Source organism: Amblyomma maculatum, chromosome 1 (assembly GCF_055883805.1).
Source record: "Amblyomma maculatum isolate TAMU_Amacu chromosome 1, ASM5588380v1, whole genome shotgun sequence".
In the NCBI taxonomy this organism is placed as follows: Eukaryota; Metazoa; Arthropoda; class Arachnida; order Ixodida; family Ixodidae; genus Amblyomma; species Amblyomma maculatum.
The window spans coordinates 482,101,787-482,390,144 of record NC_139344.1 but is presented as its reverse complement, the minus strand read 5'-3'; the positions used below and the strand labels follow the sequence as shown (position 1 = coordinate 482,390,144).

Below are 288,358 nucleotides of genomic sequence, written 5' to 3'. Positions count from 1 at the left end.
GGCGCAGGTGAATCTCAAGGAAACGAGTTTTTACTCTGTAGGTGAAGCCGAAGGCAGGGATTTTTTGTGTCGGCGTTACGTGCTGAGTGCGCGCTTAGATAAATTTGAACGACAAAAGAGCATTTTAGTGTCTCGCGTGGATGATTTAGAAAATGAAGTAGGTTTGTCAAGAGCAGAAAATCAGAAACTGCTAGGACAGCTTCCTCAAATGAAAAAAAAAATGGCTGTCTTTATCCTCGGAACCAACGAGGACGAACATTCCAGTGCGGTCCACGTGGCTGGGGCCAGCACTGGCATGGGAGGCATAAGCAAAGTAGGTCGAGCGGATCCGAACCGACAGAGCTATTTAGAAGCAGCTACTAAGAAGCCGGAAAAAAAAGAAGTAAGGAAGAGTGAAAATCCCAGAGAGAAGCACACAGATAACCGAAAGCAGGAGCCAACAGTTGAGAGAGGGAGAAAATGCCCTGGCACTTATCGCTGGAGATTCTAACATGAGCAGGTGCAAGCAAGATATCTTGGAACATGTAAAGGGTGATAAGCGAGTGTTAGTTGGAACCTTCCCAGGGATGAGAATGAGGGCCGTGCTGAAAGAGAGCAAAAATAGGCTGTTTAAAAATGCCGCAGAGCGCAGTATGGTGATAGTAGCCGCGGGGCTAAGCGATGTCCTAATTGGTGACGCTGCAGGAGTGGTGGAAAGTTTAGCTAAAGGAGTTCACAATATCAGGGAGATTACACAGCCAGCGCAGATAGCTGTATGCACAGTACCGGAGGTGCTAGAACCGAACGGTAGGCTGGAAAAGGACGTGGTGACAGTTAATCATTACCTACGAAAGTTATGCCTGGAGAAGCGTTTCGAAGTGATTGAGGTAAACAGGGAGGTGCGTAAAGCAGGTTTTGGTAGGGCTTTTCAGCGAGATGGCATTCATTTTAACAGAAGGGTGGGAGCAGAGATCGGCTGGCGCCTGGCAGGCAGGGCTGTAACCTTTTAGGGGGAAACAGTGCGTTAAGTGACTGGTCGGCCGAGTGCGGCGAAGCGTTCACCGCATTGCGCCATCTTTTGACATTGCCACCAATCCTTCGCCACTACGACCCGACAGCACCCACCGAGGTCCATACTGATGCGAGTGGCGTTGGCCTTGGAGCTGTCTTGGCTCAAAGGAAAAACGCCTTTGACGAATACGTCGTCGCCTACGCGAGTCTTGTTCTCCATAAAGCTGAATGCAACTACTCAGTTACGGAAAAGGAGTATTTGGCAATTGTGTGGGCGCTAACGAAATTCAGACCCTACCTGTATGGTCGCCAGCTTGACGTCGTCACGGACCACCACGCGTTATGTTGGCTGTCCTCTTAAAGAGACCCGTCCGGCCGCCTCGCACGATGAGCCCTCCTCCGCCTTCAGGAATTTGACATTTGCGTTGTATATCGTTCTGGCCGTAAACGCATGGACGTCGACGCTCTGTCTCGTTCTCCCCTATCCAGCGTACCTGCTTGCTCCACGGCGGCCGATCCCGTCCTCTCGTCTCTAACCATCGCTGATATGCCTGCGGAGCAGCGCAAATACCCTTGGCTCGCATCTCTTATCGACATCGTGTCCACTTCTCCCAACGCTGCGCCTTCTCGGACGCCGTCAAGCACCACACTTTGCCCCTACAAGACGGTTTTCTCTACCGCCGCAATTATATGACTGATGGTCGACGGTGGCTTCTCGTCATTCCCCTCCATTTACGACATGAAATTTGCGCCTCTTTCCATGCCGACCCTCAGTGTGTCCATCCTGGCGTAGTCAAGACGTTTCAAAGAATTTCTCAACGCTACTATTAGCGCGGCATGTACGGTTACATTCGCAAATACGTCTGCTCCTGCATCACCTGTCAGCGCCGGAAGTCATCCACACCTCGTGCTTCTGGCCCCTTACAACCACTTCCATGCCCGGCCCACCCTTTTAACCGCATTGGCGTTGACCTTTATGGGCCACTTCCCAGAGCAGTTTCTGGGAACCGGTGTGTTATCGTTGGCATCGACCACCTCACCCGGTATGCCGAGACCACCGCTTTACCCGCCGCTACTGCCCGTGAAGTTGCCCTGTTCTTGCTACATCATTTTGTTCTTCGCCACGGCGCGCCGCGTGAGCTGCTCAGTGACACAGGCCGAGTCTTCCTTTCCAATGTCGTTGAAGCTCTACTGGCCGAATGTCGCATCATGCATCGGACCACCACAGCCTATCACCCTCAAATTAACGGGCTGACTGAGCGATTCAATCGTACTCTCGGAAATATGCTCACGATGTACGTTGCCACCGATCAGACTAACTGGGACGCTGTTCTTCCTTTCGTGACGTACGCTTACAACACCGCCACGCAGTCAACCACCAGATTTAGCCCTTTCTTCCTCCTTTATGGGCGTGAGGCATCGTCCACGATGGACACTATATTACCATATCGTCCCGACTCCTCCGATTGGACTCCACGTTCTGACGCTGCAAAGCATGCGGAGGAATGTCGCCAGCTGGCCCGCAGTTTAACATCGGAATCTCAAGGCCGCCAAAAGCATCGTCACGACAAAGGTCAGGCGCCACATGTTTTCCCTACAAGGTCCCTCGATTGGCTCTGGGTTCCTGTTACCCCACCCGGATTGTCATCGAAATTTCGAACTGAATACCACGGCCCCTACCTTATCGTTCACCAAACCTCCCCTGTAAATTATATCGTGGAGCCACTCACTCCCTCTTCGGACATGCGTCATCGCGGCCGCGAAACTGTGCACGTGAGCCGCCTCAAAACATACTACGACCCGCTCGTCTTGCCTTCGCCATAGGTCGCCAGGGTGGCTCCTCTTCGCTCCCGAGGTAATTGTAGTGAACGAAGAGTGGATGTCACGAAACACGAGGAAGAGAACAAAGAAGTGCCGCTGCGCTGCTCGAGCTCACTAGTTTGTGCCTAGACGGACTGTGTTCCTGTGCTGTTTGCCGTGCAGCTTACAGAGAGCTATATTCGCCGTTGAACCCTCAGTAAAACCCATTTCAATATATATATATATATATATATATATATATATATATATATATATATATATATATATATATATATATATTGCCAGGGGGCGCTCAGAGTGAAAGACGACGTTGAAGTGAATCGGCTCCGGACTCGCAGGACGTATCTAAACCTTGGACCGTGTGATTCTACCTGTACCGGCTCTGTTAATCTACCCCCTGTCGCCAACACCGTGACAAATCTGGTGGAGGTCAGGTCTGATGTCCCGTACCCCTACGCTAAGCAGGAGTGCTGGTCATATATTCGTGGAAACGCCCGTTCACCGCACTAGCCGCAGGCAACGAGGCCTACCACCTGAGTATTCCCCCTCGGGCATGACTACCAGTAGCCACGACGTCGTCGCAATGCCTGGCAGGACCCCCACCTACGTGACGTTGCAAAACCCCCGCGTCCCAAAGACCTTTCACGGGGACACCTATGAAGACGTCGACGACTGGTTGCAGCACTACGAAAGGGTAGCTACATTCAACCTCTGGGATGACGCTGCACGGCTTCGAAATGTATATTTCAGCCTCGAGGATGGCGCTCGGACGTGGTTCGAGAACCATGAAGAGCAGCTGTCGTCTTGGAGTGAGTTCAAACGTCATCTTGCGGCAACTTACGGAAGCTCAGATCGCCGCGAACGGGCCGAACGCGCTCTACACACTCGGATCCAAATGCCTAACGAAACTGTAGCGGCGTATATCGAAGACATGACGCGCCTGTTTAAGCGTGCGGATCCTACGATGTCCGAGGACAAAAAGCTGCGCTACCTCATGCGTGGCGTCAAAGAGCAGCTTTTCGCTGGCCTGGTGCGCAGCCCGCCGAAAACTGTTGCAGAATTCTTTGCTGAAACATCCACTATAGAGAAAGTGCTTCAACAGCGAGCTTCGGCACGGGATCCCACCATCCACGCCGCCTCCGTCTCTGCTGAGTTCCCATCGCATAGCATGGACACATCGGCGCTACGGGAGCTCATACGTTCCGTTGTGCGCGACGAACTCCGACTGATGTATGGCACACCTCAACCAGCTCCTTCCTCCATCGCCAGCGTTGTCCGCGACGAGGTACAGCAAGCGCTCCGGCCTCCATTTCCAATCGGTGAACCTGGCCCTACTCCTCCTCCTGCACCACCAGAGTGTTACCGCCCTACATACTCCCAGGTGCTGCAATACTCTCCGCCCTCGTCGCCGTCCCTGATTCCTCCGAACGTAGCTGGGCCGAAAACAGCAGCCCCCGTGATCCAGTACGTCACAGATTCTCGACCGCCTACACGGAAAGCAGACGAGTGGCGTACCCCCGACCGACGGCCGCTATGCTTTCACTGCGGCGAACCGGGTCATGTCTATCGGCGCTGTCCCTACCGTCGACTAGGTCTCGAAGGGTTTTCCGCTGATTCTCCGCGGCCTCGCTACGGCGAACGGCCTCGAGCCGTTGAAGATTTCGTCAATGATCAGCGCCGGATCGTTCCGTCTCGTCTGCGACCATCTAGATCACCGTCACCCAGGTCTCGCCCGTCGCCATCTGCTACGAGTTCCTCATGGGCAGCGCAGGGCCGCTCGCCCAGTCCCCAGAGGGAAAACTGAAACCAGCGACCTTCGGGGGTAGGCTCGCTGGAAATCGCGGCACGGGAGACCCCCCATTGATGCGGACACGGAAAGACTACGCATCAACATTGGAAAAGTCCGCGGTTACCGATCATACCGCCACCTCGACGCCACCACGACGCACCTGCAACCACGACGAATTGCCGGTGGAATCGACGACGAAACGACGCACCCGCAACGACGACGAATTGCCGGTGGAACAAACGACGCAACCACGCACCCGCAACGACGACGAATTGCCGGTGGAACAAACGACGCAACCACGCACCCGCAACGACGACGAATTGCCGGTGGGACACATGACGCAACAAGGCACCCGCAACGACGACGAACTGCCGGTGGAACGGACGCTGCAACAACGCACCTGCAACGACGACGAATTGCAGGTGAAGCAGACCGCGTACACCAACGCAGAGCACTCAAAGACTCAGAAGCCTGACATTCGCGAGCAGATTTCGTTGGACATACCCGTAGTACTGGATGGTCGCCATGTTCGGGCTCTGTTGGATACTGGCGCTGATTATTCTATTTTGAGCAGCCAGTTTGCCGCAGTTCTCAAGAAGGTTTTGACTCCGTGGGCTGGCACAAACGTTCGCACCGCGGGTGGTCATCTGATTACTCCTCTGGGCATGTGCACGGCCAGAGTTCAAATTCAAGAATCAACATTTGTGGTAAGCTGCCTTGTTCTGAAAAGCTGTTCGCGTGACCTGATTCTGGGCGTAGATTTCCTTCGTGAATATGGCGCAATTATTGACCTCCGGAATTCTAAGGTCTCGTTTTCTACTGAAAAAGCAGTGGCCCTCAGCGGTGCAAAGCGACCACTCAATGTGCTTCGAGTTTATGAGGACAGTGTCACTCTGCCACCCCGAACCAGCACCTTCGTTAATGTCAAATGCAATGCCCTTAACGATGGTGACGCAATAGCCGAAACTAACGTATCGTTACTGTTGACACAAGGAGTCTGCGTGGCCCGCAGTTTGATACATATTCACCGTGGTCATTCCAAGGTACTTGTTACAAATTTTTCGCACGAGTATCGGCACCTTTTTCGTGACACTTCCGTAGCTTTTGCCGAACGCATATCTGATGTCTCCAAGTGCTTGTCCGCAGAAACCGTGCCACCGCCCACATCCCTCGACAATCTCGATGTCAGTTCAGAGCTATCGGTCAGCCAGCGCGACCAGCTGTTTTCATTGTTACTCGAATTCAAAGAGTGTTTTGCATCGTCGTCAAAAGTGAATCAAACTCCCATCGCCAAGCACCAGATCGTGACGTTCGATAATGTGCGCCCAATCCGCCAGCACCCCTACCGCGTCTCTTCGACCGAGCGCGAAGTTATTAGGTCACAAGTTAAGGAAATGCTCGAAGATGAGGTTATCCAGCCTTCCAATAGCCCGTGGTCCTCCCCGGTCGTTCTAGTTAAAAAGAAAGACGGCACGTTACGTTTTTGCGTCGATTACCGCAAACTGAACGCCGTAACCAAGAAGGATGTCTACCCCTTGCCGCGGATTGACGACTCTCTCGACCGCCTTCGGCGTGCAAAGTATTTTTCGTCCATCGATCTAAAAAGTGGCTACTGGCAGATTGAGGTCGATGAGCGAGATCGTGAGAAGACGGCCTTCGTCACACCCGACGGCCTTAACGAATTTAAAGTTCTACCTTTCGGCCTGTGTTCCGCGCCGGCCACATTTCAGCGGATGATGGACACTGTCCTCGCCGGCCTTAAATGGCAGTGTTGTCTAGTCTACCTAGATGACGTGGTGGTCTTCGCAGAATCATTTGCACAACATCTTCAGCGCCTTCGGTCAGTACTCGAAGCCCTTCGATCCGCTAACTTGACACTTAAGCCACAGAAATGCCACTTTGGCTACCGAGAGCTTAAATTTCTCGGCCATGTCGTCAGCGCCGCCGGCGTGAAGCCCGACCCTGACAAGATTGCTGCTGTTGCGGAATTTCCGATTCCACGTGACAAGAAAGCTGTTCGCCGATTTCTCGGCTTGTGCAGTTACTACCGGCGTTTTATCGATAACTTCGCTGATCTCGCTGAACCGCTGACTCAGCTCACCCGGGGAGACACCCCTTTTGTTTGGACGCACGAACAAGAAGCTGCTTTTGCCGAGCTGCGTCTCCGTCTCCAATCGCCGCCTGTTCTGGCCCATTTCGATGAGCAGGGGGAGACAGAAATACACACCGACGCCGGTAACATTGGCCTTGGGGCGGTTCTCGTGCAACGTCAAGAGGGTGTTGAACGAGTCATCGCCTATGCCAGCCGTACTTTATCCCGCGCCGAGACGAACTATTCAACTACTGAAAAGGAATGCCTCGCCATTATTTGGGCTGCTGCGAAATTTCGCCCCTATCTTTATGGTCGCCCATTTAAAGTTGTCACTGACCACCATTCTTTGTGTTGGCTGGCCAACCTACGTGACCCATGCGGCCGCCTGGCGCGATGGAGCCTTCGCCTACAGGAGTTCGATCTCACTATTGTTTATAAGTCCGGACTTAAGCATGAAGATGCTGACACGCTCTCCCGCGCGCCTGTCGAGCTCGCTCCACCAGACACGGATGACGCTGACAGTTTCCTCGGAGCTGTTGATGCTTCAGCTTTGTCACATCAGCAGCGTGCAGATCCAGATTTACGAGCACTGATTGATTATTTAGAAGGTCAGCCAGCCACCATACCTAAGTGCTTTTCTCGGAGCCTCTCAACTTTCTGCCTGAGAGGTGGTGTGCTTTTAAGCAGAACTCTAGATCCGAGTCAAGAACCTACCTCCTCGTGGTACCCACAGCTCTGAGAGAGGAAATCCTTTCCGCGTGCCACGATGAACCAACATCTGGCCACTTGGGCTATTCTCGCACACTTGCTAGGATACGACAGACATTCTACTGGCCCAACCTTGCCACTGTTGTTAAGCGCTATGTCAAGAGCTGTCGGCAATGTCAGCGTCGGAAGGTTCCGCAATCAAAGCCTGCGGGCCTCCTCATGCCCATAATACCACCACGAGCACCATTTGATCAAGTCGGCATGGACCTTCTCGGTCCTTTCCCTCGGTCCTCTGGTGGCAACCGCTGGATAATCATCGCCACAGACTATCTGACTCGCTATGCCGAGACCAAAGCGTTACCTAGTGGTACAGCGTCTGAAGTTGCCCATTTCTTTGTACACCAGATCATACTACGGCACGGTGCTCCTACCTGTATTATTACTGATAGAGGGACTGCCTTTACTTCAAAAATGATGGCCGAAGTCTTTCATCTCAGTGGTACGGCGCATCGAAAAGCTACTGCTTACCATCCGCAGACCAATGGGCTGACGGAAAGGCTTAATAAGACCATCGCGGATATGCTGGCGATGTACGTCGACGCCCAGCACAAGACTTGGGATGCGATCGTACCATATGTGACGTTCGCATACAATACGGCAGTCCAAGAGACTACACGTTTCACGCCATTTCGCCTCGTTTACGGCAGGGAGGTTCGGACGATGCTGGACGCAATGCTCCCTTACCAAACAGATACCGAACTTTGTTCTGACGCCGAGCAGTTTGCCCAAGATGCTGAGCAAGCACGCCAACTAGCACGCGTCCACATCACCCAGCAACAGGACAGGGATTCACGCCGGTACAACCTCCGCCACAGACAAGCTTCCTACAACACCGGGGACCAGGTGTGGGTGTGGACTCCTGTTCGACGCCGCGGCCTTTCAGACAAGCTAATTTGCCGCTACTTCGGACCGTATAAAATCGTGCGACGCATCAGTAACGTCAATTACGAGGTGCTCCCGGATGGATCAGAGCACACAGGCCGTCGGCTACCTCGTCCAGAGACAGTTCATGTCTTGCGACTGAAGCCGTACTTTGCACGGTGACTGACAAACTACATCTACAAACTTTTTTTTGAGGGGGGGGAGGTTGCTTTTGTACGCTTGTGTGCACGTGTAACTGTGTGCGTTACGCTTAAGGAGGGAGGAATGCCAGGGGGCGCTCAGAGTGAAAGACGACGTTGAAGTGAATCGGCTCTGGACTCGCAGGACGTATCTAAACCTTGGACCGTGTGATTCTACCTGTACCGGCTCTGTTAATCTACCCCCTGTCGCCAACACCGTGACAATATATATATATATATATATATATATATATATATATATATATATATATATATATATCACAAGGTGACAAATTATGTAATTATTCATTCAAATACCTCACGGGCTCCGATTGGAGTATTACGTGAGGGTGGTTACATAACTGGGGTGCGAAACAGAAGCAAGTAGAAGATGGTTATTTTAACATCGTTATTTTCAAAACGTTGTCGTTATACAATGGTAGGTACTGTCATGAGCAATATGAGCAAGAACACACGAGCGCGTGCCAGATAGCCTCGAAACCCACTTGGGGCGATACGGTGCGGCCGCTGTGGGAAACAAAGTGGAAAGGGAACAGTTAACGAAACCGCAGCGCCCTTTCCCTTTTGTTTCCCACAGCGGCCGCACCGTGTCGCCCCAAGTGGGTTTCGAGGCTATCTGCCTCGCGCTCGTCTGTTCTTGCTCATATTGCTCATGATAGTACAAGAACAGAGAACAAAATTTGAAAAGCACACTATAGAACACACTTTAGTAACAGGACACTTCAGAACAAAATGCTGCTTATTTTTTCTTTGAAAATAACATAGTCTGAAATCTGAACAATGTTGTCAGGAAGACTATTCCAATAAATGATTGCACTGGGCAGGGCTGATGAGTGGAACGCAGTGGTTCTTCCCGATAGGCGTTTGAAACTGAGGTGATTATGCAATCAGTGAGATGTGCGGGCTGGTTTTGGGAGCGGTAGTGGGAATGAATGATGGCTATAAACAGTTTTATGGAAGAGACAGATAAGTGCTATTGTTCTGCGAGATTCTAAGGATGGAAGGGATAACGACGCGTTAATGTTAATTATGCTTGAATGTGGGCAATAGTTCCGAGAAATGAAACGAGCGGCACGATTTTGTACGCGCTCTAGGTAATGAATTAAGTAATGTTGATGAGTGACCAAATTGAAGATAAGTATTCAAGTTGAGGGCAGACAAATGTTTGATATGCCAACAGCAGTGTGGAAGAAGGGGAACTTCTGAGGTTACGTTTTAAATAACCTAATGTATGGTTAGCTTTGGCAGTAATTTTTTCTATGTGGATCTTCCATGAGAGATTTGGTAAAAAGTGCCCGCCAAGGTACTTGTATGAAGACGCAAGGGTGACTGGACTGTGATTAAGCAAGTCAAGTGAAACGGTGATTAGTCTGTTTGCGGCTAAATATCATTAATTGGCATTTATTAGTGTTAGGAGACATTTACCACGATGCGCACCATTTATTAATGCGATGTAGATCTTCAAGGCCGATGTGGTCATTAGCAGAGCGGATTTTGCGATAAATGACGCAATCATCAGCAAACATTCTGAGTGCTGTGGTGATGCTTAACGGTAGGTCATTGATGAAAGTCAGAAACAGTGAAGGGCCTATTACACTACCTTGCGGTACGCCTGATGTTACATCAAATAGAGGGGACGAACTGTTATCAACAGAAGGGAATTGTTTACGAAATGATAAAAAGTTTCTTAACCAAGAAATTGTTAATGAATCGAGGTGCAAGGATGAGAGTTTCGGGATTAAACGACAGTGTGGAACGCGGTCGAAGGCTTTAACATAGTCGAGGAATATACAGTCGATTTGAAGGTTTTCGTCTATACTGTGAAGCAGCTCATTAGCTAACTCGAGTAGTTGTGTCTCACATGATAACCCTTTTCTGAACCCGTGTTGTTGTGAATAGAAGAAACCGTGCCTTCTAAATGTAGTGGCGTGTTAGATGCAATGATGTGCTCGAGTAGTTTGCAAGATATGCATTTCAGCGATATTGGGCGATAGTTAGCAACATTAGTTCGGTCATCAGATTTGAAAACTGGAATAACTTTTCCAATTTTCCACTCGTATGGCATCTCTCCTGTTGAAAGGGATTGGCGAAATATATGAGTGAGTATGACGCTGGAATGAGCCACGGTATGTTTCAAACTTTTTGAATGTTTATATATATATATATATATATATATATAAAAGACGATCTAGAAGAAGTACCCCGCCTGGGTGGCGCAGTGGTTACGGCGCTTGACTGGTCGCGGGATCGAATCCCGGCCTCGGCGGCAGCTTTTCGATGGAGGCGAAAAGGAAGGTGCCCGTGTGCTATGCGATGTCAGTGCACGTTAAAGAACCCCAGGTGGTCGAAATTTCCGGAGTCCTTCACTACGGCGTCTCTCATAGCCTGAGTTGCTTTGGGACGTTAAACCCCACAAACCAAACCAAACCATCTAGAAGAAGTCGCCGTATAAGCCACCCGACAGTTTTACGTACTTTTGAGCAAGTGGCTTTTTTGCGAAGTATTTCCCTGCGTCACGATTGTCGGTGACATTGAATGCTTAGTTGCAGAGGAGCGGACGTAAGAAACGAACCGATATAGCTTAAGCCTGTGCTCAATGCAATAAAAAGCTGCGCTAATACAACACGGACGAAGGAAAGGCAGGACGCACACGAACGCAGACTGACAACTTCATTTCGTGAAGAAAATCAAGGCATATATACGCGATCTCCGCTACTATCTAATCACAAAAAACAGCAAGCCAAGAAGTGACGTGCACTAAATCAACACAAAATATCAAATTCTGCTGCAGATATGATAAACCTAACTAGGGCCGGCCCACTAAGTAAACCAAAACCAAAAATCTTCCAGTCTAACGGATTATCAGCACAACCATCAAATGGTAATGCAGAGTGATGCAATTCAAAACTCATAGTACATCACACCACCATCTTCAGGCTGGACAACGAAACATGGTATAAAATAAGGTCACATAAGCAGCTTATACAAGCCTCGTCAGAAACAATAAATGCAGTTAAAAAAGGCACCAAGTCAGGCTAAAACCAATTATCTAACATTAATACAAACCACAACAACAACAATAAAAAAAAATAAAAATATCGCGAAGCTATGACATCCGACCAACACGCAACCCACAACGCAGACACATGAAAGAAGGCCAAAGCAAAGCCTATACATGACCTTCCAAAAACTTAAATTCCTTTTTCGACAACGAAATAGAGGGCTTGCTGACGCAAAAGCTTGTGGTGCTGATGTAGAAGGTTTCAATTACTAGACGCTTCCATTTGTCTTTCGACCTGGCCAGAAACTTCATCCTCTCAAAGTGAGGCACGCATTCCCTTTTGTTTTCTTTCTTGCAGTCAGCACAGTGCTCGGCCAAAAACTCACTTTTTTCCACATTCAAATTGTGCTCTTTTTTTCTTTCATTATTGATAGGATAGGATAGGAAATACGTTAGTTTCTCTAGGAAGGTCTTGTGCTAGTAGCAAGAGGTCCATCTTCCGTCTTCTCACAGGGTCGGTGCCCCTATTCCAGGGCTCCGCTGAACTTCGCTGCTCGCTGGGCGTGCTGGATTAAACCTAGTTGGCAATCCAAATCGCCGCTGGAGATCCGACTCTCCCACTGTTCCGCTTTACGAAAGCTATCGTTATTTCTACATTGCCACGTGATGTGGTATAACGAAGGTTTGCTACCACACCATGGGCAGGTGTCCCGATATTGTGATGGATAAATTTTGCTTAGGATATGCAGGTTAGGGAATGTTCCTGTCTGCAGTCTTCGCCAGTACACTGCTTCTTGTTGTTTTAGATCCTAATGAGGCGGCGGATAGCGGATCCGTACCCCCTTATAGTAATTCAGAATGTCTGAGTACGTAGGGCCGACTCGCTCGGTTAGATCGTCCGATTGGGAGGAAACTCGGCTCGTGTACCCTCGAGCTACCTCATCGGCGCGTTCGTTCCCCGCTATCTCGGTGCGTCCTGGCACACAGTAGATGTTGTGTGTGACTTTTATGGGGTCGCGCTCTGGAAGAGCCTGAGCGCGACACGACCTATGCAGCCGTTCACGTAGTTACGGCACGCTTCTCTCGAATCTGTAAGAATGGTAAGGGACGTGTTGCTTCGATACCCGGCTACCACCGCTAGAGCAACGGCCAACTCCTCCCCTTCGGTTACCGTGCATTCCCTGACTGAGGCGCTAGCTAGTTCCTTTAGGTTGGAATCAATAGCTACCGCCACTGCGCTATTATGTGAGCTTCCTGTATACGGAGCCGCGTCCGTGTATACCGTTGTGGATCTTGTAGCTAAATTTATTTGTACATACTTCGCCCGGGCTTCTCTACGGGCCACATGCAAGCTGGGGTCCATGTTCCGGGGAAGGGAGCTAACCTTTAGCGTCTGGCGAATTGCGTCCGGTATGCTCGCAGTACGATTCTCGATTTCCGCAGTTGCACCTAGCCCCAGTCGCCTAAGAAGCAAGCGCCCCGTAGGAAACTGCTGGAGCCTGGCTATCTGCGTGACCAGTTGGGCTTCTTTGATCTCTTCGAAGGTGTTGTGAACGCCAAGAGCTAGTAGTTATGCGTTAGAGGTGTTCATTGGTGGGTGCAGGGCTGTCTTGTAAGCTTTGCGGATGATGATATTTGCACTTTCCACTTCTCCTTTGTTGAGGTTGAAATACGGGAGGGCGTAGCCTACGCGACTGAGTACCAGGCTCTGAACCAGGCGCTGGGTATCCCCCTCTCGCATACCGCTCCGCTTCTGCGACACACGCGTGATCAACCTGGCGACGTCGATTGCTTGAGAAGGCCGAGCGTATGGCCGCATCGCTGATTGCTCTGAAGCCACATTCCTAAGACTCGTATCTTGTCTCGTTCGGGAATTAGCTGTCCTTCGAGGGAGACATTGAGGGTCCCTTCTTTGTGTTTCCCTTTGTGAACTCGCAAGAGTTCGGATTTTTCTGTGGAGCAGACGAGACCTCGTGCACGGACATATTCTTCTACGCAAGTAGCCGCTGCTTGCAGTCGTTCTTCTTTCTGGCCGAGCGACCCGGAGGTAACCCAAACCGTGAAGTCGTCAGCGTACATGGCGTGCTGTAAGCCTTCGATCTTCTCAAGTTGTCTAGCGAGTCCGATCATAGCCACGTTGAAAAGAAGTGGCGAGATGACGGATCCTTGAGATGTGCCTTTGTTGGGGGTCGAGAATTTATCGCTGCGAAGGTCTCCGAGCCCAACCGTTGCAGTTCGGTTGGAGAGAAAGGCCTTCACATAGCTGTTCTTTCATTAAAGCATCTGCCGGTTTGGCCTATGTAAACGTTTCCACAACTTAGGGGAGTGCGGTAAACAACTCCAGAAGCACATTCTGTGAATTTCCTTTGATGTATGATAGTGCAGGGAGGCTTCCTATTCTCTTTCATCATCGCACACACCTTCGAGAGTTTGCAAGGTGCGGAGAAAACAATGTTGACGCCGCCTTCCTTCGCAATTCTCTTGACATTGCGCGAAAATTTATGAAAATACGGGATTACGTGGATCTTCACTGACTGCTCTTCTTCATTACTTTTGCTGCCAGACTTCATTTTTCTGTAGCAATTTCTCGCACACACTGTGTGCGAGAAATCGAGTGCGAGAAGCAACCGCAAATGAAAATATTGTACTTAAAAATTAAACTTCAGTCTCTAAAGGTCCGCATAGGTAATGTGTTCTAGTTTTATTTATTTATTTATTTAGAACATACTGCAGTGCTACAGTAGGCCCAAGCAGGAGGGGCGAATACATAATATATGCAAAAAGAACAGGATTAGCAAAACTGAAAAATGTTAAATACAAGTTGTAACAGAAAATACAACAATAAATACAAGGCTCAGATGCAAAATACAAAAAGTAAACGTAGAAATAAATGGCTTTCAAATTAAATGCTGTGAAGAAAACATTGAGTCAAAAGAATCAGCTCTGGTTAAAAGATCTGGCGGACACCTGTTCCACTCCTCAACGGGTCGTGGAAAAAAATGAGTATTTAAAGGCGTTAATCCTAGCACTGTAAGGGGTTAATGATTGCGCATGATGATTTCGTGTTTGGCGCGTAATGTTAGGTTTAAGGAAGGGGTCTGCATTCATAGACAGTTTATGGTTTTTTAGTAAGAAAAGTAGTTTCAGTCTTTGAATTTTCCGGCGCAGCTGTAATGTTTCAATACCGTGAGTTCTCATGGGGGTCATTGGTGTGTCAGTTACGCGATACTTTGAAAAAATAAAACGGACGGCTTTGCGTTGAATCATTTCAAGGGCCTCGAGGCTACGTTTAGTGTAGGGATCCCAGACGGTGCACGCATATTCAGTGATGGCCTTATTATTGAAAAGTAGGTTAATTTTTTAAGTTCAGGTGGGGCAAATTTTAGTTTATGTCTAAGAAAACAGAGTTTACGAAAGGCTGAGGAGCATACGTTTGATACATGTTTATTCCAGCTAAGGTTTTTCATTATTGTAGCTCCTAGATACTTGTACTCGCTGACTTCGGTCAGAAGGTGAGATGGAATATTGTAAGGAAATGAGAAGGAAGCCTTTTTGTTAGTTATCTTCATGTATACTGTTTTCTCTAAATTTAGCTTCATGTCCCATTTATTACACCACGTATGTATGTTCTGAAGATTGGAGTTTAGTAAAACTTGATCATCTTGGCAAGTAATTTGGTGAAATAAAACGCAGTCATCTGCAAATAATCTAATTTGAACAGGGGTAGTTATAACGTTAGTAATGTCATTGATATATATCAAAAAAAGGAGAGGTCCGAGGACGCTTCTCTGTGGGACGCGTGAAGTGACCGGCAGGTGGTTTGAATAGCAATCATCAATACAAACAAATTGTGTGCGGTGAGAAAGGTATGATGAAATCCATCGAATTATGAAATTAGGAAGACCAATAAGTTCATGTTTGTAAATTAGTTTGGCATGAGAAATAACATCAAAGGCTTTGCTGAAGTCTAAAAAAATAACATCCATTTGACCAGCGCTATTTAGTACACTTGCAAAAGTATGAATGACAGAAGTTAGCTGAGTGACAGTGGAAAAGCCTTTTCGAAACCCGTGCTGATGGGGTGTAAGCTCCTTGTTATCGTTTAGAAATGTAGTTATGTAGTTAGCTATGATATGCTCAGCAAGTTTGCAACATGTGGAAGTTATTGATATGGGACGATAATTAGCAATCAAGGCAGGATCACCCTTTTTCAGCACGGGCACAATCCGCGCTTTCTTCCAGTCGGAAGGAATGTTTCCTGTTTCAAATGATTTGCGGAAAATAACAACCAGGAACTCTGTGATGGCTTCTGCATAACGGCGCAAAAAAATATTTGGTATCCCGTCAGGTCCAGCGGACGCTTTAGTTTTGAGGTTGAGTAGCATGGAGAATACGCCAGATGAAGAAACAATGTCGGGGGTTGAGTTGGGAGACATGGTACTGGGTTGAACAAATAAACCATGATGGGAAAACACACTTTGAAAATACTTATTGAATGCCTCAGAGATTTGCGATTATCAGCAAGCTGCACACCTTGACATGAAATGCGCGTAATTGTTTTTTTCTTTTTGGATAAAAATTTCCAGAACTTATGCGGTGACTCACGAAGGAAATTTGGCAGGCTATACTGAAAGTAATTTTGCTTAGCCTGCCGCAAAGCGCTTGTGAAGTTAGCCTGATGTATTTTAACTATGTTTCGACAGGCACCCCCACGCTTCAGTCGTTTGATTTTTCTTTTCAAATGTATTATTTCTCGCGTGATCCAAGGAGCTTTTTACACGTTTTATTTGTTCTATTATGAATGTAGTTATCAATGCAGTACGTACAGGTTTCTTTAAATTTATTCCAGAGTTCATCAACATTAGTTCCTCGAAACATGTCAAGGCGTAAGCTGAAGTAATCTAACACACTTTCATCATTAGCTCTGGAGAAGTTTTTCCCGGAAATAATTTTTGCTGGTTCACTATCGACATTTTGTTGAATGGGACAAGTAAAAACCACAATGCAGTGATCAGATAACCCAGTTTCAACTGAATCAGTAAAATGATCTGTTTCTTGGCTGAGAAAGACGAGGTCGAGAATAGATGCAGCTTCACCGTGTATGCGCGTTGGGTGCTTAACTCCCTGTTGCAAATTATGAATCAGCATAATATCACACATGTATGAAGCATTTATGTCATTGTTTGTACTAGGGAAGGGGCTATTCCATTTAATATTTGGGATATTAAAATCACCGACAAGGTATATTTTATCACGGCGAAATTTAGACATGTGATCGGCCAGATCACATAAATATTGAGGTGGTGAATCAGGTGATCTGTATACAGCAAAAAGCACAAATGATCAACCCCCGTACGACAGTTTTAAAGTCACACTTTCATGGTTAGCTATTTGCTCCAACGTGTGTGCCTCTGTGTTTTGATTCACCAGGACCGCAACTCCACCTCCACGTGTTGCTCTATCACGGCGAAAAACTTGATAAGAGCGGGGAAAACAGTTTCATCATCAATATCATCTCGCAGCCAAGTCTCGGTTATAACTACGGCGTGTGGATTGTGAATCAACAAGATAGCCTCCAAAGCCTTCGATTTATTTATAACACTAGGTGCAGTAATGTTAAGTAAGCGAAATTCCTTAACACGAGGTTGTGTTATAACTACATAATTTATAACAGCATAATTATTATGTTGTTATAAATTACGAACGAATATCATATTGTAACCGGTATTGCGCCAAACGTCCAGGCAACGCCCTGAGCCTAGGAGACTGCCGAAGTCCGAGAGCGGTCCGAACAGCGGTCTGAGAGCGGTTCCAGACAACCAACTTCGTCGTCTACGTCAACTAGCCACTGATTGTCTCCGCTTCGTCGTCGACTATAGTTTGTATCACTTCCCCCCTCCTCTGTAGCATCGACTCGATGCGACGCGGTGCTACTAGGAAGTAGTCAGCGAAAGGGTGCACTAAAGTGCCACAAGGACCCAGCGGCGTTGACGAAAAGTTCAGTCATGCACGATCATGATAGGGCTTCAGCCGAACCACGTGCACGATTTCAGGAAGCTGTGGCCTTCGGGATGGAGCTGAAGCTACGGGAACAACGGGGTAGGTGACGTCACTGATACGGCGAACAATCTCGTAAGGGCCGAAGTATCGGCGTAGTAACTTTTCGATAAGCCGCGATGACGAACAGGTGTCCACACCCAGACGAAGTCGCCCGGCTTGTGACGATTCTTCGGCTGAGGTTATACCGAGCAGCGTCATTCGCCTGTTGTCGGTGGATTCTGAGGCGTGCCAGTTGCCGCGCTTCCTCAGCACGCTGAACAAAGATGTCGGCGTCAAGTTCGGCGTCAGAGCCGCAAGAAGGACCAACTGGCATCATGGCATCCAAAGGCGTGCTCTCTTGGCGACCGAAGACAAGTTGGAACGGGGTCAGTCGCGTCGTCTCTTGAGTGGCGGTATTGTACGCGAAAGTTATACAGGGCAAAATCGCATCCCACGTGCGTTGTTCTGCGTCCACATACATAGAAATCACGTCAGTGAGGGTGCGATTGAGGCGCTCTACCAGCCCGTTGGTCTGAGGGTGATACGCCGATCGCCGCGAGAAAGCTGAAGCTGCACTTCTGTCCAGAAACCAGCGGCCAAATGAAAGTGTACGCATGTTCTGTGAAGATATGACCCATCTTTTCCAGCGCGCAGACCCCAATATGAAAGAGGAGAAGAAGCTTCGCCACCTCATGCGTGGAGTTAAGCAGGAGCTGTTTGCGGGCCTCGTTCGCAGTCCACCGCGTACCGTTGCTGAATTCCTCGCGGAGGCAACGATGCTCCAACAACGGGCCCGGCAGTACAACCGAGATGTCAGCAGCCTGGCCCCAGATGTTTCTTCGTCGTGCCATGGAGGCGGTGCGGACGCCTTACGTGACCTCATTCGGTCGGTTGTTCGAGAGGAACTCCAACGTTTCCGTCTGCTTCAGAGTGCGCCAGTGACATCACTGACCGAAGTCGTCAGAAATGAAGTACGCCAGGCTGCTCGTGAATTCCCGGTCACCAACGTACTGTAGCGCATCGATGAAATGCCCACGCACACATCCGTTGTTCGTCAGGCAGCTGCCTATGATCCTGTCGCTACCATGCCTCCACGGGTCGACGACAAACGAACGTACGCGTTCATTGCACGTCAAGCAACTACCTGTGGTCCCATTGACCCGACACCGGTAGTTTAGCTACATCAGTCCGTATGACGCATCGGCTCAAGCTGTGGTGCCTGTTCCACGCCCTCGCAAGTCGGACGTGTGGCGTACGCGGGACCGCAGGCCAATCTGCTACCACTTGGGGGGGGGGGGGGGGGGGCGGTCACCTTTACCGTGCATGCCCTTATCGCCGAGTGGGACTTCGCGGTTTCGGATCCGATGCGCCCTGTCCACGGAACGGCGAACGGCCGCTCGGAATAGAAGCTCATCTGTCGGCCAGTCAGAGGCCTGGGAGATACAGGCGGTATGACTCAGGATCGTCATCTCCGCTGCGGTACCGTTCCCAAAGCCCTCGCAGAGACCCCAGCAATACTTAGCGGCGTTCTCCCAGTCCACACCGGGAAAACTAATTCCAGCGGACCCCGGAGGCAGGGCCGCTGCTGTCGGAAAAACTGAAGATCCTCCGCCGCCGATACACCGATACGCTGATTTCTCACAGGGGCAGGGTAGCGACAGCATCCGACGCGCTACTTCTGATTTGTGCGTGACACTTGACGGGACTGAACGATCGCATTACTTGACACCGGTGCAGACTATTCAGTGATGAGCCACGCCCTCGCCCAGGAATTGAGCAAAGTTGTGACGCCATGGTTGGGCCCTAGCATTCGCAAGGCTGGAGGTCACCTCATTAGCTCGGCCGGAAGGTGCACAGCCCGAATTGGCATCCGCGGTTTCGTCTACGTCGGGGAATTTGTTGTCTTGCGCGAATGTTCGAGAGATTCGATTCTGGGGCTCGACTTTCTGCTGGCAAACGGTGCTGTGATCGACCTACACGAGGCACAAGTCACATTCTCGACCAAACGGGCAGTGGCACGCTTAGACACCCGCGATCCCTGTAGCCATGCTCTGCGTATTGTGGAGGGTGATGTCACGTTGCCACCACGGTGCAGTGTCGTAATGCGCGTGCAGAATGACCTATTTCATGACTTTGAGGGCATGGCGCAAGGTCATATCCCGCTACTGCTTGAGAGGGGTCTCATTGTTGCCCGAGGCCTCGTCCGCCTACGGGATTGCTGCAATACCGTTCTTTTCACCAACTTTTCGAACGAATTTAAGCACCGCGTCAAAGGTACGGTGATCTCCTTTCTCCAAGACGTCGTGGAGTGTCCACATTTGTGCACCGTGGAAGTAGTCCTTCAAGACGACACTGGATCTCGTCACGTTCTGCCACCTGTCGAAATAAACACCAAGTATCGCCGGCTCAGAAGGATCTGCTTTCGGCTGTCTTGGCAAATTTTGCAGACTGCTTCGCAACGTCTTCCAAAGTGGGCCGAACTCCGGTCACCAAGCACCGTATAATAACAGACAAGACCACGCGCTCCGTATGCCAACGCCCATACCGCGTTTCTCCAACGGAACGAGCAGCGAGTCAGAGACAGGTCGCCGAAATGCTTTCCGACGATGTCATTCAGCCGTCTACAAGCCCGCGGGCTTCGCCGGTTGTTCTCGTCAGAAAGAAGGACAACACTCTGCGGTTCTGTGTCGATTACAGAAAACTTAATCTCGTCACTAAAAAGAACGTTCACCCACTTCCTCGCATAGACGACACACTTGATCGACTGCGAGATGCCCGATACTTCTTGTCGCTAGACCTAGAAAGTGGGTACTGGCAAATAGAAGTGGATGAGAGAGACCGGGAGAAGACGGCTTTCGTGACACCCGATGGCTTGTATGAGTTTAAGGTGCTACCGTTCGGCCTATGTTCAGCACCGGCCACGTTCCAACGCATGATGGACACCGTTCTGTCCGGTTTGAAGTGGCAGTCGTGTTTGGTTTACCTGGACGATGTCGTCATATTTTCGACCACCTTCGACCAACACCTAGAAAGGTTACACCTTGTGGTAAAAGCTGTTTGAGACACCAACCTGGCAATCAAACCGGAGAAATGTCACTGCGGCTTTGAGGAACTTCGCTTCCTTGGTCACGTGGTCAGCGCAAAAGGTGTTCGCCCGGACCCTGAAAAGACAGCTGCCGTTTCTGGTTTTCCGCACCCTGCTGACAAGAAAGCGGTTCGACGGTTCTTAGGTTTGTGCTCCTATTACAGACGCTTTGTACGAGACTTTTCGCACATCGCAGAATCGCTAACCGCACTGACTCGAGATGACACGCCGTTCCTGTGGGGAAGTGAACAAGAGGCCGCTTTCCTTGAGCTTCGCAGCCGCCTACAGAATCATCCGATACTAGGCCATTTTTACGAAAATGCCGCAACTGACGTTCACACTGATGCCAGCAACGTTGGGGTCGGTGCAGTACTAATCCAGTGGCAAGACGGTGCAGAACGGGTCATCGCTTACGCGAGCCGAACACTTACCCAGCACCTCCACCAGACTGTAACGGGTATTGAGCCAAACGCCCAGGCAACGCCCTGAGCCTAGAAAACTGCCGAAGTCCGAGAGCGGTCCGAGCAGCGGTCTGAGCGCGGTTCCAGGCAACCAACTTCGTCGTCTACGTCAACTAGCCACTGATTGTCTCCGCTTCCTCGTCGACTATAGTTTGTATCAATATGTTGTATTATAAACATTATTTACCATATTACAAAGCAAAATCCCTGTGATATAGTCTTCTCCGTACATTCTTATATACCCGCCGGGGTGGCGCAGTGGTTACGGCTATCGACTACTGTTCTCAAGGACGCGGGATCGCATCCCGGCCTCGGCGGCAGCTTTTTGATGGCGGCGAAAAGCAAGGCGCCCATGTGCTGTGCGATATCAGTGCACGTTAAAGAACCCCAGGTGGTCGAAATTTCCGGAGTCCTCCACTACGGCTTCTCTCATAGCCTGAGTTGCTTTGGGACGGTAAACCCCACAAACCACCCAACATTCTGATATACTTTTTCAATAATGACCTAAAACAACATCATAAAAATATACTTGAAGCAGTGGGTCGCAGAGTTTTCCGCCTGTCTCTTATTGCAGACATATTAAAGTAATAGTACTTTGCAACTAAATCTCTTAAATTCTGCCTGTGAGCGCATGCATAGAAATATTATTTTGTTAGAAAGGTTTGCTTACTACCCGTTCATTCCTACTCCGTGAGGCACCCTTTTTTTTTCTATTTACATGAACAATAAAGGAGAGGGCTCCGGCTACTCATTTTCAGCGAATCATATGAACCCCCTGGTCTGACATTCAGCATTACGTTAACATGTCTACATACTATCACACAAACACAAACAATACATTAGCATACAAAACCAAGTACTAGCAGCTGTTAATTATCAAATCAAATCAGATCAAATTTTATTTTCTTTGCACAAAATATAAAGATGGAGCAGGCGCAAAAGGCTACTGCTACTGGCAGCTTGACGAGGCGACTGCCCCCATTCATGGCATGGTTATTAGATACTTGGCTCCATGTATGATATCGACGCGAGTGCACTGAGTTGTATATGTTGTTTAGTGTTGTGGAGGATTATATGTCACCATATGACTTGTTGTAGTCACTCTAGCTTAAAAGTGGTTAGCTGTTTGACCGGAGATGTAAATTTTCCATCTGGAAACAAAAATACATTCCAGATGGACAGGTTCTCCACTTGAATAATCGAGCTTGAAAACTATGTCATTCTGGCAGGAATATGGTTTCCGGCTGAAAAGAAGTGATTTCCCGTTTAAAAGCCCAGCTGTAATTCATATCATTTTAATTCAATTCATCTAATTTATGCTGAACATTTCATTTACGAAGTCCCCGACAAAAAGCTGCAAAGACAGTTCAAGGACAAGGCAAGGGAGGTTGCAGTGACAGAATTATCAAAAGTTCAAACAAGAAGTTTCTAACAACGAAATTCAGCCTTTTCTGAGTGCATGCATATAAATGAAAGATGAACCAAAGTACTGCCAATATGCAAAATTCAATTCCTAAAATAACACAGCAAAATGCACACGAAATTTCCATCTATAGGTTCAATGAACGAGGTACCATGTATTGCACAGTAAAATAGAAAACACAGGTTCCTCTAGAAATATTGTACTCAAAACTTTGTGTCACTCACATGATTGATATGGAAAAAATACAGTTTGTTTAGTAGAATCAGCACTGTACAAGTTAAAAGACTGAAGGAGGTAATTAGTTGAAACAATGGAATATTGAAACAATGTTGCCCCTGTTTGGGTTTTTAAAAATTGCTGACATTTTTTATTATCAAAGTGAAAATGATAAAAAGATGGTAATTATAAATTATAAACAAATAATATATATAGACAATTTGATGCTGAATGATTAGCTCTGTTGAAGCTTAACAGTACATTGTTTATGCAGCAAACGGCTTTTTTTTTCTAGAGGCAGAAGTGCACTGATGCATTTTTTTATTGGGAACAGTTTTAGTGCAATAGTTAAGGTGGGAACAGAATATGACATGGTAAACTTGTAGTTTATACATGTCAGAAAGAGCTAGATACTGGGTCTGAAACAGGGCACACCTACAACTAAGGACAGTATTTTGGATACCTGCTCAATATGACTATCCCATATCAGCTGACTTGAACATATACACTTAAGATTTTGTGTATTTCACAATGTTTATTTCATGACTTCCTATTTTAAATCGAGGCTTGTGGAAACATGTTTATTTTAGGTGCAAATGAAATTCCTTCGATTTTAGTTTATTCAATTTTTGGATCATTCGAGCAGTTGATTAGTTGAGTTAAAAAACAATCTTGAGTTGATGCATGACATCATTTAGGCATAAATTAGATTTAAGAACGGCCCAAGAATGCTGCCCTGTGGAACATATGTAGGTGAAAATTCATCTAACTGGTTTAGAACAAATTTCCAGTTCATCCATGTTGGATAAGAATGGATCCCCAACTGTAATTCAAAAGCGAATAACTGGGAATTTATTCCTTAAACCAGTTAGACCAGTTAATGTTCTTACCTGGCATAGGAAATTGGAATGATAGCCATTGATGTCAATGTACTGAGTTCAGCCGGTTAGATATGATTGCAAAAGAGCATGAACACCATAAAGATCTAATTTATTAAAAATAGTTGCATGGCATAATAAATCAACAAAAAAAAAATTCCAAACATGAATTTGTCAGCATTAATGCTTTAACCATAGAAGCGCGGATTTACCTGCCCTTTTGAAAACCATGCCGAGATTTTGATAAAATAGTGTGCTTGGCTATGTCGAGGTGGCTTAGAATAACCTTGAATAACCTTTTCAAGGCCCTTGGAAAATATTCTTTCGTATTTTATATATGACCACAACTTTTCCTCATTTCATTTCGTATAGAAAACTGCCAGATGAAATAAGCAACTTCTGTCTGGTAAATTCTGTCAACATGTAGTGCTAACAAATGTCAACGTCGACGCTAGTGTACCACAAAAAAGTATGATAGACTTACGATTCATCTGTGCGACGGCAAAGAGGGAGTTAAAGTGGTCCCAGTAAAAACAAAAAAATTATTTGAACCAACTGGAATGTTGCAATCGCTACGGACGCGCTCAAATTTTTTCCAGTTGGAATTTTTCTTCTAAATAGGCAGCCCAATTGGACTCAATGGGTTCCAGTTGGAGTTCATATTCAACATGAAATCCATTGAAAAGTCTATTTGGAACAGTTGGTTCCATTTGCAATAGAGGGTTAGCAAAAGTAAGTCTGGCAACCATGAGCTGCACGCTGATCCCGTGCTGGCAGCCATATTTTGATCACTCCATCCGTTCGCTTCGTGTCCGTCCGTCAGCGCACGCCGATCTGTCCGCGCTTTACACGTTGTAACCTAGTGTGTTGTGCTTGGACCTCTCTTCTGTCCCTGGCAGTTTTTGTTAGCGGCACCTAGGAGCGTATTTTGACAGCAGAGGCGTGGCAGGGCCCACCGGTCGCGCGGCCGAGCGCAGTTGCAAATTGCTGTACGAGTTGTGCGTGGGCCCCTCGTCAATCCGTGTAGTGTCATCTCTCAGTTCAGTTCAGTCGTGTCCGACTCTTCGTGACCCTACGGACCATGTCACGCCACGCTTTCCGGTCTCTCACTATCTTCCTAACATCACATAACTTCATCTGCAGTGCCTCGAGGACGCCATCTAACCATCGCGTTCGCTGCCTACCCCTTCTCCGAAGACCCTCAACCTTTCCCAACATCAAATCTTTCTCCAGCGACTCCTCTCTTCTCATCAGATGAGATGACCAAAGTAGCTGAGCTTTAACTTAGAATTTGACTCTCCAATGAGCAGACAGGGTTTATGGTCAACAATATCGACTGATTTGATCTTCTGGCAGACCAAACTCTCACGAGTATTCGCCAGCACCACAATTCAAACGCGTCAATTCTTCGGCGGTCAGCCTTTTTCACAGTCCAACTCTCGCATCCATACATCACAACTGGAAAGACCATAGCACGAGTTATACGGATCTTGGTTGGCAGACTAATGTTTCTGCTCTTTACTAGGCGGTCAAGGCTAACCATTGCTCTCTTTCCCAGAACAGGCGTCTCCTAATTTCATGGCTGCAGTCTCCTTCCGAGGTAATCTTGGAGCCCAAGAAGAGAAAATCTGTCACAGCTTCCACTTCTTGTCCATTGATGCTCCAGGACTTGATAGGGCAAGACGCCATGATCTTTGTCTTTTTAATGTTCAGTTTAAGTCCAAACTTCTCACTCTCTTCTTGTACGCGCATCACAAGTCTCTTGAGTTCCACTTCACTTTCTGCCATTAAAGTGGTATCATCCGCATATCTAAGGTTGTTGATACGTTTTCCAGCAATCTTCACTCCAGCTGAAGACTCGTCCAGACCGGCCTTCCTCATGATGCACTCTGCATATAAGTTAAATAGGCAGGGCGACAGTATGCAGCCTTGCCTCACTCCTTTCTCAATCGGAAACCAATCAGTAAGACCATGCCTAGTTCTGACTGTGGCCTCTTGTCCTTCATACAGGTTCCTGAGGAGACAGATGAGGTGAATTGGAACTCCCACCTCTTTGAGAGCTTGCCACAATCTCCTGTGATCTACGCAGTCAAACGCTTTCGCATAATCAATAAAGCAGAAGTAGATGGGTTTCTGGAACTCTCTTGCTCTTTCCATGATCCAGCGAAGGTTGGCAATTTGGTCTCTAGTTCATCTGCCCTTGCGAAACCCAGCTTGCACGTCCGCAAGCTCCCGATCCACATACTGCTGCAGCCTACCTTGGAGGATTTTCAACATCACCTTGCTAGCATGCGAAATAAGCGCGATCGTGCGGTAGTTGTAACAATCTTTGGCACTGCCTTTCTTTGGAATGGGGATGCGAACTGACCTCCTCCAATCCTGTGGCCACTGCACTGTTGTCCAAATCTTCTGACATAATGTATGCAGAATGTTAACAGCGGCATGGTTGAGGTTTTGAGGCAACTCAGCTGGAATGCCACCAATTCCGTTAGCTTTGTTCTTAGCAAGGCTGGCTAAAGCCCATTCAACTTCACTCTTCAGGATGCCCGGCTCGAGATCAGTAATCACAACCTTCTTATGTTGGGTTTGCACATTCGGGTCCTTCTTGTACAGTTCTTCTGTGTATTCCTGCCACTTCTTTATCTCTGAGGCTTCAGTGAGGTCCCTGCCTCGTTTGTCCTTTATCACGCCCAGCTTAGCACAGAAGCTTCCTCTGATATCTTTGATTGTCTTATACAGAGCTCTTGTGTTCCTTAAGTGGCTGTTGTCCTCAACTGCTTGGCACTGTATGTTCAGGAAGGCATTCTTATCTCTCCTTGCTATTTTCTGAAAATCCGCATTGAGAACCTTGTATCTTTCTCTTTCCCCCATAACTTTTGCCATCCTCCTTTCCTCAGCTATTTTCAAAGCCTCTTCAGATAACCAGTTTGCTTTCTTGAATTTCTTTTGCTTTGGAACTGCCTTAGTAGCAACATCTTGTATTATATCACGAACATCAGTCCACATCTCTTCGGGCTTTCTGTCTTCTAGATATAATTCTTGAAATCGATTCCTCACTTCCACAGCATATTCTAATGGAATTTGATCGAGATCATACCTGAAAGGCCTTCTAGTTTTCTGCGTTTTTCTCAATCGAAGCTTAATTTTGGAAACAAGAAGCTGATGATCGGTGCCACAATCGGCCCCAGGCCTTGTTTTTACTGCTTGTATAGCGCTTCTCTATCTCTGCCGGCAAAGAATATAATCGATCTGATTCCTGTACAGACCGTCCGGTGAAGTCCATGTGTACAGGCGCCTCTTGTGCTGTTGAAAATGAGTATTCGCTATGGTCAGGTTGTTTTCTTAACAAAACTTTACTCTCCTCTGATCAGCTTCATTTGGCTCACCAAGACCGAACTTGCCTTGAACTTCGGATATTTCTTCATTCCCCACCTTAGCATTCCAGTTTCCGGTGAGAAAAAGGATGTCTGATGATGGATTGCGGTCTAAAAGGCATTGCAGGCCAGCATAAAATCTCTGAACGTCAGCTTCTTCAGCAGTAGTGGTTGGTACATAGACTTGGATAACTGTTATGTTGAAAGGGTGACCTTGGATCCGAAGTGAAATGATTCGGTCGTTTTTGGGATTGTACCCTAGCACTGCTTTGCCCATTCTCTGTTTACTATGAGAGCGACCCCATTCCTTCTCCTAGATTCGTGCCCACAATAAAAGACATAATGGTCGCCTGAATTAAATTATCCCATTCCGGTCCACTTGAGCTCGCTGATACCCAAGATATCAATGTTCAATCTGTCCATTTCTCGCTTGAGGACATCCAGTTTACCTTGCGTCATAGATCTTACATTCTATGTTGCCATGTGATATATGTCCTTGCAACATCGGACTTTCCGGTCGCTTCCCGACACATCCACAACTGAGCGTCCTTTTGGCTTTAGCCCAGCCGCTTCATTCGTCCTGGAGCTACTAGGAATCGCCCTTTGTTTATCCCCAGTAACATGTGGGACGCCTTCCAACCTGGGGGGCTCATCTTCTGGCGCCATATCATTAATGGTATTGTGACTGGCCATAGGGTTTTCTTTGCAGGAAATACTGTAGTGGGTTGCCATTACCTTCTCCAGTGAATCACATTTTGTCAGAACTCTCTGCCGTGACCTGTCTATCTTGCGTGGCCCTACACAGCAGAGCTCACGACTTCATCGAGTTTGGCAACTTCATCGAGTTTCGCAAGCCCCTCCGCCACGACAAGGCAGTGATCCATGAAGGGGAGTGTCATCGCTATTCAGATACAATATTCAGAGTTTAGTAATGTGGATTTTTTTTGTCTTTGTGCCTTTCCTGTTTACTTGAACGCCTGTGAGAGACGATCGCGAGTTTGTTTGCTTGGTATGCGCATCACCATCACTCATCCCACTGGTAAATACTTGGTTGGTGAAATGAGTGAAGATGCATTTTATTTTATGATGAAAGTATCGTGCGCAATTTGACGTAAGTGTGAATGGCGCTTAGTGCTTTCCTGCCGATGTCGTCGATGCAGTAGTTAACACGGGTCTAGGAAATAATCGGGAGCTGCGTCAAAAAAAAATGTACCAAGGTAATTTGTGCTTCCAGTGATTAAGACTGATTGGTTTACGATAGGCGATGACGAGTTAATACAATCTTTGTAATTAATTGATCAATTAAAGAAATAAAGAAACAAAAAGGGAAAAATTGGGAATTGAGGGTTTAAAGGTTTCAAAATGCTCAGCACGAAAAACCAGTGCTTGGTGATTCTAATGAAGAAAATTTAGAATGTGTAATTGAGTGATTGCACAATGTGTTCAAAGGTGTCAAATTGCTCAGAATAGAAAGCTGATTGTTGCGGACGCATGATTATTGGTGTATAAAAATATAAAACATCATATAATATAAAAATAAAGAAAGAAATGATTTAAATACAAATAAGAGAGCTAAAATATTGTTACGAAGCGGTAAGCCGATGAGGACAGGAGACAGAACATGACCGATGGGGATGCTAGATGACGTTTAATGAATGTTCGCGGGCCTAGCGCGAGCGCTCCTACCCGCGCCACTGCCCGCTTCTTCTTCCTTGTCGTCCGTAACATGACCCGGAACCACCGAGCGATCGTCCCGATCGTGGACGAGGAAGTTTAGCGATGTTAATGATTTTATGGCATGATGATGGGCGTGTCTGGATGCTTGAGGAAGAAGAGGAAGAAGGAAGAATAGAACGGCTTGCCGGTACGATGTCTGATGCGTGGGTGATCGCCTCCCTTGGAGCTGTCAACCATCCGTCACCAGAGTCCATGGGACCGATGGCTCGAGGTCACGTCGGGCAGCTTGGGCGGGGGTTGCGTGTTCGCGTCCATCGGTTCCTTCGGGTCTTTCGGGTCCTTCATCTCGGTTCTGATCGGTATGTCTGTCCTCCTTGTCTTCAGGTCCGGGCTGGGGGCTGTGCGGTGGTAGTTGTTCAGGTCTGGGCTTGAAGGACTGGGGCGAAGCTGCTCGGCGATGTCTCTGGGCCCTCGGTGATGGTCCCGGTTTGAAGATGGCGTTGATGCTCCAAGGCGAGGATGGGGATGCCGTACCCCGCACCTCCACCAAATGTTACGAAGCGGTAAGCCGATGAAGACAGGCGACCGATGGCGATGGTTTATGACCGATGGCGATGGTAGATGACGTTTAATGAATGTTCGCGGGCCTAGCGCGAGCGCTCCTGCCCGCGCCACTGCCCGCTTCTTCTTCCTTGTCGTCCGTAACAATATAAAACGTGAAAGAAAACATCGTGCGTGTGTGTGTGAGAAAGATGCTATCGCATCATACCAATAACGGCGGAGCTTAAGTGTCGTTCTAATTGTTTTACAACGATATGATATATGTAAATCTGTCTTTATAAACACAGCCAGTTGCACCAAGCACAGCACTTCGCAGTAATGTGAGTTGACTTTTCAAATTCTTTTCGTTTCTGCTGAGTTACTCGATCCTCTTCTGAGTTCCTCGAAGCTTCCCATGTCAGCGCTTTCATATGAGGTTAAGGCTTCAAATATCCTCTATCTGACAGAGAGAATAAACAAGAAATTGACATATTTAATAATCTAGTGAATTTCAGGTAGCTGTCAATCAGCATCGGGTAACTCGACAAGACACATAAAGGTGAAGCGCACGCTTCATTATTTTATCGGCAGCGCTGGCAGGTGTAAGGGCACAGAATGCAAACCTGAGCTTCGCGCTCTGAAAGTGGACCGATTGAAACGGGCTGTACGTGAGCATATTACAAAACACTGTGGGATGTCATCGGTTCCTGCTTTACCAGACGCCGCGGGTTTGGCAGCTGTTTTTACAGCGTGGAACACGCATCTAGGGCGCACTAGACAACCGTATTGCTTCTCTGCACCAAGCACTCCCATTTCGTACGACTGTGAAAAGTAGTTTCGGTAATCATGCTCTCGTCTTAAATCAAATACACAATGGTAAATGCAACCTACGTTCAAAAGGTTTCAAACAACATATTTGCACTATAGCGTTCTTTATACGTGCATTGCTCCTTCTCCCGTGTCCTCCATCGCAGCATAAACTTATCCTTCAAGTTCACAAGGCTCCATAGCAGGCAAAGCAACCTTGCAGTTTTAGGTGATAGCACCTTCTGTGAGCTAGCTACCACTCGGAGGGACGTGCAGTACTGTTTTACATGACGCAAGCGACACTTGTAAAGCCAATTAGGATTGCAAACGAGCGGTCGCATACATGCGTATACCTTGTTTCCGTGCGCGTCTACGACGGTGCGCTGGCTGCAGAAGGGCACGCAGCAACATGCTGGCATCCTTCCGCATAGAGTTTAGTGCTAGCCGCGACTGCTGTGATGTTAAAGAAAATGAAACAATCACTTGCGAGCATTCCAATGCATTTTGCGGTGCATCCACGGATTCCACGAAGGCGCACATTGACAGTGTACTCGATGGGAGGCGCGGACGGACTGAACAAAACGTGGCCGCCGCGCACAGTTTGTTTCTTTCACTACATGGCGCTAAAATTTGTAAAGCTTGTAACTTTTGTAAGGCGTCAGAAATTTAACATTGGAGATGACGCATGTGCTGTATGTGGTAACTCCAGTGAAACAATTGACCATATTATACTCGAATGTAATGGTATCCATCCGGAAGTTGATGCAGGCGCAGTCACTGTTCCTGAAGCTCTGGGGTTTAGAGGTACCAGTGGCTGGGTGGCATATTGACAAACCATATCCCGTAGGAGCACTCGAGCAGACGACGCTCTGATGCGCAAGCACGTGACACAACGTCACTTCCGCGAGTAGCTGCGAAGCTGTTTCTCCCTAGCGCCTTGTGACGAGACTCCTCATGGTTTCAGTTTCGTTTCGCGCAGGGCTCGCATTTACGTTTTTCCCCCACTGGTGTTTGTCCAAGGTACGCATGTTTCGGTGTCGTTTTCGCGCAGGGCTCGTATTTCCGCACGGCTGTCAGTCCACGTAAAAGTCATGCAAATTGCCGTCGGCTGAAAGTTCGGTCACGCGACCACGTTAATTTCGGTCCAGTGACCACTGCGCGAGCTTTTTGCTCTGGTGTTCTGTAAACGTCGGTCAGTTACCGGTCACGTGTCGCGTAAATTTCAGTCCAGTGGTCACTTGCGCGGCTGTTCTTGTTCTGGTATGTTCCGGAATTGTCGCTCGGCTCGGCTACACCCCGAAGTTCGCACTTCTCCCCATCCGCATAGCTCCGCGCAGTTCGTCCGGTGCTTCTGGGTTGTATGCACGTGCACTAGGCTCATCCGTTGCGCGCTGCGCTATCCAGGGTGATTTTGTGCTTGGCGAACTTGTATGTCAATTGCGGATAACTAGAGATGTTGGACGAGCTCCCAGAGCCGGTCGAGCTCGTAAAAGATGAGCTCGCGTCAAAAGGGCACGGATCAGTGTAACGCGCAATCTTGGCAAACGAGGCAGCCGCCAACGAATGGCTGGAAGCCTACAGCGTCGAAACCAACCAGTTTTGGATCGTGAAAAAGTTCAAAAGGATGGAGAAAGGTACGTACATTGCCAATAAGCCCGTATTGCTCCTAGCAATATATTTCAATCATTGTCAAATAATTTATACTCGGCTAGTGCTATATGTGGGTTGAATTCTAGTCAATTTAATAAAAAGCGGAGCTAAATTTCTCTCTTATACCGGAGTCGAAAGTACACGAGCGCAATATCTTACCCAAACAACTTATACTCAGTGAACACCCAGTGAATATCTGCCGCAAATGTTAATAATATATCATTATAGTATACATTATAATGTCCACGTTGAAGAGAGTAGAAAGTGGACATGTACCGAATACCCACATATGCCCACAGATCTCTTGATGAGATATTAAATGATATTCTGTATATATGTAGCCAACATCTTTTTAGGGGTTGTGAGCTGTGTAGTAAGAGTACAGCACTTTATAGTAAGAGCAATCAGAGCAATTGCTGAAAAATGCCAAAGAAAATAATTGTTTATCCAAGGTAAAAATTTCCTACTGGTTTCTTGCTGGGATCCTACTAGTTCCAGTAGTACTGGTTTATTAACACATTCCCCATAGCCACTGGAATCGGTAGCGGCTGGGTCTCCCTGCAGAAGGTCGGTTGGGTGCATTGGTTCTGGTGGGCCTGTCGACCTATGAAAATCTTGGTGCAGCAGCTGCCTAGGGCCGCACTATCAAAACGAAGACAAGGGCAAAGGTTTCATAAGTATGAATCATACTTTATTATCTTTCATGTCTACAAAAGTTCTGCAGTCTGCATGGACACTTTTGTTTTGCTGTCTGGTACTGCTGCAGGTGTACCAGCTTCAATCAGATGTTGCAATGAAGTTAGCTGCACAGAAAGATTTTTTCACAAAAACAAGTTAGCAACACCACACTACTTTAATTTAAATATCAACAGCTTGGAAAGCAGCCATTCAAGAACAATGCATTTGGATTACGTTTGCCTACTTGCATCGCCAAGGGCTTGGATTATTTCCAACCAAAGCCATCATCTCAGCTTTTAGACATTAGTTGACGGCATGATACCCTGTCAATTTAGCAGTCAAACCATTTCATATGTGACACACCACAAATTGTTAGTGCTGTGCTTCACATGCCTATACAGCTCCTTACAGTGCGATCAATCATGTTTCTGTCTAGTTTGAGCTTTTTCAGAATCAGTGCGTGGCGAGCCGTGTATGCATTTGGACCAGAATATGAGAGTGAAAGTGCGTAGCTGCGCGGTGTATGTGTGCAGTGACAACTGGTGCATGTGGAGAACATGCACTTCATGTGTTATACGTCAACTATGCCAGACGAGTGCAATTCACTGTATGCGTGGTCTTCACTATAACTCTAACTGCACTACACTACTGCACTGCACTACAAAATTGTCATCAACCATTTGTATCCTCATTCTCCTTTTATTTTCCTTTTCTTCCTTCTCTAGCGTGGAGCAGCAAGCTATAGGGTCATATTGCTGCTGCCCGAACTCTCCACCTTTCTTTTCATTGAATTATTTTCATCGCTATCTTGCTTTGGGCCTCCTTGCAAACACATATGTGACTATTTGCAATTCAAAGTAGGTTCTTTGATGGCTGCATGGCTGCCCAGTGTCATTTGTAGAACTGAAGTCACATCTGTCACTTTTTCCTGCCAAAAAAGTTGAAGGCATATGCCAGTAAAACAAACTGCTTCTGCATAAATGGTTTACAATGTATTGCTTGCCGTGCATTTATAAACCGCAAAGGCATTGTTTCACCTAAATTTAGAAGCAGTGCATTTCAGTTTTGTTTAGTATAGTGTCCCAAATTGACTTAGGCTCTGCAGGTTTCTGTAGTGAAGGTCTCCGGCTCATTTTTGACCAATGTTTTGTTTTAACACGCACTGACATCACAGAGTAAATGGGTGCCTGACATTTTTCTCTATCAAAACATGGTCGCTATGGCTGGGATCAAACTCAGGTTCCTCAAATTTAAATGCCTAAAACTGGTTGTTTCATACCATTTCCTAGACGACTTTCAACGGGGTAGCCTTGTAGTACCTAATTTACTGTAGCCACAACCCACTGAGCACAGAATATCTTGTAGCTGTCTTGATATGTCTATATTGGTCATATATAACTTCAGCTATCAAAGACATCTACAAGACTTCGCTTGGTGCTAGTCTAGAAGACATCATCGGCAAGATGTCTGGAATCTGTCTTGTGAAGAATTTTTATGTCTTCAGCTACGCAAGACAGTTATTAGCCGGCTTACGCAAGATGTCTTCTAGAGTTCTGCTTCAGAATTCTACCATACTTCCTCACAAGACGTTTCAGGGTCACATACGCGCCTGTAGTGCAATATGTACACAATTTAACTGAACGCCGCTGTTCTGCATACTCTAAGTATAAATTGTCGAAGGTTCGTTCTAGCAATTTTTCAGCTTGCAAAATGCTGTATTCAAAGTGCCTGCGCTTTTGAATTAAGCATGCAATCTGGGCGGTCTCCAACATGCAGGACCAATATGGCACCAATAAATGCTGTTTAGGCGATGGGTATCTGAACATAATGTACAAAAGTCGCTGACACCTTGATTTCTGCATCTTTTAATTGGTGCAGCCCATAGCCACACCTGTGTTCGACCTGGCTGGGCGCAGTCCATTCCGCCGGAAGACTCCAAACTCCGAGTGTTCACTACGACAAAGTAAGCTAGCGATGTATCCGTGTGGGATAAAAGCCAGTAGTTCGCACAGAGGAACGATTTGCTGCGCCGATGTTAATACGGAACGCCAGCTATGCACAATTCGCCATTCCCAAACATCGCGCATCGTGGCCTTTTTGCACCCCTCCTCTTTACAGCGAGATAGAAAATAGTGCGCCAAAATAATTACGCAAGACGCAGGTTGTATTTACCGTTTTGAAACGAATACGTCATAAGCAACAGTTACATTTTACTTGTATAGCTTGTTTTATGAAATATATTTCAGATTTCTATTGTTTTTAAAGTTATTGTATCAATGCGCTGCTCGGCCGCTGGTCTAGTCGTGTCTGCACGTGTTGGTTTGTGACTGCGTTGAAAATGTATCCCGCACAACGGCTGCTACTTCTGGCTGCAAGGCAAGCTTCGCTGGGTGAGTAAGAAATTGGTTCTTCTTAATGACTCACTTAATGGAGCAGTAAAGTGGCTGAGTGTTTTCTTTTTCTGATAAAAATGCTGCAAGGACCGTTGTTTGCATCCGCCGGCGCAGGCTGTATGGGCGAGCAAGATAGCGCGCGCGGACCGTTTAGTCAGTACGAAAGGCGGTGTTTTATGGCACATCTATAGTTTCGTGTATGCAGGAAGGTTTTGCGCTTGTAATTCCACTCGCCGCGTTTCGTGAACTGCCATTGGCGGCGGAACCTCGCGATGTAATTCTTCAAAATGAGCTTGGCGATCCGACGTCTTTCTTTGATTGCCGCTGGTTCTAACACTTTCCCAGGAAACACAACTGAGCACGAAAGTCTGCATGCTTAGTGTGGCCTTCACTCTGCAGCAAGATACAGAAAATACGCACCGTCGAGTGGAAGCCGTGCATTGTTTATGGCAGCCTGCAGAGCTCTATACGCGCTAAGTTATGCCCCGGTTGCGAAAAAGAAAAAGAACAATCTGAATAAGACGCCTTAGAGGGGAGGGTAAGGTGCATTCTGGCCACAGCGACTCTCCCAACTGCTAGCAAAATACTCTAGGCCTGTTCACAGGCACAAGTTGAAACACATGGCGAGATAGGAACGGCGTACAAACATTCTGCAGTGATTTAATTTTAATTGTTCATAAAATGTTTACAGTCAGGCATTACATTGCCACAACAATACTATAGTCCGTATATATTCAGTGATTAAGTGATTTTACATTTTCATATAGTCAGAAAACAATTCTCCTTTTTAAGTTCCTGAGCCGCATGCTGTGTGATGTGCTGGTGCTCTATTTGGTTTGGTCCTCAGGTTTTTTTTTTGTTTTTTTTTAATTGGCAGAAATGTTTGAGGAAATTAAGCTTCAGTTCAATTGGTACAGAAGGAAGTCGAAAGCAAATCTTTCGGGGGGACCTCGTATAACGAAAAGCCTATTATTAATACACAAAAACATATCAATTTCATTTGTTTTCTGGCTTCAGGGCCAATAGACTCTTCCTGTCCAGAACTGGGAAAAGAAAAGAGAGTACTGAATCTTAACTTACTTTTATGGCATATAGAATGTAGCCATGTTATAATATGGGTTCAGTGTCTGCCTTCTGGCTGTCCTCAACAACAACGCTATGACTCCGCGCAAACCTTTTGATAGCATATGAACTCCTCCCGAAGTGAAGGTGTTTGGCATCAAAGGTGAAATGCCTTCATTTAATTTAATGCTCTTTTTCACATTGTGCTGTTGTGTCTGTGTTTGGTGCTCTTGTTTTTTTTTGTCTGCGCGAATTTTCATGTAAACAAAACACTTACCCAACAGCTCAAGCAAGTGAGCTATGCATTCTTTTTTTTGCTCTGGGTGCATGCTCACTGTTTAAAATATTGCTTTCATTTGTTCTAGGAAAAACTGGTGAGATGCATACATACATAGGCACCTACATATATACATGCATAGATAGATACATAGTACATAGATTTATTTCTTCTCTACATATGTCGAATGAAACTCTTGGCAAACTCAGAGGCAGAAACCTTACCCAGCATAGAAAGTGGCTCTCGATAAAAAAAGGAATGTATAAATCAGGAAAATGGTGGTTCTCTTCAGGTGTGTCTGTTGGTGAAGACAAGGAAATGTTTTAGCCCTTGAGGTCATCAAGGAGTTATTAATATTGTTACGAAGGGGGTAAGACGTCAGAGCGCTGAACTACAAGACGATAGGGTAGGGAGCTCAGCTGGTCAACGGCAGCGCGTCCTGCACGAGAGTCCTTTTTCAACGTCTTTCTCCTTCACTTGTCTTCTAAACTTCATCTTCTCCCGTACTGTTACATTTTCCCCCTTTGCAGACGAAGCCCCCCGGGCGAGGTAGTTATTCGCTTCCACGAGAGTGACACGGCTTCATCCGGGCAACATGGGCAACTTCAGTTCTGACTGAACGACGACCACTTGCTGTCATACGTGCTATTTGGTAGTTCACTTCACTGACGCGTTCAAGCACAACGTAAGGGCCAGCGTAATGCGCCAACATTTTCTGCGCTAAACCACGCTTTCGGAGAGGTCGCCAAAGCCACACTAAATCTCCAGGGGCGTAAGACACATGGTTATGCCGGCTGTCGTACCGAGCTTTTGAACGCTCTTGAGAAGCGAGAATTCGCAAACGGGCGAGACGGCGAGCTTCTTCGGCTCGACAAAGAGTTTCCGCAATGCACGGTTCATCATGGACGGAGTAAGGAAGAATGGTATCTAGACAATACCGAGGAGGACGGGCATATAGCAGGAAGAAAGGGCTGTAGCCAGTAGTCTCATGGGTTGCGGTGTTGAATGCAAACATTATAAATGGCAGTATAGTATCCCAATTCTTGTGGTCAGATCCGATGTACATAGATAGCATGTTTGTGAGTGTGCGGTTTGTGCGCGCCGTCAAGCCGTTGGTTTGAGGGTGATATGGTGTGGAATGCCTAAAATGCGACGCACACAAACGAAGAAGCTCTTCCACAACATCTTCCATAAACTGGCGACCTCGGTAACTGATGATCACTCGCGGAGGTCCATGGCGGAGGATCACAGAACGGAGCAAGAACAGGGACACGTGGTGAGCGGTGGCTGAAGGAAGAGCTGCCGTTTCGCAGTAGCGGGTGAGGTAGTCGGCACAAACCACGATCCAACGATTTCCGTCGGATGACTTCGGGAAGGGACCCATAAGGTCGATTCCGATTTTCTCAAATGCGCCACGTGGTGGAGTCACAGGATGAAGCAGGCCCTGTGGCGTGGACGTAGGGCGTTTGTGTCGTTGGCACTCAGTGCAGCTCGCCACATATCGCTCAGTTGTCTGGCGCATCTTTGGCCAATAAAACCGGTCGCGGGCACGATGGAGCGTTCTTGCAGAGCCCAGGTGACCGGAAGTGGGGTCGTCGTGCATGGCGCGTAAGATGCACGAGCGGTAGCTCTCGGGAACCCCAAGCAGAAAATTCGTACCGGTGCTTGAGTAAGCCTTTTTGTACAAAAGGCCATCACGGAGACAAAATGGGCTGGAAGCAGTGGAATCCCGCGCCTCCGCAAGCAGGGGCTCGAGGCTTATGTCGGTCTCTTGCGCAGTCCGCAGAGCCGAGGCGTCGGGAAACTCGGGCACGACGGAGGCGATGTAATGATCGAAATCACCAGAGTCACATTAGGTCGTAGGAAGAGGAAGACGTGAAAGACAGTCTGCATCGGCGTGTTTGCGGCCACTCTTGTACGAAACAGTGAAGTCGTACTCTTGCAGACGAAGGGCCCAGCGTGCCAGACGACCAGATGGATCATGAAGGTTGACAAGCCAACACAGGGCATGATGGTCCGTCACAACCGTGAAATGGCGTCCATATAGGTAGCACCGAAACCGCTGAACAGCGAAAACTACAGCGAGACACTCCTGCTCCGTAACAGTGTAGTTACGCTCAGGTTTGCTGAGGGAACGGCTTGCATACGCAATTACATGCTCGCCTGTTGTCGAACGTTGCACAAGCACAGCGCCAACACCAATCCCACTTGCATCAGTGTGGACTTCAGTCGGAGCGGAGGGGTTGAAGTGCCGTAGTATGGGATGTGACGTAAGCAGAAACTTTAGTTGGCGGAAAGACGCGTCGCAATCTGAGGTCCAGTCGAAAGGGACGTCCTTTTGTAGAAGGGATGTCAGAGGGTAGGCGACGTCGGCAAACCTTGGGATGAATCGTCGAAAGTAGGAACACAGGCCCAGAAAACTGCGGAGCTCCTTTTGAGTCTGTGGTCGTTGGAATGCTGCAACTGCTGCAGTCTTCTGTGGATCTGGCCGAACTCCATCGTGGTCGACGAGATGCCCGAGTACCAGCGCTTGACGTTCACCAAAACGGCACTTTTTAGAATTCAAGACAAGGCCAGCCTTCTGTAGGCAATCTAACACAACAGCGAGTCGCGTGTTATGTTCAGTAAAAGTCCGGCCAAAAATAACAACATCGTCTATATAGCACATGCAGATTTCCCACTTGAGGCCACGAAGTATTGTGTCCATAAATCTTTCAAATGTGGCCGGCGCATTACATAGGCCGAAGGGCATCACGTTAAATTCAAATAGGCCGTCCGGGGTAACAAATGCAGTTTTTTCCTTGTCAGCAGGATCCATCGGAATCTGCCAATAACCCGATCGCAAATCAACTGAAGAGAAATAAGACGCGGAAAAAAGGCAATCTATGGCATCGTCGATGCGTGGGAGAGGATACACATCCTTTTTAGTGATGGAGTTGAGGCGACGATAGTCAATGCAGAACCTCCATGTTCCGTCTTTTTTCTTCACGAATATCACGGGAGCAGCCCAAGGACTGGAGGATTCCTGTATTACGCCCCTGTTCAACATGTCTTGGACTTGCTCGGTGATGATCTTACGCTCTGATGGTGACACACGGTACGGCTTTTGACGGATCGGATGGGCAGATCCCGTGTCAATCCTGTGGCGTGCGCGCGACAGCGGAAAACGTTGCGAGCCGTTGGACTGCGTGAAATAAAAGACGGATAGGTGCTGGGACAAGAGGTTCTTCAATATCTGTCGTTGTGAGGTGTTCAACGATGCGCTGATCATCGGAAGAAGCTTTTCGTCAGCAGGTGATTTAGTAGCGGGGTTGTCTAGGGAAGGAGTAACGACAGCTACACAATTCGGGAGAGTTGCGCTACATGAAGCTAGTTTGGAACCCGCTGGAAAAACAACTGGTTCCGATGAGCAATTTATAGTCCACAGTCCGGTACGGCCCTCTTTCACGCGAACCAAACAATGAGGCACTAACGCATTTTTCTTTACGCACTGTAAATTAAGAGGCGCCACAGTAGCCTCAAAAGAGTCGTTAATAGCACGGGAGCAGGACACCTGGACACACACTGCTGAATGTGGCGGTGTGACGACTTCATCACACACACACAAAACGTCTTCATAATTTGATGTCTCTTCCAAAAGTTCACAAGGAAGAGAACCACTAACACTTAGCTCTCCCGTTCGACAGTCAACTGTAGCGCCGCACATACGCAGGAAGTCAATTCCCAAGATTACGTCATGTGTAGATCGGGGCAGTACTGCAAACTCCGCCGGAAACACTGTGCTCCCCAAGGAAACTTTAACGCTGCATACCCCAACCGGATACAATAACTCTCCACTTACTCCATAAAAATTTGCAGTTTTGTCCCAAACAAACATAACTTTGTTCTTCAAAAGGTTCTTAAAATTTAAACTCATTACTGAAACTGTAGCCCCAGTGTCTACCAACGCCATCGTTGGCAAACCATCAACAATCACATTGACCTTGTTCTTTAACATGAACACAGACGGAGGAATAATAGGTAGCAGCGCACATTGTCCAGCGACCTCACCTCCATTGGCCGCGCTGGCTAGTTTTCCTGCGTTGGTGGTGGAGATCGGCGCCGTGGAGACGGGGAGCGGCGCACACGAAATGACGGAGGTGGTGTAACACTACGGTCAGACGCTGGCGAATGGCTGCGGTGCCCTTCGTTTTGAAAACGGCCCCTTCGGGAAGGATGTTCTGGCCGATAGTTGTCGATGTAGGGCTGGACGATGCGTCGGTTCGGTGCCGTCGGGAGATTCCGAAACGATGTGCGCCGATTACAGTAGCGGGAAATGTGACCCGCGGCACCACACCGTTAGCACACCGGAAGAGGTCGCTGAAAAAGTGGCGTTTCAGCTGGTTCCTGCATGGTAGGCCGCGACGATTATCCGGATGGTGTTTCCGGGACGATGTAGTTGTCCGGCGGTCGGCGCGATGTACGACTGGAGTAAGAGCGAGGATCTCTACGCTGATGGCAAGAGAATTGTTGGAAATTCTCTTCAGGCCTTGGTCGCGGAGTGTATAGGTCTTCGCGGCAGACAAAGTCGGTGACATTCGCGGACATCGGCGGGCACGCACCCCCACAAGTAGGACGAGCATATACGTCCCCTCCGAAGCCATTGGGCCGGACAAGCTGCTCACGTCGTGACATCTCATCTCGAACAATTTCACGGATGGCGCACAGGAGGCTTTGAGATGGCGACTCTTCAATGCTAGCCACTGTAGTCACATTTGCGAGCCGTCCAAATTTCGGTGTAATGCGGCGAGTCTTTAGGGCCTCGAATGTTCGGCAGTGCCGGATAACGTCAGAGACCGAACTCAAGTTTTCCTTGGCAATTAGGAAGTGGTAGACATCTTCCGCAATGCCCTTGAGCAGATGGCCTACCTTATCATCTTCAGTCATCCTGCTGTCGACGGTCTTGCACAACTTGAGTATGGCCTCTATGTAGGTGGTTTAAGTTTCTCCGGCTGCCTGGGCCCTCTGAGCAAGTGTCTGCTCAGCCTGTTTCTTCTTTGCAGCTAGGTCCCCGAAACATTCCTTGATGGCTTCGACAAAGCTTTCCCAAGTTGTCAGGGAGTCCTCGTGGTTCTCATACCACATCAAGGCGGTTTGCGTCAAAAAAAAGACTACATTGGCTAGTTTAGCCACTGAATCCCAGCGGTTATAGCGGCTCACACGTTCATAATGAGTGAGCCAGTCATCAACATCTTCCCCTGCTTGGCCGGCAAAGGAACGAGGCTCACGAAATGGTAGCGTCGCATTCGTGGTGGTCGGCGGCGCATCGCGAGACGGGGGTAGAGGGTCCCGTGTTGATGTTCGGGGCTGCTCGGTAGTCTGCTGCATTCTTGTTGAAAAGGGTGGGAGACCAGCGAGGCGACGGCTCCGACGAAGCTCCAGCTATTGAGGATGCGTCTTGAGGGTAGTCGTACCCAGCACCTGACCACCAATTTGTTACGAAGGGGGTAAGACGTCAGAGCACTGAACTACAAGACGATAGGGTAGGGAGCTCAGCTGGTCAACGGCAGCGCGTCCTGCACGAGAGTCCTTTTTCAACGTCTTTCTCCTTCACTTGTCTTCTAAACTTCATCTTCTTCCGTACTGTTACAATATAAATCTATTATACTCAGCACTATTTTGTGCTGCTAGTGCGTGCCTTGGTTAAACATATTTCTATTGTGTACTCAGTACTCTCAACCTTATATGACATATTTTGAGGTTAAATTCTTGTCCCATAGTGGAATTTGTGCCAGTGTTTTGTAGTCAGTGATTTGCTTTATTAAACTTCACAAGAAATCGTTAAAGCATTGGAACACCTTGCAGGTTGCCACCACCTCCACGGCTGCCTAGCAACTATCCTTTTCCTGTCTGTGCTGCAAACACAACTTAGCGATGAGGGCCACGGGACTGACATCTCACTGGGCAGTCGCGGGCTGAATACACAGGTATGGTTTGACTGTGCCAAAAACTTAGAGTTGCCAACAGTGGGACTTTTTCCTTCTGTTTGGGTATAGTGCCTTGAATATACTGGCTAGTGTGACGAGCGCCCGCGCTTCCCTATGGGTGAGGATGGCGCTGTTTGCAATGAAAGCCAATCGTTAGCGGCAGAGGGCACTGCTTGTCGGGAGGGTACCACCTGAGCAGACGATGCAGTTTTCTCGCTTCAGAATACGGCAATCTGTTGGTGTTGTGCGTGCGTGTTAAACCTGCTTCTGCGCGTCTTTTGCTTTCACGAAGGTGCAGCAGTTTATTTACGGTGTAGGTGTTTGCTCATGTGAGTCGTTCCGCACTTCTACCTGCTCGGCGACGATTGCATCGGTTTTTTTTTCGCGTTTTGTGCGCGCGTTCTGTGCTCGCCTGTATGCCTTCTTTTTTACTGTGTCGCCAGTGGTGAAGCGCGGTTCCCAATTGTTGTTTCCCCAGTGCCTCTCACTAGACTGCAGAGAAAAATGCCAAAGAGAAAGAGGTGGTGCACAGAGAAGACTTGCTTTTTTGGCAAACGGGGCTACCGCTAGAACAAGGAGCGTACGTATTACTGCGCTATCTGATGCTACGTAAGTACGCATTCTGTACAATGGGAACGAAGCATCGATAGAAATGACGGAAGGTAAACGGCAACTGCTTTTGTTGGCGAGAAACATTTTTAGAGCATGCAGTTATATTCACAAGGATGGAAACTTGGGCGAGTCGGTAACGGTGCTCCATGACAGTGTGTAGCACAAAGAGTGTGCACAATCAGGCGCTACAGACAGCACCTGTGTTGTGTACCTTTCTGTGTCCCTCGATTGTCCTTTTGCGCTACACATATGTCATATGGATGCAGTTATATATTAGGCGCATGTTTCACCGTCAGCGCGGCATTACCAACGAGCTTCCTCGCGATGAACCGGCCGCGTCTCGTGCATACTGTGTATCTGAGAAAAAAAAAACTTCGTCAGCTTCTTCATTCAAACGATGGTGACTACGGCAAAACCTTGTGTGCAATCACAGGCCGCGATTTACCTTAGCCGCTGTAAGTAAAGGTTCCTCGTTTGTGCTCTGCTGTTCATGCAATTCTGCCATATGTGCATGTGTTTGTTATTACATATACATAAGAGGAGTGTTGCGTGACTTTGTTTCCTGTGTTGTTCGCATATGCAATATATAAATAAAACTGCGCGTACGTGTTTACTTGTCAGCAAGTGTACAGTGCGCAGAAAGAACCATATATGCATGTCAATAAAAATGAAGTATTTCACTTTGTTCCAGAGATTACAAATATATTTTACATCAATAAATGCCTATGCTTTAATTGTTGCTAGAATGGAAATTCTGGGTTTCCCTTTGTGAGCACGGGATGTCTGGGACTAAGATGCTCAAACTTCGCAGAAGCCTTCGCAAGCAAGAAGCGTTAAATACGTGCGCCGCTTCCAGTCCAAGACAAAACACCCACCCTGAAACTTGTAGTCAGCGGCTTCAGTTATAGCTGAGGTCTGTTGCGACTTAATGAGAGCTGAAATGCAGTGCAAGCAACCCTCTTGCCGAAGATGTGAGAGCACGGTAGGCAGCAGACAGCGCGGCTGGTACCCACCCAGTTTGCAGCGCTTCTGGCGGCGGCCGCCGGCATTCATCGCTCATGGTGCCACCCGGGAGGCCTCGGTCGGCACACTAGCCAATATATTCTAGGCACTATAGTTTGGGAGCTCATATATCTAAATCGTGCTTTTGATTTTAATCCTGGCAGGTGTGACATGGAAAGCCTTCAACACCAATGAAACTTAGTTTTGCCGACGTCACAAAAGAGTGGTTGGTGTTTGCCTTGTGACAAAGACCAAGTCCACATCTAAAGGCGCTGCGCAGCCACCATGAACAGTGCCACAATAGCAAGCAGCTGGGATCAAGGCACCTTCTGTGCTCTGTTACAACTCAAGTTTGAAGCTTTGTCATTTTGCAAAGGTAGGCCTCCAACAATTGACAGAGAGGAGCCTCCCAATCAATTGAGCCACAAAGGAATTCCCCCTTTCATGGCAGTAGGTGACAAAAAAGAGGCAGTGTAGCTGGTGTTCAATACCGATAAAGAAAAAGCTGCCCAGCGTAGTTAGATGTGGACAAGAGCTGGAGTGGTACCAGTGTTGAGAACGATCTGATTGGCAGAAAAGCCTCCTTTGAGGGATATTCGCCCCTTCATTCTTAATTTGTAACTGACTGCAGTGGATCTGATAGCCCCGGAAGTTTTCTTTTTTTTCTTTTTTTTTCAGTTTTCTCTGCCCTCTAGGGATTGTACAGAATAACTGATGCACAACCCATGCCAGCTCCCTCATTTTACAATGCTTTCATGCCAGAATGTGTGCAGTGGTATTTAGACCTTGTTTGGTTTTTTTTTTTCAATGCCTTTTCTCCATGCATAATAGGCTATTTAGCATAACACAGTCGCACACAAGACAGAGGACACCACACCAGCACTTACAACTGTCCAGCGGAAAGCAGCCGATATACATAGCCTACTCAGGTGATGCGCACGGGTACAAGGCAACATGGAAACAGCACCAATTTTGTCAAACTATGCGTGAGAAATTTTTCTTCAGTCTCATAAGAAAAACCAATTTGCTGCTGACACAGCTGTAACCTGCTTTTTATATGAAGGGCTTCTAGTGTTTCATGAGCAGTTACCCACAGTTTTCACAATTGATGCAAACCCTACGGTGCAAGACAAGTCGCTCACCTTCATTTTTAATGTCTTTTGCATGTTCCCTAAGTTGGTCATTCACGCAGAATCCTGCCTGTGCAAAATAAGATTTTTCTACATGACAGTAGAATTTTATAGACGGTGGTGCACTTTACGAAATGCTGGCCATGTCTCTTCTGATAGCCGACCTGTTTGCTTTCGTAGCTTATGTGATGGCTTAGCTGAGCAAGTTTTCAGGGAGCAGAGGATACCATCTATACATTAAACAGGTTCGAGCTGTGTCAGCAACACTTCCATTTTTCTTTGAGGCTGAACAGATATTTTTCTCATACCTGCTTTGATAAGGTTGGTGCTGTTTTCCTGCTGCCTTGTACATGTGCACATCAGCAGTGAAAGCTATGCATCAACTGCTTGCCCCTAAATAAACAGTTGTAGTAAGTACACGTGGTGTCTTCTTTCTTGTGTGTGTCTGTGTTATGCTAAATACCTTTTTTATTTCTGAAAAACCAACTATCTCAGCAGTTAACTTCCTTCTTTTTATACCAGCAGAATGTGAAGAGCAGCACGGTATGCAACACTGAATTTTATTCTCTTTTTTTTTTTTGCTGTGCCTTCTGTACTCCTCGCAAGCTGTTTGCTGCACTACAAAAGGTAAGGGCAGTTTGTGCCATCATGGCTGGTTCATGCTGCCCTTATCTTTTGTAGTGCTGCAAACAGCTTTTGAGATGGAATATAGTGGTTGGTATGTACAATAACAGGGATGCAAACCTTTTGCTCCTTCCTTTTTTTTTCCTTATGGTGCCTTCTAGTGTTTCTTGTAGAGTGATGTACGACCCTTACTTGCTGCCTTTTCCTTAGTGCTTTTTAGTTATGATAGCAGAATGTAACTATGACAGGCATGCAGCCATTGCATTTTTTTTTTCAGTGCATTCTAGTCATGTTAACAGGAACAGCAGCAGTGAAGCAGTCTTGGCTTCATTTTTTGCAATGTAGATTTTTTAATGGATTTGATGTTGTGCCAAGTCAAGTGTTTATACAGTTTCTATAAGATGTATGTATGACCAGCATTCAGTTGGTGACATGCATGCACATATAGTATTATGAAATGCAACACTGGTGATGATGGTCCTTTGTGAAAGCACCTTTTTCTGTGTACTGAAGCTTTTTCATTCGAATTTGTAGCTTTCTTTTATTTTGTACAAACATTATGCAGATAGTTCGTTTAACCACTCAACCAGTTTTGTACACTTTTGCATACCTATCCCTGTTTATTTCTAGTCATTTCCTGTTCTTGTTTGGAGTATGGATGTTTTCATTGTTATTGTAAAGAGATCATTTTAGGCTTGGACAGAACTGCATTATTATTTTGTCATTTTCATACCACTTGTAGTGCCTAGTTTCTGTGCTTTTAACTTCGTAGTGCATTGTTGAAAAAAATCAAATAATATGATTTATACATTTTGTTTCCTAGCACCTTTTGCCATTATTGCCGAATCTCCCAAACAGCACCCAACGATGGCTGTCCACCGTGCAGTGTGGCATGTTTTGTAACAAAGAATGTGTACAGATCTCACTTACTGTTCGCAGTTTTAATGTCTGTGAGAATGAATGACAATGTGCATCATTCTTTTCATGTTATGTGTTCATGAGTTGGCTCTTTCTGGTGTTTTCTTCCTTGGTACAATGCATCATTCTTTTCATGTTATGTGTTCATGAGTTGGCTCTTTCTGGTGTTTTCTTCCTTGGTACAATACAGAGAACCACATTTTGTCATTTGCATACTGTTGCTTGTGGCTTTCCTTGCTTTTAATATGCATGAGATTGTTTAAGTTGCCTGTTTGCAATGTATAATGCTGAGGAAATTAAAGAGTTCTGTAGTTTACTCATGTCATTTTCTAGCATTGGGTGCAGTTACTACAAAACTTCCAAAGAGCCCCTGATGGCCATTAACAGTGAAATGTGGCACGCTTTGTAATAAAAAACATACAGTTCTCATTACTAGACAACAGTTGTAGTGCGTGGGAATTAATGATTTACAATTGTACATCAGTTTAGCTTGCATCATAACTGAATGTGTGACAGAGCACTGTGGGTGTGTGATGGCAATGCAGCTTTAGTTGTAGTAGCATCTGATGAGACTATATTTTATGTCTGGCAGTGGTGTTGAAAACTTCTGCAAATACATAAGCATTTCAGAAGTTTTGCGAGAAATAACAGGGAATAAATAATTTAGAGCATTGCAGGAGATTCTAGAGCTCATTTTAGACATTTAGAATCTATTTTAATGATTTCTAGATGATGACTTGCAAGACGTCTTGCAGCTTAAAAAAGTGGGTGCATTAGCTGAGCTAGAAGGCAGCTACAAGATGTACCAAGACGTATAAAAACGTCTTTCATATCTTGTCAAAGCATCTTTTAAATGTCTATCAGCTGTCTTGGGTGCCACTTCAGATGTCTATAAGGCGACTTGTTTATCTTGGGCAAGATGCCTTATAGCTATCTGCTAGACTGACTTACGTTTAGTATGTTATTTGTCTTCCAGACTTCTAGGAGATATCTTGCAAGACGTCTTGTAGCCTAAAAAAGTGGGTGCATTAGCTGAGCTACAAGATCACTACAAGAAATATCAAGACATCTGGCAATGTCTTGCATATCTTGTCGAGACATATTATATACGTTTAGTAGCCATCTCAGAGGTCTACTGAGACATCTATCAGGCATCTTGCTTGTCTTTTCGACAGTTTATAGCCGTCTCATAGATGGGTTGGCGTTTACTGGGAAGTCCCTGTAGTACCTGATTTACTATAAACACACTTGTGGCACATGATGATGACATTAACAAGCGTTTCTTGAAATGTTGGTTTGCTAGCTGACCAGTGTGCAAAGCATAAGGGAGTGATGTCAAAATACTCTGGTTCTCCCCTCTGTTGCTATAATTTGTGAGCTCAATCCTTTAATTTTGTAGCAATGCTTCCTTATTCAAAAAGATTGGTAGGCATAATGATGCAAGTCCCAGCCTCCCACCATTGCCACATCCACCAATGGACAGCATCGCATTCAACCCGCATGGTATTTTTAATATTATTGATTCGCTAAAATGTTCATCTTCCTGTGGTATTGATGGAATTACTTCCAAAGTATTGAAAAACACTAAAAATGTTTCCAGTCTTATTCTTTCACTCATTTTTCAGCAATCTTTTGATACTGGCTCCGTTCCACTTGACTGGCGAATAGGGAAGGTCATTACAATCTTCAAAAAAGGTGACCGATCATCGCCAGGTAATTATCGACCCATTTCACTAAACCAGTGTATGCTCTAAAATCATGGAGCACATCATATACTCTAATGTTGCTACATTTCTAACTTCAGTTAACTTCTTCCATCCAAACCAGCATGGATTCCGGAAAGGCCACTCATGTGAAACCCAACTAGCTTTGTTCCTGCATGATATTCATTCCAATCTAGACCGCAATATCCCAACTGATGTCTTATTTTTGGACTTTGAGAAAGCATTTGATAAAGTTCCCCATTCCCGCCTCTTACTCAAACGGTCCGTTTTAAATCTTCACAGCTTATCTTCAACTGGATCCGAAGCTTTTTAACAGACCGCATGCAATTCGTTTTCGCTAGCGGCTTCTCATCTACTTACTCGCATGTTCTTTCAGGAGTACCTCAAGGCACAGTCCTGGGCCCATTACTTTTCTTAATATACATTAACGACTTGCCCTCCACAGTAATGTCTACCATACGCCTTTTCGCGGACGATTGTGTAATATACCGCCCTATAGCTAACACCGACGACACTGCTATCCTTCAAAATGAGTTTACTAGCGTACGCCAATGATGCTCAACGTGGCTAATGTCTCTAAACACTACAAAGACTACTACTTTCTTTCCATCGCCGCCGAAATTATACTCCGCATGCTTATAAAATTAACGATTCTGCCGTTACTTCCACTAACTCTTTTAAATACCTTGGTATTAACCTGACTAGCGATTTATCATGGACGTACCGCGTCAACCACATAATAAATTCATCTAACCGAACAATTGGCTACCTTCGTCGTAATCTACGCATGGCTCCTTCTTCCTTAAAACTGTTAACTTACAAAACACTTGTGCGACCTAAACTTGAATACACTAGTGCTATCTTTGATCCTCACCAAACTAATCTTAGCTCTTGAATCTGTACAGAACCGTGCTACTCGCTTTATCCTATCAAACTACTCAAGATATTCTAGCATATCTGCATTAAAGCTTCAACTTCAACTTCCTTCTCTCGCTTCCCGTCGCCAAATTTCACGCCTCTGCCTTTATCACAAGTTATTTCATAGTTCACCTCGTAACAGCCAGCTCATCCAACCTGTACAACGAACATCCCGCACAGGCCATTCTAACAGCGTCATCCCGCATCGTGCCCACACTACTACATTCCAGAAGTCTTTTTTCGTGTACACAGCTTGCGACTGGACCCTGCTCATTTCAAGACTGCCATCGAAGAAGCCTTATCATCTTTGTAATCACTTCACAAAAACCATTGTTAACCGCCTTTCAAGTGCCCACCCCTCATGTAATGTCCGATCTGGGGGCCCTTGAGGTTCTAATAAATAAATAAATAAATAAAGTACAACATGTCACCTAATTCAGAAGCTTTTGAAGCGGCAGTAAGATAGTTTGGAATTCAAGTTAGCCAAGGTCACTTTGAGATGTATACAAGGAATAAACAGTTGTTGTGAAAGCCAGCACTTATTTATTTGACTCAATATTGAACTGCACCCTTCTGCGTAAGCATATTATGAGGTGCCCACGACTTCAAAAATAAACACTCTTGTTTTTTCTTTCAATGACACTTGAGCAGAATACCAATCACATACATAAAGAGTTACAAAAACAAATTACACAGCATTATATGCCACTGCCTGTGCTTAACAGGTGCAGTTAAGTTAGCTACTGCGCTCAACAAATGCTCATTCAACGCAGTGCTCTAAAACAAGCGTGAGTACTTTAAGAGGGTGGAAATTCTGGCTGGTTGGTGCATGATCTGTGGCTAAGAACTGCGCTAACACGAGACGAAGCAGACGAAACAGCGTCGTGTCCCCTCTGCTTCGTCTCGTGTCAGCGCTGGTTTTAGCCACAGAATCGTGAGTACTTGGTTATCGAGTTCACCTAATATCCCACTACTTTCAGAATCAATAGTTTGACGTCGCCAGATTACGGGCTTCAGAAAAGGGCGGTTGCCGCTATGACCAGGGCGCCGTAATCATGCGTACGTTCACAAAACGAGAACATGTTTTCATTTCAAGGATTATTACCGCTAATTTCAGAAAACTGGCTTCGCTGTCCCAGCATGTTACCATATAGAAATATATCCGTATTTAAATGCCGAAACTGAAAAAAAATCCTGAGTGCGAACAGCTGCTCACAAGGTAGCATAAAACGAGAGACGGCCTTTGAGATGTAATTTAGCATCGGTAGTAGTCTACATACGCCCTTGGGTAGGCCAGTAGCTTTAGCATCTTTAGCGAAGACCCCCTCGAGCAGCGATGCAGCATCACAGCCAGAGGTGGGCATTTGACCTCAAAAACCTCGACCTCACCTCAAACTCAAAAAATATTTGGCGACCTCACACAACCTTAACCTCAACAATTGAGGTTGAGGTCCTCCAGGCGACCTCACCTCACTTTTCAGGTGACCATTGGCTACATCACTCAACCTCACCTCAAACTCAAAATGTGAGGTTGAGGTCGGGCGCTCGACCTCAAAAAGAAAAAAAGGAATCATTCAATTAAACCGTAACTTAAAGAAAATATACATTTCTCGGTAATCCTGGGGTACATAAGATAGCCAGAATTTTGTCGTATGAAGGCTGTATTTTATCCTAATTTTACACAATTAATATCTATAATAATGAGTCATCCATAATAACGTGTCATGAATAAAAACGAAAACTATATAATTGAGAAAAAATTTATAATTAGTGACTGCTGTTTTAATTAATTTGGGTGTATAAACACAGCCGAGATGTCGATGCTACCATCTTCTCCATAAATCCGTCGACCCGAAACGTCATGTCTGTTCTTAAACCTTGTCAACCATCCTCTTGAGTAGCTGAAGTCAGTAACGCCTAGACAGAGCTCAGAATAATATTTCTCAGTAAACATCCCCCTGTTTTACTGAACGAAAATTCCGTAAGTTATCACAGGTAAAACCTATCGTTGCCAAGGCAGCGAGCCTCTCTTGAAGCATTTCGTCGCTCACGACAGCACCATTCGCGTGCACATTCCCGAACCACATTAACAAGGCTGACTCCATTTCTTCGAACTGTGCTGGGCGCTGTCGGACTGTGGCTTTCGCTGCGATGCCGACGTTGAGCCATTTATCGGAGTCCTGTACTATATATAGATGGTATACCGTCGACCTGGCGAGGCTTAGGCCTAGTTGAACTTGGGTCCAGTCTTTCACGGCTTGGATTGACTGAGATGGCTTTTGCCGCTTGTATTCAGATTTCCCGCTTCGCGCCTAAATTCAGCTCTATTCTTTTGCGTTTAACTCCCGCTATGCCAAAAGTCAGACTAAAGTTGAGGGTTAGAGGCTCCTGCTTCTTTGCACTCTTTTTCCCTAGTTAACCTGCCTGACTTTCCGTTCTTCTGATTCTCTTTCTTGCCTTGTACTGTTTCTGCAGGTTGGCAGGCTACTTACAGATTGCTATCAAACAGCCCTTTCCTGTGCCATTTGTATGTGTTCCTATGAAACAAGCACTGCAAGCTGAAGTCCGTCGACCTGGCGAGGCTTAGGCCTAGTTGAACTTGGGTCCAGTCTTTCACGGCTTGGATTGACTGAGATGGCTTTTGCCGCTTGTATTCAGATTTCCCGCTTCGCGCCTAAATTCAGCTCTATTCTTTTGCGTTTAACTCCCGCTATGCCAAAAGTCAGACTAAAGTTGAGGGTTAGAGGCTCCTGCTTCTTTGCACTCTTTTTCCCTAGTTAACCTGCCTGACTTTCCGTTCTTCTGATTCTCTTTCTTGCCTTGTACTGTTTCTGCAGGTTGGCAGGCTACTTACAGATTGCTATCAAACAGCCCTTTCCTGTGCCATTTGTATGTGTTCCTATGAAACAAGCACTGCAAGCTGAAGTACAGTTTAGAACGACGGCTAACCGACTACGAAGAGCTCAGATCTTGTCAAGGCGAAGCCGACATGCGGATCGCTGTGGTGCAAAATGTGGTAGTTCGGCAGCGCAACAGCGACGAAAACCAGGAGCATGAGAAGGAAGGGCGTCCAGGACGGGACGCCCGGTCCTGGTTGCGTGCTCGTCGCCTTTCTTTTGTCGCTCTACTTCGTGAGTGAGCGTTAACGGCTTCATGGAACACACTTTGTGTTCTGGGATAAGAAAACTTCAGTTCCCACCCCCAATTTTGGCGCTTGTCTTTCTTCTTATTATTTCTTTCTTACGCTTTTACCGGCCTCTCTTCTGTTCACGTTCAGCAGTATTTATTGCGACCACATGTTGCTGTTTTCCCGACTGCGGCCTCTAGTTGCGGCGCTGCCGCTGCACCCAGAAATCTCCCGGTTCCCTCCTTTTGGAGTCTTTCTTATGGCGATTTCCACTGGCCGATCGGAGCTGGGCGCCCGAGCCGACCTAAAGCGCTACAGAGCGAATCAGCCTTGGTCGACCAGCGGAACGTGTAGAGCGCGCGGCGGAAGTAAAGCTGAGCCGGTTTCGAAAGTTGTAGCCGCATCCCAGCGCCAAAATGTTTGCGGTTGATAAATAGCCAGGAGTGCGGCCCTCAACAACTTGCTTTCTCATTTTTTTTTTTTAACGCTGCAGACGTTTTTCGATAGACGCACTTCGACATATTCGCGCAAAAAACGGTGTCGCCCAGCATCTTCTGCGATTTCGCTGAAACGGTTAAAAACAGCCAAAAGAATCCAGAAGCATCCGGAAGCATCCGGAAGTGACCGCGTCAGCGACTAGGACTTCCGGCGAGATCCGACTTCGGTCGGCGGATCGAGCTGGAGCGTCCCGAGCTGCTCCAAACGACCAGCGGAATACGCGCAACCTATCTTGGTCGACCAGTGGAAATCGAAATCTTCGTCCCGGAGCAAGAAAATGTGCTCCGTAGCGACCAGTGGAAATCGCCATTAGTTTGCTGACCCTCGGTTTGCTGTGTACGATCCCTGCCATCCACCCTCCTTTTCTCCTCCTCCTCCCTTCCTTTCCGCTCTTGCGCCTCCCCCCCCCCCCTCCCCTCCTAAAACGACGACACGCCCGCTTTGGTTCTTTCCAACTCCACAGGACTCGTTCAGGCATCCGACAGTATCGGCTGTCGCATAGGTTCCCGGCCTACGCACCCTTCTTTAACTTGCGTTCGGACTCCCCTGCTTTTTTCAAACGATGTCCATATTAACGAGACAAAAATACATGGGCCGAATAGGCTGTGTGCATTCATCCCCTGTCCATTGATCAGAGAGCGAGTTTCTATATTAACGAGGCATAAATACATTGAAAAATCTTCGCCCCCAGAAAAATTGTCCAGAATTCGGGTCCTCCATATTAACTGATGTCATATTAACGGGGCACAAATTTTCCATAATAGCCACTCATGAAACAACTTGTGAAGACTAAAGCCCCAACAAAACAAACAAAAGAGGAAAAGACAGCAAAACACCTATTAATCATAAAACTCGGCCAACGCCGAATAAACCCTCAGAAAATTTCGAAGAGGAATGCTGTTTATCTTATGAGGTCCAAACCGGCCACTCCTGGGCGTTTGTTCATAATTCTGTGATCCCGTGGCGTATTGCAAGAATGGGCGAAATTGCTTCTTTGAACACCACGCTTACAATAAAAAATTACAAGGGTCGGAACTGCTAGGAAAGAGGGTTAAACGTTAACCACTTTGCTGTCGCAAACATCAGCTCGCCCGTCAAATTTCGCCGGAGCAAAATGTCCAACTGCCACCAGCCTAAAAAAAGAAAAAAAAACGATATAAATACTTGTACGTCCGAACTAAATACTGGATGCCATTTCGCCAAAAATTCTGAGACGAGCTTCTTTGTGGTATTTACTTGTTTTCCTTTGAAGACTGAACTAATAAATTGCACGGTGGTGTCTCCGAAGCTGCTTCGCCGCATGCACCGTACGTGAATCTAGAGAAACCCTTTCCCCATTAGTGTCGTATAGTTACAGCACATAAACGTAAAATAAAGACAAGAACAACAGAAAGGAGGCGAGCAAGCAGCCCGGAGGGACCGCGCCCCCTGCTGTTCACGCGCTCCTCCCTTCGCCGTCCGTCTCCATGGCATCTGGTTTTGCTCATGCAGTGAAGGCCGAACTGTCACCAATACACACCAAAAGGCAGTGGCGTATGTGTGCCAGCTCCGCTTTCAGAGACTATATCGCGCTTTCCAATACTTGCAAAAGAAAAAGAAAAGAACTAAATGACCGCTCCGGTAAGTGGAAAGGAGGGTTGTGCTATGGGCCTCTGAAAAGATGCCAAAGAAAGAGCCTAATGTAAGGGAAGAAGCCTGCTCTCTTTTCGGCAGTGTACGAACTTAATTGACATACAAGAAAATATATATAAAGAAATACCATGTTGACGAAATTAATAACAAATGTCGCACACTAAAAACAATACAGAACTGCGCTTCCCAGAGCGTATAGAAGGTTTGAGACATCGACTTAGTACTGCATTCCTCAGTGCTAGCATGTAATTGGCTTCATTCACGTATATCTAAAGTGATTTTTAAAGAAAAAAAACAAATGTCTGAAAAAATTATTCCGACATCAGGCCACAAAAATTTTCATCCGATTGATTTGTCCGTCTCGAGCAGACGGGAGCACAAAAGAGACACGCTGAGTTCGCCACACCAATTCGTTCGCCTACACACAAAAATGTCGAGCCAGAAACCATCTTAATACTTTCTAGCTCATAAAAACATGCAGGAGAACGCTTTTTTCTTTTTTTTTCTGCGCCTGAATAAGAGATTTCAAAAGAAACCTGATATAATGAAGGTCAGAATCCCTTATTTTCCTCCTTCCTCCTGCATTGCTTGATTTCATTAGAATTTGAAAGAGAAACAAAGGGCCTTAGCGGTGCAAAACCTGTTTGTTTTTCATTGGGCTTAACTGTATGCAAGCCCCATATATTTTTTTGTCTCTTCTATCTCGGCAAATAGTTAACATGCGCAGGCTTCTTTCCTATATACCAGCTGCGTTTCATCCTGTTGCATGTTTTACCGCTACACTAGCACCTTCATCACCTGTGAATCTGTTAGAAGAAACAAGCAGCACAAGACCAAAGAAAGGTTGTTCTGGAGAATACAAGAATATAAATTTACAGGACCGGAATATATAACGATGACGTACAATTCGAAAGGGAGGACTTCGATAAAATGCTAAAATGCTCAGATGGTATTTTGCCGGCTTTCCTGGTTTGTTCATGTTTTCCTTTTTTTTATCTGTCAGTATCACGTCCTTTAAGAATTTCGCTGCAGCATTTTCTGTTAAGTTTCCGTGTAATGTACAGCGGGGCCCTTTATCGAATGTAAGACAGCAGCCGTGACGTTAGCGCCTGGAAACGGGCATGCACACGACAAACAGTTCTGCTCCGCGCCGTCTGCGCAAAGACAATTTGCTTCGCTTTTTAGTTTTCTTGTTTGTTTGCGGCATCCGACAAAAGCACCGCGGGTCACCGTGAGTTATGTGCTTTGCGCGCTCCTGGGTGTTTGAGCCGGTGGCAAGCATCGGCACAAACAAGTCAGAGGAAACGGGGGTGGCGGGCGGGGGCATGAGGAGTTCGTGATGTAAAAGAAAAATATACCTCCTTCCAAGAAGACCAGAGGGAAGCGTCCTCGGGCTGCGGACATTACGGTGGAATGCCGAAAGCTGGGCAGGGGCTGCGACATCCGGTCGTCCGAACGGGGGGTAACCAAACACCGAGAGTCGGCGGGCACACCGCGGCAGTACGCTCGAGCTCCGCGTCAAAAGGGGCGCTCTTCAAAGAAAGCCGCGGCAACAGCAAAAAGCTTGGACCTCACAATTTCGACCTCACACAATGACGACCTCACTCAACCTCAAACTCACGCGTGAGGCTGAGGTCCAATTTTGTGACCTCCATCAAAAAATTTCGAGCTGTCACCGACCTCACCTCAACCTCACCTCACTTCGTGAGGTTGAGGTCATTTTGAGGTTGAGGTCGACCTCAGGAGGTCGAAACCTCATGAGGTTGCCCACCTCTGAACAGCAAATGTTTCACAAATACACCACGTAACCACGTTTTTTGTTTCTCTTTTTTTCCCCCATTTTTTACCCCCCATATTCCAGCGGTGCTTATCCAAACATTGCAGTGCTACTAACCAAGGTGGCACTTTCAGAGACTAGTGGCTCCAAGGCGAGCATCCAACGGCGCTGCGCAGCTTTCTTGGAATCGACGCACTTGTACATCCAGCATGCTTAGGCAGCAAAAGTTCACCAGTCGCGGCTTCACAAAATCGCTTGCTGTCAGAGTCAAACACCAGACTTCGAGATGACTGCCAAAACACTTGTTTCGAACTGCAAGCATCACAGTGTCCAGCATCCAAATGGCACGGCTTGGGCCACTGCGTTTATAAAGCCTCAAAACTGCGGCCGCAGCACCCCTTAAGCCACAGGCACTACCACTAAGCCATGGTAGAAGGATACGCCCTTGTCTGGCTAACCAACGCCCCAACGCCAGCGTGGGCGACGCAACGGCGCGCGCGTGTGCGCCGTCATCTTTCTTTGGCGTAAAAAAAAAAAACAAGCAAAAAACAACTTAAAGGAAGTGACGTCGTGTCACGTGCTTGCGTGTCAGAGCGTCGTCTGCTCGAGTGCTCCTACGGGATATGGTTTGTGAATACGTGGCCGGGTAAAAAAACCGGCGGTGGAAACTAGCAAAAAACGACTGGAAGATTGGTGTCTTGAAAGCAGAAAAGTGACATAATGTTAGTAATGTAGAAACAAAAATTTAATAAATAGAATGCTGGTTTAGGTAACCAATCTAAATCAATAATTAGGATATAGGTAGAAGAATGAGCATGATAGCTACTGCTAACTCCCCGTTTCAAAGGAGACGCTCCTATATTCCATCCATCCATCCTTCCTTCCATTCTCAATCCAGCTGGTTCCAATTGGATAGGTCACTTGGATCCTGCAACTACTTGTGCATGGATAGATGGATGGAATATAGGAGCGTCCCCTTTGGAACGGGGCGGTAGCAGTAGCTATCATGCTCATTTTTCTCCCAAAGTAGTCTATAGAGTTCCATCTGTGCATAACTATTGTATTAATCAGTAATAGTATTAATCATCGCAGGTTAGTGGCACTTGGCAGTAGCGACGAGTGCGCTGGAAACGTCCTAATCTACTTCCGCATTCATCGCAGGGCACACCCGCGCAGCCGTACTAGGCGCCAACACTGTTTCATCTGGCAGTCTACCGTCGTGAAAACGCGGATTACGCTGGACACCACCTGGTTCAAGGAGGCGACATTATCGGCTGCGTTGTGACCTGCTACGCTTGCTTCCACGTGACCTCAACCACTACAAAAGGAACCCTTTCATCGACGTTAGCGGCACTTGGCAGTAGCGACGAGTGCGTTGGAAACGTCCTAATCTACTTCTGCATTCCATCGCAGGTTAGTGAAAACAACACATTGATCTTAAGCAATATTATTGGCCCCTCGTCGCTGCTGCCAAGCGTTTTAAGCGTTTTCATTTCAGTTCAGTTTATTTGCTTTCAAGTGAAAGTGGTTTTAACGGAAAGTGCTTTGTGAACTTGTGCTGTTCTCCGTCTGTTTGCTTAGGCCTATCGAGTGTTCTGCAAAAATAACATATTTTCAAAATGACTAGGAAGGAGACTGTAAACGTTAGAGAGTTTAAAGCTGATATCGCAAAGCTACGACAAGAAATTAAAGCTGAAATCAAAACATTTCGTGAATCGATGGAGCGAGAAATGTGTAAGGAAATTAGAGAACTGAAGAGTGGGTGCCAACAGTTCTGCTGCTTCCAGAACGTCATAAATAGGCCAACGCGCATAACGGCTACGTCTTCCAGCGTTATCGACCTTTTTATCACGAATTATAATGTGCCTCTTACCGCCGGGCGTTTCGCAGTAGACATCGGAGACCACCTGCCTATTTTCCCGCGCATTGATACAAAATCTCGCTTAACACATAGCTTTAATCGCTGTCGGCAGCTTATTTCACAGAAAAACCTCGAAACATTTAGGTGCCGTATAGAGCAAACAAACTGGGAACCTGTTTTTTTAAGCACTGACTCGGATGTTGCCTATAGAGCTTCCTTGCGGATATTTTTACTAATTTATCATGATTGTTTTCCTACTATTGAAGCAAAGGTTCCGAAAAACGATCGCAAGCCGTGGATGTCCCCACGACTTCTGCGACTTGTAAAGAAGAAGCACAGAATGTTCGCTAAATTTATTAGCACGAAGGATACAGCACTACTAGGCGGCAAGGCTTACCGCCAAACTCTGAAAGCTTCCTTTCCGTCGGCCTCTTCCTAACCTTATGCGAAGCCTCCTTTCCACATGTTTTTGATCTAGGAAGCCAGCGTACTCTGAAAGCACTCCTCACGCCTCCTCGCGTAAGGAACGCATGCCACACGTCTGCGTTTGAGGGTAGCGCCAGAAGCTTTACTCGAACGCTTTTACAATAATAAAAATACACTTTGTTGCACAATTTTTAATTTAATTGCTGACATACAGGCGTGTCGCCGTTTTCTTTCGATTTCGTGTACTAAACGTAAAACATTGCTAAAGGCGACCGCCAGCTGGCGGCCGTCTATCAACACTGGCGAGCCGAGCCGATGCCAACTCTGCGCTGCAAGTACATGCCCTGCGCACGCCGCTTCAGCGTTTTTTTTTTTTTTTTTGGATCACTACCTGAACTGACCACCGAAGGAGACGACCATGCCTGGCAAAGCATAATTCACCGAGGAAGAAAAGGACCTCCTGCAGCTCTGTCATTGAAAACAAGCGTACGCTAAGCGCGAAAAGCAAAGCGTGGGAGAGACTTCAATAGTACGCCCTCGAGAGCAGTTCAAAAAGCTGTGGGAAAGAGCGGTGGAAGCGAGAGAAAGCGAAGCAAATACGTCGACAGGTATCAGAACCCTGTCATTGAGATGCTTACGGTTCATTCTGGCCGTCAATACTTTACTCTTGTTTACCGCCCACCGCAAAGCAGTATATATACCTTCGGATTTTTGAAAAAGAAATCAATTTCTTGTCAGAGAATTTCTTATTTGTATAGGAGGTGATTTTAATATAGACATGGGTGCCAACAGTTCTGCTGCTTCCAGAACGTCATAAATAGGCCAACGCGCATAACGGCTACGTCTTCCAGCGTTATCGACCTTTTTATCACGAATTATAATGTGCCTCTTACCGCCGGGCGTTTCGCAGTAGACATCGGAGACCACCTGCCTATTTTCCCACGCATTGATACAAAATCTCGCTTAACACATAGCTTTAATCGCTGTCGGCAGCTTATTTCACAGAAAAACCTCGAAACATTTAGGTGCCGTATAGAGCAAACAAACTGGGAACCTGTTTTTTTAAGCACTGACTCGGATGTTGCCTATAGAGCTTCCTTGCGGATATTTTTACTAATTTATCATGATTGTTTTCCTACTATTGAAGCAAAGGTTCCGAAAAACAATCGCAAGCCGTGGATGTCCCCACGACTTCTGCGACTTGTAAAGAAGAAGCACAGAATGTTCGCTAAATTTATTAGCACGAAGGATACAGCACTACTAGCCCGCTTTAAAGCATTTCGGAACATTTTGAACAAAGAGATCAGGACAGCTAGGACGACTTACCACAATAACCTCTTTGATAAGGAACTATCTAATAATCCTAAAGAAAAATGGAGGCGCCTTAATCAACTTTTAAATAGAATCACTCATCCCAATAGCATAAAAAGATTAACAGTAGACGGTATTGACCTAATTGGGCGTCCATTGGCCAATGCTTTTAACGAATTTTTTACTGCAGTCGGGAGATGATCTCACTGCCCTGACTTCTCTAAATTTCTGGGCGATAGAGTTTTGCAATCTCTCTTTTTTGAGCCGACAGATGAAAATGAGGTGTACTGTATTTTAAAAAGCCTCAAAAATACGACAAGCTTGGACTCTTGCGATCTCCCAAGTCGCCCAATAAAATATGTCTTGCCTTTAATATTTCCATGTTTAACGCACATATATAACACTGTGCTAATTACAGCAAATTTTCCTGCTGATATGAAACTTGCTAGGGTGGCAGTAATCTTCAAAAAGGGAGACAGAAATAGTTTGAGTAATTACAGGCCAATATCTGTCTTACCTTTCTTCTCCAAGGGACTAGAACGCATAATTCATTCTCGAACGCGTAATTTCCTTCTAAAACACTCTATTAGAAATGACTGCCAATATGGGTTTACCAAACATAGGTCCACGGAGCATGCATTACTTGACCAAAAAGAATATATATTAGGCAACATAGAATCCCAGAAGCTTACTCTTGGAATTTTTGTAGATTTCAGTAAGGCGTTTGATACACAAAATCATAATACCCTCTTTGCTAAACTCGAACATTGTGGTATACGTGGCCATGCCCTCAACCTTCTCAAGTCATATATGTGCTCGCGATCCCAATATGTAGTTATCAATAATTGTCGTTCCGATGTGCTACAAATTTCGAATGGCGTGCCACAGGGCAGTCTTCTGGGTCCTATACTCTTTAACGTATATATTAATGATACTGTTAGTATAAGCAACGAGATAAAATTTGTTATTTACGCTGACGACACCAGCTTATTCTGCTCCTCTACTGATATTAATCAACTAACGGACTCTGCGAACAAGGTACTCGCCTAAATTCTCTGACGGTAAACAAAGAAAAAAACAAAGCCAATAATATTTCATGCTAAGGGCAAGCTAGTAGGGAATGCGCCACCTATATTTTTCGGCGGCTCAAGAGTCGAATATGTCCAATCATTCACATCACTTGGCATAGATTTTACACCCACAATGTCATGGGATACTCATATAAACAAAGTCTACACTAAGCTTTCTAAATTCATAGGTATTATCTCTCTTAATAAATATATTCTACCAACGAAAACGAAACTTGACCTCCACTATGCATTCTTTTTCTCCTACTTAGGATACTGCTATTTGGTGTGGGGAAATACCACTATGTCCAATTTGCAAAAGCTTTTTGTTCTGCAGAAGAAAATGCTACGGTTATAACAAATTCCTCCTATGACGCCCCAACCCGTCCCATACGGATGAAATACAAAATAATTCCAGTACTTAAGCTGTTCGAGTACAGGTTTGCTTGTTTTTATAAAAAACATACCGCACGAAATGATCCATTTTTGTCCCGCATTGTACAGCTGGTGCCACACAACACGCCCTATGCTACAAGAAACCCTGAAATGTTTGAGGTACCCAGATGTAGAACAAACTATGGTTTTGCTATGTTGAAATATATACTGCCCATGTGTTTGAACACTTTTCTTTACAGCAACATGAACAAAATGACTTTTTCTTTCCTCCGAGAAATGTACACTGATTAGGTTGTATTGATAAGGAATGCGTCTATCGACAATTCATATTTTTACTTTTTCCTTGTCATTGTATAATTTTTCTTCTGTTTCAAAGCACTGTCTCATTTTGTAACGCGTGAGTTGTTCATTTTATACCGCACAAACTGCCGCTGCTGTTCATCGTCGACCTTACGACAAAAGCGGAATTCATTCATTCATTCATTCATTCATTCATTCATTCATTCATTCATTCATTCATTCATTCATTCATTCATTCATTCATTCATTCATTCATACTACATACGTACTACAGTACGTTTTTCGCTGCTTCCACGTAGCCGCAAGTACTAGGCCTGTTTTATGCTTATACTATATGCATACATTGCAGGAGGCGGCCCACCTATGGACGATCGGCTGGCACAAGTTGAAGCAGCCGTACCGCACCTTGCCTCACTCTTACGACAGCGACCACCCGCGCTGGAAACTGGACCATCAGCATCCGTTGCAGGAATACTGGACGGCATGCTGCGCGACAGCGCACCAGATGACAGTGACGAAGGTGCGTAAACTTTTTTTTTTTATTAGAAGACTTGTCGTGTGGCATAAGATGGAGTAAGTCGTGTAGGTTATTTTTATCAAGGAACGTAAACTTCATTTGTCAGACACGCTGTGGAACGAAGTAGGCTGCTCGCGCGAGAGTGCGTTCTCTAAAATATTGCGAGGTGCATGCAAACTTCTCGCTACTGTTGAAATCATGAACGTAGCGATAACTGTATAGCAATCAAGCTCGGCATGCAAATGGTGGAATTCATTTTTGTTTCCAAAAATAAATTAATGGTACAAGTTGTCCCAGGAAGTCGTTTCCACAAAATCTAATGAATCGTCTGCCTCACTGCTGCAGTATCTATGCTTGTATTTGTTTGCATTAACATAAGATGCGTTATATTTTGTTTTTGCACCACGATACCATAATGATTATGTTGACTGCTCTCCCGTACTGTATTGCGAAACAGGAGCTGTGGGTAATGTGCAAAAGAAAAATGCATACCATTCTGTTCTGCAACTGCGTTGGGACTTGCACGATTACTGAGTGCTGATCTGCACTGCATATGTTTCAAAAGCAGCCGCTGCTGCTAACCTATACGTACTTTAACCGTTCCCAGGTTTCATTATTGCTGTATTTTATTTTTCATTTTGAAGTATGCTGAAAGTCCATCAGACAGAAACCGCAACTCTTGCACATAATTACTTTATTTCATGTAACATATATGTGGATACAGAACCGGGTTAGGTGGAGAAATATGGGAGAGGCCGTCGCCCTGCTGTGGGTATAGTCAGGGTGAGGATGATGATGATATGTGGATTTCATGTCGGAAGCATTTTTGTTTTTGATTTTTGACACTGGAGCACAGCTCAGGTGATGTGGCAGCTATGCAGTACATGGTGCACAGCTCAAGTACACCACCCAGGGAAAGTGAAGATAGAGCAGCAGATGAGCCTGGAACCACAAGGCCTGATCAACGGTGCATGGAACAGATGCACCAAAGGGCAGCAGCTGAAACAAGTGTGCAGCGTGCCCGTGGAGGAGACGCTTGATATCGAGCTCGAGGCTCGTCTCGATGCTATAAGGAGCGAAAAAACACAGGGAAAGGCTTCGCTGTCTCACAGAGGAGCATCAGAACAGAATGAACATGCTGATGAGAGGAACAAGCGAAAGGTGCTGCATAAAATGCGGCCTCGCATTTTAAAAGAAAAAGAAAATGTGCAGAAACTGAAGCAGGCTGTCCTCAGGGAGCAGCTGCAGGCAGCTGACTCCAAATAGCACAATTCTTATTTCGCACTCTCTCAGTGAGGACTATGGAGACCAAATTTTAGTTGAGTGTTTGCTTTCAGATGATGGGTTAGATATTGTAATACATGGATGGATAGATCACCAAGAGTCAGTTGCCTACAATTGAATTTCTTCTTGATGTTGTTTTGGTTTCGTTAACTGAATGATGCCTGTGACACGAAGTTGGTGTTTAGTCACGAGGAACGAAACAATGAATATCTGTAGCTAAAGGCGAACAACATGACACAACCATCATTTCGTTAATTAAACCGAAACATGAAGTAGTGGCTCAATTATGGTTTACCATTTGTAGATGAATTCTTGGTGGCCCATCTGTTCTAATGCCAAACGCATACTTGAAAGAAAACATACAAACAACAGTTTGGTGACCTACATTATTTTAAGCATTATTTTCAAATACAATCACGAGAATGTAGTTACGGCCATAAGTACATTCCATCAAAGATGATAAACATAATTCTCAACTTTAATTTTATTTTGCAGGCGACTAGTCAATGTGTTTCGATGTCACCTGTCCTTGTGAGCTTATAGTTGCTTGCACCCTATGGGAGCACGATGTGGTAACACTTGATGCTGCATGCCCACGGAGACGAGGAAGCGACAATGTGACAGGAATGACAACAATGCATGTGCCAAGAGCGGTGCTTGCAACTTCATTATGAAGCCACAAAACATGCACAGTTTCTGAGCGCAACTCTTTCTTTTGTTTGCTCAGTGTGTTTTTTAAATGTGTTCAAGTTCAAATAAAATCTTTAAACTAGTGCTTTCAACAATGAGCCTCCTGTCAAACCGGTATTCGGCTCTGATATGTTCAGCGCCTGATGCTCTGAAGAGAACGACAACCATGTTCAACGCGCGTGACGATCAGGAAAGAAAACGACAACGAAGCTCTCTCTCCGAAGCTCGGGCGTGCGCTTAAAGAAGTGCAACGACTGATCGCAGAACACTCAATTGACTGTTGACGGCGTAGCGCCCTGTTCAAGGACTCCTATTACACTCCATTTGTTTTTCATTGCAACACAACAAAGCTTATGCACAGCACAGTTGGCATGCAGTATTTTGCTGAGGACTGTCTCTGCCTGACTGAACAGATGCACACTGTTTGGGGTTGAAACATAAGAGATAGCTTTTTCAATCAGTAATGTATTGCTGACAGTAATGGCTTTACCTTTGCACAGAGTCCACTCCATCATATCAGCGCCCAGAGGAAAAGCACCGGCGAATGAGGCAGCTAGGGGTTGTGTACCCAGAACCGCATCGGATTCCTCTGGGGTGTAATTTTCACCCATGTCGGGGTCTTCCTCTTCAGGACCTGGGCAAGGGCCTTTAAGTGCACATGCAATTTTGTGCAAAGCTGCACAAGCTGTAATGATGGCTGTGGACCGGTCAGTGGCCGTCAGAAGCTTTACTCTTAGGCATGCGAAGCGCCTTTTCCAGACACCGAAGGCCCGTTCCGCGGTATTTCTGGTTCTGATCTGGATTGTGTAGTACCTGTTAGGCAGAAAGTGTGCAAATAATTCATTAGAAACAAGTAATCTGTTTTAGTGCAAATTCATTCATGCACACTTACAACCTCATACATGTTCAACTTCAGTAAATGCGAGGAATCAAGTTGTTTCCCAGGCACCATTTTTTTACGTGTCTCTACATGTACTCTCTTTCTGAGCATTCAACGAGTGTTTTCTTGCACCCCATTATCATATAACCATATACCTCTCTTCTGCACTTGTTCGAGGATCCCTCAGAGGTGGCATCAGGAATGGTAGACAGGCATAGCCCTGGTCGCCAAGGAGAACGCCTAGCACAGCTCCTTGTTCATACAGAGCCATTACTCTGCCCTTCAGCTGAAGTACAACAGCGAGATAAGGTAGAAATTATACCTTATATTCGCAAGATTTCTCCTAATCTCAGGAAGATTGGTAAGAGGGCAGGTGTTCACCGCCTATCAAGACTGTCGCATGGTCAACAAAACGACAAAGAGAGATAATGGCTGCACCACAAGACAAATGAATCCCGCCGTAACATGCGCAGAAGGGGTGGTATGCTATATCGCCCTATCTTGTGGCCGAACATACATCGGCCAAACCGGCCGATGTATTAATAAACGTTTAATGGAGCATAGCAATGATTTTTCAGGGTCATCGTCCAAAACACTGCCGGTGCATTGTTGCACATGCGACCGCAATAGAAAATGCTCCCCTGTCTTTGAGAAAACGACTATTCTAAACAGATCCCATGACAAGCTTACACGCGAAATAGTGGAAGCCGCTTTGATTGCTAAGCACAAGGATGACTGCGTCGCAGAACATCCTCAGTTTTCCTTTCGAACAAAGAAATTGCTTTTCTCTCTGATTGTGCTTGATTTTATCTGATTTTATTTGCACTCCTTACATGCCTTCGCTTTATAGATTTTGTATTGCAGTCTGGTCTTTTCGCTCTTTTAGATTTTAACCTTTCACTTTCATTGCTTGTTAATTCATTTTCTTTTATTCTACATACCCATGTCCGTCACATTGTTTAATTCACCAAAATAGAAGCCTGAGTTGGTATGTATACATTCTAAAACAGCGCAAAAGAACAGGGACTCGCGCTCGTGTTGTACGTTTCGTTCTCTCGTCCCTGTTCTTTTGCGCTGTTTTAGAATGTTTAATTCATTGTTGGTTTTTTGTTTTCCAGTGTTAACTGGTTGGCTTTCAATTTTGTTTGAACATTTTCATTTTCATCTCTATTTTTTTTCACGTTTCGCTCATTTTTTGCCCATTTACTATGTTTATCTGCGGTTTTTAAACAACTGCTTATAAAAACTTTTCCTGCGCGTCCACTTTTTTAGCCATTGTTGCTTGGTAAGGACTGGGAATTTTTGTTGATTTTTCACGCACTTTCGCCACGGCTACTATTATCATGTTATGTCCCTTTCTCATGTTAATTGTGTGTTAGGCATTTAGATTTATCGATATTTTTATGCTCGAGGTTGATTTTCTTGCACCGGATTTTCGCCACGTGCCTAGATTTTGTCCCTCTTGTGGGCGTTTCTCTCTGGTATATATATGACATGGTTGGCTGATTACCAAAATAAAGTTGCAGTTCAGTGCCTGTGCGTCTTACGTGAATTCCTCCATCTTTGTCCTTGTTAGGCTATGCGCTGCAAAAACTATGGATAGCTATTTAAAGAGGACATTATACAAATAATCTCATATTTAAGGAAAAAAATCTGCTGTTAGGAGCTGTGTAACCGTCCCCGACTATTAATCTAATCACTTTATTTTGAAGTATTAGTAACTTATTAATGTCAGTGCTTGATGTGGTGGCCCAGACCAAATGGCAATAGTTAAGGTAAGATTGAAATATTGTGTTGTAGATTATCAACTTAAGATTTGGAGAAAATTCTGAGACATCTGCAAAGGACACAAGCAGACTGTGACACTCTCTTCGCAATATATGTAATCAGTCCGGTCCCTTTCATATGTGCATCAAAAACGATCTCCAACGATTTAAAGCTGTCGATAATTTCTCTTCTGTTATTAATTTTTAAGGTAAGTGAAATGGGCATTGATAAAGTTACTTTGAAGTTCAAAATTAAACAAAAAAAATTGTTTAGTATTTCTTACTATTGACCCTTTTAACAAGTCCATTTGATTTTAACCATCTGTTTAATGACTGAAGAACAATGTTTCCTCTTTTTAATAGGTTACCTATAGATGAATCAGTAAGAAGAAGCTTGTATCATCAGCATACAGAACATATATAACGTCGAAAATATTAACTTCGGGCTGGGACGGTCTGGGACTTCGGAATGGGACGGTCTAATTAATTCGAGTCACATTGAGGCATACGAGGACCTTGTAAGGACTTTTAATAAAATATACGCCCTTGCAACGCGTCAGGTCAAGATAAGACGCAGGAATCCGAAAAACAAAATGGATAACCAGTGATGTTTTAATGTTATCATATGAAAAGGATAGATTATGGAACTCGTGCACAAAGAACCCAGATGACTCTGCTCTTAAACAGGAGCACCGTGCAGTTAGAAACAGGCTCACCGCTATGTTAAGGCTTAAGAAAAAACAGTTCTTTACTGCTGAATTATCGCATTGGCGGCGTAATGTGCGAAAGACGTGGGACACTTTGAACGACCTGCTGGGCAGGCCCAGTCAACAATCTTTAGACGAAAAACTTATTAGAGCATTTCCACGTAAATCGCCTCAAGATATCGCCAATTCGCTTAATGTTTTTTTCGCCGCTTCGATAGGTAAACTGCAACATAATGCCCCTAAACTCCATCCGCTGTATATCGGATTGCCATTGCTCAACTCTGCTTTTCTTCCGTCCACTGATACAGATGAGCGGCGCACAGTGCTTGCTTCCCTTTCTGCCCACAGACCTCTGGCATAATATAAAAATTAGAGTGCGAGATTTGCAAAAAAACTTCGACAAAATAAAAAAGTTACTGCTTTTTATTCTGAATGGCTGCATTGGAACTGGGGAAATACTTGCTGGACTGAAGATCTCAGTGGTTAGGCCAGTGCCGAAGAAGGGCTCTAGGACGGATAAAAATATTTACAGACCTATATCTATATTGCCTACTGTAGGCATTATTTTGGAGAAGATTGTTTATAATAATAAGGAAGCATTCTGTACAAAATATGCCGTAATCCATCCCACTCAGTATGGCTTTCAGCGCGGATTAAGTGCTACAGACCTGCTCGAAGACTGTTCGGACCACATAAATGAAACTATAGATCATAATGAAATTTCTCTCGGGCTTTTCTTAGACCTGGCTAAAACTTTCGATACTGTTGACCACTCTATTCTGATATATAAGTTAGATAAGGTTGGATTCAGAGCACCATACCAAGTTTTCTTTAAGAACTATTTTTTTCGAATCGCTTTCAAACCGTCATGGTGAAAAATCAAAACAGTGATTTTGTCCAAGTCCAGTTTGGGGTTCCACAGGGATCCATACTTGGCCATTTATTATTTAATATTTATATTAATGACTTAAGCAATCTTGCACTCAATTCCAAACTTTTTCAGTATGCAGACGACACAGCACTACTTATGTCCCATCGATCCTTTGAACAGGCCAGAGACTTGCTACAAGCAGATGTTTATAGTATAGTGCAGTGGTTTGCTTCGAACCAAATATATTTGAATAAAAGCAAAAGTATCCTGTCGTGTTTTAGAAATCCACACAAGAATGTACCCGTGAGTGAAACGATTGTTCTGAATGATGCTGGGTGTAGTGGATGTCAATGTGAGCCTTTGCATTCTCATCTACAGTAAAATACCTTGGCCTTCGATCAACATTTGTCATGGGCTACGCATATCCAGCATGTTGTCGATCATCTTCGAACTGTTTCAGCCCAACTGTACAAGCTAAGGTTCCCAATCAAGCACCGCAAAATGGGTTTTAGAGCTTTGGGTGAATCGGTATTACTCTATGGTGCCACCTATAGTTCGAATTTCAGAATTTTTCAGGTGAATAAAATGCTGTACCAAATTACAAAGAATATTGTGTATGGGACTGTCCCAGAAAACTTAGATGAGAATGCTAAACTAATCAATGCAGAAATCTGTCCTCTATCAGATCTTTTTGCTTTAGTACTTACCACAAAAATTTTTTTTTCGAATAAGTTCAAACTCCCTCAGGATAGACCTTGAGTGTTTCGCAAGGATGAACGTTTTAAACTACCAAGGGTGTACACTAATTACGGAAAAAGGTGTCGTGCCTATTCTGTTCCCTATCACTTCAATAGATTGCCAAATGAAATTGTACAGTTGACGTCTCTTGCTCAAGTCAAGCGAGAAGCACAAAAATGGTTATTTAGTAATTCTACACAGCATGCTACGTGAAAGTGTTTTTGCCATGTACTATATTGTATGATGTACCTTTAGTTTATTATTGTTTATTTAGGCATGGAGCACGCGCCCGTCGATTGCCGTGGCCCGCCCACAAGCGCTCCTGCGCTTCTGCGGGCAGGAGAATGTAATCTGTATTGATGAATGGTAATAAAAGTATGTATGTATGTATGTATGTATGTATGTATGTATGTATGTATGTATGTATGTATGTATGTATGTATGTATGTATGTATGTATGTATGTATGTATGTATGTATGTATGTATGTATGTATGTATGTATGTATGTATGTATGTATGTATGTATGTATGTATGTATGTATGTATGTATGTATGTATGTATGTATGTATGTATGTATGTATGTATGTATGTATGTATGTATGTATGTATGTCATTAATATGGTATTAAAAAAATTCCCTTTACTAAAGTCTACAAAATCAAACGCTTTACTAAAGTCTACAAACATACTTAGCGTTCTGTTCTTACATTCAATATCCTGTAAAATAATTTCTTTTTGTAGCAGCAGAGCAGACCATCACTAGACCATCGTTTTCAAAAGCCAAACTGACTGTTATTAATATAAAGAGTGTTTATCGAAGAGTTCTCACTTTTTTAACTTATAACTTTCTCTAGAGCTTTTGAAAAAAAAACACCGATACAACCGATACTACAAATACAACCACGTTTGATTACACGTGAAAATCAAAACCTTGCATGAACATGGTGTCACGTTTTGCTAGGTCTGTCTTTTAAAAGGCAATAAATGATAAATGCGAGTGGCAGTCAAGTACTGCAAGACTGCCCACACTGCACCTCCACTTCTTGCCACCGCTGCCTCATGCTTTCTGCTGCGCAGTGCTGGGAATGTTCACCCGTTTCTTCCCCTTAACTATTTCTTGGTGCACTTTTACTCTCCTTTACTTTCTGAATGGACCGCGCCGCTTCCTTCACATGTTTGCAGACAGTTTTCTTTTTTTCTACGCGCTGCGTGCTTTCCCTCACAGCTCCAAGGCTTCCGTAAAGTAGGCTCCTTCTGAATATTGCTAAATCTGGTAGTAACGCCATTTAAAAGAACAATCGGTGCTATTTTTGTTTTGAAATACAAAAAAGTCTCTTCATCAAGGTTCCAGGTAGTGCGCGGGCGGCGATGTCATATCTTGGGAGTCGTCGCCGCGGCCAGGCGCACTTTACTATAACGTTTTTTTACCAAATATATATTCACTATAAAGGGCGGAAAACGTACAGTTGTCTTTGGAAGATCAACTGGGACTTCAGTTTCACTTTAATATATCCGAGTTTACTACAGCGTGGTTCTACAGTAGATATATGCTGCATCAAGTGGTGAACAAAGCTCAGTGTTTCTAAATGCAAGTTAACAATTTATACTATCAATATTCATTACGTTCTGTCAGAATCAGTAAAATTGTACGCTACAGAACATGCATGGTATAGTGAAGTGGAACTGCAGTTCCATTTTGCCGCCCAAGATAACTTCAGTCTTTTTCATTTGATGTGCGTATGTCTATATATAGTGCAATCTACACCCTACTGAAAAATCCTGTATAAAATTCGTACAGGAAATCGTATACAGGTTTACTGTACATGATCTTGGATACAGGATTGGGGGCTATTTCAGCAAATTCCTGTACTGCCCTAGAAAGTCCGGAATGAAACCGCGCGGAGCTCTGATACGGGAATGGCCTGTATGGTTGATGGCCCTTGTTTCCGGAAAAAAACGCGTCGCCAGTTGGAAAAAGCATGCAACTATATAAGATAAAACGACTGCATTTAAAATAATAAATAAAATTTAAAAAAATGAAAAATTTTACTACCAAATGTGGAACCGAAACTCTGTCCATTTGGTCTTCAGACGGGCACCTTAACCACTACTCTACGGCAGATGATAATTGCGCGGGTTATTATTCAGTATATGTAGCTACGTTTGCTCTTTCGTACTTGTATATTTCGCCTGGCAGTAGAATTTGTGACCGTAACTCACCGACCGCCCTTTAAACTCGCTGAATATCTTTGCAGGCTATCACGAGGGTTCACAAATGTGCCGTATCTTTATAATGCGTCGCTTTATTGAAGCAAACCTCGAGATATCATAATTTACTAGTGCTGATGTGTTTTTCATCGTCTACGAACGCTTGTAAGTTTTCCTACATACAGAGATATCCGGTGCACTAATACTTGTAATACCGGGCGTTTTAGCTTCACGTGCTACCAGCGGAGCATCGATGTCAATGAATAAACTTCCGATTGAGCGGTTTCAATATGTAAACATTCCAGAACGCGTCGCCCGGTGTGCGGCTAAGCGTGTTGCACAATTAGAGGCGCGATGTAGAATGCTTCTCCCAGCTAAACCGCGGAATCCTCGCAGTTCAAATTTTGCACAGAAATGGTAATTTGTTGCTAGTATTTTTTAATACCAAATTTGTTTGGGGTACTTGCCTGATTCGATCAAAAGAAGTCAGATGTTTCCATCTTATGCGGCGGCGACGACGCCAGACGAGCCGCTGCCCCAGCGATGGTACTGGTGGCGCCACCTCATGCTGCTTACAACAACTCTGTAGCAGAAAAAGAGCGGGCGAATGTTTTGGCAGAAGGTTTGAGTTGTAAGCAGCATGAGGTGGCGCCACCAGTACCATTGTTGGGGCAGTGGCTCGTCTGGCGTTGTCGCCGCCGCATAAGATGAGAACATCTGACTTCTTTTGATTGAATCAGGCAAGTACCCCAAACAAATTTGGTATTAAAAAATACTAGCAACAAAATACCATTTCTGTGCAAAATTTTAACTGCTTGGATTCCGCGGTTTAGCTGGGAGAAGCATTCTACATCGCGCCTCTAATTGTGCAACACCCTATATTTGCGCATCTTTCGATGGTCAGCGATGTTTGTTTATTTCTTCTCGAACAGTTTTTTGTCATCGCTAGCGAAACGATACGTTCGTGCTTCTACTTTCGTGTTGTAGGCGGCAGATCTTCAGTCGCAGATATGAAGACGCACCGCAAGAACGTACGAGCTGCAGCGACTGTTGTACGCGCAAAAGTGACGCGGCGCGCGTATATGCTTGCTAGCGCACACTTCGACGGCTTCGCATTTTCGAGGTATTTGGGAAACGAAGCGTGCCCTTTATATACAGAACAGTTGTATAACATGTTTGGTATCATGCTTATTTAGTGCGCTGGCGTGTCCGGCATGGTCATTCTGGTTGAGCTTCGTCGATCGGCCCGGCTTCTGTTCAGAAGCGGAATACTCTGCCCGGTATCAGTTCCAGAAATGAAGCGTTCGGCCGGTTTCTGGTTAATTGATACAGGCTGAACAATACATAACACCACTACATTTGAAAAAGAAAAAAAGAAAGGAAAAAAGAAAAAGAAACAAAAAAATAGAAAAGGAAAAAAAATTACATGTCATTCGAACTTCGGTCTTTTCAGCCAGCAAGCACGCACTTTAACCACTACACCACGGCAGCACACTTTTTTTTCTTTATTTCCTGACCGAGGACGTACAGAAAAAAGACACATGTGACATCAATAACATGACAAAATAAAAGATCAAGCATTGACTTAGCCTTCCTTAGCTGAAGTTGTCGGATTAAAAATCCCTCATATGTGACAACCCTTCAAAACTAACTAACCATTCTGGCTCTAGCTTTAAAGCTTTCTGTTCGTCCACATATGCCCGTATGGTCTCTTTAAAGAGCTGTCTCGCTGAACGTGCATCGACGTCACCGTGCTCTACAGCCATTCTGCTTTTCCATATGCTGTGGAGAGCCAGTAGCATCAAAAGATCCAACGGTGTATCATTGTTCGCTTCTACTGGCAAGAATCGGATACCATGTGAGCTTATGGGTAGTTTCTTTTTAAGCGTCCTCTGGAGCACGTCCCATAAAAATACGGCATCCCAGCATTCGAGAAACACGTGTTCAATCGTCTCCTCTTTCCTGCTTATTATGCAGTGGACACCCCAGGGTACAAAAAGCCCTTTCTGTTCCTTCCATTTCTTTACCTCCAATGTTCCAGTGTGCAGCTTAAAAAAGAACGTTTTCACCCCTGCCGGCACCATCATCCTCTTCACTCTTTTAAGAACATTTTTGCCCCCTGTGGACGAGTACACAGCTCTGTACAACGGTTCTGGAAGCACCACATCGCACAAGTTTTTATACAGTTTTTTTCCGGTTTACACTCCACAAATAGTCTAAAGTAAACCGCACCATCAAGAAACTGTACGCCAAGACCACTTCCCTTAGATACCCGTGGACACCTCCTGACATGCGGTCAGAAGAAACGACAATTCCCGGGAGAGCTTGACCCAGGCGTAACTGACAGACCGTACGAAGAAATGGATTTTTCACATTCCTCAAAAACATGAAACGATTGACTAACTGGCGCAGAAACAGATGTGCCAAACCAAGCCCGCCATCCTTCACCCGGCGGAAGAGATTTGTCCGACTTGTCCGTTCCCACAAAGACCCCCATACAAGGACGGCAAAGATACGATGCATCTTTTGGACATTAGCTCTTGAACAATATAACACTTGAAGCACATACCAAACTTTTGTCACTAAAAACAAATTACAAATCGTGGCCTTAGCAAACACCGACCACTGCCATCCATTCCATTTGTCCACTCTATCTTTCAATTTACCGACTTGGTTTTTCCAGTATGGGTCACTGTCCCGATACGATTCAAGAGGGACACCAAGGTAGCTGACAGGGTTGGTAACAAATTTCATGTTAGCAAAAATGCCTGGGGTCGCTGGCCAGTCACCGTGCCAGAAGCCCAGGCACTTGCCCCAGTTAACAGCACTGCCGCTTACAGCGCAAAAATCTTTTACAGTTTTCAAAACTTCTACGATGCTTTCGTAGTCTACACAAAACATCGCGACATCATCGGCATAAGCCAAAAGCTTCACTTCTGCTTGATGCAGCTTGAAGCCCCGCATTTTCTCATGCTTGATAATGCTTAAACATAAAGGTTCAAGATAGATACAAAAGAGAAGAGGTGAAAGGGGGCAACCTTGACGAACTGAGCGTTGGACAGCAATACTGTCACCAACAGATTTGTTCACAATTAGCCTAGTTGTACAAGCACTGTAAGCCATAGCCACTCCTTCTCTGATGACGCATCCCACCTTGACATAGTCTAATATACTCAAAAGTAAGTCGTGGGGCACTCTATCAAAAGCCTTTTCAAAATCTATTTGGAGCATTGCTACTCCAAGTCCACCAGCATCGCAACATTCAAGAATGGCCCTCGCGATGTGAATGTTCGTAAAAATGGACCTGTCTTTAATACCGCATGTTTGGTGGTCTCCAACAATATCTTTAATAACTGTTTGCAGTCTTTTAGCTAGTATTTTCATAAAATTTTTATAGTCGACTAATTAAACTAATCGGCCGGTAAGAGGTAACACTGCGTAATTGACCTCGGTCCTCCGTTTTGGGAATTAGCGCAGTATGAGAAGATGCAAAGGACGGCGGCAGCACATTAAGCTCATATGCTTCATTATACACTTTTTCCAGTACCGGCGAGAGAAAATCCTGGAAAGCTTTATAAAATGCGGCGCTAAGTCCATCAGGCCCAGGCGATTTGCCGGGGTTCAAATTCCCAATAGCGCATTTCACTTCGTCCTCCGTGATGGGGGTCTCTAGCACACGTGTCGTCTTTTCGTCGAGTTGTGGCATTAAAGGTAAATAAACTCTCTTGAAACTCTCGATATCAACTGCACGCCGTGCGAACTGCTGACGATAATGCTCGAAGAAAGCTTGCTGGATTTCTTTCTTTTCGTTGGTAATGGTCCCTTGGTATTCATAACTGCAGCACACGGTTATGGTGGTTATATATCTGCTTATGCAGTCGAGATTGCTCTTTTGTAGTTTGTGTATTTTTGTAGGGTGTAGAATTTGTGGTCGTAATTGAACGATCGCTCTTTAAACACGCTGCATTTTTTTCCTGGCTATCACGAAGGGTTATCCGTGTCCCACATCTTTACAATGTATCGCTTTCTTGCAGACAAACCTCCGAATGTCACAATTTACTAGTGCTGATGTGTTTTGTCATCGTCTTCGAACGCATGCAATTTTTGCTACAAATAAATATATGCGGTGCACCAACACTTGCAATACTGCTTGTTTTAGCTTCACCTGCTGCCAGCGGAGCCGCGACGTCAATGTATTTATTTCTGACCAAGTGTTTTGCATGCGTAAACACTCGAGGAAGCGACTCCCGATGTTCGGCTGACCTGTGCATATTTCGATGGTCAGCAATGTTTCATTTATTCTCGAGCGTATTTTATCCGCGCTAACGAAACGCTACGTTCTTGCTTGCACTTTCGCGTTGAAGGTGGCAGATCTTCAGTCGCAGATTATGAAGATGCAACGCAAGATCGTACAAGCTGCAGCGACTGTTGTACACGCAAACACAAAACGCGATGCATGTATGTACTTGCTAGCGCACACATCCACGGCTTCATATCTTCTAGGTATGTACGAAACAACGCATACACGTATATTATGTATGGTTTTATGCTTATTTAGCGTGAAGGCATGTTCCGACGTGGTCATCCTGGCTGAGCTTCACGATCCGCCCGAGTTGTACTGAGAAGCGGAAATACTCTGTCCCGTATCAGTTTCATTCATACGGATTTGTCCGGTTTCTGTTAAACCGGACATGACCTGTCCTGTATATGAGCTCAATACAGGACTGGTCCGCCCTGTTTCATATCCATACCGGACTGGGATGTCATGTATAAGTTGCATAATGGAAATGGTCTGCCCTGTATTAACTCTATACCGGACTGGACCGTCCGCATTGAGATTCATACCGGACATGACTTGTCCGATATAAACCCGTTTAAGCTTCATACAGGACTGGTCACACCGGTATCAAATTTATACGGGATAATAGAGGACCGGTTCAAGCCCGTTTGTCGCGATACGGGATTTTTCACTAGGGCATGGTAAGTATAAATATTTAAATAGCGCCCCAACCTGATTGCTCAGTGATTGGGTGCAAAACTGCTCTATCTAAGAATATGGGATCAAATCACGGCTATGGAGACCACTTTTTGGCTGCGCGAAAAGCAAGGTGCCCATGTGCTATGCGATGTCAGTGCACAGGTGATAAAAATTTACGAAGCCCTCCACTACAGCATGTCGCATAGTCTGAGTCGCTCTGGATGTTAAAGCTAATAAACCGACCTAAACCTATTACTAAGTGCAATTTTAGTACATACAAATTAATGTGCTTGATATATATACGCCGTCTTGAATGTATGTCAAATTCAGCTGCCTATGAAGCCGATGTTTTAAACATTAAGTATATCAGAGCTTCTATTCGGCAATGAAAATGTTCAACACAGCATGCCTCTCCAGGGCATGTAAGTTTCAGGTTACATACCATTGGCATAATCGCATTCACTATACAGCTAGGACAAAAGCCTCTATAGTTTCTCTCCAGTGTAAACTGTGCTTTATCCCTACAAGCTATCTACTTCAACAACCCTCCTGGCTATCTGGGTCCCCTTATTGTTGCATATATCTTTTCCTGGAATTCATTCCGTTACAACTAACTGTTGGATACCTTGCCTTTGACCTCCTGCTTGTTCCCTAATCCAGTAGGCTCTCTTCCTACCTTTGCTGCTGTCTTAGATTCAATTTCAAGCCTTTTTTCAGTTTCGATCTCATCAATGGTCACAAGCAAGGCATCATACTTGCCTTTCGAGGCATATTGATTACCAGCTGCTAGTCCTGATTTTAGTGGGAATATACTTGCCAGATGCACTACACTAGCATTACAATAAATGTGCAACTCACAATAGCCCACATTATTATTTTAGACGCATGAAAAGATTAACACTTAAAGTCAGGGGGGTGTCGTGGTGTCGGAGAACCCTCACCAGTTTTCACGAGAAATCTGAGACCCCAAGCAATTGAATATATCGAGTGTCCAACACTGCAAGAATATGAACCAGGTGCAACAAAGCCTATACTGCCGCATCGTTGTCGTCAGCAAACGTGTCACGCTTTTGAGGCAGCTCTGATTGGTCGAGACGGGATGACGTCATGGAGGTCTCGACCAATCACAGAGCACCACCACAGTATGTGCGAACGCGTGGCTTATATGGCCATATGTCAATCAATGATCGTTTACTTATTAATGACCATTTAATAAATTAATTACTAATAATAGCTAGCTACTAATCTATAACTAAAATTAATTTATTAGTAATTACACAATAATGTCTAAATAATTTATAATTACTATTAATGCCGCGCACCTGGTAAAATCAATCACGCAGCAGTAAACGTAGAACAACTGCGAAGATACAAGGAGCGCGACCTTCCTTCGGTTCCGCCGGTTCACACTGGTGCTGGATGAACAAATTGTCAATAAGCTCGCCATATTATTCAGATGCTGTACTCCTCGCCAGTCAGACCAAGCTGGTAGTTCTTACAATAGTTTTTGCTAATTATCTTTGTGTTCACTTGAAGTGTGAAAATTATAGGATATATTTTCCTACTTAGTTGATTTGACATTTACCGTGCAATTAAAATTGTACTTCCTATATAAAGCGCTATATATATAGCACTCTCGCTGCTTCTATAAAGTGTATTCAAAGACATGCATTTGCAAAATTTCCATTTAAACTTATTTACTCTTATAAAATTTCCTTCGCAACCAGATAGTCAGAAGTTCAGTTCTCGATGTGTACTGCGTTACAAGATAGTGGTTTAAGAAAAAAAGGTTTCATATGTTACAAGCGCTGACACTTTGTTGTTTTGCTATAAGCTGCTTTACGTCACATATCGTCAATCACGAGTGCAGGGATAGCTTTTTTCAGGTGCATGTCATAAAACGACCACAAAAACCTCCTTATTATATATATAATTTCTCCGGGCCTAACTAAAGCGAAACCTCTGCCAATTGGTATTGCGAAAGCAATAATACTCTAGGTTTCGAGCCTTCAGCGTGGCGCGGCCGGTAGCCACGTCTTACCCACGTGACGCTGTGACGTCACAAACCCACGAGACACTAGGGTGAGAGCTGGGCTACCAACTCAAGCGGTCGGCAGGAGCTGCCAACTAGGGTCTCTCGTTTCATATGGGACGGTTATCAGCCTGCTAGGACCCTGGCATTCACGTTACCCCTATAGGCCACCAAGGCACGTTCATACGGCTTGGTCGAAGCGGGGTTGAGTAATAAGAAAAAGAGAAGGATAACGCTCGGTCACCCGCAGCTAATGCTTTCGCTCAATATTTGGTTCAGCAGCGTTAAACCCTTGTAATTTTTTTTATTGAGAAAGCAATACTACGCCAGGTCTAACCGCTCGTCGCTGTGTGCCGCGTACGTGTCCATGTCCGTGCCCGTGGTCCTCTGGCAGGAGCTGCTAACTTGGGTCTCTGGTTTCACATGAGACGCTAATGACAGAATCAGCTTGCCAGGACCCTGGAATTCACGTTACCTGTATAGCAACTAAGGCTTGGTTAAAGCCGGGCTTTATATGTTGGCTGGGGAAGAAATAGAAGAGGATGAAGAAAAAAAGAAGAACGCCCGGTCACCTATTACCAAACCTTATCCCGTAGGAGCAGACAAGGCTCTGGCGTGATTGCTCTGAGCAGCGTCACCTAGCAACAAATAGTGGATATATTGTCTGAACGAATAAGAACGAATTTAAAGGCCACGGTTGGCGTCGTTTTTGTGCCGCAATGGATTAACACCACCCATCTCTGCACTGATACAACTCAAAAATCTGTTCGGCTCCTGTGTTGTAATTTTTTATCGCTTTTTTTGCAATTGCCTTCACCGTAAATATTTTTTCCCTTCAGTGAGTGTATGGTACCTTTAGGCTGCGTTGACAGACACCTTTAAGTAACAATCGGTATGACAACGGTTACACAGCAATTACTTTCACAGTTATCATTCCTTGCCTTTAGTGTGCGTATAGGTTGCGTTCAGAGACGCCTTTCAGCAACATTCGCCGTTTACAAGGAGTGTATGTTACCTTTGGGTGGCGTTCAGATAGTCCTTTCTGCAATAATCACCGTTTAACTAAGCTGAGAGCGTCGTCTGCTCCAGTGCGCCTACGGGATATGGTTTGGCAATACGCCACCCGGTCACTGCCTGCTAATGTTTTCTCTCTATATTCGGTTCAACAGCGTTGAACCCTTCTAATTTTTTTATCCGGCGGAGAATTGCGCGGAACCGTGATTCGAACCACGGTCCTCTTGCATGCAAGGCGAATGTTTACGCCTACGCAACCGCGGCATATTTTATTGCGAAAGCAATACTACGCCAGGTTCGCTGTGTGCCGTGTCCTGGCAGGTGGTGACATTTATTTGTACAAGCAGGTGTTTGGACTGAGGCCCTATTGGCCCTCCCAAATCTAGGTGGAGCGCCTATTCCGGAGCCCCAATGGCGTCTAACGCCGCTCGCGTCATGACGACCAAGGTCCGCTGGGACTGAAGGTCATGGCAGCTGAGCAGCGCCGCCTCCCAGGCCTCCCTAGAAAGGTGTGTAATGAAGGATTGTAAACGGTGGGGATTCGATGGACAGGCCCAGACCATGTGAAAAACATCCGAGAAGGTCGCTCCACACAGGCTGCAGTGCCCATCAAGGTCTGTATTGAATGGCTTCAAGACTGCCGGGCACAGCATTCTATTTGTAAAACTTTTAAGAGGAACCTTCCGTCCGTTCTCCGGAGATCTTTACAAGGTTCCGGAAAGCTGCGGTGGCTGTCTTCATAATATTGTTACATTAGTCGGTGCATGAACTTATATGCGGCTAAGGAAAGAAGAAGAAAACTCTCGTGAGTTTTAGAGAAGACGACGTTCGAGCAGACTATGCTGGTGCCTGCAGAAATTGTCTGTTGCTTGAAAGCCTTGTCTTCCGTGTCCGCCCTCTGCTCCAAGCTGGACTACCCCGTAACAGCTTGGTGAAGGTGCGGGGTGATATGTAGTAATTTATTTGAATGCGATAAGATATTAGATGGGATTAGAGTAGACTTCCCGAGCAAGTTTGAGTGCCCGGGGAGAGAGCGCGCGGACAGCCTGATTGGCTAACTCATTGCCCAGGAGTCCCTGATGGCCGGGAGCGCAGATGAGATCACAATTTTGAGGGTCGCGAGACCAACAGCAATTTTGTAGGATGCGTTTGGCTAGATGAGGTATTAAACCCAGCTCACAATTCCGTCAGGCCCCCTTGGAGTCGGTAATGATGTGTTTTACTTGTGGGAGGGCGAGGGCGACCGCAATCGCGATTTCCTCCGCGTATGTTGTGTTGTGGGCTTGGAACGTGAGTCCTGCCACTGTGTTGGTGTTGTGGACCACTGCCGCGGTTAATCCCCTCTCATGGTAGGGACCGGCAATGTCCACGTAGTATATATGTTGTCGTCTACCATGATGCCGCTCCAGTGCTTCCGCACGCGCCTGGCGACGGCCATTATGATCAGAGTGTGACGGGCCTGACCTATGGGGGCGCGTCTCCAGGATTCTGGCGCTCGTACCCGTTCCTCAAAGGTGGGGATGCATTGGATATGTAGTAGCTGCCAACTTGGGTCTCTCGTTTCACATGGGACGGTTATGTCAGAATCAGCCTGTCAGGACCCTGGCATTCACATTACCCATATAGGCCACTAAGGCACGTTCATACGGCTTGGTTAAAGCGGGGCTTTATATGTGGGCTGGGGAAGAAGACGCTCGGTCTCCCTCAGCTGATGCTTGCACTCCATATTCGGTTCAGCAGCGTTGAACCCTTCAATTGTTTTTTATAGTGGTGCGGAAAGGATGAAATTATCAAAAGTTCAGGGGTGCGCAGGGTGGGCAACCCAAACGGCACGATTTCAAACGAGTGACTGCTTGGAGCTGCCCTCGTCAAAGCACAGCTCGAGCAATATGCACACTTGCTTATTTTTTTTCTTCAGTAAGCTGCGATGCTCTGAGCGGCAGCAGCAGGAGTCAAAGAGCATAGTGGAAGAGCAAAACAACGGGGACAAGGCGCTATGCTCTTTGATTCACAATGTCTAACCAACACGCCCAGTCATATTCACTTCAGCACAGGGAGAGCTGAAGATTCTCGCGCACTGGGTTCAATCGGTTGCTTTTGTACCTTAAGTTAAACCCGTCATGCGGAACAAGCCTGAGTCGCTTCGGCACGTCAAACCCCATAAACTGAGGAAAGCAAACTCTCCATCCCTACCATCTCTGCAGCGAAGGTGCGTCGCTTCGCAATATTAGCCACCCCGACAAACACACCGAGGAAAAGAACAAAAGCAAAAACAAAATTGAGTGTCTCTTAGATTTGCCTTACGAACATGTTCCTCTTCTATCATTTGCTTCTCAACGTTTGCCTCTTATTGGCGTTAGTTGCAGTGGTAAAGGAAATTATAATCTGTTTACAGTAAAGGAAATGCTCACTGTCACACTTTTTCGGCAAGCTTGTTTGGACGGCACACCATCGCTTCTGTCGCGTGGCGTTCCTTGGCGTGCGTTCAAGCGTGGGATTGCAGATGGCAAAAACACTAGACAAAAACACATCTTGGCCCCTCCGGGGTGGTGCAGTGGTAAGACGCCCGACTACTATGCCGGAGTTCCCGGGTTCGAACCCGACCACGGCGGCTGCGTTTCGATGGAGGCGAAACGAACGTGCGATGTGAGCGCACGTTAAAGATCTCCAGGTGATCGAAATTACTCCTTAGCCCTGCACCATGGCTCCCCTTTCTCTCTTTTCCCTTTCACTCCCACCTTCATGCTTTCCCTTACGGCGCGGTCAGGTGTACACAGCAAGTGTGACAGATACCGCCCTTTCCCTTCCTGTGAATCAAGTATTTATATAGAACACATCGTTTCGTTTTTATTAAACTTTTACTTGGTCAGTGACCCTATAATTTTCTTTATGTCACCACCTGACCAGACAATGTTTCGTCGAACTCTTGATTACAGAACACATATTGCGCAATCTCGTGGAATAATAACGCGATAGCGTTAAGGAGCTGGTGTCGCAGAAAAGCCAGCGTCGTTGGCTGTGAGCGATAAATCCCGGCATGCACTTCATAAATAAAAAGCAACTTCCGAGATGAGCTGGGTGAGAATCGAACCAGGGTCTCCGGAGTGTGAGACGGAGACGCTACCACTCAGCCACGAGTTTTTTTTTTTTTTTTTTTTTTTTTTATTGCCTGTTTTGAGTTCACATCAATTCAAAAAAGATCCACGATAATGGTAAAACTCGCAACAACCAGACTTCGGCTGTCACGAAAGGTTTAAAATTTTTTGAGGACAGCCAGTTCATCAAGCACACTGATCCAGTCAGGTGGATCAGAAAGCACCCGATACGTTTCTCTAAGGAGCAGCACACTCTCGATAAAGTTCTCGCGTACAGAACGCGTGTTGACATCTGCATGTTGCACCTGCATCCTTGTTTTCCACAGGCTGTGGAGGCTCAGGACCATGACTAAATCCAAAGGAATACCCTCACTCTCGACTGGAAGGAACCGTATGCCATACGGATCTAACGGAAGGTCTTTCTTTAGTGTTCTCTGGAGAACATCCCAGTGAAAGACTGGGTCCCAGCAATCCAGAAAGACGTGCTCGATTGTCTCTGGTTTTTTGCAAAGGAGACAGTCTGTTGTCCAGGGAACGAATAAGCCTCTTTCATGTAACCAGGTTTTAACAGGTAATGTGTTGGAATGTAGCTTAAAGAAGAACGTTTTAACTGAAGGCCTAACTGGCATCTTTTTCACACGCTTTAAGACATCCTGTCCGGGGCCTCCACGGTGTGGTGCACGGTAAATCGGCAACGGTATCATCACATCCAGAAGATCTTTGTACAGCTTCTTCTTACACACTTTGCTCAAGTATTCCATTGAAAAACGCGCATGCAACATTCTGAAAGACAAGACAACTTCGCGCATGTACCCTTTTAAAGCGCCACTCATATTCTCACCAGAACAGACAACGTATTCTGGAAGCATTTTACACAGTCGTACTTGCATGACCGTCCTCAAGAATTTGTCGTTTTGATCACGAAGGAAAAAAAAACGCGAGACAACCTGTCGCAAAAAGAGATGCACAAGGCCCAAGCCCCCCGCCTTAACAGGCAGAAAGAGGTTGGTTCTGCTGCACTTTTCCCATGTTGATGACCACATGAAAACGGCAAAGACACGATGAATTTTTTGAATGCTAACACGCGTCGCCGAAAGCACATTCATTACGTACCATATCTTTGCCACAAGGAAAACATTGCACACATAAGCGCGTGAGAACATTGACAACGGCTTGCCCTGCCATGAATCAGCTTTCTCTCTCGCTCTCTCTGCTTGGCCAGCCCAGAATGGGGTGGGATCTTGGTACGATTCAAGCGGCACGCCTAAATACTGGGTCGGCAATTTTGACCATTGCAAACGAGAAAAGTATTCAGGCGTAACATCCCAGTCTCCATGCCAGAAACCGGCACTTTTTTCCCAATTTACTTCACAGCCTGTCTGTCGGCAGAATTTTTCAACAAGGGCAGTAACTTCTTGAATGCTTTCTCTGCTTGAACAGAATACAGCGATGTCATCTGCATATGCCAGCATTTTGACCTGTGCTGACTGCAGCATAAAACCAGTTATACGTTCATTGTTTATGATAGACCGGCAGAGAGGCTCGAGGTAGGCCGCGAACAGTAGGGGTGACAGGGGGCAGCCTTGCCTCACTGACGACAGCACACGAATGCTGTCAGTGAGCTCTCCATTCACAATTATCCGTGTCGTGCAGTTCGCATACACCATTCGAACACCTTCCTCAATCACTCGCCCTATGTTTAAGTGTGTCAATACTTCGAACAAGGCATCGTGCGAAACGCGATCGAATGCTTTGGCGAGATCCAGCTGTATCATTGCCACTCGAGATCCAATCGCGTCACAACACTCCAAAACAGTTCGTACCACGTGCACATTAGTTGCGATGCTTCGACCTTTAATGCCGCACGTCTGGTGTGGCCCAACCAGACTCGGTATTACACTTTGAAGCCTTTTCGCCAGCACTTTCATGTATATTTTGTAATCCACGTTGGTGAGGCTTATCGGCCGATAAGAACCCACCAACAGGCGTTTTCCTGGCTCATCATACTTCGGAATCAAAACAATGTGCGAGGTAGAAAACGAAGGTGGGACGTGCTTACGTTCGTATGACTCATCTAGCACTTTAAGCAAAATCTGGGCTGTGTAATCTTTAAATGCTTTGTAGAAAGCAGCGCCAAGCCCATCAGGTCCTTATGGGTCGTTCTAGACGCGTTTTAACATCCTCATCGAGCTTTGGCATTTGGCGCAAAAATTCTGCCTGAAAGCCATTTTTGACTTCGCGTTTACGGCCAAGCAATTCATTGTAGTGTTCTATAAAGGTATTTTTGATAGTAGCAGGGTCACTAGTTACAGCACCTCGGTTGTCAATTTGCCGTATTTCCTTTTGATACGCGTGCCGTTTCTCATCTGACAGCGCTCGCTTAGTTGGCGTCTCCCCCGCCCCGCCGTAGCGAACGGACGTGTTATGTTGGGCTCCGTTGGAGCGGGTACAGCGGTCATGTCTGGCCGCGGAAACAGGCTTTTTGGTTCGGACAGTGATTATCAGGTTGTACTGCCAAGTTTGCCTACAGGTCGATTTGTTGAAAATACTGTTTTTTTGCACGGTGACATCAGGGCCCGCCCATACCGGGTGGAAGACTTTCGTGATGCGCTTGCTCCGCTTTCGCTCATGCCGGATGTTATCGCCCTGGGGGCGTACCGCATGAACCACGTCTGGGCCGTGACCTTCAAGGACGCTGACTCGATGAAGAGGATACTTCGCTTTGCAGACCTGCAGGTTAAAGGTGCTCGGTGTCTCGTCATCGATCCTGCTAACCGAGACGTCCGAATGAAGGTACACTGGTTGCTGCACAGTGTACCAGACGAAGACGTGCGGCTCGCCTTTGCTGCTTTCGGGAGGGTGACAGATGTTGCAAAGGAGAAGTGGAGAGCACAGGGCGTGTCGGATAAGGGTTCAACAACAAGACTTGTGACACTCAAGTTGAATCCAGGTGTCAAGCTCGACGACCTTCCGCATCAGGTGAGCGTCAGTGGCGAATTGGCTCTAGTGGTAGTGCCTGGCAGGGCCCCGCTTTGCCTGCGCTGCCAAGGTACAGGTCACATACGGCGTGAGTGCCGCATTCCGCGATGCAGCTCTTGCCGTCGGTTCGGACACGAAGAGAGTCAGTGCACTCGCACATACGCAAGCGTCACCGGTCCCGGCAAAAGCGATGAAGCGTTCGAGCTGTACATGGATGAGGCGGACGCTGAGGAGACTTCGCAAGCAGGAAAAGGACCAGCGGACAAGGAAGTATTGCAGCCTAATCTTCAAGTCCTTGTGCCGCAGAAGCCTAGTGTTCACGCTAGCCCACCGAGCAAACCAATAGTTACCGACCAAGAGGATTCTGCGTTGGATAACGCGACGAACGACGACGAATCGAACATCGAGGGCGCCGAAGCACCCGCAATGGACGTTACTCAGGGAGCAGCTGGCGTCGGTGCCGGTATACTTCCCGGAAAGCGGCCGCGTGACCAGAAAGATACCGAGAGTGAGCAACTGGACGGCAGTGGCAGCGGGGAGCCGCCACCAAAAACAACCGGGAGGAGACGGCCGGCCGTCAAATCGCGGCCGAACCCGAACGTCCCATCCGAGTCAAGGCAGGCGGTGAAACCGCCTCCATAATCCTTTGGCCTGTGTGGCCAGGTGGACTCAGTAAAGACGGTGCTGGCTGTGATCTGTACGGCGCCTGCAAAAGACTGGATTGGGGAACGCTGCATGGAGGCTTTATGCACTGTGAGTTTAGTGTTTTGTTACCCGCCACGAACTCTTATTAGCGGGGCTTTTGTTACTAAACATGGCGGTTAATCTCGATGTAACACTTCGTCTAGCATCTTTAAATGTCCGGGGTTTGGGAGCAAGAAGACGACAAAGTCAGCTGCGACGCCTAATTCTTGAAAATGACCTTGACCTAATCGCTATCCAAGAAACTAAGATTGAAAGCGAAGAGCTAACTGATCGTATGGCGTCGTCCTTTTCTTCTTTGTATGACGTATGCGTCTGCCATTCCGTCGGCGCGTCGGGTGGCTGCGTTTTATTTATTCGTAAAAGTTTAGGCATCAATGTTGCTTCCGTTGTGGCTTCCCAATGCGGTCGCCTTCTTGTTGTTGACTTTTCGTTTTCAAATTATAGTTATCGTGTTGTCTGTGTTTATGCTCCGAACGCGGTGAGCGAGCGCAGAACATTTTTCGAAAGTCTCGAAATGCATCTTAGGTGCGACAAGGTAGTAATATTGATAGGAGACTTCAACTGTGTTTGTTTCGCTCAGGACCGCGCAAAAAATTTGCCAGTGAGGGATAAGAGTGCTCAGCTGCTGCACTCTTTAATTAATGAGTGTAATCTCGAAGACGTTGGCTATTTGTTCTCTTACGACGCACACCCTAAATACACGCATTTTCAAAGGGATAGCCACGCCAGATTAAATCGCATTTATGTCTCTGTTGAACTGGCTTCATTGTGCACAGAGTATGACGTTAAGCCCGTAAGCTTCAGTGACCATTGCTTAGTAATTGGAACATTTGGCAGGAAACAGCGGAGGTCACGATTTAACTGGCACCTGTGGAAATTTAACGTGAAGCTTTTAGAGGACGACAGTTTTGTAAGAGAGACAACGAAAGAACTCGATAAATTACTTTCGACGCAGGCCGAAAGCTATATAGTTGAGTGGGAGGAGCTAAAGCAGAGAGTAAAGCTTTTAGCTATCAAAACTGCAAGCGCAATTCGATATGAGGAAAAAAGAAAAGAGAAAGAAATGCACGAGGAGCTTGAGTTTTTGCTTAGCATGGATAGCATCCAGCCGGGAAGATATGCAGAAGAAATAAAAGCCTTGAAACGACAACTTGAAAACATTGACACTGAAAAGTATAAGGCAGCAGTGATAAGAGCAAGGTCGGACTCAGCCACGAGTTCGATGCTTAAAAGCGGTACAAAAGCGCTTCTAGTGAATGCGGTGTTGCCTTAGAAACCTGCCGTAGAACGTTATACTGCGGTGTATATCGGTAATTATGAGCATGTTACTTACAGAAGTCGCAGTTACACGAGTAGCGAGGTACGTTTCCGCTACATTTCTTCTGCGCTCTGCGCACATGCAGAGCCATCTTGCGGCAAACGCAGAAGAACCCCCCCTCGCAATGTGCGGCGCTGCCCCGACACGTGGCGCGCCACTCGCCCCTGACGTTTCGCCGTGCGCCCTCACGGGTTGTAGAATCAAGTGTCTTTCCTTTCTTTAGATCACTATCTTCGCTCACCCTCTTCTCCCCTTCGGGCCGCGCGGGTACCGGTGCGAGGATGCCCCAATACCCTTGCGTTTAATAAGTTTTCTCGCTCTCTCCCGAGGTGCAATAACGCTATCGTGTTCCACTCTTGAAGGCGAAGCTTAAGCGTCCTCCAAATTTTGCTGTTGTTGTGGCTGTAGGAAGGTGGAAAAGAATATGCACGGGCCTGCTACTGGCTCTGTAGCTGAGCCCCCTCCGCTGCCTAGTGCGGACAGAAGAGGTCGATTCATTTATAGGAAGGGAAAGGCGCGGTAACTATCTCACTTGTTCCCTGTGGACACCTGAACCGCGCCGTAAAGAAAGGGAGGAAGGTGGGAGTGAAAGTGGAAAGAGAGAAAGAGGAGCAGTAGTGGAGGGCTGCGGAGTAATTTCGACCACGGACAGATTTTTTTTATTTATTTATAGGAAGGGAAAGGCGCGGTAACTGTCTCACTTGTTTTTCTGTGGACACCGCAACCGCGCGGTAAGGGAAGGGAAGAAGGTGGGAGTGAAAGTGGAAAGAGAGAAAGAGGAGTCGTAGTGGAGGGCTACGGAGTAATTTCGACCACTTGGGGATCTTTAACGTGCGCTGACATCGCACAGCACTCGGACGCCTCTTCGTTTCGCCTCCATCGAAACGCAGCCGCCGAGGTCGGGTTCGAACCCGGGTACTCCGGCACAGTACTCGGGCGTCTTACCACTGCACCACCTCGGCGGGGTGGACAGAAGAGAACTGTCCTACCACTCAACCACCGACGCTTATGGGACAGAAGAGAAAATAGAGAAGAAACCAAAGGAAGATGGAGAGAAAGACGTGCGCCGCAGCAACAGCCGTCGTCCACCACCGAAGTGGTGGCGGGTGCAATGACGGCCTGCAACAGATAAAAATTCGGTGGCAGGCTAGCCCCCGCCGCAAGCGGCGTTGACCTACCTGCCCCAGCCCCATCTCTCTTAATATGACGGGTCTCGCGCACAGATCTCGCTCGTTCTATGAGGCGTTCGCCTTAAAAGTTTCGAAGGCACAGAATCGGCGCTCACTACATTCCGGCGCCTCGCGCCTTTTGATTGAGCAGCGCGCCTCTCTTAAATAAGAAAAAGGAACTCCACGAGATACGTGTATGTGGCGTATAGGCTACATCACCCCTGTGTCTAATGATTGCGCAGCCAAGATCTGCAAAAATATTTTCCCGGTGCGGAATGTCGGCGCATTTGGGAGAGGAAGCGCACCAGCACAAAAAATGTCACGATGGGCTATTGTGGTGCAAAGCTACGCGACGCTGTGCAACTTCGTCCTGTCATAATTTCCGCAGTGTGAAACGTCGCAGCTGCTGTCATAATTTCCGCACTTTGAAACGTCTACAAGGAGCGCCCAGTATCCCAGCAGCAATGCTCAGGCCAGCGCCTCCTCTATACTTTCAGCTCCCGGCGAAAGAGCGCAGGACAATAGCCCGCCGCCGTCGGCGATAGTACAACGCATTGCCGCCAGGTGGCTCCACCTAAACAGGGTTCCCCTACGCTGGTTTACCAGGGCAGCGGAGGGGCGGAGGTGGTGCGCGTGGTGGAAAGTGGCAACGCAGCAGATAAAAACACAGCAAGACGTGTTCTCCCGCTTTGTTTTCCGCAATTCTGGATATGTGACGATTTCAACATATCTTGCCCCACGAGGAGCACTGAGCAAAGATATCAAAGAAAAACAACCGAAAGACATCCGAAGCAGATACAGATATTACAGAATGTGAAATTGACTTGTCTTTTTCTGGCGCCAGTTGAATCCATTGAGAATATAGCCTTACTGCATTTCTAGCACCTTAGGATAGCGCAACGCGCACAGCAGCAGAACAAACTAAGAATACTCAATTCAATAAGCGATGTTGGGTTGGAAGAATGCACACACCATGCTTTAAATCACCTCAACAGACTCTATTCAGTGAAGTGTCAAGTTTACAGAATCTGAACGCCATGCAAGGACCTTCTAGAATGAAGTCAATATGAAAAAGTCCACCATGCAACATATAGTGTGTTAAGAAAGAGGTTTTCCGACTTCGTCAGTGGCATACTTGAAAAACAATGAAAAGTGCGACACTTATTCAAATCTGCAGAATAAATCCAATCAGAAGTGCTTCAAGTTTAATGAAATACATACAAGGGATGTTTATTTTCAAATTGCTTCCGCTTTTTAACTTTATGTGCACAATTGTGCAAAGAGCACCTGAAGGTGTTACACTGCTTATCGCAGTTTCAGATTCTTTCTTGAAAGTGGCTTTTGAGCAAAGTACTTGTAAGCATCGTGCTTGTCTGTGATGCTAAATGCATAATTTGCAAGGAGAGGCCTGACAAAACGCACTGCAATAAGTTCCATCAGCTTCTGTCGGTGCATCATGTCATTCTCTTTACATTGCAGCAACTTTGAGGCACACAGAGCTGGAACAGCGTGTGCCACCAAGCTAGTCATGGGTCTCGGAAGAGCTGGATTTTCCTTCAGGGCTTGCTCAGAGAAAACACGCAAGATGTCCAGGACAAAAAGCAGCTGGTCAGAGGGATATAAAAGTCCCCCACGGTCCTGGCTGCGAGAGAACGTCTGCAATGGCTGATTTGTTAGTGGCTTGGATGCGATTGCCACACAGTTCTCGCAGTTTATCTGCTCACTGATGACGCGGACAATATAGCCACCAACATATACGGTCACAGATATCTGCAGGGAAGGCATGCATACAGGCAAAACAGTAGTGTTGAGTCTTTGAAGAACATTCAGAGCAGCTCTTCCCAGTTGCGAATGATGTTTAACAGATTTTTCTGGCTTCTCAGGTGATACAGTTATTGACATGACTGCCGGCTCACTGTGTGCCACTATCGAAAGTGGATTGGATGCAGCTATTCCAATTTTCAGCACTTTCTGAAGCCCTGCAAGGGCAGCACGAACATCTAGTGCATCATTGCACCCAGCTGACCTTCTCAGTGTTCCAAATAGAGACTCTATCGGGTCCCTGTTGAACTTTCGTGTCAATACAAATGCAAATTTTTCAACCCTCAACAGATGTTTTATGCAAGCCACAGTGCTGTACGTAGTGGTCAAGAATGCCTCGTATGTCTCCTTTGTCAGAAACTCACGAGGATGGGTGCACCTTGTTTTCAGTTCATGCAGATACATTGGCATTGTGACCTCTAGCCACTCAAGCCGGGCATCTTCTGTGCTGTCGTACTGCATCAAAAACGGAAGGTACACTACCTCTCTTCAGTCGACGTCTTTTTCCTTCAATGAAATCTTCCTTCTTGAAGTGCGGGCTGCAAACCTTTGTGTAACACGACCAGTCGTTCGGTTTCAAACTATCGCGTCGAACTGCAGCAATCCACTTCTCCCTCAATGTCAAGTCTGATGGAAATTCATGAAACGATAGTCCCGGAGTCTTCTTTTTTTCATCCGACTTGCACAAAGGCACGCAACAGTACGCCATGTCAGACGAAGCGAGACGTGTCGCAAAAGCATGCATATGTTTCAACGCAGCAAAGCACGTCGCCAAATCCCAAATGGCCAAATCACGCGAGCCATCGGCTGATAAACAAACCCTATTTACGTGGCGCCTCCTCGCGGCTGCCAAGCGCGCTACGTGAACGGAGACGCGACGGCTCTGAGATGCACGAAGGGCGTTCGCCTGTCGCGTGGCGTCTTAATTTTAAGGCTGGTGAAGTAACCTGTGTGAATGGCATCCTAGTGCAAGCGTATGAGACATGCAGCTTGATCAATGCCTTCTGATTGGACACCTCGTTCTCTGAAGTGAGTTATAAAAGGCTAGCTGAAAAGCCTGTTCCGATTAAGTTCCGAGAATGGCAAAAATACAGCGCACCAGGCCACGCGACACCTTACAGCCCTTAAGGAGTTTCAGTGTGCGAGGCCATGGTCTGGGCATGTTCCTTAAAAACTCCCAGCCAAAAAAAAAAAGAATTAGGAGCGAAATTATAGCTGCGCATGGAGAAAGGAAACAACCTAGGAGAGGCCCTTGCCATTCCCAATGCATTGGAAAAAGTGTGGCGGAAGTGACGTCAAAATTTAGGGTTAGACAAGTCGGGCCATTAGCAACGACCAGACCTTCTTCAATGGAATGCTCCGTCGCTTTTGCGCATGCGCTAGCTGAAAGAAGTGAGGAGGAATAACTTGCCGGACGTGACGTAAGACTTGTTTTAGGTATTGTTTGTAAAATGTCTGCAGCATCTCGTCGCCGTTTCCAGCGGTAGGCCGATAGCTGGTCGCCAGTGTCGCCGGCTCCGTGATCGCTCGCAAGACGAACTTGGCTGCGGCGATGGTGGCGGACGGGTTTCTTGGCATCGTAGTTTGAATATCGCAGTCGAGTGGCCGTGTGTGGCCGTGTTCCTTTCTACTTGTTATAATACTCCTTGAGCTTCGGCTTCGCGTACTGCTGTTCGTCAACCGGCATGCTGTGATATTCTCATGCGTTCTCTTAGTTACAGATAGCACCGTCTCCGACCTGTGGACTCTGCGACGCTAGTTCTGCAATGTGTGCCAGCCCGCCCTTGTCGATGGAACATGCCTGCAGTATGTTGCAAGTAACTGGTGTGGTCAGTATTACATGTACTTGCATTTCCTGACATTTATACCAGTCACTGCCTTTGGATCATCCGGAAGTACGTTCACAATCGGACTGAGGTGTACAGCGCAAGTAGCGCAACACATGAAATTAGAAAAACTCGTCTCTGATCGAGTGCGTAGTTGAATGGAATCTCGCTGTCATTTTTATCGTTGTCCTCGACTTCGACATCACTATTTAGTAGCAGTGGTAGACTTTAATCACCTGGAAATACCAGTATAAAAAGGCCGGTTCGAGCCTGTAATTTGTACGAAATTGCCTCTTAATACTGGATTTCGAGAGGTCGGTTAGTGTATCCGGAGGGCAATTGTTTTGCAATTTTTGTTGCCTTTATCGGACGTACAAACCGGAATTCGGTGTCCATTTGATGCAGGCAGCTTGGCACAGCTAATCTATTATGAAGCTCCGGCGCGGTACCCAGCCCGAGACTAACCGGGAAATAGAACCTCAACCGGGACGGCCAGCTATGCATCACAGCTCTCAAGCTACTCGCTGCTGGCCTACTGGACTAGTCATGTAACCGTGGAACCCAGGTATATTTTCAAGTAAACGTCTGTACTTAGGAGTGCCGGGAGGTACAACGCCCGCGCAAAGAAAAAATGCTCTCCACATCTCCCGACGCAGTCGTGCCTCCAGTTTGGCTCCTAAAGCTGAAGGCTCGAAGCGCAAGCTGTGAAATTTCTGGCATATTTGCACAGTATTTATCTTCCAGCTGCTCTAGCTCTAGACAGTTCTTGTTGTGTCGAATTCCTGTAGTTTATTTTTTTTTTTCAGAAAACATCCCACGGCATACTATTCGATCGATGTTATTTCTGCTTGCCCTGTAGTGCTTATCATTGTAGACAAGCATATAGACTAGTGTCAAAACAATAAATAAACAGTGCTGCGTTCGTGATTCCATCTTTGCCCAATCATTGCCCTTGCGACTAGTTGCAGCATGCACCAAAAACAAAGTTTGCCAAGTGATTTTTTCTTCTGCCTTAGGGAAAACAGGCCAGCTGTGAAAGCTGAAGATATATGGACTGATATCCCTTCATATTGTTTCACACAATGATGCTAATGAGTTGTTGCATTTTCAAAGATTTAAGCAGTCTGCTTGCCAGCGCAAGACGAAAACGAAAAATTTACTGCGGACTGCATATTGGTTGTGTAGTGTCAAAATTCACACATGCATCTCGATTTCAAGACATTCAATACCCACGGGTGGTCACAAAATAGTAGTATGTCATGATAGGCAACTGCAGCTATGGGATATAAAAGCTATATGGACATAAATCATTGCAAGAGTAGCAAAACTGCATAAATTTGCAGTGTTAAAAATATTAAACACTACACAGTGAAAGTAGTTTTGCTAGAACCATTGCTGTGAATGACATGGCAAACAGTGCTTGTTGCCTTTAGTGATGTGTTGAGCACGAAGTCTGCATGGAAATTTTAATCCTTTCAGTTAGGCGGAGTTATGTCCTGTTTTTGTTGTGTTATCATACATGCAGGCCAAGGTAATGCCATATGGTTCTTGGTTCTAACGCTGCTATTCTGAAAAAGTGACTGCCAACACAGGTCTGATGTACACTGTCCCACTGTTGACCGTGTATATTCCTAAGTGATGTCCAAGTCTTGGGCAGACACCAATCGACGCACCTCACAAAACAACATTCCTGCCAAGGTGGTTGCCTACCATAAAAACCACAAGCCATAGCTGCCATTCATGGCAGCCCAGAAGTAATGAAGTGCTGACGAAACACATTTGAGATGTTCAGTGAGTTTACACAAGAGGGAGTTGTCAATTAATATGGTTAATTAGTCATCCAGTGAAATTTAAACTGTATTTATTTTGTTAAACAAAGCTCCTTTTGTGAAGTAAAACAAGCTCCAAGTAGCCACAGGCAGAAAGTAGGCAAATGGCAATACATATTGAAATACCTTTTGTGAATTGTGTTTTATTGTCGGACTCCTTTGAAGGGACACTAAGGATGGAAAGCAGGTTTCCTGTATCGCTAAGATACGGTGTTCTAATCTTAATAAGACCACACGAGTCGCTTTGGGACGTTAAACCCCACAAGCCATTAAAGAGTCCACTTAAAATGAAAGCAGAGGTGTTAAAAGGATGAAAAGACCAAGAAACAGAACAAAGATGGTGCCATTACCGGCCAATTGTGTAAGTAAAATGCATGCTTCCACACAGAAGTTTTGGTGCAGATTACAGTAAGATATATTGTGTCGTGAGAAACTCTAATGTGGCAGTACCGCGTCCTTTTCAGCAAGATCATCATGAATCGACTCATGGGAAGGCTTCTAATTTACATTTTCTCACCAATAAATATTATATGACGCAATTGCTGCCAGACAACACAGCCATAATGAGAGAAATAATCAAATATTTATTGAGACCAATGACTCAATGGAGTTCTCCTCAGTGTCCCTTTAAAAGGGTGCACTGAAGCATTCAAGCAAAGTATGCACTGATGCATGTGAAAAAATATTGTGAGGTAACACAATCTTTGCTCCAACAGAAGGCTGGAAACTTCACCACAAAGAGGGAAAACAGCTTCCCAGGTACACTGGTACAGCACATACAGCAATCGTAATAATTAGCAGACATGGATTGCAATTCACAGAATGTCACGAAATGTCGCCAGGGTAAGTGTATTGGCATTAAATGTGCAAGCATATTTTGCAGATTGCCGAGATTTATTTGTTGCTTCAAATATTTATTTCATACGGCCACACTTGATCAACAAAAAAAGGGCACGCAGGTGCCAGGAAAGGGGTCAAATTAGATGTGCTAGGTTTCTCTTCTGGAGGAGCAAGGAGAGAGTCATTCTCCTGTAACCAGTTGACGGTGGATTCATCCAAATGTGAAGGTCCGATGTTAGACTACTCAAAAGTTACCTAAACGGGCATCTCTGCCAGCCGTCGACCAGAGCATATGCAAGAGAGGTGGTCATGTGTAGCCTAAGCACGGACATCTGCACGAGAGAAGGCAAAAAAAAGAGCTCACATTTTGGGTATCACGTCAAAATATATGTAGCTCACTCAGCAAGCAAAAATTACGGACATTGTGCATGCATACAACGCATGAATATGTCAGCGCAACTTAACAGTGTTGACCTTTCATGTCATATCGTGATTATGGTGCAGTGAGGCTTGCTGATGAATTAAAAAGGCTCTGGTCATCACAAACCTCACAGCAGCACCTTCCGACAATCAATGTCCTGACCTTTCAATAAGACAGCTTTCTCCTCCTCGCATTGCTAGAATGCATCAGAACGTTCTTGCTCACAGCATATAAATACGATCAGTATGATAAAGCTCACCATGAATGTCATTACGGTTTCTTCCCCTCCCCCTTATCATTTTCCTGTCCTGTATGCACAGCTTTCTTGACCTATCCACATCCAAGAGCGAGCAACTCAGAGTTGCTCGCCCAGAGCAAAGCATCAGAGAGAGCGCTAGAAATTTTCCTTTGGTGTATTGTAGGATGCAACTTAGCTGACAGGCGGTGTTGGCGGTATTCTAGACGCTGCCATTTTCAAAACATCCAGGACGAGCAGCAAAACACAGGGCCAAGATGAGAAGGCATCAACAGCATGACAGACCACACTAGTAGGACCAGATATTCGATCGCGACTAACGACGGACACAAAGATAACAGGGAAAGGGGGGCTAATTGGTGGTTAGTACTTTAACGCATATTGCAACCGCACGAAGTACAAAGAAGAAAACAGACAGGACGGAGCGCGTGAGTAGGTACTCTTGCGTGTGTCAATATGGAAATGAATCCATGGATTGCGATGCAGTATTGTCGGGCTCCCATTGTGTTCTTGTCACCTGCAGCAGCAACTGTTGTCGTAGAGCCGCGACATTTGTGTGGGTGCAACAGGCAAGGCTCAGAACAATCGGTCATCTGTGCTTGAGCTGCGATAAAAACGACAGGTACATGTCCACTTGGCTACATTAAAAGTAGTGACTAATGTTTTCCATGAACGGACGACTGTTCATGTCAGTCCTAAGTACCGGGTCCTAAGACGACGGGTGTATCATGGAAGCTGGCCACCTGCCGATACTGCTCAATGTATACACATGGCTGGACCTTGTTTGGAACATTTCTAAAATGTTTTGTTCGTTTTAAAGTTTGGCATGAAATATATGGTGTATACTTAAACATCAGTTCAGTCGTTCAGTAGTGTCCGAATCTTCGTGACCCTATGGACTATACCACGCTACGCTTTCCGGTCTCCCACTAACTTCCTAACATCACATAACTTCATTTGCAGTGCCTCGAGGATGCCATCCAACCATCGCGTTCGCTGCCTACCCCATCTCCGGTGACCCTCAACCTTTCCCAACATCAAATCTCTTCTCATCAGATGACCAAAGTAGCTGAGCTTTAACTTTAGAATTTGACCCTCCAATGAGCAGTCAGGGTTTATGGTAGACAATATCGACTGATTTGATCTTCTGGCCGTCCAAGGAACTCTCAAGAGTCTCCGCCAGCACCACAATTCAAACGCGTCAATTCTTGGGCGGTCAGCCTTCTTCACAGTCGACTCTCGCATCCATACATCACAACTGGAAATACCATAGCACGAGTTATACGGATCTTGGTTGGCAGTGTAATGTCTCTGCTCTTTACTAGGCGGTCAAGGCGAGCCATGGCTCTCTTTCCCAGAACCAGGTGTCTCCAAATTTCATGGCTGCAGTCTCCTTCCAGGCTAACCTTGGAGCCCAAGTAGAGAATATCTGTCACAGCTTCCACTTCTTTTCCCTTGATGCTCCAGGACTTGATAGGGCAAGACGCCATGATCTTTGTCTTTTTAATGTTCAGTCTAAGCCCAAATTTCTCACTCTGTTCTTGTAAGCGCATCAGAAGACTCTTGAGTTCCACTTCACTTTCTGCCATTAAAGTGATATCATCCACATATCTAAGGCTGGTGATACGTTTCCCAGCAATCTTCACTCCAGCTGAAGTCTCGTCCAGACCGGCCTTCCTCATGACGGACTGAGCATATAGGTTAAATATGCAGGGCGACAGTATACAGCCTTGTCTCACTCCTTTCTCAATCGGAAACAAATCAGTAAGACCATGCCCAGTTCTGACTGTGTCCTCTTTCCCTTCATACAGATTCCTGAGGAGACAGATGAGGTGAATTGGACTCCTAGCTCTTGGAGAGCTTGCCACAATCTGCTGTGATCTACGCAGTCAAACGCTTTCGCATAATCAATTAAACAGAAGTAGATGTGTTTCTGGAACTCTCGCTTTTTCGATGATCCAGCGAAGGTTGGCAATCTGGTCTCTAGTTCCTCTGCCCTTGCGAAACCCAGCTTGCACGTCCGGAAGCTCCCGATTCACATACTGCTGCAGCCTACCTTGGAGGAGTTTCAACATCGCCTTGCTAGCATGCGAAATAAGCGCGATCGCGCGGCAGTTGGAACAATCTTTGGCACTGCCTTTCTTTGGGATGGGGATGTAAACTGACCTCCTCCAATCCTGTGGCCATTGCAGGGTTGTCCAAGTTTGCTGACACAATATACACAGAATGTTAACAGCATCGTCACGGTTGACTTTTTGAAGCAACTCAGCTGGAATGCCATCAATACCGCTAGCTTTGTTCTTAGCGAGGCTGGCTAAGGCCCATTCAACTTCACTCTTCGGGATGCCCGGCTCGAGATCAGTAATCACAACCGTCTCATGTTGGGTTTACACATCCGGGTCCTTCTTGTACAGTTCTTCTGTGTATTCCTACCACCTCTTCTTTATCTCTGAGGCTTCAGTGAGGTCCCTGCCTCGTTTGTCCTTTATCACGCCCAGCTTAGCACAGAAGCTTCCTTTGATATCTTTGATTGTCTTATACAGAGCTCCTGTGTTCCTCAATTGGCTGTTGTCCTCAACTGCTTGGCACTGTATATTCAGGAAGGCATTCTTATCTCTTCTTGCTATTTTCTGAAAATCTGCATTTAGAACCTTGTATCTTTCTATTTCCCCCATAATCTTTGCCATCCTCCTTTCCTCAGCTATTTTCAAAGCCTGTTCAGATAACCAGTTTGCTTTCTTGCATTTCTTTTGCTTTGGAACTGCCTTGGTAGCAACTTCTTGTATTATATCAAGAACCTCAGTCCACATCTCTTTAGGCTCTCTGTCTTCTAGATCTAATTCTTGAAATCGATTCCTCACTTCCACAGCATATTCTGATAGAATTTGATCCAGATCATACCTGAAAGTCCTTCCAGTTTTCTGCGTTTTCCTCAATCGAATAAATTTGGCAATAAGAGCTGATGATCGGCACCACAATCGGCCCCAGGCATTGTTTTTACTGCTTGTATAGCGCTTCTCCATCTCTGCCGGCAAAAAATATAATCGATCTGATTCCTGTACAGACCGTCCGGTGAAGTCCATGTGCACAGGTGCCTTTTGTGCTGTTGAAAATGAGTATTCGCTATGGTCAGGTTGTTTTCTTGACAAAACTTTACTCTCCTCTGACCAGCTTCATTTGGCTCACCAAGACCGAACTTGCCTTGAACTTCGGATATTTCTTCATTCCCCACCTTAGCATTCCAGTTTCCGGTGAGAAAAAGGACGTCTGATGATGGATTGCGGTCTAAAAGGCATTGCAGGCCAGCATAAAATCTCTGAACGTCAGCTTCTTCAGCAGTAGTGGTCGGTGCATAGACTTGGATAACTGTTATGTTGAAAGGGTGACCTTGGATCCGAAGTGAAATGATTCGGTCGTTTTTGGGATTGTACCCTAGCACTGCTTTGCTCATTCTCTGTTTACTATGAGAGCGACCCCATTCCTTCTCCTAGATTCGTGCCCACAATAAAAGACATAATGGTCGCCTGAATTAAATTATCCCATTCCTGTCCACTTGAGCTCGCTGATACCCAAGATATCAATGTTCAATCTGTCCATTTCTCGCTTGAGGACATCCAGTTTACCTTGCGTCATAGATCTTACATTCTATGTTGCCATGTGATATATCCTTGCAACATCGGACTTTCCGGTCGCTTCCCGACGCATCCACAACTAAGCGTCCTTTTGGGTTTAGCCCAGCCGCTTCATTCGTCCTGGAGGTACTAGGTATCGCCCTTTGTTCATCCCCAGTAACATGTGGGACGCCTTCCAACCTGCGGGGCTCTACTTCCGGCGCCATACCATTAATGCTATTGTGACTGGTCATAGGGCCTTCTTGGCAAGAAATACTGGACTGGGTTGCCATTACCTTCTCCAGTGAATCACATTTTGTCAGAACTCTCTGCCGTGACCTGTCTATCTTGTGTGGCCCTACACAGCAGAGTTCACGGCTTCATCGAGGTTCGCAAGCCTCTCCGCCGCGACAAGGTAGTGATCCATGAAGGGGATATGTGTATAGCCTTTCTTGTATTTAAAAAAGCATTTCGTGCACCAAGATCATCTGCTATAGGTCAGTGCTTCATACATTCAAAATAACAGTTCTCTCACCTTTTAGAACACTTCAATGCCGTACATGTATGACCTGATATATCTGCAGCTATGAAAATAGCTGCTTTGTAAGGGCTCGTGTTGTTGTCATATGCCATTCGCGTAGGCTTGTGTCTCTTTGATTTCACAGTTCCTTATTGCCCATTTTCTTGACTCCGTCAGTTTGAAGCGTCTGAAAACTTAGTGGCGATGTATGTATCTAACCATCGCGACCCGCCAAAGCTTATTAGGACGGATAAGTGACTCAACCTCATTTTCAATGAGTAGGATAAGGGAAAAATACCTATGGCGGTTTTTTTTTCTTCTGTACATGTCAATAACCATGCAAATCTGGGTAGGAAACGAGGACATTGTGTTATTTTCTCTCAAAGAATCTGTCAGGTGAAAAAAAAACGCACACCTCATTCTACACTTACCAGAACCACGAACTAAGAAGAGAAAATATTCTCCTCAACACTGTTTAGTCACAGTGGCTGTTGGCTACACAAAGAGCTGCAGATTTCCTTTCTGTTGTCTCGCCAGTAACTTAACCACAGCTTCTATTTTGGTAGTCTTGGTGCTATTGGCACTATAAGAAGGTTCACACACTGCCGCGCTGTTTCATCACATTCCACATTAATCATCATCATCAGCCTGACTATAGCCACTGCAGGGCGAAGGCCTCTCCCATAACTTAATCCGGTTCTGTGCTAGCTGCATCCACTTGACCCCTGCGAACTTCTTAACCTCATCCGCCCACTTAACTTTCTGCCGCGCTCTGCAACGCTTTCCTTCCCTTGGGATCCAGTTTGTTGCCCTAAGCGACCATCGGATATCCTCTCTTCGCACTACATGTCCTGCCCATGCCCATTTTTTCTTAATTTCCACTGGAATGTCGGTAACTTGACTTATTTTTTTCTGAACCACTATGCACGCTTCCTATCTCTTAATGTTACCCCTACCATTTTTCGTTCCATAGCCCTCTAGGTGTCCTCCACTTAAGTAGAACTCTCTTGGTTAGCCTCTACGTTTCAGCCCCATAGGTGAGTACAGGTAAGATGCAATTGTTGTATACTTTCCTCTTAAGCGATACCGGTAAGCTGCTAGTCAGAATCTGCGAGTGCTTGCCAAATGCGCTCCATCCCATCTTATTCTTCTTGTTATTTCCTTTTTCATGGTCCGTATCTGCGGTTACTACCTGTCCTAAGTAGACATATTCGCCTACTACTTCCAGTGCTTCACTACCTAACGTAAACTGCTGTTCTTTCCCGAGGGTGTTAAATATTATCTTAGTCTTCTGCATATTGATTTTAAAGCCTACCTTTCTACTTTTCCTGTATAGGTCATCAATCCTTATTTGCGGTTCATCCCCCAAGTTGCTTAGCAAGACAATGTCATCAGCGAATCGCAGATTACTGAGGTAATCTCCATCTACCCTTTTCCTTAACTGCTCCCATTCCAAGTCTCTGAATACTTCCTCTAAGCAAGCTGTGAATAGGAGATTGTGTCTCCTTGCCTAACACCTTTCTTTATGGGAATTTTGTTACTTTCTTTATGCAGAACTACGGTTGCTTTCAATCACCTGATTGATGGTATGAATATGATCGATAGTAGAGTGCCGTTTCCGAAAACCTGCTTGATCGTTTGCTTGATTCCAGTCTAAGGTTGTCCTGATTCTATTAGCGATTATCTTAGTAAATACCTTATACGTAACAGACAGTAAGCTGATTGGTCTGTAATTTTTAAGGTCCTTAGAGTCCCCTTTGTTATGAATGAGGATAATGTTTGCGTTCTTCCATGGTTCCGGTACCGTTGATGACAACAGGCACTGCGTATACAGGGTGGCCAGTTTTTCTAGCATGATATCTCCACCGTCCTTCAGCAAATCTGTAGTTATCTGATCCTCTCGAGCTGATTTCCCCCTTTTCATAGTTTCTAATGCTTTTTTTGACCTCGTCCTTCGTCACTGGTGGAACGTCTGACTGTTTTTCCCTACCGCCAATATCATTACGGTCCTGGCTACTTTGGCTACTGTAGAGATCTGTATAGAACTCCTCGGCTACTTCGACTGTTTTGTCCATATTCGTAATGACGTTGCCCACCTTGTCCCTTATCGCAAACATCTGGTTTTTGCCTATGCCCAATTTCTTCTTTATGCCATTAAGGCTTCCCCCGTTCTTTTTAGCATGCTCAATTTTCTCCACGTTATACTTCCTTATATCGGCCACCTTGCGCTTATTGATTAGCTTTGATATCTCGGCCAATTCGATCTGGTCTGTTGGATTGGAAGCTTTCATACTTTGGCATTTCTTAATCAAATATTTCGTCTCCTTAGACAGCTTACCGGTATCCTCTCTAACTATCCTACCGCCTACTTCTACCGCACACTCAGTAATGATATCTCTGAAATTATTGTTCACTGCTTCTAGAGTAATGTCGCCATCCTCGGTTAGAGCTAAATATCTAATCTGTAGCGAGATCGAGCGCATTCCACATTACAGTTACGGTAATGCTGGTAATTCTGCATCCGTTGCTGTAGTCAAGGGTGGCTCTGATGAATACACTCAGTGTTAGGATAGATGTCTCCATAGCTCAGTTGGAAGATCCATGTCTGCACTTTGGGCTTGGATGTAGTACAAACTGTTTCTCAGGCACGAATGCAGTCGGTACACAGGCATACTGCCTTTGGCAGCATTGTATGTTGTGTATGAAATGGCATAGTGTGCAGAAGTCCTAAGCATTTTCTGTACAATGTAGCAAGTGCTTCACATCTGCAGGACAGTCTGCTGACTTTTTTAAACTATATTTTCTTTGTGGCAGTCGAACACTCCGCGTCCAGATAAAAAAAATTATACCTAGCTTTAAGGGGCAAGAAACACGGCAGAACATTTTAAAATGTAAATTTTCAAAATAGGAATCTTGCTCTGAATATCTTTGAAACTTGACAGTAAAAGATGATGTAACTGCGCGCTGCCTAGATAGCGGGCAGTCACGAGCCCACCATTAAAATGAAGGTCAGTGATGCAGTGATGCCCAACACTCAACTTAAGGGGTATGTACAGTCCCTTGTTTTTCTAAGTCAGCTCCTTTACGAATGTTATTTTTTTTTGCACACTACTGATAATTTTATTGATAGCGCTGGGAGACGAGCATATATGCGAAGGGACACATTGTCTTTAGCGGGCTTGTGGTGGAGAAAACTATGACTTCCTCATGAAAGTGCGGCGAATACAATAACAGGCCTAACTTCAAAGCGACAGAGCCGCGGTGCAAGTATAACAATCTGCAAGATGGAAGCGACGCTATGTTATCCCCAGCAGAAGCCTATGCCTTGCTGTTTCATGGCGGCATAAGGCAGTATGTTTGCAGCTGTAAGGATTTCGCAATGTCATGCATACAATATTGCATCATTGGATGCTCAATGCACCTGCGTGAAGTGCCCACCAGGGGTAAAATTCTACCGTTTATTCCAATAGCAGCAGGAGCACTGGGAATTTCTGTGTGCATTGCATAAAAGGCTGCATGTGTACAGATTTATGTTGATCTGTTATATAATGGTGCAAAGGTGCACATGTTTTGCAGCATTCTTAGGTTTGGTAGTAACCTGAAATGCCATATAGTTTCTCGACACACTTTATGTAGTCCTTGTTGTTTAACTTCTTCTTTTTCATAAGTACGACCTCTGCCCTTGTGTAAAGTGTTCATTTGCAATTTCTCATCAATGTCACAGTCATAAATATTGCTTGTCCTATGCAACACATCAACAAAAATAAATATAACTGCTTCTCCTCTATCGTCTCGGATACAACTTGTCTGCAATGACTGCCATGCACAATTTCTTCGTCACAGAAAATAGTATGTTTAATGTCTCTCTGGTTACCTAAATAAGAAGCTAACCATCAGACAAAATTACCAACTGAAGAATACTATCAATGCTTCTTGCTTGTTTGGTGTATTCACACTTCAAAAACTGATTGTTTACCGTTAGTGGAGTAACACACATGCCAGGTAACATTCATTAGTCATTGTTAGCAACTCCTGTTTTCTTAAGTTGGATCCTAATTATACCATCCATCTCACCCCCCCCCCCAAACCTAGATATTTAAATGAAATCACAACAAAACAAAGTCTACCACCCGTCACAAAAAAAAAAATAACAGGCGGCCGACACTAGAGCTCCGAGAACGTCTGCTCGCTAAAGAGGCGACATGCCCGCTTCAGATGGAACCAGACCTGCGTCCATACTTTTGCAAGCACTTCGTGAATTTCTAGGTTTTGACACCTCTCCTCTCCTCTAATTTTAGTTCGTGGGGGAGCCCCTGAAGGTGATTTAAATAAGACGAATAATGTTTCATTACATCTATAGTTTAAAACACTCAGTTACTAATTTAAAAATAGCTATTAGTTAAATAAGGTTGGTGATATCTATCACAGCTAAGAAAAATATTTTGCCCATGGCAATGCCGCCACCGTCCCCCGCTTAGAGAAAAGATAAATTCCTGCAAAATAGATATTCTGTTACTATTGTCATCACAGGGAAATATTTACACAAATATGCCAGTATTTTTACTCTTCTCTAGCAGCAAACTGCCCCTTATTGTATAGCTAAGTACTATTAAAAATTTCATATGTTTAGCAAAACATCAGACAGAATTACAGAAAACACAACCAAAGTTGCATTTCTTGAGAAATTGTAATGAAAGGAATGCCTTCACTCAGTGCCTTCACTCAGTGCTGTACACAGCTGAGAGATTTTGATGGGCAGTATGTAAAAAAAAGGAAAGTAGTAAACTTCGGAGGTTCACTGAAGTACAGATGCCTGTGGGACTAATGTGCAGCAACTCAATTTTTTGTCTAAGTTATCGGTCAGATACAGAATAGCTTCTCAGCTGTCACATACTTGCAGTTAAAAATAAGTTTTGCACTGCTGCTTCCCTAAAGGAACACTGAAGACTGTTTGATCCTACTCATCTAAAAAAAATCATTATATGGGTTCTTCCTGGTAGGTTGATATTTTTTCGCCAGCAAGAGGTGCATTTATTGCTCTGAAAACAATCAAAATGCAACATTTGATTTGCACCTGTGGTGTCATGACCAAAAGAACTACTTGTAGAGTAAAACCCATTCGCAGCACGAATAAAACAACAACAAGAAGGCAGTATGCTGTGCTCTCACAGAAATGGCATAGAACAGTGTGAAAAATTGTTGTGGCCTGTAGCACAGCATGGCTGCCCAAGAAGACAGAGTTACGGACTCGGCCGATGGAAGCCCCCTTCCCCTCTGACCTACAAGACTAGTGGAATAAGGGAGTAATTACTCATAAGCATCCACCAAAGCACAGCGATAAGGCTGCAAAGGAAAGCTATGCAGCTTTATCAAAACCTCTTTGGTTGAAAAAGCTGCTTATCTTTTCTTGTAGCAATAGGGCTGCAAACGGTTGGATGGCAATGAGTAATCACTTTTTATTGCAAGTCTGCTTAACCTTGGAGGGTTTCCCTAAGGCATATGAAATGGGCATTAGACTATTTTTTTTAAGTGACCATGTGTTCAATTTTTTTTCTGTCTGCATGGTCTTGCTTTGTGACTAAACTGTGCACAAGTGGAAGTTGATGAAGACAGTGATGCACAGCATGAGAAAATGGCTGTATAATGCGGGCGACGTCAAGGTGACAGCGCGGAACACAGGACGGGAGCACAAGATTAGAGGACGACACAACGAGCGCTGACTTTCAACAACGTTTATTTTGGAAAAACCCTCAACTTCTTATACCCTAACGCCACAGATCGCGTACAAATGACTTGCACATATTAGCAAAGTTAAAAAAACAAAACATAATAATAGAAAAATAAATACACGTGCCGCATAACCTTTTCTTGCACACAGCGTGGTGCACACTCTAAACACTCATGGAGACGATTACACATTCAGCAGTTCGATTTCTTTTTGTGTTAACAGCAGGGACGGTTTGCTTACACATCGTTCCTGTAGTCTAGCTATCTCAGCGGCTTCGATTATCTCACGACCCAGCGCCTCATTATGCTTTGCTAGAACTTTACATTGTGTGAATTGCACGCAGCAAGTTTTTGACGCGCAGTCTCTTACATGTATCCCCAAATGCCTGCTTTTTTGTTCGACGTTGTTTTTGTGTTCTTTCAGCCTGTCATTTGTGCACCTTCCAGTCTGTCCTACGTATTCCTTCCCACACTTCAAGGGTATGGAATAAACAACGCCTTCCGCGAACTCCACAAATCGACTCTGGTGGTTTGTTACGCACCCCCTCTGCCTTTGCGATCCATCAGCGTTTACACGTCAGCAGAGGCTTTTCAATTTTTCAGGAGCAGTAAGCACAACATTAACGCCTGCTCTACGACCGATCTTTTTTAAGCGATGGGAAATGTTGTGCACATACGGTATGGCCACACGTTCCGCAACAGAAACAAGCAAATGTGATGGGTACCCAGCTCCTGTAAGGCGGTCAACCTGGCGATGAAAACTGGCCTCCATGGTGTGAGTGCATGACTTCTTGAGAGCATTTGACAAACAAAGGTTGATGTTGGGAAGGGTAGACAGCGAACGCGATGATTAGATGGTATCCTCGAGGGGCTGCAAATTAAGTTATGTGATGTTAGGAAGATAGTGAGAGACCGGAAAGCGTGGCGTGATATGGTCCATAGGATCTCGAAGAGTCGCACACGACTGAACGACTGAACTGAACTGTTTTCCAGGCGAATAATGTTTACCACTGCTACTAAATAGTGGTGTCGAAGTCGAGGACAACGGTAAAAATGGCAGCGAGGTTCCATTAAACTACGCACACGATAGGAGACGAGTTTTTCTAATCTCATGTGTTGCGCTACTTGCGCTGTACACCTCAGTCCGATTGTGAACGTACTTCCGGATGATCCAAAGGCAGTGACTCGTATATATTTCGGGAAATGCAAGTAAGTACATGGAATGCTGACCACACCAGTTACTTGCAACATACTGCAGGCATGTTCCATCGACAAGGGCGGGCTGACACGCATTGCAGAACTAGCGTCGCAGAGTGTACAGGTCGGAGATGGTGCTATCTGTAACTAAGAGAACGCATGGGAATATCACAGCATGCCGCTTGACGAACAGCTGTACGCGAGGCCGAAGCTTAAGGAGTATTATAACAAGTGGAAAGGAAAAAGGCCACACACGGCCACTCGGCTACGATATTCAAACTACGATGCCAAGAAACCAGTCGACCAGTCCGCCACCATCGCCACAGCCAAGGCCGACTTGCGAGCGATCACGGAGCCGGCGACACTGGGGACCAGCTATCGCTAGAAATGGCGACGAGAAGCTGCATAAAGTTTACAAACAAAACATAAAACAAGTTTTACGTCACGTCCGGTAAGTTATTTCTCCTTACTCCTTCCAGCTGGCGCATGCGCAGAAGCGACGAAGCATTCCAATAAAGAAGGTCTGGTTTAGCAACGACGACGCTGTTGCTATGAAGACTCGGGCCACTAGCAACAGCGTTACTAAGGGCCCTAGGTACGTGAGCGTCGCGGAGAAAGAGAATGCGGAGGGTAAAGGAGGAGGATAGACGTTGCAGCGTCCGGCCACGGAGCGGCCGCGCCAGCTTAAAAAAATGATGTCAGGGCCTCTCCTAAATTTCGTTCCTTGCTCCATATAGCTGCGGGTTACCGAGCGTTCTTCTTCCGCTTCCTCTTCCTCCCCTTCATACTCTCATTTCTCTTTTTCTTCCTCAGCCCACATATAAAGCGCCGCTTTAACCAAGCCGTGTGAACGTCCCCTAGAGGCGTATAGGGGTACGTGAATGCCAGGGTCCTGGCAGGCTGATTCTGACATAACCGTCCGATGTGAAACGAAAGAGCTAAGTTGTCAGCTCCTGCCAGGAGACTACAGACATGAACACGTGCACGGACACGGCACACAGCGTCGAGCGGTTAGACCTGAAGTAGTATTGCTGTCGCAATAAAAACACTAATGACCGATATCGACAGATGAGACAAAATATTTTCTGTAATTGTACGCTCAATTTCCTAGTGCTTTCGGGTAGTCCGTAATTCTGTAGTACGTTTTGTCGTAACAAGCTAAAATTCTCTGTCTATAGACTGCGTAAATTTCTGCAGTCACAACATGGTAATTCACGGTCAAAAACTGCACAAACTCTGTTGTGACAACAGAAAATATTTGCAGCGTTTTTTGACTGGGCTTGGCTACCTTAAACTGGGACAACCGGGTATGAGTCGTACTTCTATAATGTTTTCAGCCCGAAAGAAAAGAAAACCTTCACCAATTAGGTCTAGAGCGTTACGGTGCGAACCAGTGCCCCCAAAAATTTAAAATACGCGTACATGAGCGGCTATGACAGCTCGCATTTTTGGGGCGCGTATTCGCGTTCATTTTATGCGCGCATTTTCATCTCGTTGTAGAGGTTAGATGAGGAATCACACTGTGTTTGGGCACTGCAGAATGAAGCTAGGAAAGGTAGAAGCTCAGAATTTACGCGCTGCACAGCAAAGCGGTCGGCGTGCATATGTTTCGGCCTGCAAAACGTGACGCTGAAACGCGCGATCTGTTTAGCATAGGAAAGCACGGCGCTCGCTTCCTGTCCCACATCGCGGCGCCGGATCAAGGCCGGCCAAAGATGCCGTTTCCTTGCGTTCGCAGGGAGGTCCGCAGCTCGCGGTGCAGCAGTCGCACGCATATGCAGAGGCGCAAGACGGCAGGAAGTGCCGTCATTTGACGAGCGAACAATGGCGGCCCCGTTTCTTTTCTGGAATGCGCTGTCGTCTGCTCGTCCTTGCTACCGTCTGCCGCCTCATCCGGGACCCAAATGTGCCGACGTTTTTCTCGCTTTCCCGGGCGACGCAACGACGGCGGCCTGTTTACCGTGCACGAGACGCCGGGCAGACGACGACTCCACGGACGGGACCGGGGCTTCAAACAGCGGATCTCGGAAGCCGGAAAACGACTTGCAGTGATCAAACACGCCGCACACAAGAGGTCTGCTTTTCTGAGGATGTGCCGCCCTGGGGGAATTCCGTGCACATAGGATGAACCACGCGCACAACTCGAAGAGGCGTCAGGAGTACGTCACGTCGGCTGGGTGACTTGTTCGACAGTGAGCGATGGGCGCATCTTCGGGCTAAGAGGAAAGGAGAGAAAACGCGGACCTGTACAGCAGAGAGGTTCCCAGGGCAGCAAGCGAAGCACTGATAACGGTTTTCACGGTGTCCGTTGGAGAGACGATAAGGTCGCCAAGGGCGATAACGCTCTATCTCTGTTTCCTTGTCGACTGCTCACTCCGTACCAAGGCGGCCTGGCATATTGGAGCAAGAGCAAAGAAATACTGGATTCCTGACGGGACCACGGATCACTCTCGTAATGCTGTCCACTTGGCACAAACGGTGAGCACGCCTATATTCATATTACGAACTAAACGTAATGCTGGTGCCTCCCCTGCTGCGAACTGGGACGGACAGCGAACGAGGTGCACGTACGTGCCGGACACGTGCAAATGTTATCGAACGCTGTTTAGCCTTTATTTCTTACAGTGATTCCACTGAAATAAAAGGTAGTCTAGGGCGAGGCAGAGATGAGTCGGGGAATTTCGCCAAGGCAAACTGGCCACAAGGGGCGCAAGCTATAGAAGGCTGGGAGAGGGGTGTGCAATGAAAGAACACTGATCTGTGTCATACACTTAGCTCATAAGACCCTATTCTTGTGCGAAAAATGAGTTATTTCCCGTTACGCTCATTTTTCTCTGAAGATGCGCACAGACAGAGATACACTAATCAAAAAACGATTAATTGCTAAAGTGGGATAAAGAAGAAACTATATAGTGAAAAACCCTATGAGTCACAATAACCTCATACAGACTTCTCATACTTAACTCATACTAAACTCGCATAGATCTCATATATTCTCATATAAATATCATTCAGCTGATGAGAAATATATGAGATTGCATGAGATTTGTATGAGTTCAGTATGAGAAATCTGCATGAGGTTGTTGTGACTCATAAGTTTTTTACGCTAGGGTATAGGGTGCCGCACTCATATATACCGAATTAAACCAACTGCAAGCAGAAAGCTGTCATATGTCTGAGCCCCGTTTCAGCGTTTCTAGTATTTGTCTTCAATGCTTCAGCTATGAAAAATATCAAGAGGATATGCTGTTCTTTCCTCTATCGTGACGCGACGACGAGAGGCTACGGACGTAATAATGTTTATTGCAGCGGAAATTGCCTGTTTGGCTTAGCTAGGCCCCAGTTCTAGACCAGCATACTTACATACTGAATCTCATCTGTCTGCATGCCGGCAGCTGCTACGCCCACCTTCATTCCAAGAGAAGGAAATAGGCGTAGCCGACGGCAGCGGAAAATCAGCTGGGCCCAGTAAGATTAATAATGCGAATCAGTACGAGCAGCAGTAAGCGAAAACCTGTATAGCGTTGTTATTGGTAGTGGTACTGTCAACACTCATTGGTATCCGTAAATATGGTGGAGAGTGGGACCGACAGAAAGTAGGAATACTTCGATAAAATAAACTGGTTGGCACTGGAGTCCGAACCTAGAAGGCCACCTACTTGAGTCAAATAAAAACATATGAAACCTCGAATGCAGTTCGCCCACGTTTTGCAAAGAGGTCGTAGAAACTCTCGTCGCGACAGGGTTTGTAAATCGCCAGTGCGGTGTGCTAGAAGCACGCAAACACATTATAGAAAAAACAACCTTATTAAATTCAACATCTGCAGCGAAATTGCTGCTCCACGGAGACTGTTTTCCCGTTCTCACATGCGGCCAGACTTAAGTATCTCTACAAATTGTGGGGATGAAGTTGACGCATTTGGCCCAGCAACGTGTCAGTTGAGAAAGAGAGGCCTGCAGGGGACGAACTCAGGATGACGGTGACTGAAGCTGATACGACAAATTAGCCTGTGTAGTCCGTTGCGACTAGCGGCAAGTTGCTCACTTAAAAGCTAAGGAAACATTAGCGACCGGGTGTTAGGCAAATGCCTATTGTTTCTTTTAGCGCAGCGTAGGTATACGATTTTTATATATGAGCATAAACTAGACGCTGACAATACATTTAATACTAGATTTATGATTTATTGTGCCTATAGATGCGTTATCTGGCAGTGAGTGTATATATATATATATATATATATATATATATATATATATATATATATATATAGAGAGAGAGAGAGAGAGAGAGAGAGAATGGGAATGTATGCTGCATGCTCCCCGAACCAGGTCGAACCTGCATAACTGCTTACGATTTTCGCCTTCTAGCGTGAACTCGTTTAAAGAGCAACCCAAATGCCTGAACGTGCCTCTTCTACCGAACCCTATTATCACACTTCAGACAGGGGGTCTAGAGACAACGTCCAAAGATGCTATTTAGTGTACGTTTGCGACAAGTTCCCTTTTTTCGAGATCCCTATACTGAAATGTAATCTTCGGGGAGTAATCTCACTGGACTAACTGAGAATGTGCTCCTCTTCGCAGGAGTTGCCGGAAATTCTGGCTCCAAATTGTAGTCCGTCTTCGACAAAAACGAGGGACTTTCAATGCAATTTTCAAGAACACCAGCGAAAGGTGTAAGGCCATCACATATCTTTCCAAGTGCCACTACTCCTTTCCAGCTTACAGCTTTGTGAGAGAGAAAAGGCAAAATTCAAGCCACGGTTTTTGGAGCCCATTGACCCGGAGTTGGTGAGACAGGTTTAACACTGACACCTAAATAAACAGCACCGATCTATCATATGTCCTCATCAGATATACACGTAGGCCCATTCAGAACAATTTATTTTGACAGTCGTATTGAGCGTTAAGCAGCAATTTACACCTACTTCCAGTAAGGATCTCTTAATCTAGCTAACTCGAAACACCACTGGAAGGTGGCTCCAGGCACCCGAAGCCATTTTGTGTCTCCTGCTAATCCTGAAGCATGCCCGCAATAGATTCCTGTATGAGTGAATACATTGAACTGACTTATCAGATAGCTCTAAATTGAAGATATTTTTTCAACTTATCAATACGTAATCCGCTGTTAACGCGTTCATTGTTTGCATTTACCTTTGTTTCACTAGAAGCCAATTCGGCCACTTGACTAGAACATATATATATACAGGTCTTGAAGGGTTTTCAAGACCTGTATTTACATTGTATTGTTTGCCTTCAGGCACGTCATGCACACCTTAAAAGGGTTGCTAACACTACCTACTAAGCTTTTTTTCACGGCAGAAGACGGTCGCCTGAAGCACACGAATCGTGTTGCTGGACCAAAACTGTTTCTGAGGGTAGAGCCTCTTGTTCAAATTAGAAATTCGGGAGATATCACGCACCAGCGCGCAATCTTGATGAAATTTATAGCGCCCATTTCTCACCTTTTGGAGCATAAAATGAGATTTTAAGTGTGGCTCCTAAAAAGTGGCTGCAAATCTGGCCAGTAATAATGGCTTACATTAGGTACTCTGCAAAGCACAGCCACAGCAGTTGATCCTTTTAGTGTGGAAGGCGGAGTCTGCTGCTGAGTATTCTGAATAGCGAATAATGCGGAGGCACTGCACACGGACTAACTTAATGACCATAGAAGCGACTAATTCCTAGTTTCACCTTGTGAAGCCTTCAAGGTCGTTCGCTAAAAAGATGCCTGCAGGGTTTCATTTGTTCATTGTCGTCAAAAGAAACGATCAGTGCTAACCCTGTTATGCGTCACTCGCTTTCTATTGATCAGCAAACAGATGTAGAGAAAATAAGGTTCAGATCCTGATCACGCTAATAAAGTTCTGATTATCCTAACGAGGCTATCGAATGTGGCGCTTGTAATGCTCCCTACCTCCCCCTTATACTGCGTTCCACGTCACACTCGCGGTATCACAGGACGTTCCGCATTCGCCGCTATGGGCGAGGAGGGTGAACACTCTCAATGATGTTACACGCCACATGCAGGCCTAAGGACGATTGAACGAGGCCCCCGCCGTCTACGTCACGTTCTTTTCTCTCAACACCGTTGACGTTTGGACACCTTGGCTCCTGTCGCGTGGCGTTCCTTGCTGTGCGTTCAAGTGTGGGATTGCAGATGGCAGAAACGCTAGACAAAATGAGACTTCTGGTTGGTCGCTTCGATTTTGGTGGCTGGTGATTTCTCGACCAATCAGGTGCGCCGCTCACCCGGACAGCTTTCTTCGACGACAGCCAATAAAGACTTTCTCCGAGCGTTTCCGGAAACAGGTTCGAGAAAAAAATGAGCAACTGAATATAAGCTTTTTAGTCGTCGCTGCCTACTCTCTTGGTCAGGTTTGGTGCTGCACAGCTCCGCTTTGACATTATTTTTGGGTTGCTTGCCCACGCTCAAGTGTGCTTTCAATAGTGTGCATGCATTTTTGCATGTATCAGTACGTGCAAAATATTCAAGTGTGACCAGCATCACCGGTGCTTGAAACGAGGATATGGCGTTGCGCAGAAGACTACACTTGACGTGGCGTAACATGGGGCGGTGTTGTGTTCCTGTGTGTCGCGGGAACTATGACATTGGTCCCAAGGTGCCTGTATTCGCGTTTCCAAAGGATGCCAGTAGGAAGGAAGCGTTTTCCTGTGTTTGTGTGCGCTTCTTATGTTGTGTGTTGTTACCTGCTCTATTGCTTTCTTCCAAGAAATTCCATCCCGCGGAAGTATTTCACACCCAGCGTGCATTCAATGGTGAGAAACTGAAGTTTATGCCGTACTCCTCATGTCCCACGTGCTCGACCAGAAGGTCAGGTAGCGCTTAATGTTTGACGTGAAAAGTCTTAGTGAATTTTGACCAAGGCAGGGATAATGAACAGAAGATGCAGTAGTGGGCTGGACTCCTTAATAACACGAAAATTATGTAATAGTGTGTCCATATACCGGCAATACGTGACTGCTTAATTTTCATACATTGCGCAAGTTTGTAAACTTCCCTTCCAAGATTGTTTGATTGATTGAAAACATCTTTATTTATTCAGTATTCTCAGAACATGTGGGTGGGCCGCCTAGTCCGGTAGTCCATTGGCTGCTGCTGCTGCGCTGGCCCTCCCCACCAGCCAGTGCTGACGGTCACGATCATCGCTGAACAGAATAGCCTCCCACTGCTCCTCCGAGGGGTTGGGAATGGGGTCAACTAAGGGATTAAATTAGCATGTCCACACCATATGGTAGAGGTTAGCTACCTCTCCACAGTGTGGGCACTGCGGAGAGTATAGTGTAGGGTACCACAGGTGTAATTTAGCTGGTGTTGGGTATGTGTTGGTTCGTAGTCTCCTAAGGATGTTCTCTTCTAACTTATTTTCTGGCTGTTCTGTATGGCGCGAGATTGTCAGCATACACTGCTAAACCTATCAGGTCACGGCACCCTTTATGGTCATCAGGGGGAGACGCCCGGTATAGAAGAGCTCGGGCATGCCTGTGAGCGGCTTCGTTTCCTCCTGGTAGTTCCAGGTGACCGGGAAACCAGATGATTGATGCTTGGTTGGGTGGGTGCTTAGTTAGCAATGACAACCCTGACTTATGAATTAATCCGTAATTGAAGTTGCGACAGGCGTTTTGAGAATCAGTGAGAACAACGGCGTTGGGGTTAGATGCTACAGCTAATGCAATAGCTGCCTCCTCTGCGTGAGTGGGGTTAGATGTTTTCACCGAGGCGCAGTTCACCATCGACCCCGCAGGCGTTGAGACTACGATAGTCATGACTCCATTGTGTGGTCCTGCTGCGTCCACGTAAAGGGTGTTAGTCTGCTTGTCCCATTTCTTCTGCAGGGCTTCCCCTCTTGCTATCCTCCTCTCGATGTTATATGCGGGATGCATATTCCGCGGAATGGGGTACACGTTGATGCGTCTTCTCACATCGCGTGGGACCTCTTCCCTTTGGTCAATTGTATAGGGCTGATTAACATGGATCTTCTCGAGCAGTTCTCTGCCGGGTGTTGTAAGTGCGAGCCTATTGAGTTGTGAGAGCCATTGTGCTTCCCACATCTCTTCGAGGGTATTATGTACTCCTAGAGCCATGAGCTTGGCCGTTGGCGTGGAGTTCGGTAGCCCCAGGGCCGTCTTGTAGGCTTTCCTGATGAGTGTCTCCAACTTTTCAATTTCCGACCTGGAGAGGTTAAGGAATGCCGTCCCGTACATTATCCGCGAGATCACGAAAGCTTGCACCAAGCGGATGGTGTGCCTTTCCTTCATGCCATGGTGTTTATTTCGGATACGAGGTATCATCCGGAGAAAGACCCAATGAAGAAGCTATCACACTTTGATGCGGCAACAGGAAAGACTTTGACAGTTGACAGTGACCGGTTTCATGTGGTGTCCAATGCTGTACCACTTATTTACCAGAACTGCCCAGCTTACTTGAACCAGTCCCCGCCCCGTAGGGCCGTTGTCCACCACCGAAGCCAGGTGAAATGATGGCTTACAAGATAAACATCCGGTGGCAGGCTAGCCCCATTGGCATTTAATTTCTGCGAGATGTCGCCTTGGAAACCTGTAAAAATGGTTGGTTGGTTGGTTTGTGGGGTTTAACGTCCCAAAGCAACTCAGGCTATGAGAGACGCCGTAGTGGAGGACTCCGGAAATTTCGACCACCTGGGGTTCTTTAACGTGCACTGACATCGCACAGCACACGGACGCCTTGCTTTTCGCCTCCACCGAAAAGCTGCCGCCGAGGCCGGGATTCGATCCCGCGTCCTTGGGAACAGTAGTCGAGCGTCGTAACCACTGCGCCACCCCGGCGGGGTCTGTTACACACAAAAAACTCTAGAGCGGCATGTAGTGCGTGCTGCAACAAACGTTACTTTGAACAATTGTTGTAAAATGAGAAACGATCATATTCAAAGTTCAGCGCAAAAAGCAAAAAAAAAACGCTGCGGACGTTAAGCAAAATGAAGACGTTAAGCAAAAAATAATATTGGCCGCCTCTAACCCTTCCTGTCAATAAAACCATTTGTATAAAAGCATTTGCGACTCTATTTCAGAACGCTGTTTACAAGTCTAAAAGCTACCGTAGATATTGGCGGTGCATGCCTCGGTGGTGAGAAAAAAATATACTCGAGTGTTAGTCAAGCTCCCTTAATAATTACCGAACGCAAAAACCTGCAACAGACGCACACCTAGGTGTCATTATAACAAGCAGCCGCGACATATACAACGTGAATGCCAGGCAGCCGAAAGCAGCGTCCGACATCACGGCCTCAGTGGAAGGGCCAGAGGGTGTTGGTTCGAACCCGACCTCGTTTGGTCATCCCCTGATGGGGCTGGTACAGGTGGGTCACCGCCGCTCGCGGCGAGGGCCAGCCTGGCACCGAATTTTTATCTGTTGTAGGCCGTCATTGCACACGCCACCGCTGGTGGTGGATGACGGCTGTTGTTGCGGCGCGCGTTTTTCTCTCCCTCTTCCTTTTATTTCTTCTCTATTTTCTCTTCTGTCTGCACGAGGCAGCGGAGGTGGCTCAGCTACAGAGCCAGTAGCAGGCCCGTGCATTTTCTTTTCTTTCTTCCTACAGCCACAACAACAACGACAACAACATGGAGGCGAAACGAAGTGGCGTCCGTGTGCTGTGCGATGTCAGCGCACGTTAAAGATACCCAGGTGGTCGAAATCACTCCGGAGCCCTCCACTACGGCTCCTCTTTCCACTGACACTCCCACCTTCCTCCCTTCCCTTACGGTGCGGTTGAGGTGTCCACAGAAAACAAGTGAGACAATTACCGCGCCTTTCTCTTCCTATAAATCAATCCGGTTTTTAAGGACGATTGAACAGGCGTCGCTCAGTAGATGGCATCAGCGTAACAGAGCAAACGACACACGAATGTCCACTTGCCTTCGTTGTGTCGTTTGTACCGTTGCGCTGGCATGGAACTGGCATGGAACACCGAAGTAGGCCGAGCGCAAAAATCGAAGGCCGTGGGTGATGATGCCACCGGCGGCACATGGTTCTTTTTTACTTCAGAGTTCTAGCAGAAAATGTTGATGGTTAAATTATTACTTTACACTAATCGAGAAAACAACTATAGCCTATGCTTTAGTCGGTGCCAGTTCTGATTCTGCACAGCTTTCGTTGACAACGCTGAGTGTACTTTGAAACAACATACAGGTAGTACCGGGTGTACTTCGTTGTCGGGAATCGTAGCGAAGCACCAGAAAAAAAAGAAAAGTAACTGTGGCCTAACTCGGCTAAGCAAACCGATATTAATAGAAGTCGTGCATGATAACGAACCGTTTCGCTGTTGTTCTGGTCGCACCTTCTTCTCCGCCGCCTTGGGTCGTCGCTTTGCAAGTCTCTTCTCGCTCTTTGGTAGTTTTCCTCGCTAATTTAACTCTCTCAGCTTGATTTTTGCTACATGCTGCTTCTTCACAGCGAGCAATGTCGGCAGGATGAGTAGACGTGGCTTCTAGACGGCCCCGCCGGGGTGGTGCAGTGGTAAGACGCCCGACTACTGTGCCGGAGTACCTTGGTTCGAACCCGACCTCGGCGGCTGCGTTTCGTTGGAGGCGAAACGAAGTGGCATCCGTGTGCTGTGCGATGTCAGCGTACGTTAAAGATCCCCAGGTAGTCGAAATCACTCCGGAGTCCTCCACTACGGCTCCTCTTTCCACTTTAACTCCCACCTTCCTGCCTTCCCTTACGGCGCGGTTGAGGGGTCCGCAGCAAACAAGTGAGACCTCAGTTTTTTTGGCTTCTAGACGAGCGCTCGCACTAAGCGTTGTTGCCACGGCATAGTACTACAGACACGCAGCGTGTAAGCTTTCGTCAGCGAGCGGAAGCAGCTTAAGAGCGCGGTTGAGGGGTCCACAGCAAACAAGTGAGACCTCAGTTTTTTTGGCTTCTAGACGAGTGCTCGCACTAAGCGTTGTTGCCACGGCATAGTACTACAGACACGCAGCGTGTAAGCTTTCGTCAGCGAGCGGCAGCAGCTTAAAGGGCAACTCCGGGGGTTTTTTGACATTCGAATATTCTAATAAAAATTTTACTGTAGGTTCTCCTCTCCGTCCTGACGCATTCTACAAAATTTGGGCGCCGTACGATAATCCGTTCGCGCGCAATACGACTTTAAAATATGCTGTTTTCATGGCTTAAATTGGGACTATTTCGGCCGGCAACACTGAGCTTCTGACGTCACAAACAGTATACCGGCGTTACTGTCCACTTCCCGCATGATTAGGAAATTGTGAGGCTTATATTGAACTGCCTCAGACATTTTATGCAATGCTTCATGATTTCCATGCTTTATTTTCACCATCCAACGCACGTACGAGTGTTTCTCTAATACTGAGTGTGACGTCACCATTTCGTCACCTGGGATGTCATTTCTGGCCGTGAAAGCAGTTTCGGTTTCGATTTGCTGTTTTTTCTTTTTAAAAATACTTCTAATTGGAATTTCGAAAAACGGTTTTGTGTGTTCTAGTCAGGACGTGCCGAGGATTTTAATTCAACCAAAAACACAGAACGATGGAAAAACCACCGGAGTTGACCTTTAAGAGCACCGACCGCGCATGTGCAGTGAGGCGCATAGCTAACCGATGACGTCACGCTCGGCGGTGACCGACGATGTGCACCGGTACTAATGAAGTGTGTGAAGAAGAAAAAGCAGGTGTGGAAGAAGAATGGAACGCAGCCCCCGTTCTTGCCAAGTAGAAGCTGGCGGCGAGCAGGCGTGCGAAACGCCCCGCAGATAGCAAAGTCCTTGACAGATACTGCGCCTTACCTTTCCTGTGAAACAATTATTATTGTTATTATTATTATTATTATTATTGTTAGCACTGCGATTCCTCTTTCTCTCCACTTTAACACCACCCTCCTGCTTTCCCTTACTGCGCGGTCAGGTGTCCACAGAAAAAGGTGACAGATACTGTGGCTTTTCCTTCCTGTAAACCATTTAAAAATTTTGGTCACAATCAATGCAGCACCTTATCATACGGCGCTATTTGGAAGGAATTGACAAGCACCGTTCAAGCGGGCTTAAATGCGTGTTGACAGATGGTTTTGCGCTACTCAAAAAATTGCGACAACCATTCAAGTGCAAGAGCGTTAACTCATGGGTTTTTTAGTGAGAACAGCATTTGAGATTACATCATAATTTTAATCACGACTTTGTGCACTTTGACATTTATTCGTGCCTTTGATATCAAGTCTTAAACACACGATTTTACCGTTTATTTAAACACTGCAATAATCACAAACAACACTGTATTTTTCAGTACCTTCTTCATCTGCTTCGACGTGTCACCCTCATAAGCGACAACAAACATTTTAACTAATGCAAACATCATGCGGTGGTCACCGAAGTAGTCTGCGATGAACCATGCCCACGCGTCACTAGGCACACTGCTGTACTCCAGCGAAGAAAGGTCATCACTGACAGAGCAGGCCTGGGACTTGTGGAATGTCTACGGTAGGAGTGCCCACCTGTTCCTCTGTGGAAATCCATCATTTCACTGTCGTCTTGTCACACCACCGCCACAGAATCTGAGGAGTCTCCAGACGGAAACGTACCCTGCATACCCTTTACGCATACCTCGGCATCGAGTAAAGCACCATTGCGAGAACCGGGATTCCGCCAATCCCTAATCTCAGATTTATCTTCCATTTAAACATCATTGACATAGATCTCGTGGAAACTAATCGTTTGATAGCACCCGCATGTGTACACGACCAGTAGTTTCCAAGATATGTACCCCCCCCCTCTCCCTAAAGCAAATGATCTCTTTAGACCGAGAAATGTCGATGGTCCGACTATCGCATCATAGCGAGAGTAGATTTAGAAGTAATTGTACGCGTAAGCTGGTAAATAATCATCAGACACCAACCACACCCGTCGCTCTTCCACCGCCTATAGGGCCACAATTTTAGCCGAATGACGTATACACCCCGCCGGGGTGGCGCAGTGGTTACAGTGCTCGACTGCTGTTCCCAAGGACGCGGGATCGAATCCCGGCCTCGACGGCAGCTTTTCGATGGAGGCGAAAAGCGAGGCGCCGTGTGCTGTGCGATGTCAGTGCATGTTAAAGAACCCCAGGTGGCCAAAATTTCCGGAGTCCTCCACTACGACGTCTGTCATAGCCTGAGTTGTTTTGGGACGTTAAACCCCACAAACCAAACCAAACCAAAGGCGTATACAAACGGTACCGGATATGACTTTTGCCAGGAGAGAGTGTTTTTATATATATATATATATATATATATATATATATATATATATATATATATATATATATATATATATATATATATATATATATATATACATCATCATCAGCCTGACTATACCCACTGCAGGGCGAATGCCTCTCCCATATTTCTCCGTTAACCCAGTTCTGTGTTAGCTGCATCCACATGACCCCTGCGAAATTCTTACCCTCATCCGCCCACCTCTCTGCCGCCCCTGCTACGCTTTCCTTTCCGTTATATATTTCTGACGAAGGCCTCTCTTACGGCCGAAACGTCATGAATTGTTCCAAGCCACGAACGTCTCATATTTGATATATATATATATATATATATATATATATATATATATATATATATATATATATATATATATATATATTTATATATATAACCGGAAGTGGACATGCAAAAGCCCTGCAAAAAAAAAAACAGCGAGACTGCAAATGACATTGACTTCATACTATGTTCTAACCCCGCAATTATGCAAGATGTAGAGGTAATCGGGAAAGTGCGATGCCGGGACCACAGGATGATAAGGTCTAGAATTAGTCTAACTCTTAAGAGGGAACTAAGCAGGTTAGTAAGAAAGAGGTTCCTCAAAAAATTAGCGGTGAGGGGGAGGGCAGAATTCAGGATCTCGCTACAGTATAGATATTTAGCTCTAAATGAGGATGACGGCATTAGCCTAGAAGAAATGAACAATAAGTTCAGAGATATCATCACTGAGTGTGCTGAAGAAGTAGGCGGTAGGATAGTTAGAGAGGATACCGGTAAGCTGTCTAAGGAGACGAAAGATTTGATTAAGAAACGCCAAAGTATGAAAGCTTCCAATCCAACAGACCAGATAGAATTGGCAGAGATATCAAAGCTAATCAATAATCGTAAAGTATCCGATATAAGGAAGTATAAGATGGAGAAAATTGAGCACGCTGTAAAGATCGGGGGAAGCATTAAAGCGGCGAAAAAATTCGGCATAGGCAAAAATCAGACGTACTACGTATTTAGATGTAGTTAGGCGGGAAAGGCAGGCTATGTCATCAAAAATATGGGCAAGATAGTCAACGTAGTGAAGGATTTCTATACTGATCTGCACAGTAGCCAAAGTAGTCAGGACAATAATGAGATTTGAGTACGCAGGGGCCAAGTGGATGCAGCTAGCACAGAACCAGGTTAAGTGGAGAAATATGGGAGAGGCCTTCGCCCTGCAGTGGGTATAGTCAGGCTGCTGCTGCTGCTGATGATGATGATGATGAGTACGAAAAAGCAGTCACACGTTTCGCCAGTGACGAAGAAAGACTTAAGGAAAGCTTTGGAAACTGTGAAAAGGGAAAAAGCAGCTGGAGGATCAGCTGAAGTTTATTCCGAAAAAGACACATTTATACTTTTCTTTTTTTGCCCTCCTCTATTTTTTCCCCTCATCCTTAACGTGCTCCGCAGGTGCCGCCTTCAATTGTAGTCGCGTCAGAAGTGGTAAAAGCGACTTGAAAACGCCACGTTTACAGAATGCACTGAGAAGATTAAATTCGACAAATCTGAAATGCAAATGGGACGAAGAGCATCAGGAATACGGTTCGAAAAGACCTTAAAGAGCCAAAATATAAACACAAAATAAAACCGTTGTGGCGAAAGAAATGTTCAAACGGTGACGTGAAAGCTAAAACGGACATGTGTAAAGGCAAGCCGAGGTGACGTTAGATGAAAGAGACGAAACAACCTTAAAAAGATAAAAATCACGCCGCGATAACCCAGCAACAATAGAAACAGCAACAATTAGATGAGAAAGACAAAACAACAATGAATTGATAAAAACTACACCACGACAATCCGAGCCAGCTCCAACAGTTAGTAAAACAGAACCAAAAACCCTTTGGCGCAACCCCAGGCAGAGGAAGGAGTGATGGGAGAAAACAATTTGCCCGCCGGATAGTACCAAGGGCCACGACGTATCATCAGCTACTGGGGATGTAAAACCTTCATAATATTTTATAGCCGCCAAACCTTTCTAGATATTCCCATTCTTGATTACTAAGCGCGACAGAAGGCTTACGCATTCATCTCCTGCCTGTTTTATCTAGACGGCCTCAAGGATTTCCCTGCTCTCCCTGGTAAACATCTTCCCTATGGCTGCGGTCTCCTCCCGTTTTGGAGTACAGTCTGGTTGGTGAAGGCACTTTTTGCAATGTTCGGCCAAGTGGCGATCCATCGCAAAGCCTGAAACCTTTAGCTGGTGCTCCTGGAATCTTTCGTTAAGGCAACGGCCTGTTTGTCCGAGGTAGCGTTTGCCTGTAAGCCACACCCTTCTGACATTTCACGGCTTTTCTCCGTTGTTGACGATCATGCAAAGCCTGCTCAACTTAATCGGTGCTGTTGAAACAACCTAGATGCCGTTTTTTTCCCCTACATTTTTGAGGCGGTGTGACACGCCGTGCAGGTACGGAATGGCTACCCGCCGGCTGTTAGGCTTGCTCATGTCAGGTTCTTTGGGGCGAACACCCTTATAGACCTCTTTTACGAGGCCCTCGGCTACGGACGCTACGACTTCCATCGGATAGCCCGATTTCCTCATCCGTGCCACCTGCTCACTGAGACTGTCAAGAATCACGTGAGGACAAGACTTGCAGATAGCACCACGCTATCTGCAATTCATAAGGGGACGCTAAGGACGTGAAAAAATACAGACAAGTCAGCTTTCTGTAGCAGACAGAAAGCTGACTTGTCTGTATTTTTGCTACGTAAGCTGCTTGTCTGCTACGTAATCACAGCCTTGGACTTCAATCAAGGAAAATATTGCTAGGGGGCGCTCGGAGCGAAAGACGTTGAAGTGGCGCTCGGAGAAAAAAGGCACCAACGTACGAGGACGTCGGTGCCTGGGGCTAGTAGGCTTCACGTTCCGGCTGCTACCGATTAGGGCACCGCTACGAGCAGAAGGCGTTAATCGGCTAAGTATTGGGCGGCTAGTCCTCTTTTTCGGTTTTCCCCTGCGCATTTGCGCTTTTCACCGTGTTGATAACGCTCGCAGAGAGATTGTAACTGTAAAGTGATGTCTACGCAGTCTCCCGGCCAAGCGCGCTCACCCTGGTCGGCTTTCATTACCCCTCACGATCTACCTCTGGAAACGTTCCAACGATCTGGCGTTCCAAACATTCCTGTGGCGCTGGTGCCCAAGGATGGCGGATTTATTAAAATGAATAACCCTGGGACTGTTCGAGCTGCTCTCCAGGCAGCCTCTACCCTGTATGACTCGATCACAGAAGTGAGGCAGTTTGGGCGTGGCGGGATACTGTGCCGATCTCCAGACCTCAATTGCGTGAAGGATTTGCTTAAATGCAATTCATTTGGATCGCTTCAGGTGAGCAGCTTTATCCCAACTCATCTTGCATGCACAAAGGGATTAGTACGAGGAGTAGACTCTTCTTTAACTCCAGCTGAGACCCTCGACCTTCTTTCGGCGGCTGGTGTGGTAGCGGTGTATAGTTGCAGCCGGGAGGTTAATAATACGCGAGTGCCAACAGAGTCGGTGATTGCCACATTTGCGGGAACTTCATGCCCGTCAGAGATAAAAGCATGGCCATTGATCTTCCGTGTCGATCCTCTTGAATCTAAGCCACTGCAGTGCACTAATTGCTGGCGATATGGTCACAGTGCACGTGGTTGTAAATCCTCCGTGCGGTGTTCCAAATGTGGCGATGGTCATCATTCGTCATCATGTTCACAACAACACGACAAATGCTGCCTTTGCGGTGGAGCCCACTCTGAAAACTCCTTGGAGTGTCCATCTCGAGAACAGGAGCTGCAAATTCTAGAGGTAATAGATAGAAAACGCTGTTCGCGTCGTGACGCTGTAACAGAAGTTAAGGAACGGTTGCACGGTTATGCAGGTGTGTCAGCCCGATCAGGTGTGCCTCTGGATGCATCAATCTCAAAGGCGATAATGACTGCAGTGAAAGCATCAATGACTAAAATGGTCGACCGAATAGTTGCTACTGTCACAGAGTGTTTTTCTAACGTTCTGGCAGTTCAGCTAACGCAAGCCCTGCAATCAGGAACAGCCCCTTTCATAGCAAATATGCCCTCTGAAAGCTCTCAACTGCTTGAAAGCACTACTGTTGCTTCGCCTAACAGGGATGCTCCCCCAGATGACGATGAAAACATTAATGACGCAGAGATGGTAGAATCAGATGTAAGAATTCTAAAACGGCGTGGGTCTCCCATGTCCAATCATTCTTCTCCGCGGTCCCAACCAAAATCAAAGAAACATCAGCATACATTAAAGCCAAAGGATAATATTTTGGGGCAGGCAGTTACGGCTGCCAAGATTTCACAATCATATGGGCACTAAGAGCTATCCAGTGGAACTGTCGTTCAATTCTAACAGCTTCAACAGATTTAGTTTACATTTCTTCTCAATATCCACACATAATTATTTTGCAAGAAACTTGGCTAACAGCCGAAAAGCATTTCTATTTACAAAATTATCATTCATTCCGACAAGATCGCCAATCAAACAGAGGAGGTTTAATTATATTTGTCTGTAAAAAATTCTGTCACAGGTCTAAGATTTCTTTTCAGTTATCTTCTATAGATTGTGAGTTATTGGCCCTAGACTTTGAAATTCCAGGGCACTGTCCGTTTTCCTTAGTGAATGCTTATTTCCCTAGCGGTGTACAAGATACAAAACCTCTAGATCTGCTATTAGTTAATTGTCGAAACTCAGTTCTTCTGGCTGGTGATTTTAATTCGCATCATGTGTCATGGGGCTACAAGACAGATAGTTGTGGCAAGCGTCTTTGGGATTGGATAACTAATAATAACTTTTCCTGTAGAAATTCGGGTTCGGCCACTTTTATAAGAAAACACAGTCAATCTGTGTTAGATTTAACTTTTACCTCTCCCAGTCTCTTCGTTAATAATTGGTCGACACTTGATTGTGGCACCTCTAGTGACCACATACCGATTGCGTTTGAGGTTAATCACCCTGTAACTCCAGCGACTTCTCAGTTGAAGTCATTTATCAACTATAATAACTTTCAGTCAACATTACGCTCTAATCTTGAGCCATTGACTAACATGGATGAAGAACAAAAATCAAAACGCTTATGCTCGGTGATTGAGGATTGCCGTAAGAAGTCTGAGATCTTGGTACGGAGCTCAAAGGGGAATACTTCAGCTGTTTCGTGGAATGCTGATTGTTCCCGAGATTACAGACGTAGAAAGGCGGCATGGAAAAAGCTTCTCCACAACCAGTGCCCGAAAAACTGGCAGGATTACAAGTTCATTGCAGCTACCTTTAAACGTACAGTTGCAAAAGCGAAGGACGAGTATGATGCTAAGCATTTTGATTTCCTCTCTAAATCTGGCAATCGAACTGCTCTTTTTGGTTTTTTACGCTCGCGGAAAAAGATTCCGCAAGCACAAAATCTACATTCCTTTATTTTGACTCCACTTGAAGCAATAGACACAATTGAAACAATTGCCAAAGGACTGGAGAAGCGTTTCTCGTCTGCACTTCCTTCGGGCTCGGTATCTGTAATGCCAATGGAACCAGTTAATTATGATCCTCAAATTTCCATTTCTGAGCTTTCTCCTATTGATATGAGATTACCAGCCGCTGCACCCGGTCCTGATAACGTAACTTCAAAAATGTTGAAAATTCTTTTTGACGAATCACCTCAGACGTTATTAGAGCTAGTAAATTATTCCATCAAACATGCTTGGATACACCCAGAATGGAAACTTGCCAAAATAATTCCTTTACTTAAGAATAAAGGCGATGCCCTGTCCATTGATAATATTAGACCAATTGCATTAACATCAAACATTGTAAAATTAATTGAAAGAGTCATACTTATACGTGTTTTGGAATTCATGAATAAAGAAAATATCCTCAGCCCTTGCCAAATTGGTTTCCGTCAAAAGTGTTCCATCTGGAATGCGCATGCTGATCTCGAGAGTCGAGTTCTTTTAGCGCGGCGCCAAAAAATGCACGCTGCCTTGATAACGCTAGATATAGCCAAGGCATATGATAGCGTTGAGCACAGCATTCTATTGCAAAAATTAAAATCTCTTCAGTTTCCACATTATTTAGTAGCCTGGATATCTGAATTCCTCCAAAACCGAGAGTTTTACTGTGCATTAAATGGCGTCCATTCTGGCAGATATAAGCAAGCCAGGGGAGTGCCGCAAGGAGCAGTCCTTTCACCAGTCCTTTTCAACATACTACTCAGCTCAATACCAGTTCATCATAACGTTCGCACTTACGTATATGCAGATGATATTGCGTTTTTTGCAACTGCATCGGATATTCAATCACTTTATCTCCACTTGCAAACGTACCTAAACTCTATTGAGAATTTGTTGTGTGGCTTGCGTCTCACATTAAATGTCAACAAAAGCGCAGTCCTCGTATTTAATATAAAAAATTCTGTAAGTCTGCCTGTAATGTATCAGCAGCAACTAATACCACAGGTTAAATCATTAAAGTATTTATGGGTCACTTATGATGATAATCTTTCATGGCGGCTCCACATTAACCATATTGCTACGAAAGGGGCTCGGGCCGTGGGCATGTTGCGCCGAATTAGTCGTCCCAGGTCTGGAATGCGGAGAGATGTCCTTTTAATGATTTATGTTATGTATGTGCGTCCAAATTTAGAGTTCGGTTCAGTCTTGTTTTCTGGATCAGCAACTTATAAAATTCGACCGCTTGTTCTGTTGGAACGAGAAGCACTTCGGTTGTGTCTGGGACTTCCAAAATTTGTTGCCAACAATGTGCTCTACCTTGAAGCCCGGATTCCACCCTTGATATATAGATTACAAATTCTAACCGTTCAGACGTACTTAAGGATATATGAATCAGAGTTTCACCGATCTATGTCTATTTTTTGCTGTCAACCGACCTCCTTTTTCGGTGTCCATTGGTCTAAATTTCACGCCCCGCAGGTTGTTATGGTAAAAAATTTGCTGGACCCTTTAAACGTTTCCCTTCCTAGTATTCTACCCATACAAACCATCGGTTCATCTATTAAAATTGTCTTTGATGACATATTCCCGAATAATGCTAAAAACCTGTCATCCGTTATTCTAAACGGATTATTAGAAGATCATTTAAGAAGTCTTTCTGATAGTTTAGTTGTAGCTACTGACACATCTCAAAGTAATGAAAAGGCGGGTGTGGGTATATATTGTCCACATTTAGACTGGTCTTTTTCTGTACGGCTTCCGGACTTCACCCCAATTTTTGAGGCGGAGTTTCTGGCGGTGGTACTCGCTTTACGGAAATTAGACTCCTCTTTTTCTAAAGTGGCAGTAATTTCCGACTCTCTGTCCTTGTGTTCATCTCTCTCTTCGTCGGTGGATTCTGCAATAGTAAAAACCTTTGTCTCCCTGATCCCTAGACATTTGAAAATTGTACATATGGTATGGGTCCCAGGCCACAGCAATGTGACTTTAAATGAATATGCTGACAATTTGGCAAAAGAGTCCCTTAATGGCCCCGTATTATCTATCCTTCCGGCGACCGCGTACATCACCGCAGCGAGGTTTCGAAGAAACGTCCTAATAAATATGAAAAATGGACATCTTTTAAGATCTAATGACTACCTGCATCTAAATTATTCTTGGAATAGAAAATTATGTCATTCACGGCAACTTGAGATTTCACTAACAAGGCTGCGATGCCGTATCCCACCTTTAAATTTCTATCTTTACAGGTCTGGTTTGGCACTGTCTCCCGTCTGCGCATTTTGCGGTGAACAAGAAACATTAGATCACTTTTTATTGTTTTGCCGCCGCTTTACTGCGCTGAGAAAACAGTTGATGGAAAGGCCATTGCAACAGCTTGGCCTTAGTTTAAGCAGCCCGACATTGTTATCATTTGGCGCCACCATCCTTGGGACAAGTCACAGGTCTGTGTTTACCGCCATGCAAAATTTTTTACTGGACTCAAATCGTTTGCCTTGCTAAATATTTAAACATCACTTGTTCTACAATTGTAGTGTCAATCTCCCGCGAGTGTTACCACATTTCATTTTATATTTCACCTATTCCCCGTTTTGTTTCCTTGCTCTACCCCTCAAATCATTTTTTTGTGCAAGTATATTAAAAAAAAAACACACACACACAGACACACAAAAAAAAAATTTCTTTGCTACCCAATTCTTGGCCGATCCCCCTCTGTGGGTATGTGCCATAAGTTATTTGGACAACAACAACAACAACAACATCGGCTCCGGACTCGCAGGACGTACCTAAAGTTTGGACCGTGTAATTCCACCTGCACCGGCTCTGATAACCTAGCCCCAGTCGCCAATACCGTGACAAATCTGGTGGATGTCAGGTCTGATGTCCCGTGCCCCTCCGCTAAGCAGGAGTTTTGGTCATATATTCGAGGAAACGCCTGTTCACCGCACCAGCCGCAGGCAATGAGGCCTACCACCTGAGTTTTCCCCATCGGCTATGACTACTGGCAGCCACGACGTCCCCTACTTACGTGACGTTTCAGAACCCCCACGTCCCAAAGACATTTCACGGGGACACCTATGAAGACGTCGACGACTGGTTGCAGCACTACGAAAGGGTACCTACCTTCAACCTGTGGGATGACGCCGCCGGCTTCGCAATGTCTACTTCAGCCTTGAGGATGGCGCTGGGACATGGTTCGAGAACCATGAAGACCAGCTGTCTTCCTGGAGTGAGTTCAAGCGTCATCTTGCGGCCACTTACGGTAGCTCAGATCGCCGCGAACGGGCCGAACGCGCTCTTCAATTTCGGGTTCAAATGCCTAACGAAACCGTCGCGGCATATATCGAAGACATGACACGCCTCTTCAAGCGGGCAGACCCTACAATGTCCGAGGACAAAATGCTGCGCTACCTCATGCTTGGCGTCAAAGAGCAGCATTTTGCTGGCCTGGTGCGCAAGCCCACCGAAAACTGTCGCAGAATTCCTTGCGGACACATCCACGACAGAAAAAGTGCTTCAGCAGCGAGCTTCGGCACGGAATCGTACCGTCCACGCCACCTCCGTCTCTGCCGAGTTACCATCGCATTGCATGGACGCATTGGCGCTACAGGAGCTCGTACGTTCGATTGTGCGCGACGAACTCAGACTGCTGTATGGCGCACCTCAACCAGGTTCTACTTCCATTGCGAGCGTTGTCCGCGACGAAGTGCAGCAAGCACTCCGGCCTCCTTTTCCAAGCGGTGAACCTCACCATGCTCCTCCTCTTACGCCACCTGAGTGTCAGCGTCCCACATACGCCGAGGTGCTACAATACTCTCCTCCCCAGTCGCCGACCCTCATTCCTGCTAACGTAGCTGCACCGATAACACCGGCCCCTTGATCCAGTAGTACGTAACGGATTCCCGACCGTCTAGACAGAAAGCAGACGAGTGGCGTACCCCCGGCCGACGGCCTTTATGCTTTCACTGCGGCGAACCATGTCATGTCTATCGGCGCTGTCCCTACCGTTGACTGGGCCTCGAAGGTTTTTCCGCCGATTCTCCGCGGCCTCGCTACGGCGAACGCCCCCGAGCCGTTGAAGATTTCGTCAATGACCAGCGCCGTGGTGTTCCGTCTCGTCTGCGGCAATCTCGGTCACCGTCGCCTAGGGCTCGCCCTCCGCCATCTGCTGCGAGGTCCTCATGGGCAGCGCAGGGCCGATTGCCCAGCCCCCAGAGGGAAAACTGAAACCAGCGACCTTCGGGGGAAGCTCGCTGGACATCGCTGCGCGGGAGACCCCCCATCGACGCGGACACGGAAAGACTACGAATCGACATTGGAAAAGTCCGTGGTTGCCGAATATAACGCTACCTCGATGCCACCACGACGCACCCGCAACGACGACGAATTGCCGGTGGAACCGACGGCGCATCAACGCACCCGCAACAACAATGAATTGCCGGTGAAACAGACGACGCACGCAACAGTGCACCCGCAACAACGACGAATTGCCGGTGGAACAGATGACGCGACAACGTACCCGCAACGACGACGAATTGCCGGTGGAACGGACACCGCAACAACGCGCCTGCAACAACGATGAATTGCAGGTGAAGCATACCGCGTACACCGACGCAGAGCACTCAAACACTCAGAAGCCTGATATTCGTGAGCAGCTGTCGTTGGACATACCAGTAATACCGGAGGGTCGCCATGTTCGAGCTTTGTTGGATACTGGCGCTGATTATTCTATTTTGAGCAGCCAGTTTTCCGCGATTCTCAAGAAGATTTTGACTCCGTGGGCTGGCACACACATTCGCACTGCGGGTGGTCATCTGGTTACTCCTCTACGCATGTGCACGGCCAGGGTTCAAATTCAAGAGTCGACATTTGTGGTAAGCTGCCTCGTTCTGAAAAGGTGCTCAAGTGAAGTAATTCTGGGCGTAGATTTTCTTCGTGAATATGGCTCCGGGATTTTAAGGTCTCGTTTTCTACTGAGAAAGCAGTGGCCCTCAGCAGTACACAGCGACCACTCAATGTGCTTCGAGATTATGCAGACAGTGTCACGCTGCCACCCCGAACCAGCACCTTCGTTAATATCAAATGCGATGCACTTCACGATGGTGACGCAATAGCCGAAACTAACCTCTCGTTACTGTTGACGCAGGGAGTCTGCGTGGCTCGCAGTTTGATTCATCTTAACTGTGGTCAGTCCAAGGTGTTACCAATTTTTCGCACGAGTATCGACACCTTTTTCGGAATACTTCCGTAGCTTTCGTGGAACGCATATCTGCAGTCTCCGAGTGCTTGTCCACAGAAACCGTGCCACCGCCCACATCCCTCGACAACCTCGATATTAGCGCAGAGCTATCGGTCAGCCAAATTGAACAGCTGTTTTCATTGTTACTCGAATTCATAGAGTGTTTTGCATCATCATCAAAAGTGCATCAGACGGGAGTCTGACCAAGCACCAGATCGTGACGTTCGATGATGTGCGCCCCATTCACCAGCACCCCTACCGCGTCTCTTCGACCGAGCGCGAAGTTATTAAGTCACAAGTTAAACAAATGATCGAAGATGATGTTATCCAGCCTTCAAATAGCCCATGGTCCTCCCCAGTCGTTCTAGTTAAAAAGAAAGACGGCACGTTACGTTTTTGCGTCGATTACCGCGAGCTGAACGCCGTAACCAAGAAGTGTGTTTACCCCTTGCCGTGGATTGACGACTCTCTCGACCGCCTTCGGCGTGCGAAGTACTTTTCGTCAATCGATCTAAAAAGTGGCTACTGGCAGATTGAGGTAGATGAGCGAGATCGTGAAAAGACGGCCGTTGTCACACCCGACGGACTTTACGAATTTAAAGTTCTACTTTTCGGACATTGTTCCGCACCGGCCACATTTCAACGGATGATGGACACTGTCCTCGCCGGGCTTAAATGGCAGTGTTGCCTAGTCTACCTAGATGACGTGGTGGTCTTCGCAGAATCGTTTGCACAACATCTTAAGCGCCTGCGGTCAGTACTCGAAGCCCTTCGATCCGCTAACTTGACACTTAAGCCACAGAAATGTCACTTCGGCTACCGAGAGCTTAAATTCCTCGGTCATGTCGTGAGCGCTGCCGGCGTGAAGCCCGACCCTGACAAGCTTACCGCTGTTGCGGAATTTCCGATTCCACGTGACAAGAAAGCTGTTCGCAGATTTCTCGGCTTGTGCGGTTATTTCCGGCGTTTTATCGATAACTTCGCTGATCTTGCTGATCCGCTGACTCGGCTCACCCGGGGAGACACCCCTTTTGTTTGGAGTCACGAGCAAGAAGCTGCTTTTACCGAGTTGCGTCTCCGTCTCCAATCGCCGCCTGTTCTAGCCCATTTCGATGAGCACGGCGAGACAGAAATCAACACTGACGCCAGTAACATTGGCCTTGGGGCGGTTCTCGTGCAACGTCAAGAGGGTGTGGAACGAGTCGTCGCCTATGCCAGCCGTACTTTATCCCGCGCCGAGATGAACTATTCAACTACTGAGAAGGAATGCCTCGCCATTATTTGGGCTGCTGCAAAATTTCGCCCCTACCTTTATGGTCGCCCATTTAAAGTGGTCATTGACCACCACTCCTTGTGTTGGCTGGCCAACCTGCGTGACCCATGCGGCCGCCTGGCGCGATGGAGCCTTCGCCTACAGGAGTTTGACCTCACTATAGCCTATATGTCCGGACATAAGCATGAAGGTGCTGACGCGCTCTCTCGTGCGCCCGTCGAGCTCGCTTCACCACACACGGGTGACTCTGGCAGTTTTCTCGGAGCTGTTGATGCTTCAGATATGTCTCATCAGCAGCGTGCTGATCCAGAGTTACGAGCCCTGATCCATTATTTAGAAGGTCAGCCAGCCAGGATACCCAAGTGCTTTTCTCGGAGCCTCTCTTCTTTCTGCCTGAGAAGTGGTGTACTCTTTAAGCACAGCTCTAGATCCGAGTCGAGAACCATCTCCTCGTGGTACCCGCAGCTCTACGAGAGGAAATCCTTTCCGCGTGCCACGATGAACCAACTTCTGGCCACTTGGGCTATACTCGCGCACTTGCTAGAATACGACAGACATTCTACTGGCCCAACCTTGCCACTGTTGTTAAGCGATATGTTAAGAGCTGTCGGCAATGTCAGCGTCGGAAGGTTCCGCAATCAAAGCCTGCGGGCCTCCTCGTGCCCATAATACCACCACGCGCACCGTTTGATCAAGTCGGCATGGACCTTCTCGGTCATTTCCCTCGATCCTCCGGTGGCAACCGTTGAATAATCATCGCCACAGACTACCTGACTCGATATGCCGAGACCAAAGCGTTACCTAGTGGTACAGCATCTGAAGTTGCCCATTTATTTGTACACCAGATCATGCTGCAGCACGGTGCTCCGACCTGTATTATTACTGACAGAGGGACTGCCTTTACTTCACAAATGATGGCCGAAGTTTTTCATCTCAGCGGTACGACGCATCGAAAAGCTACTGCTTACCATCTGCAGACCAATGGGCTGACGTAAAGGCTTAATAAGACCATTTCGGACATGCTGGCGATGTATATCGACGCCCAGCACAAGACTTGGGATGCTATCCTACCATATGTGACATTCGCGTACAATACGGCAGTCCAAGAGACGGCACGCTTCACGCCGTTTCACCTCGTTTACGGCAGGGAGGTTCGGACGATGCTGGACGCAATGCTCCCTTGCGAAACAGATAGCGAGCTTTCTACCGACGCCGAGCACTTTGCCTAAGATGCTGAGCAAGCACGCCAACTAGCACGCGTCCACATCGCCCAGCAACAGGACAAGGATTCACGCCGGTACAACCTCCGCCACAAACAAGCTTCCTACAACACCGGGGACCAGGTGTGGGCGTGGACTCCTTTGCGACGCCGTGGCCTATCAGAAAAGCTGATTTGCCGTTACTTCGGACCATGTAAAATCTTGCGGCGCCTCAGCGACGTTACCTATGATGTGCTCCCAGATGGCCAAGAGCAGAGAGGCCGTCGGCTACCTCGTCCAGAGACAGTTCATGTCCTACGCATGAAGCCGTATTTTACGCAGTAACTGGAAAAACGGTATCTACAAACTTTTTTTTCGTCTGCTTTTGTCCACCTGTGTGCACGTGTGCCGTGTGCGTCACGCTTAAGGAGGGAGGAATGCCAGGGGGCGCTCGGAGCAAAAGACGTTGAAGTGGCGCTCGGAGAAAAAAGGATGAAGTGAATCGGCTCCGGACTCGCAGGACGTACCTAAACTTTGGACCGTGTAATTCCACCTGCACCGGCTCTGATAGCCTAGCCCCAGTCGCCAATACCGTGACAATATCAAGAAGGTTTTCAGGAAGAGTAGTCACTATCGCTCATATCCATACCATCAGCCAGGTGATAAAATACTTGGAATATATATAACCAGACCTTATGAATAGTATTTCAGCTTGCGAAAGCGTTTAACTGCGTAGATCACAGCAGATTGTGGCAAGCTCTCCAAGAGATGGGAGTTCCAGTTCACCTCATCTGTCGCCTCAGGAACCTGTATGAAGGGCAAGAGGCCACAGTCAAAACTGGGCATGGTCTTACTGATTGGTTTCAGATTGAGAAAGGAGTGAGACAAGGCTGCATACTGTCGCCCTGCCTATTTAACCTATATGCAGAGTGCATCATGAGGAAGGCAGGTCTGGACGAGTCTTCAGCTGGAGCGTGATTGCTCGAAAACGTATCAACAACCTTAGATATGCGGATGATACCACTTTAATGGCAGAAAGTGAAGTGGAACTCAAGAGACTTCTGATGCGCGTACAAGAGTGTGAGAATTTTGGGCTTAAACTGAACACTAAAAAGACAAAGATCATGGCGTCTTGCCCTATCACGTCCTGGAGCATCAAGCGACAAGATGTGGAAGCTGTGACAGATTTTCTCTTCTTGGGCTCCAGAATTATCCCGGAAGGAGACTGCAGCCATGAAATTAGGAAACGCCCGCTTCTAGAAAAGAGACCCATGGTCAGCCTTGACCGCCTTGTAAAGAGCTAAAGATATTAGTCTGCCAACCAAGATCCGTATAACTCGTGTTATAGTCTTTCCAGTTGTGATGTATGGATGCGAGAATTGGACTGTGAAGAAGGTTGACAGCCGAAGAATTGACGCGTTTGAATTGTAGTGCTGGCGGAGACGAGAGTTCCTTGGACTGCCAGAAGGTCAAATCAGTCGATATTGTCGACTGATTGTCCTGACTGCTCATTGGAGGGGCAAATTCTAAAGTTAAAGCTCAGCTACGTTGGTCATCTGATGTGAAAAGAGGAGTCGCTGGGGAAAGATTTGATGTTGGGAGAGGGTGAGGGTCGCCAGAGAAGGGGTAGGCAGCGAACGCGATGGTTAGATGGCATCCTCGAGGTGCTGCAGATGAAGTTATGTGATGTTAGGAAGCTAGTGAGAGACCGGAAAGCGTGGCGTGACATGGTCCATAGGGTCACGAACAGTCGGACACGACTGAACGACTGAACTGAACTGAACTGATGAATAGCATTCATTAATTACGAAAGTCATATGGCTCGTAGAAACTTCGGCGGTCTTCAGGCATTGCGAAATCAGGGTGTAGACGAGCCATACGTGAAAGTGCTGGAAGATATGTATAGTGGCTGCACAGATGCGATAGGTCTGCGTAAAGAAAGTAACAAAATTCTTCTAAAGGTAGGTGTTATGCAAGGAGACACGATTTCCTCAGTACTATTCACAGCTTGCTCAGAGGAAGTATTCAGAGACTGGGGATGGGAGCAGCTAGGGATAAGAGTAGACGGAGAATACCTGAATAATCTACAATTCCGCTGATGACATTGCCTTGCTAGGTACCTCATGGGATGAACTGCAAATAATGATTGATGACTTAGGCAGGAAAAGTAGAAAGGTAGGCTTGAAAATGAATACGTGGAACAGTAAGGTAATGTTCAACAGCCTCGGGAAGGAACAGGCGTTTACGTTAGGTAGCGAAACATCGGAAATGGTAGGGAATATGTCTACTTAGGACAGGTAATTAGCGCAAATCCCGACCATGAAAGGGAAATAACTAGGAGAATTGGGATGGAGCGCATTTGGCAAGTATTCGCAGATTTTGACTGGCAGCTTACCGTTATCGCTCAAGAGGTAAGTATTTAACAGTTGCTTCTTGCATGTACTCTTCTATGTGGCTTGAACGTGGAGGCTAACGAAAAGGGCTCTCCATAAGTGGAGGACTACACAAAGGCTATAGAAGGAAAAATGTTAGGTGTAACGTTGAGAAATAGGAGGCGCGAAAAGTGGGTTATTGAAATAACTCAAGTTACTGACAATGTATTGCAAATCAAGAAAGGGAAATCGCATGTGCAGGCCATGTAGTGAGAAGAGAGGATAACAGGTGGTCGCCCAGGGTAAGAAACTGGACTCCAAGGCAAAGTAAGCGCAGCAAGTGGTGGCAGATAGTTAAGTGGGCAGATGGGGTTAATGAGTTCGCAAGGGTCAAATGGATGCAGCTAGCCCAGGACTGTAATAATTGGAGGAATATTGGAGAGGTTTTCGCCCTGCGATGGGTATAGTCCGGCTGATGATAATGATATATCCGAAGTGAAAAGGCGTTGGATCCAGGGTAAGAAAAAAAATTCGAGCACGCTTTGGCGACTAAAGTGATGAAAGGCTAAAGCCTGAGTGCTGCATTCTGCTAAGCGGCTGTTGCGCATGTAGCGATGAATACTGCTACGAGTAAACCGAGCAACTACTCTTTCACACTGCGACTGCATTTATTCAGTGAATTGTCTTGGCATCTTGTTATCTTCGCAGTTGTTCTACGTTTACTGTTGTGTAGTTGATTTTACCGACAGTGAACAAAAATGGATCATGAACGTCACGCAGGAACAGAAATCTGCTGAAAATCTGCCGCAAAAAAGTTGCCCTAAGCCCACGCCGCCATCTTTGACACTTTTAAATAAATTCGTGCGGCTGCACCTTTCCCATTTTGAAGCCCACACAAAAACCGCGAATATCCTATGCAGCCTGTGCACACTCAATCTTGCACAGTGTAAAATTCGCATCACATAGCACACACAGCCTAATGAAGTGGTTGCACACTGTGGCTCTGGCAAAAATTGATAAGTCAGTTCCTTTCCACTTATTTGCCCTTTCCCGCGTGTCATCTGTGCATGGTTTCCAATATGTCTCGCTATTACGATAGCATTCTAGTGGCACGCCAAGGTACTTTGGACGTGCACTGCCAGATTTTGCTGTGCCATCCAAATGTTACAAGGGAGGTATTTTTGGTTACTTTAGAGAAGTTAAATGTGTGCGATTTCTTTCTGCAATATTTTGAAAAGAATATTTATTAACCGTGAAAAAGAAAAAGGTGTACGAAGATTTGTGCGACATTGTTCTTCCGGAGCCCATCTATACGGGTATATACAGGGGAGGCCCTGGCAGGAATGTACAGAAGAGGGTAAGGTGAATGAAAGTTCCGGCAGCGGCTTAAACCTTCTCTTATAAGTTGTAAACTGAAACTTCGCCAGTAAAAGTGTTTTTGCGAGAAAAAGGTTTATTTCTTCCGTGGGGTGCAGATTGCTTAATCTGTAAACAGCCAGAAACGATAGATAATGTATTTCTTCACTGTTGGGAAGAGGTTTATTTTCGGGATGTACTTCAAAGAACCATAAAGGAAGAATTTCCTATTAATCCTTACGGAATACGCTAATTACCCACGCAAAAGAGGAGGGGGTTTCATATGATTCAATCATGCTAATGGGCCTCCACAGTATATGGCGTTCACACATGGCAGGATATATATCACTGTGATCCTGATGCGCGTCCTGGACGAATTTTTTTCCGTGAGGCTGTCCATTGGTTTATCGAGATTGTGAAGTTTGTCGATGATAATCCTGAGTGGTTGCCAAAGGTAGAACCTTTGATGGATCGAAAGGAATTTTAGAACGACGAAGCCAGCCCCTGGCAGGCTTATTATATCAATGTCTTGTATGTGTGTGTTGTCTTGCAAATGTCAGGCAATAATGAAAAAAAAAAGTGTTTGATTTTACCGGGTGCCGACATTAATTAGCAATCAATACGCAAATGTCACAAACTGGGGAGAGAGAGAAACATTTATTCGGAGCAGGCATGAAATATTCAGCCCTAGGTGACAGCCTCCTCAGTCCAGGAAGCCGTGAACTCGGGCCATCGCCCGATTCCGGTTGACCAGACTACGCTTATCCTCCAGGCTGGGGCTTGACAGCTGAGTCTTCCACTGCTCTTAGGTTAAGGCCATGGTGATTATAGCACCATTTGGTCCCTTGCATCTCCACACCATATGTTGTAGGGTGTTTGGTACGTTACGAAATGCGCATTCATTTTTGTAGGTGGTGGGAGAGATTCTGCGTAATAAGGTGCCGTGGACGTGGCTGTAGGTTTAGATTTTTTGGAAGGGGACTGTTTCTTCTCTGGTTAGTTTCTTGTGGAGTGGGGAATATTTTCTTCTGTCAAGTCTGTAATGCAGAAGGATGCCAGCATATTTCTTGGGTACATCCTGTGTTCTCCGAAATCCCTCTGGAAGTGGTGCCCGGTTAGCATATCCTCGGGCTGAGGCGTTGGCGGCCTCGTTTCCTTCTAAATGACTGTCCCGGAGTCCATAAGACGTAGGTATCTCGGACGTGATGAGTTGTGGTGTGAAGGAAGATTTGAAGTGCTATGCTGAAAATTCTTCCCTTTTGGTAGTTTCTGCATGCAGACTTTGAATCAGTGAGAATGACGACGGGTTCTTTTCTCGTCGAGACCGCCAAGGCAATTGCGGCCTCGTCAGCTGTGTCAGTGTCATTTGTTGGAATAGTTGCAGAGGTCTTTTCTGTAAATGTCGAATCCATGATACCAGTGGAGTGGGCTTGTCTTCCCGGGTATTTTGCTGCTTCAGTGTATCTCGTTTCCGGATTTGTTCCATGCGCTTTGCTCAGGGCCGGAACTCTTGCCTAGCGCCGGTTGTATGTAGGATGCATATTTCGCGTGATGGAGGCTACGGTGATGTATGAGCAGATTTCGTCCGGGATGCGCTGCTTGAAGTTTTTTTTGTTGTTCTAAGCCTTCCCTGTATCCCAGTTTCTTGTGATTGCACCTCCAGTTTCTAATAGTTTTAAGCGTTCCAATTGGTTTACTTTGTGAGCCTCGGCAAGCTCCTCCCACGTGTTATGAAGGCCGAGGTGGAGGAGGCGTTGCGTAGATGCACGTTGGGATATACCGATGGCGAGTTTGATGGCTTTAAGGATGAGAGTGTTGAGTTTTTCAACTTCTGCTTTCTTTAGATCTAAATATGGTGTTCCTTATGTTATGCGGCTTATCACGAGAGCCTGGATTATGCGGACGGTATCTTGTTCTTTTATACTGTGTCTTCTGCTGGCCAAGCGGTGGACCAGGTGCGCCACTTGAGTAACAGTAGCCTGAATTCTCGGGAGTGTTGCAGACCCTGACCCATCTTTTGGGATGTTTAGGCCAAGAATGCGAATAGAGTCCACTTGAGGGATAGGGGTTCCGTCAAGAAAGATTTTCGGATCAGGAATGTCATCTTTTGGTGGTCTACCTCGAGTTCTGGCTTTATGAAGCAGGAGTGCAGATTTCTCTGGTGCACAGATGAGTCCGCAATTTCTTAGGTAGATTCGTGCAGTCGACGGCTTCCTGAAGGGCGTCTTGCTGCTGTTCTGGGCAGCCGCCTCAATCCATATTGTTATATTGCCACGTTGGTAAAAATGCGTGTGAAGGCCGCTGAGCCGGTAACACAGAGAGCACGGTGTTGGTGAAGTCCAGGGGCGTACGGTCCGAGCCCGAGAGAGCAACTTCGTCGTCGTCTGCTTCTCTGCCTTGTCTTCATCACACTGGCATCGTTACCTCCCCCGGTGAGGAAGCATCGACCCGATACTCGAGGCAATTCACGGACTCACAAGGAGGGCGTCCTGGCGTGACAAGGTTTAAGTCGAACGACATGGACCATTTCTGGGCGTCCGACGCGACTTGATCGTGGCGACTCGTGAGGAAGAACTTCATAGTTGAGAGCGCCAATGCGGCGCAGAACTTGGTAAGGACCGAAGAAGCGACGCAAGAGCTTTTCGATAAGTCCGCGTCGTCGAACTGGAGACCAAACCCAGACAAGATCACAATTTCGCGGTGCCGCTGACTGTAGTGTCGCGCATCCTGCAACTGCTGTTCACGGATGCGCAGCTTGGCGAGCTGGTGGGCTTCTTCGGCACGTTGCAAAATGTACGCAACGTCATCATTGGGGTGGTCGTCGACATGGGGTAGCATGGCGTCGAGTGTTGTGGTGACTTGGCGCCAGTATGATGAAGACAAGGCAGAGAAGCAGACGACGACGAAGTTGCTCTCTCGCGCTCGGACCGTACGCCCTGGACTTCGCCAACACCGGGCTCTCTGTGTTACCGGCTAAGTGGCCTTCACACGCCTTTTTACCAACGTGACATCTGGCGGAGGTGCTGGGCGTGCAAGACGCGGCGCAGCACTCAAAGCTTGTTGCACTTCGCGAACAACATCAGCGACCGTTGCAACTTGCGGCTGCACCGGTCTAGGCAAGAGTTTCTCCTGCTCTTCACGCACAATGGCTCGAATGGTCTTCCGCAGTGAGTCTCCTGATGACACGGTGGACCTCTCAGCGCATGTGGACAGCATTGACATGGTCGTGCGCTCGTACTGCCGTGTCCGCATGTCAAGCGCTCTCTCGATGGAAGTAGCTTCCGTAACAAAAGCATCTACGGTCACTGGCGGACTGCGAACGAGGCCGGCGAAGAGCTGTTCTTTCACACCTCTCATTAATAATCACAATTTCCGCTCTTCCGACAAGTTTGGATCTACGCGGTGGAACAAGAGCTTCATCTCATCCGCGTACACCATCACGCTTTCGTTCGGGTGCTGGATGCGAATTTGAAGTAGAAGATCGGCTTTTTCTTTACGGAATATGCTAATAAATGCCTGAAGAAATTCTGCTTTGAACGTATCCCACGTTTGCAGGCGAAATTCATGATTGACGTACCAGGTCTTCGCCGAGTCCTCCAGGGCAAAGTAGACATGGCGCATCTTTGTGTTCGCATCCCAGGCATTAAAGGTGGCCACCCGGTCGAACTGATCCAGCCAGTCCTCGGCGTCTTCATGGGGAATACCATGAAAGCGAAGGGGTCTCGCTGGCGAAGTAGGACATCGGCAGGAATCTCTTGTGTGCTCATAGTGATAGTCTGTGTACTTGCGGATTGTAGATCAGGAAGCGGACCGAATTCGGAAGATAGGCCACGTAGTCGCCGGCTGCCCTGGTGAACAGGCGTTTCTACCCTGGGAGTGCGTCCTTGGCTGCAGTCGCGTCTTGATAGGGGCGTCCGGTACATGAAAGATCTGCCCAGCACTTTTCTACCAGATGCCACGTAGGTAAAAAGGCGTGTGAAGGTTTCTGAGCCGGTAACACAGAGCCCGGTGGTGTCGAAGTTCAAGGGCGCACGGTCCGAGCGCGAGAGAGCAACTTCGTCTTCGTCTGCTTCTCTGCCTTGTCTTCATCACACTGGCATCAATATCATCGGCATATAGAGCATGTCGTATGCCGTGGATTTTATCTAGATCCCTCGGGAGTTTCATCTTAGGGATATTAAATAACAGGGGCGATATAACAGAGGCTTGCGGGGTGCCTTTGTACGCTACCAGGAATTTGTCCGTCTTTAGGTTCCCCAGGCTTATGGTGGCCGTACGATTCGTCAAGAATGTATGAACATAGTTATATGATTGCTCTCCGCAATTGGTGTCCTGTAGGTTGCGAAGAATTGCGGCGTATGAAAAGTTGCCAAACGCTCCCTTTATATCCATTGCAAGAATTATGCTCTTGCTGTATTTGTCAAGATGGTCTATAATTTCCTCTTTGAGTTGGAGTAGAATATCTTTTGCGGATAGGTGGTGTCTGAATCCATAGAGCGTATGGGGGATGGGCCCTTGATCTTCCAAATGGTTTGTGAGGAGGCTCAGGACCATGTGATCGTAGAGCTTCCCTGCGCATGAAGTGAGGGATATAGGTCGCAGGTTCCCAAGTCCTGGTGGTTAGTTGGGCTTGGGAATCATGATCATCTCAGCGTGTTTTCATGCTTCCGGTATGTCCGCCGTCTCCAATCTGTTGTTTATTTGCTCAAGGAGGTACTTCGTTGCTTCCTGCTTATGGTTGCGTAAGATTTTGCTGGTTATTCGGTACTTGCCAGGGGTGGTATTCAGGGTCAGCTTCGCCAGGGACGTGATTAGTTCCGTCATTCTAAAAGGCCAATCTAGGTGCTCATTTTGGCTCCCTTGGTACGTCGGGTGTATGCATGCGGACGTCTTGGAGGGTTGCGATGGTTTTCTGCATTTCATGACCTAACAATTGGATCATGAGCTGCATAACTTGCTGCGTCACCTGCTGCGTAATTTGTTGTGCCACAGGTGAGAGGGCTTTCTGGATCCCTTCGTTTATAAGTTCCTTGGCGCGTTTTTCTGTCTGCGCTGGTGGGTTCGCAGCTCTGGAGCCATTTATAATGACATCTTGTTCTTTCCATTTGTTAAGAAGCTTATCGATGAGTGCTTGCTGTTGCTGTAATTTAGCTTGTATCTCGTCGGAGATCTTGTTCTCTTCGCGGTCGGACTGCCCACCAGTTACAGTGTCTGCGTAGCTGACCTGCTTTTGGGTTTTGGAGCGTGAGCTGGAGTCAGACCGGCTATTTTTCTGTGACCTTGAGGTGCTTGTTGACCTTGCGGTGGAAGGTTTGCTTGCCGTCGTAGGGTTAGCGTTGTTCGTTGTGGTCGCGAGAACTGAAAAATCACTGTCGCAGTCCGCGTTCCATCGGCGTTCCTGTTCGCAGCTTTTGGGCTCCCATTGCTGCCTGATGTGGAGAGGGAAGATTGGGGTTGAGTTTTTTTTTTGCAGTCTCGGCCGGCGGTTTCATGTTGGAGTTGGCATAGCTTGCATTTATGTTGGCAGTTATGGTCCTGGGGTTGATTGGCTTCGCCACAGCGGGGACAGAAATTTGGCTGCGGGTCTGGGCAGGCGTCGTGCCGGTGACCCAGGTTGCCAGTATTGAATTGACTTTCTGTAAGGGTAACCTCCGCCATTCTGCAAGATGTAGAGGTAATCGGGAAAGTGCGATGCAGTGACCACAGGATGGTGAGGTCCCGAATTAGCCTAAATCTGAAGAAGGAACGCAACAGATTAGTAAGAAAGAAACCCATCAACGAATTAGCGGTGAGGGGGAGGGCAGAAGAGTTCAGGATCTCGCTACAGAATAGGTTTTCAGCTCTAACTGAGGATGACGACATTACCCTAGAGGCAAGGAACAATCATTTCAGAGATATCATTACTGAGTGCGCGGTAGACGTAGGCGGTAGGATAGTTAGAGAGGATACCAGCAAGCTGTCTAAGGAGACGAAAGATTTGATTAAGAAACGCCAGAGTATGAAAGCTTCCAATCCAGCAGACCAGATCGAATTGGCCGAGATATCAAAGCTAATCAATAAGCGCAAGGTGGCCGCTATAAGGAAGTATAACATGGAGAAAATTGAGCATGCTGTAAAGAACGGGGGAAGCCTTAAAGCGGTAAAGAAGAAATTGGGCATAGGCAAAAACCAGATGTATGCGATAAGGGACAAGGCGGGCAACGTCATCACTAATATGGAAAAGATAGTCAAAGTAGCCGAGGAGTTCTATACAGATCTCTACAGTAGCCAAAGTAGTCAGGACCGTAATGAGATTGGCGGTAGGGAAAAACAGTCAGACGTTCCACCACTGACGAAGGACGAGGTCAAGAAAGCACTAGAAACTATGAAAAGGGGGAAATCAGCTGGAGAGGATCAGATAACTACAGATTTGCTGAAGGACGGGGGGGATATCGTGCTAGAAAAACTGGCCACCCTGTATACGCAGTGCCTGGTGTCATCAACGGTACCGGAACCATGGAAGAATTCAAACATTATCCTCATTCACAAGAAAGGGTACCCTAAGGACCTTAAAAATTACAGACCAATCAGCTTACTGTCTGTTACGTATAAGGTATTTACTAAGGTAATCGCTAATAGAATCAGGACAACCTTAGACTGCAATCAAGCAAAGAATCAAGCAGGGTTTCGGAAACGGTACTCTACTATCGATCATATCCATACCATCAATCAGGTGATAGAAAAATGCTCGGAATATAACCAGCCCTTATACATAGCATTCATTGATTACGAAAAAGCATTTGACTCAGTTGAAACCTCGGCGGTGATGCAGGCATTGCGAAATCAGGGGGTAGACGAGCCGTACGTGAAAGTGCTGGAAGATATATATAGTGGCTGCACAGCAACCATACTTCTGCATAAAGAAAGTAACAAAATTCCCATAAAGAAAGGTGTTAGGCAATGAGACACAATCTCCCCAGTACTATTCACAGCTTGTTTAGAGGAAGTATTCAGAGACTTGGAATGGGAGTAGTTAGGGATAAGGGTAGATGGAGAATACCTCAGTAATCTGCGATTTGCTGATGACATTGCCTTGCTAAGCAACTCGGCGGATGAACTGCAAATAATGATTGATGACCTAGACAGGAAAAGTAGAAAGGTAGGCTTGAAAATCAATATGCAGAAGACTAAGGTAATGTTCAACATCCTCGGGAAGGAACAGCAGTTTACATTAGGTAGCGAAATACTGAAAGTAGTAGGCGAATATGTCTACTTAGGACAGATAGTAACTGCAGATCCGGACCATGAAAAGGAAATAACAAGAAGAATAAGATTGGGATGGAGCGCATTTGGCAAGCACTCGCAGATTATGACTAGCAGCTTACCGGTATCGCTCAAGAGGAAAGTATATAACAGTTGCATCTTACCTGTACTTACCTATGGCGCTGAAACGTGGAGGCTAACCAAGAGAGTTCTACTTAAGTTGAGGACTACCCAGAGGACTATGGAACGAAAAATGGTAGGAGTACCTTCAAGAGATAGGAAGCGTGCAGAATGGGTCAGAGAAATAACTCAAGTTAGACATTAATTAAGAAGAAGAAATGGACATGGGCAGGACATGTAGTGCGAAGAGAGGATAACCGATGGTCGCTGAGGGTAGCAAACTGGATTCCTAAGGAAGGAAAGCGTAGCAGGGGGCGGCAGAAAGTTAGGTGGGCGGATGAGATTAAGAAGTTCGCAGGGGTCAAGTGGATGCAGCTAGCACAGAACCGGGTTAAGTGGAGAAATATGGGAGAGGCCTTCGCCCTGCAGTGGGTATAATCAGGCTGATCATGATGATGAAGGGTAGCACCTGAAGTCAATATTTTGAAAGATAACGTTAAACGGCACATGCGGTCCTTCAAAATAGATGAAGGCGGTCGAGGACTGTCGCAGCATGCGCGCCGCAAGGACATTGTATCTTGCTGGTACGCGTTGGCTGGCTAGGATTTCAGCGCTGGTATTGTTCGGTGATATATTGTGCCTTTGCCTTTGCTGATTCCTTCTGATGTTTGAATATTTGCCTTAACCTTTTATTTTTTCCCGCCCAGTTCGAGTTCTGCGATCTTGTTGAGCACTTCATATGTCATGGTCTTGTTGGCTGTACACTGGCGATGATGATGTTTTCGGTGACCTGGACTAGAACCCGCATGCTGTCAATAAAGTCACGCTGGGTGAGTCCGCTGGCGTTTCCAATGGCGTGTGTGATTGTAAGTTGAGCCCACTTGGAGAGTTGAAGCCCTGCTTGCGGTCGGTAGATAACAGCTTCGTCCATTGGTTGGTGTGGATAAATGGACCTCTTGCGCTGCGCCTTTGTCGCGTTCGTTGGGCTAGTTTGCTGCGATGATGGCGTTTCAATCTCGGAGCTTGCTACTGTTAGAGTTGGCCACTCCTTCTTTCCCTTTCTTTCCCATTGCTGCCATTGTAGTTGCGGGTCAACTGTTCTGCCGCTATCAGGGTCGTACATTCATGTGCTTTGCTGTATTTCTTGCATCTCGTCATCAAGGATGTCGTGATCGACTATTGTGCTGCGGCGTCTGGGCAGAAGCTGCGGCACGCGTCGTCAACCGCGTCTTGGTGGTTGCTATTTGTCTGTTCTTGCAGCGGCGTGTGAACAGACTCATCTGCGCGTTCCGGGGAATGGATCATCGTGTGTGTCCGGATTTCAGCTTGGCCGTTAGGGGCGTTAGGCTTAGGGCCGTTAGGCTTAGCCATTAGGCTTAGACCAGGGGCCGTTAGGCTTAGCAACGCGTCGTCGTCGAAGTTGTTTTCTTGCCAGAAAAAAACCATTCACTGTTTAGAAACGTGATATCTCCGTGGACCGCTTCACTTAATTGCGGCTTCTGGTGAAGCAGGAGCTGCTGGAATTACAGGCCTCATAAACATTCGCATAAAGGAGCCCATGTATAGGGTGACTGCTCTCCCCCTGGCGGCCAGAGATCCTCCCCAAATTAGTGATTATTGAATTAGTCATTAAATAATAATTAGTAATTAAGTAGTAATAAGTAATTGATCAGATAATCAGCCATTAATTTGTGTAATCAGTACATAGTACTTAGTAATTAATTACTAAATTAGTCAACAATTAGTAATTTATTATTGATTGGCATATGTCCACATAAGGCACGCATTCGCGATACTGTGAGCCTCCATGACGTCATCCCGTCTCGACCAATCAGAGCAGCCGCAAAAGCGTGACACTTTTGCTGACGACAACGATGAGGCAATAAAGGCTTTCGCCTTAATAACAGTAGATAGTAACGGCGAAAAGCACTTTAATATTGACGTTTCGGCTGGGGATCGGCCTTCGCCAGACTGTACCAATCTGTAGTTGGAAAAAGACTTTTAAGCCAGCATCTATCAAGAAATATCATGACTCGGAAGCAGAGCACAGAACACCCTTGGCTGTTTCAATGCAATCAGAAATGATAATGAAAGATACAGAAGAGAAAAACCGAAACATCGTAAATGCGAACACATGTGTCAAAAACCAAATAGCGTGGCAAAAAAGACAGCGCACCTGAGCTTTCTTTTAAACCGGTCGAGTTAGCATTTAATTTGTAAATTAGATATAACCCTTGTTTCTCTATCATGATGACTCCTAAAACCGGACTCTAAAATGGTTACTCTTATTTTGTCGAAAGAGTGGCCGATAATGCAGACGTGTTTGGAAAGTGGAAGGTTGGGGAGAGATGTATGGTTGTTGAAGCGTAAACAGAAGGAAGTTTCGGTAATTGCCCTATGTACTGCTTATCGCACACTGATTACTCCAACAGACCGACTGCGTTTGAAGTTTCGCAGCAGAAGGTACCGTTTATTTTTATCTGATACTTGCAAGTGGCTGTTACTAAGTGGGTCATATGTGCCCAAATTTCGCATCTTGGCTTATTACACGGATCGCCTCAAACACGCATGCTGGAGACACCACCCCAGGACCTCCCCTCGGATGTCGCTGGCTAATCTACCGACCTGCTTCCCGCTGAGAAAACCTCATCCCTGCCCCGTCCGCGCGTACATTTCGCCGTTCTCTCTGGGCGGGGGACTCTGCAGCGCACAGCGATGCTATAAAGTGGAGGCACTAAGATCGGCGTTCCCAGCCGGCGAAAGACGAACATAAACTAGTTGTGGTTTAACTCTGGTTAACCCTAGCTGAATGGCGATAGCAACGGCGGAAGCTTCTTTTTCCTGCTACATTATTCTCCTATCACTCCCTATCAGTGTAAGGCGCCACATTATTGGGGACATTTAAGGCCATCCTTTAAGAGTGTGAGAATTACCAGTCTTCTCCTTGGCTGATCAAGGTCAAGCGTGGACTCCGCCGGGACGGCTCGAAACCTGGCGCAGTATTGATAATAAAGTTAAACGGCGCGGGCTCGTTGCGCACGCACAGCACGGGCTGTTCGGTTGTCGTGATGCTACCCTGTAAATTCAAAGGGAATATCTCTCTAATGCGTTCACTTTGTCCGATGATGTTGTGGTGCTTGCGAATGATGCCAGTGACATTGCAAATTGAAGCTGAATGCGTCAGTATCAAGTTTGTTGGCAAGATTGAGTTAGGGCGATGGGATGTGTGCTCTTCGGTCAAGATCGGTCAAACGCGTCGTCGATTATTGAAGTGGGGTTCCATTAATGCCTCTTTCAGGGCCAAGCAGCCAGTGTTTAATTTTTGCTATTAATACTGTAAGCCGTCTTTAGGCTAATACAGGAGTGGGTCAAGTCACTCGTACGTAGTAGCAGTACAAACAAGAAGGAACACAATGGAAATAACATCATTTTCACTGCCGTAAAAACGTTCAACTTTTTGAAACAGGGTTAGCAATGTTAACAATTTCACTTGGTAACGCATTCCACATTTCGATTGCCTTAGGAAAAAAAGCGAGTATTTAAACGTGTCACAACGCGCCCAGAGTGGTCTAATAACGGTAACTGTGGTTACCTTGGGTGGAGTGACGCTGGGGTGTTTTCAAGTAGTTCTGCTAACTAATCTATGATAATAATGATTGGCAAGAAACTTCATTGCAGCCGCGTTTCGAAGGCACAACAAGGTCGGTATCTGTGCAGTGATGCGCATGGCTGTTGCGCTTTCATGGCGTGAGCATTTTGAATATGTAAACCGTAGTGCTTTCGATTGAATTTTTTCTAACTTTTCGATCAAGTACGCTTTATGGGCATCCCAGATTATGTTCGGATACTCAAGGATAGGTCGGGCTAATGTTTTGTAGGTGTTAATTTTAAGTGTGGTGGAGCCATTGCAAGTCTGCATCACCTTCAGCCTCGGTCCCACGGCAAAACTGTATTTTGCTACAAATTTCAATAAATTCAATTAAACATAAGGCAAGCTGTTTGAACGCGCTGCTACAATATTGTCGATGTGTGTGTTCAGCTGTAGGTCTTGGGTTAGTTTGATCCCAGATGTTTCGCTTTTCTACGTGTCGTATCGGAGAACCAGATAATGGTTAGTGGTCTGAAAAATTAATTTTTTATTATGTTTATATACGTCGTTTTCGAGATATTAATTTGCATGTCCCATGCTGCACATCAGTCAGAAATGTTTTGTGAAGAAGATTGAAGTCATTTGACCACCAGACCTTTTACGGCTGTATAAATCACGCAGTCATCTGCAAAACGACTCATTGTCACACCAGGTACCGCACAAAAATATTACTCACATATTGTCACGTGGTGGCGACAGGAATAAGGCTGAGGTCTTCGCTTGAAGCATCAAGGACCAGGGTCGATGGCACAAATGAAGAGTCGGTGATTGCACTGAAGAAACTCTTTATTGGGCTGACTTGCGCCCGCAAAAGAACTAAGCAACTCGGCGGCGGCGATAGCAACAAACGTGCTCGTCGATCGTCGAACAAAGAATGCCCGTCACATTCGTCAACGCTCAATTTGAAGGCTGCTCAGAACATTCTAGATAGCGTCGCAAACAGCTACCAGCACAGGCTGGAACATTGTAGAAAGACACATGAGTGGCCGGAATCTTCGGGATAGATCTCGGTGTATCTTGCGCTACAACTAAAACTGATAAAGGTGTGACTCGCGACATCGAGCATTAACAAGCTACGCGATCCAGAATCACAGTGATAAGGCCGTATGCCGGCGGCTGTTAAAAAACAACAAATACAGTTTTGAAGGTTTCGCGGCAATATGTGAGAAAAAGCGGGGGCCAAAAATCGGAGCCCTGTGGGACTTCAAGGTGATCCGAATCGAAACCATTTATTGACACGAGCTGTTTTCGGTTAGAAAGCTAAGCTTCTGTCTATGCTACTACTACCAGATCTACTCATTTTAGCTTCAAAATTATTTTTTTTATTATGGTGGACACGAACGAAAGCTTTAGCGAAATCTATGGGGATTGTACCATCCTGTAGTCGAGAATTAATTATTGATGCCAGGTCAGGTGTGATTTCAAGTAGTTGAGTAACTTTGACAATTTTTTTCGAAAGCCATGTTGCCTCGGGAATAGTAGATTATTTTCTTCTAAATATGTTATGATAGCCTTATGAATTATGTGCTCCATTACCTTGCAACAAGAACTAATTAATTATCTAAGTCGGTATGTGTTTACCAGCAGTTTGCTGCCTCAATTGTGAATAGGTTTCACCTTCGAATGGAGCCAATCTTGTGGAACATTAGCTGTTTTAAGTGACTCGGTAAATATTTCACACATAAAAGGTGCAATCTGCTCAGCATAGCGTCTAAAAAATATGTTTGAAATGCCGTCAGACCAGGAGGCGTTTTTGTATTTATCTAGGACGCCTGTTTGCGTTATCACCACTTCGGGCATACGCGCTGCGCAGGGGGTGCATTCACCGGGGTTGCACCTGTGAAGACAGATTGAAAGTATGAGTTGAAGCAGTTTGTAATCGCTCGCTGATCTTTAACAATACATCCGTCAGCTTCTATTTTTAAGATCGCACCATCAGATTTTGATAAACAGCGCCAATATTTTTGCGGTTGTGTAGACATAAGGTTTCTCAAAGTGCTTGAAAAAAACCTGATTCTCGCATCGTTAATTTCCTTTTTAAGAACATGGGAAAGTTTACATGCGTCCGCAGGTGATTTTTCACTTCTACACATTCTCTGGAGCTTTCGCTTTAGGGGAATTATATTGCGGGTCATATATGGCCTTTTACGTTGTATTCTTTTCGACTCGGAGGAAGTGAAGCTTTCTTCACTGTATTTTATCATTCCCTTGAACTTTAGCCTTAAGTCATTAATAGTTGACCAGTTTTCCAAAATATAATGATCCGAGAGCCAATCTGTGAAATCGATGATGCTCACGTCCTCAGCCTGACCAGAATCCTTCGGTACAATACGTGCTTGCTCACGGTGGACTCCGGTATGTCGCATCTGTGGAAATGAGAGTACGTGCTAGATACAAAAAAACGATCGAGCACTGAGCCCTGATTGCGTGTCGCCATTGTAACAAGCTGTTGTAAGGAAAAACTGAGGATTATGTTTAAAAGCAATTAGTCGCTTCCTTACTTCCAGTTGGTAAGGTAGTCCAGTCAATTCCAGGTAAATTGAAATCTCCACATAATATTATTTTAGTCCGTTCTTTCATTTTTGAATTCAAATAGTCATACAATTTCAAAAGATAGTCACACTGATCGGAGTCTGACTACCAGTCTGATTCGAGACTTGCTCCAACCGTAGCTAGTCCGTTTATAACGGAGTGCTTGGCCGTAGGGTGAACTCGTCTTACAATGTTGTGCGTGGCTGCTATGGAAGGGAAGGTGTTTGTCTGTGGGTTCCTTGTAGTGCGTTGCAACTAGCTTGCTGATACGATCAGTAAGTTAACATGATCAGTTGCTGGAAGCATTTTGTAGCGGTAAAAACACGGACTCAAAGAACACGAAACACAAGGGACACCCGCTAGGGTCCCTGTCCGTGTTTTTACCGCTACAAAATGATTCCAACAAGAAATAACCAACTAGCCCAACTTGTAGTTTTAATGATCAGTTGAGTAAGCGTAAGAAAACGATACCGAACAGTGTACGTTATTAAAGTTCAGTTCAGTTCAGTCGTTCAGTCGTGTCCGACTCTTCGTGACCCTATGGACCATGTCACGCCACGCTTTCCGGTCTCTCACTATCTTCCTAACATCACATAACTTCATCTGCAGCCATCGCGTTCGCTGCAAACCCCTTGTCCGGCAACCCTCAACTTTTCCCAACATCAAATCTTTCTCCAGCGATTCCTCTCTTCTCATCAGATGACCAAAGTAGCTGAGCTTTAACTTTAGAATTTGACCCTCCAATGAGCAGTCAGGGTTTATGGTTGACAATATCGACTGATTTGATCTTCTAGCAGTCCAAGGAACTCTCAAGAGTCTTCGCCAGCACCACAATTCAAACGCGTCAATTCTTCGGCGGTCAGCCTTTTTCACAGTCCAACTCTCGCATCCATACATCACGACTGGAAAGACCATAGCACGTGTTATACGGATCTTGGTTGGCAGACTAATGTCTCTGCTCTTTACTAGGTGGTCAAGGCTAACTATTGCTCTCTTTCCCAGAACAGGCGTCTCCAAATTTCATGGCTGCAGTCTCCTTCCGAGGTAATCTTGGAGCCCAAGAACAGAAAATCTGTCACAGCTTCCGCTTCTTGTCCATTGATGCTCCAGGACTTAATAGGGCAAGACGCCATGATCTTTGTCTTTTTAATGTTCAGTTTAAGCCCAGACTTCTCACTCTCTTCTTGTACGTGCATCAGAAGTCTCTTGAGTTCCACTTCACTTTCTGCCATTAAAGTGGTATCATCCGCATATCTAAGGTTGTTGATACGTTTTCCAGTAATCTTCACTCCAGCTGAAGACTCGTCCAGACCGGCCTTCCTCATGATGCACTCTGCATATAGGTTATTAAAAGCAGCAATGAAAGAAGTTGAGCCTCACCAAGATCCCAAATTAAGAATATGTCGTCTATATAGCGTTTATAATAAAAGGGCTCGAGTAAGTGACGGGACAAGAAATGTTTTCTAATATACGCCCATGAAGATAATTGCATAGTGCTGCGAAACCTTCAAAACTGTATTTGTTGTTTTTTTAGCAGCCGCCGGCATGCGTCCTTATCACTCTGATTTTGGCGCGCGTGTCAATTCGATATTCTTTGTTTGTTAATGCTCGGTGTCACGACACGCACCGTAATCAGTTTCTTTGTCGCGCAAGATGTGCCGAGATCTGCTTCGAAGATTCCGGCCACTCGCGTATGTTTCTACAATGTTCCAGGTTGTGGTAGTAACACTTTGCGACGTTATCGAGATGGTTCTGAGCAGCCTTTAGGTTGAGCGTTGAAGTGTACTAACGTTGAAGTGTACTAACTATGGCATTGGTTCTAGAAATAGCAGGGGGGAGTTACTAGTTGAGTTTGCAGAGCGCAATAACTTACGAATCATGAATACCTTCTTCAGCAAACGGAAGAACCGAAAATGGACATGGAAAAGTCCTAACGGAGAGACTAAAAATGAAATCGACTTCATAATGTGTTCAACTCCCGCCATTGTGCAGGATGTAGAGTTAATCGGGAAAGTTCGATGTAGTGACCACAGGATGGTGAGGTCCCGAATTAGCCTAAATCTGAAGAAGGAACGCAATAGATTAGTAAGAAAGAAACCCATATCAACGAATTAGCGGTGAGGGGGAGGGCAGAAGAGTTCAGGATCTCGCTACAGAATAGGTATTCAGCTCTAACTGAGGATGGCGACATTACCCTAGAGGCAAGGAATAATAATTTCAGAGATATCATTACTGAGTGCGCGGTAGAAGTAGGCGGTAGGATAGTTAGAGAGGATACCGGTAAGCTGTCTAAGGAGACGAAAGATTTGATTAAGAAACGGCAGAGTATGAAAGCTTCCAATCCAACAGACCAGATCGAATTGGCCGAGATATCAAAGCTAATCAATAAGCGCAAGCTGGCCGCTATAAGGAAGTATAACATGGAGAAAATTGAGCATGCTGTAAAGAACGGGGGAAGCCTTAAAGCGGTAAAGAAGAAATTGGGCATAGGCAAAAACCAGATGTATGCGATAAGGGACAAGGCGGGCAACGTCATCACTAATATGGAAAAGATAGTCAAAGTAGCCGAGGAGTTCTATACAGATCTCTACAGTAGCCAAAGTAGTCAGGACCGTAATGAGATTGGCGATAGGGAAAAACAGTCAGACGTTCCACCAGTGACGAAGGACGAGGTCAAGAAAGCACTAGAAACTATGAAAAGGGGGAAATCAGCTGGAGAGGATCGGATAACTACAGATTTGCTGAAGGACGGGGGGTATATCGTGCTAGAAAAACTGGCCACCCTGTATACGCAGTGCCTGGTGTCATCGACGGTACCGGAAGCATGGAAGAATGCAAACATTATCCTCATTCACAAGAAAGGGGACTCTAAGGACCTTAAAAATTACAGACCAATCAGCTTACTGTCTGTTACGTATAAGGTATTTACTAAGGTAATCGCTAATAGAATCAGGACAACCTTAGACTGCAATCAAGCAAAGGATCAAGCAGGGTTTCGGAAACGGTACTCTACTATCGATCATATCCATGCCATCAATCAGGTGATAGAAAAATGCTCGGAATATAATCAGCCCTTATACATAGCATTCATTGATTACGAAAAAGCATTTGACTCAGTTGAAACCTCGGCGGTGATGCAGGCATTGCGAAATCAGGGGGTAGACGAGCCGTACGTGAAAGTGCTGGAAGATATATACAGTGGCTGCACAGCAACCATAGTTCTGCATAAAGAAAGTAACAAAATTCCCATAAAGAAAGGTGTTAGGCAAGGAGACACAATCTCCCCAGTACTATTCACAGCTTGTTTAGAGGAAGTATTCAGAGACTTGGAATGGGAGCAGTTAGGGATAAGGGTAGATGGAGAATACCTCAGTAATCTGCGATTTGCTGATGACATTGCCTTGCTAAGCAACTCGGGAGATGAACTGCAAATAATGATTGATGACCTAGACAGGAAAAGTAGAAAGGTAGACTTGAAAATCAATATGCAGAAGACTAAGGTAATGTTCAACAGCCTCGGGAAGGAACAGGAGTTTACATTAGGTAGCAAAATACTGGAAGTAGTAGGCGAATATAACTACTTAGGACAGGTAGTAACCGCAGATCCGGACCATGAAAAGGAAATAACAAGAAGAATAAGATTGGGATGGAGCGCATTTGGCCAGCACTCGCAGATTATGACTAGCAGCTTACCGGTATCGCTCAAGAGGAAAGTATACAACAGTTGCATCTTGCCTGTACTCACCTATGGGGCTGAAACGTGGAGGCTAACCAAGAGAGTTCTACTTAAGTTGAGGACAACCCAGAGGGCTATGGAACGAAAAATGGTAGGGGTAACATTAAGAAATAGAAAGCGTGCAGAGTGGGTCAGAGAAATAACGCAAGTTAACGACATTCTAGTGGAAATTAAGAAGAAGAAATGGACATGGGCAGGACATGTAGTGCGAAGAGAGGATAACCGATGGTCGCTGAGGGTAACAAACTGGATTCCAAGGGAAGGAAAGCGTGGCAGGGGGCGGCAGAAAGTTAGGTGGGCGGATGAGATTAAGAAGTTCGCAGGGGTCAAGTGGATGCAGCTAGCACAGAACCGGGTTAATTGGAGAGATATGGGAGAGGCCTTCGCCCTGCAGTGGGCATAATCAGGCTGATGATGATGATGATGATGAACATTCTTAGTTCGACGACCACCGAGCACGATTCTAGCTATCGCCGCCGCCGAATCGCTTATTTATTTATTTATTTATTTATTTATTTATTTATTTATTTATTTATTTATTTATTTATTTATTTATTTATTTATTTATTTATTTATTTATTTATTTATTTATTTATTTATTTATTTACCAAATACTGCAGGCCCTAACTGGGCCCCAGCAGGAGGGGCGAAAAGAATACAATGCAATAAAATATGAATTCATCAAAAGTAACATACTAAACACAAGTGACAAGCAAATTACGATAAGACATGTTCAACACTAACAAGAAAATATACACCAATATGAACCACGACTATGGTTAAAACGCCAGCAATTTATCAATAGATTCAATGGACATTGTTACATCAGAAGGCAGCTTGTTCCATTCTTCAACGTTAGTTGTTTGGCGGGCGCAAGTCAGCCCAATAAAAAGTTAATTATAGTGCTTCTATACTTGTTTGTATTTACTTGTGACCACGTACTTGTCACCACTACGTGACAAAAGCTTGGCCCGATATTCGCACCCATCGAGGTACCACTGTTTTGAACGTAATGGTAGTTATTAAATTCAAAATTGGTGAACTCAAGAATTAATTTCCGTAAAGCAGCGAGGCTTACGCCATCGACGCGACCTTTAGCACATGCAAATTCATGAATATGCTTTACGGATTGAATACCGCCTTCGTGGGGAATACGTTAATTGTGTACCGCAAACACACATCTAAAGTAATGCTTACCAAGGTACTTTGTTGGGCGAGTTGGTCGTCGTCATCATCATCATAATCAGCCTGATTATACCCACTGCAGGGCGAAGGCCTTTCCCATATTTCTCCAATTAACCCGGTTCTGTGCTAGCTGCATTCACTTGACCCCTGCGAACTTCTTAATATCATCCGCCCACTTAACTTTCTGCCGTCCCTGCTACGCTCTCCTTCCCTTGGAATCCAGTTTGTTACCCTAAGCGACCATCGGGTATCCTCTCTTCACACTACATGTCCTGTCCATGTCTTCTTAATTTCCACTACAATGTCGGTAAATTGAGTTATTTCTCTGACCCACTCTGCACGCTTCTTACCTCTTAATGTTACCCCTACCATTTTTCGTTCCATAGCCCTCTGAGTCGTCCTCAACTTAAGTAGAACCTTCTTGGTTAGCCTCCACGTTTCAGCCCCATAGGTGTGTACAGGCAAGATACAACTATTGTATACTTTCCTCTTGAGCGATACTGTTAAGCTGCTAGTCATACTCTGCGAGTGCTTGCCAAATGCCCTCCTTCCCAATCTTATTCTTTTTATTATTTCCTTTTCATGGTCCGGGGCTGCAGTTATTACCTGTCCTAAGTAGGCATATTCGCCTACTACTTCCAGTGCTTCGTTACCTAACGTAAACTGCTGTTGATTCCCGAGGCTGTTGAACATTGCCTTAGTCTTCTGCATATTGATTTTTAAGCCTACCTTTCTACTTTTCCTGTCTAGGTCACCAATCATTATTTGCAGTTCATCCTCTGAGTTGCTTAGCAAGGCAAGGTCATCAGCAAATCGCAAATTACTGAGCTATTCTCCATGTACCCTTATTCCTACCTGCTGCCATTCCAAGTGCCCATTCATTATTAATTTAAGCAGCGCGAACAAGAAGACAAAGGACAAGATAAAAGGAAGCAACAATACAAGCGCTGATTCACAATTAAGAAAGAGAAGAAGAAGCCCACTCCTATGCTTGACCAGGTTAGGATTTTGTATCGCCACAAAGAAAAGACGACGAGAGAGATAGTGGAATCATACTTTATTTCAACGGACAATAAGTGTGTCAGCAAGACTTCTCTTGCTCTTTCAAGCAAAAAGATCTCTTTTTTGAGTAACTTTTTGTGCAGCAGGTGAATCCAGGGGTTGTTTCACGTGATTGTTTCGTTTTCGTCATGTTTGTTTTTAACTGGGCCTTGGAGGAAAGGCTTAGGCATAGTTGTGAGTCAGCGCTTGTACTGTGGCTTCCTTTTATCTTGTGTTTTGTCTTCTTGTTCGCGCTGTTTAAATTATTAATGATCTCCTCTTTACATTACAAGGGATGTGAAGGTCAGCAATGTCGCGCAAAAAGTGGTTGCTGTCTTTTGTGTAAGAAGAAAAAGTCAGGTTTTAGGACGCATCATGATAGAGAAACCCGCGAGGCATATCTAATTTACCAATTCGATACTGTCTAGGCAGGTTTAGCGAAGGCGGAGGCGCGCTGTCTTTTTTTATTAGCTTTTGAGATCTGTGTTCGTATTTGCAATCTTTAGATTTTTTTTCTTCTGTATCTTTAATTATCATTTTTGATTGTACTGAAACAGCCAAGTGTATTTCGTGCGCTATCGCGAGTCATGATATTTCTTGATAGATGCTGGCTTAAACACCTTTTTCCAACAACAGGTTTGTTCACTCCTACGAAGGCTGGTTCCCGGCCGAAACGTCAGTGGTAAAGTGCTTTTCGCGTTACCATCTTCCGAAATATATATAGCGGTACCGGCAGTAATATATTGCCGTAGTAACCATAATACGCCGCCTTTTTGAGGGGTGCATAGGCCTAGGGTGGCATCCCGTGAGCTAAGATGGGCCTTAGGGTGGGTGCCACCTTGGTTGGACTTATGGTGGCAACCCTCCATAGTGCTTCGGACGTATCATAATTTTAACTCAAGCCCTTGGTGGCCACGTCACTGACACCGACGAATCTCTAAGATGCTGCTTTTCTGTGAATGAAGACCAGTGTCCTGCATACTGCGGAAAATTAATTTCGAGACATTCAAGACCGGCTACGCTAATGAAGATGAAGGTTCGCTCGCTCAGCTACGCCCAATTCTAAAACGTACGCTGCGTCAAATCACGAAGCGTAGTGAAGCGAATACGTCATATATGTCATCGGTTCGAATATCTATCTTCCAACTAGATTAGCAGATACATGCCAGTTAAATTGTATGATATCCCCTGGAATGCTGCATCACAATTTTGATACGAAAGCGGTTAAATGTGTTGCCTCATGCAGATTCGTTAGTGACCTCTTAAGATAAAATGGCTGGCCGGAGCCTGGGAATGGCCCTGGCGCAGAAGGAGCTGTTGTCGATGCCGCTAACCCCGTCACTACCTCGATGGCTCGACAATGGCTGGCGTCACATTTGCTATGGCGACTAGGATGCGAGCGAAGGAACTCAAACCCTAGATGCTGCCTGGGACTCAAGCCGCTGACCTTAATTTGGGACTAGCACCCTTGACCGTACTTTAGGATTTTAACCCTCCGCCCTGTCTCTCTCCCTTCTCTCTCTTTCTCTAAAACACTCATTCTATTACGTAACACAAATTCCGGCACCACTTTATGTGGACAACTTCCGTGACAGGTTCTGAGAACAAGAATTCATCTCATTAGCCTATGAGCCTTTCGCCTTAATAATTCTCTGAATACGCAGATTATGACTAGCAGCTTACCGGTATTCCTCAAGAGGAAAGTATACAACAGTTGCATCTTACCTGTATTCACCTATGGGGCTGAAACTTGGAGGCTAACCAAGAGGGTTCTACTTAAGTTGAGGACAGCGCAGGGGGCTATGAACAAAAATGGTAAGGGTAACGTTAAGAGAGAGGAAGCGTGCACAGTAGGTCAGAGAAATAACTCGAGTTCCTGTCATTCTATTGGAAATCAAGAAAACAAATGGGCGTGGTCCGGACATGTAGTGCGAAGAGAGGATAACCGATGGTCGCTGGGGGTAACAAACTGGATTCCAAGGGAAGAAAAGAGTAGCAGGGGGCGGCAGAAAGTTAGATTAGCGCATGAGGTTAAGACGTTAGTAGGAGTCAAGAGGATGCAGCTAGCACAGGACCGGGTTAATTGGAAGAATATGGGATAGGCCTTCGCAATATAGGGGGTATAATCCGGCTGATGATGATGATGAATATTCCGCATGAGTGGAATACGATACGATGAACAGGCTCTTTCGCTTTGTGGAAAGGACGTAAGCATGGAGGATGCTGGCTCAGGGTGGCGATAAAGTATTTTCAGTGCTAGATTAATTCAAATGCACCCAAATATCTGCCCCAATTCATGTTTATGCACGGAGCACCAATTTACATCATCTATATGCGAACAGCATGAGCACGCACAAAATAAACAAAGATATAAGCCTGGCCCTGTCGGTTAAAAGCTCTGCGCAGTACTGCTTTCACCATTAGTAACAGATATATTATAGCATGTAATGTTTAGCCACCTGGGAATTTTGTGCGTTGTTAATGTAGATTAACAACGCACAATGGGTTTCGCAAGGGCAGAGGAACTAGAGACCAAATTGCCAACCTTCGCTGGATCATGGAAAAAGCAAGAGAGTTCCAGAAACCCATTTACTTCTGCTTTATTGATTATGCGAAAGCGTTTGACTGCGTAGATCACAGCAGATTGTGGCAAGCTCTCCAAGAGATGGGAGTTCCAATTCACCTCATCTGTCTCCTCAGGAACCTTTATGAAGGGCAAGAGGCCACAGTCAGAACTGGGCATGGTCTTACTGATTGGTTTCCGATTGAGAAAGGGGTGAGGCAAGGCTGCATACTGTCGCCCTGCCTATTTAACCTATATTCAGAGTGCATCATGAGAAAGGCCGGTCTGGACGAGTCTTCAGCTGGAGTGAAGATTGCTGGAAAACGTATCAACAACCTTAGGTATGCGGATGATACCACTTTAATGGCAGAAAGTGAAGTGGAACTCAAGAGACTTCTGATGCGCGTACAAGAAGAGAGTGAGAAGTTTGGGCTTAAACTGAACATTAAAAAGACGAAGATCATGGCGTCTTGCCCTATCAAGTCCTGGAGCATCAATGGACAAGAAGTGGAAGCTGTGACAGATTTTCTGTTCTTGGGCGCCAAGATTACCTCGGAAGGAGACTGCAGCCATGAAATTAGGAGACGCCTGCTTCTGGGAAAGAGAGCAATGGTTAGCCTTGACCGCCTAGTAAAGAGCAGAGACATTAGTCTGCCAACCAAGATCCGTATAACCCGTGCTATGGTCTTTCCAGTTGTGATGTATGGATGCGAGAGTTGGACTGTGAAAAAGGCTGACCGCCGAAGAATTGACGCGTTTGAATTGTGGTGCTGGCGAAGACTCTTAAGAGTTCCTTGGACTGCCAAAAGATCAAATAAGTCGATATTGTCAACCATAAACCCTGACTGCTCATTGGAGGGTCAAATTCTAAAGTTAAAGCTCAGCTACTTTGGTCATCTGATGAGAAGAGAGGAGTCGCTGGAGAAAGATTTGATGTTGGGAAAGGTTGAGGGTCGCCGGAGAAGGGGTAGGCAGCGAACGCGATGGTTAGATGGCATTCTCGAGGCATTGCAGATGAAGCTATGTGATGTTAAGAAGATAGTGAGAGACCGGAAAGCGTGGCGTGACATGGTCCATAGGGTCACGAAGAGTCGGACACGACTGAACGCCTGAACTGAACTGAACTGAATGTAGATTATGCTTAATATTGCTGATTTAAATAACGTTTCATACACGTTTATCCATGAATTATGTGTAAACGTTTTGTGTGTACTCGCTGTGTGTTGTTATCTTCTCTTTATATCAATGTGACATAATTGTGCTACAAGCTTCTTTTGATTCTTTTCACTGGGATATGCTGGGTATTACGCTGACTAGTCTGCTTATAGGTCACGTTAGTGAACGGAGTTATCATATAGCACGTATGAGCTTTATTCTGCTCTCAGCGCTGCTTTCGTTTATTTTAGTGTGTTCGTACTCTTTTATGCACCGAACTAAGGGGTTGAGATACCACCTTAGGATGCCTTAAAACTTCCTTTATTTGAAAAAATCCATTTAGGTTCTGCGATGTGCTGTATGCTTTGTGGATGCATGCTCAATTTGCCATCACAATAGCACACGCTCTGTATGGTGGCGATCTCATAAATGACTTGGCGAAATTTAAGTTCACCTTCTCCACCAAATGTCACCCATGCTAAGCATTAAAATGCGATGGACTGCATTATCCAGCCACACCATCGTGGTCTCCAGGAGCGGCCATGCAGCAGCTGCAGTCATCCTGCTGGCACTGGCCGCGTCTGCCGAGTGGCCTCCCCTGGACTGCGGTGAGTTCGGGGGTTCCAGCACGTGCAACTGCTCTGTGCACAACCGCACTCCCACCAACCAGTCGCGGAACCAGAGATGGATCACCTGCTTCAACGTGTCCAGCCTCGAGGAATTGAACCGCATTCTGGCTCCGGCCCGCCGCCACCGCTTCGACAAGTTCCAGCTTGGCGTCTCCACGGTATGCGGACTTTCTTGTGTCCGCTTTATTTCGCACCGGTATAACTTGTCGGGTTAGTTGATTCATAATTTGATGCGCTATTGAGACAAGGACAAAAAAAGAGACAAGATGCGTTTTATATTTTTTTTTATTTTGTGGCATTATACACATGACTACATAACAACTGCTATAGGTTACCTGTTAACCGTTCTCGAAATTCTTCCAGGTAATTTTTCCCGTTTTTTTTGTAGGTCAGCATCAGCATCAGAATCAGCAGCAGCCTGATTATACCCACTGCAGGACGAAGGCCTTTCCCATATTTCTCCACTTAACCCGGTTCTGTGCTAGCTGCATCCACTTGACCCCTGCGAACTTCTAAATCTCATCCGCCCATCTAACTTTCTGCCGCCCCCTGCTACGCTTTCCTTCCCTTGGAATTCAGTTTCTTACCCTCAGCGACCATCGGTTATCCTCTCTTCGCACTACATGTCCTGCCCATGTCCATTTCTTCTTCTTAATTTCTACTAGAATGTCGGTAACTTGAGTTAGTTCTCTGACCCACTCTGCACGCTTTCTATCTCTTAATGTTACCCCGACCATTTTTCGTTCCATAGCCCTCTGGGTTGTCCTCAACTTAAGTAGAACTCTCTTGGTTAGCCTCCACGTTTCAGCCCCATAGGTGAGTACAGGCAAGATGCAACTGTTGTATACTTTACTCTTGAGCGATACCGGTAAACTGCTAGTCATAATCTGCGAGTGCTTGCCAAATGCGCTCCATCCCAATCGTATTCTTCTTGTTATTTCCTTTTCGTGGTCCGGATCTGCGGTTACTACCTGCCCTAAGTAGACATATCCGCCTATACTTCCAGTAGTTCGCTACCTAATGTAAACTGCTGTTCCTTCCCGAGGCTGTTGAACATTACCTTAGTCTTCTGCATATTGATTTTCAAGCCTACCTTTCTACTTTTCCTGCCTAGGTCATCAATCATTATTTGCAGTTCATCCCCCGAGTTGCTTAGCAAGGCAATGTCATCAGCAAATCGCAGAATACTGAGGTATTCTCCATCTACCCTTATCCCTAACTGCTCCCATTCCAAGTCTCTGAATACTTCCTTTAAACAAGCTGTGAATAGTACTGGGGAGATTTTGTCTCCTTGCCTAACACCTTTCTTTATGGGATTTTGGTTACTTTCTTTATGCAGAACTATGGTTGCTGTGCAGCCACTGTATATATCTTCCAGCACTTTCACGTACGGCTCGTCTACCCCCTGGTTTCGCAATGCCTGCATCACAGCCGAGGTTTCAACTGAGTCAATAGCTTTTTCGTAACCAATGAATGCTATGTATAAGGGCTGGTTATATTCCGAGCATTTTTCTATCACCTGATTGATGGTATGGATATGATCGATAGTAGAGTACCGTTTCCGAAACCCTGCTTGATCCTTTGCTTGATTGCAGTCTAAGGTTGTCCTGATTCTATTAGCGATTACCTTAGTAAATACCTTATACGTAACAGACAGTAAGCTGATTGGTCTGTAATTTTTAAGGTCCTTAGAGTCCCCTTTCTTGTGAATGAGGATAATGTTTGCATTCTTCCATGGCTCCAGTACCGTCGATGACACCAGGCACTGCGTATACAGGGTGGCCAGTTTTTCTAGCACGATATCCCCCCCCCGTCCTTCAGCAAATCTGTAGTTATCTGATCCTCTCCAGCTGATTTCGCCCTTTTCATAGTTTCTAGTGCTTTCTTGACCTCGTCTTTCGTCACTGGTGGAACGTCTGACTGTTTTTCCCTATCGCCAATCTCATTACGGTCCTGACTACTTTGGCTACTGTAGAGATCTGTATAGAACTCCTCGGCTACTTTGACTATCTTTTCCATATTAGTGATGACGTTGCCCGCCTTGTCCCTTATCGCATACATCTGGTTTTTGCCTATGCCCAATTTCTGCGTTACCGCTTTAAGGCTTCCCCCGTTCTTTACAGCATGCTCAATTTTCTCCATGTTATACTTCCTTATAGCGGCCACCTTGCGCTTATTGATTAGCTTCGACATCTCGGCCAATTCGATCCGGTCTGTTGGATTGGAAGTTTTCATACTCTGGCGTTTCTTAATCAAATCTTTCGTCACCTTAGACAGCTTGCCGGCATCCTCTCTAACTATCCTACTGCCTACTTCTACCGCGCACTCAGTAATGATATCTCTGAAATTATTGTTCCTTGCTTCTAGGGTAATGTCGCCATGCTCAGTTAGAGCTGAAAACCTATTCTGTAGCGAGATCCTGAACTCTTCAGCCCTCCCCTTCACCGCTAATTCGTTGATGGGTTTCTTTCTTACTGATCTGTTGCGTTCCTTTTTCAGATTTAGGCTAATTCGGCACCTCACCATCCTGTGGTCACTGCATCGCACTTTCCCGATTACCTCTACATCTTGCATAATGGCGGGGGTTGAACCCATTATGAAGTCGATTTCATTTTTAGTCTCTCCGTTAGGACTTTTCCTTGTCCATTTCCGGTTCCTCCGTTTGCTGAAGAAGGTTTTCATGATTCGTAAGTTATTGCGCTCTGCAAACTCAACTAGTAACTCCCCCCTGCTATTCCTAGAACCAATGCCATAGTCACCTACTGGCTTGTCTCCTGCCTGGTTTTTCCCTACCTTGGCATTGAAGTCGCCCATTAGTACAGTATACTGCGTCTTTACTTTTCGCATTGCCGATTCTACATCTTCATAGAAGCTTTAAACTGCCTTGTCATCATAACTACATGTAGGCGCATAGGCCTGTACAACCTTCAGTTTATACCGCTTATTAAGCCTAATTACGATGCCTGCAACCCTCTCATTAATACTATAGAGTTCATCTATATTACCCGCTATATACTTATTGACAAGGAAAGCTACTCCTAGTTGTCGCCTCTCTGGTAAGCCTCGATAACACAGTATATGCCTCATTCGGCCTCTTAGCCTCACTAAGCCCTATGACATCCCATTTCATGCCCTCTAGTTCCTTTAACAGCACTGCTAAGCTAGCTTCACTAGCTAGGGTTCTAGCATTAAGCGTTGCCAGGGTCAGTTTCCAATGGCGGCCTGTTCAGCGGAGCCAGGACACACCCCCTTAGCACCCCCTGCTGCGTCACAGGTCTGACCGCCGCCTTGGTCAGTTGTTCCGCAGCCGCTGGTGACTGAGGGCCGGGGTTTTATGGAGCTTATCATAGGAGGTTGCAGCCAATTACTGCACCAGGGTGGCCAACTCCTGTTCTGGTGAGGGAGTGCGTTGCCGGAGGTGTTCACCGGCATCAGGTCGCACCCCAAGCCTGTTTATGCAATTCCATCGACACGCGGATTATTTTTTTTTTTCATCCGGTGGAGAACTGCGCGGCACCGGGATTTGAGCCCCGGTCCTCTTGCATGCGAGGCGGATGTTCTACCGCTACGCCACCGCTGCACTCACTTTTTGCAGGTAGATTGTTATAATTGTTGCCACTCTCGCTTTGCGGCAACCTTGTGACTTTAACTGAGTATTGCACCTTCTCTGTCCTTGTCTCGATAGCCAAGCTAGCATCTATTTATTTCGCATTCAGAGGTGGCCCTGAAGTACTAGTAGAGTGACATCAATGATGGGAAAGACAAGGGCCTCTGTAGTCCAACTATCCCTCACCTTCGCGAAGTTTCTGTTCTAGCTTGTCTGCTAGATCATATCAATGCCACGTAAGTCCTGACTTTCCCTACATCGGCTCAAATAAGCGTCCCCGTCTTCTGCCTATTAAATTGCGCCCAAACACAGCCTGTCGCAGTGGTTGTACTGCAGCTGGGTTTGCACCTCTGCTAGGAACTTCGTATCGTCATTAAAGCTAAGGAAACCCAGAAAACATGCGCAGTGCACTACTGTGAACACGCGGACGTGTCTTGGTGCTCCGCAGGTGCTTCCTTCGCGGCCGGTCTTTGAAGCAAAGATGGAGACCTTGAGTGGTTACTTTGTGTCGTAGTAAAGGCCGCGCAATGGAGATACGCAAAGCGCAGCTACGCCCCCAAACAAGTGAGGATATCTACTCCACGATGCTGTCCATATAAGCAAACGTCATGGTTCCGAGAAAGCCGTTTCGCAATGGTGACATAAGCGCTGTAGACCAGAAACCACCCTTTCTTGTAAACAAACCTCGCGTGCGTCGCTGGGGTGCACTTTTCGCACCCAGTTAATTACAGCGGCGCCCTCTGAGACCGCCAGCATTGGTTTTTGTACAGCAGTTACCCGAATTCGCAGCTGGGCCACCTGCCGAGCAACCTGTTCCTGGACATGCCTGTCAGTGAGGTGCACCTGTGGGACACGCCGCTAGCCAGCTTCGTGCAGGGAGATAGCGACGACGCGCTTCTCGGCCTGCAGAGGACGCTTCGCTCGCTGGCCCTGCGACGCTGCAGCCTCGACAGCTTACAGCCATTCCACAGGCACGCCCCCTTCCTCCTCATTCCTGCAATGCACGCGAAATTGCGCTTAGAAGCGGTGCTTGCAGGAACCAAGAGCCACTGTTCGTCTGGGCGGACTCAAGTGCTGAAAACAAGTGGCCTAATTATGAATCACTGTTCACACTTCGACCCAGGTCAGCACATTAGTTTTAGCTTAGGATTACGCGGTGGGGCGTCTGGGATGCATAAATTCCAAGATACGCCTCAGCTGGGCTCTTCTGAATACGCTGCACAATGGCAGCACATACTTCCTTCACCATGGAAATCAGTGGACCGTCCGATGAGCAGCAGTCAACAGGGGATTCTCGGCATGCTCGCGAGCATGAGAAGCGTCGAGGCAGCCGCAATATCTAGCCGTACGAGGAGTAGAACGCGAAACTCTAAATTTTGCGACAAAAGCGGACATTTTCGCTAGATGAAATAAGATGTTCGGAAGTATCGCAAGCGTAAGATGGGACCATCCAGACTGGTTGTCCCCTTGACTGTGCCCGCACTGTTGTCGGATGCAGCGGCCTGCTGCGTTTATCACGTTATAACTCAGCCGTTGTAGCTTTTGCTAGAAATAAAGCACTACAGCCATTCAATTCCCATAGTAAAACATGAATCTTGGTTGAGAACTCAAAATTTGTTTTCGGTGAAATTCACAGGAATTCCAGAGTTTCTTCTGGGAACACTTGCAAGCAAGATATTATTTTTTATAGTCGAGTGCATGGTGCACTTAGCTAAAATATGAGAAAGGCATAGTGCTCACGAAAGAAACATTTTTCGCGCACGGTCACAGTCTTGTAACATCCACCATGCAAGAAGACAGTCTACTGCGATTATTCTTCAAGGAGTAGGGGCATAAATCACCGCCACTGTGCAGTTGAGAACAATGTAGCCCAAACGCCACGCTGCACCCTAAGGATCTCGGCGCTTGTACCAGAAAAGAAGCTAAGAAGGCAACTTTGTGCGAGAACGTGACCGGCTAGCAGGTCGGAACTCATCCCCTGGCGTGCACAAGTATTCTGGTACCATACGAGAGATGTTATCATCGGTCATTAAAGAATATTTAAAACGCGAGATATAGCCATTACAAAGTAATATTTAAGCTAAAATGAGCAATAATATCACGCTAATAATCGCAAGAAACGAAGTGTCTTCGAAACTTTTTTGCGGTAAAGACGACTGATTTCACACTCCTGTACGCCCTGTGCTTACCCAGACAAAACTGTGATGTCAGGAAACTTATTCATCCTCCTATAACGTTCCACAGCTACTGATATTAGGGGTCACGGCATTGTTGAACGACATACTTTAAGCCAACCATTTGTTCAAGAAAACTTGTTGTTGGGTTACTTGGTTACAGTACATTTTTTATATTTAATGGCGCGATAAACGCAGGAGAAACAGCACGAAAACGTCGGCGCTTGACCCCGTCGTCTTCGCTCTGTTTTTCGTGCCATGAAATTTTAAGAATCCATTTCCTCCCATTCAAGTACACTAAATGGAACTCAAGAATGCGATCTCTAATAGTATGAATGTCTGCATATATAAAGCGTTTGAGTGAATATAGTCTCATCTAGTAATCGAAAAGAGACGACCACTGTGCCGGAGTACCCGGGTTCGATCCCGACCGCCGGCGACTGCGTTTGGATGGAGGCGAAACAGTGGCGTTCGTGTGCTATGCGATGTCAGTTGTTGTTGCGAGTGAAGAAGGAAGGAAAAAAATGCACTTAAGGCTCCACCCTGCTACTTGCTCTGTAGCTGAGCCACCTCCGCTGCCTCGTGCAGACAGAAATGAAAATAAAGAAAAAGAAAAGGGGGTGAAAGACACGCGTCGCAACAGCCGTAGTCCACAACCGAAACGGTAGCGGATGCAATGATGGCCTACAACAGATAAAGATGTGATAGCAGGCTAGCCCCTGCCGCAAGCGGCAGTGACCTACCAGCCGCAGCCCCGTAGGACTAGGAGCAACCACAAACTATCCCAACCCCTGTCAGTTCACGTGGAAGACAGGAAGGTGGGCGTGAATGCGAAAAAAGAGAAATGGATACCGTAGTGGAGGGCTCCAGATTAATTTCCACCATCTGGGAGGAGGAGGAAATGAGGAAAGGCAGGGGTTAACCGGTAAACGAACTGTTTTGCTACCCTGCACTAGGGGAGAGGGGTAGGTGGGTATAAAGTTGTGGGTGAAACAGGGATGGGGGAAGACAGTGCAGTCACATCACATCATGTCACAGTCATATCACGTAACATAAAATAAATAGTGAAATCAGGAATGCCTTGGTAGTCCCCCCTTCCATAGAAATATGCATCCAGAATTTAATGTCGAAAGAAGGGCCAAACGAGCCGAAGCTCTAGAGCGACGGTTCAAAAACATGGGAGCGAAGGAAGTAGTATATGTTGATGCGGCAAGTGGCAGAACAGCTGCGGCGGTAGCTTCGGTAGTCGATGGCCGAGGGGCGCCGGTATCCACGGCAGCCATCAGAGGCCGCAACATAGAGACTGCGGAGGAAGTTGCGATAGCGCTAGCTTGCGTAGGAAAGGAAGCCAAGTTCATGATTAACGACAGCAAACCTGCCGTTCAAAAATTTTGGGAAGGGGAGGATATCGCCGGAGGCGGCCAAAATCCTCACCCAAAGAACGCTGAATAGGAAAATTCAGTTAATTTGGACACCCGCTCACGCTGCCGTCCCTGGTCACGAGGCGGCTCACGAGCTAGCCCGAGCTCTCTACTTACGGGTAGCCGTCGAGCCCCCCGAACACTGGGCATACGACGAGCGTCTGCAAATTTACGGGGAAATAAACGACCATTATAAATTGGGACGTAGACTGGTAACCCCGCCAGATGTTAGACTAAATAATAGAGAAGCTGTCGCGTGGAGGCGGCTGCAAACTACTACGTTCATGAACCCAGTCTGGGCTTTTCACGCGCTACCAGACCTTAGGGACAATGATCTGTGCAAACAATGTGGGGCGAGAGGGATCCTCGACCACACAATTAGGGAGTGCCCACAATCTCCAGGGATAGGACAAAATATTACAAGTAGAGGAGCCTGGGATACCCTGCTGCGAAGCGCGGACCCTGTGATCTAACATCGCACCGTTCATCTGGCAGAAGAGGCCGCAACAAGCCAAGGGCTACCTGTGCCAGCCTCTAATCCGTATTATTATTATTATTATGATTAAAAGTATTATTATTATCATTATTCTTCTTATTATTATTATTCTGAAGTAACAAATATATATGTTGCACGTTGAAAAACACGAGAATCACGTAACTAGCAGTGTGATTATCACAGTAATATTTTTGCTACTATAGAGTGCGGCTGTTTTTCACGTTTCTTTGGTAGCTCCAGGTGTCGAGACATTTTGCTTGACGCTAATATTGAAAGGACTTCTAGAATATCGCAAAAAACAAGTGGCACCGTGAAGGCCGGATTGTCTGGCCGTCCCGGCCCTTCAAGAAAAAGTGTACGCCTCTGGTATGGACACCATCCACTCAATGCCTCGGGAAGGACCAGCAGTTTACATAAGGCAGCGAAGCACTGGGAGTAGTAGCCGAATATGTCTACTTAGGACAGGTAGTAACCGCAGATCCGGACCATGAAAAGGAAATAAGAAGAATAAGATTGGAATGGAGCGCATTTGGCAAGCACTCGCAGATCATGACTAGCAGCTTACCGGTATCGTTGAAGAGGAAAGTATGTAACAGTTGCATCTTACCTGTACTCCCCTATGGGGCTGAAACGTGGAGGCTAACCAAAAGAGTTCTACTTAAGTTGAGGACAGCCCAGAGGGCTATGGAACGAAAAATGGTAGGTGTAACATTAAGAGATAGGAAGCGTGCAGAGTGGGTCAGAGAAATAACTCAAGTTACCGACATTCTAGTTGAAATTATGAAGAAGAAATGGGCATGGGCAGGACATGTAGTGCGAAGAGAGGATAACCGATGGTCGCTTAGGGTAACAAACTGGATTCCAAGGAAAGGAAAGCGTAACAGGGGGCGGCAGAAAGTTAGGTGGGCGGATGAGATTAAGAAGTTCGCAGGGGTCAAGTGGATGCAGCTAGCACAGAACCGGGTAAAGTGGAGAAATATGGGAGAGGCCTTCGCCCTGCAGTGGGTACAGTCAGGCTGATGATGATGATGATCCACTCAATGTGTGATAGAAGAGGCCCCCTGACCCGTGCACTGAACACGAGAACGAGTACATGGTTTCAGCCCGACGTGTCGCAGTAGCAGCCGTCACCCACAGCCCCGAGTAGAACTCGATTTACTTGCAACTGGTTGTGTTGGCGCCTATTCAGGAAGGCGTGTGCCCTTATTTGGGCTCCCCTGCGTCTTCCAGAGTACGATTTCACTTTCCAGAGGTGATATCTGGCGGCTTACTGCAGGATGGGCAACCTGAGTGCATTGGAGATCCTCGACCTGTCCTTCAACCGGCTGAGCATGGTGCGGGCCTCGTGGTTTGGGGCGAGGCTTAGTGGCAGCCTGCGCACCTTGCTGCTGCGCGGCAATCGGATCGTGACCATCGAGGACGGGGCCTTCGCCCGCCTATACCGCCTCTACCAGCTGGATTTGTCTCAGAACGCCATCGGCCGCCTGGAGCGATCCATGCTGCCTGACTCGCTCTTCTTTCTAGATCTCAGGTGGGGACCCTTCACTCCTCATCTAGTGACAGCATCGTCGCCGTACCGCGCCCGGGTTTCCATCGTATACATTCAAGAAGTGTTCATGATGGAAAATAGCGGAAAAAGTACACGATGGACGGAAGGACGACATGGACAAGTGCTAACTCGCAACTGGGGTTCATTGCTGAAGCACGTAATAAATACAGGTCACTTGAAAAAAATAACAAACAAAGGTAAAGAGAAGCAGCCTCCTATATGGGAAGCTAGGTCATAACATAGGCAGTAACACACAGTAACACGTGCCAGTTATTGCTGGGGAGGGACCTGTATTTATTGCGTGCTTCAGCAATAAACCCCAGTTGCGAGTTAGCGCTTGTCCGCGTCGTCCTTCCGTCCTTCGTGTACTTTTTGCGCTATTTTCTATCATGAACGTTCATCAACTCGCCCAACATTCGGCATTATTCAAGGAGTAATAATGACATAGGCGAAACAAATTTATCTCGCCAGAAACCTGAATCGACAGATGATATGCGCTTCCTTTGCCATTAGCGGGGAGGACTTCTAGTGCGCACAAGAATCGAAAGTTGAACAGACGCCGGTACTGCTTTCCCGCATTTGAGTGCACGTTACAACAGGAACCATTACTATTTCCTGCTATATACCTTTTCTCTTTCACTAAAACATCGCAGCCGACATCAGTGTATACCTGCTTTCAGTCATGTCCGAACAAAGCAGCTTCGACATTGGTGTTGAAACTCGACAAAGTTCGATCCATGTAGTCAGGAAGAGGGCCGACTGCCCCGACTGCGTACCCACTGGTCATCTCACTTTAGAGAACTATATATATTGTCACCAACACACGTAGCAAGCAGCACAACAACCGAGCGAGCCCTTTTTAATCAAGCGAGATTATAGCCGAGGATGACGCTTAGCCACGCGCCAAGACATTCGGCCACTTGTTGGCACTAGAAGATGGGTAGCGGTGTGTCATTGCCCCCCTTACAAGAGGCGTCGACCCGATGCCGCAAACGTTAGGGAACAATAGAAAAGCGGGCCAAGTTATACGGGAGTCTCGGTTTGGACCCTAAAATTGTTTAACGATTGTAATAAGGCTTCATTCTGGCGACGTGAACTATTTCAGACTTCGGATGCCGAGAGGCGCGGACAGTGTCTTGTGGTAACACCTCGTAGTTCACCACGCTGAGGCGACGGAGCACCTCGTAGGGTCCAAAGTGACGGCGCAGAAGCTTTTCAGAGCGCCCTCGCAACCGTATTGGGCTCTAAACCCAGACATGATCGCCGGGTGTGTAAGTCACCTCTCGGTGTCGCTGGGCGTCGTATACTTGTTGGTGCCGAATTCGCTGTCGGGCGTGCGGCTTCTGCGTCACGAATAAATTGGTCAGACCCCACGACAGTGGAGGGAGCAGAATCCGGAAGAAGCCTGGCATCCAGCATAGTCAAAGGTTCGCGTCCACGGACAAAATGAAATGGAGTGAAGCGTGTGGTTTCCTAGAGCGCAGTGTTGTATGCGAACGTGATGTACGGCAGAATTCTGTCCCAGTTCCCATGATAGTCGTCTACATACATAGAAATCATGTCGGCAGTTGTCTTGTTAAGCCGCTCAGTTAGTCCATTAGTCTGAGGATGCTAGGCAGTTGTTTTGCGGTAGGTGGTGCCACTGAGTCGAAGGACCTCGCTCGTGGGTGCCGACGTAAACGAGGTTCCCCTGTCAGTTAAGACGACTGTTGGGGCGCCGTGACGGAGTACAATGTTATGAATGAAGAAATGCGCAACTTCCTCGGTACCACGGGGAATGGGCTTGGTCTCACAGTAGCGGCTGAGGTAGTCAGTGGCAACCGCTATATACCGGTTACCCATGGAGGACTTCGGGAATGGGCCCAGTAAGTCGATGCCTACCTTTTGAAATGGGAATTTCGGGGGATCGATAGGCTGTATGAGCCCAGCTGGTTTAATGTGTGGTGTTTTCCGCCGCTGGCACTCATGGCAGGTACGGACGTAGCGGTGCACAACGGCAGCTAGCCTGGGCCAGTAGTACTTTCGGCGTATCCGTGCCAATGTGCGAGAAAACCCGAGATGGCCGGAAGGAAGGTCATCGTTGCACGCACGAACTTCGTCATGTAGCGTTGTGGGTACTACAAGCAGATAAGCAGTTTCTGTTGGACCGTAGTTCTTCGTGTAGAGCACACCATCGCGCAGGCAAAATGACAACAGTCCGCGCCTGAAGAGCTGAGGAGGAGATGACACGGTTCCTTCGAGGTATTAAATGAGGGGCAAAAGTTCAGAGTCAGCCCGCTGCTTTCGGGATAAGGTGGACGTCGCGATAACACCGAGAAAAGCGGAAACGTCGTCGGAGCCGTCCGCGTGGCAGGGAGTAGGGGTGCGGGACAGACAGTCAGCATAACTGTGCTTCTTGCCGGACTTGTGCAAGATTGTAACGTCAAATTCTTGCAACTGAAGGCTCCATCGAGCAAGCCGACCCGATGGATCTTTCAGGTTTGTCAGCCAGCACAGAGAGTGATGGTCGCTCACGACACGAAACGGACGACCGTACAAGTACGGACGAAATTTCATGACTGCCCACACAACAGCGAGGCACTCCTTTTCCGTGTTTGAATAGTTAACTTCAGAACGGGACAAAGTGCGCCTGGCGTAAGCAATGACGCGTTCTGCACCATCCTGCCACTGAACAAGGACCGCACCGAGGACAATGTTACTGGCATCCGTGCGCAGTTCCGTGTCAACCTCTTTGTCGAAGTGGCCAGCTATAGGTGTACATTGGAGACAGGACTTGAGTTCCATGTAGGCTTGTTCCTGGTCGGGGCCCCAAACGAACGGTTCGACATCTTTTGTCAGGCGGGTCAGAGGCTCAGTGATCTTGGAGAAATTGTGAACAAAGCGACGATAGTACGCGCAGAGGCCGAGAAATCGACGCAAGCTTCGTTTATCTTCTGGTTTGGGGAATGAAGCGACAGCGGCCGTCTTTTCTGGGTCTGGGTTAACACCTCGAGCGCTGACAATGTGGCCGGGAAATTTCAGCTCATTAAAAGCGAAGTGGCTATTTTCGGGTTAAAGAGAGAGACCAGCAGATCGGATGGCCTGGAAAACAGCGCGCAAACGTTTCAGGTGCTCGTCGAACGTGTCCGAGAAAATTACAACGTCGTCGAGATATAAGAGACATGACTGCCACTTCAGACCAGAGAGTACAGTGTCCATCATTCGCTGAAATGTGGCAGGGGCCGACGACAGGCCAAACGGAAGCACTATAAACTCATACAAACCGTCCGGCGTAATAAAAGCGGTCTTCTCACGGTCTCGCTCGTCAACTTCTATTTGCCAATATCCACTGCGGAGCTCAAGTGACGAAACGTAAGTGGCATGGCGAAGGCGATCTAGAGAGTCGTCTATGCGCGGCAGGGAATACACATCCTTTTTCGTGACGTTGAGGCGTCTATAATCCACGCAGAACCTCAAGGTTCCATCCTTCTTCGCGAGAAAGACAATAGGCGAAGCCCACGGGCTCGTCGACGGTTGGATAACGTCGTCCTGGAGCATTTCTGTTACTTGGCGGCGGATGGCATCACGTTCTTTTGAAGACACCCGGTAAGGTCGCTGACATAGTGGGCGTTGGTCATCGGCAACTATAATTAGGTGTTTCGTTAGTGGCGTCTGTCGGACCTTCGAGGTTGATGCAAAATAATCGCGGAACGAATTGACAAGATTCGCTATGCAGCGTTTCTCACTGGGCAAGAGGTGCGGGTTCACATCAGTCTGAATGGCTGCAGGCATCGCATTGTCGAGGTCTGACGTGTTGGATAAAGCGTACTGGCCTGTACATTCTCCAAGTTCTTCAAAATAAGCGACCGTCGTGTTCGCCGTCAAATGTTGTTGTTCACATGCGAAGTTTGTCACTAGCACTTCGGCTTGGTGTACGGACAAGTTCGACAAGGCCCCGAGCTACACAAACTTGTCGAGTTAGAAGCAGTGACATGTTAGCTTCAGCAATGCGACGCGTGCCGGTGCTGTGATCGCATTCGACTCTGACGAACTTGCTCGCACGCGGAGGGATCGTTATGTGGTCGTCACAGACGCGCAACATCGTTTTCCGGAAGTCCGTGTTGCTATCAATGGCTCGCTTGGTTGAAAACGATACCATGAGCTGCTCCCGAAGGTCTATAACAGCACCACACTCTTGAAGAAAATCCATGCCGAGAATCAGATCTTTGCAGCACTCTTGTAATACGGCAAATGTGCCAGTGAAAGTAAAAGCGCAGATCTCTATGCGGCAAGTGCACATGCCAATCGGCGTCATTACATGACCACCGGCGGTACGCATCATTGGCCCAGACCAAGGCGTCAGAACCTTACGGAGTGCCGTTGCTAGCTGGCTGCTCATGACGGAAAAATCGGTGCCGGTATCCACAAGTGCGGTCACATCACAACTGCCGGCGGTTACAAAAATTTCTCCGGAAACAATGCGCTCGCAGCACGTCGGTAACTTCATCGGATCGGGTCGTCGCCGCTCGGGCCGTCGCGTCAAATCGTCGGGTGGAGGCTGTTCAATCTGAGACTTAGCGGTGGCCCCGACCCCGCAGGTCGCCGTGTTTAGTTTTCCCGGTGAGGGGACGTGCCTCTGAATTGCCCAGAGGAGGAGTACCGACTGGGCGAAGCAAAACGCCTCGGAGACGTCGATCGCGACCGCCGTTGTGGTGACGTTGGCTGCATCTCGTTAGCAGCCAGGTACTCCTGAATCTCCTGTGTTCTTTCGCCATAGCGGGGTCGAGGCGCGTTTGGTGGAAATCCTCTCAAGCATATTCTCCGATATGGGCAATTGCGAAGAATGTGACCAGGTTCGCCGCAGTGCAACAGAGCATCCGTCTGTTGGGCGTGCGCCACAAGTGCGCCTTGCTGATAGCGGGACGCTGGTATTGCTGAGGCTCGACGGGGCGCAGATCTTGTTTCTGCTCGACGGGGCGCATGTAGCGAGGCGGTGGTCCGACAACAGGACGGAGTGGATCTGGCTCCGGGGCAGGTCGACGTAAGGCATCACTATAAGTCATGGCGCATGGCTCCGGTTGTGGTGGTGGTGGTGGCTGCACCGCTCGCCGAATTTCACCAAGGATGACGTCCATAGTAGAATAATTCTTTGCAGAGGGAGCATTCCAGTGGAGGTTTTGCAGTTCTTCGCCGACAATGCTACTCACAAGCTCCCGCAATGTCTCGTCCCTGGCTGCTGGCACGGACGTGCAGCAGGGTGTGGGCGCTACGCTTGCCTGGCGGCCGTATTGGGTACTCCGTTCCTGCAGGGAACGTTTCATGCTGGTAGCTTCTCTCGCGAAATGTGCGACAGTTCTTCGGGGGTCGCGAATGATGCCAGCGAACAACTGCTCCTTCACCCCGCGCATGACGTGCCGTACCTTCGTTGCCTCAGGCATGGTAGGGTCGGCCCGATTGAAAAGCCGCGTCATGTCCTCGACAAACATGGCCACACTCTCATTTGACGGTTGAGACCTTGAACGAATTGCAATCTCTGCGTTTTCTTTGCGTGCACTCGAGCTGAATGTTGTAAGCAACTCACGGCGAAAGGCTGCCCAGTTGAAAAAGGACGCCTCGTGGTTCTCAAACCACGTCTTGGCCGAGTCTTGCAGCGCGAAGTACACATTCATTAGCTTCCGCTCGTCGTCCCATTGGTTAAATGCAGCCACACGGTCAAAACTGGCCAACCAGTCTTCCACATCCTCTAACCGGTCACCATGAAATGATGGCGGTGATCGCGGTGCGAGAAGGACGAACGGTGGGGCGTTGCTGGAAGGCTGACTTGTCTGGCTGCTCGTCGTGGATGTCATGGTTCGTAGCGGGGTGGACAGCGGTTCAAACGCAGGTTGTAGGCCTCGGAGGCGAAGGCTGGCTTTATGGACAGGAGTCGCGCCCACGCATTGATGAGCAGCGTCACTGACGTCTTCGGGGGCAACGTACATGGGATCTTTCCCAGCACCTCCACCAAATGTCACCAACACACGTAACAAGCAGCAAAACAACCGAGCTGGCCCTTTTTAATCAAGCGAGACTCGAGATAGACGAGGATGACGCTTAGCCACGCGCCAAGACATTCAGCCACTTGGTAGCACTAGAAGATGGGCAGCGGTGTGTCAATATATATATATATATATATATATATATATATATATATATATATATATATATATATATATATATATATATATATATATATATGTAGGTGGTTGGTGCGTGCACGACAGTGTGGCTTCAACCCCAGTAAACCTTAAGAAAAAGGCTAGCGGCAGATGGGCGTCACCACTGCAGCGCACCGAACATTTAAGGTTACAACGCGGTACCGCAGTATGCGCATCGCGTGGTGGGTTCGATTCTCAGAGGCGTTTGGTACCAACCGGCAGTACCACAGGTACGAGCTTTATCCTGTAGAATATATATGCTAGCCTCTCTATAGAGCAGAAGTCTGCGAGAAAAAAATCATCACCGTCATCTTTAAGACTCGCCTTTGTACACTCTCACCGTTCGTTTCGTCATCGGTTCATACTCGACTATACTCCACTTGTCCTGCCGCTTTCTCTCGCGCGCATAAACGCGCCTACAGCCGAGAAAGGAGAGGTCGTTTGATTTGCTTCCCGGACGGAAGATAGCGAAATCACATTTACGCTTCGATGTCGTGTCATCTATTCAATAAGGCTGAGTTTCTTCCGAATTGATGTTTTTAGCGAGCAAAAAGCACGAGTACTCAGAAACATGACATTATTTGAATCGAATCCCAAAAGCAAACCCGAGAACATAATTTTCATTTTGATATTATGCAGGTTGGGATAATTGCCGACCTCTGCTTTTTAGGATGAGTGGGCAAGATGGTTCACAAATATCTAAACCTAATTCGTATGCAGGAGCTGGCTGTATTCCAAAAAGGTAGGGAATAAAAACTTATGACCGTGGTACGCAAGTCGCAACAATGGCAGGAGACGGGACCTTATCAGTTCCCGGACGTACAGGCTGCTTTTGTTGTGGTTAGAGATTAAAGCGGACACATACCTGCAAAAGCGGCGCTTTATCCCGCTCTGGTGGTGCAGTGGTAGGACGCCCGACTACTGTGCCGGAGTACCCGGGTACGACCCCGACTGCCGGCGGCTGCGTTTCGATGGAGGCGAAATGAAGTGGCATCCGTGTGCTGTGCGATGTTAGTGCACGTTAAAGATCCCCAGGTGGTTGAAATTACTCCGTAGCGCTCCACTAAGGCTCCTCTTTCCCTCTTTCCACTTTCACTCCCACTTTCCTCTTCTCTCTTTCCTCTTTCACTTTCACTCCCACCTTCCTCCTTCCTTGCCCCGCCGGGGTGGTGCAGTGGTAAGACGCCCAACTACTGTGCCGGAGTACCCGAGTTCGAACCCAACCACGGCGGCTGCATTTCGATGGAGGCGAAAGGAAGAGGCGTCCGTGTGCTGTGCGATGTCAGCGCACAATAAAGATCCCCAGGATTTATTATATATATATATATATATATATATATATATATATATATATATATATATATATATAATATAATATAATATATAATATATATATTATATAATATAATATATAATATAATATATATATATATTTATATATATATATATATATATATATATATATATATATATATATATATATATATATAATAGAGCGAAGGGTACGCTTCATTTAAAGAAACATTTTATTAGACTCGACGTTTCGATCGGAGACCGATCTTTCTATATATATATATATTGTGGGATTCCCTACGGAGCTGCGGCTCCGCTCTCAGAGCAAACAACGCTCTCCGCTAGCTCAGACCACAGTGGTGGCCCCCAAGAACGACACGAACACCGAGGACCAAAGGGTAACCGGTGTAATGGTTTTCCTCAGCCGCGCACGCGCGATCAACCAAATCAGTTCACCTGGTTCCAGTCCCTCTTTTCCGGACGCGTCAGCACTGCTGGCCCGTCCGGTCCGCTCTGTCAGAGGTTGCACATCACCACACACACCACACGCGCACTCCCTCTCCCTGAAAACCACACCCAGCCAACACATCGCGCTCTTCCCCTGCCACAGCAGTCGAAGGAGAGAGGAGGAAGGAGGCTGTCACGTGATGCAGAGAGGAGACGCAACACCTCACCCTCGCCACCGCGTCGTAGCCAGGAGGGGAAGTAGTGGCGATATGTTCCTTCCCACACCCCTCCCACCTCAATCGAGGCGTCCGCCCGGGGGTGCAGGCGCGCTTCGCTTCCACCCTTTAGTGCCGTTGGTCTGGCTTCTCGGCAGTTCCCTGCCGCTGGACACTAGGTTGCGCCCCGGAGAGGCAGGCTCTGCATCTGGGATCTTAGTCGCTGCTGCCAGGGTGAAGGCGCGAAGTTCGAAAGCTGGAATCGTGGTGCGCCGCTTGCTTCAAGCAGCGTCGACGCCCTGGGATTGTCAACCAGGGCAGGAGGCATGGCTTGTTCATCTTCTCCAGCCAGGGATGAACAGACGTACTCGGGTCCGGGAAAGCCCAGACTGCGGCGGGAGAGGTCAGAGTGAGCCCAGACTGCGGCGGGAGAGGTCAGAGTGCACTGGTATCTCCTCCCCCTCCCGTTCGTTATTCGGTGGAGCTCGAATGCGAGCTGCTCCAAGAATTTTTTCAGGCTGGCGCAGCCACAGGGCGCGCTGTCTAAACATCACCTTCGCTGCTGTCGCCGCCTGAATGCAGACAGCGTGGCCCATGCGCCCGGAGTGTCGGTGTCATAAATAAGGCCAGTCGGCGGGCTAGGTCCCTCTGAACGTGCTCAGCACAGGCTTCGCGTAGAGGAACACTGCCGGCTTGTGTGTCGACACGCGCCAGATAAACACGAGACCTCTCGTGCCCTTGCGGTTGACATTAGGCGACTTCGCCTACCTTCCGCACTGTAACATTGCGGAAAGGACTGCCTTCCCTTGCATGCGCTTGCGCGCGAACTCGCGCGTCTGGCGTTCCTCCCTCAATAGCTCGAATGCGAACTGTGCAAGCAAGGAGCGCGTTTGAGGCCTGCTTGTGCGCTCTCACGCATGCGGCCTCAACGATCTCGCTGGCTGCGGGTGTTATAGCGATGCCGGTAGAGACTGCTCTCAGCATCGCCCGCCTCGGCGCTCTCCGGACCGAGAGGCGTTTCAGCTTCCGCAGCATCTCTCTGGAAATACTGCTACAGCTCTCCCACATGAATGGGTCCGCTTATTCGGCCCGAGTGCGGGTCTTTCAGTCGGTAAATCAGCCGCGACTGTTTCTCTGCGATCACAATTGGCCCGACCCATCGGGGCGCGAGGCCGGCCGCGAATCCCGCGGATGCATCGCTGAGAACATGATGTCGCCTCAGAACCGTGTCTCCCAACTAGAACTCAAGGTCCCTGTGGGCTTGGTCGTAGCTCGCCTTTTGGCTTGCCCTGGCCTTCTCACGGCTGCGGCTCGCCTCCTTAATGGCATTGGCCAAACGCTCTCGTAATCGCCGTGCGTAGTCGTCGACATTGGCCTCGACTTTGCGAACATCGTCCGACCTATGGGTCAGGACCGTGTCCGTTGGCGTGTTCAGCTGCCTGCCAAACATGAGAAAAGCCGGCGTGAAGCCAGTCGAGCGATTTACACTCGTGCGCAGAGCGAAGGATATGGCGTCCAAGTGCTCATTCCAATCATTATGCGACCGCGCATATGCGCCCAGGAGCGGCTTGATATCCCGATTGCGGCGCTCGCTCACGTTGGACTGGGGATGATAGCACGTGGTTTTCTGCTGCCGTACACCCATTGCCGCGCACGTATCACGAAACACCTTCGACGTGAAATACGTGGCGTTGTCGGTTATCAGTCGCTCTGGAAAGCCAAAACGACAAAACACCTCCGACAGCTTTCCCAAGATCTCCTGGGCAGTAGCTTTCCGCAGAGGGTACAGTTCAGCGAAAGCGCTGAAATGGCACGTAACGACGAGCACGTATTTGTACCCCTTTTTGCTGCGCGGCAGCGGCCCCATCAAATCGCACACCAGGATTTGCCATGGCTTCGTGCTTATGATGGGCTGGAGTAAGCCAGGTGGTTTGCCACCTCGAGGCTTCCTCTCTTGGCAGATGTGGCATGTTCGCACGTAACGACATACGTCAGCCTTCATTCCGGGCCAGGTAGCGAACCGACAAAGCTTCCGCCATGTCTTTGGGGCGCTCCCGTGACCGTCGGCGTCGTGATAGTGCCGCATAGCGGCGCAGCGCAGTTTGCGCGGAATCACAACTTTAAAGCACTCACTGGAGGCTTCTTTGTCTGGCACGTATTTTAGCAAAGCTCCTTCACAGTAGCAGGAAGTTCTCCAACTCACTCGTAGCAATACGAGCTACACTAGAGTTAGCGCCAACCACACTACCAGTGGCTTCACAGCGCAATTTGGCCTGAGTTGTCAGAGCATCCGTCTCTTCACTAAGACAATTGATTAACTCCTGACAGTACGAGTCTTCCTGCTGAGCCCTGAGAAGCTCTTCTCTGCTGAACGCAACATCGAGGGGGACTACTGCTCCCACAAAGCGCACGTGCTTTCGGGGCTCCGCAGGCGGGGTTCTGTCCGCTGCGCGCTCCCTACGCAGAGGGGGACACAGCTGCCCTTCCGTCTCCTCCTCGTCTTCGCCTGCCGGTTGGGTGTCAGTGACCGGCGCCCGTGACAGCGCGTCCGCGACTGCATTGGCAGTCCCTTTTCGGTAGCGCACTTCGAACTCGAGGCGTTGTAGTGTCAGGGCCCACCGCGCAAGCCGACCGCTCGGCTCGCGCAGGCGTTTCAGCCATGTTAAGGCCATGCGGTCGGTCTCGACCGTGAAACTTGTTTCTTCTACGTACATTTCGAAACGTCGCAATGCGCAGATAATGGCCAAACATTCCTTTTCCGTCGCTGAGTAATTGCGTTCTGCCGGCGAGAGCGCCCGGCTCGCAAACGACACTGGTCGCAGCTGATCCCCATCCATCTGGAGGAGTACAGCGCCCACTCCGATATCACAGGCATCGGTCTGGATAACGAATGGCTTGTTTAGGCCAGGCAGCTTCAGAGCTGCTGTCTCACCGATGGCGTGCGAGAGCTGGCGAAAGCTCCTTTCCTGCTCATCTCCCCATTGCCAACGGGAAGACTTTATTAGCAATTGTGCCAAGGGCGCTTGCAGGCGCACACAGTTTGGAATGAACTGTCGGTAGTATCCCACCATACCGAGATATCGGTGAACAACGCTGACATCTGTAGGCGCAGGAAACTCCAGGATCGCCCGAAGTTTCTCTGGATCAGGAGACACCTGCCCCCGTTCAACTCGATATCCAAGCAAGCTCACCTGAGCCTGGCATATCTGCGCCTTTGCAGGATTGAGCGTAAGGCCAGCGGACCTGAGCTTTCCCAGAACGTCTGAGGTGATCGAGGTGTTCCTCGAATGTGTGGGAATAGACGATCACATCGTCCAGGTAGGCGGGGGCGTGCTGTCATCGGGCATCGCCGAGTACGCGGTCCATTAGTCTCTGGAATATGCTCGGAGCGCCAGACAATCCAAAGGGCATTCTTCTGAAGTGGAAAAGTCCTCTGTGACATGAGAACGCCGTTTTGTACTCATCGCCTGGTCGCATTTCCACCTGCAGATGCCCCTTGCTGGCGTCAAGTATCGAAAAGAACTGAGCGCCGCCAAGATTGGAAACAATCTCGTCTATTCTCGGAAAGGGGTACGCATCTTTCTCCGTGACCTCGTTCAGACGCCGATAGTCCACGCACAAGCGCCAAGTGCCTTTCTTTGGCACGAGCACCACTGGGCAACCCCATGCACTTTGAGAACGACATATAAGACCAGCATCGAGCAACTCCTGGAGCGCCTCATCGATCGCTTGCCTTTTAGCAGCGCTGACGGGCTTGGGTTACATTTCCAGGGCAGCGCGTCACCCGTGTTTATGCGGTGCTGCACCAGATTGGTACATGCCGGTTGGTCTGTGAACATTTCGTCAAAGTTGTGTAGCAACGACAAGAGTCGGTCACGTTGGTGCTCTGTCAGCGCACCGGCATCGGCCAGCAATCTCTGCATTTTCTTTTCCGAATGCAGATGAAAAGCGTGCTGACAGGCCGCCGCTGCCGATCGCGGCAGCTGACATGGAAACCCACTGTCTCTTTTTCCTCCGGCAGTGGCCGGGGTTGTATGCGTCTTCTTCTCCGACTGCGGAGAGGGAGCATTTAGACGGGCCGCCCTAACTGAGCTCGGTCGGGGGGGCGAACAGCGCTCATAGGAGGTATGCCTCCCGTCTGCGAGCGGATCGGCCGTGCGCGTTAACAACGATTGCGTTGTAACCGGCGGTTCGCGATGGCCTGAGCGGGGCATACGGGCTCTGCCGATAACCCCCACTGGCGATATCAATCACCAGTCCAGTTTTAGCCAAGAACTCTCGGCCTAGGATAATTGGTACTGTCAGGCCAGGCAGGTGAACAAAATGCATTCTGCGTACACGCTTATCGTAGCCCACTACGAGGCGAATGTCACCGCAGGAGCGCACCTCTCCGCTAGCGAGCAGGAGGGGCGTTGTTCGCTGTTGCATCCGAACGGACCGCCGTCGGAGCTGGGAAACGGCCGCGTCTCCAATGAGCGAAATGTTTGCACCCGTGTCCAGCAGTGCCTTAAATGTTGCTCCCGCTACGGTGAGGTCAACAAAAGGCGTGTTAGTTGGCTCTCCAACTTTGAATGCGGACGTGACGGATACAGCCTTCCGAGCGTTTTCAGCCTCCGCCGGTGCTGCTACCGGCGGCCTGCCTCGTTTCCCGATCTCGAGGGGCAGTTTCTGGCTATGTGACCAGTTTGGCCACAGCTAAAGCAGCGCACAGATCGCCATGCTTCTTGCTGCAACGCTCGGCGGGTTTCAGAGGCACCCCGACCGTCAGGCCGTATGCGGCCCTCCGGGGGTGCGTTCTGAGTAGGTGCGGACTTTCGCGGCTGAACTCCGGTGAACTCACGTGGGTTTAAATCAGCACTGCGCAACCGGTACCCAAAGGGATCCAGGGCGCGATTCGATATTTCGAGCGGCAACGGCTCGCCCGTGAACCCACTTCACTCCTTACCGTTGGGGCGCCGCTCCAGGCACACTTCGGCTCTAGTGATTCTCGAGCCGGTGGCGGGGGCCGGTATTTACGGGCCGCAGAAATCTCAGCCTGGACTCTGCGAGCTTCAATGGCAAGCTCGTTCAGGTCGCTGCATCGGCAGCTGCTCAAGTAAAGGGCAAATGTGGGGTGGAACTGGCGGAGGACGCGTTCCACTCGCTCCGAATGCGAAGCTTCCGTGTCGGCGTACTCGTACAATTCCTGCATCGCTCGTACGAACTCTACAAGCAATTCATCAGGTGCCTGTGTCCGCAGCTCCACTTCTCGCCGCATTCGCTGCTTGTAATCGTACGGAAGAAACTCCTCCCTGAACAAGCGTCGAAAGTCAGACATAGTGCTCGCTTTGTGGCCTACCAATAGGTACCATCGGGCGGCTTGATCGACGAGTGCAACTGGCAAAACTCGTCCCAAAATATCGCTCTCGCTCAGGTCACTCGCAAGCTCATACCGGCGCAAGGCCAGTAGGAAGTCATTTGCGCTCTGCGTGTCGCTGTAGCCACTGTATGTCGGTATCGGTACGCCGATCCGAGGGCCAGGCGAGTGCGCCTGCTTCAACAGCTGTTGCAAAGCGGATGCGAGGACGTTTGCGGCGTCTCCCTCCGCGTGACATACTGCGCGCTCACTAGCCATTGGGTGTGATTCGCGTGCCGCTGTTGCGGGCGTTCTCCAATCGGGGCCAATGGGCCATTCCGACTGAATACCGGGGGGAATAAAGCCTTCGCCAACGGGCGGTAGCTTGTGATGCAACGCGGGATCTCCCGATGCTGGGTACGCTGCATGCCTCTCCGTCAAAGGACGGGGAGCGCTCGCCGCATTGGCGGGTGTAGACGCAATTTGGCTACCGGGCCAGCCTGTGTGCGCAGCGGGTGAAAGGAGCGAAGAGTAGCCGCCGCCGACGGGCGAGGTTTGTACGAGTAATTCAGGATTGCCTGTATTAAGACTCGTTTGGCGAACTGCATTGGCAGTCGCACCTGTTACATGGCGGAGCGATTGGGCCTGGAAGCCACTGCCACTGGGCACGGGCTTCGGAAGCTGGCCAGGAGTTCGCGGCGCGAACATACTAGCGCGACCCGCATCGGCGGGTGCGCCAGGGGACACGTTCAAAAGAACGGAACTTCTATAGCCACAGCCATCGGACTGTTCCGGCTCGATGTGCTTACCGGGAATGCCCGGTGCAAAGTTTCGGACGGTAGCCGCGCCTGCGGCATCATGCAACACGTCCAATTGACCTCCCAACATCGCATCGGCGGTTAGATTTGATGTAGCCAAATGGCTAATGCTCGAGATCTCCCGAGCTTGGCCGCAGACGTCGTCCAACATCATTAAGTCAGACAGCTCATAGCGCGGGCTGGTCAAGTTGTTCATACAGAGCTAGCTTTCCCCGCTGCAACGCCAACAGGGACCCACGTTGGTGCGCCAAAATGTGGGATTCTCTACGAAGCTGTGGCTCCGCTCTCAGAGCAAACAGCGCTCCGCTAGCTCAGACCACAGTGGTGGCCCCCAAGAATAACACGAACACCGAGGACCAAAGGGTAAACCGGTTTAATAGTTTTCCTCAGCCGCGCACGCGCGATCAACCAAATCAGTTCACCTGGTTCCAGTCCCTCTTTTCCGGACGCGTCCGCACTGCTGGCCCGTCCGGTCCGCTCTGTCAGAGGTTGCACACCGCCACACACACCACACGCGCACTCCCTCTCCCCGAAAACCACACCCAGCCAGCACATCGCGCTCTTCCCTTGCCACAGCAGTCGAAGGAGAGAGGAGGAAGGAGGCTGTCACGTGATGCAGAGAGGAGAGGGCACACCTCACCCTCGCCGCCGCGTCGTTACACTATATATATATATATATATATATATATATATATATATATATATATATATATATATATATATATATATATATTGTAACGAGGTTTCTTAACCTGGCGATCCGAGAGAGAGATCTCGCTGAAGCGTCAGTACGAGGCTTCTTCAAGAACATGGTCTCGCGCCGTGCGCTCGCGGTGCGCACGCCTCCGAAATTCATATTCCTTTTTGGAATTACCCCCCGGTGAAAAGACGAGCCATCCTGGCGGCCCACGGTGATGGCAACACAGACGGGTCATAGTATGGTTTGAGGCGGCCCACATGGACAGTTTCGCGGCTACGTCGGCGGAGGTCAGAGGGTGGCCTCACGAGTTCCACGATATAGTTGACTGGGGAAGTGCGGTCAAGAAACCGATAGGGTCCATGATATTTGCGCTGAAGTTTGCAGGAGAGACCGGGAGTTGTGGATGCCACGCGAAGCCAGACGAGAGAGCCGGGTTGGAAGATGTCAAGAGTGTGAGCTGAGTCGAAGCGCGACTTTTGGCGTCCCTGCTCTCCGGATGTCAAGACTGAGCTAGCCGACGGCATTCTTCAGCGTGTTTGGAAGCTTCAGAGACAGTGGTATATTCGGATTCCTCTTGCCGATAAGGCAGGATCGTGTCCAACAGAGAGGAAGGTTTACGTCCGTAGCGGAGAAAAAACGATGAGAAGCCAGTAGCGGTCTGTGTGGCGGTGTTATCATAAGGTACGTTACGAATGGTAGGAGCCGGCCCCAGTCGGAATAGTATGGTGCGACGTACATGGAGGGCATACCGCCCAAGGTGCGGGTAAACCTTCCCGTCAAACCATTTGTTTCTGAATGGTATGCCGTAGTAGTCCGGTGAGTGATGTTGCATATTTGCATAAGGATTCCACTACCGCCGAAAGGAAGACACGTCCTCTGTCACTCAAGAGTTCGCGGGGTGCACCATGGCATAAAATGAAATGATGCTAGATGAAGGATGCAACATGGGACGCCATAGCCTCCGGGAGAGCCGCGGTTTCAGCGTAACGAGTGAGGTGGTCAATGGCTACGATAACCCAGCGGTTGCCGGCAGCAGTTATGGAAGCGGTCCATAAAGATCAATCCCGATGCGGTCGAAAGGGTGTGAGGAGCAAGGAAGAGGCTGCATCGAGCCGACTGAGGTGTGAGGGACAGACTTGCGACGCTGGCAGTGGGCACGAGCGCACGCACTTGCGGACGTAAGTAAACATACCGCGCCAATAATAGCGAAGACGAAGCCGTGAGTACGCTGTAAAGGCGCCGGCATGAACGTACTGTGGGTCATCGTAAAAGAGTGTGCAGATTTCCGACCTCAAGCGAGCAGGGATGACAAGTAGCCACTTCCTACCGTCAGATGAGTATTTACGGCGATACAGGAGGCCGTCGTGAATGGCGAAGTGAGCAGCCTGGCGGTGGATAGCACGAGGTACTAGCGAAGCCGATGGTTCCGAGAGGAAACTGATAAGGCGAGCTATCCAACGATCCTGTTGATGCTCACATGCCATGCTGCGCAAGGGATGCGTCAACGAAGAGCACCCGACGCGGGAACGGCAGGCGCTGGGAGGTGATAGGGGAGAGCGGGACAAGGCGTCGGCGTCATTGTGCTTCGGGCCGGAGTGATAGATGACACGGACATCGTACTCTTGGAGACGGAGGGCCCATCGAGCCAGCCAGCCTTTGGGGTCTTTCAAGGAGGACAACTAACACAAGGAAAGGCGGCCCGTGACGATGTCGAAAGGGCGGCCGTACACGTAAGGGCGAAACTTGGAGATCGCCCAAATGATGACTAGACATTCTTTTTCTGTGACGGAGTAATTAGATAGCGCTTTCGTCAGCGAACGATTCGCGTAGGCAACGACGTATTCTTCAAAACTGGGTTTTCGTTGCGCAAGAACAGTGCGCCGAGGCGAACTCCACTGGCATCAGTATGAATTTCAGTGGGAGCAGTTAGATCAAAGTGCCGTAAAATGGGAGGTGAGACGAGGAGATGGGGCAGTGTTGTGAAAGCGGTGTCACAGGCGTTTGACCAACCGGTCAGGTCGTTGTCGCCGCGCAGGAGATTCGTCAGAGGCGCGATAATAGTGGCGAAATTGCGGACTAAACGTCGGAAGTAAGAGCATAGGCCGATAAAGCGGCGGAGCTCCTTCATAGTGGACGACTCCGGGAAATGAGCAACGGCGCGAAGCTTGCAGGACGAGGAAGTACGCAGTCCTTGAAAACTATGTGGCCTGAAATCATGAGTTCACGAGCGCCAAAGCGACACTTTTTGAGATTAAGTTGGAGCCGAGCTTGGGTCAAACAGTTCAACACGCACTCCAAATGGAGAAGGTGGCTCTCGAAATCAGAAGAGAAGACTACAATGTCATCGAAATAGCAGAGCAGGACTGGTTCGAAGTGAACGAACCAGGCCTCCACATCCTCGAAAAGGTCCCCGTGAAACGACTTGGGAACACTCGGCGTCTGCAGAATATAGTGGGCTGCCGTAGCGCCGGCTGCCTGCGTAGGAACAACTGCGGGGGCTATCATGGCGGTCTCTGATGGTGCAAGCTGCGGAGGGAGACCTTGGAGCCTCCGGCTGAAGCGATGTACCGGGGTGTCAATCGATGCAGGGCTCGCTGAACGGCTGTCTGGAGGGGTTTCTTGCATGGGCTAATTGGTCCCCGCACCTCCACAAAACTGTCACGTAGTTCTAAAAAAGTCACAAAAACTTAGAGCACTGTAGAATCTACATTGGAGTAATGCGAAAGCACGGATGCTGCTGTTGGTTGCTTCTGGTTGCTTCTAGTAGCTTAATTCACTTCTTGTCTCGCTTGCTCTTCTCTCTGTTCCGTCTTTTCTTCAGCACGGCATTTTATGCTCTTGACATTGTGTCGCTCCATACTATTCATAGATTCTTCTCCAACATCTTCGGCAATAAGAGCGTCCATGAAACTTGTCCTCGAAGTTTCTCCTGGCCGTTCCTCATCAAGCGATCTTGACCGGCGTGCTCGCCAGGCTGATACATACGCACGCTGTTTCGCTCACCGTTCTTCCCGCTCTTCGTCTGTTTCTTCGGCACGGCGCCGTCGCGTGGCCGCAGCAGATCGTTCGAGCCTCACCTTGTACCGCATGATGCTCAGCATTTGCGCATACGCCGAGTCTTGTGCGGTAAGTGCCTTTGTCGTCTGATGAGTCTTTGGCGTTTGAGTCAGTGATGTTTCGGTATGTTGGTGCTTTATAGAGTTTGCTGTTGTTTTACGACTGGACGACCGTCCGGGCCGGCTTTTCGAACGCACGCGTTGCATCTGCCCAGTGGGCGAGGCTGAAGCATGTTGCCGCTGCGTCTGAGATGCACGAACGTCTTGTTCCGGTGGTAGCCTTGCAAGGACTTTCTCCAGCATTTCTCTAAGTTGCTGATTTTCTTTTCGCAACTCTTCCAGTTGTTGTTGGTAAACAGGGGCCAGTGCAGTTTCTGTCGACGAGTTCTGTCAAGCCTTGTCTGCCCATGTTACTTCTCCCTTAACTGCATCAGGGTTCTGCTTATTTTCTTTAGGCTCTTTTGGTACACGACTAGGACAAGCCGAATTGATTGAAATGTTGCCCGGTTTCTGGCAGGTGACGCAGAATAACTCTTGAACGCATTCTGTGTCTTTAGAGTGCAGCCGTCCGCACTCCTTACAAACCTCTTCTGCTGGACAATACCTAGCAATATGTCCCAGTCCGTGGCAGTTATAGCAGACAACATGGGGAAGCGACCACTTACCAATTTTGATCACCCTTAACCGAAAAAAGATTCGTGAAAAAAGGCAAACGGTTACCATCGACTGGGAAAAGTTTCAGACAGCCACTGGTGGCAACTTCATGGACTTCGCACAATTCAGTGCCATGGTTGCGGAAGCACGGCCATGGTCCCGAGACACAATAATATGTGACGACACTACTACACACATGGATAGGCACCTTGCCAACTTGTGGCGAAAGGTCAATATCCTTACGCAACAATACAGATATAAAGGAAAGCGCCACCGGGATTTCATGAGCCTTAAGCGCCAATATCGACTCATCAATGAGTACCAACAACAGCTCGAAACAGATTCATGGCACAGCACTTGTGCGACGCTCGGACGCAAACCCGGCCTTAAAAAGCTGTGGGGAATTCTGCGAAGCCTGCTGGGGAAAAAGAAAAGCGCACCACCACTGGCAGAGCTATTCCTGCGCGAGAACCCAGCTGCACTCGAGGAAAAGGTGATCCACACGTTCTTCCCGCATGCTTCTGAGATACCCACGCCACCATTGCCGGCGATCACGATTGACAACACAGTGATGGAACTTGAAAAACCATTTACATTTGGCGAGCTATTGGCAGCATTAGTCCACGGCAAACCGAAATCGGCTCCAGGACACGACGGAGTAACATGGCAGGAGCTCAGAAATCTTAGCGACGAAGCCCAAGATCAGCTCTTAACTATCATAAACGATTCATGAGAATCAGGAGTGGTGCCAGATGCACTAAAGCTATCATTGATATACCCCATACCGAAATCAGGGAAGGACCACACAACACCAGAGAACCTACGGCCAATAGCTCTCACATCCACTATCTGCAAATTGATTGAGCGAATGATAGCCACAAGAATGCAGCATTATATCGAATACGTACAGCCTGGGTTGCATCCAGCTCAGGCTGGATTCCGTCCGAATATGGGCACGCATGATTGCCTTTGGCTGCTCCGCAGGGTAATCAACCGCAGGTCTCGCAAACAGACACCAGATTACATCCTCGCGGTTGATATGCGCAAAGCATTCGACAATGTAAACCAACAGGTAATCCTACAAGAATTAGCAAAAAGATATCCCAGCCAAAAAGCATACAATTGGATATGCAGCTTCCTTCAAAGTAGACCTATTAGGCTTCATGGCAAAGCTTCGGGATGGAGCCCCAGAACCTATTACTTGGATAGAGGCGTGCCCCAGGGCTCTATCCTCGGGCCTTTGCTTTTTAACTTGGCTATGACCCGCGTAGCAGAAGCGCTCGAGCGAGACACTTCGGCCCGCTTCACCATCTACGCAGATGATGTCACCATATGGACAGAAGCAGTGGATTACCCAAATGAAGAAGTCATGCAGACGGAGCTCCAAACAGCAATCTTCAGCCTCACTGACAGCTTGGAAGCATTGGGGCTACAGCTCTCACCTGAAAAGACACAACTCATAAGCATGGACGGCAAGAATTCTACAAACGCCAAAAAGCAGATTACACTGCATCTTGGACAACACAACATCCCGTCTGCAAATGGGCAGACAAAAATCTTGGGGGCACAGATTTCTAGTTGCAACAGTCCTCGTAAATGGATTCGTACATTGCAACGTAACAGGACCCCGATGTTGCATGTGATTCGCCGGATTTCAAACAAATACGGTGGAGCCCGGCAAAAATCGTGCCAAACACTGTCTAGAGCGGTTGCTGTCGACAGGATTCTGTACGGGGCACCTGTCTATGAGTTTTCTAATCGCGACGTTAAAGACATCGAAAAGCTACACAGGGCCACTTTTCGCACCATTACTGGGCTTCCTAAGCACACGAGAAATGAAGAGCTGCTTAAAATGGTCAGCATACCACCCATACAAGACATTATAAGAGAAGCAAAAATAAGAATGCGATCCCGACTGGAAAACACGACCCAAGGGCAGCAGATCATGGGATGGGACAACCGAATCAACATTGCTCCGAGGCCCCTGGGGACAGACACTTCACCTCCGTATGAGGCGCCGGTAATCGCACGAAGGCCACAACGACCTATTAATAGGCGGAATGTGGTAGCTAGGCAACTTTTAGCACAGAGAACTGCCCTCACAAGACCACTCAATACAATAGACATCTACACTGACGCTGCAATTAGAAATGAAAGGGTGAGTGTGGCATGGGTGTGTGTGCCAGCGCCTCAGCACAACGGACAGCAGACGTGCCACCTACCTGGAGGAACAATTTTACACTCTGAGTTGCTTGCCATATGGGGAGCCAGAAATACTATTACGACCGCTGCAGCCAGAAAAGATAACTTCAATGGTTATCGAATTTTAACCAAATCATATGCAGCGATTGCAGAGCTGACGGCACCAACTACAGACGACGCAGTGGCCAAGGACATCAGAAAGAGGCTGAAGGGAATACGGGAAGTTGGAATAGAAATTCAAATTATATGGACACCGGGACATACTGGCACGGAAGGGGGAAACACAGCCGCGCAAGCGGCCGCCGCGCAAGCGGGTGGGCTTGCTGAAACGTACAATGCCCCACACCTCAACTCCATGCCTAAACCGAGAGACTTAAATCCTTACCAAACAATGCTCACTGAAGGCTCCTCTGGCAGATCGATGATGCACTATGTACGCACCAAAATAAAATACGACAGTAAGCTTAGATTACATGAAGCGACACCAACGCCGGTGTTTGAGGACACGAAAGGGCTCACTCGACCACAAGAAATATTTCTCAACAAAGTAATAACAAACGCTGCTTACACACCACACACACTTGACAAGTGGTTTCTCCGAAGACACGAAACAATCAAACACAACATATGCACGCACTGTCAGGAACAGTGTACAGCAGACCTAGAACATCTTATATGGCAATGTCCAACATTTTCACGAGGAAGAAACAAAATTACGCATATTCCACACGACGACATGCCCACATTAGCAGGTCAGGTTATATCAAGCACCGAAATACAACACTCCATTGCTACATACGGAAGTGAGAGCGGCCTGCTTCGAGTAGTGTGAGAGAGGTCGACTTACAGCGCGAAGATCGGCCGCATGGCAAGCAACAAGCAACAGCTTGAAGAACCGTTAGGACGAAGAAGTTACACTCCCATCCCTCCTAACTCCCCAAGAACCCAAACAGCGGCCGAGAGTCATCCCTTCCTTTCAATTAAGGCTTCATTCATTCATTCACCTTGTACACATCAACCGATATAGTGCACTGAGAGGAGCGCAGCTGCAGCTCCCTGTTTTATCCCGCTCTAGCGAGCGCTTTCTCTCGGCAGCGGCGCAGCCTGCCTGTGAAGCCTCACCTCCGCCATCGATGGCGCCAGCTGGGTCCCCGCCTCTCTGTCGGTCGTGACGTCACGCGGTCACGTGGCAACGGAGTGACGTAACCGCTCCGGCTCTTGTTGGAAGATATCACTGCGTCAAACCTCTACATCGCTAACGACATTAGATGCCCGACGAGGGTGGGCAACAGTGTGTCAGGGGACACAAACCCGGACTTGACTCTGCCATAAAACTGGCATAGTCAAGTGGACGAACAAGCGTCAGGATCTAGGTAGCGACCACTACGTGCTAGAGGTAGAACTAAGTAGGAAAGTTAGCGTTAAGCGCGCTGTGTGTCGGACGGAAACACAAGTGGATTGGGATAAATTCAGACAGATCAGAGAACGGGAAGAAATTGGAGATATAGAGTGCATTCAAAATTGGGCCACCCAATTAATTACCCATGTCAACGAGGCCACCGAAGAAATTAAAGGCGAAGCTCTGCCTGAGGCGATGGATAGCAGGCTATTCGGCATGTTCAAAAAGAAAGAAGAGCTAACAAAGAAGCTCAAAAAGCAAAAGTGGAACCGCAATCTCAGGAGAGAGATAGCCAGACACAACGTCGAAATGGAAAAATACGCACGGAAACTCGAGTCGCAACGTTGGGATAACAAATGCGACGAGATGGAGGGCACCATGAATGGGGCCAAGACGTGGCAACTGCTCAGGTTCCTGATAGACCCGACTAAGTCCAAAACGGTCGCCAATATAGAACAGGTCAAGGCGAGGTATAACTTTAAGGGTACGGACAAACAGCTCATTGACAAGCTCAAGTCCATGTACGTAGCTCCCCCCGCCACAGCGCATTACAGAGATTACAACGGACCGGCGAACAGCGAACTTGACGCGTCCATAACAGTGGCAGAAGTCAGAGCGGAGCTGCACGGCCTAAAAAGACGCTCGGCCCCCGGGCCGGACCTCGTTAATAACAAGATGCTCGCAAATCTGGACGACGAATCGAACAATGCCCTAACCAAATATTTAAATCAGGTGTGGGAGAGTGGTCAAGTACCCCAAGAGTGGAAGAGGGCTAAGATCACCCTAATCCACAAGCAGGGAAAACCACCGGGCTTGGAGAATCTCCGCCCAATATCACTAACATCCTGCGTAGGCAAACTACTTGAGAAAGTTATTCAGAGGAGGCTAACCAAATACACCGAAGAGAATGATGCGTGGCCGGCTGAATTGGTCGGATTCAGGCCCGGCCTTTGTAAGCAAGATACCATGCTCAGACTACATAACGATGTTGTCAGAGACTTCAGGAAAAAAAAATACGAAAGCTATTCTAGGCTTAGACCTTAAGAAAGCTTTTGACAACGTCAGTAACGACGTCATTCTCGACGGGCTCGCTGAGCTTAGAGTAGGCGAAAGAACCTACAACTACATTAGATCATTCCTGCGAGACAGGACGGCGATCATCAGCTTTCAGGGCTTATGTTCGGAGGAGTTCCCGCTGGGTAACAGAGGCACTCCGCAGGGGGCTGTGCTCTCACCTTTCCTTTTTAACATCGTAATGAGGAAGCTCCCCAGTAAGCTTGGCCATCTCGATGACTTAAAACTAAGCATCTACGTGGACGATGTGACCGTCTGGATGTGCGAAGGGAACGACTCGTACATCACATCCAGGCTCCAAGAGGCAGCAAATATAATCAGCTATTACGCACAGGACGTAGGTCTATGCTGTTCGCCAGAAAAATCGGAGCTCCTGGTAATGACCAGCAGTAGTGGGAAGATAACTCCAGATATCAAAATTAAAGTCAACGAAACGAAGTCCGGAAAGTAGATGAAATTAGAATATTAGGTATGATTATCAACCGCAGGGGTAGTAACAAAAGCCTGATTAAGAAATTAAAAGATCAGGCGGAGCTCGTAGTCATAGTATTTAAGAAGACGTCCAACAGAAGGAGTGGTCTCACGGAGGCTAGCAGACTCAGACTCATACAAGCTTTTGTCACGAGCAGAATGTGCTACGCGACTCCATTCCTAAATATCAACAAGACCGAAGAACACAAATTAAACACCATAATTAGGAGATGCACGAAGTGCGCTTTAGGACTCCCCATAACTACTTCTAACGACATTCTAGAGAAAATGGGGTTGCATAATGAGTGGAAAGAGCTGGCTGCGGCGGCCAGGCTGTCCCAGAGAGAGCGACTCGCAGGAACGGCGGCGGGTAGGCAAATCCGCGATTGGGTAAACCGACTAGCGCCCGGGGAAGGCGAAAGTGTCAGAGAAAGCATAGATCGAGAAATCAGAAAGCATCTATACGTCTCGCCCATACCGAAGAACATGCACCCCGTACACGACGAGGGGAGGAGGAAAAGCAGAGCTAAGCACCTCGGTAACAAATTGGACAAACTCCCGCCGGGATAGGTCGCTTACACCGATGCAGCGATCGGGAAAGAAGGCGACGTAATCTCGGTCGTCCTATTGGACACTGGGATCGCCATAGGAATAGAAAGAAATCGAGATCTACCGCCGGTAGAGGCGGAGGAGATTGCAATAGCCATTGCCATTGCACGACCAGGCGTGAAACACGTCATCAGCGATAGCAAAGCGGCGGTTAGAAATTTTAGCAAGGGTAGAGTCAGCAATCGTGCTGCAAAACTTCTGAACGAGTCGTCTCTCGCCGAAAGCGTGACCATAATCTGGACCCCAGCACACGCCGGTCTCGCCGGCAACGAGGCTGCCCACATGCTCGCCCGCTCCTCGCTACCTCGGGGTGCTGCGGACGCCTCCACAACATCTAAAACCAAAGAATGTATAGGTACCTTTAGGGATGTAACCGACAACTTGAAGAAAGACCGGAGGATATATCCGCCACCGGTTAGATCCCTGAGTAAAAAGGAATCGTACGACTGGAGAAGACTCCAAGCTCGAAATTTCTTTTCGCCCCTGTGGAGGAGTTGGACGGGTGCCAGAGGGCGGAATAGGGACGGTGCAGAAACTGAAATTTGTAAATTTTGCGGCCACGTGGCAACATTAGATCATATAATATGGAGATGCGTTCGTGCCCCAGGGCGCAACGCGATTAAAACTAGCGATGAATGGGAGACCACGCTAAGAAGCTCCGACGAAAAAACACAGCGATTCGCCGTCCGCCTGGCGGCCGAGGCTGAAGACCTCTTCTCCTAGACGAGGCCGGGTGTCCTCTGGCCGCGGTGTGACATACTGCCTCCCCGGACCCCTGCGTGCGGACACGTAGGTGGCTGCTGCACCATATTCGGCGGAAATAAATGTTCCTCCTCCTCACCTCCGCCATCAATGGCGCAAGCCGGGGCCCCGTCTCTCGGTTTGTCGTGACGTCACACGGTCACGTGGAGCGCAGCTGTGTGAGGAGGCGCCACGACCGTCAATGGCAGAAAGTGGAAGCAGTATTGCTTTCACCATAAAATATGCACCCTGCTCACCACAAGGCACGACGAGAAGCTCGAGCCAAGGCGTTACACAAAGCACATGCGACTGACACCGAAGCGGCCTACGTGGACGCGGCAGAACACAGTCACCACACGGCATATGTCATCAGTGTGATTTCTTATAACTTCAATCACATAGTTTGTGCCTCTGCAAAGCAAAACCGTCGACCGAAGCCGAAGAGGCAGCCATAGCGCTAGCCATCTCCTCTTCCAGTGCCACACTCATTTTCAGCGATTCTAAAACTGCCATGCAAAATTTCGCAAAAGGGAAAATACACCCAATCGACCATAAAATCTTAACCTCTGGTTTCACAGCTCCCCGAACCTTTTACATCGTCTGGGTACCAGGCCATGCAGGCAACCCCGGTAAAGAGGCAGCCCACTCAACTGCTTGAGCGCACGTCAACCAAGCGAGATATACCGAAGACTGGGAAAGCACGCGGGACAGATTTCTCACCTATCATGACATAACACTTCACTACCGAGAACGACTCTCATATCCCCCACCTCACACCTCTCTCAAAACCCCACAAATAATCTGGCGACAGCTACAAGCCAAAGCCTTTCAATCCCCAGCTTTGTTGGCCTTGGCCCACCCAGGCAGGTACGACCCCACATGTTCTCTATGTGGCGCACCTAGAGCCACCTTACATCATATAATGTTTCTATGCGAAGATTTGAAGCCACCGCTCAAATGGGGCCTCACGGACCAAGAGGGTTGGGAGGTCGCAGTCTCCAGCTCGGACTCAGCAGCGCAAAAAATGCTGGTTGACTGGGCTGAAGCGGTCGCTCCTAGGCATGGCCTGACAGACACCAGCCGAGATCAGGAACCACCTCAACTCTTGTAATGTACCCTGATTCCCACAATGTTTTACCACCACTGCGGGGCAGTGCTGGTGCAGTGGTACGACGCCCGAACTACTGTGGCGGAGTACCCGGGTTCGATCCCGACCCCGGCGGCTGCGTTTCGATGGAGGCGAAACGAAGCAGCGTCCGTGTGCTGTGCGATATGCGCGCACGTTAAAGATCACCAGGTGGTCGAAATTACTCCGTAGCCCTCCACTAAGGCTACTCTTTCTCTCTTTACCGTTTCACTCCCACCTTCTTCCTTTCCCTACGGCGCGGTTCAGGTGTCCACCGAGCAAGTGTGACAGATACTGCGCCTTTCCTTTCCCGTGAACCAATTATTAATATTATCATCTCCGGATTTCTGGATCCAGACAAGCCCACTCGGCAAACGCTGCCGCAGAACGTTAGCACGAGTCTGACGTCATAGTCTTTTTCGGAGAGCCGTGTGCCACCTGGCAACGATAGGCGGCAATATTATATAAATATATATATATATATATATTTAAGAGCGGTTTATTGGGGGTTATTCGGAGGACTGGAGACGGCGACCGGTGACACAAGGCGATCGTAGAGCAAGGCACAATATCGTCCGAACAAGACGGTCCGAGCTCTCAGTGCGCACGCCAGCTGATCGGCATCTTCATCGTCGTTAGCTTCGGCGCTGTATCATCTTCTTCCTTACAATTGTCCCAGCGGAAAGACGGAGCCATCCAGGCGACTTAGGGCGAGGGTATGACGAGGGGGTCGTAGTATGGCTTAAGTCGACTGACGTGAACAACTTCTCGCCCGCGGCGACGGTTGTCTGAAGCAGGCGTTGCCGGCTCCACGACCTAGTTAACTGGTGATGTACGCTCTAATACACGATAAGGACCATTATACTTTGCAGAGAATTTGGAATCAGCCGGAACACACAGCCAAACGAGGGTGTTGGTAGGAAATTCAGCAGTGGGCTTTCCGTGCTGTCGGCGAAGATCTTGAATGTCAGACGTGAATGAGCGCGCCAGCTGACGGCACTATCAGCATTACGGGCAACAGCAGAAAGAGAAGTGTACTCTGAACTGTCGGGGTGGTAAGGAAGTATGGTGTCCAGTAGACAGGAAGGCTCACGACCGTATAGGAGAAAAATGGGGAAAATCCAGTCGTTGCCTGAGACGCTGTGTTATAGGCATAGGTGATGTACGGAAGCACCTGATCCCAATTAGACGCATCAGAAGAAACGTACATGGCGAGCATGTCACCGAGCGTTCGGTTAAACCCTTCTGTGAGGCCGTTGGTTTGAGGATGGTAAGCTGTGGTGGTTCGATGTATCGTTTGGCAAGCTTCCAACACCTCGTTGACCACTTGAGATAGGAAGACGCGGCCGTGATCACTTAGAAGTTCACGAGGAGCCCCGTGATGTAGAACGAAGTGACGCAGGATGAAGGAGGCGACGTCACGTGCACTAGCCGTAGACAGGGCTGCAGTCTCCGCGTAGCGAGTGAGGTGATCCATGGCGACTATTATCCAGCGGTTGCCTGATGTCGAAGATGGAAGGGGGCCATAGAGCTCGATGACGACACGATCAAAGGGTCGCGCTGGACAAGGCAATGGCTGTAATGGGCCGGCGGAGGGGCGCGGAGACGACTTCCGCTGCTGACAAGCAGTACAGGACCGAATATAGCGGCGGACAAAGTTGTACATCCCCCGCTAGTAGTACCGCTGGCGAAGACGATCGTATGTCTTCAAAAGGCCAGCATGTGCGCTTTGCAGGTCGGCATGGTGATGGGCACAAATTTCTGTGCGAAGATGGCGGGGAATGACCAAGAGCCATTTGTGACCATCCGGGCGATAGGTTTTGCGATACAGCAGACCACCCCGGATCGTAAAATGGAAAGCTTGGCGACGAAGGACTCGCGGGAATGAAGACGTTGAAGACGCGGTGAGGACGTCTAGGAGCGAAGATATCCAGGGATCCCGGCGTTGTTCAAAAGGCAGGTCGTCGGAAGTGAGGGCTGCAACGGAGGGTTCAAATATCGAGTGCGTGGGTGCAGGAGAAGGCAGCGGTGAGCGCGACAAGGCGTCAGCGTCGGAGTGTTTGCGTCCCGATCGATATATCACGTCAAAGTCAAAGTCTTGAAGGCGAAGAGCCCAGCGGCTGAGGCACCCAGAAGGGTCTTTCAGGGAAGCCAACCAGCAGAGGGCATGGTGGTCGGTGATGACGTTGAAGCGGCGGCCATATAAGTAAGGGCGAAACTTCGTTCAGCTTTCGTTAGCGCTCGGCTAGCGTAAGCAACCACATATTCGGAAAAGCCTTGCTTGCGTTGAGCGAGGACAGCACCGAGGCCGATGCCGCTGGCGTCTGTGTGCACCTCTGTAGGAGCGGATGGGTCGTAATGGCGGAGAATGGGCGGTGAAGTTAGTAGACGTCGCAGCGTAGGGAAAGCATCGTCGCAGAGTGGGGTCCATGTACACAAGTCGGCGGGACCATTCAGCAATTTTGTAAGCGGTGCAATGATGGTAGCGAAATTGCGCACAAAACGGCGAAAATATGAGCATAGGCCGACGAAGCTGCGCAGCTCTTTAACAGACGTCGGTTTCGGGAATTCAGTGACCGCACGTAGTTTGTCCGGATTGGGCAGGGCGCCATCTTTGGACACGACATGACCCAGTATTGTCAGCTTGCGGGCGTCAAAACGACATTTCTTCAGGTTAGGTTCGAGACTGGCGCCAGTGCGACAGCTCAGGATTTGGTGCAAGCGCACGAGGTGCGTTGGAAAATCGGGAGAGAAATCGACGATGTTATCCATAACAAAGACAAATGTTCCACTTGAGGCTGCATTATATCTTGTCCATCATTCGCTCAAACGTAGCAGGAGCGTTGCAAAGACCAACCGGCATCACAGTGAACTCATATAGTCCATCAGGGGTAACAAAGGCTGTCTTGGGTCGGTCAGACTCAGCCATAGGGACTTGCCAATAGCCAGTAGGGACGAAAAGAACTCGGCTCCTTGTAAACAATCGATGGCGTCTTCAATGCGTGGTAGTGGGTATACGTCTTTACGAGTAATTTTATTAAAACGGCGGTAGTCAACGCAAAATCTTCTGGAGCCATCCTTTTTTTTCACAAGTACCACGGGAGACGACCACGGACTAGATGAAGGCTGAATCACACCACGTTGTAGCATGTCGTCTACTTGGTCAGCAATGACACGGCGCTCCGTAGGCGAAACACGGTAAGGGCGCTGGCGAAGAGGGGCATGACTGCCGGTGTCGATGTGGTGAACAACCTCGGTCGCACGGCCCAAAGTCTGAGCGTCAAACGAAGAACGGAACTGGTTGAGGAGAGCAAACAGTTGTTCACGGTGAGTCGGGTCGAGGTCACCGGCCACAGACGATTGAAAAAGGTCCCAACTTGGTATATCGGAAGACTCAGTAATCGGCGTTACGGAGGCTGCGTGGGCACTCTGTGGTAGATACCCATCAACCTCAAACGGCGAGATGAGGTCAGCAACTTCAATATGACCAAGGCATTCTCCACGAAGTAGCGGGACCACAGCGGTAGAGGCATTCGCAACAACTATGTCAGCGGCACCGCAGTTAATATCAATGATAGTAAAGGGAAGAAGGAGGTGACGGCGAGAGGCGAACACGGGAGAAGGCGCAAAAAGAGCAGTCGCATCGAAAGAAAAGGGTACACACACGGGAACAATCACAGCACAGTTGGGCGGAATGTCGGTGTCGTCGGCGACAAGTTTGGCGCACGAAAAAGATGGCGAATGGTCAAGACCCGCATCACAGAGCGCAGAGAAGGCGACGTGGGCACGGGCGCAGTCAATAACAGCATTGTGGCGGGAAAGAAAATCCCAGCCAAGAATTAAGCCATGCGAGCATGACGCTAGCCCTAAAAACTCGACGACGTATAAGACGTCCGCGATAAGTACACGCGCTGTGCAAGCAGCAGACGGACGAACGGAATCGGCGCTGGCGGTGCGAAGAGAAAGTCCAGAAGGCGGGATGGTGACTTTATTTAGCAGGGTAGATGTGTAGGCCAGTTGGTGAGACATAAGGAAAATAAAACCGCAGCAGACACAGGACGGAGGCTAGAGACAACAAGAGGTGACTTTATGAAGCGAGCGGCAAAAACTTTCGCTAATAACTGACAAAGTGGCCCTTGTATCGACGAGTGCAAGGGCACGAATACCGTCGACAAAAACTTCGAGAACGTTCGGCGGAGACAGACGAGGACTTGTGGTAGGCGAAATGTGCGCAGTTCGTACCCCAGAAACTGCGGCTGCTAGTTTTCCGAGTCTTGTGTCACGCTGCGACGCCGCATTGGCGAAAAGGACCGACGGTGAGGGAACGGCGAGCGGTGCAATGGAATATTCTGGCGACCCGATGAGCTGTGCGGCTGGCCTGGAGATGTCCCCGAAGGTGAGCGCAAAGTGTTCTATTGATAATTGCTGTCAGCGATAGTGCGTGCAAGGGCAGAACGCAGAGTAAGACGGCACAGGCGGGTGACGTGGCCTGGAATACCGCAGGCATAGCAGATAGGCCGGTTGTCATTCGTGCGCCAAGGATTGTAAGGACGCGTCGTTGATAGGTACCGTGGAGCGACAGTCGGTGGCGCCATAGTCGGCACGTACGCATAAGACTGGTGGCGGAGAGCAGGTGGTGCCTTCTGCATATGTGGGAGGCATTTTTACTGGTACGGGTAGAGGCGGCACAACCACAGGGAGGTTGTAACTCAATGATGCAGCAAGCGGTGTGGGCTGCAGTGGAATAGGGTCGACATGAGGTGTGACAGGTGCTGGCTGGCCAAAACTGGGAAGAGCGTCGGCAACCTCCTGCGTGATGGTGTGTCGGATCGCAGGGGTAAGTAGCTGGGCTGTAGACGACGGGCGTGGACCAGACAAAAGCCCAAGCTGTCGGGAGACCTCATCTTGAACAAAATGTTTGATGTGAGCCAAAAGGTCACTGCTCACAGCCAGGCAAGAGATGGACGCAGCAGGTGCGGGAGAGCGACGAGTACAGAGGCGTTGCTTGAGCATTTCATCGAAACTTTGGCAAAGGTTGTATACTGATGCCACTGTGGTTGGGCTCTTTGCCCACAGCATGTGAAATGCATCTATATCAATGCCTTTCATTATGTACTTTATCTTGGCAGCCTCATCCATAGATGGGTCGACGCGCTTACATAAATCCACGACGTCTTCAATGTAGCTCGTGAATGTTTCCCCTTCATGCTGAACTCGTACCGCAAGGCTTCTTCAGCGCGTAGTTTCCGCACTGTGGGTTAACCGAAAACGTCCCTGAACTTTGCTTTGAAGTTGGCCCAAGTTGGCATGTCTGCCTCATGGTTTCGATACCAAAGGTTAGCAACGTCACTCAGGTAGAAGATGACGTTGTTAAGCTTCATGCGGTCATCCCAGTTGTTATGACGACTCACCCATTCGTACGAGGCCAACCAATCTTCAGCGTCCTGGTCGCCCTGCCCGCTTAAAACTGCGGGATCTCGCTGCCGAATGGTGCCGGAGCATGAGATGGACTGCGAAGGGGCTGCCACTGGCTTTTGGCCTACCTCGTTTGTCGCCATAGGAATCGTACGGCTGCGGAGCTCCACGGGGATCGTTTAGGGTCGTACCTCGGCACGTTCCACCAAATGAAGAGGGGTTTATTCGGGGTTATTCGGGGGACTGGACACGGCGACCGGTGACACAAGGCGATCGTAGAGCGAGGCACAATCCCGTCCGAACAAGACGGTCCGAGCTTCGAGTGCGCGCGCCAGCTGATCGGCGTCTTCATCGTCGTTAGCTTCGGCGCTGTATCATCTTCTTCCTTACAATATATATATATATTTCTTTTTGCCTATATCTTAATTATTGTTTTATAATGGCTCACTATACCTTGGTTATCATCTACTGAAACGTGGAGCCTAACCAAGAGGGTTCTACTTAAGTTGAGGACAACCCAGAGGGCTATGGAACGAAAAATGGTAGGGGTAACATTAAGAGATAGGAAGCGTGCAGAGTGGGTCAGAGAAATAACTCAAGTTACCGGCATTCTAGTGGAAATGAAGAAGAAGAAATGGTCATGGGCAGGACATGTAGTGCGAAGAGAGGATAACCGATGGTCGCTTAGGGTAACAAACTTGATTCCAAGGGAAGGAAAGCATAGCAGGGGGTGGCAGAAAGTTAGGTGGGCGGATGAGGTTAAGAAGTTCGAAGGGGTCAAGTGGATGCAGCTGGCACAGAACCGGGTAAATTGGAGAAATATGGGAGAGGCCTTCGTCCTGCAGTAGGTATAGTCAGGCTGATGATGATGATGATGACTCCACCATTATTCGATTTTTTTTTCTACATCACTAACATTATGTCACTTTTCTGCTTTTAATGCACCAATCTTCCAATCGTTTTTTGCTAGCTTCCACCGCAGGTTCATTCTCCCGGCCACTCCAGAGCTTCAGGAAGAATGACTGCGCCTGCACCGAGGCGCAGTCACTATATATATATATATATTGTAAAGCTACCCTGACGAAGGGAGTACCATGCCCAAAAATGGCAAAATAAACATTGAAAACGAACACTCGCGCGTTTGTCGTAAACCGGCCCATGTAAACTTATCTCTCTCTCTCTGTCTCTCTCTCTCTATATATATATATATATATATATATATATATATATATGTGCATATATAGGTCGACGTCTACCAGTGGGGTCCGGTTAGCTTAGAAACGACCAAGAAAACGCAATGGTTAGAAAGTGTCATTCTTGTACGTTCCGTATTTCCGTAATATTCTCCGCGGCATTCAAAATTGATCTCTCGTCGCAAATTGTTTACCTTTCAAGCAGGCTCTCGCCGCTAACATGTTCTTCTTACCAGCAATGTCCCCTGCCTCCCTTTACTTTTCCTGTTGGGTCAGCGGGTCCGGGCAAAGGAGGCGGGAATATAACAGATACATCGAAAAATATCTTCAAGCGAACGCGCTCACCATTCATAGTCGGCCACTTCTCTCAAAAACCTCCTTCGCGCTTGTGTGTGTGTGTTTGAAGAATGAATGAATCAATGAAAACTATATTGGTTCTTTAAGAAGTAGTAGTGGTAGAGGACGGAGTCTTCGTCGTGAAGTCTGTCCTCCTTGGCCGTGGGTGGGCACCTAGTCCAGGGCTCCACTGAGTCGGGCCACCTCGCTTGCGTATGCTATGAATGCCCTTTGGGCCTCTAGCTCGCAGCTGGTGAGCCGGCTCTCCCATTGCACCGCACTTGGTGTTTTGTATTTGTGAAATGCTTGATTCCTTCCACATTCCCATGTAATATGATATAGTGTTGGTTTTGCTCCGCACCACGGACAGTTGGCGCTATACTGTGTTGGGAACATCCTATTTAATATGTATAAATTTGAGAAGGAGCCTGTTTGCAGTCTTCGCCATCGTGTGGCTTCCTCCTTAGATGAATGTTTATGTGGTGGGGGGTACTGGAATTGTAGCCCCTTATATAGGTTTAGTAATTCCGAATACCTATCCCCGCAGTTAATCTGGGATTCCTCCAGGGTTAGTAACGTTCCTGCTAGGCTAGTCATTCCTCGAGCTAGGTTGTCTGCCCCTTCGTTGCCCCCGAACTCTGCGTGACTCGGTATCCAGATTATGTTGTGTATTGGTCGTTCCTCAGGGAGCGGACCTCCATTGAGGATCTTGAGTGCCGTACTGTCAATTCTGCCTCTAATATAGTTCCGGCACGCCTCTTGTGAATCCGTTAGGATGTTAAGAGATCTCCCTGTCCTGTATCCTTATTTCGCTGCAAGAGCGACAGCAATCTCCTCTGCCTCCGTTATGTTAGATACTTCGGCTGTGAGGCTTGTGATGTGTTCTCCATGGTGGTTTACGACTACTGCTACTGCTACTGCGCTATTTTTGTGTTTGGGGGTTAGGGAGGCATCAGTGTAGACTGTATTGTCCCGATGTCCCATGGTCCTCTCATAATGTTCTGCCCTAGCCTGTCTCCTGTGAGCATGGAGGTTTCGATCCATGTTTCGGCGGATGGGTTGTATGCGTATTGTCTTTCTTAGCGGGTCTGGTATTGCGACCCTGCTGTTTTGTGGCTTTTATATTTCCCGACCTAGCCTTGTCAGGAGCGCCCTTCCAGTCATTGTGTTGCTAAGTCTTCGTATTTGCGCCTTGAGCTGGCATTCTCCTCGTTCTTCGAAAGTGTTGCTGATTCCGAGTTGCATGAGCCTGTCGTTGGATGTATTTCTTGGGAGATGAAATGCTGTTTCGTATGCCTTTCGAAGTATTGCCTCCGCTTGCTCCCTTTCTGCTTTGGTAGTCACATGGTACGGCAATGAATGTGTTACCCGGCTGACCATTAGGCTGTTGACTAGCCTGAGTGTGTCCTCCTCCTTCATGCCATACCTCTTGTGCGCTGCTCTGCTGATCATCCGGCCTACTTGCCCTGCCGCTTTGCTTAGCAGGCTGAGTGTGTGACTGCTTTTCCGGCTTCCTTGTAGCCACATGCTGAGGATTCTGATCATCTTTTGTTCCGGGATGTTCTAGCCCTCTAGTGTTACTTCGAGTGGTGCGTCCGTAGGGTGCCTACCCACTCTGAGGAGCTCAGAGTTTTCGGTGCAGCATCTGAGTCCTCTTTGTTGTGTGTATCGTTCAATGCAGGTGGCAGCCTCTTGTAGCGCCTCCTGCTTCTCCCCTAGTGAGCCTTCAGTGGTCCAAATGGTGATGTCGTCCGCGTACATTGCGTGACGAATCGCCTGAGCTTGGATGAGTTTCTTGGCGAGGTTGATAATCGCTATGTTAAAGAGTATTGGCGGATTACTGAGCCCTGCGGAGTGCCCTTGCATGGCGTCTGAAAGGTGTCACTCCGCAGGTCTCCTAGGCCTACTGTCGCTGTTCTGTCCGTGAGGAAGCTTCTAACGTAGTCGTGAATCTTCTTTCCGCAGTTGGTGGTGTTGAGTCCCTCCATGATGGCGGCGTGGGATACGTTGTCAAAAGTCCCTTTGATGTCGATGGCCATGACCACGTTCTCCCCGTTCCTTGGCATTGTTTCGAGTACCTCTTCTTTAACTTGTAGCAATATGTCTTGAGTTGATACGTTTGCCCTGAATCCGAACATGGTGTTGGGGTACCACTCTCCGTCTTCTAGATGCGTTTGAATTCAGCGGGTAACTATCCTCTCTTACAATTTGCATAGGAATGATGTTAGCGAGATCGGTCTGAGGTTTTCAATTGAGAGTTTCTTGCCGGACTTGAGGATCATAACGACTACGGCATGTTTCCACTCCGCTGGGACCGTCCCTTCTTCCCATTGTTTGTTTAGGTATAAGGTGAAGTGGTTGATTGCTTCGGCGCTTAGGTTTCGGATTAACGAATTTTGGATCTTGTCCGCCCCTGCTGCCGTATTTTTCGTTGTTGCCCTTATGGTCTCGACGACCTCTTCTTTTGTGATGGGTCTGTCCGTGTTTGGATTTTTTTCGCCCTGGTAGTGGCCTTGGTAGCCCTCTGTCTGGTCTTTCCCGTAGCATTTCTCTCGTACTGCCTGAAGTAGCTGTTCTTCTGTACCTTCGTACTGATGAATTAGCATTTTGATGAATTTGGTGTTTTCCGCCTTGCTTTTGCTCGGATCCATGAGTTTTCTGAGTATCTGCCACGTTCTAGCCGTGCCGAGGGTGCCATTCAGCGAGGTACTAAACTGCTGCCATCCCTGTCTTGCCAGCTGCGTTGCATATTCCTCTGCTTGCCTGGTGATTCGGCAATCTTCTTTTTTAGCTTTCTGTTTAGCTTTTGGCGCTTCCATCGCTTGATCAGGCCTCGTCTTGCCTCCCAGAGCCTGAGGAGTCGCTTGTCCACTTTTGGTTCTTGCTCTGTTCGAGCCACTTCCTTAATGTAGAGGTCCTTGATTTGTCTAAGCTGCTGGCACCAGTCTTGTACTGAAGTTATGTCGTCCTTTAGTTGTTTGCAGTGGGTGCGGAAGGCATCCCAGTCAGTTAGGTTTGCCTTGCCGATCTTCTTTTTGATGCTTTCTGCCTCTATGATGACCCTGATGATATAGTGGTCGCTGCCGAGATTTTCTTGCAGGTTCACCCACTCGACTTGCCTAACGCCCCTGACAAAGGCCAGGTGGGGACATGTGTCCGCGCTTACACTATTACCCTGTCTTGTGGGCTAGCTTTCATCTGAGAGTAGCTCGCAGCCTATGTTCTCCGCTGCTGTGCAGATGCCGCGCCCCTTTTTATCTTCTATCTTGCTGCCCTATTGTGGGCGTTTCGCATTGAAATCCCCTGCTATTATTAGGGTGTTCTGCCTTGCAAGCTTCTTTGCTTCCGCAAAACGCTTAATGAAATCTCCTTTGTTTTTGGGCGGGCTGTACAGATTTACTATGAAAGTACTTTTAGCTTTTCGTTTCCTCTTGGGAACCACTATGTTACTATGTGTTCTAGCTGTGTGTCTTCAAACCCCTTGTGAGCTATGGTTGTGATTTTGTTGCTAATGAGAGTTGCTGTTCTCCTGTTCTCCTGATATGAGTATCCTTTAGGGTTGGGGTACAGTTGTCTCTTGTAGAAGTATTAGGTCTGGTGGATTTCCTCTAGTGGTAATGAATTGCTGTAGGAGCCCTTGCTTACGCCTGTAGCCCTTACAGTTCCACTGCCATATCTCTAGTTGTTGTCCTGCCATGTTGTATTGGTACTATTGTTTGTTCGCTGGGATTCTGATCCAAACCTGCGCTCATTGTAGAGGCGGTCCCTAGCGTCATTTACTGTCCCCTGTGTGTTTTGACTCTTTACGTAGTTGCGGAAGCTCTGAGCTTGCAGGGCTATCTTTTGATTTAGTTGCTGCATCTGCTGCATTTGCTGCTGCATGAAAGTCTTTAACTCGTCTATTGTTGAGCTTCTTCCTTCATTATACTGTAAGCTTTCTACATTCTGTTGTGGGGGTGAGGGTGCCCTTAAAGGCAAGCAGCCCGCCTTTCGCATTAGTTCGCCATTAGTTCGCTTATTTGTTTCTTAAGCTGTCTGTTTTCCTCGCGGGTCTGCTCTTGTTCCTTCCTGATGTTATTGATTTTGGCAATAAGCCTTTTTTTCATTTTCTGTTTGTGTGTTTGTAGTGTTGTAGTTGTGCGGAGCAAAAAGCGTCTTGGGAGGGCCGGCTCCCCAGCTCACATTGACTCCGCTGCTCTTATTCTGTTGCTGCGTCGGCTTCGCCCGGGGCTGTTGGTCGTACAGGGATCGGTAGGGCTCGTCCCGCTCCCGGCTCCGGCCCTGATCCTGGCTGCTGCTGCGTCCCCGGCTGCGACTCCTGAATTCGCTCCGGTAGTCGCCTTGCCGCTCCTGGTACTCGTTCCGGAACCAGCGCGGTCTCCGTGCCCTGCCTCTGCCTCAGCTGTGGCCTCGTTGCTGCTGTCTCTGAGGTCCCCCTCACAGGTCGGTTATTGGCTTTAGTCGTTGTGCACAGTCCTTCGTGCCCTTCACATGGGGGCCCCCACATAGCTAGCACTTGGGCAGAATGCCGTCCTTAGAGACTACGTGACCTAAAATTGTGAGTTTTTAAGCAGCAACGTGGCACTGCTTCAAATTCAACTGAAGCCCAGCGTCAGCGAGACACGTGAGGCCATGCTTTAGGCGGAGAAGGTGAGAAGAAAAGTCGATAGAGAAAACTACGATGTTATCTAGATAAGAAAGACAGGTCATCCACTTGAGTCCACGACGACTTGTGTCCATCAGGCGCTCGAAAGTAGCTGGGGCATTGCAAAGGCCAGAGGGCATAACGTTGCACTTGTAAAAGCCGTCCGGTGTTATAAAGGCAGTTTTCGAGCGGTCATCATCAGCCATCGGTACCTGCCAGTAGCCGGAGCGCAAATCCAAAGAGGAGAAATACTCGGCTCCCTGTAAACAGTCCAAGGCGTCGTCGATTCGCGGCAGAGGATAGACATCTTTGCGCGTGATTTTGTTTAGCCTACGGTAATCGACGCAAAACTGGATGGAACCATCTTTCTTGGTGACCATGGACTGTTAGATGGCTGTATTACGCCCCGGAAAAGCATGTCGTCCACGTTATCAGCAATGACTTGACGCTCAGAGGCCGACACGCGATAAGGACGCTGTCTTAAAGGTGAGTTTGTACCAGTGTCGATTGTGTGCGCAACGACAGACGTGCGACCCAGCGCGGTGTGAGGAAGGTCGAAGGCAGAAGTGAGGTTCTGTAGAAGAGCGGCGAGTTGATCGCGTTGTGTGGGTGGAAGATCTGCGTCAATAGCTTGTTGAAGAACATCGGGTGGTGTCGAAGCGGTCGCTATATCGCAAGAGCTGAGAAAATTAACGTCTAATTAAGTAGGCCTGGCAGGAAGAGTATTTACAAGCGCAGGATCAAGTTCTTCAATACGACCGAGACACTCGCCGCGTATCAGGACGGACGGGTACGAAAATGGATTTAAGACGTACATTGCACTAAGGCCATCTTAGAACTTCAGGACACCAAATGTGACCGGAGGCAAGAATGGGTAGGGGCATCACACAAGACGGTATCACAGAGAGGTCAAAAAGAAACCTCCGCGCGGGCGCAGTCAATAACGGCACGATGAGTGGAAAGGAAGTCGTAGCCCAGGATGATGTCGTGTGAGCAGTGAGACAGTACAATAAACTCGATTGTGTATAAGACGTCTTCGATGAGAACACGGGCCGTGCACGCCGCTGAGGGATGAATGCGCTGTGATGAGGCGGTGCCAAGCGAAAAGTCGGAAAGCGCGGTGGTCACCTTGCGAAGACGACGGCAAAGAGCTTCACTGATGACGGATACGGCAGCGCCTGCGTCGACAAGAGCGAGTATTGCGACGCCGTTGACAAACACTTGTATTACGTTAGCGGGAGAACGCGGAGGACTTGAAGAGTTCGAACCAAGCGCAGTTCTTGCCCCGGGAACTGCGACTGCTAGTTTCCTTCAACAGTGCCGGTAGAACATCGTAGCGGAGATGGCGAATGGCGACGAGGGGAAGATGATCGACGAGTGGTATATGTTTGATTGTCGCGAGATACAAAGTTGGAATAAGGCGGAGTTCTCGGCGATGGCTGATCGGTATCGTAAGAGTAGTTCCAAAGCTAAGGGCGAGAAGGTGGAAGGCGTTGGCGGCAAAGGCGTGCGACATGACCTGGCCGCCCACAAGAGTAGCAGATTGGCCGGTTCTCCGCGGTACGCCAAGGGTTCGTTGGGCGTTGGCGTACCCTTGGAATAGGGACATTTAATGCAGACCCAGCCAAAGGCGAAGGAAGGTTAGAAGGAGCGGCGTGGTAGGAAAGAGGTCCTGATGGCATTAGCGGCCTGGCCGCAACTTGGGCGTGCATTAGTGGTGCCGTTACTTGCACTTGCACGGGGCTGGTCGGCAGCACTGGGCTGAGCGGGAGCACGGAACTGAGTGGAAGGACATCAGCGATGTGGTCTTGCACAGCACGCCGTATGGTAGGCGCCAAAGACGAAGCCATGTCAGGAACAAGGCGGCTAGTATCTTGTAACTGAGGGACCAGTGATAGCTGGCGGGCGACCTCTTCTCGGACGAAGGCTTTGATTTGTTGAATCAAGGGCTGACCTCTGATGGAGTAGAACCACCCAGAGCTAGTGCAGAGATGGTGTCGTCTTTAACACCGGACAACCGGGTAGAAGCGCGCTTCTTACGAAGCACGTCGTAGCTCTGGCAATGTTTGATAACGTCACTGACCGTGGCAGAATTTTTCGCCCATAGCATCTGGCACGCGTCGTCAGAGATGCCTTTTATGATGTTTTCTATCTTATCCGCTTCGGACATTAAGGGGTCGACACGCTTGCACAGGTCAACGATGTCTTCTATGTAACTGGTGAACGACTCTTTGGCCTGCTGAGTGCGCTCGCGCAAGCGTTGTTCTGCTCGGAGCTTGCGAACTTCAGGCCGGCCTAACACTTCCGCAAAATTCATGGCAGGTATGCCTCATGGCTGCGAAACCAGAGGTTCGCCACGTCAGTCAGGTAAAAGATTACGTTACCTAATTTGGTAGTGTCGCCCCACCGGTTGTAAGTACTGACACGCTCGTACACTGACAACCAATCGTCGACGTCTTGATCGGCCGTCCCACTGAAGAGGCATGGGTCACGCTGCCGTAGAGCTCCAGAACACAGGACCGTGGTTGGGAGGAGCGGCGATGTTAAGGCAGTATCGTCCGGCATGGTGGAAGCAGATGACAATGTGCGGCTTCTTAGTTCCAGGGTGGACGGGAACGTACCCAGCAGCACCTGCACCAATTGTAGGGGTGTGTTTATTCGGTAAACCCAGATGGATCCAGCCGCTCAGGAGGAACTCACTGCGGAGCGCCAGGCGTTGTTGTTGTTGTTGTCCAAATAGGGGATCGGCCAAGAATTGGGTAGCAAAGAATTCTTTTTTATTATTTTTTTATTTTTTTTTAAGTATACTTGCATAAAATATGATTTGAGGGGTAGAGGAAAGGACACAAAACGGAAAATAAGTGAAATATAAAATGAAAAGTAACACTCACGGGATATTGACACTACAATTGTAGTACAAGTGATGTTTAAATATTTAGCAAGGCAAACGATTTGAGTCCAGTAAAAAATTTTGCATGGCGGTAAAAACGGATCTGTGACTGTGCCCAAGGATGGTGGCGCCAAATGATAACAATGTCGGGCTGCTTAAACTAAGGCCAAGCTGTTGCAATGGCCTTTCCATCAACTGCTTTCTCAACGTACTAAAGCGGCGGCAAAACAATAAAAAGTGATCTAATGTTTCTTGTTCGCCGCAAAATGCGCAGACGGGAGACAGTGCCAAACCAGACCTGTAAAGATAGAAATTTAAAGGTGGGATACGGCATTGCAGCTTTGTTAGAGAAATCTCAAGTTGCCGTGAATGACATAATTTTCTATTCCAAGAATAATTTAGATGCAGGTAGTCATCAGATCTTAAAAGATGTCCATTTTTCATATATAATAGAACGTTTCTCCGAAACCTCGCTGCGGTGATGTACGCTGTCACCGGAAGGATAGATAATACGGGGCCATTAAGGGACTCCTTTGCCAAATTGTCAGCATATTCATTTAAAGTCACATTGCTGTGGCCTGGTACACATACCATATGTACAATTTTCAAATGTCTAGGGATCGGGGAGACAAAGGTTTTTACTATTGCAGAATCCACCGACGAAGAGAGAGATGAACACAAGGATAGAGAGTCGGAAATTACAGCCACTTTAGAAAACGAGGAGTCTAATTTCCGTAAAGCGAGTATCACCGCCAGAAACTCCGCTTCAAAAATTGGGGTGAAGTCCGGAAGCCGGACAGAAAAAGACCAGTCTAAATGTGGACAATATATACTTACACCCGCCTTTTCATTACTTTGAGATGCGTCAGTAGCTACTACTAAACTAGCAGAAAGGCTTCTTAAATGATCTTCTAGTAATCCGTTTAGAATAACGGATGATAAGTTTTTAGCATTATTCGGGAATATGTCGTCAAAGACAATTTCAATAGATGAACCGACGGTTTGTATGGGTAGAATACTAGGAAGGGAAGCATTTAAAGAGTCCAGCAAATTTTTGACCATAACAACCTGCGGGGTGTGAAATTTAGGCCAATGGACACCGAAAAATGAGGTCGGTTGACAGCACAAAATAGACATAGATGGGTTGATATATCCTTAAGTACGTCTGATTGATATATCCTTAAGTAAGTCTGAACGGTTAGAATTTGTAATCTATATATCAAGGGTGGAATCCGGGCTTCAAGGTAGAGCACATTGTTGGCAACAAATTTTGGAAGTCCAAGACACAACCGAAGCGCTTCCCGCTCCAAGAGAACGAGCGGTCGAATTTTATAAGCTGCTGATCCAAAAAACAAGACTGAACCGAACTCTAAAATTGGACGCACATACATAACATAAACCATTAAAAGGACATCTCTCCGCATTCCAGACCTGGGACGACTAATTCGGCGCAACATGCCCACGGCCCGAGCCCCTTTCGTAGCAATATGGTTAATGTGGGGCTGCCATGAAAGATTATCATCATAAGTGACCCCTAAATACTTTAATTATTTATTCTCTGGTAATATTTGCTGCTGATACATTACACAGACTTACAGAATTTTTTGTATGGAATACAAGGATCGCGCTTTTGTTCAAATTTATTGTGAGACCCAAGCCACACAACCAATTCTCAATAGAGTTTAGGTACGTTTGCAAGTGGAGATAGAGGGATTGAATATCCGATGCAGTTGCAAAAAACGCAATATCATCCGCATATACGTAAGTGCGAACGTCATGATTAACTGGTATTGAGCTGATTAGTATGTTGAAAAGGACTGGTGAAAGGAGTGCTCCTTGCGGCACTCCCCTGGCTTACTTATATTCCAGAATGAACGTCATTTAATGCACAGTAAAACTCTCGGTATTGGAGGAATTCAGATATCCAGGCTACTAAATAATGTGGAAACTGAAGAGATTTTATTTTTTGCATTAGGATGCTATGCTCAACGCTATCATAGGCCTTGGCTATTCTAGCGTTATCAAGGCAGCGTGCATTTTTTGGGGCCGCGCTAAAAGAACTCGACTCTCGAGGTCAGCATGCGCATTCCAGATGGAACACTTTTGATGGAAACTACTTTGGCAAGGGCTGAGGATATTTCCTTGATACATGAATTCCGAAATACGTATAGTATGATTCTTTCAATTAATTTTACAATGTTTGATGTTAATGCAATTGGTCTAATATTATCAATTGACAAGGCACCGCCTTTATTCTTAAGTAAAGGAATTATTTTGGCAAGTTTCCATTCTGGGTGTATCCAAGCATGTTTAATGGAATAATTTACTAGCTCTAATAACGTCCGAGGTAACTCGTCAAAAAGAATTTTTAACATTTTTGAAGTTACGTTATCAGGACCGGGTGCAGCGGCTGGTAATCTCATATCAATAGGAGAAAGCTCAGAAACGGAAATTTGAGGATCATAAATAACTGGTTCCATTGGCATTACAGATATCGAGCACGAAGGAAGTGCAGACGAGAAACGCTTCTCCAGTCCTTTGGCACTTGTTTCAATTGTGTCTATTGCTTCATGGGGAGTCAAAATAAAGGAATGTAGATTTTGTGCTTGCGGAATCTTTTTCCGCGAGCGTTCGGTTGCCAGATTTAGAGAGGAAATGAAAATGCTTAGCATCATACTCGTCCTTCGCTTTTGCAACTGTGCGATTAAAAGTAGCTGCAATGAACTTGCAATCCTGCCAGTTTTTCGGGCACTGGTTGTGGAGAAGCTTTTTCCATGCCGCCTTTCTACGTCTGTAATCTCGGGAACAATCAGCATTCCACCAAACAGCTGAAGTATTCCCCATTGAGCTCCGTTCCAAGATCTCAAACTTCTTACGGCAATCCTCAATCACAGAGCATAAGCATTTTGATTTGTGTTCTTCATCCGGGTTATTCAATAACTCAAGGTTAGAGCGTAACGTTAACTGAAAGTTATTATAGTTGATAAATGACTTCAACTGACAAGCCGCTGGAGTTACAGGGCGATTAACATCAAACGCAATCGGTATGTGGTCACTAGAGGTGCCACAATCAAGTGTCGACCAATTATTAACGAAAAGAATGGGAGAGGTAAAAGTTAAATCTAACACAGATTGACTGTGTTTTCTTATGAAAGTGGCCGATCCCGAATTTCTACAGGCAAAGTTATTATTTGTTATCCAATCCCAAAGGCGCTTGCCACAACTATCTGTCTTGTAGCCCCATGACACATGATGCGAATTAAAATCACCAGCCAGAAGAACTGAGTTTCGACAATAACTAATAGCACATCTAGAGGTTTTGTATCTTGTACACCGCTAGGGAAATAAGCATTCCCTAAGGAAAACGGACAGTGCCCTGGAATTTCAGTCTAGGGCCAATATCTCACAATCTATAGAAGATAGCTGGAAAGAAATCTTAGCCCCGTGACAGAATTTTGTACAGACAAATATAATTAAACCTCCTTCTTTTGATTTGCGATCTTGTCGGAATGAATGATAACTTTGTATATAGAAATGCCTTTCGGCTGTTAGCCAAGTTTCTTGCAAAATAATTATATGTGGATTATATTGAGAAGAATTGTAAACTAAATCTGTTGAAGCTGTTGGAATTGAACGACAGTTCCACTGGATAACTTTTAGTGCCCCTATGATTGCGAAATCTGGGCAGTCGCAACTGCCTGCCCCAAAATATTATCCTTTGGCTTTGATACATGCTGATGTTTCTTTGATTTTAGTTGGGACCGCGGAGAAGAATTGTTGGGCATGGGGAACCACACCGTTTTAGAATTCACATCTGATTCCACCATCTCTGCGTCATTAATGTTTCCATCGTCATCTGGAGGAGTAGACCTGTGAGGCGAAGCAACAGTAGTGCTTTCAAGCAGTTGAGAGCTTTCAGAGGGCATGTTTGCTATGAAAGGGACTGTTCCTGATGCGTGATTCCCGTCTCCTCAACGGTAGGGTCCCGCAACTTCTTTCTCGTCACTGGTTGCCTCTCAGCGGGTTAAACAGTGATTGTTACCGAGAGGTGTGTCTGAACGCAACCTAAAGGTAACATACACTCACTAAAGGCAGGAAATGATTACGGTGAAAATAATTAAATAGTGTTAGCGCTGTCATGCTTTTGTCTCGTGGCTGTGTTCAAGGCTGGTTTTGTGGCTATTAAGAAATAAAAACATCACATGATGCAACCTAAAAGGGAACACCCCCCGGAAAAGATATTGGTAGCTTATTTTAATGTTCCAATTTAAAAAAGAAATTAAGAAAAAGTTAAAAATACAGAATAAGAACATATATTTTATTCGCTAAGTGCTCAGGTAACTAACGTTCATCCATTGCGCCACTGAGGAAACGGGTATAGCAGGCTTTAAACGCGCTCTTATTCATTTTTACAATATTTCCGCTATCCGTCGCCAAGTGACTCTGCTCAGAGGACCCTACCGTTGAGAGAACGGAATCACGCGTTCCTGATTGCAGGGCTTGCGTCAGCTGAACTGCCAGACCGTTAGAAAAACACTCTGTGACAGTAGCAACTATTCGATCGACCATTTTAGTCATTGATGCTTCCACTGCAGTCATTATCGCCTTTGAGATTGATGCATCCAGAGGCACACCTGGTCGGGCTGACACACCTGCATAACCGTGTAATCGCTCCTTAACTTCTGTTACAGCGTCACGACGCGAACAGCGCTTTCTACCTATTACTTCTAGAATTTGCAACTCCTGTTTTCGAGATGGACACTCCAAGAGGTTTGCAGCGTGGGCTCTACCGCAAAGGCAGCATTTGTCGTTTTGTTGAGAACATGATGACGAATGATGACCATCGCCACATTTGGAACACCGCACGGAGGACCTACAACCACGAGCACTGTGACCATATCGCCAGCAATTAGTGCACTGCAGTGGCTTAGATTCAAGAGGATCCACACGGAAGATCAATGGCCATGCTTTTATCTCTGACGGGCATGAAGTTCCCGCAAATGTGGCAATCACCGACTCTGTTGGTACCCGCGTATTATTAACCTCCCGGCTGCAACGATACACCGCTACCACACCAGCCACCAAAAGAAGGTCGAGGGTCTCAGCTGGAGTTAAAGAAGAGTCTACTCCTCGGACCAATCCTTTTGTGCATGCAAGATGAGTAGGGATAAAGCTGCTCACCTGAAGCGATCCAAATGAATTGCATTTAAGCAGATCCTTCACGCAATTGAGGTCTGGAGATCGGCACAGTATCCCGCCACGCTCAAACTGCCTCACTTCTGTGATCGAGTCATACAGGGATGAGGCTGCCTGGAGAGCAGCTCGAACAGTCCCAGGGTTATTCATTTTAATAAATCCGCCATCCTTAGGCACCAGCGCCACAGGAATGTTTGGAACGCCAGATCGTTGGAACGCTTCCAGAGGTAGATTGTGAGGCGTAATGAAAGCCGACCAGGGGGAGCGCCCCTGGCCGGGAGACTTCGTAGACATCACTTTACAGTTACAATCCCTCTGCGAGCGTTATCAACACGGTGAAAAGCGCCAATGCGCAGGGGAAAACAGAAAAAAAAGGACTAGCCGCCCAATACTTAGCCGATTCACGCCTTCTGCTCGAAGCGGTGCCCTAATACGTTAGCAGGGTTAGCAGCAGCGCCTCTCTACTCCTGCATACAATTCTGGAGCTGACAGCCTTCGTCTGATACTTCTTCTTGGCGAGCGCGCTAGCTGGACCGCAAAAATCACTTCCTCGTGCGTGGCGAATCAGCAAGGCAGCGACCAACTTCTTCGTCTTCGAGTGTGCCAGCAGGCGATGCATGGCAGTGGCTACGAAGATGACGATTACCACACTACAATATATATATATATATATATATATATATATATATATATATATATATAAATGAAGGAAACAAGCCAACAGTCGGCGAGGCCAAGGAAAGCGTTGGGGATGGTACTTTATGTATTTTTTTATAATGTTTACTTGGATAATCACAGAAATTAGTAATGTAATCTGTTTAGGGGAAAGATAATTAAACACAAAATAGAAGAAAAAACAACGTGCCGATGGTGGGAACCGAACCCACGACCTCCGAATATCGCGTCCGGTGCTCTTCCAACTGAGCTACATCGGCCGCTGTCCCCCCTGCTACTTGCTTAGGCATTTTTGTTGTCTGTATACGAACTTTGAGAGTGTTCACCAGCGCCACCCTCAACCATAGCGGCGGACGTGGAACGTCGTTTGTTACCGCCAGCGTCACGTAGAACGTGATCATCAGCGAGGGCGAAAGCTGTGCTAGACCCCTCTTACGCTACCTATGGCTTCAAGACTGCCAGAACCGAGACCCCCGTAAGCTACAAGCAGATCAATTATGGGGAAATGAGGGTGCTCGTTATAATACATGAAGGAAAGAAGCCAACAGTCGGCGAGGCCAAGGAAAGCGTTGGGGATGGTACTTTATGTATTTTTTTAATGTTTACTTGGATAATCACAGAAATTAGTAATGTAATCTGTTTAGGAGAAAGATAATTAAACACAAAGTAGAAGAAGAAACAACGTGCCGATGGTGGGAACCGAACCCACGACCACCGAATATCGCGTCCGGTGCTCTTCCAACTGAGCTACATCGGCCGCGGTCCCCCCTGCTACTTGCTTAGGTAACTATAACTATGTTGTCTGTATACGAACCTTGAGAGTGTTCACCATATATATATATATATATATATATATATATTATAAACTAGCGTTTACCGCTGTGTACTTTTCCTTAACAATATGTATATATATATATATATATATATATATATATATATATATATATATATAGCATAAGTAAATAGACGTACTTGGTTGCTAGAGGTTACATAAAAGTGAAAAATTGCTTCATACTGTTTCCAAGTTTATTTGTAGTCGACGTTTCGGCAGGAGCCCTGCCTTTCTCAAGACTGATGGTACATGATTCTTGTTTGTCTTCTTATAGGGTTGGCCAGAGGTGATACAAACAATATGGGCACACACAGGTGAGTCAGCTGGACACGCACAACACACACATACACACACAGGTGCGGAGAGCAGGCTAGGCCCAATGGGCCATCAACCCAAGGCACCGGCCGCCGCGAGTCATCTGTATACAAGACACAATACAGGCAACCCCGGAACAACCTTGGAAGGAAAAAAAAAGAAAAAAAGAAGACGAAAACAGGTGGGGGAAGGTGTTTGCTGCAGGTGGTGAGAAAATTATTTTTCTTGTTCTCACTAAAAGATGGGAGCGCCCAGCCTGATGAGAAAACCAGGTGGACACTGCTGGTTAGAAGAACCTGACAGCGGCGAGTAAAGTTCGAGCAACTTGCGACGGGAGATGAACCTCAAAGAAAGAATAATAAAAAAAAAAGAAGTAAGTAAATATGTGGGACAGTAGAATGATGAAATACTTTGAGGTTTTCGCTAACAGATGTGAGGGCTAAGCAAAAGAAGAAAACAGGTGGGGGAACGTGTTTGCTGCAGGTGGTGATAAAATTATTTTTCTTGTTCTCACTGGGAGCGCCCAGCGTGATGAAAAAACCAGGTGGACACTGCTGGTTAGAATAACCTGACAGCGGCGAGTAAAGTTCGAGCAACTTGCGACGGGAGATGAACCTCAAAGAAAGAATAATAATAAAAAAAAAAAGTGAGTAAATATGTGGGACAGTAGAATGGTGAAATACTTTGAGGTTTTCACTAACAGATGTGAGGGCCAAGCAAAAGAAGAAAACAGGTGGGGGAACATGTTTGCTGCAGGTGGTGAGAAAATTATTTTTCTTGTTCTCACTGGGAGCGCCGAGCGTGATGAAAAAAGCAGGTGGACATTGCTGGTTAGAAGAACCTGACAGCGGCGAGTAAAGTTCGAGCAACTCGCGACGCGAGATGAACCTCAAAGAAAGAGTAAGAAGAAAAAAAAAATTAATAAATAGATGTGGGACTGTAGAATGGTGAAATACTTTGAGGTTTCCGCTAAAAGATGTGAGCGCCAAGCATGAAGAAAGTTTTTACGAGAAGTGGGATGTGGAGGGTATCAAAGAAGCGAGAAAAAAAAAAGAAACCGAGGAAAAACTGTAAAGGGATAATGATTGATATATATGTATAGCATTAAGCTTGCAGGGCTCGTAAGGACGACATTGCCCCAATGTTTTCATTTATCCCCGTATTAATTGTCCTAAACTTATAAATAAAGTATGACTCACGCTGCTCCCGCTCCCGTGTATTATTGAATCCCCCCTGAAGAACTGTTAGTTTGACTGAGTCGAATGAGTGCTGTTTCTGGTTGATATGTTTTGGAAAAGGAAGGTTGGGCAGAGAGCGGACATGAGCTCGGTGATTATTAAACCGCATTCGAAGAGGGGTAGCTGTCTGGCCAATATACTGCATGCGGCATACACCGCATTCTAGGAGATATATAACAGTATGAAGCAATTTTTCACTTTTATATATATATATATATATATATATATATATATATATATATATATATATATATATATATATATATATATATATACCGGGTGTCCCAGCTAATTTGAACCAAGGGTTACAAAATAATATATTTGAGGTAGGTCAGTGAAACCAATTGCATACAACTGCCAGCCTGTTTGCGCACTACAGGCAATTTTTTGCTTTGCATTTACTTAATTAGCTAATTATGTTACTTTCTCTAATTTATATAATATTGACTTTAGACCAAACATGTGAATTGGAAAGTTGTAGAGCACCTTCAGAAACCCCCATTCCATTAACTGCGATAAAGAAAGTCTCACGTGTATCTTTTTTTCCGGGCTCAGAAGAAAGCCCGCGAAATACAAATAATACCAAGTGACTAGCGCATTTGTGCGCCGCGATTGTGGTGCTCTCAGTCGTGGTTTGAGCGAACGACATCAGCTGCGGCCGTGACCCGATGGTCCCGTTGCAGCGGCAGGCAGAAATGTTGGCGATGGTTCGAGCGAGCTCGAGCTCGCCCGTCGCCACCGCGATTTTGGCCAGGCCTGCGCACCGCAGCAGCCTACATCACGACAGGCGGATGGCGATAAAGAACCGGCAAATGAAGGTGCAGCGCTAATTTTAGTCGAGTTACATGATGTCATCTCGTCCCTTTACCCAAGCCTGTATGCGCAGATTCAGTGGCTGATACATTATCGCTCATTCGTTTGTCGTGACGTTCGCTAATGAGAGAGAAGGAGGCCTTGTTAGAATCTCGGTGGTGTCGGCTCGGCTCGCCGCTCTCGCTGCTACTGCACCGTCACGTGGGCCGGCTGTCTGACGCGGGCGAAGAAGCCATCGCAGGCATATCGGCCTGCCGCTTTAACGGGGCCAACCAGACACGGCCGCAGCTGATGTCGTTCGCTCAAACCACGACTGAGAGCACCAGAATCGCGGCGCACAAATGCACTAGTCACGTGGTAATATTTGTATTTCGCGGGCTTTCTTCTGAGCCCGGGAAAAAAGATACACGTGAGACTTTCTTTATCGCAATTAATGAAATGTAGGTTTCTGAAGGTGCTCTACAACTTTTCAATTTACATGTTTGGTCTAAAGTCGATATTTAATAAATTAGATATATTAACATAATTAGCTAATTAAGTAATTGCAAAACAAAAAATGGCCTGTAGTGCGCAAGGAGGCTGGCAGTTGAATGCAATTGGTTTCACTGACCTACCTCAAATATATTATTTTGTGTACCCCTTGGTTAAAGTTATATATATATATATATATATATATATATATATATATATATATATATATATATATATATATATATATATATTGTTAAGGAAAAGTACACAGCGGTAAACGCTAGTTCACTGTTAGACGCACACCACACACAACAGAACGAAGCCTGCTAAGCCTGAACGTCGTCTTCTTCCCTACTTCACGTCGTCGTCGGCTCGATACTGTGCTCTGTAACAATATATATATTTATATTGAAGAGGGGTTTATTGGGGGTTATTCGGAGGACTGGACACGGCGACCGGTGACACAAGACGATCGTAGAGCGAAGCACAATCTCGTCCGAACAAGACAGTCCGAGCTCTCAGTGCGCGTGCCAGCTTATCAGCGTCTTCATCGTCGTTAGTTTCGGCGGTGTATCATCTTCCTTACAATTGCCCCGGTGGAAAGAGGGAGCCCTCATGACGACTTAAGGCGAGTGTATGACCAGGGGATCGTAGTAGGGCTTAAGATTACCGACGTGAACAACTTCTCGCCCGCTGCGACGGTGGTCCGAAGAAGACGTTGCCGGCTCCACGACGTAGTTAACTGGTGATGTACGCTCTAAGACACGATAAGGGCCGTTATACTTAGCAGAGAATTTGGAATCAGCCAGAACAAAGAGCCAAACGAGGGTGTTGGTAGGAAAGTCAGAAGCGGGCTTGCCGTAATCGCTCTCATGTCGGCGAAGATCTTGAATTTCCGACGTGAATGAGCGAGCCAGCTGACGGCACTGCTCAGCATTACGGGCAACAGCAGAAAAGGAAGTGTACTCTAGACGGTCGGGGTGGTAAGGAAGTATGGTGTCCAGTAGACAGGAAGGCTCACGACCGTATAGGAGAAAGAATGGAGAAATCCAGTACTTGCCTGAGACACTGTGTTATAGGCATAGGTGACGTACGGAAGCACCTGATCCCAATTAGATGCTCCAGAAGAAACGTGCATAGCGAGCATGTCATCAATCGTTCGGTGAAACCTTTCTGTGAGGCTGTTGGTTTGAGGATGGTAACCTGTGGTGGTTCGATGTATTGTTTGGCAAGCTTCCAATAGCTCATTATTAATTGAAACAGCGCAAACACGAAGAAAAAGCATAAGATAAAAGAAAGCAACAGTACAAGCGCTGACTCACAACTATGACTAAGCCCTTTACTCCACAGCCCAGATAAAAACAAACATCAAGAAAACGAAACAATCACATGAAGCAACCTCTGGGTTCACCTGCTGCAGAAAAAGTCACTCAAAAAAGACATCTCTTGCTTGAAAGAGCAAGAGAAGTCTTGCTGACACACTTATTGTCCGTTGAAATAAAATATGATTCCACTATCTCTCTCGTCGTCTTTTCTTTGTGGCGATACAAAATTCTAACCTGGTCAAACTTAGGAGTGCGCTTCTTCTTCTCCTTCTTCATTATTTCACATAAATGGCAATGTGATACCAGAAACGTTTTGCCCTTGCCACTTTCCAAGTTGCTCCGGTGTTCCTGTAGTCTCTTATTAATACATCGTCCTGTTTCTCCTATATAACAGGCTCCACAAGAGAGTGGAAGCCTGTACACAACACCTGTCTTGCATCCAACAACTGGGTCTCTATGTTTCACTCCACATTCTTGCTTCTTCGATTCTCTTTCCCTTTGAATAGCCGGGCAAATCCTCTTCATCTTGAGCGGCCGGTCAATGCGATGTCAACATCATACCTCGTGCCTACATTTTTGAGGCCATGTGAAATTTGCACATACAAAACCACCGCAACCTTCCTCTTCTTCTCATCCATGCTGGGCAGGGATTTGAGTTTGTGCGTTCTTTTAAGGCTCTTCAGTACCCTGCAATTGGCCTTATTAATAACCTACTCCGGATAACCGACTCCGGATAGCCGGCCTTTGCAATTCTTGTCACTTGTCTTTCAAAGCTCTTGCCCATGCCGTGGTAGCAAGATTTCTTCAACGCATTTAATAAGCATGTTTTGATCATCCCATTCTTCCCTAATTTGGAATGCACCGAAATGGAGCTTAGCAAGGGCTGCACCGATCTCGGGTTGTATTCCCAACAAACATGATCCTCACCGAATTGAATCAATAAATCTAAATACTGTAACCGATCGTTCACTGGTTCTTCAACACTAAAGTCCAGCCCGGATCCACACTCAGTGAAAACATCCATAATGTCCCTCATTCGTTGATTGAAGGCTTCACGGTCTGTGAATACTAAAACGTCGTCGCCATACCAGAAGGTGGAAAGATGTAGGCCCTCCAAGTTGTCTTTCAGGTGTCTGTCCACGTACATTAAGATGTCACTCAAGACCGGTGCAACACTCGACCCAATGCATACTCCAGCCATCTGCGTATACAGCTGGTCCTTCCAGCCTATGAAGGTGGACTCCAGGTAGAGCCTCAAAAGTTCAACGAAACTTCCAACATTTACACCTCGGGCGTCAATGAAGTCACATTCATTATTGTCTTCAGTAATGCACATTTGAACACGCTTAAGGAGGCAGTCATGGGGGAGGCTATAACACAAATCCTTGGCATCCATGCTGAAGCCAACACATTTTCTTGGGTTGTGTTTTTTGAGGAATTCAACAAGGGCTTAGGGTTAGGTACCAATAGGGGGTCTGATAAAGTCAACGAGGAAAGCTGTTTCTGCAAATATTTGGAGACCAGGTGCTGCCACGTGCTCTTCTCAGATACGATGGCTCTGAACGGAACATCTTGTTTATGCCTTTGTGCCGAGAAGAATACTTCCAAATGTAATGGCTTGCATTCTTTCACCTGTTCACGTATTCGTTCAAGCCCAAGATCACATAGTAGAGCCATAGCCCTCTCTTTTACCATGGTCGCTTTCATAGGAAATCTTTTGAAATTCTCAACAGCAGCCTCCGCTTTTTTTTAAACTAATTCTCAGAAAAAATAGTAAAATACCCTTCTTTATCTGATAGTATAACTCTGAGGTCTCTCGAGGCCTTCTATTTGGCAATATAGTTAATAGGGCACTGTTTCCCCTTTAATACTTCTTTTATGTGCTCTAAGACTTCCAATTACTCATGGATGCACCGCGACCTATCAGAATCTTGAACTCTATTTGCAATACAGCATGATATGGTCACCTGATCAGCCTCATCAACTCTAGGCTCAAAAGCATGCGTAGGACCCAGCTTCAGCATCTTAATAATATCTACAGGTATCTCTTCATCTGCGAAATTCAATACCTTGCCTTGCTGATCTTCGTTCATCTTCTTTTTTCATGGAAGCCGAGGTAGAACCACCTTACAAAGAAATTCCATCAAACTTTCACTCAGGGCACTCCACTCTGTGTACTTGCGACACGCACGCTGCTTGCTATAAGTGCAGTAACACACGAGTCGTAGACAATCCTTGAAGTGGCTGGCTTGCCTCCACATCTCAGACACCATTATACGGCAGAGTCTCCTGCAATGACCAGTAGACGGCCTCAGGAACCCAAAGGTCTTCAAGAATCCCGGAGGCACTGTGCCGAGCTTGAGGTACCAAGGGGCCTTTCTAGCGTGGCAGACACAAACGGCGATGGCGCTAACACCTCAGGGTCATTAAACGAAAGGTCTTGAAGGACACACGAAGAGCCCGACGCACAAGAAATATAGCTTACCAAGATACTTTGTTGGGCGAGTTTGTAATTATTCATTAATAATTTATACAGCGCGAACACGAAGACAAAGGACAAGATAAAAGAAAGCCACAGTACAAGCGCTGACTCACAACTATGCCTAAGCCCTTTACTCCAAGGCCCAGATAAAAACAAACATGAATAAAACGAAACAATCACGTGACACTACCCCTGGGTTCACCTGCTGCACAAAAAGTCACTCAAAAAAGACACCTCTTTCCTTGAAAAAGCAAGAAAAGTCGTTATTGTCCGTTGAAATAAAATGTGATTCAAGAATATGGCACTCAAGACCGGTGCAACACTCGACCCAATGCATACTCCGGCCTTCTGCGTATACAGCTTGTCCTTCCAGACTATGAAGGTGGACTCCAGGTAGAACCTCAAAAGATCAACGAAACTGACCCTGAGGCTAATCGCGTTTGGAGCACCATTTATATTGTTACGAAGCGACAAGCCGATGAAGACAGGAGACAGAACATGACCGATGGCGATGGTAGATGACGTTTAATGAATGTTCTCGGGCCTAGCGCGAGCGTTCCTGCCCGCGCCACTGCCTGCTTCTTCTTCCTTGTCGTCCGTAACATGACCCGGGGCCACCGAGCGATCGTCCCGATCGTGGACGAGGAAGTTTAGCGATGTTAATGATTTGATGGCATGATGATGGGCGTGTCTGGATGTTTGAAGAAGAAGAGGAAGAAGGAAGAATAGAACGGCTTGCCGGTACAATGTCTGATGCGTGGGTGATCCGCCTCCCCTAGTGCTTTCCACCATCGGTCAACAGAGTCCATGGGACCGCTGGCTCGAGGTCACGTCGGGCAGCTTGGGCGGGGGTTGCGTGTTCGTGTCCATCGGTTCCTTCTGGTCTTTCGGGTCCTTCGTATCGGTTCTGATTGGTGTGTCTGTTCTCCTTGTCTTCAGGTCCGGGCTGGAGGCTGGGCGGTGGTAGTTGTTCAGGTCTGGGCTTGAAGGGCTGGGGCGAAGCTGCTCGGCGATGTCCCTGGGCCCTCGGTGATGGTCCCGGCTTGGAGATGGCGTCGATGCTCCAAGGCGAGGATGGGGATGTCGTACGCCGCACCTCCAACCAAATGTTACAAAGAGGCAAGCCGATGAAGACAGGAGACAGAACATGACCGATGGCGATGGTAGATGACATTTAATGAATGTTCGCGGGCCTAGCGCGAGCGCTCCTGCCCACGCCACTGCCTGCTTTTTCTTCCTTGTCGTCCGTAACAATATGTATCGATTTTGAATTAAGTAAATTGCGAACAAGCTCTGACAAAAGTATTTTTCAGCAGTGATCGCTTCATAATCGTTGTAATTCCGGCTTTAAAACGAGAACAGCTACGACTTCCTGGGTACCACAAAGGATACTACTGGCTTCGGATGTTGCCCCACGTCGCATAAATTCAGTATAAATACTCCAAATTTAGTGCACGCGCGGTTTCTGACTGCAAACGCGTCACACAGCCATCACGCGGGAAATACTAATTTGATTTCTTACAAATACATGTACGGTCTTTGCAGCAGCGGTTGCCGATAAACTATGTTGCGCTCAATGGTAGTTAACAGTTTCCGTCATTGCTCCATGGGGAAGCGCTAACAATAAATAATTAGGACCAAAATGCGTACCAAAATCTGTCACAGCATTGGTTCAAAGTTTTTCGATGTTATCCTTGATAACTCATCGGAAGGATGAGTTATCAAGGCTGTAGCTGTAGCTGTTAATGATGTAGCCGATGTAGCTGATGTAGCTGTAGCCGATGAGTTATCAAGGTTGATCAGCTGTAGCCATCTAGCTGCTAGCGCTTTATTCTTCGTGCCCGTTCTTCTCACGCTACTTTAAATGTTTATGATACCTATAACCGACATGCCGACACGGAGACTCTTTCTCGAGCTTACGACCAATAGGAAAATTATGTATGCAAGTTAATGTCGTTTTTGGCCGCACAGTTTACTGTTGCGTGAAAAAGCCTAACTCGGCAACTGAATTCCCTGTTTAACCGATATTGAGTGCTTTATGCGCAAGCGTGGACGTTGCGAAAGCCCTGGTTATGTAAAAAAACAACACTCGAAACAGAACGACACGCGAAAAGCAGTACGCGATGCGACAAACAGCTAAACAGCATAGATGTTGGGCGGGAGGCGCCTCTGCAAGCAGGGCGTCCTCCACCGCTACCACCCTTCGGGCGATTCCTGAAGTAGCCACCGTACGTGGAACTTGCGAATAGGGGGATGTAAATATAACATGTTCAGTCGTTCAGGAGTGTAAACTGCTGGGCTAGTTGGTTCATATTGCATACAAAAAGAACAAGCGAAAACAGACTCAGGACAATTTCGTTGTGGTGTGTGCCTTCTTTGCTCTTGTCCTGTGCCTGTATTCGTTGGTTCTCTTTCTATGCAACCTTTCAGTCTCTGCTATTGAGTATATTTATTAAAAACCATTTATTGATTCTCTGAAGTTCCGAGTTTAAAATATGCTTGGCTGTTTAAACAGAATCACCAACAATGAGGGATCGTCGGCATACATAATGGCATGGACATTATTTAGGCCGTCAGGTAAGTTGTTTATGTAAAACTTAAAATTATGTGCCCCGGTACTGAGCCCTAAGGAACACCTACGGAAATCGAACGCGAACTTGACGCGTGTTCGTCAATAATAACACAGTGCCGTCGCCCAGTTAAATAGCTTTTAAGAAATAGAGTAATACACCTATGAAACAATATCGTTCTTCTTTCTTGCATAAAATACTGAGATCCATAGTGTCGAAGGCATTCGCGATATCCACTAGTTGAAACACTGTTAATATTGAGCGCTTCTTTAAGTTATACAAATTGCTGCCGTGGTGGTCGATCTAAATTTCTGAAAATCATGTTGGACCTTGACAGAATTGCATCTTTATTCAGGAATCGTGTAATTCTTCTAGCCAATACTTTTTCAAAGAGAGGTTGATGCAGATAAATACGGAGATCGGCCTACAGTTTCCGAGTTCGTTACGATTCCCTTTTGTATATTAGGGACTACCCTGGCGAGCTTTAAAATATGATGATAGAAGCCGGACAGAAACATTTAATAAAACAATTAAGGAACACTGCAGAATCTGCATTGGAGTAATGCGAAAGCATAGATACTGCGGTTGGCGGCTTCTAGTTGCTTAATTCACTACTTGTCTTTGTCACTTTCAAATTGCGCGCTATTCCCTTCCTTTCGACTCTACTTCCGGCTGCGTGTCGTCGCATTCTCTACGGCACATGAGTTCACTTCTTGTTTACCCATTTTAGTCATTGGTACTTTCAGATTGCGCGCCAATCCCTTCCTATGCCCTTTTCTGGCTCTACTTCAGGTTGCGTGATGTCACGTCCTTGACGTCACCTTAATTGACTGATTTAATTAACTATTTAGTATTTCATACATCGTGATGTCACCCTATTTGACTGACTTAATTAACTATTTTAGTATTTGTTACGTTTAATTATGGTACCAAGCCATTGGATAATGACACCATTTTCGCCCTTACGTTTACAATTTCGCCTCAAATTACCTAATTAACCCATTGGCCTAATTATTTTTCGGACACAGCATTACATCACCCTCTATCGATTGACACCACTCATTAACCTCTACCGCTTGTCAATTACAACTGCTGCCGACACGAATTTGAGGACACGTTCTGCGGACAGAAATTTGTGAATATAGAGAAGTAATGCTTGAACATTAATAATAAGGTTAAGGTACTAGCTAGGACGCCAGTGTTAAATTTAATTATAGACACCGGATTACCTTCGAGGCCTATGGCCTTAGTGGCATCCATTGAATTAGGTGCACTGAAGGTCTTCTCAGGATACTCAGGCAGAGAAGGTTCGTTTGTGAGACCCATATTTAAGAGTGAATCGACACCCACTGACCAAAAACAATCGTTCAACTGATCTGATAGCAGATGTTTATCTGCGGAGAGGGCCAGATCAGGAAGCATCCAGTTTGATGAGGTAGGCCGAATTATCGAGTTCACTGTAGCCCAGAGTTTCTTAGAAATGCCTGAGCATGCGTTTATTTGGTTGCTCAAGTATATCTTTTACCGTATGCGACAGCTTTATTTCTATGAATATTATACTAAGCACTCTAATATGCAAACATTATGGTATCGCAGCGCTGGCAGACAAGAACAAAGGACTAGGGGCACACACAACGCAGACAAGTCCTTTGTCCTTGTCTGCCAGCGCTGCGATACCATAATGTTTGATAACCACCATCAACTAGCCTAGCAGTATACCCTACTATAATATGCATTCCCTCTGTTATCTTACTGGTTGCTTGCTCTACGCGGAATTCAGGCGCTGACTTTTAAGAAGCACAGTGCATTCGATCTTGTTAGCGATACTTGCACAGCAGATAGTATTTTCACTTGGTAATTTTTGTGTTTATTATTGTGCATTTTATAGTGCAAAATATTGCGCATAATGTTGTGCAGAGAAATAACTCAAGTTACTGACATTCTAGTGGAAATTAAGAAGAAATGGGCATGGGCAGGACATGTAGTGGGAAGAGAAAATAACCGATGGTCGCTTAGGGTAACAAACTGGATTCCAAGGGAAGGAAAGCGTACCAGGGGGCGGCAGAAAGTTAGGTGGGCGGATGAGGCTAAGAAGTTCGCAGGGGTCAAGTGGATGCAGCTAGCACAGAACCGGTTTAATGGGAGAAATATGGGAGAGGCCTTCGCCCTGCAGTGGGTATAGTCAGGCTGATGATGATGATGATTGTGCATTTTGGTCGGCATAGTTCTAAAACTTTGCCGGCATGATTTTGTTATTTGTAAAGTGAGAATGTTCTACCACATGATATCGCCCAATTCTCAGACTGCGATCAAAAAATGGCGTTCAGAATTTCGACGTGCTTGGGCACAGTTATAGCCCAATACCGTGGTGTTAACCAAAGTAACTTAAATTCTTTTTTCTACTTAGCAACCCCTGTCATCGGTTGTTTACATACGCAAAATTAAATAAAACAGCTCGCACCGAATTAACAAAGTATTCACATACTCAAGTCAACAAATACAAAATGCACAAAAGCACGGCACATCATATCCCACCGCAGGGGGAACTCTCCCCTTTGCTTCTCATAACAATCCACTTTTTAATAAAAAAACAGGCTACAAACTACGGCCCCTATTTCAGGCTGCATCAGTCATCCCCAACAAAGTAGGCGTTGTTTCATGCCACACTAAATACTTTGTCAGCCGTTCTTCTGATCGTTTGAACCAACTTCCTAAGCAAGTCGTCAGTCGACATTTTATTACCTTTAAAGCTGCCCTATGTAATTTGTATTTCTGAATACTTGCCAGTTTATCTACTGTGCTAATTTTGTTTTGTTTCGTAATTTGTTTGGCTGCCTCACGCCTAATATTCTTTTTTTTAATGTGCTCTGTTATGCAGTATATTTCCTTTCAGTCCCATCCTCAATGCGTTCGGGTCCTGAGCTTATTTAAATAAATAAACATGAGCTGTGGATGTTCTGCCTTCAATGGTTAAGCATTTAAAGTAGTTCTGCAAGGTCTTTGTTTTAAGCAGAGTGAAAAAAAAATTGTTGCTCTTCGTGAACCCTAGCAAAAAGGTGCAGGCTTCAGACTGGGCAGCTTCTGAAAGACAAGTATCTTCCCATCCGCTGCGAACTTACTGTACAGAATTATGTCCCTAGGGCCGAAAATGTTTTCACGAACACGCACATTTGGTGAGTGCCAACAGCTTCGTTTCGGTGGGTGGCTATCTGTCAGTATCGAATGGGAAACAAGAAAACGAGACCTTTTCGTCCCAGTGTCGTAGTGGCAGCCCATCACGCAAGAGGACGGAATTGTTCCCAGAACGCAACGGCTTTGCGAAAAGAAACGCATTTGTATACATCGACAATGCGCCATTTAACCGCCACGAAACGAGAACACTCTTCAATACATTGCTTTCCGCGCTGTTAGATGGTCGCCCCCCTCCGCCGCCTACAAAGTTATGCATGGATGGCGGATGGATGGATGTTAAGAGCGTTAACATTTGAAACGGAGTGGTGACAGTCATCACCATGCTCAATCTTTTTTTTTCGTGCTTTTTAACTTGAGTAGCTCTTCAGCATTGAGGACTTTAGACTTAGATACGGGTTATCTTTAAATACCCTCGATTAATTCCGGTTTAGTTTCCATGCGTATCTTCCCTGCAGCCACCAATGTTCCAAACGTTTCCTGCCAACCTCTACCGCCTATTCGTTCACGCTTCCTTTGTTGCCTCTAAACCACAGGGCCTCAGCTAGAGTGAATATGTCAGCATCGACCTCTAGATGGATACTCGAGTGACGCCAGCGCCGTCCTGCAGCCGCTCTGAGCAGCGTACCAAGCTCTCCTGTATAGTGACGGAGAAGTTTCATGACCATAAAGCGGTATTGAAGGGACCGGTTCGGTCATTGCACGAGGTCGACTGTGCAACCATTTGAGTTGTGTTCTCTTATACGAAGCCCAGATTTCTGCACATCTTTATGTATTTAATAGTGATTACTGATCTTTTTTTTTTGTCACTGCATTTTGGATTCGGCGAATGAAGCCAACTCCACGAAAGTAGAATCACCCCCTACCCCTACGTTCTCGCCTCACTGATTAAACGCAGGAAGTTGATGACGACGTCCGAGTATAGTGCGACTGGGGCAAAGTATTCAATTAATGCTGTGATTCCCACACTTCGATTTGTACAGTAAAATCGCCGCTTTCCATACGGATTTCTTCGCAAGTGGGGAGCTTCGTTTATTTCGTTCAGCACTTGTTTCACAACCCATAAAACCACCAGGTAAAAAGCTCTGTGGTTGTCGATAATAGAAAGTAGTGTATTTTCTCGGCTTGTGAGAACACTGCCTTTTTCGGCAGTTTATTTTTTTTATCTTTTGTGTCCCGGTGAACATCAAAAAATAGACCTCCTACCTTTCTACCACAAGAGCTTACACTTTCCGCCATAACAGCTTACAAATGCTTCAGGTGTATTACTCTGAAAAGGCAGGAATGCCTGATGGGTGTTACATCCAGAGCTGCAGCTGCGAATAATTGGCATTTCAGAGGTGTTGGAAACTATAGGCACTGCCCGTGCTCATACAAATACACGCACCCGCAAAACACATCTATTGAGTTGGCAATAATTCAGAACACGCGGTAAATGAATGCCAATGCAAGGACAAAGAAAAAAGGAAGCGAATGGAAATGAGAGCGTTACTCCCCAGCCGAGTCCTGCAAGAATAAAATGCCATTATTGCACCCGCAAAACACATCTATTGAAAGTGACACCGAGTTGGCAATAATTCATAACACGCGGTAAATGAATGCCAATGAAGGACAAAGAAAAAAGGAAGCGAATGGAAATGAGAGCGTTACTCCCCAGCCAAGTCCTGCAAGAATAAAATGCCATTATTGCACCCGCAAAACAAATCTATTGAAAGTGACACCGAGTTGGCAATAATTCAGAACACGCGGTAAATGAATGCCAATGAAGGACGAAGAAAAAAGGAAGCGAATGGAAATGAGAGCGTTACTCCCCAGCCAAGTCCTGCAAGAATAAAATGCCATTATTGCACCCGCAAAACACATCTATTGAAAGTGACACCGAGTTGGCAATAATTCATAACACGCGGTAAATGAATGCCAATGAAGGACAAAGAAAAAAGGAAGCGAATGGAAATGAGAGCGTTACTCCCCAGCCAAGTCCTGCAAGAATAAAATGCCATTATTGCACCCGCAAAACACATCTATTGAAAGTGACACCGAGTTGGCAATAATTCATAACACGCGGTAAATGAATGCCAATGAAGGACAAAGAAAAAAGGAAGCGAATGGAAATGAGAGCGTTACTCCCCAGCCAAGTCCTGCAAGAATAAAATGCCATTATTGCACCCGCAAAACACATCTATTGAAAGTGACACCGAGTTGGCAATAATTCAGAACACGCGGTAAATGAATGCCAATGCAAGGACAAAGAAAAAAGGAAGCGAATGGAAATGAGAGCGTTACTCCCCAGCCAAGTCCTGCAAGAATAAAATGCCATTATTGCACCCGCAAAACACATTTATTGAAAGTGACACCGAGTTGGCAATAATTCAGAACACGCGGTAAATGAATGCCAATGAAGGACAAAGAAAAAAGGAAGCGAATGGAAATGAGAGCGTTACTCCCCAGCCAAGTCCTGCAAGAATAAAATGCCATTATTGCACCCGCAAAACACATCTATTGAAAGTGACACCGAGTTGGCAATAATTCAGAACACGCGGTAAATCAATGCCAATGAAGGACAAAGAAAAAAGGAAGCGAATGGAAATGAGAGCGTTACTCCCCAGCCTAGTCCTGCAAGAATAAAATGCCATTATTGCACCCGCAAAACACATCTATTGAAAGTGACACCGAGTTGGCAATAATTCAGAACACGCGGTAAATGAATGCCAATGAAGGACAAAGAAAAAAGGAAGCGAATGGAAATGAGAGCGTTACTCCCCAGCCAAGTCCTGCAAGAATAAAATGTCATTATTGCACCCGCAAAACACATCTATTGAAAGTGACACCGAGTTGGCAATAATTCAGAACACGCGGTAAATGAATGCCAATGAAGGACAAAGAAAAAAGGAAGCGAATGGAAATGAGAGCGTTACTCCCCAGCCAAGTCCTGCAAGAATAAAATGCCATTATTGCACCCGCAAAACACATCTATTGAAAGTGACACCGAGTTGGCAATAATTCAGAACACGCGGTAAATGAATGCCAATGCAAGGACAAAGAAAAAAGGAAGCGAATGGAAATGAGAGCGTTACTCCCCAGCCAAGTCCTGCAAGAATAAAATGCCATTATTGCACCCGCAAAACACATCTATTGAAAGTGACACCGAGTTGGCAATAATTCAGAACACGCGGTAAATGAATGCCAATGAAGGACAAAGAAAAAAGGAAGCGAATGGAAATGAGAGCGTTACTCCCCAGCCAAGTCCTGCAAGAATAAAATGCCATTATTGCACCCGCAAAACACATCTATTGAAAGTGACACCGAGTTGGCAATAATTCAGAACACGCGGTAAATGAATGCCAATGAAGGACAAAGAAAAAAGGAAGCGAATGGAAATGAGAGCGTTACTCCCCAGCCAAGTCCTGCAAGAATAAAATGCCATTATTGCACCCGCAAAACACATCTATTGAAAGTGACACCGAGTTGGCAATAATTCAGAACACGCGGTAAATGAATGCCAATGAAGGACAAAGAAAAAAGGAAGCGAATGGAAATGAGAGCGTTACTCCCCAGCCAAGTCCTGCAAGAATAAAATGCCATTATTGCACCCGCAAAACACATCTATTGAAAGTGACACCGAGTTGGCAATAATTCAGAACACGCGGTAAATGAATGCCAATGAAGGACAAAGAAAAAAGGAAGCGAATGGAAATGAGAGCGTTACTCCCCAGCCAAGTCCTGCAAGAATAAAATGCCATTATTGCACCCGCAAAACACATCTATTGAAAGTGACACCGAGTTGGCAATAATTCAGAACACGCGGTAAATGAATGCCAATGAAGGACAAAGAAAAAAGGAAGCGAATGGAAATGAGAGCGTTACTCCCCAGCCAAGTCCTGCAAGAATAAAATGCCATTATTGCACCTGCAAAACACATCTATTGAAAGTGACACCGAGTTGGCAATAATTCAGAACACGCGGTAAATGAATGCCAATGAAGGACAAAGAAAAAAGGAAGCGAATGGAAATGAGAGCGTTACTCCCCAGCCAAGTCCTGCAAGAATAAAATGCCATTATTGCACCCGCAAAACACATCTATTGAAAGTGACACCGAGTTGACAATAATTCAGAACAGGCGGTAAATGAATGCCAATGAAGGACAAAGAAAAAAGGAAGCGAATGGAAATGAGAGCGTTACTCCCCAGCCAAGTCCTGCAAGAATAAAATGCCATTATTGCAGCAAAATACACTCAGAAATATTCAAAACGACATAGTGAATTTTATCTGAAATTTTCAGAATATCGCATTTTTTGGACGCTATTTTATACGTAAGCGATGGTTGGAGAGCTGCGCCAAACATTGGCCGAACTAATTTCGTCACTATTGAGGTTCACTGGGTTCTCTTTGTCAGCTGAAGTGTTTTCACATCTTCGTTTCATTTTTATTGATTATTTGACGACTCATTGGCGCCGACTTCAGCAGCAAGCCGCTAGCACCGAACCGCGCTAACTTTTTATATGGATCCCCTCGAAGGCCAGTCTGTCCCAAACCGGCGATACATGGGTTCATTTCAAAGCCTCGTCGAGATAACTCCAGTCGGAATCGCTAAACGCATTGCTCTCTCACATCCGACAGACGGGCGTTGAATACTGCAGCAGTGAAATCCCTTCGAAAATTGGCTCATGATGCTATTCGCACGCAATGGACGCAATCCGGCCGCACGCGAAATTCAGGTCGGACGCTAATGACCCTTCTATTTGAGGCTCCGCCATTAAGGAGTATTTTGGCATCGTCACCCTCCTGGTGTTATCTCTCGCAGCCCATGAAGCGTTGACGCCGCTGTTGTTGCAGTTCTAAACGATCATGCGTCATAACGCGACTCCAGAGACAAAAACTGGAAGATTTTGCTTGGGCGTCGATGCGTGGGAGGCATTGTGGAGTCTGCCAGAGACCGAAATTGGGATAGCTCCTGATTACCGCGCGGACGAGCGTGAGACTTTAGCGAAAAATGTAGTTTTGGAAAGCGCGCTGAAGCCATTTGGCATGCGTAAACATCAAAGAGAGCGCGGCAAGTCGGCTTATTAGCACGCGCAACGCTGAAGCCTCACTATACGTCAACACGACTCCGGTCGTTAACCAAGAGTGTTTACTGGCAGCAGTTCACAACAAGAGCGACCAGTGTCAGCGCAAAACCATGTTCTAGCGCAGCATGCAGCAAGCTTACTTCATTTTCTTTTTTTAATCTGGCAATATACATTTCACAGCCGCAGGAAATATGGACAAACACTTTTTGTTAGCGGCCGCGTGGAGCTGAACGCAAAATTAAAGCGGGGTTTTTCTTCACTCATCGGAAATGGTTAGGAAGCATTCTGTAGGACAGCCTTTGCGGCAAATGAGCATAGTTGTTTGGCCGTGATAACCACATGTTCACCCATAATCTCTCGGCGACCACTCATTTGTCTCGGAACAACAAGTTTTAAATGTCCTCATTGTGTTCGGAACTCAGAAGTATACTTAAATGCAGTGCTGTACGAAGGGAGTGGTTTCGGGCACTTGTGCAAGCTACATGAGAGTGAGCAGGGTATTAACAAAATTCCTATAAATAAAGGTGTAAGGCAAGGAGGCACGATCTCCCCAGTACTATTCACAGCTTGCTTAGAGGAAGTATTCCGAGACTTGAAATGGGAGCAGTTAGGGATTAGGGTAGATGTAGAATACCTCAGTAATCTGCGATTTGCTGATGACATTGCCTTGCTAAGCAACTCGGGGGATGAACTGCAAATAATGATTGATGACCTAGACAGAAAAAGTAGAAAGGTAGGCTTGAAAATCAATATGCAGAAGACTAAGGTAATGTTCAACAGCCTCGGGAAGGAACAGCAGTTTACATTAGATAGCGAAATACTGGAAGTAGTAGGCGAATATGTCTACTTAGGACAGGTAGTAACCGCATATCCGGACCATGAAAAGGAAATAACAAGAAGAATAAGATTGGGATGAAGCGCATTTGACAAGCACTCGCATATTATGACTAGCAGCTTACCGGTATCGCTCAAGAGGAAAGTATACAACAGTTGCATCTTACCTGTACTCACCTATGGGGCTGAAACGTGAAGGCTAATCAAGAGGGTTCTACGTAAGTTGAGGACAACGCAGAGGGCTATGGAACGAAAAATGGTAGGGGTAACATTAAGAGATAGGAAGCGTGCAGAGTGGGTACGAGAAATAACTCAAGTTACCGACATTCTAGTGGAAATTAAGAAGAAATGGACATGGGCAGGACATGTAGTGCCAACAGAGGATAACTGATGGTCGCTTAGGGTAACAAACTGATTCCAAGGGAAGGAAAGCGTAGCAGGGGGTGGCTGAAAGTTAGGTGGGCGGAAGAGGTTAAGACGTTCGCAGCGGTCAAGTGGATGCAGCTAGCATAGAGCCGGGTTAATTGGAGAAATATGGGAGAGGCCTTCTTCGTGCAGTAGGTATAGCCGGGCTGATGATGATGATGCTTAAAAAGTGTTTAGAAATTGCGTGTGATGCATATTGTGTGTGCGAATTATTGCTCTGTGGCGATGTCGAGTTGAATCCTGGCCCCGATAAACAAGGCACTCGTGAACGTTTGGAGAAATTGGTGGAAGGTCAGGATAAAATAACATCTGAGATAACAGCCCTTAGGGAACAGCAGGCTAATGTTCAAAAAACAGTCAATGATCTGTGCTCTAAATTTTTGGAATTTGAAAAACAAATAACACGTACAGACACCCTTGAAAACACTGTGCGTTCTCTTCAGAACAAGATTGACGACTTAGAAGATCGAAGTAGACGATCAAATCTGCTAGTGTTCGGAGTAAAAGAAGAATCCGATGAAAACGACGACGATCTTAAGCAAAAAGTACTTCTGGATATTTTTTCCGAGGAACTTGGAGTCTCATGTTCTTCTGTAGGAAGGATCCACAGGATTGGTAAGCCGGGGAAAACAAGACCTGTCATTGTCTTTTTCCATGATTATAACGAAAAACAAAAAGTCTTGAAGAATGCGCATAAACTTAAAGGCGAACACATATCGCTGCAATGTGATTATTCTCGTAACACACTCAGAAAACGCAAGCTCTTGTGGGAAAGTGCCAAACAAGAAAAGAAAGACGGCAAAAAAGTAATTCTACTGAACGATAAGCTTCTTATGAATGGAACGCTGTACGCATGGGATGACGCCAAGAATGCACGAGTGAAGCTGCCAGGCCAGGCTTCCAGGCGAGAATCTCGCAGGTCAGATCATCAGAGCGGCTCGCAAACACCTTGACTTGCGGCTCCGAGTGATCACATATTCAGACTAATAAACCACACAGTGTTTTAAACAAAACAGAAAAACTTGAGGCTATATTTCTTAAATACGATCCGCACATAGCTGTAATAACGGAAACTTGGCTACGAGATGAGATTGATGACACAGACGTTTTTCCACCCGGCTATCAAGTATTTCATTGTGACAGGCCTTCTCGGGGGGGTGGGGTAGCGGTTCTTGTAAAAAACGGCTGTTGCGCTATTCATCTAAAGCAAATCGCTGGCCATGAAAGCATTTCTTTAAAAACGGTCAGTCTTTCCTAGTTTTTGCAGTTTATCGACCTCCAGATTCACCAGCAACATTCTTAAACGAACTTGCTGATCATATGTCTAGATTTAAGGGTGACAGGATTATATTGGCGGGAGACTTCAACCTGCCAGGAATCGACTGGGATTGGCAATCTCTTGTTTCAGGCTTTGGTGCACATGCTGATAAGGTGACAATGCTTTGTCATGACCTGCAACAAGTTATCAGAGAACCAACACGTGTGCAAGGCGTCTGTGCTTGATCTTGTGTTCTTGAGTCGTTCCACCCAGAATTTATCAGTATCGGCTGATTGTCTGATCACAGTATGGTCCACATTTCATTTCCTGTGCGTGATATGAACAAAACTCCTATCGCTATAACAATTCCTTTCAAGGATTTTTCACATGCAAATGATGAAGGTGTACTAGATTATTTTGAATATTGTCTTGACTTTTTTGATGAATCTGACGTTGTTCTATTATGGGAAAAGTTTAAAAAAATATAGTTCAGTAGCGTGGTTTTTTGGGCTTGTTGGTACATGATTCCAATACACTATAGCGCTGCAAAAGACGAGGACACAAGAGCGAGAGACGAACACCACGAGCGCTAACTTCCAACAAATTTTATTCTCCTGAAGCATCATATATACACGCCAGAAAAACATGAATCACATGTGCAAACAGTATCAATTCCTTAGAAAGACAAGCTCTTTATCTGAGAGGAGAATGGAAGGTGTGCTTACACACGCGCATCCTGAACTATTTATCTTTTCGGCTTCAATGATTTCGCGCGTTACTCTTTCTCTGCTTTTTCCTATTACAACACTTTTATCAAAGAAAGGCTTACAGGTTTTTGAGTTGCATTCGAGAATGTGGTCAACTAGCGATCCGCCTTGCCGGCCGTTTCTAACGTTGCGAGCGTGTTCCATTAGGCGCTCGTTCAGACATCTCCCCGTCTGGCCGATATAGTGTTTCCCGCATGACAAGGGAATTTTATATACAACACCTTCATCGCACGAGACGTACGGCTTCTGGTGCTTAATTGTGCATCCGCCTGCTTTTTTGGTGTTGGTTTCTTTCAGCTTGCACAACGTAGAAAGTTTCTTCGGCGCCGAGAACACTACGGTCGCATTCGCTCGTTGACCAAAAAAAATATGTTTTTCACTGCATAGACAATTTTGTTCCGACGAAAATGAAGAAAATACGTAAAGCAAATCCTTGGACCAATCGAAACATAGTGCATCTTACGAGGAAAATTAAATGGTTCAAACGGAGCCTGCTTACCAATAATTCGAACTCTCGAATTGAACCTCACTGAAGAAATTCAGAAAGCAAAACGGTACTACTTTGATCACACACTACCAGGATTTATTCATGAGTCCCCTCAAAAGTTTTGGAATTATCTAGCAGAAAAGAAAAAGCCTATTAACCGTATTATACATGAGGGTGCAATTCTTGTTGACAAAACTAACATCGCTGAACACTTTAACAGGCACTTCCATAGTGTATTTTCAATTCCAAATCCATGCAGATTGCGCAGTGATGCATTTTGTTTCCCTGATCCAGACATTGTATCTTTGCAAGGATTAACTTCACTGTTGTTGAATCTCAAGACTAAATCTTCTCCTGGTCCGGATAAAATCCCCAACATCTTTTTGCGTCGTTATGCAGAAATTATTTCTAAATTTCTTGCAATAATATTTCGCACCTCATTTGCCACAGGGAGGCTACCTCCCGACTGGAGAGCAGCTTGCGATGTGCCTGTTCCTAAAAAGGGTGACATGGCATTTGTTGCTAACTATCGTCCCATTTCACTCACTTCCACATGTTGTAAATTGGCAGAGCATATTTTAGCTAATTATATAACGAAATTTCTTGATGACAATGGTGTACTCTCTTCTGCTCAACATGGTTTTAGGAAAGGTTTATTCACTGTGACCCAACTAATATCGGTTATCCACAGCTTTGCAACAGTCCTTAACCGCTCAGGGCAGGTCGATGCTATTTTTTTAGATTTTCAAAAAGCTTTTGATGTTGTACCACATGCAAAACTAATCTATAAACTTGAACTAATTGGTCTTCCTAAATTTGTAGTCACGTGGGTTTCGTCATATCTCATCAACCGTGTACAGTTTGTTAACATTGATGGTTATCACTCAAATCCATTACCAGTTACTTCATGCGTTCCACAAGGAAGTGTACTAGGGCCGTTGCTATTTCTCATTTATATAAATGATATCGTTACTGTCATATCTGAACCAGTCCAAGTCAGGCTCTTTGCTGATGATTGCATTTTGTTCAACGAAATAAATAGCCCTAAAGATCAAATTCTCCTCAACTCTAACCTCCAGAAAATTCACACATGGTGCAGTAGTTGGGATATGCAGCTTAATGCCGCAAAATCTGTTTTTATGAAAATAACCAACAAAAAACTAGTACATTCATTTCCATACACCCTCCCATCGCATCCTCTTGTAGAAGTTACAGAATATAAATACCTTGGTGTTACCATAACTAACAATCTAAGTTGGAACAGTCATATTGCCAATACATGCTCATCCTCCTACAGAAAACTTGGCCTTCTTCACCACAAACTTAAAAATGTCCCTTTCAGTGTAAAGCAGTTAGCATACTACAGCCTCATTAGACCCAAACTAGAGTACGCTTATACAGTCTGGGTTCCTTACACCAAGAAGAATATTGTGGTATTGGAGGCTATCCAGCGGAAAGCCGTACGCTTCATGTTTACCGCACATCTGACTCTCCCTTCATTTTAATGAATGAGAACTCCATCCCACAATTGCAATTCAGAGACTAAAGTATCTATTTTTGCTAAAAAACAACAAACTTGCTATGAGCCCTGAACCTTACCTTACGCCCCTTACAACACGTCCAACAAGACATCATCATGCACAATCTGTAACTCCGTATCAAGCCAAAATCAATGCATTTAAGTATTCTTTTTTCCCTCGTACTGTTGAAGAATCGAACAAGCTGCCTTCTGATGTAATAATGTCCATTGAATCTATTGATAAATTGCTGGCGTTTTAACCATAGTCGTGTTTCATATTGGTGTATATTTTCTTGTTAGTGTTGAACATGTCTTATCGTAATTTGCTTGACACTTGTGTTTAGTATGTTACTTTTGATGAATTCATATTTTATTGCATTGTATTCTTTTCGCCCCTCCTGCTAGGGCCCAGTTAGGGCCTGCAGTGTTTGGTAAATAAATAAATAAATGATGATGAGCCGTAGTGACTGCTATGGTAGTGACTGCATCAGGCCTGTCAACAGGGCTCCGCAAGACTGGCGACCATGCAGCGCAAGCCGCGGTCGCTGTGGTAGTCATATTGTCAAGACAAACCGGGCTAGCAGCAGAACAGCACATCTGGTCGTTTAATAAAGCGAAGCTCGAAAGACGAAGATGACGTTCGGCCATGTGCCAAGATATCATTCGGCCACATGACGTCCCTTCCAAGAGGCATCAACCAGGCCGCACGCGATAAAGGAAGAATCTTTTCGGCTCTTGTTTGGAACCTGAAAACGATTTAATGGTTACAATGCGCCTTAATTCTCGCGACGTCGATTACTTCACACTTGGGCTGGAGCGTAGTGCCTTGTAGTTCACTTCGCTTGAGGCACACCGTAAGTGAAAGAGCGGCTGAGGTAGTTAGACACCGGAAATGGGCCGAGTAAGTCAATGTCGACCCGCTGAAAGGCAATCGAGTTGCGGGGAATCTGTAGGTTGCAGTCCCGCGGCTGGTTTAGTCGTCGGCATCTTCCGCCGCTGAAACTCACGGCAGGTTGGGACGTAGCGGTGAGCAACTGCGGCTAGCTCATGAACAGTAGTACTTTTTGCGAGTGCCCGCCAAGGTGCAAGAAAACCCAAGGTGCCCCGAAGAAAGGTCGTAGTGGTGTGCACGAAGAACATCGTCTTGAAATGTCTTAGTTACTGCAAGGAGATAGACAGTTTCCGTTGGGTCGTAGTTCTTGTAGACGACACCGTCTCACAGGCAAAATGATGACAGCGTGCGCCTGAAGTGTTGAGGTGGAGATGGCGCAGTTCCTTCGGCGCGTACTCGATGAGGGGCAACAGTTCGAAGACCACCCTCTGTTGGCAGGCTAGAGCGAACGCGATGCTAACACTGGGGAAAGCAGAATTACAGCACAATCGTCGCCCGTCCATGTGACAGGGAATATGGGTGAGGCACATGAAATCAGCATCGCTGTGTTCCTGGCCTGAATTGTCTGAAGAAGAACTGGACAAGGGTAGATGGGGTACGCCTCAGTTCGCAGATGATCCAACGTTTCGACAAGTGGACTTGTCTTCGTCTGGGCAAAGCGGTCATCACTGGCAGGGGTTTAAATACCCTTTTGCTTCCGAAGAAGAAAAGCTGGGGAGGGGAAAGTGGGTGCGAAGAAAGTAGGTGTGAAGGAGGATAGGAGGAGGATAGGTGAGACGAAAGTGGGTCATGAAGTGAACGAAAAAAAAATTGTCAGTATGTATCTCAACCTGGAACTAGAGATCCTGTGGCCTGCAAAACAAGTAAAAGCGGCAGTACCAGGAAATACCACAGTATCGGGTAGATGATTAGTCAGCACTTAGGTGGGTTTGGTGCTGATACACCTTACAAAGGGACAGGCTTTGCAAAGGGCCCTGATAACGCATATATCTAAGAGGGACAATTCCTAAAACTTTCTACCAAGTTTGTGGGGGGGGGGGGGGGGGAGGGGGAGAAGTACAAAGACACATGATAATAACCATGGGTATTATCCTGTGACTTTGACTGCTGTTTTTGATTACATCCCTTCGGACAATGATGATGAACAATTCATAAGGGTTTGCGGTATTTCAGTGTCTGGGTTCCTGGAGCTGTTGTCTTTTTATGTGAAATCTACCTTTGTTGAATGGGAAGGCACACTCTATACCAGCGCTTAGTGATTTTTTTTTTGTCATTCGTGGATCGAGGTATCCAGAAAGATTTAGTTGGTACACCGTTCCGAATTTTCAGATACGTCGATGAGTTTTTGATTCTCATTGAAAAAACGGACATTGCCAGGCCCATGCCTACTGTGTTAGAAGTATTCAAGGGTAATGCATGGGGTTTGCAGTTCACCACTGAGATACGGGTTGATAACAAGATACAATTCGTAGATTTGTGTTTGACTGAAGGGAAGGGGCACATGTGTTTGATTTACGCACCACGGGACAATAAACCGCTGCTGAACTATAAATCGCATCATTCTAAGGTAGTGAAATGTGGAATTGTTGTTTCATCATTGTCTTCTGCGTTGTCAAAATCCTGTCTCCAGCTATGAAACAAAGATTCGATTACCAGGCTAAGAGACTTAGGGAAGCAGGTTGTTCAGCTGATCTTATAACTTTGGGTTGCAATAAAATAATTAAAAATCTTAAATCGCCGGCAATGCTTCCGTCTTCACGGAAACAAGATAACAGAGAAAGCTCGCAGTCCTTCCCTATGTGCATCGCCTTTCTCATGGTCTTAAACATGTGGCCCTTAGGTATGAAGTTGATGTCGTTTCGGCCCCTAATAAGCTCAATAAAAGTTGTGCAGCGGTAGAAATTACGTCCCGCAATCCTAATAAAACTGTATCGTCTTGTGCTGTTAAACACGATAAGAGATTTGTGCCGTGCTACAAAGGGGTAGTTTATAAAATTCCCTGTCCTGTGGTCAGATATACATTGGGCAAACACGACTCAGTGAACATCTCAACTCATTAGAATCTAATCACTTCACTAATTTAGTTGATCATTGCCGTGAGTGCCAATCCTGTTTTCCGTCCTTGCATTTTACTGACATTTTGTACAACACCTCGACCAGTTTACCAGGGAAATCATCGAGGCGTATAATATTGCTAAGAAAGAAAGACTGTGTGTCAGCAAACCCTCCCTCCTCCTGCGTGACTGTGAGGTTGCATATCTGGATATCACATAGTAACGCGTGCATTCTGGTTTTGGTGTTTTATTGTTTTTGTTTCCTTATATAAGCGTGTTTCCTGTGATTAAACTTCAATTGAGAGTCAGCGCTTGTTCCTGTGGTTTCTTCCTTTCGTCCCCGTTTGTTCGCGATGTTTTTTTGGATAATGTATCACCAACTCGTCAGTTTAACTATCCTGTTAAGTATAGGCGTACTTTGGCAACGGAACATGAGTTCCGCGAAGGCTTTTTCTTGGTCTTGGGCACATAAGAATGGCTCTTCATTTTTTTTTTTTTTTTGCCAGGCTGGTCAGGGGCTCAGCTATCTTGGAGACATTGTGAACAAACCGACGATAGTACGCGCAGAGGCTGAGAAATTTACGTAGGCTCCGTTCATCTTTTGGTTTGGGAATAAAGGTGCAGCAGCCGTCTATTCGGCGTCTGGGCTAACGCCTCTAGCGCTGACAATACGGCAGTTAGCTAGCTTGAGAAAGAGACCGGCGATAAATGGCCCCGAAAACAGTGCGCAAATGTTTCAGGTGCCTCTCCAAACGTGTCCGAGAAAACAGGAACGTCATCTAGATATACAAGGCACGACTGCCATTTCACCACAAGACCAGAGAAAACGGTGTCCATCATTCGTTGTAACGTGGCAGGAGCCGTGCATAGGCCAAAAGGGAGCACCGTTACAAACCATCGAGCGTAATAAAGACGGAATTCTCATGGTTGCGCTCGTCAACCTCTGTTTGCCAATACCCGCTGTGGAGGCCAGTTCTTGAAAAGTAGAAGGCATGACAAATTCGGTCTAGCGAGGCAGTGGGCACACATCTTTTCTTTTTTTCGTTACGTTGTTGAGGCATCCGTATTCTACGTAGAACATTAATTACTGTGCCATCCTTCTTCGTAACGAGGACAGCAGGCGATGCTCAGAGTACATTATGTTGGGAAAGGTGGCTTCGGATATCCATAATAACAATGCATTTGACGGCATCGACGAAAAGAGAAGACACGCTGACTGTCAACTAAATTTCAAGAGGATGCCAGCCGACCGTCATCCTCGCTGGTAACCAGGCAAGAAAATACACGAAACCCCCCGAAAACATACACAGAAAAGGTCAATCGCCAGCCGCATATGTCAAATTTCACACTCGAGGTATTTCATTTTTTTTTTTTTGGGGGGGGGGGGGGGATAATGTCATTGAAGGTGCGCTTCTTCAATCCTCCTGAAATCTTGCAATCACAAGAGCCTATATTATCTCCTTCTCCAGAGTGTCACGGTTTTACCAATAGATGCTGTTTTTATTGATTTCCGAAAGACGCGTTTGGCCGCATAACTTACGTCTGCACAAACCTTCTAATCTTGGTCTTCCTGATTCACGTTACGGCTGGCGGAAAGATTACTTCTACAAAAGGCAGCAAAAATTTGCCCTAAATGATGTGACGTCACAAACGGTTAATGTTTTGTCAGGTGTGCCACCGGGATCCATCCTAGGGCCGTTCTTGTTCCTCGTGTATATCAATGTTTTAAGAGAAGGACTTGCTTCAGAATGTCTGAAGATATGAGCGGGTTGCAGTTCGATCTGGAAAAAATATGTTCTTGGTGTGTTAAATAGAAAATGGACCAGAGTATAGTAAAATGCTGTCATGTGCATTTCAGGAACAAAAAGAAAAGTTCTGTAGCTCATACTTTTTAAATAATGTTCTAGTACAACGTCCGGACTAAATCAAATATCTGGGCGTCACATTAGGACTGGACAAATCACACTCAAACTACATGCGCTAAAGCATGTCGGTTTTTCCGCCTTTTTCAAAAAAACTTCAAGTGTGCTCCAAAAGCCCTGAACGAAACATTGTACCTCTCTAATATCAGGACGGTGTTAGAATAGGCTTGCGTAGCAGGGACCCCTTCACATAAAAAAAGTTCACAAAAAAGTCAAAAAAGAGCTGCGAGGTTCTTCACGGCCATTTACGACTACAAAATTAGAGGTTCTCAAATCAGGGATAGTCTCGGTTGGAAACTGCTCTCTGCACGCAGGAAAATCTTCCGGTTAAAGCTTTCGAACAACATTAACAATGGTAACGCAGGAATCGACAGGAGCAGATATTTAAAACGACCTCATTATCAGTAAGAGACGGGACAACTCCGAAAACATAAAGTCGCATAAATGCCTTTATGTTTTCATTCTTTCCGCGCTCAATTTCTGATTGAAATTTGCTCCCGGATGAGGCAGTATTTGCCCCAAATTTTTCACCTGCCATCGAGAACATTATATGAAGGTGTTTTGCATTATATGCAGTGTATTTCATTGTGAAAATGAGTAACAATTTTTTGTTGTGTGTGCATTTTACACTTGACATTGAATGTATTTTCATCCTATTGGTTAAAACGTCAGTCTGAATTTTTTTTTTGTGCTTTAGAACTTACGGTATGCTTTCGCTTCTGTATTTCTGTTTATTTTTTTGCCTTTATGTTTGCAATTTTCCCCCATACGATAATACCCAACGGGCGCTGTAGGTAACTCTAATGATTAAATAAATAAATTGTAGCGTCTTCATCGTTATTTCATTTCATTTATTGAAGCCTTAAAGGCCCGAGGGCATTACATAAGGCGGGGGCAATAACAATAGACAACAGCATGCCAACACCAGTTCAAGAAACAAAACAAAGAAAGAAAACGAAACAAACAAACAAACAGTAACAAAATATACAATTGCAGACTAGTGTGCGTTGTCAAATAGAACACTTAGGGTGACTCGTTAGTTTTGCTCGGAAAATTTCACGATCTTTGCATGAAGCAATAACGTCCGGTGAAGCATTCCATTGGGATATTGCATCTGGAAAAAAAAAGTCATTCATTGCTGCAATGCGGCCAAAAATCAGATTTATCGGGTGACTGCGATTAAGTCGACGGGACATTCTTGAGGGAGGTTGCAGGAGAGGGGGCCGGTTGTGAGGATGGTTAAAAAAAGAATGAAGGAGGCAGATACGTGATTGAAGGCTTGGGAGGGAAAGAGTTCGTTTTAGTACTGTGATGCTGGTTTCACGTGAGTACTGTGATATGATAAATCGCGCGGCACGGTTTTGGACGGCCTCTAGATTTTTAGCGAGGTACGCTTGTGAAGGTTGCCAGACGGATAAAGCGTATTCTAGTTTTGGACGTACATAGGTCTGGAATGCGAGGACAAGCTGTCGGGCTGTCTGATTTGGGGTGGTGCTGATTGTAAATTTCTCCGTAAATTAACCGAGAGTTTGTGAAGCCTGCGAGCATGTTGTGTCGATGTGAGTAACCCAGTAACCCATGATAAAGCTGATGTCAGGTGGACGCCAAGGTTGACGTTCGAGCAATGGGAGTGGAACTGATTCGATATGTGCTGTTACCAGTGCTGCGGTTACGAGAGAAAGACATGGATTGACATTTGCTTCAGTTCATTCAATTCAATTTTATTCAACACTGTGAAGATGTTAGGTGCGCCGACAAAAAGCCAGAAAAAGGCTTGACAGAGGTCGACGCACCCTACAAAGAGTTGGCAGCAGTATGCACAAACAAGCATTAGTTACATAATAAGTAAAATCTCTACAATACAATAATAGCAGCTAGGTGTGTATGAATAGTGTATAAAACAGAACGTGAAACACTTACATTACCAATAATACAAAACAAGTAGAAATCACAACATTGTTGATAGTGTTTTGTATACATCAGTTTACTTGTACATTGTTTAGCAAATAAGCAAGAGTATAGCGCAACATTTGGCGACCATAATTGGTTCTAGTTTTTGGCACAGTCCATGTGAAACGAGCGGGAGTAGAATAATTTTGGTCTTTTGCTTTTAAAAGAGACAGCTGCGTCATGAATGAGCTTTGATTTAAAATATTAGTCTTGTACCTCCTAAAAAGTATGGTGTCATACAGCTGGTGAATGGAGATGATGCCAAGTGCCCCAAAAATCGGTTTAGTGTGATCAAATCGCGAAGAATTGGTAATACTACGAACAATTTTCTTCTGAATGAGATGCATCCGTTTAATATTGGTAAATGACGTGGTACCCCACACCAAAAAACAATAATTAAGAACAGAAGAAAATAGTGCATTGTACAACATCTGTTTAATACGCTGCGGCAATAAAAATCGCATTCTGGATACAACACCAGCAACCTTCGACAATTTGTCCCCAACCATTTCGACGTGCTCATCCCATGACATGTTTTCATGAAAAATCACACCTAAGCTTTTGACCGAATGGAAGTTAAGTGGCATGTGCCTTGCTCACACCATGATACAACCGTGGCGATGTCATTTTGAAACCTAATGGTGTCCTCAGGGCCATTGATAGCGTTATAATATAAATGACGCAGTCGTCCGCGAAAAGTCGAAGTTTAGTTTTTATGTAAGGGGGGGGGGGGGTTGTTTATATATATGAGAAATAATAACGGCAACAATCCAGTGCCCTGAGGGACACCTAATGTTACGTCAATTAGCGATGACTTATGACAGTTCACGGATGAAACCTGTACACGGCCTTTCAGGAAGTGCTCAAGCCAGTTGACTAATGTCTGCGTCATTCGGTAGGAGGCACGTTTAACTAGTAGATGATTATGGGAAACACAATCAAATGCCTTTAAAAAGTCGAGAAATATGCATGGTGTCAATTTGTAAGCGGTCGTCCATGTACTGAAGAATGTCGTGTATGAATTCAGCGAGTTGAGTTCAACATGACAGAAACTTACGAAAGCCGTGTTGAAGCGGATAAAAGTATTTCAGCGATTCGAGGTGAGTGATTTGATGCTATCACATGTTCCAGGAGTTTGGACGGAATGCTGGTGAGCGAAATTGGTCGATAGTTGTTAGCTTTTGATCTATCGCCGGATTTAAAAATGGGAATTAATTTTGCTTTTTTCTAATCGTGAGGGACTTCGCCATTGCTAAGCGACTGTGTGAATAACAGGTGTATTATCTTGTTTGATATTGCGATAGTATTTTGTAACATTTTGGGGCTGATTTGTTCGCAGCTAGCTGATGATGATAATTTGAGGAATTTAATCAAATTCGCAATTCCATCAGGACTGATTTGTATTTCAGGCATTGGGGTCACCGATAAGTCGGTAAATAAGAGGATGTCGGCGTTAGGGGTAGAAAATACTGATGAGAAGTAATTGTTTAGAGCCGACGTACATTTATAAATCCCAATAGGTTTCTCATCTGCGTCTAAGAGTTTTATTGGGTTTATGTAGTTTTTTTGGGAGAGAATTCGCCAGATTTTGCATGGATTTGACTGCAGAATTGATAAGAGGTCAGAAGAAAAAAAATTTTTAAAAGCTTTCAATTCTTTCACATAACAATTCGCACTACGTCGATATCGCTCCCATGCTTTTTGATTGTTGGCTTGTTAAAAATTTCGGTAGAGGCGTTTTTTCTTATTAAGCAGGCGTTTTAGACGATTACTGAACCGTTGGTTATAGCCATTCTCGAGAACGAAGAAGTTGGACATTGTCTTTGTAACTCGGTACGCCTGACGCTCCGCTGCAAATTCATCCTGAGCAGCTGTGCGTCGACTAAATAAACACACGCCTACTATTGCTGGAGGTGCGGCTGAGTACGTTCCCGTCCCCCCTGGAACTAAGAAGCCGCACATTGCCATCTGCCTCCACCATGCCGGACGATAGTGCCTCGACATCGCCGCCCATCCCAACCACGGTCCTGTGTTCTGGAGCTCTACGGCAGTGTGATCCACTCCTCTTCAGTAGCACGGCCAATCAAGAGGTCGACGATTGGTTGTCGACGCAAGAGCGTGTCAGTAGTTACAACAGTTGGGACAACATTATCAAACTAAGTAGCGTAATCTTTTATCTGACTGAGGTGGCGAACCTCTAGTTTCGCAACCACGAGGCAGACCTGCCATCTTGGTCTGCATTTAAGAAGAATTTTGCGGAAGTGTTCGGCCGGCCTACAGTTCGCAAGCTCCGAGCAGAAAAACGCTCGCGCGAGCGCACTCAGCAGGCCGAAGAGTCGTTCACCAGTTAAGACATCGTTGACCTGTGCAAGCGTGTCGACCCCCTACTGTCCGAAGCGGTTAAGATCAAAACATCCTTAAAGGCATCTTTGAGGACGGTGCCAGATGCTCTGGGTGAAAAGTCCTGCTACGCTAAGTGACGCGATCAAACTTTGCCAGAGCTACGACGAGCTTCGTAAAAAGCGCGCTTCAGTGAAGCTCCTTGCCGCCGTCTTAGCAAGGTGACCACTGCGCTTTCCGACTTTTCGCTTCGCACCGCCTCATCACAGCGCATTCATACCTCAGCGGCGTGCACGGCCCGCGTTCTCATCGAAGACGTCTTATACGCCATCGAGTTTATTGTACTGTCTCACTGTTCACACGACATCATCCTGGGCTACGATTTTCTTTCCACACATCGTACCGTTATTGACTGCGCCCGAGCGGAAGTTTCCTTTTTTCCTCTTTGTTATACCGTCTTGTGTGACGTCCCTACTCGATCTGAAAAACTCCTTGTCGCCAATGGCACAGACATTCCTCCATTTTCTGCTGCCCTCGTTCCACTCTCCTGTGAAAGCGCTCCTACTCCTACCTTCCGACGCCGCTTCACGCCATCCCTGCCTCCGGCTTCCATTTGCTGTTATCAACTTCGAAGATGGCCTTAGTGCAATCTACGTCTCAAATTCATTTTCGTGCCCGTCCGTCCTGCTATGCGGCGAGCGTCTCGATTGTATTGAAGAACTTGTTCCCGCGCTTGTGAATACTATTCCTGCCGCGCCTACTTGATTAGACGTTAATGTTCTCCGCTCTTGCGATATAGCAACCGCTTCGACAACACCCGATGGTATTGACGCTGATCTTCCACCCGCACTACGCGGTCAACTAGCTGCTCTTTTACAGAACTTCACTTCTGCCTTTGGCCTTCCTCACACTGGTCTGGCTCACACGTCTGTCGTTACGCACACAATCGACACTGGTACAAATGCAGCTTTACGACAGCGTCCTTATCGCATGTCCGCCTCTGAGCGCCAAGTCATTGCTGATAACGTGGACAACATGCTTCGCCGGGGCGTCATACAGTCATCTAACAGTCCATGGGCATCTACGGTTGTTTTGGTTACCAAGAAAGATGTTTCCATCCGGTTTTGCGTCGAGAAGTCTATCCTCTGCCACGAATCGACGACGTCTTGGACTGTTTACAGGGAGCCGAGTATTTCTCCTTTTTTGGATTTCCGCTCTGGCTACTGTCAGGTGCCGATGGCTGACGATGACCGCTCGAAAACTGCCTTGATAACACCGGACGGCTTATACGAGTTCAACGTTATGCCCTTGGCCTTTACATTGCCCCAGCTAATTTCGAGCACCTGATGGATACAGTTTTTCGTGGACTCAAGTGGCAGACCTGTCTTTGTTATCTGGATGACATCGTAGGTTTTTGTAACGACTTTTATTCTCACCTTCTCCACCTAAAGCATGTCCGCACGTGTCTCGCCGACGTTGGGCTTCAGTTGAATTTGAAGAAGTGTCGCTTTGCCGCCCGAAAATTCACAATTTTAGGCCACGTTGTCTCTAAGGACGGCATTCTTCCCGACCCCGCCAAACTTCGTGCAGTTGCAGAGTTTCCGAAGCCAACCTCCCTGAAACAGCTCCGGAGCTTTATCGGCTTCTGCTCCTACTTTCGACGTTTTATCTTGAACTTCGCCTCTATCATCGCTCCTCTGACCCAGCTCCTGACTCCAGCCTGCGATAAAGACTTCGACACTTTACGCCGCATTTTGGTTTCGCCTCCCATTCTACGCCACTTTGATCCGACTGCGCCTACAGAGGTTCACACTGACGCCAGCGGTAATGGGCTTGGTGCTGTCCTTACCAACGTAAGCCTGGTTTCAGCGAGTATGTTGTGGCATACGCAAGCCGAGCATTGACGAAAGCAGAGTCTAATTATTCAGTTACAGAAATAGAATGTTTGGTCATTATTTGGGCCATCGGAAAATTTCGTCCCTATCTGTATGGCCGACCGTTTTGTGTCGTGACCGATCACCACGCTTTGTGCTGGCTGGCCTCTGAAAGACCGATCCGGTCGCCTTGCTCACTGGGCTCTCCGGCTCCAGGATTATGACATTCATATAATTTATCGATCAGGTCTGAAGCATACGGACGTGGATTGTCTTTCCCGCTCGCCATTGCCTAGTGATACCTCTACTGACCACGTCTGTGCTTATGATTTGTCGACTCTTGTCACTATCGACATGGCTACCGAGCAGCGGAATGGCCCCTGGATCAATGCACTTTTGGATTTTCTCTCAAGTCCTACTCCCGGTTATTCATCCAAAGCGCTTGTCCGGCAAGCCCACCATTTCTCCATTCGTGACGGTCTTCTCTATCGCCGCAATTATTTGTTTGATGGACGGAAGTGGCTTCTAGTCATCCCGCGTCATCTCCGCGTTGGCATTTGTGCTGCGTACCATGGTGACCCACAGTGAGCCCACGGTGGTGTATTGAAAACCTACACGCGCTTACGTTTGCGACTTTATTGGCGTGGACTTTATCGCTTCGTACGACATTTCGTGCGCGCTTGCGAATCTAATCAACGCCGAAAAACTCCTCAGAAGCCCCTGTTTCGTTGCAGCCGTTACCCTGTCCTGCTCGTCCGTTTGACCGCGTTGGCATCCATCTTACTCGCTACACTAAAACATCACCGTTACCCTCTAGCTGCCTCCGCAAGAGACGTTGCTTTGTTTCTTTCAACAACTTGATTCTTCGCCACGCGACTCCGGAGGAACTATACTCAGTGACCGCGGACGCGTTTTCTTGTCCGATGCTCTTGAGGCCCTACTGAAAGAATGCCGCATCATTCATCGCTACTTCTTACCACCCTCACTGACAGAACGCCTCAACCGTACGCTGAGTGACATGCTTGCCATGTACGTCAATGACGCTCATTCCAACTAGAAACAGGTTCTTCCCTTCGTCACCAACGCGTACGACACTGCGATACAGACCCCCAATGGATTCTCTCTCTTCTTTCTTTACGGGCGCAAGCCAACCTGCACAATGGACGCACTTTTTCCCTACCGCCCTGATGTTTCTGAATCGACGCCACTCTGGGAAGCCGCCCAGTACGCAGAAGAATGCCGTCAACTCGCTCGTTCGCTTACAAAGGAAAACCAGTGGCAACAAAAACACCACCGTGACACCGGCGATGCTCCTTCATACGCGCCCAACTCCCTGGTGTGGCTCTGGGTTCCTGCCACAACCGCCGGACGTTCAAAGACGCTTCTTGCTTGGTATCACGGACCATACTGAGTCCTTCAAAAAACATCTGTCAACTACCTCGGCTCTGGGTCACACGTCTGTCGTTACGCACACAATCGACACTGGTACAAACGCAACTTTACGACAGCATCCTTATCGCGTGTCGGCCTCTGAGTGCCGAGTCATTGCTGATAACGTGGATGATATGCTTCTCCGGGGCGTCATATCGTCTACGAATCTGAAAATGCGGCACACATCAGATCCTTGCAGATGATCTTACAATCTTTTGTCCCGTAAACCGAAGAACCGCTGAGGACCAGAGCCATGGGCGTCACAGAATACATGCCCCTTCTTTTTGAAGGCACGCACACACATCCCCATTGCATTCTGCAAACGTTGTCCCAAAATGAAACGATAATTCGAGGAAAGCGTCAGCCGAAATTGCACACTTATTGTGGTATGCCACAACACCATGTTTTTGTATGTGGTCATTGAGAGCTGACAAGATTCGGATTGGGGAATCTTCTTGTAAAAGTCCTCAACAGAGAATCCCAGCAGCCCCCGATCGTAATCACATTTTAGGTACGCCATTAGTTCTTAGGAACTTTTTATTTTTAAATGATCATAAATAAATATCGACATTCTAACATCAGTGCGCTTGTCAAACACTACAAGGACACTCTCCCATGTTTTAGACATATAGACGTCTCTGCTTAGAACACCATCTTTATTGGCAAGAAGATGTGGTAGCTAGCTCTCTTTCGTTATTCACGCGTTTTCCTTCTGGAAAGAAATGACCTGGCATTGTCAAATTGACATATTGTAAAGACAAGCTGCATGCGCTGTCGTTAAGTAGCAAATTTAAAGATTGGCTATAGTGTCTCCGAGGATTGTTCTCCCAACACCCGTCTTGCGCGTAGGCGGCTCTATGAATGCGTAAAAGTAATAAACTGAACTTTGAACTACGATACGACAGATTAATTTCTTTAAAAAACGTCATACATATTCAACCCCGCCAGTAATAACGTAATTGTCAAACGCTAGCAACTACTTCAACCGAATCGCACAGTAAAACAGCCTCATCCCTTCCAGATATCATTCTTGTACACAAACATCCGTGGTATAATCCTAAAGCACGATGCATTATGTAACCTAATTTAATCATGCAGCGCTAATATAGTTTTAATAGCCGAAACCTGGCTTTATAATTCACTCGCAGGAATAATTTTTGAAAGCGTGGAAGGAAGATCAGACCATATCAGATGGAAAGTTGAAGTCGCCGAAAATTAGAATTGGAGTATGGGGATAGAGGGTCATCCATAACAACAGTGCGACAGACGGGACGTGGAAGGAAGGAAGACAAAAAATTGGGAGACGTGCTGGCGTCGAAGTCGTCTTTCCGGCGCCCAAGCGACTGTCTGGCCTGGTGAAAAAAGTTAATTCAGTGGAAAAAGATTCTCGCAGGTGCTCAATAAGGCACGTGAAACAATTTGTGCCCTGCCAAGAAGGAGTAATTTACTCTCTGCCAATGTCATGCGGCAAGTGCTACATCGATATGTGTTAACGAAAGGTTAAAGGAGCACGAGTACAATGTTTCTCGTGCAGCTATCACAGGCCACGTAGCCAAACACTGCAGACACTGCAAAGATGACGATGAAGAAGACGATGGTACTAATGTCTGTTTTCCCCTGTATAATGAATGCTCCGTGACAGAAAAGAACCGCGACACGATAACGAGGGAAATAATAGAAGCCCACTTGATAGCTAAGACATCGGAACAATGTATCAGTGCTCCCTCTGTAGCGCTGTCAGATAAAGAAAATCGCTATTTAGATTGTGAATATTAATGTGTGCCTGCTGTTATGCTGACAGTTTTTTTTCCCAGGTATGACAGTTGCCTATAATTGACACATGCCTAATGTACTGGCGTTTAAAATCTCACGGAAGTCAAGCGTGCCTGTTTCCTTTCTGGCACCAGGGCAGTATTTACACTGGCTGGTGGCTAATAAACGTTTCAGTTGTGAGTCAGCGCTCTTTGGTTGTAGTCCTTTCTTCCACGTCCCGTCTGTCGCGCTGTTGTTATGGATCACCGTACACTCCAACTCGCCCAACAACTGGTAATGATAGAGGGTCGTTATTCTGATCAAGGTGTCATGAAATAAGCAATTGAATGAAGAGTCATGATTTGGAGGAAGTATCTCAGTGTCGTTAATTGTATGTGTACATCTACAATTACCAACACTGAGATAATACCCTCGGTGCTCCTCGTTGATGTGGTCCTTCGGCGGCAGGAGCGAAACCTGCTACCCCCGCTCGCGTTTTGGCGGAAAACCTAGCGGAGAGCCGGAGTAGTAGGGACCAGTTTTCATCGGGGAAAAATCGGTAGATCGCCGTTAGGCTTGACGATCGCCGACCGGTAAAGTTACAACCTCTCAGTGGCGGTGTATGCGGGCGAATGAAGTGCGGGCGTCGCAGCATTTCGGCCTCGACGAATGTGGCTTGTTCTCGATGTAAGATGACATAGTAGTGCGAACGTACCACGGCCCAAATCTTAGAGTTCCTGAAAGGCGCGTTCTCTCTACCCCTTCGTGTTGCCGAGGATTTGACCTGCCAAAAGATTTCACCTTGCCTCACATTGAATTTTCCCCTAGTTTGATCCGCCCTAAGGCGTAGTTGCACAGAAAAGGCGGGCGTCGGGAAGCTAACGTTAAGGTTTTCTGTTCACGCGCCTTTCGTGTGCAGTGACAACCGGCTGCGCTCGCTGCCACGGCTGCTGTTCGACAAGATGGTGAGCCTGCGAAAAGTTTACTTGAACGGGAACCAGCTGACCACTCTCGACAGGGGTGTCTGGTCGGCCGTCTGGAGCAACCCCAGGCTCGGCGTCGAGATGCACGGTGAGGGCATGGCTGCTTACTCAAGGGTGGCAGCGAGCTACCGAAGGCAGCGTCCATGCTGCCATCCCTGTGAACAGAAGCAACATGCTTTTTGGAGCACCCATGTAGGCCGGCTGCCGATCGGATAACAACAATTATGACGTACACTCTCTGCTTTATGTTTCATGAGCCGTGGCTTGGAGCGTCGAAATAAAACGTAAACACAATGGCATCCACTAAAAAGCATGGCTGAGCTTTAACCCTGCAAAAGCTAGTTAGGCAATGCGAAAGCGTCGTTTTGATTAGGCTTATGCATAGATATGAATAGACATGTTTTTTCAGGGGTGAAATTGATGAGACAATGGAGTCGAGGACGCCGTCAATTACAAGAGGATACATGTGATGCCATGGTGCATCTGCCTGCACAGGTCACATGTAAAATAGCGATACACCATAGGTGGTGCCATGGTTAATTATATAGCCACAATGTGACCTCTGGCTCGTTGAAGGGCAAGCTGCCTTCCAGGTTGATCTTTGCTGATACCTGACGTAGTGCAGCTTTCGCTTGGCTCAGTGGTTAAGACACTCGGCAAGTGAACCGGAGTACCCGGGTTCGAACTCGACTGTGGCGGCTACGTTTTGATAGACGAAAGGCAGAGGCGTCCGTGTGGTGTGCGGTGTCAGCGCACGTTAAGATCCCCAGGAGGAGGAGGAATAACTTTATTTGGTGCTCGGCAGGGTTTTAAGCGACAGGGCCTAGGTCTCCCATTTGAGAACGTCGAGATCTGATATCTTCACCGCCAAGAGGGCCTGCTGGATGGCCCACAGTTGGTCGTTGAGGCTGGAGCTGCGCAGAGCGTCGGACAACCTCGACGAGAGGCTTTCGGGATTAACACCTGTAATTTGTGCCTTGCGCTCTCACAGTATGTGATTAAGTGATGTATGTTTGTCTTACAGACCTTGCATGTGTTGGTGGCATATATTTCGGGGTAGATCCTGTTGTACTGAAGCAGGTTCGGGCATGAATTTGTTTGTAATTGCCTCCAGGTGACTGCCTGAGCTCTGCATAGTTTGCTGCTAGGCGGAGGGCAGGCCAGGTAAAAGGCTTTTGTTAAGTCATTAAAGCTCATCAGCCTCTCTCTCCCCCTTCTTCGCCATGACTCTCTCCGGTCCGGTATGCGAGACCTCGTGCGACTGAGTGAGCGACTTCGTTGAGGCTGGTGAAATGCGCAGAGACGTTCCCCATATGTGCCGGGAACCAAACTATCTCGACCTTGTTGTCCGTTGAGAGTGTCAAATTCTTGATTACTTGCTCTTTATTTACGCACCTTGAGGGTCGAGAAGAGGTAGGCAGCGAACGCGATGGTTAGATGGCATCCTCGAGGCGCTGCAGTTGGTTATGTGATGTTAGGAAGATATTGAGAGACCAGAAAGCGTGGCGTGACATGGGCCATAGGGTCACGAAGAGTCGGACACGACTGAACTGAACTGACCTACGTAAGAATTTCTCCATTTACACTTTTACTCCCATATTCCTCCATTCCCCTATGGTGCGGCTCTGGTGTCCAACAAGATGTGTGACAGTGACTGCGCTTTTCCTTTCCTACAAACCAAATTACATTTTTTGACATCCAGATAGAACTGCACACTGAGGATTCATTTGCATACTTTTTAATTTTTGATCTCGCTACGGTATCCTTTCCATCCGGGGCTTTGCATAACGGTTCCTCTTCCTCGGTAGCTTTTTACCCCCTCCTTCAATCCTTACCTCACAGCATGGTTGAACCGGCCTCGAAAGTACGTTACCCAGCACGCTTCTCCTGTCTTCGCATGGTTCAGCTAGGACAACATCAATGAATGCTCGAGATGGCAAAAAATGAATACAAAATCACTACCGCAGAATATGGCTCCTTCTCTTAGAAACCATCGGCCGCTCCGTGAACCACTTATCTAATAGCGACAGAGAGGAGAAACAAGGCTGGACAGGATGGCAAGTTCGTCATATCGTTGCTTTTACAACCAGGCTGTAATTTCATCATTATCATCAGCCTGACTATACCCACTGCAGAGCGAAGGCATCTCCCATTATTCTCTAATTAACCCGGTTCTGTGCTAGATGCATCCACTTGACCCCTGCGAACTTCTTAAACTCATCCGCTCACCTAACTTTCTGCTGCCCCCTGCTACGCTTTCCTTCCCTTGAAATCCAGTTTGTTACCCTAAGCGACCATCGGTTATCCTCTCTTCGCACAACATTTCCTGCCCATGCCCATTTCTTCTTAATTTCTACTAGAATGTCAGTAACGTGAGTTATTTCTCTGACCCACTCTGCACGCTTCCTATCTCTTAATGTTACCCCTGCCATTTTCCGTTCCATAGCCCTTTGGGTTGTCCTCAACTTAAGAAGAACTGTCGAGAAGCTGTCTCTTAAGTGCGCTTAACGGCCGCGGGTTACATCTGACAGGGCGCGCATCACCCGTTTCGATCTCGTGCTGAAGCAAGTCAGTTTTGCCTGGTTTCTCTGTGAAGCAATCCGAAAACGGGAGTAAAGATTCCACGAGCCTTCGGCGCTGACTACCAGTTCCTGCGAAGGACGCGATAATTGCTTCTAATGGGCTACCATTCAGTGCCGCGGGGGAGCCGTCTGTCACACAAGCGTGGACGCTCGCTCACTGGGCGACGCATTCCTGTTTGGGTGCGCTAACAAAGGATATGAGGAGGGTTAAGGGGCTGTAGCGATAGCCGTTCTCCCCCATGTCAAGCACAATGCCTTCGCTCGAAAGAAAATCTCTCCCCAGAATAACTGGTATGGCTAAGCAGGGCAGATAGACGAAGCGATGCCTCCGCTTCCTCCCGTCAAAACGCAGGACCAGACGTACCGCTACCTCCGCTTTTGCCGTCCCTGCTGCTAAGCTCAAAGGGGTTTCGCCTGGCCTGACACGGATGTTACATCTACGGCAGACCTCGAACACATCATCACCGACCAGTGACAGAGTTGAGCCCGTGTCAATGAGTGCCTAGTAGCTTTGACCAGCTAACCGCACTAGCATAAAAGGGCTCGAGCGCGACAACATTCCTTGTGCTCGACAGGCGAGGGGGACAAAAACCTCTGCGCCCCCGGGGCGGTCGCCCGGTGACGCGGCGTGGGAGTACATTTCCCATTTTCCGCCGTGGCTACCACGAAATTCTCCCGCCGACGGCGACAGGCTGGTGTTACCAATTATAGCCGCCGGCGGTCCGGGTTTCCCTGCATACGCCTTGCATGACACTCTCGTGCCATGTGGCCCGGCTGGTTGCAATTCCAGCAAAGCCCATCGTTCACCTGCCGCGCGGTCGGGGGATGCCGCGTTCCACGAAGCGATTGGGGACGTCTTTCCTCTCTCTCCGCGCCTATGCGGACGACGCTGGCGAGCCCAGCCAACACCCCCTAGACTTCAAGGCCGTAGCGCTCGCTCCGTGACGTCACGAGGCGGAGGCGGGTGCGCGTGCGAATCCGCGCCCATATTTGCGGAAGACATTTCAGGATACTATGTGCTTCCGTAACATCTACTATCTAGTATGAACGACACCAGTCGAAGCAAATCCCTCCAAAAGCTTGTTTTGTGGACCCGCTTAGACACTTTTTTTGCTTTATGTGACCGATGAGAAGAGTGTCTTTTTAAGGCTGGTTTTTGTCGCTCTTTAAGCGCCAGTGTTGATATGCTGGCCTTAATTTATGGCACAAAATACACACGTAGAGAAATCCAAAACTGACATTTTATGTCACTATTGCGGCTGCCCACCTACTTGCCGCTTAGTGTTTTCAGTTTTCTCTCTTCTGATTTTGCGCTGCCATCAGCAATATTATCATTCAACCTACAGCAGAAATTTTTTAGTAGTATATTGGTGCTACACCACAGCACATGCTTCAACACCAGTTCACTTGTGTCTCCGCTGTCACAAGTGTCAAAATCATGGCCGTCTTCACTCGTGAGGAGCTCCACCGTCAGGTCTGTCACGACTTTGCGCTGACATGGCATGCTGAGGAAGTCGCTGTTCTTAGCAAGTTGCTCAACTACTGCGTAGTTGTGGGCGACAGCATTGACCACAAACATTGCTGGGTGCACAAGACCTCCTCGATCCATCTCTCTGATAAGTTCGTAGTGCTTCTGCTCCACGTTGACTGTAATTTCCTTGCTCACTGTCAAGGCGGCCTGGCAACTCTCACACTTGAGCTTTTTTAGCGTGGCGTAAACGGCATAACCTGCGACGTATACCAATACTGGAATTAGGTCTTTGATTTTGGTTAGTGTCTGCTCAGAGACTACCACATTGCAGTTCGGCCATGACCTTTGATTTTCCTGTTGAAGTTCATCCCACTGCTGGTCTTCGTCGGTGCAGTTTCTAGATTTTGTGGCCACCACCGGCAAGGTGTTCTGCAGGCGGAGCTTGTTTTCGCATTCGTACACTTGCCTAATGAATATGTGGTACTGAGCTCCTGCAAGCTGCCTGTACTTCCCAAAGCGGTCCTCCAGGCCATCCGTTTGAATTTTGCCGAGCAGTACGTAAGATAGCTTAAGCTCATCAAGGCAGTACCTGGCAAGTTCAATGAGGCCGTATGTCGTCTGATGAAGAGCACCGTGTGTTTCTTTCGTAAGTTTACCGGTGCTATAATTTTTGGTTCTTTCTTTCCACTCGTCCAGCCAGTTGAGCAGGTTAGAAAGAAAAGCTATCTTTGGATCGCTCATAGAACACACTGGCTCTTGAAATGGGTCCCTTAGTCTAGTGCCTTTGCATGGAGTTTTCACGTTTACAATTTTCCACCATTTCACAATTATCTCTATAAAACTGGCGGTCCCTTCAGCATGATTCAAAGTATGCTTGTCTGCAATGGCTCTAAGGGCGGGGGGCAAGGTATCATTAAATACTTGCAAAGCAAGTTTTACATTTTGTTTTTCGATGTCAGATGGAAAGAGCCCTTTTCTTGACAAGGTATAGGCATGCCTAAGGAGCTGGCCGAGCTCGATGTTGTAGACATCCCTCAGGGTGTCGAAAGATGCCGTGAGCATGCGCCGTTCTTCAGTCATTTCTTCGTGGAATTCCGGAAATGATAAGCAGTGTTGGTCATTACGTTGCCGAATCCAATTGTTGCGGATGCACTTTAGTAACTGTACAGTGTCTATAACGAAAAACAATGGCCTCTCAGCTGAACATGGATGCGGATAAAGAAATGTCTGGTGATCGCCGCCGAGACAAGGTGCTGAGCTTTTGAACTGCTCCATTGCCTTCCCATTCACTTTGTTGTTGTCGGTTACGACACACACTATTTTGTAACCGATCTTTTCGAGTCCACATATGATGCGCTTCAGTAACCCATGCAAGAAGTCACCGTCAGCACCACGTACGGGCACAATGTGAGCCACTTCTTTGAACTTGCAGGTTAGGCTCTGCACCATAAAAACGAGGGCACTGTTAGCAGCTTCAAGTGAATTGTGGGCGACGCCAGCTATGCCCCCACCTTTATAATCATAGAAAGGTTTAATATGGATTTCATCTACCATCAACGTGCCGGTGCGTTGGTAGTTATCCAAGTCGGAAATCCTTGTGGCCATGTACCTCAGGAATGCAGAATTTTCGTGCTCTAGCTGTGGGTTCATTCCGTACGATGAGCATATAGATCTTATAGTCATGGGGTGCGGCAAGATGACGTTCCCGTAGCTACGCATATATTTGTAGGCGTGGGGCGAAATCGTGAATAAAAGGCAACAGAAGACCATAAATTCAGGTGAATAACGCCTCCGAATCTTCTTCACTGGTATCAACTTCAACTGCTCACGAATGAACCAGACGGCACGAGCTCTGTCCACTGTTTCTGAGTCACACAGCTTATCGAGCAGGACAAAGATGGCTGTGAAGATTTCTTCTTCCGATTTCTCAGAAGTTGAGTCCAGTTTGCTGTCCCATGTTTGGACACTATCTAGAAATTCTTCTAACTCCCTCTTGCTCTTTGCGGTAGCTGGGACGTGTAAGCAAGATCCAAGCTTCGTCGTTAAGCACTTCATGAAGTGGAATGTAACAACCAAGTCCGCTTTGATGGTGACAGAGTACTTAATACACGGGGCCTCATCTTCAACTATGTGCAAGAGAATGATGCGCTCGTTGCCCTCAATAGTGTGCCAGAATGGGGATTTCTTTAGCCGCATGTGAGCAACTATGTCCTGAATTTGCAAAATTCTGTCTACGTCTTCCTCTTGATTAAATATCTCAACGGATTCTGCAAGGGCTTTCTGCATAGCTGAAGCGTCTAGGCGGATCCTCTTGGCCTCTGGGCTTTCCCTTCTGGCGTTCTTAGTCGACAAATACGTCGGACAGTCCGGGAATTTCGACGGCACAGCGCCCTGCCGAAGGCGTGGATAGGGCAAAGGAGCTGTGACCGTTCTCCCTGAGGCATCATCCAGGTAGGAAGTTTCCTTCAGGATGTCCTCTGGGCAGGAATGTGCCTCGCATACCTAAGGAAAAATATCACCGCTGATGAGTGAAGGCTCTTTCTATGCGCTACAAATGCAAATTTATCAAGTGGAGGTATTCCAAAAACAGCGTTTTTCTTAACTTTTTCCTTATCGCATGCACAAACTTTAGTTAGTGACATAGGATAAATACGATATTCATAAACTTAATGATAAATGAATATACGATTTTTGTTCATTGCAGCATATCAAAATACGCACTTTCCTAGGTGTACGAAAGAGGGATAGTAGTCCGACCTATTATAATCAGTGTCAAAAAATTCTCTCGACGAAGCAGAATCACGAGTTATCCGTCGTTTTTCGAACGGTGCCGGCGCTGAATGAAGACATCATGCTAGACTCGATCTCACCGACGGCAATTTTTACGAAAAAAAAAAAGCCTTCTCCAGGCGTCAAGAAATTACTTTATTTCAGTTATGAAGTCAAGAAAAAAGTTGACCACGACTCTTATTTCACCAAATAAATTACTACTCAAGAATATGGAGATCGCTTACCCTAGAGTTCTGCGTAGGGAAGAAGCCCTGTCGCGGTATTGCACGTATCCATTTGTTGCGCAGTTCATCATCTTGCGGGAACCTGAATACGTGGGCTTTGCACTCTGCCGTGTAGTTTCCGCGGCAGCGGGGTACACAACACTTGTTTGGCATAGCGCATTCACAACCATTCCATTGCCGCAGCAACCAGCAGTAAAGGCTCGAAGTCACAGTAGGCGCACAAAATCCCGCAACAGGTGAAGCGCAACAGCAGCCAGATGCCCACAGTGCCCTGCCACGACAAGAAAAACTGAAATGCCGAAAAAAAAAAGTTCGGCGGACACAGCCGCAGAACCCTCTTCCGCGTGACAAAGTACAGACCAGAATACGTGGAAACAAAGAGTTTTGTGTGTAACTGCGAGTTTTCATTCAGAAAAAATAATCATGTCTGAAATTATCCAGCCATTTAGTAAACGTTGTTTTTCGAAATGAGAACTCAAAATCGTCATGTTCCTCGGGCGCGGATGAATATCCTGCAAACGCGGTTCCTTCGGTAGCCGGTTCCTTTTGTCACTTCCCTTCCTTCCTACAAGAGTTGTCAAAGATGTCAACGACCCCTTCCTCCGTCGGCCCCCCGCAGCCGCCTCCAGACGATGACGCGCATCACGAGGTCAGTAGGAGCGCTTCGGCCTTCAAGTCTAGGGGGTGTTGGCCCAGCTCGACGCCGCTGCTCGAACGCGTACGGGGCAAGAGCGCGAGGAATAGCGGAGCCTTCCGCTGGCCTTTCCTGCCCTACCGTCAATACGTCTGCGGCTCTGGCGCGCGGCGCGGAGTCTTAGCCTCCGGCCCAGGCGCATCGCGGCTCTAGCGATTCGGCTGGCCTGGGGTAGCGCAATTCAGCGAGTAAATCCGCCTGTACTACCTTCGCTTCCTGTGCTAGGGCCTCGAGGTTTGCAAAACCACATCCCCGCAAATACGACTTGAAGCGCGGATGGCATTGCCTGATCACGCGCTCTACCTGTTTAAGATCGGTTGCCGTGGGATCTGCCCTCTTGTAGAGCTCCTGCATTGCGCGTACATACTCGAAGAGGCTCTCCTTGGGTGCTGTGTGCGCAACGCTAGCTGCTCAAGCATCCGGCGCTCGTAATTGGGCGGCAAGAATTCGGCGCTGAAGCGATCTGTGAAGTCTGCCATCGACTGGAAGGCCGGCTCAACAAGTGCCACGGGGATTAGCTGCGCTAGCACCACGTCGTCTGGGGAACTCAGTGCCGTCTGATAATCCTCGAGTTCTTGCAAGAACTCGTGGACTGACTTCACGTCCGTGTAGCCGGAAAAGGAGGAAACCTCTACATTTATCCGCGGAAGCGAGACTGTCGCCGCAGCTGCGGCTTGGTTGGCGCTGACAATAACATCGCGCTCATGTGCTCCATAAGCGCGCCTGCGTCGGGAACCTGTGCGCGCTCTGCCGCATCCCTTGGCTCACTCCCGTATGCACCGGCATCCGAAGCGGCGTTCCTACCTACCACGTCTTTTATCGGCGGCATTCTCACTAAACAACTAAGGCCAGCCGGGAGCCGCAGAACAGTTGCACGCGCACGACTACCACCTAGCCCGCGTCAGGAGGCTGGTCCCAAAGGCTAATCGCGGCTACAACCCTCACGTCTATGTCCAACATATGAAAAAAAAAAATTAAAACACAAACCGCCCGACACTAAAAAACACACATATCACCCAAAACAAAATTAAAACACTGCACAAACACACTATACTACACTCCGCCTCATATACACACACGCTAACACTAAACTCAAAATGGCGTCGCGCCTAACATACAAAGAACCGGCCCGTCGTGTTGCCGTGCGCAGCCACGTCGGCAGAGAAATCGTCCACATGGGTGCTAATTCAGCCCCAGTTGGGTGCCAGTTGTGGGCGATTCCTCTGCCAGAGGGATGCGCAGGACAAATACACAGCGGGCCGTGTAACAAACATCTTCAATCTCACGTCAGCAAAGGGTCGTGCGGGGTCGTCGTCCGGGAGGGCGGGCAGCGAACAGCCGCGCGTCCAGGTAGTGAAGAGCCAGGGCGAAGAGCAGGAACGAAGAGAAGGAGCGAAGAGAGGGCGAGACGGCGGCGCGTGCCTTCCTTTATAGCCCCCTCGCGCGGGACCGGTTATCCCCGAACCAGCGGGGAGAGGGAAACAGACAGCGCGCAGGGAGCATTGGGAAGTGGCGCGGCCTTCGAATGCGGGGCGCGCCACGGGCCCTACAGATATGTGGCGCAGGGCCCCACAATACTTTCCTCTTGAGTGATACCGGCAAGCTGCTAGTCATAATATGCGAGTGCTTGTCAAATGCGCTCCATCCCAATCTTATTCTTCGTGTTATTTCCTTTTCATGGTCCGGATCTGCGGTTACTACCTGTCCTAAGTAGACATATATTCGCCTACTACTTCCAGTGCTTCGCTACCTAACGTAAACAGTTGTTCCTTCCCGAGGGTGTTGAGCATTACCTTAGTCTTCTGCATATTGATTTTCAAGCCTACCTGTCTACATTTCTTGTCTAGGTCACCAATCATTGTTTGCAGTTCATCTCCTGAGTTACTTATCAAGGCAATGCTATCAGCAAATCGCAGATTACTAAGGTATTCTCCATCTACCCTTATCCCTAACTGCTCCCATTCCAAACCTCTGAATACTTCCTCTAAGCAAGCTGTGAATAGTACTGGGGAGATCGTGTCTCCTTGCATGACACCTTTCTTTATGGAAATTTCGTTACTTTCTTTATCCAGAACTATGGTTGCTGTGCAACCACTATATATATATATATATATATATATATATATATATATATATATATATATATATATATATATATATATATATATATATAAGCAGATCAATTAAGGGGAAATGAGGGTGCTCGTTATAATACATGAAGGAAAGAAGCCAACAGTCGGCGAGGCCAAGGAAAGCGTTGGGGATGGTACTTTTTTTTTTAATGTTTACTTGGATAATCGCAGAAATTAGTAATGTAATCTGTTTAGGTGAAAGATAATTAAACACAAAGTAGAAGAAAAAACAACGTGCCGATGGTGGGAACCGAACCCACGACCTCCGAATATCGCGTCCGGTGCTCTTCCAACTGAGCTACATCGGCCGCTGTCCCCCCTGCTACTTGCTTGGGTATTTACCCAAGCAAGTAGCAGGGGGACTTTCACGTACGGCTCGTCTACCGCGTATATCCGATCCCAACAAACGGATGCGGCGCGAGGGGGAAAACGAAGATGGAGAGGGAGAAGAGGCCTTCGGCTGGCTGTTACGAGCTGCGGCCGGCACCCCCATTCCGCGCTAGCGACTCAAGGCATGGGCCTCGGCGCTCGTGTTGTAGCAGCGTGCGATGCGCGTTGTCGCGTGGATGTGTGTGTGCGCTCTTGTGCTATACTTGTGCCGCGAGTCTTTTTCAAAGACCGCATGAGGCTAGTCGTCTTGTCTTGCCCCGGATGAACTAAATGCTATTTGTGCATTGATTCAATCGCTGACGCTCGGTCGCTCCACGAAGCCCTTCGTGGCTCAGACGCAGGTTTGTTACATACCGCTTACATGCAAATCGGCCCCGAAATGCGATCTATTTTATGAGGGAACGCAAGCCTTGTATTTCCGCAAGATCCCTTGTGCTGACTGCTAGAGTTTGTTCTAGTAACGTTGCTGCTAGCCGTTGGATGTGCGTGCGTGATGTGCCGCGAGACTACCCCAAAGACTGCATGAGGCTAGTGCTCTAGTGGCTAGTCTTGCCACGAATCAATTAAATGCGGTTTATTTGTGCACGTTTTCGATCGCTGGTGCACGGCCGCGTCATGAAACCCGTCGTGGCTCTCAGTGCAGGTTTGTGTTACATATCGTTAACATGCAAATCGGCTCCGAAATGCTATCGCACGCTTTGTATTTCGGTGAGAACCCCACCTAAACCGTCCGGTGAAGCAAAGGCCTGCTTAAAAAAAAAAAAAAAAAAAAAAAAGCGACCGTCCGTAGCTGTGCTTCAACCCCAAAAGCTGATACATTACTTTTACGAGTGCCTCTACTGCGTGCAAACACCTTCCGCCGTGCATGTAGTGAAAAGGATTTGTGTATTTTGCAAGTGGCTTTAAACAGCTCGTGCAGCTGTTGCTTAGGTATTGCAGCAATGTGGCACTGTTCAAAGCTATCTTGTTTGCTTCTTAGTTTCGCAGTGTAGTAGATAAGAGTGAAAGGGTGCTCACAGTGTCATAAATGGCAATATAGCATCAACAAAACCTGCAGATGTCGCCCTTCAACAATTTTCCTTCTAAAGATTTACTTTCAGATTAAAACAAGCATTCATTGAATATCCATGCTCAGGTGGAAATTGCCACCACCAGCTGCTGCCTCTGAATACACTTTCTTTCCTTCAACATCAGGGTTAAAAGCCAGGGCAATCGCAAGTTTCGTTTCTTTTTCACTTATTTGGTCAGTAAAGAAAGTGTTGTTCCTCCTTCGGTGTGGGATATGGTGTTTAACTTCCATAAGTGATATAGAAAAACTGCCTATAAGAGACGTCATAGTGGACAGCTCTGCATTAATGCCATTGATTTGAGGTTCTTCGTGTGCACTGACATTGCAAGTGTGTCTTGCATTTCACCTTCATTGATATGTAACGACCACTATGGCTGGAACTGAACCCAGGTCCTCGGCCTAGCATGTCTTAATATGAGTACTATTTTCTTTTGCAAATGCAATCCTTAGAAATGCAGTTTGTTGATTGCAGACAGCAGCAGAAACAAAGCCTAGCACAAACACAGACTAGAAATCACTTTTTTCACTGGTACACACTATGTTACTTTATCTGTGTCAATGTGATGTGGGCATTAACAAAATCAGCCTTGCATGTTACACACATTTGCAAAAATGTTTTTTTTTCATGCGAACAAAGTGGTAAATGTTTAATAATAATTTATTGGTACAATATATTAATCCATTTATTTCTGCTACCAGCCCGAAGTGCAATGTCTGGTGAAGGTATGTGTCTAATACTGATCAGTTAAGCGAGGCAAAATGCATGAAACAAAGTCTATTACTGTTTTCACATAGAGGAGAAGTAATTCATTTGTAGTCAGTGTGCACGAAGCAAGAAAAGTATTAACTTTGGCATGTTTTAACCTTGACAGTGTATTCCCTTGCAGCATACTTGCGCTCTTGCTGCCCATGCAGTCATGAGGGAGCTGCACTAGTTGCTACTGTTATCATATGGGCAAACTGTCCCGATGAACTAAAATGCTGGCAGAGGTATGTCGCTGTAGGTCGCTGTATGTGAGCAATTCTTCCATTTCATGTTCCTCGGCATTAGGTCTCACCGCTCGGCCGACAAAACCTCGACCGTGTTGATGAGCAGCCTCATTGCCTCGGTACCCTGAGTGGGCAGGCGTCCATACGAGTTCTATCTCTCTGTCGAGTCTGATATCCGCGAGGTTGTTTCTGGCAGTATTTGATATTCTGCTACGCGAGAAGTTACGTATGGCAGTTTTTGAATCAGTGACAATTATCTCCGCATCTGCTGTAGCGATGGCTAAAGCGATTGCGGCTTCTTCCTCCTGGTCCGAGTAGCGGACTTTGACCGAAGCAGCTGATACGCATTTACTTACTGTACTGCTTAATTACAAAGATAGCAACGGCACCGTCAGCCATATAGTAATACAAGGCGTTGGTATACACCACCCCATCGTGATTTCGGTATTTTCTGTTTAGGGCCCTAGCTCTAGCTTTCCTCCTGCCTTCATGGAAGGAGGGATGCATGTTTTTGGGCACAGGTTTGGAGATAATTTTGTCGCCAGCTCCTCTTGGTAGTGGTCCTAGTGGTTGGCTAGTGGTTCGGCATTAATTCTCATGCGCTTGAGAATTTGTCTGCCTGCTTTAGAGTTTGTTAGTCTTTGTAGCTGCAATCAGCTCCTCTACATTGTTGTGTATCCCAAGTGAGAGAAGTTTTTCGGTTGCAGTGTTTCTGGGTAGACCTAGCCCAGCCTTGTAGGTGCTTCTAATGAGTGTCTAATTTCTCCTTGTCAGATTGAATGAGGCGGAGATAAGGGACAGAGTATGTGAATCGACTTAGTACAAAGGCACGGATAAGACGACAAATGTCAGCCTCTTGCCGTTACTCTGTGTATCAGTCTAGTGATTTATCCCACAGTCATTTCCAGCCTGTTGATAGTATCATTGCTCTTCCTATTGCTCTAGATGTAGAGCACGAGTACTCTAATAGTATCGACTGTGGGTATGGGTAGTCCGTGCAGGCAGACTTTTATCTCTACTTTGTTTTGCGTTTTCCTTCTGACTGCTTGTAGTTCAGACTTATGTTGTGAGCATTTCAGCCCAATCTGGTTAGCGTATGACCGGACTACATTCACTGCTTCTTGAAGCGTTTCCTCTATGTGAGCGTCCGAACCTTTTGCTACCCACAAGGTGACATCGTCAGCATATAGGGAGTGTTGAAGATCTTGGATTTCTTCAAGTTTGGGAGGCAGACCTATCATTGCTAGGTTGAACAAGAAGGGAGAGAGGACTGATCCTTGCGGGGTTTCTCTGTCTCCTATTGCTATTTTGTCCGATCCAAGCCCTGCGATACTTAGCTCCGCAGTCCTTCCCGAGAGAAAAGAACGAATGTAATTAAAGGTTTTGTTCTCTGCGTTTATGTTGGCAGGGGTTTGGAGAATGGCTTCATGAGAGACATTGTCGAAGGCTTTTTTCAGATCAAAGGCAAAAATCGTTTTGTTTCCGGTTTTGTTAGGGGGATTTATCACTTCTGCATGCAACTGAAGCATTACGTCCTGAGTAGAGAGTTGAGTTTTGAAGCCAATCATTTAGCTGGGCAGAAGGTCATTCTCTTCTGCGTAGTTCTAAAGCATATTTAGAATAACATGTTCCATAAGTTTACCTAAGGACCACGTAAGAGAGATGGGCTTTAAGTTCTCTATGCTTAGTTTCATTTTGTGTTTAGAAATAAAGACAACCTTCACGTGTTTCCACATCTGCGAAAGTTCACCTTTGTTCCAATATTCATTCATTAAGTCGTTAATAGCTGAGAGGTAGTATGTAAATGGCGAATTGCGGCCCAAATTTCCGCTTCCGCGATCTCTCTGTCGAAGTCTTCATTAGGAACCCCTTTGTACTCATAGGTAGCATTGGGGTTGTTACCGGTATTGAGATATCTGCTTCGGAGTTCGCTTAGCAGATCTGCATCTGTACTTGGGTATTCTTATATGATTTGATTCATAATAGCATAATAATAACATATTAGCAGCGAAATGGCTGAACACAATCACTATAATATTTGACTTTTGCTGTGCCTTGGTTGTATAGTCCTTCCCCCTAGCAATAGCAACACACTTTCACCACTAGTGCAGTCGTCGGCACGTCCACAATGCTGAAGAGGTGTGCTGCGGAGCGAACAAAGTGAAATTTTGTCTGGGCTGCTCTATTAGTGGTAAAGTGTAGCTGTCAGTGCAAGTAGTATGCCTATGCACCTTCAGTATAGCGCCATCATTGTTCCTAGAATTGGGCCCCTGCTCAAAAATTTCACTTTCTTTGTGCGACAGGTTGGTGTTCGAGCACTCCGGGCAGACTTGCTGACGTCTGTACATCAAAAGTTGCTGGTTTACCTCGTGCCCCCCACAGTACCAACCTTGTGCCATTGAATTTCTAGCTGCTTCCTAGAATAAAAAAATCATCAACTGCTGTTCACTGACTAGTTTAGTCAACAGATGCACCAGTCACAGTTAGCGTGCTGCCACCAGTGAAAACTGAATCAAAATGTGTGAAGTAGGACTGAGGTCATTTCTAAGCGTTATTTTAAATGTAAATTCTTTCACTTCCATCATGTAATGAGTTACAGGACAAAAAGCAAAACGTCTTTTAATGCACACTGTATTAGGAACAAAAGTGTTCCTGTGACACAAACAGCCAGTGGTTAATAAAGCCATTCGGAGCTGTCTAGCTGTGTCATCGTGCGGAAGAGCTAGACTTTTTTCTATGGCTACAGTGGAGAATATGATGGGCTTTCGAGTTTTTCCTCCTCAGCTAATTATATCTCATTTTTTTTTGTTTACACCTTAGTGAATTTACGTCCTACGAGAACTGCAGATTGCAAACTTTTTATGGCTGCAACATGCAACAACAATGGCTTTGCAAAATGAGTACATTTCTCACACCTTACAAAAGTTTAAACACCTAATCTTTTCGGCACAATGAAAAACATACTTCTAAGGTAATCATTCCATGAAATTTTTGTTAGAAATGCTGTAGAAAAGTTTTTACCAAGAATATTTTCATCAGTTGATGTTACTGATGTCTTTTGTTTGTATGAAGAAGCTGGAAACCATGATAAATGAGCAAAATGTCAATCACAGGCGGGCAAAAAGGATGTATTGAAAGCTAATATAAAAAGAAAGCTCTGCTGCCAGACATTCATTTTTTTTTACAGAAGAGAATAATATTGTAAGCACTGTGAGTGACCTTCATCTTCATCTCAGCGTAATCATCATCGGTCTTCGGGTCGTGCGAAGAAGACGAAGTGTTGCTAAGCTGTGGCTAGTCGGTAGCTGCTGCTTCGGCCTACCTGAAGTAAAAAGGTGAATTTGCTGGTGCGTTCTTCTGCCTCACAATATATATATGAGTTCCCGCACCCAGCCGTTATGGCACTTTGACAAACGCCTAAGTCTATGCAAGCATTAAATGACCGTGGTCGCCATTGCAGCCAAGAAATGCAAAAAGAGTGACAGAAGCTAGACGCACTTCACTGGCGAAGTGAAGGGAGCATTTATAATCAGCAGAGTGATGGCCGGAGAGTGCATAAACTAAAATAGAACATGAACACTCGTGAAAGAAATAGAAAAAATCATGTGCACTCTAATACTTCACCGAGATGTGGCCATATGGTGGGATGCACCGGTAATGGCAAGGTTTCACAGCAATGTAACACTCTAGCTCATTTGATAAGATTTTCAGTGATAAATAAATCCTTTTGCTTCCTGTACTGCTTCCTCAATTGCAAGGCAAGAGCTTGCCATTTCCATCATAATTTATGGCACATTTTGGTCTGTTAGTCTCTTGAATGTGAATGTGAAGAAACCACCTACACATATTTCAGCCACTTTGTGGTTCTGCCAAAAACAAATTCCGATAAATGAAGATTACAATCAGTTCGCCACTGCGTTTAAGATAGTTAGTGTATAGTGAGAACTCGGTATTTTTCTGTATTCCTACCCAAGCATGCTTCGTGAATGTGCGGACAAACCCAGTCATTATCCGAAAATTATCTGCATCAACTCAGCTGCGTTTTCAACTGTTGAGGACAGTATAAAAAAAAAATTCGGAGTGAGAAAAGCATAACAGAGAGATTGCTGGCAACACTCCCAGGCTTTCCACATTAGGTGTACTGTAGATGCAAGATGTGTAGTGCTGAATGACCCTATAATTCGTCTCTTGTGCTTGATTGTACAAGTGCAAAACTAAAGGAAGTGCGAGTTGCTTTAAGGTCACTCATAAGGCAAAGCCACTTGCCTATGTCGCAAGGAACCCATCACAGAAAGAGCACAATACAGGAGCCTCGAGGCACAACATACACTGACACGTGACCAAGAGAAGATGGTTTGTACTTATCGTGTTAATACAGTTCTTTACAGCTTTTGCTTAACAAAACTTTTCAGAGTTGTATATAATTCCTCATTAAAAACTACCTAGCACTAGTTCTAAGGAAAGTTCACACTTTTACAGCCATCTTCTACAAAATATAACTTGCCAGTACAATAATCTCAAAGCAGTGCACAAAACAGCTTTTGATAACTGCATCTCCTGAATGCAATTTCAGCGATTTCAGATAAAGTTGCACATTCCCTGCAGTATACCTTTAACAGTGGCTGTGGCTAGAACCCTTTGGTGCTCCTAGAGGAGGACTAAAGGGTTTTGGTACAGCTGCTACTCTCACCACTCAATCGCATTCCAAGTGGCACTTGTGGTATTAGACCTATTGCCGCATTGGTTGGGGGTGACCCTTGTGAGCAATCTCAATATTCGGCTATGCACAACCGAATTAGTATACTCGGACGAACAAGGTTTAACAGCCACTGCTGTAGCTTTGGATCTCTCTATTTACATATAGTTGCCGTCTCTCCTACTTCCACCGTAATCTTTCAGGTAAAAAACGATTAAAGTAATAATTTTCCATTGAATATCCTGTGAAACAACAATAATAAAAATTTCCATATGCTTTACTTGATTTCAACCACTTTTGGCTTTTTTCATATGCATGTCGTCACGAGCCATTCATTTTCCTACACTTGTCTGTGCACGAAAGGAATAAAGTTGTTATAAAACAGCTGCATGGAAACCACAACAAAGAAGGAACAAATAGATGAAAGCAAAGCTGCATACATTTTTGTGATAATGAACGAACTAGTTCAGCTCAATTAAAAGAACAATGAAAAGGTATTTGCTATGGCTAGAAAAGGTGCACTAACGATTAGTATTTCATCACTCATTTCCACGACACAAATTTTTAAGCTGGTTTTACTAACACAGATGGAGGTAAAAAATAATGCCCCTCCTTTCCCTTCAACTCGACACATGCCGATGAGAAAAGTAAAGAAAATGTCACAACCATTCCCCACTGTGGCCCATTTTGCCTGCATCATTTGGTCCCAGATGGCCAAGTTTATGTCAGTAGGGGGCAGCTAAGAGTAGGCCGCGAGATGATGTCCAAATAGACTGCGAAAAGCAATTTTGAGAAATTTGTAAATTAAAGGGGGTATGCAGAGACATTTAAAATTTGACTTGAATACCAACAAAAAAAATCCTAGAAGTGTACTGCATTACAATGACAATAATTACCTTTATAGGTTCCTTTTAGCATATTTCCTCAAAAATAAAAAAAAAAATCAAACCTTAAAAAAACGCAAGAAAAGAGAAAAAAACTGGAAGACATCAGCCCTAATGCGATAGTTTTAATGGCTTCCCCTGCAGATCCTCATTACTCTACAACTCGCTGAATCACCAATTCCTGAATTTGTGACACTATCATCCCACACCTACTCATTAGCTTATACTCGTGAGCTAGCACATTACGTGAAACACCAACAGCCATAGCTAAAAAGACCTGCTTCAAACAAGAACGTGCCTGCATGGCATAGGAGTAATGTGCTTGACTCGTTATCTGTTTCATGCCTGTTTAGTACGGATGAATTACTCAAGCAGTTTCTAAATGGGCATAACAGGTTCAACTAGTCTAGGCTACACAGGTGTGGGCCTGCTGTGTTGCAGCTAGAGAAGAGATGCCATGTAACGTCAGTTGTCTGCTCTGTGTGAGGAGGGAGACAATGGCTGCCAACCACTCCACTCGGCGCACGGCACTCGGTTGGGGCTCCCAGCTGGCTGCTCCGATCGATGAGGATACGATGCATCGGTGTTGTAGCTTGCGCTATCAATGGGAGATTCTTGTTACAGTATAGAAGGCTTCCGGTGAGTCCGATTCTCATTTCCCCCTCCATCTCAAAGAAGCTGCTTGAGTCAGGAGTTCCAAGTCGGCCATGTCTTGTGGCTTCGTGGCGACAGACAACCTGCTGACCAGTCAGTGCACGGCTTCTCACCTGCCAACTGCTACCTGCCAGAGGCATGCCCATGATTTTTCACTCACATCAATATTGCTGCTGTTGCTGGATTTTCTGGAAAACGAAGTCTTTAAGCTATCATATCAAAACAATGCCGCAGAAGCTAAATGCTACTTGGGCTCGAGGCAAGGCTGGCATTATGCAAAAAGGAACAGGGGCCGAATACATTGTAGGCTGAAGACCACAGGAGCGAAGGACGAGACAGCTGATAAGGATCTAGACTAGAACAGACCAGCCAACTGTGGTTTCAAGTGCCACTGCCAGCCGGCGTCTTTTTTCATTTTTCCAGCGGCCATGCTTTGGCCGCAGTCTTTGCGCAGCCAGGGGAAGGCGCTACACCATGAAACTGTTTGATTTGGAACTGGCTCGCTTTGCCGCAATGTCATTTTGACATTGGCATAGGTGAGCAAACATTTTGGTAGGACAAAAAGGCAACAGCAGCCAATCGGCCATCGAGCGAGCTTTATTCTGCACTCACGAGAAGGTACCACTCAACTGAATTCGCGTGGGAAGCCTGTAAAACTTTTAAAATTTAAAATTTAATTTTAAAAACAAAATTTTTGAAGTGTTTTGCAGAAAATTTGCTGTCAGCGTTATGGAATGTGTCAGCATCATGAGCGAAAAATCACATGCCATTGCCAGAAAAAATATGCATCTCAGTGCAAAAAACACAGGAAGAAGAAAGGAGACAGACGCAGGGCAAATGCTTCAAAGGATGCAGGACGAAGCGTTCATCCTGCGCCTGTCTCCTTCCTTCATCCTGTGTTTTTGTACCCGCAGTCATCATACCAATACCAACTAGCCCGTCTTTCCACTTTAACTTTGTCAGAAAGTAGTTGGCAGCTGTCATGGCCGGGCGCTTACTGGGTATCAGGTTGTCTTTATGGCAGAAGATTATACGGCATGGCCACTTTGGCAAGTTCTGCAAACTCAGACTTTGCCTTTGAGATAAGAGGGTGAGATCGGAATCCAGCCCTCCAAGACCCTTGGATCTTGAGTAGGACACACTGCTTCTAGGCCCAGGTAGGACAAAGGTCTCTCCCATATTTCTCGAATTAACCAGGTCCTGCACTAGTTGAATCCACTTGACCCCTGCAAATGTCTTGGCTTCATCAGTCCACTTAAGGGCAACGCTTGGCATCCGTTGGAAAAAGAAATTGTTACCTTTGCAAGCGGAAAGGACTATTCCAGTTAATGCAAAAAGGAAATGACCCCGAACTGTCCGTTCTTCTCCTCCGTGCACGTCTTTTGCGCTGTTTTTCTATCATGTCACCATACCAACCCGCCCAGATGTCTCTTCTTTTACTAAACATTGTCTCCGTTATGTCAGGCCCGCTGTAATGTTAATACTGTGTGGAAGTGGTGCTGTTGAACACAAGTGTGATGTGAGTGGTGCCCTAGGAGACCTAGCATATCATTGAAAAATGGGGGTAAATGTGCGTCAGTGCTTGAGAAAGTAGGTTTTGACATGTGGCAAACGCAACGACAATCAGGAAAATTTGTGAAGCATTTAACACAGCCCAGAAAGGCATTTTCATAGGTCCTTTATGACTATCATTCAGCAGGATCTTTCCTGCTGTTTCATGTTCATTGCGGGCACAGGCAAGCAAAAGAATGAAGCAGATGGACATGCTCAGAGGTATCGTCACACCCCTCACAAAGCTTCAAGAAGCTAGTACAGTCACAGTCTATAAAGTTGTCCTACCTGCGTGAAGCTGATAAACATGCTGAGCTGATGAGTGCTTCAATGGTAATATTCTAATGCAAGAAGTTCACGGAGGTGGTCTTTCTGAGCACTCAAGTCAGATTTCAAAGCTTTGCAGATAATTCAGTTCAGTTCAGTTTATTACCTTAAGGACCCCCGTGGGGGTATTACATAAGGGGTGGATTATACAAAAAAAATAAGTACAATGGTTGCCATGTGGGTTCAACATACAATATGATCTGTTAGTGCTTTGGAAAAGTTGGATGGGCAGGTGATAGCGGCGATGCTGTGGGAAAGGCCGTTCCAATCTAATGCTGCTCGGGGGAAGAAGGAGGCAGCGAACGTGGTCGTATGGGTCCGAGGCCGGGCAACTTGAAGAATGTGACCAGTGCGATGCGATATACGAGCTGGTGATGTGATATAGCCTGCGTAACCGTGGGTGCTGTAAAAGAACTTATGAAACAGGTTTAGGCTGGCAATGCGGCGACGAATAACAAGGGTTGATAAGGCGGATTCTGCTTTTAAAGACGACACGCTGGCTTGGTATGAATAGGTATTGTGGATGAATCTAGTGGCACGGTTCTGGACGGATTCGAGGGCATTTATGAGGTATATTTGATGTGGATTCCATATGGGGGATGCATTTTCGGTCTGATTAGCGATTGGTAAGCCAGGAGTTTAACTTGTTGGGGAGCGTGACGTAAGTGGCGTTTCAAAAAGCCTAGTGTTTTATTCGCGGATGGTATTACATTAGAAATATGTGTGCGCCAAGATAAATCATGAGATAGCGTGACTCCTAAGTACTTAAATGACTTAACTGCTTCTATTGGGATTTGAGCTATATTGTAAGAAAAAATAAATGGTTTAGTGCGACGGGTGAAGGATACAATCTTGCATTTCTGAGGGTTAAGTGTCATCATCCACAGGTCGCTCCATTTCTGAACGTTAGTTAGGTCAGTCTGGAGGGCTTCTTGGTGGGAAGAGTTATTAATAGTACGATAAATGACGCAATCATCTGCGAACATACGAATGTGACATGAATGTGACGAATGTTTAAAAAGTGCTCCTGGCAACTGCTCGCAATCAAATAAGGTGACGCCTCTCGTGCGCTCACTCTTCAATGATGTTATTGGGGTCTGCTGGGTGCACAAAATAACTGGACACTCCCAGGTGATGCAGGCAGGCAGGCGGGATAGGGCATGGTGGCATGCGCTGAGTTGATGGGGACAAGAGTAATTTTTTGCACCGATACGATCAGTGCTAATGCAGGTAGCTTGAAAATGTTTGCATTGCAGAGGTACTGATTGCTTGCGCGCGTTTTCTAGTTTTAATAAATGGCTTTTCATGGGCCCTTTCAGTAACAATTCTACAGCAATTATGTGCGAGACGAGACACTTATTTAACAAACACAGTTCCACTGTAAAGATATGAATGTAGCCTATACCATGTTTTGTCATAACTCACTAGGCACGTCAAGGTGTTAAATCATTTGCATGAAATGTCAACCACGATATTGCACATGAAAGAACTGAACAATTGACTGCTACAAACTTGGCTTGACACTGCATTTAATCTTTGTTTCATCAAGATTTCTGATAACATGAAACTTTTTATGAGGCAGTTTGAGTCTAGAATCAATGTGTACCTGTTAGCAAGGTAGGACTAATTGTACTGGTGTTATAAAATGCTTTGGAAGCAATAACGGGCACACAATGCATGCTCATAACTGGGAGGTGAAAGAAGTTTGCTCGTGAGAACTTTATGCAAAACTGTGCAAAATATGAGCGCTCGTTACATTTGTGCAGTTGTGGAAGATGGTGGCTTAATTATTTCTTCCTTGTCCCTACATTTCACGCAATTACCTTTGAATCAAGATTGCTGAATAATTGAGCTATAATTCAGTTTGCAGCATGAAGTTCATACTTACCTAGAGAGCATGTACTATGGTTGCATTATCTAGCTCTCTTATTTTGCGCATTTTGAAATGCAGCTTTTGAAAGTTTTCACAAAGCCATGGCAGCACTCGCGCATCGTCAGAGTATCACCAACGAAACAGCCGCAGGCATCTGCAAAAAAGCTGCAGTACGCTAGTCGTTTTAGGACAACAGGCCCCGTCTCAAATATTAGGTTGTTTACAGCCTTGCCAGAGACGTGTGCTTCGGAATAAGCCCTGAGCTGCGTTCTAGCTACAACACCCGTATGGAGTCCTAAACGAAGGGTCATCTTTTAGTTATCACTGCATGGAACACATCGCGCCTACGCTGCTCGTCGTCCTCGGGTCTCCGTCCGCTGGTCCGAACCATGATCCACTGCCGAAGTTTACAACGTTCCTGATGATGAAAGCTCTATGGCTCCACTTTGATGATGTCCGAATTCAAAACCACCGTGTACAAGTTTCTTCCCGTGCTGCGCCACAATGCGCCATGCTGCTAATGTCGCTGTGGTTGCGTTGTGTTGCTACGCTGCTACTGTTCACATACAATCATGTGCCTTTAGACACATTACAAATTATTTTGTTTACTCGTCATAATACAAAATACAATATAATTCACTACTTTGCGTGCATGTTTTGGAACAGTTAAATGTGGCTATATTTGACACATTTTGTTTTTTCTCTTAGTGTCATTGATGTTATTTTGCAAGATGGCTGCGCCCAGTATAGCGAGCTCGCTATCTCCTCAGATTATCTCAGAGGTTTGTTTTGCTCCTCCCGGTTTGCAAAGCATTTCTTTTGAAATTAACCTTAAACGAGTGTGGAAACAGTTGCGCTGCAAGTTCACATTTTTTCCCAGCAATAGTGCTGAAGCGATGTTGATTTTCTGATGACCACTTCAGGCACCGTCTGCTTCCACATTAAGCCGGATTTTAAACTATTGGTTTTCGTGAATGGTCTTGTGCTTACGGAAATGCACTACAGATATTTATGTTCTGAATGTATGCGGTTTTCACGGACGCGGTCCGCTGTTACCATAGGGTGTCTACGGCTGTTGCCGCATGTGTTGCCCGCAAGTACTTGGCTCTGGCTAGTAGCATAATGTTGATCCGAGCTTTAAAGCGTCTGCCTGTCTGGTTTGACTGCACTGGCGCTAGATCCATATAGTTCTTTGGTGGTGCCACGAAATGTGCGTCATTAATTGAAGTTTCTACTGTTATACTTGTACTACTGCTTCGAGATTTGAGCGCTCATGCTTCAAACTGTTCGATTGAGGCTTGTGCTGTTGGGCAAGTTGGTTCGACTTCAAGGCCAAAATGGACAACACACACGACTCAATTTCGTCGTTGCCTTGGCGCTGGTTGCCTAAATCATTATTTTTTATCCTTTACTCTGTAAGCGGTCACACATCGATGATAAGTATTTTTGTGGGGGTTTGGTATGTCGTTGCTATATTTATTTGTAGCTGTGGGGCCGACCAGTTGTAACTTACTGCCTCCCCCATTAGATATCCACTGCAAGGCAGTACAAACTACAATCGAAACATGCAAATTCTAGCTTTGTAAAACATATGTACACTTGGTTAGCAAGCCTGGCTTTTTGCTTGATGGTAATAGAGTATTTTTGTAAATAGATGAAGAGCTGCAAAGTGGTTTGCTCTCCCTAAGCCAGGGAAGCCACATTTTGGTCAAAGTGTTTTTTTTTTCTTTAGAAATAGCAATACAGCATACCCTACATACATACACCAGAGCAGATGCATGCTTTTTTTTAACCAAATTATAACAGCTCGTGCGTGCTGTTCAGATGTCATTGCCGTGCAGTAAACAAATTGAAGGAAATTGCCTGTCTTTGTTGAAATTGTGTGTTCTTGTGTTTTTCACCGGTACATTAGAAAATCAATAGTGCTTCAATCAGTTTGACTTGTGCTGTGTAATTTAAGACGTTATAAAGTCCTTGTTAAATTTAATACTGGAGTGCTTTGCCAGTAGTCATCTTAAATATTGTGGTTATCCAATCCTTTCATGCCACAACAAAAAGGAAACATACTAAATGTATATGCAGCATGAATGAAGACGAGAGTTCGGTTGCTAAGAAAGGGGACAGCTGGACAACTGCCATAATGTGGGTACAGAACTCTTCAGACTTGAGTTGCAGGTAGGATATGGCCTACAAAGCACAGTTCAAGGAAGGATGCTGACAATTGTTTGTTGCTGCTAGGTTAAATGTACCTTTTTGGCCCAGAAACCATAGTCCCCAGAGTTCATAACATTTTCACAACCATTTCAAGCTTATTGGTTCCATCAAAACCTATGGTACCTACCAGGCTGTTTGATAACACACATCCACAAGCTTTTGTCTGTAGAGGGTGCTAGGAAGCTGCTAACAGATATAGCCTACAAAGCACAGTTAAAGGAAGGATACTGACAAATGTTCATTGCTGCTAGGTTAAATGTACCTGTTTGGTCCAGAAACTGTAGTCACCCGAGTTCAAAGTGCATGAATGCATATTCATGTGACAGCCCCACGATGCCTTCCTTGTTCACTTCTGTAAGGGATGCCATAGAGAGTAGCGGCACAGTTGATTTCAGAACTCCTCAGGTGTGTCAATTAGTAATTTTATGAAGCTGGTATAATTTCATCTCAGTGTGACGTTTGTATCTTTTGATAACAGCTTTTACCGACAAAGACGAAGGATTTGCATGAGATCCTGCGTAGCCCCTGTGCTAACATTTTTTTAGCCTTTAATGACCGCACCCTAGAACTCAGTTTGACTGAGAAGGAGGTACTAAACGTTTTCAGGTATGTTGATGATTTTCTAATAGTTATTAAAGAACAGAAAGATTTGACCTACACAGATGCTGTAAGCCCAGTTTTAGCCAACTTTCAAGAAGAGGGGCAGGGATTGTGTTTTACCCATGAACTCCCTTTGCGAGGATGTTTTCAGTTTTTGAATTTAAGTATTACCTTGGGCGAGCATCATGTGTGTTGGCAATACTCGCCTCGATCACGGAAGGAGCTGCTGCCTTATTCCTCGGCTCATTCAAAGACTGAAACGCGCTATTGCTAACCTCTGCCTTGGGTCTGCTCTTGTGAAGTCGTGTGAACATACTATGCAGGCGAGCTTTGAAAAGCAAGTGGATTGATTTGCTATGGCGGGGTTCCCAAGCTCGGTAATCACTGGTGATGCTGAAGCCTTCCTAAGGAAAACCAAAACGTGCAATGTTCAAAAAGTCGTGCGAGACAAGAAAGTCAAGCGTGAAACCAGAAGTGGTACCCTATGTTCACAGGGTTCCGCACAATGTGAAAAAGGTTCCACGAAAGCTTCCACAATTATGCGCGCGCATTGCGAGCAATGAAAAGGAGGGCGCTTGCAGCAAAAAACATGGCAAGCAGTACCTGAAGTGCTGCATAGGAGTAGTATATGAGATACCACTGGCCTGCGGAAAAGCCTATGTGGGCCAATCGAGGCGCCGTGTGAATGACCGTGCAGCTGAGCATGCACTATCACAAAAAGAACCAGGAGGTGCACATCTTTCACAGCATTGTGCAAATTGCTTCATGTGCAACCGAGCGGCAAAACATGCACCGGGGGAAAAAATATGCGTGCACTGAAAGATATGTGAACCACAGCTTCATGAGATAAATATTCTGGGCAGAAGTAGAGATTTGAAGGCACGCGAGGTCTTGGAGGCGTTTCACATAAGAAAGAGAGGGAAAGCGTGTGAGTGGTACATCGGTTCACCTTTTCAAGACCGAGATGACATATCTTGAACGGTTTGTTTAATGTTCATGCGCATGCCTTAAAATTTCTATATATTTGCTGCCGTGGCAGTGAATAAAGGCCAGACGAATTTAGCGCTCGTCCTGCGTCATTCTCTCTTGTGTCACTTCTTAGCACTATTATTTTCAGTCTCGAACAGTATGCACTATTTAGCCCAAACTGACATTCTTCTAAACCATTTAATCATGTTGGCTATAGGGGCCATATGTGACAGAAAATATATTTAGAAAGCTGTGTATTCATAAGTCACTGAGAACAAAATATATCAAAAAGGCTGCGTTAATCATATCTGGTTCACTTTTCATACCCTTCTACTTTAAGATGACAGACATGGAGTACGACTGAAATCGACAATATGCAGGGATTGTCTGCCAACTTGAGCATCACAAGAATTTTGTACCTTTTTTCCAGCTTTACAGGACACAATAACAGATTTTTTTGCAGATAGTGACAGTGTAGGGCAGTATTGTTTATGCATCCAGAAATTACGACACCAGAGCTTAATGGTTTTTGCTTGGTGCATGTGAAGAAATGAAGCAGGAATAAGTTCTTAACAGAGGTCCATATTTTAAAGCAATGAAATTGCTCATGGATGTTTTTCTCAATGTGAAAAATACAAGTTTATGTTAATGAAGCAATGAAACTGAATTGAAAATGAAAAATAAGTTATGTATAAACAAAGACGGAGGGTAAAAAAAGTAGGAAAGGAGAAGCTCGGAAGCACTTCACATTTTCCACTGTGGCCATGGAAAAAGTCTGGCTCTTCAGGACGATGACACCGGCTAGGCAGTTTCCATCAACCTTAGCCTCAGACCATTTGTGCCAAGTGAACACCTTACTGCATCATTTCTAACTAAATACCACTATTGATGATACGTCTATGGAAAAGTTTCGCTTCTCGTCTTGCAACTCATTACATGATGGAGCTGAAATATGTTCCGCTTATAATAAAGTTGGCTATGAGCTTCTTACACTTTTTGACAGTTTTCACTGGTGAAGTATGCTACTGTGAATGGTACAGGCGCCCAAATCTTTAACTGGCGTGTGCGAGCGGCGACTTTTCTGTGCGTCAGCGCCATATGACGGAGCGAAGTTCGAAACAGGATGAGGCTAAGCGCATGCTCACAAAGCACGCTCAGCTGGACGGAACAGCCTAGCAGACGACGCATCCAGCTGAGCGTGCTTTGTGAGCATGCGCTTAGCCTCATCCTGTTTCCAACTTCGCTCTGTCATAGGGCGCTGACGCACAGAAAGTCGCCGCTCGCGCACGCCAGTTAAAGATTTGGGCGCCTGTACATCTGGGCACTCTATTGATGTGCACTCCACTGGTGTCTTATTCATCACATGCAGTGTTTATTCCCTTCAAATTTAATTTATCCTAAGAGTGGCACAAGGTTGCTGCTGCAAGGTGCATGATGCAAACCAGCAACTTTCACTTGATGTACTAGTGGTGAAAGTGTGTTGCTATTGCTAGGGGAAAGGACTATACAACCAAGGCACAGCAGAAGCCAAATATTATAGTGATTGTGGATAATCCTGCCAGAATTCTAGTTCATCGGGACAGTTTGTCCATATCGTAACAGTAGCAACTAGTGGCTGCATGGGCAGCAAGAGTGCAGATATGCTGCAAAGGTTAAAACATGCCAATGATAGTACCTTTTTTGCTTCATGCACATTGGCTACAAATGAATTACTTCTTCTCTATTCCTCTATGTGAAAACAGTCACTGACTTTGTTTCATGCATTCTGTCTCGCTTAACTGATCAGTATAGACATATACCTTCACCGGACATGGCACTTTGGGCTGGTGGCAGAGAGAAATGGATTAATATATTGTAGCAACAAATTGTCATCACTTACTTTGCAAAAAAAAGAAACTTGCTTGTAGAAGTTGAACCCCTTATACCACACCAAAAGAGCAACAAAAAGCTGTTTAGTAACCATGCAAATTAACGAAACAAAACTCGCGAGTGCAGTCAGAGGCAGCAGATGGCGACGGGGCATAACGCAAACAAGATTGTTCTGAAATGTGCCACATGGCTGTCATTTATCGAAAAAGTAGCATACAAAAACAATGTTGCATACTGTAAAGGTCACTTCCTCTGATGATAATGCGGGCGATCTCCAAATTTTGGAATTGGTTTCCAAGATCAAATAAAAAAGAGCGTGCATGTCATTCATGAAAGCGGACGAGTAACGAACTTCGTGCTTTACACATAACCAAACTTCAATCACAGCTGTTTCATTTAGAGCTTGCAGAAGCCGCACATTACTGTCAGTAGAACAAAACACGTCATCCCGAAAGCAGCCAAATGCATTTGGTCTCCGCACTTTCATTTCATTGTAGCCTTGCGAAATGCATAAATCATTAATTCTCACTGCATGCACGGCGGAACGTGTCTGCACGCATAGAGGCGGTCAGAAAGCACAGCTGCGGACGGTTTGCTTTTTTTTAAATGCAGGTCTTTTCTTCACCGGAGGGCGTAAGTAATACAGTCGTACCTTAGTGGGGATCTTGCCGAAATACAAGGCTTGGGTTACCTCATAAAATAGATCGCATTTCGGGGCCGATTTGCATGTAAGCGGTACGTAACAAACCTGCGTCTGAGCCACGAAGGGCTTCGTGGAGCGGCCGTGCGCCAGCGATTGAATCAATGCACAAATCGCATTTAGTTCATCCGGGGCGGTGCAAGACAAGATGACTAGCCTCATGCGGTCTTTGGAGAAAACTCGCGGCACAAGTATAGCACAAGAGCGCGCACACACATCCACGCAACAATGCGCATCGCGCACTGCCGCTGCTGCCACCACAACACGGGCGCCGAGAAGGTGTTGGCCGAGGCCCACGGGTCGCTAGCGTGGAATGGGGGTGTCGGCCGCAGCTCGTAACAGCCAGCCGACGGCCTCTTCTCCCTCTCCATCTTCGTTTTCCCCCTCGCGCCGCATCCGTTTGTTGGGATCGGATATACGCTCGTCTACCCCCTGATTTCGCAATGCCTGCATCACCGCCGAGGTTTTCAACTGAGTCAAATGCGTTTTCGTAATCAATGAATGCTATGTATAAGGGCTGGTTATATTCCGAGCATTTTTCTATCACCTGGTTGATGGTATGAATATGATCGATAGTAGAGTACCGTTTCCGAAACCCTGCTTGATCCTTTGCTTGATTGCAGTCTAAGGTTGTCCTGATTCTATTAGCGATTACCTTAGTAAATACCTTATACGTAACAGACAGTAAGCTGATTGGTCCTTAGAGTCCCCTTTCGTGTGAATGAGGATAATGTTTGCATTCTTCCATGGTTCCGGTACCCTCGATGACACCAGGCACTGCGTATACAGGGTGGCCAGTTTTTCTAGCACGATATCCCCCCCGTCCTTCAGCAAATCTGTAGTTATCTGATCCGCTCCAGCTGATTTCTCCCTTTTCATAGTTTCTAATGCTTTCTTGACCTCGTCCTTCGTCACTGGTGGAACGTCTGACCGTTTTTCTCTACCGCCAATCTCATTACGGTCCTGACTACTTTGGCGACTGTAGAGATCAGTATAGACCTCCTCGGCTACTTTGTCTTGTCCATATTCGTGATGACGTTGCCCGCCTTGTCTCTTATCGCATACATCTGGTTTTTGCCTATGCCCGATTTCTTCTTTATCGCTTTAAGGCTTCACCAGTCCTTTACAGCGTGCTCAATTTTCTCCATGTTATACTTCCTTTTATCGGCCACCTTGCGCTTATTGATTCGCTTTGATATCTACGCCAATTCTATCCTGTCTGTTGGATTGGAAGCTTTCATAGTCTGGCGTTTCTTAATCAAATCTTTCGTCTCCTCAGACAGCCTACCGGTATTCTCTCTAACTCTCCTACCGCCTACCTCTACAGCGCACTAAGTAATGATATGTCTGAAATTATTGTTCATCGCTTTTAGGGTAATGTCGTCATCCTCGGTTAGAGCTGAGTTTGCAATTGGAGCAGTCTAATTGCAATTAATGAATTCATCGATAGTAGTTATGTATTTATTTAATTGGTGCCTGTATCGCCGGTAAGCATTACAGCAGGGGCTCGACACTATAACATTCACACACAAAAAAAGAAATGTTGTTCTAAACGCATGAAAAAGGCTTTATTTGGTACAACGTCAGCGACATGTGGCAGCAAAGCGTTCCATTCACGAACATTTCTCAGACAGAACGAATAGCGGATAAATTCGCAGTTTTAAGATGTGGTTCACCGCGGTGGCGCAGTGGTTACAACGACAGACTACTGTACCGCCGGCGGTTGCGTTTCGCTGGAGGCGAAACAGAGTGGTGTCCGTGTGGTGTGTGATGCCGATGTATTTTGATGAACCCCAGATTATCTAAATTTTCGGAGTCCTCCACTACGGCGTCTTCTTAGCCTTATTAGTTTCGGGAAGTTAAACCCTACAAACCAAACCTTCGCTTCGAAACATATAAAGGTGGCTTCAGATATTCTGTTCCATCTATCCCAGCCCTGGAATAGTATATATTGTGTAAAACGCCACCTTCTGCTTTTCTCCACCACTGTCGCGCAGGCAACCCCGTGGTGTGCGACTCGCGGCTGTGCTGGCTGGCTCGCCTGGTGCCCCGCGAGTGCCTCAGCCTGGACTGCCAGCGCTCGCCCGCCGACTACCGCCAGCTGGATGGCCACTGCAACGCGCCCCCTGCGCTCGCGGGACGCCACCTAGCGCGAGTGGACTGCGACGCACTCGCCTGTGGCCGCGGGTGTGGGAATGAACTGAGCCCTTTTTGGTGATAGAGGCGCAGGACGAGAGAGACGTGTACCGCAAACCATTGATCAAGCCTGGCGCGAAATTCCTCGCAGAGAACAATGATATTTATTTCGACCATTGGATTATAAATACGGCCTGCACCAAGGGGCCTAGTGCACCAAATGAAATAAAATGCAGATGAAAAAAAAAGAGAACAAATTATGGTTTGACAAAGCTTATAGTGGCTTAGCACATTAACTATGCGAGATCTGACTTTCCCTCGGGGGAGCAGTCCCCGCTACGCCCATCTCATGATTGCCTGCAGTTAAGCTTTGCATTCTTTCCGCCATGCTGTCCCCAGAGGCATGCGTTCATAGCAACGACGCATATCACTCCCCGAAGCCGTGACACGGCTTAACGGCTCGGGTCACGAGATCTGTGGACGGACTCGAAGTTCCTGCCCTCTCCGAACCACGACGGCCCGAGAAGAACCGCACCGTAGATCTTGCAATTTGTATCCCACGCTCTCCTCAACGACCTCGAAGATAGGTCCAGGCCCTACCCCAGGGCTATAAAGCGGTTATCCTGATTACCCCCAAAATTTAGCGATAGCAGTGCGAATTACGGATTCGGCTCATGTAAACATTTTCAGCGACGTATTCCAACGTCGTAGTTTAAAATTCAATTTGAACTACAGTTACCTAATTAACCTTAATTCGTAAGACCTGCAATTAGCGTAGTACAGTGGTAGTCAATATAGCCTATTTAATAATATAGGACTAGATGATGTCGCATAAAGCAAATTTTGATTACAAGTACAAAGTTAATGGTAACTATAAATGACAGTTAGTCAAAGGAAATAACATAATATATCAGGTATCCAAGGCTATATACTGATGCTGTAGCACAATTTCTTTTTGTTAACAGCCAAGCAATTATATATAGTCAACTAATACATAAAATTATCTTTGAAATCATTGTTCAATGATTCTTGTCTACTGCCGGCTTCCTCGGTTGCGCTGAATATCTATTCTGCAACGAGATCTTGAATTCTTCTACTTTTCCCCTTATCGCTAATTCTTTGATGGACTTCTTCCTCACTAATCTGTTTCGTTCCGTCGTCAAATCCAGCTTAATTCGTAGCATTATCACCCTTTGGCCACTGTATCGAATCTTTTCGATTACCTCTACATTCTGCATAGTGCCGCGGTGGAACATGGTATGAAGCCAATTTCATTTTTAGTCTCCCCTTCCATTTCTTCTGTTTGTTGAAGAAGGTCATCATCATCATAAGCCTGTCTATACGCACTGCAGGGCGAAGGCCTCTCCCATATTTCTCCACTTAACCCGGTTCTGTGCTAACTGCATCCACTTGACCCCTGCGAACTTCTTGACCTCATCCGCCCACCGAACTTACTGCCGCCGCCTGTACGGTTTCCTTCCCTTGGAATCCAGTTTGTTACCCTAAGCGACCATCGGTTATCCTCTCTTTACACTACATGTCCTCCCTATGCCCATTTCGTCTTAATTTCCACTAGAATGTCGGTAACTTGAGTTAATTCTCTGGCCCACTCTGCACGCTTCCTATCTCAATGTTACCCCTACCATTTTTCGTTCCATAGCCCTCTGGGTTTTCCTCAACTTAAGTAGAACCCTCTTGGTTAGCCTCCACGTTTCAGCCCCATAGATATTACAAGAAGGTATTCATGACTACAATAAGGTACAAGAAGGAATTCATGACTTATTAGTTATTGTGCTGTGCAAGCTCAATAACCTCCGCAATATTCCTAGTATCATTATGCTGGTCACTCACTGCCTGGTCGCCAGCCTACTTTTTCTCTACCTTGGCATCGAAGTCACCCATTAGTACAGTATATATCTGCGTCTTTACTTTCCCCATTGTCGATTCGACATCTTCGTCGAAGCTTTCATCTGCCTGGTCATCATGACTACATGTAGTCACGTTGGCCTGTACAACCTTCAGGTTATACCTCTTATAAAGCTGAATTGCGATGCCTGCCATCCTCTCATCATCGCTATTGAGTTCATGTATATTACCAGCTATATCCTTATTGACAAGAAACCCTAGTCCTAGTTCTGGTTTCTCCGGTAAACCTCAATAACACAATGCCAGCCCGTCCTTATGTGGAGTATATGCCTCATTCGGCCTCCTAACCTCATGAAGGCCTCTAAGTTCCCATTTAATACTCTCTAGTTCCTCTAACGGCACTGCTAAACTAGCTTCACTAGATAGGCTTCTAGCACTAAACGTTGCCACGGGTAATTTAAAAAAAATTAAGATGCATTTACTGAATGCACTGTAGAAGCAGGCGGCTGGATGGTTAAAAAGGATACCGTAAACTGGAAAGCCTCTGACACAAGAGACAGGATAGAACTG

The 288,358-nt window shown here is 46.6% G+C and overlaps 2 protein-coding genes and 1 long non-coding RNA gene across 5 annotated transcripts; 2 read left to right on the top strand and 1 right to left on the bottom strand.

Moving 5' to 3' along the window:
* Positions 1–108,141: 108,141 nt before the first annotated feature.
* On the top strand, positions 108,142–286,198 carry LOC146210096 (uncharacterized). Of its 3 annotated transcripts, none has more exons than XM_084607621.1 (6): positions 108,145–108,870; positions 160,310–160,562; positions 164,801–164,982; positions 169,379–169,633; positions 255,044–255,195; positions 285,784–286,198. In XM_084607621.1, the coding sequence occupies exons 1-6, from the start codon at positions 108,848–108,850 to the stop codon at positions 286,002–286,004; spliced, it is 1,086 nt and encodes a 361-aa protein (XP_084463747.1). In that variant the 5' UTR covers positions 108,145–108,847; the 3' UTR covers positions 286,005–286,198. The 3 variants fall into 3 exon arrangements, with proteins under 3 accessions (XP_084463755.1, XP_084463747.1, XP_084463741.1); XM_084607615.1 differs by having other exon boundaries at positions 108,147–108,870; positions 160,289–160,562; positions 285,784–286,197; XM_084607629.1 differs by lacking the exon at positions 255,044–255,195 and having other exon boundaries at positions 108,142–108,870; positions 160,289–160,562.
* LOC146210098 (uncharacterized) lies at positions 258,747–262,335 on the bottom strand. The gene is made up of 2 exons (XM_084607594.1): positions 262,175–262,335; positions 258,747–261,662 (listed from the first exon to the last, which is right to left on the bottom strand). The coding sequence occupies exons 1-2, from the start codon at positions 262,325–262,327 to the stop codon at positions 258,957–258,959; spliced, it is 2,859 nt and encodes a 952-aa protein (XP_084463720.1). The 5' UTR covers positions 262,328–262,335; the 3' UTR covers positions 258,747–258,956.
* LOC146210097 (uncharacterized) lies at positions 265,437–269,891 on the top strand. The gene is made up of 2 exons (XR_014708227.1): positions 265,437–265,731; positions 269,753–269,891. It is a non-coding gene; the product is annotated as an uncharacterized LOC146210097 (long non-coding RNA).
* Positions 286,199–288,358: the final 2,160 nt, after the last annotated feature.

Coding starts and splice junctions, on each gene's coding strand:
- LOC146210098 (XM_084607594.1), bottom strand. CDS start 262,327: ATGCCAAACAAGTGTTGTGTACCCCGCTGCCGCGGAAACTACACGGCA. Junction 261,663..262,174: donor TCCCTACGCAGAACTCTAGG/GTAAGCGATCTC, acceptor ATTTTTCCTTAG/GTATGCGAGGCACATTCCTG.
- LOC146210096 (XM_084607615.1), top strand. CDS start 108,848: ATGCTGTCCACTTGGCACAAACG. Junction 108,871..160,288: donor CTGTCCACTTGGCACAAACG/GTGAGCACGCCT, acceptor TGCATTATCCAG/CCACACCATCGTGGTCTCCA. Junction 160,563..164,800: donor TCCAGCTTGGCGTCTCCACG/GTATGCGGACTT, acceptor CCGAATTCGCAG/CTGGGCCACCTGCCGAGCAA.